Source organism: Schistocerca piceifrons, chromosome 2 (genome assembly GCF_021461385.2).
Source record: "Schistocerca piceifrons isolate TAMUIC-IGC-003096 chromosome 2, iqSchPice1.1, whole genome shotgun sequence".
Classification (NCBI taxonomy): Eukaryota; Metazoa; Arthropoda; class Insecta; order Orthoptera; family Acrididae; genus Schistocerca; species Schistocerca piceifrons.
In genome coordinates, this window is record NC_060139.1 from 478984511 (window position 1) to 479252368 (window position 267858).

Here is a 267858-nt window from a genome sequence, read left to right on the forward strand (position 1 = left end):
TCAGAAACCAAAGTGTGATTCGCTTAAAAGATTGTATTTAATCAGGTAATTCATTAATCTGTCTTTCATAATTGTTTCTATTATTTTTGGGAATGGTGACAGCAGGGAAATGGCCAGTATTTTGTATGTCTTCTGCATTACTTAGGTACAACTCTTGCCTGTTTTAACTGCTCTGGAAATATGGCTGTGACACACTCATCTTTGTCAAGAGCATCATGTACAATGTTTGTGAGTTCTAATATGGCTTACTCCATATTTTTGCCACTTCAGAAACCAAACTGTGATTCGCTTAAAAGATTGTATTTAATCAGGTAATTCATTAATCTGTCTTTCATAATTGTTTCTATTATTTTTGGGAATGGTGACAGCAGGGAAATGGCCAGTATTTTGTATGTCTTCTGCATTACTTAGGTACAACTCTTGCCTGTTTTAACTGCTCTGGAAATGTTCCTGATGTGAAGGATTTATTTATTGTATTTGTTAAGGGGCCTTGTATAATTTCTGCGCATTGTTCCAGAACACACATTGGTATTTCATCTAAGCCTACTGACTTTTTATTTTTTAATTTTTGAACACTTTTATTGACTTCATTCTCTGTGGTTGGAAGTAACATCATTGTATTTAATGCGACATTATTTATGGGTGTCATATTTGCTTTGGGGAATATTTGCTCAGCAATACTTGAAAAAATGCTCATTTACATAGTTTGCTAAGTGTTGTGGATCATTTATTACCTTATTCCCCTCCCTTAGCAGTACGTTATTTTGGTTTTCTTTGCCTCTCCCCATTTCCTTTTTTATAACATTCCAGCCTGCTTTGCTTTTACTCTCTGCATCACATATTATTTTGTCATTAAATGACTTTTTTTACGGCAATCAACATCTTCCTATAGATCTTTTTTTATCTATGATAAAAATTTAAGAATTCTGGAGCATTGCTACTCTTTTTCATGGAACTAAGGTATTTAAATGTTTGGGACCCTCTGGGTCTAGTGAAGCAGGGGATTCAACCCGTCAGCTTTGACCAATGATGTCATACATTACTCATAGATAATAACATCTTCACTTTCGGCCATAGATAATAAAACAGTTCTGTGTTCCGGATAAGCGCTATCATTGTACATTAAAGTAATTGAATGTGATTTTAAAAGAGATCGCTGCATATTGCTCAAAATATTCTTCATGTGCATTTATATAAATAATTGCTTGTTTGCAATTCATTCAGTACTTAATTTAGTTCTTAGTGATATTGAGGTAATTTGGACTGTTAGTTTCTTCTTTTACGACAATTTTTAGTATCTCATTTTCGTTTGTAGGTATGGATTTATCTGTTCAGATGAACTTGGATGATTTGAGAGAGGCTATGGGCGTAGACATGTTGGCCACGATTTGTTTTTTACAAATGTGTGGCCTCGTTGCCGAGTATGTTCAATATCGTGAGTGCAGCGAACATACGCACCTCGCAAGTAAGCTTCATCACCGTAGTCAGACTTATTCATATGGCGCTGCAGCAAAGATCGTTTGTGGCGGGATGTGGTTCGAAAAATCTAAGCTCGCGTTGAGAGTCATTATGAAAATCACATACTGTTGGTGTTTGAGTTATCTTTTGTGGCTGCGTGTTGATGAATGTCATGTGGATTGGTACTCTTTTTGTAGGGAAGTTTGTGGGGAATACATGAAATATTGGGGGCCATTGGGGGAGGGGCGGTTGTCATGGTCGACATTGATGAGTCGCATTTTGGCAAAAGGAAGTACCACAGGTGGGGGGGGTCTAGTGAAGAAGGTGATACAACCTGTCGGCTTTGACCAATGACGTCAGAATTGGCCAGAGAGCATTTATTACAGAGATGAAAGAGCTGACAAGACTGTTCAGAAACAAAGGAATATGAGAGACGAAAAATTTACTTGACATATATCAAGGCAAGCAGTATTTCACATGAAGGATATCGCGTGTTTGTATTGCTGTGGAAAATGAAGGAGAAAAATGTATGGAAATATTGGTAGCATAGAATACCTCATGTCACATATATATGGGTTGCATCTCGAACCTCATTCGAACTGTATTGGTTAACTGCAGCACGGGATACAAGTTTAGCATACTGTGGATTTGGTGCATTTTTGAAATAGTGTGTGTTTTTCATCAACATCTCCCCTTAATACCTGCTGTTGTCCATCTGTTTTTGTGAGGTGTTGATATAGACATGCATACTTTTGGAAATGCCATTTCAAATTTCAATTTAAATAGTGTGGAGAAATCAGAGAATTTCGTATTCACATTGGTTTCCTTATACACTTCATCCCAACTTTGTTTTGCTTGAAAATCTTTTATTTTGATTTCTGACAGATGTCGTTTGTAGGCTTGTAGTTTGGGAATGATTCGATGCCTGATTTTACTGTTGATATTTGACATAGATGGTCTGATAGTCCGAGATCTTTTACAGCTACATCACAGTTTTCCCTGTCCATATTTGTGGCCACATGGTCAATTACTGATGCAGTCACTGTAGTAACCCTTGTTGCACTATTCACCAATAGGAACACGCCAAAACGTTGAAGGATGTTTATGAGGGTGCTGCTGGATTCATTTATGATGTTAATGTTGATGTTAATATCCCCACTCAGAATTCTGTTGGCCTCTGTACTTGAGACTTAATCTAGAACTTCTGTTAATTTATTGGAAAAAGTGTGTACACTACCACTGGGAGATCTATACATAAATAAAATGATTAATTTCTTGCTGATATCAAGCCTTGTTAATTCTTTAGCTGATATTTCAAAGTGTTTTTCTTCACTTGCTATACTGAGGTCATGTCTTGATTTTAACTGTGTTCCTGTTCTGATATAAATACCTGATCCTCGACCCCTTGAAGCAGTTCTGCAGTAAGAGTTTGCCCTTTCATACGATGATAATACTACACATTGGATTTCTCTGTCTCTTCTCCAGTGCTCAGTAACACAAAGTACTATGCAGTTCAAAGATTGGAGCTCAACTTCTAATAGTTGCATTTCATTTTTTATTGATTGCATGTTTTGATGGAGGATTGTTAAGTCTGTGAAAATTCCCATGTTACTCTTTCCAATTGTTTGTTTTTCTTTGTGACGTATGGTGTGTGTGATATTTGGAGTGTTAAAATCTGTGTTGTGAGTGATTGTTTCAGTATTTTTTAGAGTGCTGGAAATATTCTTTAGGGAGGTGAACCAGTTGTCTAGTGATCTATGGAGCACTGTACGAATTAGTATGACACTGATCATAGAAGAAGGGAATCTGTAATTATTACGTCATACAGCGCAGGTAGTGAACGCCGAATGTTTGCATGTGCATGGTTTTTTGAATGTGTCTAATTCAAAACAAAAGTTGGGTTACATTCTTAAGCAGTGCTCTGTCATCACACAATATGGCAACGTAACACGCATATCTATCATTAGAATTACGTAGAAATTAAATAAAAAGGAGTACCAGAAGCGAGTTCGATTCACAAATATCATGCTTATAAACTAAGCGCCTACTCGCTTGGTCAGGGAATCCTTGATTACTAGCCACCATACGAAGTATGTAAGCACGTGTAAAATGTTCAAACTCCGTTTTCTCGAAAATATTTGAGAGTTGCACCTTGCTATTTGCATATTTTGAAGTCCTAGTCGTGCCCTACACACACTGTTAATGGGATCCAAATTAGTGAAGGGAAGTTCATACAGTAACGTTGTAATATGCACCACATCCGAGTCCTGGCGTGAGACACTCCATCATCAAGCGTATAATTATTGTATGCAGATACATTTGTTTTTACGTATGAAACATCGTTTCTAGAAACAGAATCTGGTAACATTTTCCATAGACATTTTTCTTTGTCTTTTATCACACACTTTAACTGGAAACAACGTATTTCCAAATCGAGATCTGGTCTGCAGAGTCGATTAATATGCATTCGATAACGGACAATATCGACTGTCAATATTTCGGTGACACCTGTTTTGATTTTCGAGGCGCGAAGTGGCGTTGTGGTTTTGTCGTAGTGTTTGAGAGAGGTAGGTCGTGTACCGAAGTTATTAAGTATTTCATTAACAATTGAGTGTTGTTTTTCAGTTAGTTTGTCTTGTGACGTTATACTTTCAGACACTTCGCAACATAGCGTACCAAAAATAAGGGGTTTGGGAGCTATCTTTAAAGCGCTGCATTAGTTGAATTCCATCTCATGGATACTAAATCAGTTTAAATGTGTTTTGGAGTGTTGTAGAAGAATTTGTGTAGCGTAAAATAATGCTTTACAGTCTGTATATACCGGTAAGTGGAACTCGTATGGTTCTTAAACTCCCTTCTTTAGCATCACATGTAGAGAGTTCTTTGTCGGTGATGACAAAATGATTGATTGCCAGACAACCTTTTTTTATAAATCTGTCTGTTGTGTTCAGCAGCTCAAGTTGATATATGCCATTATCTATTCTGAGATACGCTAGTTAGCCGGGAAATACCTAAAGGTAACAGTAAAGTACTAATGCAGTGAAGTTTATGCTCAGTGTTGAAAATTAGGGAAAAAATCTTAAAGTTCACATGAATACCACTTGGATCATGTCAGTTTCCTCTTGATTAATATTTTCTTTTTGGTAATTGGGGAAGAGAGCTGAGAATGTGCTACTGGTGGCATGTGAAAAGCATGGTTTTCAGGTAACTGGAGATACAAAACTTTATATTGAACTTGAGTGAAATGAGTTTTACTTTGATTAATAATTCTCATACCATAAAAAGGGAATCTTACAAAATAATTAGTACACTCGTGGAAAGCAGATTGTCATTTTCTTCCATTTGTGTAGATGTGAGTTTCTTAGTTTCATGACAGTGTGTGCCTCTGATCTAGCGCAGAGTCATATACATCTTTGTGGTATGGATGTAGGTAAGGCTGAACATTTTACTTTCATGGAAACCTCCACAGCATTTCTCCAGACTAAAATCATGCCATATTAATTTTGCCTTTTACATTAATGTGCCAGATGATTGCCACTATCCTTTCAATGCAAACTGTTCTCTCATTCACAGTCCCAGACTTTGAGAGACATTTTTATTTTATTATATCTTTTTCTTTCTGCACATATAGTCACCATATTTGCGACTTAAGCATAATGATTTATAGCTTGTAAATATGGATTGGCAATGGCTTCAGTAATTAGTACTACAGATAACTGCCAGCAGATACATTATCAGAAACATGTGCCACAGAGGCTTGACATTTGGTGCTGCCTCAATAAAAGGCATGCCCTAGTCAATCAGCATGTAGTTACTGTCGTATCCTCTTAAAGTGCGATATTAACGATCTGGTCAGCTGAAGAATAGAAAATGTAAACAATTCATTTGGTTACTGTATGCACAACATAACTAGGCCCTTTTCTAGGAACAACTCAGGACAACTCAGGGCTAGTATGAAATGTTTCCGCCTATTGCCTGCGTTAGCTTCTAAACAGTACAACAAGCAGTTATTTCCCCTAAATGTCTCCTACCTCCGCAGCAGCCTAAAAACTGTTCATTGGTGGAATGTTTGCATTACATTCATCCCCTTCAAAAGGATTAAGTTGTATTGTGTGTATAATACATTAAGCACTGTCTTCATTGTTGTTAGATGAGTGTAGCTGCAGATATAGATACAAGATTTTTCCTTTGTTTCTGTGTTCGGAATAATACTTGTGATCTCTCCAAATCAATCACCTGAGCAGCTGTCTATAGCCACCAATTAATGAATGTTCTGTTGCTGGGTTAGACAATGCAAATCAATGGCAAATATGCCTTATGTGGAGAGTATTGTAATATTTCTAGAGATATTGTCAGTCCATTCTCAAGGGCACACTGAATATCTTAATAGATAATGCATGAGGTACTGTTTTAATTCACATTCTGGATGCAAATATAGTTTCTTTAATAGTGTCTGTTGGTGGGTACAGAAATGAACTGAGCTTTGCAAGAGTTCTTCTATTTGTGAATTAATCTAGTCACAAAAAGTCTATATAAGTCAGTAACAGATTACCTAAGAGTAAATGATAAGGCACAAGGACAAATAAGAAATACAGGGATATATACTGGAGAACCAGAAATCCATTGACAAACTTTCGGTGTTGATAGTATAGATCAAAACAACAAAAAATGTGCTGTAAACATAGGCTCAGAAATGAATACCTTAAGAGCTATGGACCTTGTTCAATAGAGGAGATGTATTTCACCATAACGAAGATGAACAAATGTTCATTGCTCTTAAGGTATGCATTTTAGAGCCTATTTTTACTGGACATGTTTTCCTTGGTTTGGTCCCACCTATGAAAGTTTGTCAGTGGATTTCACTTCTCCCTTTCGAAGATATGGCAGGTTCGGGAATACAGAAGCTTCCGATTCCACCCGTCTGCTTTGACCCATGAGGTCACCAATATAGCAGAAACGACCTTTCTCAATGTCTCCAATATGGTGCCTATTACGTCATTACATAAATGACAACAAACATGAAAATACTTATAAAACCAACACACAAATCTCTCTCCAAAAATATAATCAAACTAACGGGACCAGCGCGGGAAATTGGGGGTTTTTGGGTGGGGACAAAACAAATTTAAACACATACAGACACACACCACAATCCCAAACCACACAGGATGACGACATAAAAACACCACAAATTTCCCAATTCCGCTACACTTACAATATCAAGAGGAATCGGTCACTTCCCCTCACCCAGATAGCTCAGCCACAATTGTCGATACCACAAAATAAAAAACAACTAATCCAGAAATTGTAATCATGCCGCAACTATCGATACCACAAAACCAACACCTAAAACAACAAAAATTGGAATTGGACACTTCGCTTGACCCATATAGGTCAACAGCAGCTCACAATACCAAAACACACATAGCTATGATGACACATTGAAATTGGACCCTTCTCTTGACCTATATAGGTCAACAACTCGTGATACCAAAACACACAGAGTTTCGACACTTTGGAATCAGTCACTTCCCATGACCTATGCAGCTCAAATACAACTGACAATACAAAAAAAAATTGAAATAGAGTACTTCCCCCTCGGATACATAAATCAACCGCAAGTGCCGATATCAAAACATCAACCGCCAACACATGCAGTAAATAACACCGACTCAACAACACACAAAAACCTCACTGAGGATCGTAACACACGAACAATAGACCCAAAAAAAACGACTACTTACCACAAAAAAGTTCTTAAACTTAGTCAAATCCATGCCTAACAAAAGAAGCCACAAATTGAACTAAACGACTTAGCCCGCGACAAACAGCAAACCAATAATATCAAGTGACATTGCAATAACACAACAGAAACTTAATTCTTAACTCACTGAAACTAATTTCCGTTCTTCTATAACAGTCACGACCGATAAATGCCCACTTCAAGCACCGACACCCAAATGAACCCAATACACCACCAGAGGACACCACCAACCGCTACAAGACGACATCTACAAACACAACACACTCATAAACTAAGCTACGCACTGTAATTACGTCACACAACACCCTTACATCACAGGTCAAAGCCGACGAGTGGGATCGGACGCCTATGTTGACCCGGCAGGTTCTTACCATTACTTTGTAATATCTCAAATAGTTGCATTTGCTGAAACAAAGAGGATAAGCGGCAATAACGTTTATTTTCTAGAAGAGGAAAGTATGTTGTGTCTTTACCAAAGCAATTCAGCGAAAGAGCTGGAACACCTAAATAATTATGACTACATTGAAGAGGAATGGTCAGACAGTGAGAGAACAATGAAAAACAAAGCATGTGAATCAAAATAAATGCCAGAAGAAAATAGTACTCAAGGTTTTGACACCAGAAATTAAATTAGCTATTTCAGAGAAACAGGCATTCTACTAAAATACCTCTCAAACCATACAGATAATAATCTAAATGTATATAAATACAAGTTTAGTTACAAGAACCCACAAAGATGCTTTGGAATGATATTTTAATAATCCTGGAAATGGTATTCTTGGACACTGAATGATAGCTTATAAAGCTCTTAAAGCAGACAGACAAGTCAAGAAAGAGAACTGTCCCTTAGTCATTGGGAGATCATTTATTTAGCTTAGAAAAAAAAGAATGGGTCCAGTACCAGTCCAAGATCGTGGTAACTCATGTCGGCTTTTACCTGCAACATCATCGAAACTTGCCAATCAACAAAACCATAACAACAAAACATCTGGGAGATAAAAAAAGAGATACTGGCAATTTTAGTTGGCTTGCATAGCTCAAAGTCAGTCCCCAATACCACGAACGCACATGACTCCAAAACATCGTATTGGGGATTTTCATAGTTTACCAACCGTGCACAGGCAGGCTGACGACTCCAGCGAGTGACCAAATGGTGTAAATTGCCCTGAAGATGACCCCATTGGGGGTTGAAACTGGTTGGCGGTAAAATAAATAATGCAATTGTGACTGTAATTTTGAATAATTGATTACCTGTATAGCTCATACGAAACCCATGATGCAAATAAACCGCAAGTAACAGAATTAAACATTGTCGAAACCTAACCAGACCAAAATGACAATACGCTTGACGATACCCATCACCATAGACTAACAAACATAAACTTCAGCTAGCAACCCATACCACAAAATCATAAAAAACTACATCATGAATTCCGATACCAGCAGCTGAAAGAAAATTACGTACATAAGTAAACACACCACATTTTGTACTATTGGACCACAATGTTATTGCACGTGGTTTCCCACGTCTGTTCTTGGAAACACATGACATTATGGTAAACAAGTACAGTGGTGACTAAGGAAAATGTATCGCACTGCGAATGATCTCAGAACGGTCGTGCATATACTAGTAAGTGTGCCCTCGTGAAATACAGTGAGACTCAGGTGCTGTAGTATTGTGGTCGAATAATACAGAAAAAAAAGGGTCAGCTAACAACTAAATTTAAGCCCCACCTCCCTCCCCCATCTCCCCCTCTCTCTCCCCCATCTCCCCCTCTCTCTCCCCCATCTCCCCCTCTCTCTCCCCCATCTCCCCCTCTCTCCCCCCATCTCACCCTCTTTCCCCCCCCATCTCACCCCTCTCTCTGCCTCTCTGCCCCTCTCCCCCCTCTAATCCACCTCTCCCCTCTCTCCCCCCTCTAACCCCCCTCTCTCCTCTCTCTCCCCCCTCTAACCCCCCCTCTCTCCTCTCTCTCCCCCCTCTCTCCTCTCTCTCCCCCCTCTCTCCTCTCTAACCCCCCTCTCTCCGCCCCACTCTACGACCTATCTGCCCCCCCTCGCCCGCATCTCGTGGTCGTGCGGTAGCGTTCTCGCTTCCCACGCCCGGGTTCGATTCCCGGGGGGGGGGGGGGGTCAGGGATTTTCTCTGCCTCGTGATGGCTGGGTGTTGTGTGATGTCTTTAGGTTAGTTAGGTTTAAGTAGTTCTAAGTTCTAGGGGACTGATGACCATAGCTGTTAAGTCCCATAGTGCTCAGAGCCATTTGAACCATTTTTTTTGTCCCCCCTCCCCCTCTCTCCCCCCTCTCTCCCCCCTCTCTCCCCCCTCTCTCCCCCTCTCTCTCCCCCCTCTCTCTCCCCCTCTCTCTCCCCCCCTCTCCCCCTCTCTCTCCCCCCTCTCTCTCCCCCTCTCTCTCCCCCCCTCTCCCCCTCTCTCTCCACCCCTCTCTCCCCCCTCTCTCTCCCCCCTCTCTCTCCCCCCCTCTCTCTCCCCCCCTCTCTCTCCCCCCTCTCTCTCCCCCCCCTCTCTCCCCCCCCCCTCTCTCCCCCCCCCTCTCTCCCCCCCTCTCTCTCCCCCCCTCTCTCTCCCCCCCTCTCTCTCCCCCCCCTCTCTCTCCCCCCTCTCTCTCTCCCCCCTCTCTCTCTCCCCCCTCTCTCTCTCCCCCCCTCTCTCTCCCCCCCTCTCTCTCTCCCCCCCTCTCTCTCTCCCCCACTCTCTCTCCCCCTCTCTCCCCCCTCTCTCCCCCCCCTCTCTCCCCTCTCTCTCCCCCCTCTCTCTCCCCCCCTCTCTCTCCCCCCTCTCCCCCCTCTCTCCCCCCTCTCTCCACCCCTCACCCCCCCTCTCTCCCCCCTCTCTCCCCCCCTCTCTCCCCCGCCCCCAAGCGAGTGGCGCAGTGGTTAGTACACTGGACTCTCATTCAGGAGAACGACGGTTCAATCCCGCGTCCGGCCATACTGTTTTAGGGTTTCCGTGATTTCCCCAAATCACTTCAGGCAAATGCCGGGATGGTTCTTTTGAAAGGGCACGGCCTACTTCTTCCCCGTCCTTCCCTAATTCGACTTTTGTCAATTTCATAAATTCTCTGCACCACTGACACCTCACACATTCAGCAATTGGAGAAATTTAATTGTTGCAGCCATGCAGTTGCTCATAGCAGCAAATAAAATAAAAAATTATTTATTTAATCATCTAAGGATCATCTTGCAATGAAATGATTTGTCAAGGTAATACAATGTCTATCATTGGACAAAATAGAACACACAATGCTTTAAGAGGATAGGACAGGTAGACTATGGGGATAAGACTGGTGATTGGCCATGCCATTGATTGAGATACCATCCTGGCAAACTGTTTAGTGATCCATGAAACCCCAAACCAGAATGGCTGGACAGAGCAGCTCCATTCTCCTGAATATGAGGTCAGTGTCCCAACAGCTGCATTGCTTCATTTGGTAATTCTTTAATGAATAATGTTTCTTCATTTGCACATAAATTGTTTCATGTAACTTGCAATATAAAATATTGTTTCCTTCTTCACTGCTCACACATTTACACTCACCAATAATTTCAGGTCTGAGAAATGCTGTTGTGCCCCTTGACTCAGTTCCAGACTCCCTATTAAACTATGTGCTACAGTCCACCTGAAAAACTAGACCAGTGGACATTACTATCACATATTATACAGCTTTACACAAGATCCTTGTAAAAGTAGTAAACTATATTCAAGTACTGAAATTTGAGAAGGTAGTTTACCCCTTTCATTACTATCCACTACTCCTGAACCCTCAAAATAATCTTTAATTGTGTAATACCCCTTGATTTGATTTTTGACAGGGAAGCTAAAACAGCTTAGGTCCAACCCGCCACTGCTCGCACTGAAACAAAATTTATTGTGTGGTATCTCTCCCTGTATATCTAATAAAGCCAACCAATGCCCTTAAACAGTGCAAGAAGCACCTTTACCAGTTTTTTGTTAGACACAATTTCTTCAGGTCTAGTTGTCCCAAAGATTCTGCATCTTTTGCACTCCAGTGCCATGAATTTGAAGATTAGGTGTGATACAGTTTCTTCACCCTCATCATAGGTTCTGCATTTAGGGTCTTCATCCATTATACCCATTGTATGTAGATGTTTTTTTTTAATTACCATGGCCGGTCATCAGTCCAGTCATGAGTTTGACTTCTTTCCTGTTCAATCCCAGGATTACAGAGCTCCTTTTAAAACATAGCTTGGTCACCATTACCTTACCACGTTTTTGTTTATGGACCTTGGTCCAAGTATTCTACACACTGTATCCAGAGCCATTTCTGTAGTTCTTGTTTGATCATAGCCTTGGTGATTGTCAGGACAGGTTCCAGTCCAATAAATGGAACCGTTGCCACCATCCTGGTCAATCTGTCGGCTTGTTCATTGCCACAAATCCCTGGGTGGCCAGGGACCCACACTAGGTTTACCCTTGTGCTTCCTCATAGCTCCACCAGAGCCCTGTGGCATTCTGCAACAATCTTAGATCTCGTTGCAGGAGCTGCCAGTGATTTCAGGGCTGTCTGGATAGATGTAGATGCTACGGTCATTGTAGCACCTACGCATATTCTCCTCCACACATGCCCTGATTGCAGTAATTTCAGCTTGGAATACAGAGGCCAGTTTTCTTAGAGAGATGATGCCCTCCGGTCTTGGCTGAATCCCGTATGCCCCTGCCCCAATACCCCTGTACGGCGTCGAACTGTTTTTTCGCATTGCTCCCTGCTTCTAATTATTATATTGTAAAGCTTGTTGAAGCTGTTGGAAGTTATTATATAGTCGGCAAGTATTTCCCCAGCCATTCCTATGTTTACCTCACTCACTATGTTAGTGTGTTTTTCTGGATATCCCGATGAGATCCATTTTTTGCCACTTTTAAGTCTGTATGCCCCAGCTGCTGCCTCTATCTTGACCCAAAGTTGTAATGTCCAGCATGGTTCCCATCCTAGCAGTTGGTGTGCTGCTAATTCCACCTGTTATGGCTAAGCAGGCCAGTCTCTGCACCTTAGCAAGGTCCTTAGCTGCAATTTGCTGTTCTTCTTTCTTCCACCACACTCGGCCCCTTAAGAAATCCTAGGTCTAACCACTGTGGTGTATGTCCAGTGCATACCTTTGGGGCTTAGGCCCCAGTTTTTACTTTTTGCCTTGGAACGGATACTCTTAATGTGAGGGTCCACGTTAGTTTCTCCTCTAAGGTTACCCCTAGATATTTCACTATCCCCTTCACAGGCAGAGTTTCAGCAAAGAGCTTTGGATTCCAACTGGAGTGTTGGATATGCCTCTTCGTAAATGGCATCACAACAGTCTTCTTAGGATTAACCCTCAGATCCTGTTTAATGCACCAATTTTGCACAATGTCCAATCCTCCTTGTGCCGTATTTCTAACTGGGTCAGTAAATTTGCCAAGTATTACTATGACAAGGTCATCTTTTTCATTCATCATGGTAGCCTCTACCTTCCTTCCACTAAGCATGACCCTGGTCCACCTACTTACAGTGGTGCCTAGGTCATGCACCTCTGCGTGGAATCAAAGGTCATGTTATTGAAGGCCCTCTCGATATCCAGGAAGATGCAGAAGGCTATTTCTTGGAAATGAGGTGCTTTCTCCACCCTCCCAATGAGTTGGTGGAAACTGGTTGATATGCATGTTGGTTTGAATGTAGAGGGACCCTAATTAGCCTCCTCTCCCCAACTTATACATTTACCAGTTTTTCCAATGGTTTGAGAATGGAGGACAGACTGATTGGTCTCATATCCTTGGCCTTGGTATGATCAATACTCCCTGGCTTTGGAATGAAGACAACCTTCACTGCCCTCCAAGCATTGGGAATAATTCCTACTGCTAGACTAAACCTGAATAACCTGCATAGCACTCTTATTAGAGTTTCTCCTGCCTTTTGCAGGAGAGCTGGAAAAATTCCATCCAGGCCAGGTGACTTGAACGGTTGGAATGTTCCCACCACCCATTGGATTTTATTTAAGTCCACACACTCCTTGGCCGATTCCCAGTCCTCTCTTAGAGTGCCTGAGAACCATTGTCTCTGCGGGATCACATTCTGGTCTGTGTTGTCAGGCAGAGCATATAGAGGAAAGTGTGTTTTGAGGAACATTTCCAGCGTCTAATGTGCTGTCTTTGTATATTCCCCATCCTCCTTCCTCAACGTACCTCCTGGATTGATGGGTACTGTAGTGAGGATTCTGTGAAGTCTGGCTTGAGCAGCCATGTTCTCCACTTCCTCGCAGAATGCCTTCCAAGGATGTCTTCTTTGCTTGTCTTATTGCAAGGTTGTAGTTGACAAGGGCCTCACGATATTTAGGCCATTGTCCTTTACGTCTCGCAATGTTAAACAGTCTTTGTACCCGTTTTCTTTGAATTTCCAAGTTATTATTCCACCAAGGCACACTCCTATTTGTGGACTTCCTGGTGATTGTGCAGTTGTCCTGATATGAGGTCACTATGGCAGAGGTAACAGCCTGTGCTACTTCCTCAAACTCCACTGGATTCCTTATCGAGGTTTTACTTTCTGATAAGCCTAAGTCAAGGTCCCTCCTATACGTCTCCCAGTCTGTTTTCCTGGGATTCCTATAGGTCATGGTCTGTCTAATTGCCATTTCAACCTTGAATTTAATGTACATGTGTTCTGGTGAGGATGGCTCTAACACCACATGCCATTGTTTGACATAGCTGCCCATCATCATGGAACCAAAAGTTATGTGAATTACTTCTTCCTTTCTGCTATTCCTGAATGTAGGTTTATTGCCCCTATTCAGGACCTCCAAGTTGTTAGCTAAAAGAAATTCAGGAAGGTACTCACCTCTGCTGTTGGTGTCCTTTTTGCCCCACACTATGTTGTGGGCGTTGGCGTTGCATCCCACCAGCAGTTGGTCACCTTGCCGATGGCAAGCCTCTACCAGTCTTCTCACCACCAAAGGAGGAGGAGAGCTGTCTTTGTAAAGAATGAATGCTGAGGCCAAAATAATTTCCCTTGTGATACTGTCCTGACATTGCTGCATTTTAATGGTAACTAGGTCCCGTGGAGCAGAAATCTATTATTAACATGAGAGAAATTCCATTTCTTACATAGATGCGTGTTCTGGAGTTTCTTAGGTTTCTAGAGTAAATCAGCTTACCTCCAGTGCCACCGAGGCCCAATATGCCCCCTTTATATAAGTAGGGTTCGTGTATCAGGGCCACGTCCACTTGCTGCCTCCCCAGGTAGCGGCTCAGAGCAGCAGAGGCCCCTTTACTGTGCTGCAGATTACTCTGCAGCACCTCCAGTCTCCGTCTTGCTGCCGTCGTTGCCTTTGAGGTCTTTGTGAACCCTGACGGTGACCTGCGAGAACCCTAAAAACAATTTCAGGTCCTACACTCGCATTGCCTTCAGGGATTTCACTCTGAGCTCCACCACCATGGTGCCTCCTCCTGGTACATCCTTCTGGTTGACCACTCTCCAGTCTTCTGTCGAGACTTTTGGGTTCTGAGTGCCTATTTTCTTGAACAGAGTCTTCGGGAAGACATCCTTAAGGATTTTTGGTACCCATATTGATACGTTTGCGATCTTAAGAAGTTCCGCTACCGTCTTCAGCAGCAGCTTTGCATCTTCTCACAGGGATATCATGGGCACCTTGCCCTTAAGCCATTCCATCATGTGCACCCGCTCACAAACAAAAATGAGGGCACAATGATCTAGATAGACCCTCCTGAAGTTGGGTCCTGGATCAGTCTCCCCCATTTTCAAAGAGAGCCATCTGTACATATTCCTCCTGCTGCGAGGTGATGGCCACCAGTGGATTGCCTTCCTGGATAACTGTCATCTTAGAAACCGAGACTGCAGTACTATAGGTCTGTTTCCCTATTTCTTGCCTTGGTTTTTTCTGGGCTCGATTATCCAGGGAGGAGGGAGTCTTAGATTCTTCCATTATCCTCTTGCTGCCTGTCTTCGACGTTGTGGGCGTCTGCGTATCCCCTTCAGTCTGAGAGAGTTTTTTTCTTGGGAGTCTTAGGTTCAAGTCCCTTTAATTCCCTCCACTTGTCTTTAGGAAGCCATTCTTACCCCTTCCTTTTTCCTCTGTTCCCGGCTGGATTGGGGATTTTCTTTGCCCGGGGACTGGGTATTTGTGTTGTCCTCATCATTTCATTCTCTTCATTCGTGACAGTCCTAGATTGGACTGTGTAAAAATATTGGACTGTATAAACATTGGGACTTTGTATGGGCACTGATGACGACAAAGTTGAGTGCCTCACAAACCAATCATCATCATCATCATCATCATCTTAGCCTAGCCATCTGCGGACAACATAACTGCAGTTATGAGAACTCCCCTCCTTAGTGTACTGAAGGCCTCACAGAGGTCTTCTCATATGGGCAATACCCTCCAAACCTAGACCACAAACAGATTTCCCATGCTGTATCCTCACACACCTCCAATCCACCACCACCACCACGGCTCAGCTACAAAGGAGTGCCCCCCCCCCCCCCCCACCCCCACCCCAGTCATCAAATATCATCATCCTGAACTGGAACAACTGAACCAGGTCCTTTGCCACGGCTTTGACTCTCTCATCGTGCCCTAAAATGACACACCCTACCCACGATTCTTCCCACCCTTCCTAAAATTTTGTTCCATTGCCCACCAACCTACACAACAGCCTAGTCCATCCTCATGCCACTCCCTCTCCCTGTGGCAGACCAAGGTGCAAGACCTATCCATTCCACCCACCCAGCACCTCCTGTTCCAGTCCTGTCACGGGCTTATCCTTCACCATCAGAAGCTGAGCGCGTGTGGGAGCAGCCATGTCATCTATCAACTCAGCTGCAAACACTGCTCAACCTTTTATGTCGGTATAACCAACCAGCTGTCAAGGAAGATGAATGGCTGCTTCCAAACTGTTGTCAAGAATAAAGTTGGCCACCCAGTGGCACAACATGCAGGAACACGCTCAGTTTCAGTGGCTGCTTCACAAACAGCCATATGGATCTTTCCCTTTACCAATAGCTTCTCAGAACTACACAGTTAGGAGTTGGCCTTACAACACATCCTTCTTTCACGGAATCATCCGGGCCTCTATCTCAGGTAACCCACTGTCCCCACACCCTCAACCCAACAGTTTCCCCTTCCTCCATTCTGTCACCCCTTTCCTATTCACGTCGCCTTCAGCATGTGCCGCATTCCTGGTGGGATGTGCCAGCCCAAAGACCTGCCATCCCTTCCTCCCACTTTTCTGGTCAGTAAATTGGCCACCTCATTCTGAGCCACAAGCCACCAACTCCCTGTCCCTCTGCCTGCCTCCTCCCTCTCTTTCTATACACCCGGCTGACACAACTCCCAGCAAAACCATGCCACTAGCCAAAAAATAGTATTGGCATTTAGGTGTAGCCTGCACCATATAGAGGCATAGGTAGGTGTGTGTGTGTGGGGGGGGGGGGGGGGGGGGGAGGGGGGGGTTATGTTAATTACTTTAGGTCGCCAGAGGATAACAAGTGCATACTACTGTTAGTTTTATTTATGTTTGTTGTTAATTTATTACATACTGCCCAATTGTAAACACCCTTGAGGGTTTCATTCGCTTTCCCTAATAGGAGATCGGATGTTTTGTCAGTGGTTATGATGTTCTGTCGTTGGCAAAGAGAACTTTCTCTCCATGTTTAACACTGTCTTGGAAAGTTATTGATGTGTATTAAGAACAGGATTGGACCCAATACACTACCCTGACAAACACCAATGTTCATATATTTTTTGTCTGACAATTTACAAAAAAATTATCAGCAGCAGCATGTGTGGACAATCTACATCTTTTGCACTCTGTTTTCTAAGACAGAAACCACTCATTCACAGTTCCTCTTACACTTGACACTTCTAGCTTGTCTATAGTATTTTATCGTCAAGTATGAAAAGCCTTACACAATTCTAACAAAATGCCTGTAACATAATGATCACTATTGAGAACTTCAAGTATCATTTTTGTGACCTCTACAGTTACTGATATTTTACTTCTTCCACACTGGAAATCAAACTGCTTCGTTAAAGAAGTTGTATTTAGTCATGTAACTCAGGAGTTTCTCTTTTATGATTTCTTCAGTTGTTTTTGAGAGCGAGCACAGCAGTGAATCTGGCCTTTAAATTTTTTCCTACATTACCTTTCTTTAGTAAGGGTACCACTTATGCATGTTTCAGGTACTCTGCCACGTGGAGTGGCTGCGCGGTTTGAGGCGTCATGTCACGGACTGCGCGGCCCCTCCCGCCGGAGGTTTGAGTCCTCCCTCGGGCATGGGTGTGTGTGTTGTTCTTAGTATAAGTTAGTTTAAGTAGTGTGTAAGTCTAGGGACCAATGACCTAAGCAGTTTGGTCCCTTAGAATTCTCACACATTTGAACATTTTCAGGTACTCTGGGGAGACACATGAACTTAATTGATCAACTTATTATCTCTGTTAAAGGGGCCTGTGGGCTATGTATGCACACCTCCAAAACATACAGGAACCTCAACTATGTCTGCTGATTTCTCATTTCTTAATTGTTATTCTCTCTTCTAAAGTTCCAGCTCTGATGTGAAAAATAACATCGTTGTGCTTTTTGTATAAGTCACTGCTAGTGCTACGTGTGTTTCAGGAAGATTTTGCTGCAGCTTCTCTGCAATACCAGAGAAATAATCATTTGCAGAATTTGCTAATGCCTGACAACTTTCTATTACCCGATTCCCATCTTTGATTTGTATGTTGTTATACTTGCATTTAAATTAAAAACCTTAATGTGCAGCATGCAAAAGATGTTTTTCTTTTGAACTAGCCTACTGTAGTTTCTTATACTTGTCTACCTTTTTCAGTTTCTTGTTGTATAATATCTCACACCACTTTGCTATTGTTTCCTGCATTATATATTAATTTGTCATTGAATATTTTTTTTTTCTTTGCTGCAAGCAGTATCCTCCTATATATATTTTTATAACTGTGAATACCTCAAGGAACTGGATTTGTGTAGTGCTTTTGGCACTGGATTAGTGCAGTGCTTTCCCAAAGAACTGAGGAATTTCTAATACCCACAGTTATGTACCTGTTTTCCTTAGCTGCTACAGTAGAAATAGCTACTTTTGGAAATGGAGCCTCAAAAGTTAATTTAAACAATGTGCAGAATTTAGTGAACTGGCACCTAAACCTCCAGATGTCAGACACTCAGATCGGTACCAAATGTTGTATGTGGGTAGAGTATCAAGCAAAACACCGATTTACTGAGTGCTATGTGCTGCCAGCTAGAACATGCCCAAACGGTAATCAAAAGTAACACCACAACTACGGAGCACATGAGAGGCATATCTGTGAGTGACAGTTTTGTAGATCTCTCGTGGGTGAGATCATAGAGTGTAAGGTTGTTGTACCAAGAGTCCCCTATTCAAACCACATTGATGACAATTTGTTTTAACTGTTTACAAGTGAAACTGTTACAGGGAAGAACATTGTCCTGTCATGTAAAAGGACCTTTCAGAGTTTGTAACAATGTTGTTTTGGCAGTCTGCTTTTCCTTTGTTTGTTGAAGGTAGCAAACGTATAGAGTAAATTGGTATATATATATATGTGTGGTATTCTATCGGACATGTACGACAGAACAGACACAACAGGTGATGAAGTTGATAGTGCATTTGTAGTTTTCACAGAATAAACATAAACAATCGGAAGAGTAGAATAAAGAAACGTATGGCAGTATTGATAGTCCCATACAACACTTTCAGAAGGAAAAAAAAGTCTTAATTGGGGTATGAAATCAGTACCTTTGGTACAGCAATCTAACGCTGTACTAACTTCCCCATGGAAGCTATGCATATTAGTAACTCACAATCATGCTTTTCCTGTACTCCATAGTTGTGGTGTTACATTTAATTAAGACTTATTCCTGTTATGCTGGACAACAGCACATAGTACAGACTAAATCGGAGTTTTGTTTGATACTCACTGTAGTTTCCTGCGGTTGGCAGGAAAGACTAACAATCAAGTTTGAACGCACTTTATTATAATAAAAAACTTTCTTGGCATGCACTAATTTCCAAATGCAAGAACAAGAAACACAGCAGTTCACGTGGTGGCAAAACCAGATAAGAGCACAAGACAATAAAGAAAATAATGACCAAAATACTAGTCTACCAATTACAAAGATACAACGTGTTACTGAATGCTATGGCGAGTGTCTAGTATGCTAGAGCCGGCATAAGTATTGGGTGGAGCTGTCCTAACTCTAGGTGCACACTGCTGGTCTGACTCTGCTGGCATGCTTATAATGCCAATTTGGCAGAGTGCAACACGTAGGCACATGAGTTCAAATTGGTGGATCACTGTCATATGTCTTTTTGTGAAGCACTTCTATGTTTATGCAGAAAGCCTGTTATTGTGTACATCCACTGGCGATGTTTCGTTCTCAGCTCTTGCAGGGAGGTCAGCAGCCCACCTCACTTATCTGTTGTGCAGGCCCTCTGACTGATAAGGGGCTGCTATGACATTTCTCCCCCAGGAAAAAGAATGCACAGCACCACAAACGTCCGTTGGAGTACGGGCGTCGTAGTTGACATCCATGGGTTCGTGGCCGGCAGGGTTGGGAGGTGGTGACGCAGCAGGGGCAGCTAGCAGCAGACACAGTGGCTGGGGTTGAAGTGGAGGTTCCATCACAGGGCGGCTGGCGATATACACTGGCAGCTCCCCTGGGGTGTCGTGGTCCAACAGATGGGGGCGGAGCTGGTTGAGGTGCTGGCAAAACTGTCAGGCCACTGGAGAAACGCCATTGCCTGGACGCAGAGCTTGGTGATGATTTCAGGCACCCAGCTTGCCTGTGGATGAGACAAGATACACCCAGACCTCCTGCCTGATGCAGAAGGAGTGTGCCAGAATGCGAGCGGGAGGATGAGAAACCTCGGGAACAAGGACTGATAAGGGAGAGCAGAATGGTCAACCGTGAAGTATCTCCACTAGACTTTTACTGGCATAGTGGGTGGTGCGGTATGTAGCCAAAAAAAGAACCATGGCGTCCTCCAAAGGGTGATGGCTCAGCAGCCTACCGAGCTGGGTCTAGAACATCCGCACAAAACTTTCTGCCCGGTCATTTGATGCAGGGTGAAATGGGGCAGTATGGACGAGGGAAATTCCATTGGTAGTACAGAATTGCTTAAACTCGGTCAAAGTAAACTGTGGACCATTATCTGTAATGATCGTTTTGGGGAATCCCTTGATAGCAAAGAGATGCTGGGGAATTTTGATAGTCTCAGCAGAAGTGGTGGTCATCATGCGGGAGACGTAAGGGTATCCCGACCTAGAGTCTATCAGTATGAGCCACTTGGAACTGAGAAATCCAAATGAAGACGCTCCCACAGAGCAGCTGCATCCAGCCATGAAAAATACTGGCACTGGGGTGCTGCCTGACGTGTTTGGCACGTGGTGCAGGCTGACACAAGGGAGGCAATGTCTTAATCCAAACCGCACACAGTAAAGGTGTCTGTGGGCCAGCTGTTTGATGAGGATGATGCCCCAATGGCCAGTGTGGAGGAGGTCGAGGTGCAATGCATGTGGTGGTAGAGATCTCGCAGCATCTGATCCTGAGCGGTGGCCCGCCGGACTGCATTAGCATCCAACGGAAGCCTGTCCAGAGCTGTGACCACGTCTGATTCCACATGGAAACAAACCAAGGGGGAGGCATCAAACTCACGGTCCACCCCGGCAGGCATTCGGGACAGAAAATCGGTGTTTGCTTGCCGTCCAGATGTACAATAGACAACATTGGTTGAACATCAACAGGAAGAGCGCCCAACGCCGAAGGCAGTGCACTGTCCAGGTAGGCACTGCTGTGCCCGGGAGAAACAAAGAAACCAAAGGTTTGTGGTCAGTCTGCAGAATTAAATGATGACCATAAACAAAATTGTAGAATTTCGTTAGGCCAAAAACCAGTGCCAAAACTTCCTTTTCAATTTGACTATAATTGATTTGAGCATAGGTCAGTTTTTTGGATGCGAAAGCTACTGGCATCTCAATGCTGTCGACTGCTTGTGAGAGCACCGCATCCAGGCTATAGTCTGATGCATTGGCGGCGATGATTAAGGGCAGGGGATGATTGTAAGTGGCCAGACAAGGAGGGCAGAAGAGAGCTGACTTGAGATGTGTGAAAGCCTGTTCACACGCCGTGTTCCAAACCCAATGTGCACCCTTGCACAATAACCCGGTCATGGGTGCTGAAATCTCGGCGGTGTGCGGTATAAAACGCCAATAGTAGTTGATTTGGCAGAGAATGGATTGCAGTTGGTTCACGTTGGCGGGAGGAGGCAGGTTTCGAATCACTTCGACATACTCCATGTAGGCTACAGGCATCAATCGTGAACCTGAGATAACTGACCTCTTGTGCAAAAAAGTCACACCTTTCTTTCCGGCAATGCAGGTTAGCATAAAAAAAAACCTGAAATAGCCTATCCAGCTTGTCCGTGAGGTCCACTGTGGACATGCCACCGATAGTGACATAATGCAGATAATTTGCCACCCTGAGCACCTGGCTTGTGAGGCATTCCAAATAACATTGGAAAATGGCAGGGCTGCTGGCAATGCCAAATGGGAGGTGGTTGTACCAGAAAAGGAAACACAGGGTATTGATGGCTAGGATCTGCTGCGATTCATCGTCCAGCGGCAGCTGCAAATAAGCATCGGGCAAATCAATTTTGGTGAAAACGGTTGAGCCCACAAGACGTGTGAGTATATTGTCCACCGATGGGATAGGATATGCATTGATGATGGACTGAAATTGACTGTGACCTTAAAATCGCCACAGATGGGTAAAGCACCGTTTGACTTCTCGACTGTCACGATAGGTGTTGCCAAGCGACTGTGCGCGATGGGAGAAAGGGTGCCTTCGTCTTGTAAGCGGTGAAGTCTCGGTGAGACTGGGCGGGCCTTAAAAAAATGAGGGACAGCAGAGGGAAGAAGCTGATCATGTGCTGTGAAACCATTCATCCCTGGTGTGGAGGATGAGAACAATGTTTCATATTTGCTGAGGAATGGGACAAGGAGGGGATCTAAACCACCTGTACCTTGTCCTGCACTGACAAACCCAGAGGACCAAAAATGTCAACACCCAAAAGGTTAGTAGTACTGGGAGAGCTGACCATCAATTGTAAGAGATCTGTGAGTGGAAAAATGCCGCCGACTGATATTGGGTGATTACTGAAACTATGCAAGGCATGAGTGTATAGGGATAAAACCAGTGAACCCAAGTGCTGGTGTGTGGCACCATCCACAATAGAAATGGATGATGATGTGTCGATTTGGAAGACCACCGGAACATGTGCTACCTCCAAGGTAAGGAGAAAACAGGCCTCTGATTGAGGAATGATGGAGAATACTTGTCTGTCAATGGAAGATTCGTGACAAGCTTGTGTGTCCGCAGGAAGCGTGGCATCTACATGATGTTTCTGTGAGGCCTGACACACCATGGTGATATGGCCCGCTCAGCTGCAAGCCGTGCACCTTGCTTGCCAGTGGGGGCACTCCGACCATTGGTGAGTCTAGAAACAGCCCAGACAGGATGGAAAACAAGTGAAAGATTCTCTGTCACTGGATGGACCAACAGATTGACAAGACTCTTGTTTGGCGCTAGGCAAATGGCAAGCCATGAAAACAGCCAGATCAAGACGCAGCGGTTGTACTGGTGAGACTGTTCAAATGCACGAATGATCAGCAGGCAGGTGTTGAGGGAAGGGTCCTGCAACTTCAAAATATCAGCCCGAAGACCCTCATCTGGTGTGTGAACCACCACCATATCGCGTATCAACAAAGAGGCATAAGACTGCTTGCAGGCAACGTTGGCGCACCGGAATTTACAATCATGGGAGAGACACTGGAGCGTCATAATCCATTCCCGATATGTCTGACGTGGGGACTTTCTACAAGAAAAGAAAGTCTGACACGGATGGAGCTGACATGTGTTTTTGTGTCAAAGTACTCAAAAAGGCAGACCTTAATATGGGTAAAGGAGAGATCATGAGGGGATTGCTCAGTATTCAGTTGTTGAATTAAACAATACACTTGTGGACCAACTGTTCTGTTGCTGTTGGGGGGGGGGGGGGGGGGGGGGACCCGACTTTGATTTTCATCGTGGATCCCAGGTGCCAGTAAATGTTGTTCGAGCAGTTTGAGATAATTTGACCACGCTTCGACAGACCTATCAAAAGCAGGAAACCTTGGTGGAGCCTCATGCAAAGTGTTCAATTTACTCACGATGGAATCAACTCTATGAGCTACCTCTTGCAACTCTGGGGAGTTAGGGCGAAGTTCTTACCGTGTGAGAGCTGCCTGAATCTGCTATTGTGTTTCCATCAAGGACTGAAGTAGTTCCTCTGAGTAGGCCATTTCATTCGAAAATGGAAGTTTTACCTTTGTTGCCAATTTACTGTAGTGTCCTGTGGTTGGCAGGAAAGAACTATCAATCGAGTTTGAACACACTTTATTATAATTAAAAAAATGCCTTCTTGGCATGCACTAATTTCCAAAAGCAAGAACTACAAGAAACACAATTCTTGTGGTGTCAAAACCATATAAGAGTACAAGACAATGAAATAAAATAATGACCAAAATACTACTCTACCAATTACAAAGATACAACATGCTACTGAAGACTACGGCGAATGTGTACTATGCTAGAGACGACTTAGGTATTGGCCAGAGCTGTCCTAAGTGTAGGTATATACTGCTAGTCTGACTCTCCTAGCGTGCTTATAATGCTGATTCAGCGGAGTGCTTCGTGTCGTCACGAGTTCCAATTGGTGGATCACTGTCATATGTATTTTCATGAAGGAGGTCTGTGTTTATGCGGAAAGCCTGTTATTGCTCACATCCTCAAGCAATGTTTTGGTTTGGGCTCTTGAAGGGAGGTCGGCAGCCCACCTTGCTTGTCTGTTGTGCGGGCCCTCTAACTGATAAGGGTTGGTTTTATGCAGTGTTTGCTGTAGTTCTGGTATTCATGCAGTTGTGTGATGAATTTTTGTGCGATTTAGTGTTTTCGAGATGAATTCAACAAAGAAATGATATCATCAGTCTTTCAGGGACGCCTAGTCTGTTGAATTTCCGTGTATTATACAATTGTGGAAAGGTAAAATATTCGCATTCTGTTCCATGTGATCATGTGATACAAACATTGCTTACGGAGGAAGAACTGAATTAATAAATCGTATTAAATCCGTTAAACACATCTCCAACATGAAAATGAAGGGTAGCAGTAAGAAAATAGATTCAATTTTTACCACCCCTGGAGCTGACCTTGATGTAATAAGAGCAGAATGTTTGTTCACTTAATGTTTAATTGAACAAAATAATCCATTAGCTGCTGCTGATCATGCTGGTGCCCTTTTTAGGAAAATGTTCTTTGGTTTGGAAATGGCAAAAAGATACGGTTTTGGTCATACATAGACTTCACATACTTTGAAAGAAATGGCGACAGATTCAAGAAATGAACTCATTACCTGCATGCAATGTGAACCGTTTACTTTGGCTACAGATGGGAACAATGACGCTAAGCTTTATCCCTTAGTCGTCACCTGTTTTAGGAAAAGATAGTTACTTCGGTGCTGTCTGTCCCCAGCCTTGATGGGTGATTCAACGGGGCATGATATTGGAAATCTGTTAATTTCACAGTTGGAGTATTACAAAATACCAGTTGAAAATTGTGTAGTGTTCTGTTCAGACAATGCTCCAGTCATGATTGAAAGAATAATGGAGTTGCTGCTGTTTTAAAGGAAGCAGAGCCATATGTCTTTGTGCTTGGGTGCTCTGTCATTTGATTAACTTGGCTGCTGAGAAATGTGCAAGCAGTTTGCCTGTTAAGATTGATGAACTTTTAGTTGGCATTTTCTATTATTTAGAAAAGAGCTGCAAGAAGTTCCAAGAGCTTCACACAAGGAAACTAAGAAGATATTAAAACATTGTTGCACAAGATGGCTATCTTTAGGAAAGTATATGCAAGGACTGTTGGAGCAGTGGAATCCTTTAGTTGGGTTGAAGATGAGGCGCGTGTTGGTGCTCAGTGTGCACCAAGTAGCTGAACATCATTTACAATCCCAAAAGCTGAGCTTCATGGTTCTAAAGACCATAGAAAGAGGGAGGCTGTCAAGTCAACAGAATTGGTTGCCCCCCCCCCCCCCCCCCCCCCCCAGAGATTTGCATCTGACACTCCTGTGCTGAAGAAGGACGACATTATTCAAAGCCATGAAGAAAAAAACTGTTTCTCTCTTAAGGCTTAAACCAGGCATACTGTGCTGTCATTTCTGTATTTGAGAATCTCAGTTCTGCAGAGTGCTTCCCATCAAATTCATAAACTGTTACAACTAATGATGAACCTATTACAGCAGCTTCTTTCCAGTTTTTAAACCTAAAGTTATAAAGAGTTCCCTGTTACAGAATGTTCAGTACCATCTTAATGAGAATCAGAGAGACAATGATGATCTAGTTATTGGAGTTCAGAAAATGAATTTGGTGAAGAAACTTAATGATAAAGATAAATAAAGATTCTTTTTGTCTGTCAGAGTTTACTTCTGCTGTGCATGTGATTATACAGGGTGTCTATAAATGAATATCGGGATTTTAACACTTTATAATATTTATTACATTAAACTTTCAGTTTTTTATGTCAAATGAAAGAGAAACTGAAACAGTTTTACCAAGAACCTTATAAATGTTCTATGTGAGCACCATTTGTCACACGGCACACACAAAGTCTATAGCCGAGCGCTGGATAGGCCGCAAGGGGCCCAATGACAGGGCCTCCACGTTCACTCGACCTAACACCGTGCGATTTTTTCCTTTGGGGCTTCATCAAGGATCGTGTGTACGTGCCTCTGCTACCAGCAGACCTCCCTGAATTAAGAAACCGGAGTGAAGCAGCTGTTGCTACAACCACTGAAGACACACTTATCTACGTTTGGGAAAAACTCTGCTATAGACTTCGGGCGTACTGTGTGACAAATGGTGCTCACATTGAACATTTATAAGGTTCTTGGTAAAACTGAGTTGCTCTTTCATTTGACATATCATTTCTAACTCTAAGTTTAATATAATAAATATTATAAAGCGTTAAAACCCTGATATTCATTTATAAACACCCTGTTTCACAAACAAGTTTCTCCTCAGTGATGAAGTACTGAAGCATGCAGAGGTTGCAGAAGTTTCCAAAATTGATGACACCAAGTTTTCTTCTGTAGAATTTCTTGTAGAAAGGTTTTCAGCATCCCTGCCGAGGAAGGGAAGTGAGTCAGCTGATGACCAATGAATGTGCTTCAGAACCAGTTTGTGGCCCTGCAGGTTGATGACTCTGCTACTGTTGAGAGCAAGAACTTGACAGATGAGCATTCATGGAGCTGATGGTGTTCCTAAGTACGATGGGTTATCCAGGCTAATGCTTTCTATTTTGACCCTACCGCACAGTAATGCTGAGTGTGAGTGTATGTTCAGTTTGGTGAAGAAGAATCACAATCAGTGTAGGTCCTCCGTGTCGAATGAAACACTGGGATCCATTTCTGTTTTGATAACAAGAAGCAGTGGTCCATGTTACATAGATAGTTTTCCTTCAGAATTTCTGAAGAAAGCTACTCATCTTCGTCTCTCCTCTGCAACCCTGTGTTGGAATATAGCCAGTGTTCTGTGAACTTGAGAAAATTTTGTAAATAAGTGTAACATTATATGTGTTAACATTTTTTGTAATCTCTTTCTGTGTAGTCTTTTCTCTCTATGTTTGAATACCTTGTGACACCTGCGCGCGTTAAATTTTTGAGATTTGGGATTTTCTGGATTTCTGTTTCTGAAAGTTGGCAGGTGTGGATCTGATAAAATAATTTTCTAGCCCTACAGTTTTTCAGGTTTCACTGAGCCTGCCTAGCTTTATTATCTGACAGTAAAGATCTAAAATTTTACAATTTCCCCTGTAACCTCTGTAATTATATGGTCTAAAATTGGAGCTGAACTTTTTGAAACCTTTGCAGCAGTTTTTACCATATGTGCCACACCAAAAGTGCTGAAAACGTTATTACTATTTCACCCTCAACACCTGTGTTAATATATATGTCTCCACATGTTATTACATGTTTATCCTAAAAAAAGCATAGTTCTCTCACCCATGACAACAGATATTTGAATACATCATTACTGGTACATAAAGTCATGTAGAACACGGTTGGTACGTTCTGATGTAGGACAAGTCACTGTGTTACAATTTATCGTCACATGATTTAAAATTACATTAATTACGGTATTTTTACTTTAAATGTGCATTAAGTAATAATGTTCAAAGTATATATATTGTGCAAGTGGAAGAGAATATGTTGTAAAAGCAAAAAAGAGCATATACTGTACAGATCGATATACGAGGGTGGTTTGAAAAGTTCTTGGAATTACCACGAGAGGTCAGCACTATAGCAACGAGTTGTTTACGTGATATTCATTGGAGTGATGACTGTGAACACATGCCACAGTTGTCAGGGTGTATACGACCCTGGAGATCCGGGAAAAACCCGGTAATTTTTTCATCCGGAAGAAAACCGAGAAAAACCTGGGATTTTTAGAATTCCGGAATTTTTCATTGTTTTAGTTTTCAGTTAAATTTTTTTAATTTTGACTGGTAAGAACTAATACTCTAACAAAGGATATTACTGTACCCCGCTACTGCAGAATAATACTTCAACAATAAAACATAAAACGATAGAAAAAAACGAATAACTTAAATTGCAAAAGGAATGCGCCATATACACCGACACAGTGCTCATGCAAACGTCTGCCAACTGCAAAGTGTGTCAAAGGCTTTAGGAAGACTATGCAATGCTTCATAACAACAAATTACCTCTGATGAGCGTGAAGTCACAACTGTTTACATTAGATTCGTTTTAGCAGTTACGAGCGGGCTATTGCGCATGCGCAGTTGAGTCGCGTTTGAGTAGTAGATTCACCCTCGTCTGTGGCTGTGTAAGCAGTTGCAGCAAGCAGGTAGATGCTACCGGGAAACGGGGGCGCCAAATTCATATTCTTGAGAAAAAAAACTTGTTTCACAAAGCGCCTAGCATCCAGCGCACGTTTGTCTCTCGATTATTCATATGATTTTGAAACGATTCCCTCTTGGATTTTGATCATTTTTAAGACGTTTAAAGTTGATTTCTGACAGAATCATAAGTTGATTGTGTATAGTGTACGTGATGTTTGTCAGGAGAATCCTCGTCGCATCTAGAAATAAACTTTCCCCAGACAAAAGGGGACGGGCTATACGTGCTGAGTGGTGTAAAGCGGAACGGAAAAATGGCAATCACATTTTGATTATGTGGTTGATTGGGTTTATAAATGATCAACCTTGTTATAATTACTAGCGAAATCCATAGACTCAGACTACCAGAATGGAACTAAACGACTGACACGAATAACAGGCGGGAAAGATTATGTATTATCTTCTCGGTGTATCCAAGAAGATCAAATGTTGACGGAAAATTTTTGACCAGATTGCTACACTAGTAAGGGCCAGTTGTACAGTCCCCGGCTTAAGTTCTATTCTGGAAGTAACGCGGAAAACGTGTTGTACGAACACGTAATAACGCCTAACCTGAAAATAATAGCGGGATAACTAAACCTGTGATTCTGGCAGGGTTAGTGAAGTTAATCGGCGAACAAATTTTGACAATGGTAGGAATAGCTACAGAACTAGTGGATGAGAAGATTGTTTGTTAGAATGAGGAAGGAGAAGAAACAGGGACATCACACAAATTATGGAAGAATAAGAAGATTCCAAATTTGTATAAAAATTTCGTAATACTACTTTTCGATCTCATGCTTGAGAAACTGGTGCGTATGAATGAAACTTGAAATTATTTCCTAACATGAAGCTTTTTGCTTGTACTAGGCATTTTATATTGGTACTTCGTGAATAATATTCTGTTGTGTTATAAAAATGGCCATTTGTGCCAAAACAGTCTCGTTTATTTGGTGTGTGTTACAAAATTTTGTTTTATCTAGAAGACATTGACAAAATAGACGTAATCAGATCGAGAAACCGCATCAGTCTTGGGTATTGTTTGTGTTAGCAGCTTTTTCAGTATTAGATAACGACATTTCGAGTTTTCATGTAGCAAAACGTTTGACGAACTTTGAGGTAATAGATTCTCAAATAATGTGTAATTTCTTGCTTATCTCTTGTCTTTATTGGTTTTGTGACCTATATTTAATTTTATGTCACACAAAACAGCAAGTTATCAGCTAATAGGCAATAAAGAATTCAAATTTTCTGAAGAGTTTTTGTTCTCCTGATTACAAATTATCCCATCCGCTATTAATTGCGAGATTTTTTTAAAAAAGAGGGGCAGGCTGTCAAACCGGCCGACTGGGAGCAGGAGAGGCACCACAGGACATTTCAATTTCCACTGTCCTGAATATAGTTTGATGGCATCCATTGTAAAATAAACACGTTTCAATTCCACAGAAAGAAATACAGTGACGTACGATAAAAGAATGCTGTATGAAGAGATGTGGCACTGCACTTTGGCACACTTAAGACCAAATAACATGTCCTACATTTCCTCGAACACATATGTTTTATGTTTCAGACTTTTGAGAAAGATGAGCACTACAAGATGAACATATTTTTGAAAATTCGATTTTTTTTTAGTATTGGACCGGTTCGTAAATATCGTAGATCCAGGGCTGATGCCCACAGCATTCCGAGCTATTGTGGGTAGTCTCCACGTGACCCGTATTTCCATTTAGTGATTTTGCTGTTCCCCTTCGTTTACTCTCACGTCAAATGAAAACAAAACAGATATCTGTGGTCGGGAGCTATCAAGTGAATTAAAATACATTCACATAATTACGGAAGGCTAAAATATGTCATTAGTTTCAGATTTTATTTTATTTCTACCTTTCTGACAGCCAAGCATTAATCGCCTTGCTGAACAATGATGTTATTTTTGCCTGTTTGCTAAAGAAATTTGACTTTTATTAACCTTTTCCGCAGAGGCAGTCAATGTATTTGAAACGAAATGTTTAATTCCACAGTACTGGGTAATTTCAACTGTTCGCTGCATTTCAAGTGCACGTTTTCATTTTCTAGCACGTATGGCATTATGCCATAATAAAGAACCAAACATGATATAATACAGTACTGGTGCTCTAAGAAAATTTACATCCCAAAAAAGCACACTGAAAAGTTTAATATCAGGTCGAGGTGTATTTCGTTGGGAGCACGGACATATGAATGTACACTTTAAGTATGTACTTTAAATGTGCACATTTTAATATGGTTCACGAAATTCCGATACTCTTGAAGTATCCTCTGATGTCTTGTTTCTTTACCTAATGTATGATCTTTCAATGTTTTACACGTACGTACATACGGGCTTCGGGCTTCCTACATCATGATAGCTGCGCAGGCGCGGTGTAGCCTGTTATCTGCGCTCTCTGGCAACTGCTAAAATGAACCTATTTCTAACTGGTCACCGGAAAATATTACGAATAGTGGTTTGAAAAGCATCACTTTCAAAGTAAATATCCTTGAACTATGTGCAAGAATGTACCATGAATTTATAAATCACAAAGCATTTGACTCTCATTTAAAAATCAACTCTTTGATGACGAGCCATTTAGAATAATTTAGAACCCTGAAAATTAGACATTTATGTCATTAATAACAATTTTACTGGCACATTTGTGTGATATATCCTAAAAGTGTAACACGCGCGAAAAAGATCAACATTGTATGAGAAAGCTTAGCTTGTCTTGCAGCTTGTTAACCTTAGAGACTAATATTATATGTGATAGTTTTGCTTTTTTTGTAGCAACACTATGTATATTAATTTAAACTATTAACTTTCCGTGTTTGTGCTACTTAACAGTGATGCTGTTGGCCCCCTACATCATGTGTCCTATGCTCTGAATATCCGCTGTCATCTGCTGGCGAGATCACGTGACATGAGCTTTGACTGGCATACAAAAGCCCATCGCAATCTCGATTTCAATGATTCGGAAAGTAACATGCGGTGTTTGGTGGAATTCCAATTTATATTTTCATAATACGAAAATACATGTTGCTGCACATCAAAGGTATTTCCAAAACATGTATTTTTCCCTGAATTTAGTTTTCTAAAGTGCTGGGAAATTCTACGTCCATGTATAAAACCACAACCATTCAAAGGATTGATAAGGGAAAATATACTGTCACTTAAAACGGAAGAAGCGTGTTTTCACCCAAAAGTCTATTTTTAACCGGGAAATCCGGGAAAAATCCGAGAATTTTTTTTTCCTTGTCCGCTTATACACCCTGGTTAGTGCTCTTGGAAGAGAGCTGTCGCGGTGACGTGGCTCTGTTGCTGTACCCACATACTGATTACCGAAGATGGAAAAAATAGAGATTCGAGCAGTGATACAGTACTTCGTAAAGAAAGGTATGAAATCAAAGGACATTCATGCTAAAAAGGGTGTATCACATTTTAACTGAAGAATTAGAAATGAAAAAATTATCTGCAAGATGGGTACCATGACTCTCGATGCTGGATCAAAAGAGCTTGAGAATCGACATAGGGGAACAATGTTTGGCCCGTTTTAGGGGAAACGAACAAATTTTTTTCGCTGGTTTGTGACCACGGATGAAACTTGAGTGTACTACTATACCCCAGTGACAAAACAGTCAAACCAGTGGAAACATGCTGATTCTCCATTTTTGAGATGGTATCAAGGCACTGGAACATCGTTCGACCAAGTGCATTAGTCTACAGGGAGACTACATTGAAAAATAAAAATAAGTTTCAGTGATGTAAGTACTTTTTTATATTCCGCTGATAACTTTTGAAACCACCCTCGCATGTCCAGGGTGGGGCAAATAAAGTGGTCTGCAGAACAGAGTCCAGGGTACTAAGAAACACTGCAGGGAAAATGAAAGACATGACTAACCTGACTATAGCAGGTGTTGAAAGTGACCATCATTCATCTCTTCGCAATTTTGTGCCCTGGTCAGCAAGTTGTTAAAGGTGAGTCGAAGCTGGACTGGTGGAATTGCTGCAATCTCATCCAAAATATTTTTCCACAATTCTTGAAGACTATGATTGTCGTTGCGATACTCCTTAGACTTTAAGATCTCCACACATAAAGTAATCGCACACTGACAGATCCGGTTACTAGGCTGGCCAGCAAGGGCCAGAGCCACACTGCAGTTCCAGGTGGAGTACTCGTCCCCATAATCGACATGGTATGCCGATCTCTTGTGACAGGCATTGGGTTGATTTGGTTGGTTGATTTGGTATCTGAACATTACAGGTCTGTTTTTCCTACTCATTTGCATTAACATTTTTCTACATTTAGAGCTAGCTGCCATTTGTGAGACCAACTACAAATTTTGTCTAAGTCACCTGGTATCCTCCTACAGTCACTGAACTTTGATACCTTCCCATACACCACAGCACCATCAGCAAACAACTGTAGCTTGCTGCCCACTTTGTCCGCACCAAATTGTTTATTTGTATGGAGAATAATAATGGTCCTATCACACTTCCGCGGGGCACTCCCGGCAGTACTCGTCACTGATGAACACTTGACGTCTAAGACAACATATTTGGTTCTGTAACTTGCGAAGTCTTTGAGGCACTCACATATCTACATACTTATTCCATATGCTCGTATCGTCTTTGACAGCCAGCAATGGTGCACTGTGTCAATAGCTTTCTGGAAATCTATAAATACGGAATCTGCCTGTTACCCTTTATCCATTGTTTGCAGTATATCATGTGAGAAAAGGGAAAGCTCGAGTTTCACATGAGTGTTTCTTTCTGAAACCTTGCTGATTGGCATATGTAAGATTCTAGGTCTCAAGAAAATTTGTTACATTCGAACTAAGAATGTGTTCAAGGATTCTGCAGCAAACTGATGTTAGAAATATTGGTCTGTAAGTTTGCGGGTCCATTCTTTCGCCCTTCTTATCTGCAGGAGTCACCAGTGCTTCTTTATTCGAGCTTGGGACTGTGCACTGGTGAGAGATTTGCGATAAATGCACGCTAGGTAAGGGGCCAATGCTGTAGAGTATTCTCTGAAAAACCGAATTGGGATTCTACCCAGTTCTGGTGAATTTGTTTTCAACTCTTTCAGTTGTTTCTATACACCAGGGATGCCTGTTACTATGTTGCCTATACAGGAGTCAGTTCAGTGGTCAAATGATGGCATGTTTGTACGATTCTCCTGTGTGAACGATTCTTAAATGTGAAATTTAAAACTTCAGCTTTTGTTTTACTCTCTGCACCTGCCACACTGGACTGGTCAATGAGTTTCTGGATGGAAGCATTATACCCACTTATCAATTTTATGTAGGACCAGAGTTTTCTCTGGTTCTCTGCCAGATCTTTTGCTAATGTACGACAGTGGTAGTTGTAAGCTTCGTGCATAGATCTTTCCACAGACTTAGGAATCTCTACTAATCTTTGCTTGTCGTCATTTGTGCATTCTCTTTTGAACCGAGAGTGCAACAGCCTCTGGTTCTCACCATTTTCCAAATCTTGTTATTAAACTATGGTCGGTCTTTTTGGCCCTGAACCTTTTATATTGATTCAGTCAAAATTTGAGAGAAAGATAAATTTAACAGCGTGCAGTCTGATAACATTTATGAACAAGTTGTACCACCCATTTTATAACAGTATTTTTTTCACTAAGTGACAGGAACTATGTAGCAATATTCATAAACTGAGTGAACTAATATGCTATTAATGTATAGGTGTTTTAGAGTGTTTTTATAGCTTAATTTGAAATAGGGTGCAAATAATTAAGAGAACCCAGTACTTGGGCACTGGCACAACGAATATTACCTTTTAATGCATCAGTTATTTGCTTAATTTTTGATAATTCCTGAATACCCATTTAGGACAGTGTGTGTTCATCAAACATGAATTTGTCATATTGCAAGCTCCTAAATTCATTCTGTTGATTCAACAGCCTTTCTCTAAGTTGAAATCTGTACTCAGCAAGTTGCCTTAGGTGTGTGGTGGAAGGTACTTCTGATACGTTGTCTTTTTGCTCCAAACCTTGTTCACCCATGAAATGTGTGTGGAAGGTAATAGTCGGTAAACTTCTGTATGAGCTCTAATTTCTCTGATTTCCTCATTGTAGTTATTTGATAAGACCTATGGGAGAAAAAAATGTTGCCAGACTCTTTGGAAGGTACACTCTTGGAATATCAACAGTAAACCTCTCTGTGATGCAAAAATTCCTCACTTGTAGCATCCCCTCGAGACTCTTATCTCAACTAAATGATCTTGCGATGAAACACACTGCTCTTCATTGCATCATTTTGATCTCTTCTATTAGTCACACTTGGTAAGGGTGTCTGACAGATAAACAAGACTCAAAAATCACCCAAACAAGTGTTTCATAAGCAATTTCTTTCATTGATCAATTATATTGCGTTAAGATGGTTCCAGTAAATCTCCGCGTGGCACCTGCTTTTCTTACAGTTAGTTTTATATGGTAATTTCTATTTAGGTCACTTGTAGATGGCTTCTCAAAGATATTTACGGTAGTTACTGTTTAGATTGGTCTGTAGCCAATAGCGCAATTGAACAGCAGAGGATTTCATCGCCTACTTATGTGTAGTATTTTATATTCATTTGCATTCAAAGTAAACTGCCAGTGCCTGCACCAATCATCAATCTTCTACAAATATTCCTGCGTTTCACTAGTTATCTGGCAGTGTTGCCTTTTTATAGACAACTGCATTGTCTGCAAACAATCTTATGGAGATTCTGATATTATCCACCATATCATTTATATATACTGTTAACAGATACTCCTTAAATTAGCTTTATGTCTGTTGCTTTTGTTCTGTTAGGAGTGACACACACAGTTCTGTCTACAGTAAAGTCATGAATCGAAACAGAAATCCGGTCCGATACTCGGTGAGATCTTAATTTATTCATCAAATGACAGTGCAAAGCTGAACCAGTATGAAAGACTTTCCTGAAGTCAACGAACATGGCATCACCCTGTGTACCATTGTCTATATAAGTGCCATTTTGGTGTTCATGTGATGATTGAAAACACGAATTGTCTTAAGATTTTCTGTGGTGAAACAGTTTGAGAAGACTGAAACTTCAGTATTTCAGCCTAGCTCTCTCATCTTACATTTCTGTGCCAGTATTCTGAAATGTCCTGGGTGTTTTTAGTCCCTTTAGTTGTCAAAATTTTGCTATGAAATTCATTTAACAATTCTCACTTTGCTCTCTTTGTGCTCATATTTACTTTGTTTAGCTTTTGTTTGTCAGAAAGGCTTTGACTTTGGTGAAATCTGTGATAAAGCTCTCTACTCTTGTAGCAACTTTCTGACATGGCTATTAAACTATGTGGGTCTCTGAGCCCATAAAACCTTGCTCACTACATACTGGTCTGTGACATATTGAACCACACTTTTGAATTTTATCCATTTTTCCCACATCTTCATCTTCAGACCTGAATATTTGATGTTGATTACTCAGATACTGTGCAATTTGTATCCTATTGCTCATGCTAAGCAAAAACATTTTCCAACCTTTCTTAGCATGCCTTATGATGATTGTAGGTACTGATGCTATCACAACATTATCATCATAAATGCCATCCTCTTTGTTAACTGGTTCAAAATGTTTGTGTCTTTTTGTTGCTAGGAGGTCGAAAACATTACCGTCACAAATCTGTTCACATAATTATCTGCTGAAAGTAATTTTCAGACAAGACATTCATAATATCTCACATAAAGCACTGTCACTAACACCAGTTTAGATTGCATGAGTCTTTTTCTATAGCTGTCAAATTGAAGTCTCCCTCTATTGTCACAAGAAGACCAGGAAATTTATTCACCACATTCTGCAAGTTCTGTGCTCAGTCACTACACCTCCTGAGGCAAATGGCCTATAATAGCATGTGATATCATGTTTGACCCAGATTATTTCACATTCAGGACCACTAATAACCTCAATAGATATCATTAAATTTTTTAAAACAATAAATATGCGTCCATCACTGGCATCTGACGTTTTCTTAGTATAGTAGCAAACCATAAAAAATTTGGAATGAAGTAACAGTATGAAATTTGATAGAATGCTGCTTACCACAGGGGATGTTTTGAGTCCCACACAGGCATGTTAAAAATCGTATGTTAGATATTATAAGTTATCCTCCTTCAGATGTAGAAAAATAAACTCACATGTGCATACATGCACAGCTCGCACACATGGCCTCCACAGACTTCTTTTAGTGTGTTAACTGAGTGGTGTAGTGCAGTAGTTGGCACACTGGACTTGCATTCAGGTCGGTGATAGTTCAAACCTGCATCCTGCCGTACTAATTTAGGTTTTCCATGATTTCCCTAAATCGCTTAAGGGAAATGCCCAGATGTTTGCTTTGAAAGGGCATGGCTGGTTTCCTTCTGCTTCCTTCCCTAAACTGAGCTTGTAGTCAGTCTGTAATGACCTCATTGTCTCGGGACATTACGCACTAATCTCCTCCTCCTCCTTACAATATACCTGCCTTCCACTCACTGCCTCCCCTATGTGGTAAGTAGCAATCTATCCTATTTTATATTGTTGCTATCCTTGCTTCATGTGGAGATGCAAGACGCTGATGTAAAAATGAATCCTGAAGTAATAAATGTGCTGAGGAGATCAGTAATAGTGGAATAATAATAATAATAATAATAATAATAATAATAATAATAATAATAATAATAATAATAATAATAATAATATGATGATGATGATGATGATGATGATGATGATGATGATGATGATGATGATCACTTGCGAGTGAATGAGGATGATGATGATGATGAAAGACACACAACACCCAGTCATCTCGAGGCAGAGAAAATCCCCGACCCCGCCGGGAATTGAACCCGGGATCCCATGTGCTGGAAGCGAGAACGCTACCGCAAGATCACGAGCCGCGGACAATAGTGGAATAAATAACTCTCATTAAATTTCAGTCCCTGGGACAGTCATACATTCAAATCTCTTCAGCTTCTTCAGGCATATGTGGAGCTCTGCCTGAGTGGAAAGTGCTTCATTATCTAAACTGGGTAAGGATGAATACTTAATATCAGTTTTAACAAAATCGCAGTGATGTAGTTGGGCAACTTGCTAGTATTAATACCTACTCTGTGAAGATTGTAAGAGGACAGTCCATCTGGTGCTTTGATACAGCATGACTAATAGTAACTGAGCACATGAAGCGAATCAGCGTCTTCTTGCCATTAGAAAGTAGTTTTAATGAGATATCATCATTTTGTACTTAGAAAATATTGCTAAATGGATTTATATAATCTAATGAGTGACTGGGAGTGGGACACTCTTAATTATATCTGATGCTTCCCATGGGTGCCACCAGATCCATGAAGTTGGATTTATTTTTTTTTATTTTTAGTATACCTGCTTGAGAAAGTCATTGACAGTTGAGCATGGACAAGGGTGGTGGTGATAATTCTCCATAAGCAGCATGCGCAGTATGACTTTGATAATAACAGTTGTCTTCTACCAGCTGCTTATGTATAGTATTTAATTAATTAATCAAACTGATATATGGTGTAAATTGTAAAAATTTAGGTTTTTTGACTTCATATTCATGGAGAATATTAACTGATTGGTACATTCATACCTAATTATAGCAGTACTCAAGACACTCAACAGATAAGTTCTTCAGTTGTTGCAAATGAGAGAGACTTAAATTTCCCATTCTTAGAAGCCCTAAAACAGTCCATGGGGGGAAGTCATTTATTTGGTAAGTTAGCAGTGAGGAAATTGTAAATGTTAAAGGAGCTTGCATTCAGGAATTGTGCCAAAGTTTGCAACAGCTCATTTTTACTGTGATGTAGGTTTCTCACAGTGTGAGGAGCAAGAAGAGATCTGTTGCATTGGCCTGACGATCTTCAGATTTCAGTAGTGTTACTCATCATTTATTCTTGAACTTTTAAAAAACAGGCGAGTATGGGCAATGAGACATTAATATTTTTTTCCCTCCCTGGCAAATAATCAGTCCTTCGACATGTTGCGCGACACGTAGCATTGTCGTGATATAGAACACTTGTACATTTTCAGCAGTGTCGCCTGACGTTATTGATGACTTGTTTATATCTTTCAGCATTAACAAGTTCTTTGGTACTCTAAAGGAACAGTCACGACATTTTCAGTGTGACCAAAGTCATTCTCTTGGAAGTGCTTTCAGAACAAACTGCATTTATTGTTTGCAGTTAATTTTGGAGCAACCAAACAGTTTAATGTGAATTCTGAACTCAGCATTTTTCACTTTCCCGGAGGTGAAAGTAGTGAAAAGAGACAGATAAAAATCTCCCCCAATCAGGGAACAACCTGAGGCCTGTGGATCTGTAGTTGGCACTGTACCATTCAGCCATAAAGCAAGATGATTACCACACAGAAAATTATTTGTTCTAGAATGTAGGATGACAGTTTCCATTTACAGTACTTTCAGAAATTTTTTATGATTGAGCTGACTTTGTGATTACCCAACAAGACCCTTGCTCATCCCTTCAACTGCTTTTTTGTAGAATATCAGTAAATATGTCGGAAACATGTATTTCTTGACCCAGATTCCCTTTTAAAGCACAAGAGAACACACTGACTGCATTATAGGCAATGATACCTTGCTATGTGATGCTTGCCATTGACATTTGGTCTTTTGTTTTAATTTAGCCTAAAATTATTTCTTTTTATTGTCCTGTTCTTAGTAATACATAAGATAATTTGAAAAATTATTCATTTTTATCTACAGAATATATATTGTGTAAATGTATCTAAATAGGAAGATTCTTTATGCTGGAACAGGAGTTTCTATGTGGGAAGTGTACATACAGTAGAACCCCTCTAATACGTCACCTTCGGGACCGAGACCATGGTCGGAAAGAGAAAAAGGTCGGATTATCCGAAAAATCTAATATTTATTGCAAAAAATATAAAAGACATTTAGTACAAAAAATTAAACGATATAAGAACTAAAAGATGTCTACAGTAATATAAAAAGATGTTTTTTACACAGTGTTAAAACAGTATATTAACTAAAAAATGTCTACACACACTATAATATGTATTGGTTTTAAAAGGAAAAACGACAAACAAATTACAATACTGTACTGTACATAATAATGTATGAACGGTATATACTGTAAACTAAAAAGTCTTTGTAGCACTGTATATAAAAATAAACTAATGTATGTATAAACTAAGAAATGATTATACTGTATGCATTGTTTTTACAGTAAAAACGAAAAAAAGTTACTTGGAAAAAAAGTCGGGGATACATTTTTGACGAGTTTTCCAAGGATCAATCCAGCCTTCACTGGCAGCAAATTTTCTTTCGGCTTCCAGTTTTTTGTGCAAAACTATCGCTTTTTCTTTGAGAATTGGCCCGGATATGGGAGTACCTTTCCTTCTTTCTTGACAAAACCACATCCACAATGCGTTGTCAAGCAGCTCAAGTTTAGGCTTTTTTAATGTTTTGCGATTCTTCAGTGTGTTTTCACCATCAATTGTAACTGTATAGGAGTCAGTGCCTTTCCGATCCTTCCTCCAATCCTTAATTGTCGTAACACCTATATTCAGTTTCTTTGCAATTCTTTGGAGCGAATTTCCTTCGTCCAGTCTTTGTAGCAATGCTAATTTTTCATTTAGTGAAAGAGTTACGTGTTTACGTTCGAATCCAGACATGTTGAAAAACAGACAACCATAAACACAGTGAATCTACAGTAATAAGTACGGTAGAGAACACGGAATAAAGCAAACACGAAGTTTTTTAATCCCAACAAAGGATAAAACTGCACAATAATGTACAGTATAACAATATGCACAGCGATAGACACGGCAACAATGGCCTGACAGGTGATCAGTCAGTGACAAGTTGGCACAGGCTCGCGAGCCTCAGCATGGTCGGACTAACTGGAGTGACGGACCATCCAAGGTCGGATTAGAGGGGTTCTACTATATAATTATTTTGCTCCAAATTTTTTGTAGTTAGTCTCTATGTTTTTAATACTCCAATATGCTAGTGGCAGTTACTACAATATATTTGCTAACACTTAATTGCTGACTACTCTACCTATATTTGCCTTGTAGGTTTACAGTGTTTCTTTCATTTAAGGTGCAGCACCAATGTCTGCTCTATTATTATCTGAACTCTCTTATTTGGAGGAAAGAATAGACAGATGTTTGGGAATGGTGGAAATTTTAGGTGGTGTAAATGATAACGTGGTAAAACGTTGTGGTGTTTTGAGCTCTGAACTAAATTTATGTCAGAAATATGTGGAAGAATTACATACACTTCTGTTTAAGTACTCGTCAGAAATTGAGAAAACTGAGGTATGTATGAACAAAATACATGTACAGAAAATAGAGTAAGATATTAGACTACTACAAGGGATAGTAATAATGTTTTAATTATTACCTTGAGCAAATAAAGCTTTGTAATATTTTGTTTCTTTGCAGGTACACATCTGCAGTTCTGCTACAAAATGAAATCGCTGCACCACAGTACTACAGCATGCCATGAGAGGAGGCAAAACAAAATGGGGCAACTGATTGATAAAATGAAATATTGTGCTGTGATTAGTTTACGGCAGCAGCAGCAGCAGTGTTACAGGTCACCCAAATGGGCGCAGAAAGCATCTGAATTAGCCTGACAAAGCTGCAACGTTTCTGCTGCTGCTGAAAATGAATTGCTCCACAATACTCCAGCTAATCAATGGGTTGCACCATTGTTTTTCTTTTTTTAATACTCCATTGGTTTACTGTAGTACTATAAACTGCAAACGTGTGCCTACAAACATAAAAAAAAATTAATTATATTACTTGGTTTCTAAGGTGATAATAAAAACTTTTGCTACACATTCCAATATACAGTCAAACCTCCATATAACAATTACCAATACAATGATGAACCTGGGTACAGCAATAATTTTATATAGCCCCAACTGATTTCCTATATGTGCTATGTTAATTACTTCTCATTACAATGATGAAGTAAATTTAACAACACCCTGTTATAACCAAGACATAATTTCGAGAAATTTACTATTCCCCACTTCTGAGAAGCTCACTGTACCGGTAGGAATTGTTTATTTAGCGCCTAGATTTTCGGCGCTTTATTTCCGGAAGCTTCGCTATATATTGCAGTAGTTTCGTTGGGCTCATACACAGGTTATGTCCATCATTTTTGGAGTCTGTGAATGTTTTTAATTGATGTAAATGCTTTGGACTAAGCTAAGATTTGGACAATGGCTAGAACTCTAATACAAATGTGGTTGGAGACAAAAATTGAGGTTTTCAAAGGCATTGATAAAGGAATGAAACAAGTAGACATGGTGAGGAAGTATGGACTTGAACAATCAGTGTTGGCTACATTCCTTAAAAAACTAAAAGAAATTAAAGAAGTTTTGTAGGTGGGAAATTTAGAGTGATCTAGAGATTAACTCAGCTGTTACTGGTAAAACCATAGATGCTTCAGTATGTGATGTTCACCTGCTTTATTTCATTGTTGATTATCCGTGGTGTCGACTTTCTGCGTTGTGATAATGGCTGAAAAATGGAGGGGGTGGAAGTTCAACACTGACTACTTTAAATTATGTAGCCGACAGGTGCACATTTGCGTTTCACAGTTATTTACTTTCACTGTTCACAACCCCCCAGTAACACACAGCTATATGGCCAGTACGCTATTGTTTAACTTTAGGTAAGCCTCATTAATAGCTTGCAGGTAAACATTAACATACTATTACAATAGTTTACTATTGAACATCTAGGAGCAGTAAAAACCTAACCACACACTTCACAAGTCTTGTAGAATACTACGGTTCATATTGAACAGACACTGTCATTGTTTTAGCACATTGCCTAATTGTGTTAAACTTTTTTCGCAGTTGAGTTGATGCATTGTTGTTGTTGTTATAACTAACACAGGTTTCTTGTCTGAAACTCGGCTGTGGACTGACTCGAGCCCAAAAATCAGGCCCTTCTATATCTTCACAATAATAGGCACTGAAACTATACATTGTGTGATGTTTAATTTACAAAAATTACAATTGCAACTTAACTCATTCAGTTAATTGCATATATAGAAAAATTCTGTCTTTTTAACAGTTTCTTCTACTGTGTGTTAGGCCTAATTATTTGTTTGTCATGAATTTAACAGATATAATTATGCAAACAATACTTTTTACAAAATGGGTAATTACTTCGGAATTAAGAGCTGGCTTTGCTCAAATGTTTTCGAATAGAACCAAATAGATGTTTTAAGAATACTATTAGTTGTTCCTCCAAATGTTTATAATTAGTACACAATTTATATTTGTTTATAAGTGGGCAATAGAATTTAACTTAAGAGACAATTACTGATTTCACCCTATAATGAAAGTATTAACTAGGAATAGTTGAAATAAATTAGAAAATCAATTACATACATAAAACTAAGCACAAAATTAGATCTGATGATACATGTTTTAAAACTGAGGGCCAACCTTTTTCTTTTATGAAAATGCACATATATGTTAATGGTAATTAGTTATAAATGGGGAAAAAATAATTTAAGGAGGCAGATGGCAAAACAAGAGGGGAAGTAAAAAGATCCCAGCTTGCTTTGTCACATCACCCCCTCATTGGATTGACAAGATAGATATTGCAAATAGCTACCTGGGCAGTTCAATGACCACAAGTGACTTCAGAACAGTGGGTTTAACTATCTACACACAAAAAAGTATTACATATCAAAATATTATCAAAACTGCAGTACACATTCTTTTTCAAATTTCTACTTATTTGAACTGGCCATACGAAAATCCTCATACAAAATATTTACATAAAGTGTATTGTACAATGGCACAAAATATCTACACTTTCAATAAAATTTAGGGATCTCCATCATAAGTGATTTCCTTCTTGGGTAAACAAGGATTACATTGTAAGGTACATATCATTTTAGGCAAGTCCTTTCTTTTTTTTAAAAAAAATAAATCCTCTTGGCTTGCAAAAAGTTAAATTACACTGCACATTGTAGTTCACTTTTTAGACAGAAAATTTCACTTGTTCGATGTTCAGTATTTTTCACAAGCACTTCCACACTTTTAATGAGCTTTTACACATTGTCTCACCAAGTTGTCCACATCTTCAACAGGTCCATGTGGCAGTTAGTAAGGAAATGCACTGCTATCAGTTCCCTTGGAGGTGGTTCTCCTCCGCCACGGTACATGAAAAAATAAGACATAATACCCTACTTTAGTACACTCACTTTTACTTCTAAATATAAGGAAAAAATTGTTCCGCACTAAAAATGATAGTAATTACTTTTCAAAAAAATACATTACATAGTTCTCATAACATTAATTAGCACTAAAATTGAAAGACTTTCTTTCTCATTTGCAAAATATCACCTTAATGTCTAAAATATGTACATTACCTCTAGTAAAATCTCAAGATGTGCAGTAGCATAGATTTACTAATCATTACATTATGAAAAAAGGAAGAATGTCACTATTATATAACTTAATTACTACTCGAATCAAAATTAAGGGGATGGAAGTTGTACCAAATCATTGCCCCACTTCTCTACTCAACTCTGAGCACTACTCTTTCAACCAGAAAATTAAATCCTCACAAAATGTTACCAAATAGTTGACCTGTCAGAATATTCACATCACTCTAGCACCACAGTTATCAGTTAATCAGCAAAATTACTTTTCTTCATTCCAGTATTACCAGTTTAAGCTGTTAATTCCTCAGAACACAAATAGTTTTCAGATCACCTATAGAGCCAATAATGCAGCATTATATGACTTTTACATCACTAAAATATTGCTCTTTCTGTTAAGCTCTCATTCCCAGCTGCAGTGTCATGAATTGCACAATATATACAGTATGCATTGTTGCCTAGTTCAGAAATAGATCATCAATACAGTTACACTACATTTGTTTGTATACATATATCTTTTTCATTAATCATGTCTGTCAGCTCCATTATTTTACTTACCTTTCTTACCTCATTATTAGCTAGTGGAGTGGATTCTCAAAAAAATATCCCTACTACAGAGACAGGCTCACTAACCATTGAGACCCTAACATTATTCATTATTTTATTATTTCATTATTACTTCATTAACTAATACACACCTGCTCTGCTTCTCCAATGCAAAATTGATTCTACTGGAAAACACTCCACACTAACATCATTATCACTTAGAAAAACTATTATTTCACTGTAGTTATCAAATTGCTTGAGATTGTAGCCTGAAATACAAATCTCGCTTATACATTCAACACATTACTTCAGGCAAAGGCTGTACCATGACATACTTCTATGGGTAGATAGTTATCTCCATATATTGACTGCACTGAATACAAACACGTTTATTATACCACAATTAATATTAATACCTAGTATTCAAGATGGTTTATACTGCATGTTGCCGCTGCTGTTGCACCCATGAGCTGATTACTTCAGATGTTAATTATCCTCCACATATGCTGATGCCTTTAATTTTCAGTTTACGATACCTCTTTGTTTGAGAGAAATTCTTTAACCATGGTGTCAGTTTACTTTCTTCCATCCTCTTATGATTCTATTACACACAACACTGCAGAAACTTTTTCTAACATTTCCGTATACTAAAGTATCCTACTGTACACAATCGCATGAAAGTAGAAGATAGAATAATTCTGATTAACTTATAAACTACAGCTAGGATAAGAGAAGACTTTGACTACCTCAGGAAACATGAAAAATGAGACAGACACCTGGGGTAAGCATTATTGCCACATAATGAATCCAACACAGCATGTTGAAGCCCCTACTTCCTTGTAGGTCTTACTTCTGGTTCAACACACACTCCATTTTCGTAACAAATTCAATATTACCCAAGCTTAGAAATGTTTTAACTTGTCGTGGATCAACATTCAAACATCTAATTGGTGATACATAGGGTTTCAGGTCAATAATATTCTTTAATCCAAATACCCTGTTAGTCTTTGTGTAAGCCAGTTCATAAGAGTTGTCATGGGCAATGTGTACCACTCTGAAAGGACCATGAGACACGCAAAAACTCCTTAATATCATCATTTACTTTGCTAGATTTTTCTTTGGTTTTAACGAGGACAAAATCACCTATTCTGAAACTGGTCGGATTCACTCCTTTGTCATGCCTTCTCTTTCTTCCTGCTGCTTTCTTTTTCATCATCTCTTTTGTCAATCTGATCTTTTTATCCTGTGCTATTTCAGTTACCTGAGAGAAATCCACTTTTTCTCCGTAGATGTTGCTGTGTCTCTTGTTGAACATAAGCGCCTGTTAATTTGTTCCATAAGTTGTTGATAATGTTTTCAAAATGTCTAATGTGACACGCCCAAGCAGTGTGTTTTCTACTGCAATAAGTCCTGGAGAGTCTATTAAACTCCTTCATAACCCTTTCACTCATGTTACCTTGTGGAAAATAGATAGAAATCTTTGTGTGTTTTATCTTGTGTATTGCCGCACAGTGTTCAAACCTCTCTGAAACAAATCGTGGACCATTGTCATAAAAAGTGATTTTGGTACTCAATTATAGTACTAGTATTTGCCTTTTTAATTGGATACAGTTTTACATATTTTGAGAATGTGTCCAAAACAACGAAAATATATTTACAACCTCCTGTAGATACAGGCAATGCTCCTATATTGTCAACTGTTATAAGCTGTTTAGGTTCGCTAGGAAGGACAGAATGCATTAAGACTTTTGATGACACACCAGTTGTCTTTAATCTCTGACATTTATCACACCTTTCTAGTCTCTGCTTAACCCTTCTCCACAAGTTGTTAAATATTACTGTCTCCTATATCTTAGCTACTGTTTTCCTGGTCCCGTAATTTCCATAACTCTCATACAAGTAGTCAATAAATTTATGAATATGTTGGTCAGGAAAGCATAACTTCCAGTCCTGATCATTCAAATTTTTTCTCCTAAACACCACCACACCCCTTTATGCATAGTATAGTACTGCTTCACCTTTGGTATGTTGTCTGAATTGTAATACTGCTTAACCAACCTTAAATTTGGCTTCTCATTCTGCTTCCTTCTCATTTGCATGCAAATTTTCCTAATAAGCTTCTCATCCTTCACTCTCAGCAAAGAAAGCAACCATACTACTTCTTCATAGTTCTCACTACTGCCAGTATCCTTCTTCCCTGCTGGTATCCTAGATAATGCATCAGCCACAATATTGTCTTTTTCTTTTAAATGCCTTACCTCCAAATCAAATTCTTGCACATACAGCACCCACCTAGTTAACCTGGTGTGTTTAAGCCTGCACTTCCGACGGTAACTCAAAGCCTTATGATCTTTATATGCTACAGTCTTATGTCCAAGCAAGTAGCACTCAAATTTTTGAAATCCAAAAATAATTGCCAATGCCTCTAATTCTGAAATGTAATAGTTCTTTTCATGTGGCTGTTATGTTCTACTAGGAAAAGCAATAGTTTTGTGTTCAACCCCGATCTCAGTAGGTACTAATTGGAAAATTTCTACACCCAAACCACAAAAACTTGCATCAGTACTCACACTGAAAGACAGTGAAAAATTTGGATGTCCTAACATCTTACTATTTACTAATTCTGTTTTCAAACTCTGAAATGCCTATTCACACACCTCTGTCGAAGTCCGCACCACGTTCGTTTTCAACACATTACCAAGGCAAGAACAGTTAAGTGACTAATCTGATACGAACTTTCGGTAGAAGCCAAACAAGCCAGACTTAGCTTTAAGGTCCTTCTTGTTCTTTGGGGGTGGGAAATCCGCAGTAGCAGTGAGCTTTTCTGTATCAAGCTGTATATCTTCCTCGTTAATCCTGTGACCCAGAAATGAAATTTTCTTCTTTACAAATTCAGATTTATTTAATTTGTTTCGTGCCTCCCCTATACACAGCTATCAATACTTCATTCAGAATCTTAGTGTTTGAACCATTCTGCATTCACTACTAGGACATTATCTACGTAGACCGTTATTTTGTTGTTTAATATCTCACCTAGCACCTTGTCAATAGCTCTGATAAAAAAAAACCACACACACACACACACACACACACACACACACACACACACACACACACACATTCAGACCAAATGGCACAACACAGCATTGGTAACACTTATCTTCACGTAAAAATGCTGTACATGGCCTAGATGATATTCCAATAGCCACGAGTCACATTAAAAGAAGTCAGAAATTTACATCCATGGAACTTCTGCAAAATTTCATCTACGTTAGCTGGTATGTCACTCTCCCCTATTACAGTTTCATTCAACTTCTTGGCATCCAGAACCAACCTGACACCACCGTTCTTCTTTACAACCACAAGTGGGTTATTATAACTGCTGGTTGACCTTACAATAATCCCCCATGAGACAATCTTTTGGATTTCTTTTCTCACTGCTTCCTTTTTTAAAAATGGAGTAATATAAGGTTTCTTGAAAAATGGTTCATGATCCTTAAACTTTAATTTGCAATCAAAATCTTTTACCAAACCTTGCCTGTCTGAAAATACCTCAGGAGAATACGTTTTAATTCTTCCCTCGGACTATTTGTAATACCCTCAATATCCTCAACTTGCTTTATTATTTCCGACCTTACCCTCTCCTCCTCTTTTTCCTCAGTAACCTGCTCAGTGGTCAAAACTCTTAATGGCAAATCTAATTGTTTGCACACACTTGTCCATATCTTCCAAAAATAATACTTCATACCTACTTCCGTTCTACTTAAAAACTAAACTTACCACTAGCAAAATCAATATTTACACACCATTTTCACAATAAATTAGTTCCAAATATTACGTCAATGCTGAGATTTTGTATCACCAAGAAATTGCACTGCAACAGCTGTCCTGCCAATTCCACAGTTAATAGTACCTCTTGTTTCACCCTCTTTGAGAGGGTACTAGTAACACCAATAATTTTTATTCCAAGAACATGAATCACTACTATCCCCTCTGTGTTCTTAATAGATTCAAAAAATGCGTATGAAATGCCATTCAGATCATTCCCACTGTCCAGTAAACACTTAACATTTATCCCTTGTACCCTTGCTGTTATTACAGGGTGTCACACTTCCTTTTTACTTACCTTGTGATATTCTTCATACAACAAATCCTCATTAATCCTTTCCTTGGAAAATCTATCATCTTGATTACCAAAATGATTATCAGACAGTCAGATGCCAGATAGCATGGTCCTCTTCCTCATTACCTCTCTCAAACTCAAACTCTTCATTGGGCATAATATTATCCTCCTTTATTCTTTCTTAACACATTGCCATCATTATCAACTATAAATTCAAATACCTTGTCCTCATCACTACTCGATTTGTCACTGTTGTTATTATTACTACTACTGTCAGAATCAGACCCACTGTCACTTTCATTGCCCTCAAATACTTGGCTAATTAGTTGATCCTTGTTTCCAGTATTAGACCACAAAGCAAAACACCTGCCTTCTTTATGTTCTCTTAAAAAATTTACATCCATTTTGACACTTTGGCTATCCTGAGTGACATCTACACACTATGTTTCATTACTATAAATTTATTATAGCAAGTTCATCCTTTCCTTTTATGGGATAAACATTGCTACCCACACCATCATCCGACATTTCACTAGAATTAGCAATTACACACGACTTACTCTATCATTTACATTACTCTTACCTGTCATTACAGCACATTTATATGCAAGTGGCTCTTCATCACGACCTGCTCGAGTGTGAGCCAAAACTGGAGCATTTTCTAGTTTAAATTGTTTTATCCAAAATTAAAACAATCTGCTCCATTTCTTTTACTTGAATTTCTCCTACCATGAATTTGCCCATTCTGGCTATCCTACACCCAACTATTCCCTGAATTTCTTCTGTAATTAGTCCTGTTCATACTATTTACCTGAAATTCTATTCCTGATTGATTATTGGCATCAAAATTCCTCCTGCAATCCTCTACTGAGGGCTTCACCCTCTCCACTTTATCAACATAATTCAAGAAATCACTAATATTACCCCTAGGGGCAGGTACAAGCAATTCTCTAGCTTTCTGAGACAACTTAATTTCTAAACCCACAGTTATTGATTCACTACCTAGGTCTTTGTCCAAATATTTCAGTTTGTTTGTCCAAAGCTGACAGAAACCTTTCACAGTGCCCTTCCTAGAGTCAAATCTCTCTTCTCTCCAAAATTCACTCAAAATTCTGTGCTGCTTCTCTTTGGACCAATATTTATCTAAAAATGCTTTCTTAAAGCTTTGCCATGAAGTACAGCTATCAGCTACCTGAGCTGCCCATCCATAAGCATCTCCTTTCAAAAAACTTCTCACAAATGACATTGTTTCTTTGTCATTCCATGTTTCAGGCAAATAATTAAACTCCCTAATGAAATCCAGTGGATGCACTTCTCCATACGGTTCAAAATTATTAAATTTCTTACAACTAACAAATGAGGGACTGTTTGGGACACTACATACTCTATCTACACTTTAGATTTGTACCACTTCCATCTTTTTCCCCTTTTCAGCCAATTTTGAATCTACATTTTTATTTACTTTTACCAGTTTTTCCTCTATCATTTCTACATACTTGGTTTCTACCTTCATTTCAGAATCATTTTTAATCTGATCGATTTGGTTCTCAAGTTTAACCTGTTTTCAGCACAAAATTTACTGGCAGCTTTGACTTCGTCTTTACACTCTTTTTCAGAAGCCTCCACCTTCCAGCTATAGTGATCACAAAGTTTCTTTCTCTCTTCTACACATTTACTACTCATTAATGTTAATTTCTCATTAGTGTTATGTACTACTTTCTTTATCTTTCCATCACTATCTTTAGCTACTTCCTCAACCTTGTTATTTAATTCTGAAAGATTACAGCTGATTACCTGAATCCCCTTTTTAATTTCTTTCTTCAGTTCGTCCTTTAAGCTAGTCATGTTAGTTCTAATACTATCAGTTTTCTTTTCCATCCTATTGTTGTCTTCTTTCATACTGTTTTTCACCATATTAATGTCTTCCTTCTTACACATACTACTCATAATTTACCTTAACATCGCTTCCAGTCCTTCCAGTTTTTTGTGTGCTGTATACTTTTGCCCTTGCTGACTTTCGCTACAAGGTTCTTCCTTGATTTCATCCACTTCAGTATTGTTTTCATCCATTTCGCTCAGCTCACTGTACACTGTAGATGACACTTTTAGTATTTCATCTACGATAGGACTTTCATTTCCTTCATTCAAAGTTACATTCATGACTGATTTATAACCACTATCGTCTACAGAATCAGTCTCCTGTTCTCCCTTAACACTGTCTTGTTCATTAAGGCTACTCATTATGTATCACTTAATATAAAACTGCTTTTGCTATGAAATTACCTTATTCTTATTCACTTGTCTGCTGCTAGTGCTGCTGCTGCTGCAGTTTTCATCTCAATCCATCGTCTGCACAGTTGCTACAAGTTGTAATTCTCTTCGCGAGGTGTCTTGTTTGGATGTGTCTACCTGCATGCTGATTGGTTGCTCCTGTACTCAATGGCTGCTTCCATAGAACCTGCTCGCTGATTGGCTGCTGTCATACTGTGGCCATGAAACCCCGGCACTGATGGCTGTAGCATCTACTCCATTTAAATCACTGTAAACTGCCCGAGATCACAGTTACAGTTCGCAAGTCCTAGTTTATTGTGCCCACATAAAATAGTCCACACCCGGGGCACTATATGTGACATTTGCCTGCTTTATTTCATTGTTGATTGTCCTCACAAGGGAACCTCCCCATCGCACCCCCCTCAGATTTAGTTGTAAGTTGGCACAGTGGATAGGCCTTGAAAAACTGAACACAGATCAATCGAGAAAACAGGAAGAAGTTGTGTGGAACTATGAAAAAAATAAGCAAAATATACTAACAGAGTAGTCCATGTGCAACGTAGGCAACTGATGTTGCTGTATAAGGACTGTATAAGCTCAGGAGCGCTGTGGTCCCGTGGTTAGCATGAGCAGCCGCGGTACGAGAGCTCCATGGTTCAAGTCTTCCCTCAAGCGAAATGTTTGCTTTCTTTATTTTCGCAACGTTATGGTCTGTCCGTTCGTTCATTGACATCTCTGTTCACTCTAATAAGTTTAGTGTCTGTTTTTTGCGACCGCACCACAAAATCGTGCGATTAGTAGACGAAAGGACGTGCCTCTCCAATGGGAACCGAAAACATTTGGTCGCAAGGTCATAGGTCAACTGATTCCTCCGCAGGAAAACACGTCTGATATATTCTATACGACACTCGTGACGGCATGTGCGTCACACGACAGGAATATTTTATCGACACACCTATCTTGTACACTTGGCGAATGGGTAAAAAGATTCTTCCGCCTTGCCCGATTTAGGTTTTCTTGTGGATATGATAATCACTCCCAAAAAAGTGATGAAAACATAAGAGTTTGTCACATAAACTGCAAAAAATGAATGCAACAGTTTCACAGTCGCACAGTTTTCCCTGTGCTCTGTCAAAACATATGTTTTTAACGTTTTCAAATTTTTCCGTGTGTAGACCGTCAAATCCTGCATATGTCCAAGCAAATCCGAACATGTCCTGGAATTTTGGAGAGCAAAGTTGATTATGTGTGAGTGCCTGAACTTTGATAATTGTCTGAAAATAAAAAAATTAAACTTTTCACTCGAGGGAAGCCTTGAACCAAGGACATCTCATTCCGCAGCTGCTCACGCTAACCGCAGGACCACGGTGCTCCTGACCTCACATTATCCTTGATGTTGCCTATCTTGCCCATAGACTACTCAGTTTGCATATTTTGCTTATTTTTTTCATAGCTCCACACAACTTCTTCCTGTTTTCTCGATTGATCTGTGTTCAGTTTTTCAAGGCCTATCCACTGTGCCAACTTATAACTAAATCTGAGGGGGGTGCAATGGGGAGGCTCCCTTGTCAGTGTCAACGTACTGCATTGTGATATTGGCTGAAAAATGGAGGGGGTGGAGTTTCAACACTGACTATTTTAAATTATGTAGCCGACAGGTGCACATTTGCGTTTCACAGTTATTTACTTTCACTGTTATTTACTTTCACTGTTCACAACCACTCAGTAACACACAGTTATATGGCCAGTGCGCTATTGTTTAACTTTAGGTAAGCCTCATTAATAGTTTTCAGGCAAACATCAACATACTGCTACAATAATTTACTTTTGAACACCTACAAGCAGTAAAAACCTAACCACACATTTCACAGTTCTTGTAGAATACTACTGTATGTATTGAACAGTTGTTTTAACATACGGCCTAATTGTATTACACTTATTTCACAGTTGAGTTGATGCATTGTTGTTGTTGTAACCAACTTAAGTTTCTTGTCTGAAACTCGGCCATAGACTGACTCTAGCCCAAAAATCAGGCCCTTATATATCTTCACAATAATAGGCACTGAAACTATACATTGTGTGATGTTTAATTTACAAAAATTACAATTGCAACTTAACTCATTCAGTTAACTGCATATATAGAAAATTTCTGTCTCTTTAACAGTTTCTTCTACTGTAAGTATTAGGCTTAATTATTTGTTTAAGTCATGAAATTAACAGGTATAATTATGTAAACAATACTTTTTACAAAACTGGTAATTACTCTGGAATTAATTAACTAACTAACTAACTAACTAACTAACTTTGCTCACATGTTTTCGAATGGAACCAAATAGATGTTTTAAGAATACTATTAGTTGTTCCTCCAAATGTTTATAATTAGTACGCAATTTATATTTGTTTATAAGTGTGCAATAGAATTTAAGTTATGAGACAATTACTGATTTCACCCTATAATGAAAGTATTAACCAGGAATAGTTGAAATAAATTAGAAAATGAATTACTTACATAAAACTAAGCACAAAATTAGATCTGGTGTTACATTTTTTAAAACTGAGGGCCAACCTTTTTCTTCTATGAAAATGCAGATTATACTCGCATATGTTAATTAGTCAGAAATGAAAAAAAAATGAATTTAAGAAGACAGATGGCAAAACAAGAGGGGAAGTAAAAAAGATCTCAGCTTGCTTAGTCACAAGTAATTGAATAATTGTCAGTGGATGATGAGGCATTGTATACAGCTTTTTGACTAGTATAAGTATTTCAAAAATGAGCAAACAGTGACTTAAAACACTACTGGCTACTATTAAATTAGTAATATACTGATACTGTTATGTCTGTAAAGGATTTCAGTTTTGTAATTGTGATGGTGTGCAATGGAAAGGTATCACTGTTTTCTGACTCAGGAGAGATTGCTATTGAAAGGAAACAGCAGCAAAACAAACAGGAATTGAACCAAGGTTCTATTATGAACAAGCTAACTGTAGTTACGTACAAGAAAATGGGTGCCAGCCTAATTAGACAGTTGTGCCCAGTACTAACTTGATTCATAAAGTAAGTTAACTGTTGGGATTGACTTTACTTGATACTGAACTTCTGTTTTGCAGATAAGATAAAAGCCAGTAGCACAATTTGGTAACTAATGTACCAGTGATTTGACTTGAACTACACAGGAGTAGTATTAATGCATTTAAGCAACAACTGGCTGTCAATAACTCTTACTATCTGTGCACTACAGTAGGAAGATAATACTTATTGTTAAATGATTACAAATGATGGAGCACTACTGACTTTTACAAGAGGTTTTTGTTGGTTTAATTATATATAGGAAATTACTGCTTTTGAAATAGATATGAAGTAATTGTGTCTTTTTACTGATTGTTATTTGCAGTCTTGTGGAATATTCACTTCCCTATATTATTTTGCTAAAGTGGAACATGTGATTGCTGGATCAAGTATAGTGGGAATATTTGTAGCAAGTTGTTTATACGTGATTGCTGTAATGACATATAAATCTGGCTGAGCTATTAACATGGGGCTCAGAAATCAATCTATCCACAGACTGAAATTGAGGCTGAACAATTTAGTCACTACACAATATGGGAAACACTTGAACTACAGTGAAAACCCACTTTTAAACTTTTCAAGGGACTTCAAAAAAATGGTGTAAAACACGGGAAAATGTAAATTGTGGGAAATAACATTTTAAGTTGTAAAATTTATGTCTAGGATACCCTCTTGCACTTTATGTATGATATGTGTACATAACAGTCATCAAAAGACTTGTTAGGAACTTGATTATTATCTAATGAAGGTTTATTATGTAATAAAAACCGCTGATTTAACTGAAACTAATAACTGTCTGAGAAGTAGGAACGTTTGACTCAATTTCATGTGTCATAATTGATGTTTTTTAAAGCCTGCAGCTGTCATTCATTGTTTAAATTATGAAATACGGCACTAGTTATGTATTTTTTCATGCTTAGCACAACACGTTTTGAGAATTTTTTCTAGTTTTCAAGTGCAAAGATGTAAATAAGTACTTTTTATGGTGTTTGAATATGTGTTGTTCTGCCTTTCTTGCATTGTAGTCATGTTTTTGAGGTTGTCAGGTACTGTGCCACATCAGGTATGTGGAAAACCACACACACGCCAACTATCACTCACATTGTTTGCTTGTGTAACATCACAAAAAATTTGTACATAAATACTGCACTTGACAACGAGAATAAATTCTCGAAACACCTTTTGCTCAGCATGAATAGAACATGTAACCAGCGCTGTGTTTAAACTAAAAACATTTGAGCAACACAAAGTGAATGATGGTGTCACCTAGCGCTCCACGTGGCATGACACCAGAACATGCTAAATACAGTTCGACAAAGGTGTCACGATGATCACAACGATCCAAAACTGTGTTTGCGCAGTAGAGACAGTTGTAAATGGTTGTGATTGGTCATGGTATCTTCATTCGAACAAACCTAGTTACTCACATCAGCCAACATGCCAAGTAGAGCTTGGCAATGGTGGGAGATACGGCACGAATTGTTCCAACTTCTATGTGTTTACCAGTTCAGATCAGCTGAGTAGAGTGCCCTAGTGTCAAGAAACTTAAAAATCTTCTCTTAGTAATTGTACTATGATGAAACTTTAATTGTCCGTTTACGAAAACTGCATGTAGTATTTCAAAACTTATACTCACTAAATAATTATGTAGTTTACAACTCTAAGAAGTTTAAATTAGGGTGCTTGGATTTATTGTAACACTTGGGATAGGGCCTTGTCTAGGTAAATACCTAAGGAAAAAATACGGTGGCTCAACACACAGTTTACAGAACACAAAATTATTATTGAAAATGAAACCACATAACTGGTCCATGCAATGATACAATACTGAAGGTGGTGGCAGCATCAATCTCCTGTGCTACATGAGGCTGCGTTCACACTGCCGGCTGGGCCGAGCCGAGCCTGGCCGGGCCGCCGCCCGCTTTGATATCAAACACATAGTTTTGAATTGTGGTGTTCACACTGGCAGCTGGGCCGCGCCGACACGGTGTGAGTCTCCCAGAGCCGAGCCGGCGACATCCCGAGTGTTTAATATTGCCGGCACGAGCCGACCGCAGGCGCGAGCCTGCAGAGCAACACTACAGCTTCTGCAGTACATGCATCACACGTCTCCCTTCTGCTTTCATCACAAGTGTGACTGCACATGTCTTTTATTTTAAGATGTTACCTCACATTTCACAATCAGTGAGGAAAAATTACGTTTATTATAATGATACATGCGAAATTACTTTTATTTCATTTATTTAATCTACTGTATTTACATGCATTTACAACAATAGCTTGCCAGCGATCGCGGCATTGCCGCCACTGAATAGTTCGCATTTACTTGTGAACGGAGACAGATATGAGTGTCACTGAGGGATGGAAATGTGTCCCTACCAGATGACAATGCATTGTAAAGTCATGCTGTGGCATGTTACTATAAGCTGTTGTCTGTGACATCTTTTTGCGATGTTCTTACTTTAATGAATGCTGAATAACATATACATGACATTAACTTGTGTCCATCAATTTGGTATCAGAAATTTGGCTAGTATGACAGTAATGATGCAGTTTCCAGATTATGGAACGAAGTAACCAAGGAGTGTGTTTCAGATAGTACACACAAATATAAATTATTTTCCTTTATAATTTTATTTGTTTTATTTACAATGAAATGAGATACACAAAAATACAGTAAATAGCTAAGTACTTTCAATTCCAAAATTTATTTTTGAAAGGTTTTTTAATTAAGTTGCATTTTTAACAAAATATTCAACAGAAGTGTTCCTGACAGTTTTCGAACATAATGTAGAATTTCTGTTGAATGTGGCACCAGCTGTCTGCATATCGGCATTGTTACAAAACTTTTCAGCTTCAACATTGCATCCTTCTCTGTCAATGACAATATTATGAAGTAGACAAATGCACTTGACTATGTGATCAGCTACGTCAATGGATGTTTCAATTTCCTTCCTCAGTAGTCTCCATTTATTGGTCATTATACCAAATGTACATTCAACAACTTTTCTTGCTCTGGAATGCATATCATTGTATAGAATCTTCTCGTTGCCCAGATTTCTGTGAGGAAAAGGTCTCATCAAATTCGCTAATAAGGGGTAATCATCTCCCAAAATCATGTACGGTAGTTCCTGACACATTCCTTCAAGCCTTGTTGGTGGCGGTAATAACAGCTCCCCATTTCTTATATAACATACTTTCTTTAAACACGCCTGCATCAGACTGTTTACCGTGGGCACCAACATCTACAGCTATAAATTTGTAATTTGCAACAGCAACTGCTTGGAGTACAATCAAATAATACTGTTTGTAATTGTAAAACATGCTGCCAGAAAATTTAGGACATTGGACATGTATGTGCTTCCCGTCTATACCTCCAACACAGTTTGCAAATCCCCACCTCATATGCATTTCACTGGCAATTTCTTTAAGTCGAGAAACAGTTCATGTTGGATAATGAATGGGAGCAAGTGACTCCCATATGGCCATACAAACGTCTTTCACCTCCACTGATATGGTGGACACTCCTAATCGGAATGACGACGCTAGTGCATGAAAGGAGATGCCAGTGGACAGATACCTGAGTTTGAGGCTATGCTGAATCTGCACATTTTCTTTCAGTTACAGTAGAAAAATCGAAACGGCAGCACCTTACAGAAAACGATGACTTAATCATTTCGTCGTCAAATGATCCAGCAAAGCGTTGATTGAAACACTGTCCCACTCAGCCTTGGTTTCATTGCATTCATTTCCTAAAATAGACCAATTGTAAGAGCTATCCACAGATCTTTCTAAGTGGAGATAAGGTCGATCTAAAGAATGTAATTATTTACAGATTGCGGTACTACACTTACGTGAACTGCGAAAGTGATAATACAAAAAAATGAACTTTTTGCGCCTTAGTCAAACTTAGACATAGAAATATCTGTAAATGTATTTTATCATATGCAACTAGAAAGAAATCATGTAGAATGTTGCAAGCTTTTATTACAATGCATCAGGAGCAAGATCTCATCTTAGATTAATATACTCTTATCTTTTAGTTCGAAATATGAAATGTACATTAGGCTAATTGTAGGAAGTTGATGACAAATAATTGTTTGTCTTTTGTGATGCAACATTTGGCCAATTATAAAAGCATAGCAGATGATTGTCCAGTAGCCGAGGGAAAAATTCTTATACATTTGGATTTATCTAGACAATGAGACCATTAAAATAATACGAGGGACCGACACTAGGTCTGCGCTGATCACTAGTAATTAGTTTTCTTCTGTCCTGCAACATATGACTACACTAAACCAAGCTGTAATGGCGCGAACTCCGTGGCTTGCAGACGCGGCACTGACGCCACTGAATAGCTCGCATTACTTGTGACCATAGACAGATATCAGTATCATTATTATTTCAAAAACTTTTTGGTACTTTTAGCTACATTTCATTCCCAACAATGTATGGTCTAAAACGGATCTAACAGTAAGCTACCTGCTACATAACTTTTTCACTACAAGATTTGTAAATCAAGTGCACAACGTTGACAAATAGCATCATTTCACAATGACTGTTAAAAAATATGGAAAGATAAATGATTCAATACGAAGCTAAGATGTTACACTACCACGTTTACAAAAATCAGATTTTTTAGCCTCATACTTTCTTCAAAATCATTTGGGAAGCGCTATGAAACCAACAAATCATGCGAAACGAAAAGAAGACTTTTTCTTTTTTCACGATGTAAGTAATGCTTTTAAGGAAAAAATAAGTTCATAAAGCGATGTGGTGAAGTCTTATATACCGCTAAGAATTTTTAAAACATGAAAATCGGAGAAGTCGATTTTCCCCCATTTCGCCGTCCCGGCTCGGCGCGGCGTGCAATGCGAATGCACTACACGTCGGCCTGAGCGGGCTAGGCACGAGCCGAGCCAGTACATGTCATCCCGGCCCGGCCCAGCCAGCAGTGTGAACGCAGCCTGAGAGAGAGAGAGAGAGAGAGAGAGAGAGAGAGAGAGAGAATTATCGTCTTAGTGCCAGTTTTTCATAATACAGAGCTAACCAAGGTATGCAATGAATAATAAGCCGGATTACTTCCGCATCCAAGGCTGTATTATGTAATCTTGCAGTTTTTCTTGCCTCTTTCAGTTCACAAGGTGTGCACTCTTTGCCTGCTAGCCACCGACTGACTCTTGTCTCATAGGAGCTTTGCAGTTTGACCGCCAGATCCACCTTTTCTATTCCCGCCAAGCCAGCTCCATTGCGGAGGGACTTCCCTCAAAGTTTTACATGATTACAAACCTTTCCCTATGCGTGAACCAGTATTACAATTAAAGTTTTAACTTTCACATTCTCTTGCAGCACATTATTTTTGAAATTACATCCATAGATTAATTACAGTTATATAAATTGTCATAAACAAAGAATAAAACATTTACATGGATGTTACATCAGGGAGCTTGGTTATACAAAAGCCACATAAAGTACAACTTTGCTTCCGCCGTTTTTTCCCCAACATTTGAGGCTTTAATGAAACAAATTGGTTACACATGTATCATTCAAAGTATTTTCCATCGCTGACCACTACTTTCTCCCATCTTTCGGGCAGTGGACAAATCCCGCATCGCAAAAATTATTCATCTTTTGAAGCGATCCACGAATCGATCCAATTCTTGACTTCTTCATGAGATCGGAAGTGTGGGTTAGCCAGGCCATGCGCCATTGATCTAAACAGGTGATAGTCAGAGGGAGTAATGTCTGGAGAATACGGTGGGTGGGGTAGGACTTCCCATTTTAACGTTTCCAAGTACATTCTCACATATTTTGCAACGTGGTGTCAAGTGGTGTTGTACTGCAAAATCACTTTATCATGCCTCTCGCTGTATTGCGGCCATCTGTCTTTAAATGCTCTGCTCAAACGCATTAATTGCATTCGATAATGAGTGCCTGTGATTGTTTCATTTGGTTTTAACACATAGTACATGACGCTGAGCTGGTCCCACCAAATGCAGACATGATCTTGGAGCTGTGAATATTCGGTTTGGCCATCGACATGGAAGCAAGGCCGGGATATCCCTATGATTTTTTGCGTTACACACACACACACACACACACACACACACACACACACACACACACATGCCGTTCAACGTCTCTTGGTTCCAGCTCACACAGAACTAAAGTCCATTCTTTCTGCATTATGCCCAAAGCCTTGAGACAATTTGAAATGGCTTCCTGTGTCACTCCCACTAATTGTGCCAATTCTTCTTGAGTTTGGTGCGAGTCTTCACTCAGCAATGTCTCCAATTCTGCATCTTCAAAAACCTTCTCTCTTCCACCACTATGCTGGTCTACAACGTTAAAATCACCATTCTTGAAGTGTTTAAACCATTCAAGAAACATTCTTGCTCTAATAGCATACTTACCATAAATACTAGAGAGCATTTGGTGAGACTCGGCCGCTGTTTCCTTCATATTGAAATAAAACAGTAACACCTCCCGCAAATGACGAGAATTTGGTCCGTAAACTGACATTTTCAATCAAGAACAACTTTATGATGCATACAAATTGACTAACGTTTGAGTGAGGTTATGTTGACTGAGATCCAAGCTAGCTGCCTGATGTCTGCAATCTGTTTCTTTCAACCACTACCTACAGTTGTCAGCACCTATTGGCAAACGGCGGAAGTAAAGTTGTACACCTTATAAAAACAGACAAGGAAGTTAGATAAGGCCATCATAGGTAGTATCAACAATAGTGTTACAGACTGATGATACCAACTGTTCTGGTCGGGCTTTGACTGGCATCACAAAGAGAAAACATTCAGAAACAGAAATATCTAACTCTGAAAGATCATAGATGGGCAATCTAAGAACAGGTCATAGTACATTTGAATGTATTTTGTTAGAAGAATTGAACACCAGAAGTACTGCACTGAAGTATGTGCCACAACTGCTTCAAGATGATTAGAAGTAGCATCACTTGAAAGTCTTCACGGAACTTAAAGGCTGCTTTTGAATTTTCTTTGAAGTTTTAACATTGGTGACAAAAGTTGGGCTGAAGCTAAGCAGCAATTGTCTCAGTGGAAGATTTCTTATTCATTTTGGCCAGAAAAAGCTTGACAAGTCAACACTAACATTAAATCATTGTTGCTCTGTTTTATTTTTTTATTTCTTCTTCTTGACTGGAGGAGGTGGATGATAAATATCCATAGAAAAATCGTATGAATGGCTGAAGTATCTTTTAATTTAGCCTGCCTGCACCTTAACATGTAGGTAGTGATCTATCTTTTCCTTGGTTAAAAATAAGATGATAATTATTCCACACCTGCCATACTTACAGGACTTACCTCTGTGTGACTTCTTCCTCTACCCACGGTGAAAATCAAGTAGAAGGAGCTAAGATATACAGTAGGAGACATTCAAGCTGAAATGCACTGGGTACTTAACACCTTAACAAAGTAACAATTCCAGGACCCTTTTTGAAAATGGTAGAAACATTGGAATCAGTGTATTCACTCATTAAGGAACTACTTTGGGGGTATGCAGAATAAGATCTGGGTAAAACATAATTTTAAGTAATATATTTTGACATCTTCTGGATACCGCCTTGTATTTGGTTCACAAGAATTGTTTGTGATAAATCCCTTGAGGGCTCTTACCTGATTACTGATTAGGAGTTACTACTCAGTGGGGGAATGAGAGACTAGAGATTGAAAATAACAAATTCAGACAGATGAAGCCTACAGTTGCGCAATGTCGAACATCATTTCTGTCACAGATAGAAAGAACTGGGTTTAAAATGAATGGATGAGAATAGGGTACTTTCCTCTGGGCGCACGGGCTGGGGTGCACGGCGTGCACGTACACACACACACACACACACACACACACACACACACACACACACCTCTAGGAGGAAACACCAGTATGTGCTGCTTGTGGCATTGCAATGTCAGTGTGTCACATCTTGCTAGGATGTATTTTGTATTCTAACAAAAGGGTAGCAGTGTTTGTTAATAACTGTTTGTCCTCTGTTTTAAATAACAATGAGACAAGTGTAGAAAAGGTTTCAAGATTGTGTGCGTTATCAGGATTCCTGCCCAAATTAATGGGTAGATTATTTTAATGTATCTCAGAGTGGGTGATTCATCTGTTTCTAATCAGTGATCAACTCTGACAAGATTGTCTGAATCAGTTTCAATGTTTTGACTGCATGTCCATTTCTATTTCAATAGGACATGTTCTGAGACATCGAGGGATCACCAATTTAGTATTGGAGGGCAGCGTGGAGGGTAAAAATTGTAGGAGGAGACCAAGAGATGAATACACTAAGCAGATTCAGAAGGATGTAGGCTGCAGTAGGTACTGGGAGATGAAGAAGCTTGCACAGGATAGAGTAGCATGGAGGGAGCTGCATCAAACCAGTCTCAGAACTGAAGACCACAACAACAACAACAACAACAACAACAACAACATATTGTGAACTGTGACTGGTTTTTATTGAAGTACTTTTAAGATTTATGTATTTCTGTTACCCAAATTTTACTTATTCTCACAGTAGCTCACACTGTCCTTTTTTTTTTTTAAATTGGTCAGCCAGCCACATGTACTAGGGAATAAGTTTTAGCGGTTTCTTCAGATGATTCTCATTTTATTTGATATCGTACATCCTAACTATATTATAGACGTATTTAAGTGTGAGGAAAAGCTGTGAACATGCACGTGAACATACCCACTCCAATGTATGATGTTGTTATCGACTTTGATATGTTGATAAGCAAATGTGGTCTGTGTTGTCATTGTCAGTCAGTCTTTAAAGTGTCTGATATTTGACTGTGTGGCGTTTTTACAAGAAAACTGCTAATGAGGAAAATCCTTGGTTCTGCAAAAGTGCTGCTAGTTGCCTTTGAGTGGCCTGAAATGAATATCATCCTGTTTGTGATGAAAATATTCGATTGGGTCACATTTGCAACACAGAAGCTGATTTTTTCATCTATAGAGACAATTATTTCCTTATATATTTTTTTTATAGTTCATGAAGTAAGACACTGCAGCGAATTTAATATAAGGTTACCTGTGGGTAATGAAAATGTGTGTGCAGTTTTCAGCAGCAGATTCACATACTCTGCTAATACAGTAGAAGGTAAAGATATTCTTCCTAATACCAACAAAGTGACAGAAATTATGTAATTGATTGTAATTAAAAGCACATAATGGTAAATTGTTTACATATACCACTATGTAATGTTAAATGTAGAAAATCAGTACTAAGTTGAAGTTCATGCAAGGAAAGTCGTTATAGTAGAGAGACAGCTAAGGGACCTTATAACTCCTCTTTTCAAGATCAAGATAGAGATTTAGAGCTACCCAGTGCTTTGTAACTGTATTTATATTTACCACAAACATAGGAATACACAGTGTCTCACAGCATTGAGTAATATTACAGCACACTTCTTTCTTAAAAATCAGCATTTGTTTTGCATGCCTCTATGCGCAGTGGTAACTGAATGAATTACTCTTAAGTTCAACTTCACATTTTTCTTCAGTTTATTGGAGGGTAATGCTCACCATGTCTGTAGCAGTTGATAAGCCACATGTGCAGTGATAACTTCAGGGAGCTCAGTCTTCATTGTCTTGGAATATATTTGGCGAACTGGTGTTTCTGGGCTTGATACTGGTAGACACCACCAGTTCTCTGTAACTGCATGCTTCAATAACCACCATATGGCAAGGTGGTGGAATGTTGTATGTCATAGGGCTCAAATTCTCACATCCTGAGGATTATACAGACCTCAGTCTTCAGGTGTACTACATATCAATGGGTTGGGTGGCTGTCGTAGTGAAACAGCTGTTAGTGGGCGATCTCAGGGTAATGAGCCGTATTTCACTTGTATTGGATTTAACCAGTCAAGTGGGACTCTGCTAGGTGTACCCTTATTTCTTCTGCAGTTTATAGTTTGTATATGGATACTACAAAAACTACAAACACTCTGCAGTTGGGGTGGTATGTTGAGTAGTAATCACACCCTTATAACTAAGAGGCCTAGTTCACCTAAGTCTGTCATAATTAACTGATAATATAGTTTAAACAATGTATTCATTGTAATTAAACATGTAGAAGATAGATTAAGACTGGCACCCTTCTACATATAGAAAGTGTTGGAGGTACTTGTAGGTCATTGAAATCAGCCAAGAAACACTGGAATGTTGCACTCATGATACATACAGCAAGAACTGCATAAGTAGGCAAGCTGCTAAATGCCAAGTCAGTAAAAATGGTATAGTTACAGCCTTGTTAACCTGTAACATTCACACACAACTTTCCCTAACTCAGTGTTCCTCCTTCAGCAATTGCTCCTGTTTTCAAACCTGCCTCATGCATCCACTGACAACCATCTTCTCCAGCCCTACCAGTGGGAACATATAAAACATTATTTAAAGGTAGGGCAAATGTGAAACTAATCAATTATTTATTATCTGGTGTGTGACTGTAAGGATGACTGCCATGAAATAAACAGAATGTATAAATGCACACAAACTGTTCACTACGGGCAAGTTCATTACCCAGATGCTGAGCATGATCTGCATTGTGACTCAAGATCTGAGTGCCTCCAACACCACAACAGCCATTTACATCTTATGATTTGTCACTAGTTTATGTGAACTCTGGACATGGAACTAATTCTCCAGTGTATCTCCTCATCCTGTTACCTTCAGTGACAATCTCAATTATCCCATCAGCTCGGTCATGGGCACACACACGTAGTGTAAGCTACCCACCAGGCAGTCCTGTTATTACACATTTTCTTTTGTATGTTTGTAATTTATCCACCCGTGTCCCTTTCGCAACTTGGATGCCTTTTAGCCAACCTGTCCCTCATTCCTCCTGTAAGAAAGGACATGTCGCTCAGAATGTTGGGAGTGCCATCACCCCTCCCTCCACCCTCCTCCCATTATTCCATAGTGTGAGTTGCAATTTGTTAATGCATGAACATTTCATCACAAAGAAATACATCAGAAACTCCTATTTTGTTCTTGTCATCATCAAACACTAAGTACATTATGTGTGTAACTTTTGGCCACTATGCACAAATTCTCGCCCCCCCCCCCCCCCCCCCCATATTTTTGAATACGTATTTTTTATTTAAAAAATGTTTTTTCTTTTACAGAAACTTCAGATTGATTTTTGCACTCTTGATGAAATTGTAGACAATGTCAGTAATAACATACCTCCAATTTTTAAGGTAAAATATTTCATTCTTTCCCTCTAATATAATAAATAATAAGTGAACTGGGTAATGATATGTTCTTTAAGTCAATCTTGTAAGAAATTAATATAAGGAATTAAATTTTCCTTAAGGCATACGAGTCTCAACTTCATCTTTGATAATGGTAGAAGCTGAAGAAATGAATTAAAATTTGTGCCACAGCTGGGACTTGAAACCCTGTTTCCTGCTTATGACTAGCATATCTGCCTAGCAAGTAGGAAACCCTTGTTAAAGTCCTATTCGTGGCACAAATTTTAATTCATTTCTTCAGTGTAATCATTATCATTCATGTATGTACTATGAAATCTTATTCAGTTTTTTTATTTTTGTTACTGTTGTCTACATGCAATAAAAAGTAAACTACTCTGATAATGACAGAAATATCTCATTTTAAAGTAATTTGCCTCATAAAAGGTATATCAGTAATGTCAATTCAGTAATTTTCTGCATCACATATTGATTTTTCTTGAGCTGGGCAGGTTGTGATCACTTGATATATACAGTCTGCCTGGCAGAAAAAAAAAAAATTAAGAACACAGTCACCAGCAAGATGCAGAACATTTTAATTACACTAATTAATGGTAAAATAATTGAAAATAACAGGTTTAAAGAGCTAGTACATCTAATGGCAAGAACTCCTTATAAGAAAAATAAAACAGAGAATGTATGATGATAAATGAAGTCACAAAACACAAAAATAAAGAACAACTTTATATTTTTAACTTCACACATCAAAGATAGAACTTATAAATAGGAAATAAACTGATCCAGTAATGAAACTCTTCCATTACAGAAGGCAGTGTGTAACAGGATCTACAGTATCTCATTTAAGGTAGAACCATTGCTGTCACATTCAGTTGTGGAAGAATTGATGACAGAGGCCTCTGTTTACTACTTATTATTTATTACAGTAACTCTTAGACAAGGGACAATGCAACATATCACTCACCAGTCCAATTACCAATAATGCATAAGATTATAATGTGGACAGTAATGCTGTGCAGAACTGTCATTATTTTCACATTATTCTGTTGAGAACCTTTCTATACTATAAATCGAAAGGCAGTGATATACGACAGACATAGCAATACCATCACTGGACAAATTTTACATGGTACGAAACTACTGGATTAATAGGTCATAGTATATTGTATTGTAGGAGGTCTTGTGCTAGGGTAACAGACTCCTAACATAATAGTGTGAAATATTCACAATATTCATAACTTTGAAAGTGTCATATTTAATTGGTAATCATATCATGGGATTCTGTCTTTAATACCTGCTAATTGGCGAAAACAATTATTATGGTTCTAAGAAAATGTTTTCTGTGCAGGTGAGAATGAAAGACTGTCTGTGTGTGTTGACCCGATAACTCTGATTACAAACATGACATTAGTGCCGCGGCACAAGTTGTCTAGTAGTCCTTTTTGTCAACACATACTAATAGTACCAGGGTGAATGAGATATCATTAGAAAGGTTTTTAACTGACTTCTGACATTGCACACTGATTATTGCCCTAAAACTTACTATTTGTGGAAAATTTTAATGTAAGAGATTTATTAACTATTGCATACAAAAGGGCATCATAACTATTTTTTACATAGCTAACTTATTAATCATGAAAAGAGACTTACTTTTCTCATTCTTTTATTCTAAATATCATTTTATTCGTTTCAAAGTATCCAGTGTTGTCGTAGGTAATAACTGTGACCACTGGGGTGGTCCATTTTCTGTGCCCATCGTACAAGTTGATTTTTCCGTATGAATACACTTTCCAATGACAGACAGATTTGTCATTGTCACCTTGAATTGTGATTTACCTATTGCTAGACTGTGACCTAACATAATTACATAAAGTACGAAGTGCCACTAGAATCTCAAAATACAGTTAGAGCTTATTGTAGCCTTGGTGACATACCAGGTAAGAACCGAGCACTAAGTATTAATCGATACATTTCACATTTATGTACTTCTTTGTATTTTATGTTCATATTTGCCATTAAACTTCTCTTCAACAACAGGTAAATGTAATTATTACGCTTAGATATTAGAAATTACAAGCAATAATGCAAGGAAATCTATATACAAGGGTGTATAATAAATTCATGATGATTATTTCATGTCGTTCGGGTCATTTTTAAAGATGTTTCTTCTTGATACAGCCACCCTGTCCCAGATTCCCACAGCTACCATGTCCCAACAACTACACTTGTCCCAAATTATTTCATTATTTAAAACTGTAAAAGTGGCAAAGTTTCGCATGGATCCCCTGGTTTCATTGTATACTTGATTTATTGCATTCCTTCCTTCATTAACAATTTCCTGTGCTGCAATAAGCATAATAACTGTTACGTTAAATCCATAATAACTGTTACATTAAACCCATAAATCATATTAGCATAGTCCATATCAGTTCAGGCAGGCTAGGAAAAATCGTAGCTTCATAGTCTCGGATGTTATTGAATTTAGCATATGTTAAAATGGACTAAGTAAAGAACACCTACATCATTTGTCTTCTCCAAAAAAATTTGTGCTCAGAGATACAGTGTGTGGTCAGTTTTGCTGTATTGTATTCATCCATAGCTTTAGTAATTTCTCTGCACTTTCTTGACGCATAGAGCTTATGAATCGACGTCACTGACCACGGTTTCTTAACAGGACTATCGCCTAACTCTGTAGTTGACTGATTCAGGGTGTTTAATTTTTCCTCTGTTGATGCAAAATATGCATCATTTGCACCATGGGAGGCTTCATCTTGTTCAGATACATTATTATGTCAAAACATTTAGAATACAAAAAGTTGCTATTGGTAACATCTTCACTTTGAAACAGTCTTCAAATGACAACATTTATATCCAAACTGAACAAAGTCTGGTTTTTTGTCTTATATATTACTCTTATATTTGAGTCGTTTTCACAAAATACACTGCAACTGCAACTGTGTCAACTGGCAAATAACTGCAACAAAGACAATAGAAATAAACATTATAACAAATAAATTAGTAAGGAACAATTTCATTGAACACATACATAGCTGGCCGGAGTGGCCGAGCGGTTCTAGGCACTACAGTCTGGAACCGCGTGACCACTACGGTCGCAGGTTCGAATTCTGCCTCGGGCATGGATGTGTGTGATGCCCTTAGGTTAGTTAGGTTTAAGTAGTTCTAAGTTCTAGGGGACTGATGACCTCCGAAGTCAAGTCCCATAGTGCTCAGAGCCATTTGAAGACATACATTATGAAAAGAAAAAAAGTGATTTCTGTGGCTGGCAGCTATGAAGTGAATTAAAATACATTCACATAATTATGGAAGGCTACGATATGTTGTTAGTTCCAGATTTTATTTTATTTCCACCTTTTTGACAGTCAAGCATTAATCGCCATGCAGAACAATGAAGTTTTTTTGTCGCTTTGCTAAAGAAATTCACCTTTTATTTATCTTTTCTGCTGAGGCAGCCAGTTTGTTTCAAATGAAGTGTTTACTTCCACACTATTGGCTAGTTTCAACTGTTCACTGCATTCCAAGTGCACGTTTTCATCTTCTAGCATGTATGGTATTATGCCATAACAAAGAACCAAACATGAGATAATACAGTACTGGTACTCCAAGAAAATTTACTTCCCGAAAACCATTCTGAAGAGTTTAATATCAGGTCGAGACCTACTTCGTTGCGAATCTGGACGTACGACTGTGCACTTTAACGCGAATTATTCATTTCAGTATGGTTCAAGAAATTCTGACTCTCTTGGAGTATCCTCTGATGTCTTGTTTCTTTTATGACATAATGTAAGATCTTTTAATGTTTTACACATACAAACATACGGGCTTCCTACGTCATCGTAGTTCTGCATGCGCAGGGATGCCTCTTATGTGGCACTCTGTGGTAACTGCTGGAACAAATTTCTTTGTAACAGATCTCGGGGAAATTGTGGTTTGAAAAGCATTATTTTCAAAGTAAATTTCCTTTTGCGCAAGATGAACTATGTGCGAGAATTTATGATGAATTTCTTAAATCACAGAGCGTTTGACTCTCATTTAAAAATCAACTCTTTGATGACAAGCCATTTAGAAGAATTTCGAGCCCAGATGATCAGAGATTTATGTTGGTACTAAACATTTTACTGGCACATTTGTGTGATGTGTCTTAAAGTGTAAAACATGCAAAAAAGATCAACATTATATGTGAAAGCTTAGTTTCTCTTGTAGCTTATTAATCTTCGCTACAAATATTATATATGAAAAGTTTACTTTTCTTGTAGCAACACTATGTATATTAATTTAAACCATTAACTTTTCCTGTTTGTGTGTTTGCGCTACTTAATAGTGATGTTGCTATTGGCTGACTAAATCGTGTGTCTTAAGCTATGAATATCCGCTGTCATCAGCTGGCGAGATCACGTGACAAGAGCTATGACTGGCTTACAAAAGCGCATCGCAATGTCGATTTCAAAGCTTCAGAAAGTAACGTGGGGTTTTCGGTGCAATTCTAATTTATACTTTCGTAATACAAAAATATGCAGCGTGTATGTTTCTGCACATCAAAGAACTTTCCAAAACGTGGTTTTCCCCCCTGAGTTTCGTTTTCTGAAGTGGCGGGAAATTCTCAGCTGCTGTATAAAACCATAACCATTCAAATGATTGACAAATTTTACAGTTCAGAGGGAACGAATACTGTCACTTAACACGAAAAAAGTGTATTCTCACCCGGGAGAAAGTGTTTCCCACTCGGGAGAAAGTGTATTTTTAACCAGAAGATCCGGGAAAATTCCAGGAATTTTTTTTCTTTGTCCACGTATACACCCTGTAATCAAGAAGTCGATGTGTGCAAAAAATCCTGCAATGGCAACACTTTCGCAGTTATGGACGGTTATAGAGGCAGCATGGCTCTGACTCCTTGTCGCGTTGAGTTGCAGCACAACTCCAGGCAAAAGGAGGTCCGACATGATATTAGGAGGTACCCCATGGTTTTTGTCACTATAGTGTATTGCTGCTCCAAACACTTCTTAAGCCCCGCCCCCCACCTCCCCCCCCCCCCCCCCCCCCCCCCCCCCCGGCTCCAGGGGTTAGAATAGGCCCGAGGCATTCCTGCGTATCGTAAGACGACTAAAAGGAGTCTCGCGCGTTTCGGCCTTTATGTGATGTTCCCCTGTAGGGTTTGAACATTTTTTCAAAATTTCCCCGAAGAGCAAGCCAATTGGGGAAGGGCGCCTTACACAGTGCATCGTGTCCAATGTGCGCTGAGACCTATCGCATCCTTTGCCAATGTGGATCTGAACTTCTGCTCATTCTCAAACTGTTGGATGAGGTCACCCTCTTGGGTGCATACTTTTCCATCAACTGTGCAGTATCGTTTTCTACGCCGACGATGATAATGGACTTGTTTGCTTGGTTGCACGGTAGCCAGTCCGTTGTGGTGGGGCCTCCATATACACTGTTGGTTGTAGGCCCCTGACCATACAGGGATCACTCTGCTGATGCCTGCGCCATTAACTCCTCATGTATGCCGAGGAGTAGATGCCCGTCACCCTGGGGCATCGGGACTCTCGGCAATGCCAGGTGGCCTTTGTTGCGGCTGGGTGGCGCCTGTGGGGAGTGCCCCTATTTGGATTGGATGGCATCAGGGCGGGTGACACGCGATGAAGCATAGTACATCATCGCTTGCTGGTGGTCAAACACCAGCAGTCTCTAAGTGGTCAAGTTCTAACTTCATTGCTAAGAAATACGACTCCAAATCATTCCCCTGCTGGCCACACCATGGGAGGAAAGTCAGGCTAAGGACGGCAGCAGCTCTTATTCACCCCGGTACCTTGTCAGGTATGTTCGAAAGCTGATAGGGAATCTTTCATGATGATGAAGCCCCATTTTTATGTTGAGCATTTAGAGGACAAGTTTGGGGAGGTAGAGGGCTTGCCCAAGATGAGATCTGGGTCAGTCTTGATCGAAACAGCATCCTCTGCCCAGTCAAGGGCGTTACTCGCTTGTGACAAGCTGGGGGATGTTTCTGTAATCATCGCACTCCATAAGATCTGAAATATGGTCCAGGGTATCTCATTTCACAGGGATCTTCTTTTGCTGTCTGACAATGAGCTGCGCACCAATTTCGAGCAGCAAGGTGCACATTTCATTCGGCGGGTCCACCGGGGTCCAAGGGATGATCAGTTTGCCACCAGTGCCTTCATCTTGGAGGCTGATACATGACCCGAGAAGGTAAAGGTGATGGTCTACTGCTGTGATGTAAAGCCCTATATCCCTTGCCCAATGCGGTGCTTTAAACAGTTGATGGAAAAGTACACACCCAAGAGTGTGACCTCATCCAACAGTCTGAGAATGAGCAGAAGTACAGATCCACATCGACGAAGGATGCGATAGGTCTCAGCACATGTTGGACACGATGCACCATGTAAGGTGCCCTTTCCCAATTGGCTCGCTCTGGAACTGGAAGTTCAGCCATATGTCTTCCAGCTGTACTTCCAGTGTCACATGTTGAGATTATGGATGCTCACCACATCCCAATACTCCATGTGTCCCGCATGCCATCTGTGTCAACTGCAGAGAGCACCATTTGCTATACTCGCCTGACTGCAGGATTCTCCAGAAATAAGGAAAATCATGGAGTAAAAGATCCTGGACTGACTGACCTACACTGAGGCTAAGAGGTAATTTGAACACTTACTGTACACATGCCGTCGCTACAACAGTTCTAGCTTCATCAGCTCCACCAACCCCAGTCACCTCTCAGAGTTGGAGGACTACACCTGGCCCCTTGATGGTGGGGGGCACTTCCATCCCTGTTGCTCCCGCACCACCTGTTTCGGGAGCAACCCCCCCCCCCCCTCCCTCCCCAATCATTCGGGATTTCAGTCTCCACTTCTGAGCCAGAGAAGCGTAAGGCTTCTTTGGCTCCTCTCGCTAGGAAGGGGTCCCTTGGGTCACTTCCTTCCCAGGCTTCTGTCAATGGGAAAGATGACACCTGCCAGTGGCTGAAGAGCCCAAAAGCAGCTGGTCGTAAGGCTTCACACTCATCCTTAATCCTGGAGACTGGATCAGAGAAGTCCTCCCATCCAGGGAAACCCAAAAAGAAGAGCCACAAGACCAAGGGAATTGCAATGGCACCCACACCACTGCTACCTACAAGCTCTGTGTCTGCAGATGAGGTGGAGGTTCTGGTGTCCTCTGGAGACCTAGATATCGTCAGACCCTCAGACACAGTGGATATAGACTGCACAGGCAAAATGTCAATGGCAGCAGGTGACTCTGAGGTGTAAACTGCCTCATTGAATGACCCATGCCTTCTCAGTCTCACGATGATGTCATCCACCATTGGAATTGCGTTGGTTTTTTTCCACCGCCTGGCTGAGCTATGGTAACTGTTAAGCTTTGCACCTGCTTTCTGCATTGCCCTCCAGGAAACCTGGTTCCCGGCAATGTGGACCCCTGCCCTCTGTGGCTATAAGGGATACTACAGGAACTGTAGTGACTATAATTGAGTGTCAGGTGGAGTTTTCATTTATGTCCTAAACTCAGTCTGTAGTGAAATTGCCCCTTCAACTCCCTCTTGAGGCCGTGGCTGTCAGAATATGGACGATGCAGGAAATAACTGTCTGCAATGTATATCTTCCTCTAGATGATGCAGTACCCCTGAATGTATTAGCTGCCCTGATTGATAAACTTCCTAAACCTTTCCTACTTTTGGGAAATTTTAATGCTCATAAGCCTTTGTGGGATGGCACCATGCTTACTAGCCGAGGTCGAGATGTCTAAACTTTACTGTCTCAGTTCGACCTCTGCCTCTTAAGTACTGGGGCCGCTGCACATTTCAGTGTGGCTCGAGGTAGTTACTCAGCCATTGATTTATCAATTTGTAGCCCAGGACTTCTCCCACCTATCCACTGGAGAGCACATGATGACCTGTGTGGTAGTGACCACTTCCCCATCTTCCTGTCACTGCCTCGGCATCAGGCACAGGGACGCCTGCCCAAATGGGCTTTAAACAAGGCAGACTGGGAAGCCTTCACCTCTGCTGACACCATTGAATCTCCTCCACACAGCGCAGTGGTTAGCACACTGGACTCGCATTCGGGAGGTCGACGGTTCAATCCCGTCTCCGGCTATCCTGATTTAGGTTTTCTGTGATTTCCCTAAATCGTTTCAGGCAAATGCCGGGATGGTTCCTTTGAAAGGGCACGGCCGATTTCCTTCCCAATCCTTCCCTAACCCGAGCTTGCGCTCCGTCTCTAATGACCTCGTTGTCAACGAGACGTTAAACACTAACCACCACCACCATCCTCCACACAGGAACATCGATGTGATGGTTGAGCAGGTGACTACAACAATCCTTACCACAGCAGAAAACATGATCCCTCGCTCTTTAGGGTGCCCCCCGGTGAAAGGCAGAAGTCGCTGAAGCAATTAAGGAGCATTGGTGAGCTCTATAGCGGCACCGTTCTCTGGAGCACCTCATGGCCTTTAAACGGCTCTGTCCCTGCGTTCGCCAACTTATCAAATGACAGAAGCAGGAGTGTTAGGAGAGATAAGTTTTGACCATTGGGTGCTATACATAACCTCCACAAGTCTGGGCAAAGATCAAAGGTGTTTTCGAGTACTAGACCCCAACAGGTGTTCCCGGTGCTGACATGAATGGCGTGTTGTCTACCAACGCAAACGTGATTGCCGAGCTCTATGCTCAAGCTTCTACGTCAGAGAATTAACCCCCAGCCTATCACACTCTCAAACGGCGGCTGGAAGGGAAAGTCCTGTCGTTCACTACATGCCACAGTGAATCCTATAACACCCCTTTTACAGAGTGGGAGCTCCTCAGTGCCCTTGCACATTGTCCCAACACAACTCCTGGGCCAGATTGGGTCCACAGTCAGATGATGAAACTATAAGCAACATCTCCTCGTGATCTTCAACCAGATCTGGTGCGATGGCGCCTTTCCATTACATTTGCGGGAGAGCACCATCATTCCAGTGCTCAAACCTATTAAAAATCCGCTTGATGTGGATCGCTATTGGCCCATCAGCCACACCAACGTTCTTTGTAAGCTGCTGTAACGTATGGTGTGTTGGCGGTTGGGTTGGGTTGGGTCCTGGAGTTACATGGCCTACTGGCTCCATGTCAGGGCAGCTTCCACCACTGTTGCTCTGCTACTGATAATGTGTCCCTCGAGTGTGCCATCTGAACAGCCTTTTCCAGACGTCAACAACTTCTTTTTTGATTTACGAAAAGTGTATGACACCACCCTGCGACATCATATCCTTGCCACATTATACAAGTGGGGTCTCAGAAGTCTGCTCCTGATTTCTATCCAGAATTTTCTGTCGCTCTGTATTTTCTGTGTCAAAGTTGGTGCCTCCCATAGTCCCCCCCCCCCCCCCCCCCCCACCACCACCATATCCAGGAGAGTGGATCCACAGGGCTCTGTATTCAGTGTATCTCTGTTTTTGCGGCCATTAACAGTCAAGCAGCAGTTGTAGGGCCGTCCATCTCACTGTCTCTGTATGCAGATTACTCCTGCATTTCATACTGCTCCACTAGTACTGGTGTTGCTGAGCGGCGCCTACCAGGTGCCATCCACAAGGCGCAGTCATGGGCTCTAGCCCACAGCTTATAGTTTTCAGCTTTAAAGTCATGTGTTATGCACTTTGGTCGGCATCGTACTGTTCATCCAGAACCAGAATTTTACCTTAATGATGATCCACTAACTGTATTGGAGACATATCTATCCTTAGGACTGGTTTTCGGCACTGATTGACTTGGCTTCCTCACCTTTGTCAGCTTATGTGGAAGTGCTGGCAGCATCTCAATGCCCTCCGCTGCCCTAGCAACACCAACTGGGGTGCAGGTCGCTCTTTGTGGCTGCAGCTCTACAGAGCCCTTGTTCAATCCCGCCTTGACTATGGGAGTCTGATTTACGGTTCGGCGGCGCCCTCAACGTTACGTTTACTCGATTCAGTGCACCACTGTGGTGATCAGCTAGCGACAGGAGCTTTTAGGACGAGTCTGGTGACCAGCATTCTGGTGGAGGCCGGAGTCCCTCCATTGCAGGTTAGGCCTGCACAACTGCTGGCCAATTACGTTGCACATGTTTGTAGTTCTCCTGTGCATCCCAGTTAGTCTCCTTTTCCCACCCATGGCGGTTCATCTCCCGCATTGGCGGCCCAAGTCAGGACTTCCAATTGCAGTTCGTGTTCCATCCCTTCCTTTCAAACTGGAGTCCTTGCCTTTACCACCTGTATTTGAGGTCCATTCACGTACACCTCCATGGTGTACACCCAGGCCCAGGCTTCGTCTGGACCTTTCACATGGCCCTAAAGACTCAGTTAACCCCGCGGCTCTCCGCTGCCACTTCCTCTCGATTCTTGACATGTACCAAGGCCATGAAGTGATTTACACCGATGGTTCGATGACTGATGATCATGTCGGCTTCGCGTATGTCCATGGAAGACATATTGAACAGTATTCCTTGCCCGATGGCTGCAGTGTTTTCACTGCAGAGCTGGTGGCTATATCTCGTGCTCTTGAGCACATCCGTTTACGCCCTGGGGAGTCGTTTCTTCTGTGTACTGACTCCTTGAGCAGCCTACAAGCTGTCGACCAGTGCTACCCTCGTCGTCCTTTGGTAGCGACCATCCGGGAATCCATCTGCTCCCTGGAACGGTCCAGTCATTCAGTGGTGTTTGTCTGGTCCCCAGGTCACGTCAGAATCTCAGGGAATGAACTTGTCGACAGACTAGCCAAGCAGGCTACACGAAAACGACTTATGGAGATCGGCTTCTCTGAAACTGACCTGCGTTCGGTACTACGCAGCAAAGTTTTGCGGCTTTGTGAGACAGAATGGCATAACCTCAGTACGAACAATAAACTGCATGCCATGAAAGAGACTACGAATGTGTGGAAGACCCCCACGTGGGTCTCTCACAGGGACTCTGTGGTTCTCTGTCGGCTCCGCATTGGCCACACTTGGGTGACACACAGCTACCTCCTGCGCCGTGATGACCCAGCCTTGTGTCAGTGCTGCACCCGCTGACAGTAGCCCATATCTTGGTGAACTGTACTTCTTTGGCTGCCCTGTAACGGATTCCTCAGTTACCAGACTCGTTGCCATTAATTTTAGCTGACAGCGCCTCATCGGCTAATTTAGTTTTACGTTTTATATGTGATGGTGGGTTTTATCATTCTTTATAAGTTTTTGTGCAAGTCCTTTGTCCCTTTGTGTTCTCCACTCTAATGCCTTTAGGCTGGATGTCTTAATGTGTCACAGAGTAGCTGGCTTTTCCTTTTTATTCTCATGCTCGACCAGCCACAAGTATCTGCTCTCTTGTGTTTATCCCTTCTACCTGTTTCTTGCTTTTCTCTGTGGTTTTCTTTTCCTGTTTTTTCCATAGTAGTGTTGGTTGTCCTTCTGTCGTTCTTCTGGTTCTTCCATTCTCCTGTTGTTGTGCTGTATGTCTCCTTTCTTTTCCTCTTTCCTTTGTGTAATTATTTTACCGGGAACAAGGGACTGATGACCTGGCAGGTTTATTCTGAAAGATGTCATTTGTCATACAGCTGAGTGGAACTACCAAAGACTACTGGTGGGCATCATTATTTCATATCACAGTCACCAGAGACATTTTCGTGTGAATAGCAGCAATAAGCATTACAAAGTCTGTTCAAAAACTACCAGAACATTCATAATTTCATGCCAATGTTGCAATGGAGCAAACTTCCATTGGGATCTCTGCACAAGTCTGTATTTAATGTGTGACTGACTGCCGGAAGTTTCATTGTTGTAGATCTATTAGTTATTGTTCAGTGCTGTATTGAGTAGAACATTGTGTCGCATAGTTTGCAAATTTAGAGATGGCAGAGTTAGAGAAGCAATTGCAACGGAATTAAATTTTCCATGAAACTCAAGAAAATGTTTACAGAGACACACCAAATGATGCAGGAAACCTACGATGATGAGTGCTTAAGCCGTACTCAGTGTACGAATAATTCACACCAATTAAAAATGGCTGGAACGAAGTTAAAGAATACCCTCCTTCAGTACGCCCTTCAATGTTTACAAACAACACTCATGTCAAGAAGTCAATGAAATTGTACATGCAAATTGAAGACTGACTCTCAGAGAGATTACAGAAGAATGTAACGTTTCAGTTGGATTGTGTCATCAAATCATGATACAGGATTGTAGACTGCATTGTTTGCTACCAAGTTCATCCCACAGCTCATTAGTCAGTACCAGCATCATTTGGTGTGTCTCTGTAAAGGAAAGATCTTCGCTTCGCAATCTGTGAAGAGCTTATGGATCATGCAAATGAGAACTAGATGTTCCTTCAGAGAATCATAACTAGCGATGAGACATGGGTCTGCAGTTACGGTGTAGAGACCAAGGTTGAGTCTACACAGTGGGTCAGGAGAGGTTATCAGAGACCAAAAAAAGTTCGTCAGGTCATGTCAGGTCAAATGTCAAAGCCATGCTGATAGTTTTCTCTGACTTTGAAGCATTAGTTCACCACAAATTCGTGTCCCAGGATGAACTGTTATTCAACACTACTATTGGGATGTGCTGCAATGTATGCGAGAAATTGTGAGAAGAAATGGCCTGAAATGTAGTGAGACAATTCGTGGCTCTCGTACCACGATAATGTGCCCACACATTCATCCCTGTTGATGCTTGACTATTGCACAAAAAATGAAATTAGTATGCTGCCTCATCCTCCATACTCACCAGACCTGGCCCTGCGGACTTTTTTTTATTTTCAAAGTTGAAAACCCCGTTGAAAGGACAAAGATTTGCAACGATAGACAAGATAAGAGAAAATTTGCAGACGGCACTTCGTGCAATCCAGCAATAGGTTACCAAGACTACTTGCAGAAGTGGAAATGGCATAAGGAGCGATGTATTAATTGTGGAGGAGAGTATTTCGAAGGAAACAATGCACAATAAGTAAAAGTTAAGCGTAGCAAAAATTTTGTGGATAAAGTTTCCGAATGTTTTGAACAGATCTCACAGATGTTTTACCATCACCTACATCTACTTTGTACTCTAAAAGCCACCTAACAGTATGTGATGGAGGATACTTCTAGTAGCACTAACTGATCTCCCTTCTCTGTTCCACTGACAAATGGCATGTGAGAAGAATTATTGTCACTAAGCCTCTGTATTAACTCTAATTTCTAAAATTTTCTCATCATGGTCATTTCATGAGATGCATATTGTAGGAATTAATATGTGTCTGACTCTTCCCAGAAATTACTCTCTCAATATGTTAGTAGTAAACCTCTCCATGATGGACGTTGCCTGTCTTGTAGCATCTGGTACTGGAGTTTGTTGAACATCTCTGTAAAGCTCTTGCACTAGCTAAATGATCCTGTGACAAAATGCACCACTCTTCATTGGATATTCTGTGTCATTTCTATCAGTCCTACCTGGTAAGGGTCCCAGATCAATGAATAGTACTCAAAAATCAGTCAAACAAGTGCCTTGTAAGCCACTTCTTTCTTGGATGACATATATTTCCTTAAGATTCTTTCCATGAATGTGTCTAGCATCTGCGTTTCTTACTATTTGTTTATGTGGTCATTCCAGTGAAGATTGACTGGCTACTTATTCCTGGATATCTTACAGTAGATACTGTTTCCAGCCATGTGTCATCAATAGTACATTGTACAGCAGTGGATTTCTTTTTGTATGTATGTGCAGTATGACACTTTTGGTATGTATGTGCAGTATGACACATTTATTTAAATTCAGGGTCAAATGCCAGAGCTTGCACCATTCAGCAGCCCTCTGCAGATCATTCTATAAATCGACACTGTCTACTGGCATTCCTGCTTTCTTATAGACAACTGCATCATCTGCAGGTAATCTTAAAGAGCTTTCTATGCTTACTAGTTCATTATTCTATATGCTGTAAACAGTAATGCTTCCATCAGATTTCCTTGGGGTTATCCGAAAATTACCTTTACATCTGTCGATTTTGTTCTGTTAAGAGTGACATGTTGAGTTCTATCGGCAAGGAAGTCTTGAATCCTGTTGCAAATATGGTCCGATACTTAGTAAACTTGTATTTCTTCTTTTACTAAACGGCAACACAGGACAGTTGTCGGATGCCTTCCTGAAGTCAGGGAAAATAGCATCAACCTGAGTGCCCTTGTCTACAGTGCTATGAATCTCATGGAGGAACAGAGTGAGCTTCTCGCAAGATCCCTGCGGAATCCATATTGATTTTTACAGTGGAGATTTTTGCTCTTCAAAAACATAATAATTCTTCAATGTGAAACATGTTCCATAAATCTAAAACAGATTGATGTCAGTGATACAGGCCTGCAATTACGTAAATCTGCTCTATGATCCTTTTTGAAAATGAGAATGGTCTGCACTTTTTTAAAGTTGCTGGGTTTCCTTCATTGCTCAAGTGATTAGTATAAACTCTGCTGCTAGAAGAGGAGCAAGGTCTTTCACATAATCGTTACAGTATCTTACAGGTGTTTCATCTGGTCGTGATGCCTTTCCACAACTAAGCAATTGTGGTTGCTTTTCTGCTCTGAGGTCACTTCCTCAGTATCTGCCACTTTGATGTTTGTTTGATGATTGCAAGGAAGGATTCAATATTTCAGCCTTCTCTGTGTTGTAACTTATCCTTATCCAAGTTCAGGTTGCGATAGTTCTATCAGAGCTGCTGATTGGTCTACATCACCAGAATAAGAAGGTTGGGTGTATACACTTTAACCTTAAATCTTTTAACCACTTTGATCACCGCCCGCACAAGCCGATGAACATCTTGCACGAGTGCCAAAGGAGACGTGGGCTGCTGCACTTCACACTTCGGCTGCTCGTCTTTCTTTGTTGTGGAAGTGCAGCAGCTGTGCTGGCCAAGCAGGCATTGGTTTGTCACATCATTCTGTGGTTTAATACAAGATGCATGGAGGTTGAGGCAGAAGGTCCAGTTCATTTCACAAAGGATAAGGGTGTCATACAGCCGCACAGGATTGACTACACCATTAGTATGAACAGCAGCTCCTTCTTGCAGTTCATCTAGTTAAGAAGTATCATTGAGATGCTGGCCCATTATAATCTGATTGTCCTTCGAAAACAAAAATATAGCTATATATTCTGTAGATGTTCTGTGTTCCAAGACTGGAAACACATACGGGTTGGGGCAAATAAGTGGCCCACATGAGTGGATATGATTAGACATGAATGTATGCATATAAACACACCCCGTGACATGCACACTACCTCTACACCTGCCTCATGATCAGTACCAGTTCAGAACGTAGTGCAGGCTGTGTCAATGTGAGTGGAGCAGTGCAAAGGGGATGACAGTACTTACAGTGGAGCAGCAGGCATTCATTGTGGAAAGTTGGTGACGACAAAGTCATGAAAAAGGTGTGGTCAGTTGTTTGCTGAGAAGGTTAATGGCATCAGAGAGCCAGTGAAGAGTGCCGCTCAATGCTTGCTCCAAAAATTACACGAGATAGGATCTATTTTGAACAAGTCGAAAAACATTTTGAAATGTGCCCACGCACCAGAAAATGTGGCTACAAGTTCACCAAAAAATTCTTCAGAGTCCTACCAGATCAACCCAATGCCTGTCGCATGAGACTGGCATATCTTGATCATGTGGACGAAAATTCCACCTCGAACTGCACATGCAGTGTCGAGCTTCTATTATTTATGCATTAAAACCAGCGGATGCTCCTCAGTGTCTCCAGTTTTGTGAGCTGATGGTCACTGAGATAACAATGAATGGCTGGGACATGGATCAGTTATTTATGTCTGATGAAACCTGGTATCATTTGAGTTATGTCAACTCACGGAATCACAGGTTCTGGGTGTTTGAGAATCTGTATAACTTCCACAAAACACCATTGCATGATCAGAAGTTTGAGGTTTGGTGTGCAGTGTCTGCAAGCCACATTATTGGTCCCATCTTCTTTCATCAGATGCTGACTTTAGCGCGTTACATTGCCAACATTTTGAAACCATTTGTGGCAGCATTAATGGAGGAGGAAAAGACCTACAGTTACTTCCCACAGGATGGAACAACTGCGCGTACAGCCGGTTGAACCTTGGAGCATATTCACCCAATTTTCACGCCAACAGAGTTGTTAGCAGAGGTCAGTCTGGTCATGACCACAACTAGCCACCGAGGTCACCTGATCTGTAAGTCTGCTGGTGTATGCAACAACCCTCATAGTCTTCAAGAACTGCAGCAGAACAGTTTGATGAGATTGCAGGAATTCCAGCAGTCCTTCAGAAACTTGCTGACCGGGGTCCAAAAGTGCCAAGAGATGAATGGTGGTCACTTTATACATCTGCTATAGTCATGTTAGTACTGCATATCCTTTCCTCAGCTCTGTTCCTTTGCCCCCAGAACTCTGTTCTCTGGACCACTTTTATGTGCTCCACCCTGTATTTGCAAACTAGCACTTTTGCGATTTTTCGCTGTGGGCAATCAGTATGTGCTCATGAAGGGTAGAGTAACTGTGGCTAGATCATTGTCTTTGTTATTGATCAGGTGTGTGTGTGTGTGTGTGTGTGTGTGTGTGTGTGTGTGTGTGTTTTCTGATTTTAATCTGTCCACACATAATTGGAGAAGATACTCTTCTTGTCATCTATAAGGAGGTTTTTTGTGTCCTTACTCCGGATGATAATTACACGAAATATTTGTCAGGAGTCGTAAGCACTGGGTCCTTGAGGTACAGGATACGTGAACACCATGAAGTAAGTTTAAACAGTTCATTAACAAAAGACTGATTATAAAAGACTTGCACTATGCACACCAATCATCACTGTGTCTGAAATCCTAACACTGGCTAATTACAGTCATATCGAAAGGCTCCATGGTGAGCTAAGAAAAAGAGACATATTCGTGCCAAGGCCATGCTAGCTATACGGCGTGCTGCGGATGGCAGCCAGTGGCTTACTCCCCTGTGGCGCGCTGCATCTTGACACATGTCTACTGACCAAGAAAATTGTCAGCATTTCAAGTTAGGACGGCTGGAAAGTGCCTGTTACGTACTGTACAGCTGTGTGCATGATCATAGTACATGACTGCATCTAGCCTTCGTTCAGTTGGTAATAGGATCTGTAAACATTTTTCTGGATGTAGTAGTAAACTGCTCAAACGATTATTTGAACTACTTTCTAAGGCTGTTCTTAAGTTAAGGGCATCAATTCTAGCATTTGATAAACTATCAGTAATCCTTAACAAAAGTGTGTTTAAATCTAAGTGTGCACTCACAGCATTTAATCCTTGGAATAGTTCTTGGATATTTGTGTTTATTTCATTACGAATTATGTGGAAACGCAAGATAAATTGCTTCACAATCTGTTCAATGAAAACTGTGTGGTTAGTAATGGTTCTTTGCATATTCTTTAATATAATAATTTCATTAGAGAGGTTAGTTGAATCTGTACTGGACTGTTGTTCAAGAGCTAATATTTTGTCTTTAATTTCCAGTAGATCTTGACTAGTTAAAGTACCAAATACAGTACTAAGGATACTCCCTCCAAAATCAAACCAGGCACGTTTATGCCTAATTAAAGTTTTATGTGACAGAAGCTTTATAAAACAGTAAATCTCTTGTTCATAATTAGCAAATGTAGACTCAACCTGAATTTTGGCTGTGATCCAGTTATTATACCAAGATGTACAAATTTCCGAAATTGTATTGTTGCCATTAACAGAACAAATTAGATCAATTTGCTTCTTTACAGAATCAAACTGTTGCTGGATTTCACTCAGATTGTACTTGAGGACAAGTTTTGTATTACTTGTTGAAACTACCATGTCTGATCGTGGTTCAAACAAAACACCTGTACTCTGTGGTACTATCACGACAGCATTAGTAGAATACACTATCATTGCAAGCATTAGAATAAAAATGAACATGGTCAATTAGTTCTAAATACTAGAGTTAACAATGAACATAAAATAAATGAGTTTCTTGTGGTAACCTGTGGAATAAAAGGTTTAGTTTCACTTGCACACTCGTGTAATAGCTTCAATACTAAATTTTCGCAACACATTCACATAAGCACATGGCTGAAATAAACACTCTCATTGCAATCTCACACATCACACATGTTTATGCAGATTGTAGGGGTGTCTGGAACAGGATCGCTCGGAACGTGGCGATGCCTCGACCTCGAAGTCTGGACTGCAACCTCACGATTCTTGCTTCCTCATGATTCTCGCTTCCTGGGTTTGAGAACAGCAGGTCTGCCTCTTGGTCGGTCCTCATCGTCTTGCGATGCTATAGGATATCTACCCAGAAATGGCTTTACACGATTGACATGAACGACAATTGAACGAAAGGGCAGTTGGAGCTTAAGAGTGACTGGCAACAACTTCTCCAAGATTGGATATGGTCCTTTCCAAAACTTCTTAAACTTTTTGACTTGACTCTTTTTTAACACCACACTGCTCAGATACACAAGATCTCCAACTTGATACTGTGACACTGCTGCTGGCAGTTGTTGTCTTGCTTGCTGAAGGAAGGATTGATGATTACGGTGTTTCACTACCCTTCATGCTTCCTTTAGTTTGCATGCTAGATCCCTTAAGTGTTCATTGCTGATTCCGGCAGTCGATTGTGCGAAGTCCAAGGATGAACGCATTTTTCTTCTGTAGACGGTCTCATATGGACTTAGGCCAGTTGAGCTGTGCATTTTGACATTGTAACAACTTATCAACTGTGGTAATCAGACATCCCAATTGTTGTGTTTGCTGCTCACATAATGAATGGCTAACCATTTTAATAACTGTTCTGTGGACTCGCTCGACTCTTCCATTTCCTTCAGGGTGTGCTGGTGTAGTCCTTAACTGAGTTACTTGCTTGAGCTTACAAGTCTGTTTAAATAATTCACTCATGAAATTCGTTTCTTGATCACTAATTATACTTAATAGTGATCCAAACTTAAGAATCCATTCTTTTACAGAAACTTTGGCTATAGTCTCAGCACGCTGATCAGGTATTGGTATCATGAGAAGGTATCTAGAGAAATGATCTAACATTGTCATTATGTATTTGTTTCCATCTTTAGTCTTAGGCAACGGTCCTACAACATCTAGCCCTACTCTTTCAAATGGTTCACTTGCTTCTGGCAGTTCTTGCAATGGTGCTCTACTTTTTCCTACATTATTCCATCTGTTACAGAAATCACATTGTGAAACAAACTCGAAGTTGACCGCTTTGCAGTTCGGCCACCAAAACATTTGAGCTATTTGAATGTTTGTTGCTTTTTTTACCACAATGTCCTGATGATAAAGAATTGTGTTGTTCTCTCATGATTTGCTCTTTCATGCTTTCTGGAATAACTTGGCGGTTTCCTTTACTAGTAATTTTGTGCAATAATCCATCTATTTCAACAAAATGTTGATCATTTTTCCATAATTATCATTATGGATCTTCTTCTTGAGCTGCCTTTAACTCCTCTTCTTCTTGACTTATTGAAACACAAACATTGACTTTTCGACTCATTGCATCAGCATTCACATGTTCTTTACCAGGTTGGTGAATAGCCTTAAATTGGTACTCACTCAGTCTTAATGCCCATCTTGTTAACATGGAACTTCGATCCTTTAAGCTCAATAACCATTTAAGTGCGGCATGATCTGTAATAACTGTAAATTCTCTTCCTGTTAAGAAACATCTGTTATGTATTATACCAAAAACGAAAGCACAAAACTCCTTCTCATTAGTAGTATAATTGCATTCTGTTTTGTTTAATTGTCTTGAAGTAAATGAGACTGAATGTTTATGACTGTCAACTTCTTGAGTCAAGATTGCACCTATGGCAAAATTGGATGCATCTGTTGAAAGAATAAAAGGTTTACTGAAATCCGGATAGGCTAACACTGGGGCTGTGGTTAGAGCAGCTTTAAGTTCTTTCATTGCCCTTTTGCATTTTGTTGACCAATTAAATGTGGCTCCTTTCTTCAGTAGCTGTGTCATTGGACCTGTTATATTCACATAACCGGCTATAAATCATCTGTAGAAATTTGATAATCCCAAAAATGATTGTAGTTCTTTCAAATTCTGTGGTTCAGGAAAATTCTTTACATCTTCAATTAATTTTGGATCAGGTCGAACACCTTCACTGGTTATAACATCACCGAAATAGTCCGCTACAGAAATTGATTGGTAGTGGTGATTGTTGCAGACTTACATGGGGGGGGGCCTCAATCAAAATGATATTTCATTCAATTTTGATTTACAATATATTAATTTTCTCGGCTAGTCAGTTCACTTTAAAGCAAAAAATCTTTAGTTATTAATTGCAATTGCAGCCCATGCACGCACGAGTGTTTTTTCTTACCTCCATTAACCATTGCATTGTAGTCGGAGTCCTGGCTCTGGCTCTCGGCTGTTGTACTGAAAATAAGAATCTTAAAGCTATGTATTTTCTGCAACATCAGGCGGCTGTGGGGAAAAATGTATATTATGTTAATAGCGGGCGAGTTTTTTGCTTCTGCTAATTTTTATAAGTTAACATCTCCACGTAATGGCATCCCTCTGCGATTGTTACACTGTAAGTTACTCGAATGCAGATTAATTCAAGGAAGGCGGACATGAAATCAGGATCACCTCTTACAAATTAAAAGTGAACAATAATATTAAATCAATATATTATCTGCTTAATTAGTACAAATATGCTTACATTTGCCAGCACTCCCAAGATGTCCGTTTACATGTAACCATGACAAGAGGTGAAGATGACTAAAAAAATTAACAAAAGAGCCTATCTTGTCGTCTCTTTAGATCATTTTGTTATATTTCTTTGTCCTCGAAACTTACACAGAGAAATTATTATAATACGAATACATGAGAAAAATGTATGTTCGCCTGAGCAGCTAGTGTCCACTTATTATTCAATTTTTAAATGTCTCTTCTTTATTAATACTGTTTTTAAGTCTTTTCTTAGTATTTCACTGGCGACAGTATAACGGTTAACTTTACTTTGTGCAAAATGACATTTATCTATTGATAAAGACAGGTTTGTGCTTCTTATATGCTCAAAAACAGCTTGTAGTCTCTCAGTATGCTGCTTCATGTTTTCACCAAAATTTATTACATCATCAAGGTAAACAAGTGTTTGTGTTGGGGTGAGCCCTTGTAAAACTGAATCCATCACACGTTGAAACGTAGCTGGAGCATTACGAAGTCCAAACGGAGTACGAAGATACTTGTATACTCCTGTTGCTGTTACAAATGAAGTTTTTGCTTGATCATCTGGATGCATTGTTAACTGGTGATAACCACGTGTTAAATCACATACTGAAAAAATTCGACACCTGCCCAAGTAATCCAAGGTTTCCACTAAATTTGGTAAGGGGTGAACGTCGGGTGTGGTCACAGCATTCAGAGGTTGGTAATCAACACCAAAACGGAACTGTGGTTCTTCAGAAATTGATTTCTTCTTTATACCACGGTGGGTCTGAAGGATCTCTTGGTTTTATAATTCTGGCTTCTAATTGTTCTTTAACCATGTCTTCTACCAACTCTCTTTGACTGAATGGTATTCAGTAAGGTTTCTGTGTGACTGGGGCTGCATTTCCTGTATGAATACGATGCTGAACTAAATGAGTGACAGGTAAATTTGCACGTTCTCTGAATAAATCTGCATACCCCAACATAATAGGCGCTAAAATCTTCTGTTCATCAGCTGTCAAATGTTCTATCTTCTTCCAAATTATGCACATCAGTTCATTATTAACTTCGTCTCCTAATTGCAATTTTGCATTACTGTTACCAAAATCAGTGTTTATAACTGCAGCATTTGTTACCTCATCTGGACTCTGTACTACGTCACTTTTACGTACGCTCGACACTGTAGCAACTTTCGTTCCTCGTGGCAAAACAACATCCTCATTGCTCATATTCGTTATTGTAACCGGGACTTTTGCGACATTCTGTATCACCAACACTTCTAGCAACATAACAATGCATTGGATCCAGTAACTCACTTTTCTTGGTTCACTCAATTAATAACAAAGTTCCCTCCTTGCATCCGGGTGACTTAACTTCAACATAGATTGTCTTTCCTACTCCCTTGGGTATTTGCTGAGGCTGATCAATTTGAACATCGACTCGGACGGTTTGAACTGATGCATCGTTTGGGCGGTTCATTCCCACTACGTCAGTATTGCTGGTCCTTTGAGTACAATCTGAAGAACGATTCCCTAGGTTGTAGTTGCTACGGCCTAGTCTGATCTTTCTTCCTGCGACAAATATCTCTGCCTCGTTAGTGGACAAGAAATCAAATCCAAGTACACCGTCGTAACGCGCTTTGTTATTTGAAACTACTTTCACACTTGCTGTGTATTTATCTTTATTTTCACCTTCATCTTGGCCTTGGCCAAGAATTAATTCTACGGCAACTTCTCCATAGTTACGAAGTTTTCCTCCGTTTAACCCTCGCACTTTTAATAGCGGCGGTTTCAATTTATCCCATTTATCTGTACAACGCCACATTGAGGCCTGTGCTCCTGTGTCAATAAGTAGCTTGATGTTTCTCCCACGATATACAGCAACTATCATGAAGTGATTTTCACTAACAGGAATCACTGTCTCTGGCAAAGGACGGACAGAGTGTTGTCCTGTATGTCCCCATACTCATTTAAAGATGTGGCAGATTGTCTGTTGTTTGCATTATCTTTCTTCTTGTTGCGACTATCTCTCGAAACATGACCCTGCATCCCGCAGTGACAGCAGATTCGATTCTCTTTACAGTCCTTACACTTCTGACCCAGCTTATTGCATCTGTAGCTTTGTACTGCTGTGTTGAAAAATCCGCGTTCTTGTTTCTGCATCTCATTCAGTCGTCTTAGTGCTTCAACGAAACCAACAGCTGATTCTACTGCTCCCTGAAACGTTTTACATCCTTTCAATCTAACAGCTTTGCTTAGTTCCTCTCTGTACAACCCATGAATAAATGTGTCCGAGGGTCTCTGGTTGGCTTCAAACAACTGAATGCGATTTTAATTTTCATCTTCTACTAACTCGTACGTTTGAGCATTGATGTTTTGAATTCTGTCGGTAAACTGGTCCTTTGATTCGTCCTGCACCTTCGCAAACCGTAAAGCTGCTCCTATAAAATCTGATTGCGTTTTTACATTTAAATCTCTGGACGGCAAACATTCTAAACTCATTGTAATCTTCTGTTTTCACGCAAATAGGCTACGCTTTAATGAAATCTTATGCTGCTCCCTGAATTCTTAATTTGGCAACCACTAGCTTATTGGAATCTGTCCATGATCCTAACAGGGCGGTACATTCAAGCTTACGAAAAAACACTTTCACATCATCTTCGGGTTTCCCGCTAAATGCTGGTACTGATGGCAATAATGAAAAATTCTTTATTGTCGTCGTACTTGCACTGCATGATCTATCATTTGATAAGTCTTTCGGAATGTTACGCTCGCTTCTTTCTGCTTTTAACTGGCAAATCTCTTCTTGCAGTTCATTACTAACAGTTTGTAGATTGACAACGCTACTCTGACTGGATTGCAGCGTTTCGTCTAATTTAACGCCAATGAGTTACTCAAGTGTAAAATAAAAATCCACCACTGCCTTTCGTATTCTAGCCAATCTGGTGTGTGTGTGTGTGTGTGTGTGTGTGTGTGTGTGTGTGTGTGTGTGTGTGTGTGGTTTGAGGTTTTCGGGCGCTAAACAGCGTGGTCATCAGGGCCCAAGCCAAACTGGAGTAGACCAACCTGAATCCCAGCATTGGATGTCCCCGCGTAGTTGGAAGATGTTCGTGCTGCTGTTGCTCGAAGTTCATGTTGTGCTGCACCTCTTCAGGGCTGTAGGTTTTCCATAATTATCCCCATGCTGACACCACTTCTATAAGGAGGTTGTTTGTGTTGTTACCCCCGGATGATAATTACATGAAATATTTGTCAGGATTCGTAAGCAGTGGGTCCTTGAGGTACAGAATATGCAAACAATGAGAACAGTTTATTAACAAAAGACTGATTATAAAACATGCGCACTACACGTACCCATCATGACTGTGTGTGACTTCTTAACACCGGCTAATTACGATAGTATCAAAAGGCTCTATGGCGAGCTAAGAAAAGAGACATATTCGCACCTGAGGCCATGCTAGCCACACGGTGCACTGCGGCTGATCACACGTCTATTGACCTAGCAAATTGTCAGCATTCCAAGATAGGTCGTCTGGTGAGCGCGTGTTATGTACTGTACGGCTATGTGCAAACCCGTAGACCCTTACACATCATATTCTAGTCCCTTTCGAATACGAGCCTGGAATTTTTAATTTCTTGTATGAAGGTGAGTCAGCCTCTTTATTGTTCATTTAAATTATTAGCCAAGTGGTGCTGCAGAATAAATTTCCTGCAGTTTTGAAGACTGTTCAAACACTATTCTTGTTGATTGTAAAATGTGTTATTTCAAATAAACTGATGTACTTGTAATCCTCATATGTACAACCAATGAAGTTAACATACCGTAATTAGACCAAGAATCAAGGGGCTTTTCCTTTTTGATTTTAGAAAGAGTAGTTGCTTTTCTTCACAAAATAGCCACTATTCCTGTTGCAATAAATCATTTTCTGCCCTACCTCTAGCGCGAGCCAGTACCTAGTCAGTCAACAACTGCAGTACCTAATCAGTCAAATGCAGTATCTTCAAAGGGGCCAAAAAAACAGCAGCAGCAGCTTGTTCCCAGAATCAACCTTGTACAATTTGACGAGTTTAAAGAGACACCAACGTAAGTAAACCCATAGCAGGTATTGTGTATGTAACTTCATATATGTACACATTATTGGTAGGTATTTAAATGACTACAGTTGCAGTTTTCTGTGGTAAGTAGAATGGACATCAGAGTGCATTAGTGTTGATTATGTTCAGTGTTGTTACCTGTCCTGGTAGGGTATATAAGGGGTGCGGACAGTGTCAGATGTTAAGTGATCACTGTGAAGAGCATTTGGAGACGCCACATACTTGTGTGAGACAGCTTTATCAGCATCTGAAAGATTGAAAGGAGCTCATTGTGGACCTCTATTTGTCTGGCTGGTCGAACTGTGCAGTATTCAGACTTGGGTGGCTTTCAGATGTGATAGTGGACCTGTGTTGGACTGCATGGGAACAAACTTACTTATCAAGGTTCCAGTCGTCCATGTCTCACTGCCACAAGGGACATCATAACCCCTTACAAGTAATGGGTTCCCTGTAACATTGTGTCATACCATTGGCCTGAGACTAACAGCACCCGGACTAGGGAATTACAGTCCCATGCTTAAGCTATCATTGACACCACAATACAAAAGATTGCGTTTGGAGTGGAGCTATGACCGGGAAGCATGAACTTCTGATGAATGGCATCGCATTGTGTTCAGTGATTATTTGTGGTTCTGCACTATCCAGGATGGCAAGTATAATGGCCCCTGGGGAGAGGTCTTATTCTTCCAATGTTTTGGAGAGGTATAGCAATGTTGCTCCTCCTGTCATGATGTGAGGAGCCATCAAGTACAACTGGTACAGCTGTTTGTTATTGGGGATACTCTGACAGCACAATGGTATGCCGTGAACATCCTGTATGCTCACATTTTACGTCTGCTGTGACAATATTGTGCTACCAGTTTTCAACAGGGCACTGCATCTACACACTTGGCACGTGCGTCTATGGTCTCTGCGTGATGTTGAGGTACTCCCAATGGCCAGCAACATCCCCCAGATCTGTCCCCAGTAGAACATATATGGGGTTAGCTTGGACATTAACTCTGTCCCATTCCCAGTATGTAGGATATCAAGGTCCATTTACAACGGTTTTGGGTCACCTATCCTCAGGCAGGAATACAATGGCTTTGACATCCTTCCTGACTGAATCAGTGCATGCATCCAAGCCAGAGGGGGTACAATGTTGTACTCTTAAGTGAGTTTATATTTCTAAGATCTTTGTAAATTTGACCCAGTGTTGTAGTCACTAAAGTAACATCACATACTCTCTCGACCAGAGAAGTCTCATTTTGTTTCCTTTTTTCATTTTGGGTGCTTCACTTTTTTGCCAGGCTGCGTATTTCTTGAGAAAATATTGTAAAACTATGCGAATGAAGCATTTGTTAACAGAAAATGTTTAAAATAATAAATGTAAGCTTTTCACAATAGATACTATGGCTTTTCAGGTACCTGAGAGGGCGCATGAAGTATGACGATCTCAATGATATTGTTCAGGAGATTAACCAGATTATTGCAAAAAAATATAGCATAGTCACGCAACAGCTGAAGACACTAAAGAGATCTGAGCAAGAGCTCTGGAGGAAGTATAAATTAGAAGAAGTGAATGAAGTTAAAGGTGAGAAAATGTGCTCAAGGGTAGTCTGCCATCTTAGTATACTTAAAAACTCACAGTTTGGATTTCAGAATGATTGCTTATTCAATAATGATGTCTATACATTGGGTTGTATGTGCTTTGTGCTTGAAATTTCGGAGAATATTCTAAGGTTTGCATGAATAAAATGACTCGGAGAATATACTACACCCGAGAATGCTCTTATGTTGAGTAAAAGAGTGAGGGAAGTTGCTCACAAGTGGAGAACATTCTCAATTTTTGAAGCGAGCTCTGTAGCGTACTGCAAGCGAGTTAGTTCTGTTGATGTAAAGTTTTATGAAGTTATTTTTAGTAAAAAGGTAGAATTTATGCAGCTTGCAAGTAAAACAAAAAATTATACTTAGCCCGAAGAAATAGTTACGAGAGAAACTGTAGAAGTTTATACAGGTTTTAGAATAAAAACATTGACTGGCAAACACGATGTGAAAATGAAAACATTTTTGTGCTATTTAGTAAACCCATGTTTTCAGACTGCTGTAGAAGACATAGGTATGTACCAGACAACTGTATCGCTGATATTTGTTCTTAGTAATTAGATAAACAAATTTGTATACCAGCTTTTTAATATCAGACTTAGAAAACACAAAGCAATTTTTCAAACTTAGCAATTTCTATTTCACAAAAAATTAAATAAATTCGATCGTAATGAGCTTCGAAAATGTTTGTACCACAGTAAGTTGTGTTGTAGTATTTACAAAGTCTAGAGCACATTTCACCTTTTTATGTGCAGTGGGTGAGCAGGAAATATTTCTTACACACTGAAAAATGAAAGCTGCAGGAAACGCAATAAAAAGATTTTGTTAGCATTTATGCCAGAAACAAATACAGGATGTTAATGTTTGCCATAACCATACATCTGGTGTTTTTCTTATAGTTTGATCCTTCTGGCATGCCCTCTTGGCAATATTCAGTGACATCTCAGAACCAGGACTACACACATCATCATCAATATTCTTCTATAGGTTTTCAGTGAAACAAACTGTGTCAAATCCTAGTCTCATAAGTGTCCTTGTTCTTCCAGTTTTACCATTATTGAACACCAGACGAGCATCACTTGAGGAAATTGTAACAGTAGTGGAAGAGAGGATATTAAAAGCTTTTGTTTGGGTTTTGTGTTCTACCATGTGTACATTTTTTTTTTCAATAAATTGTAATTAATCACATCGTAAGTAGACTTGCAGTCTTCTACACTCCAGAGATATCTTCTCTGATGGCAGGAAATAATAAAATATCACAAACAAGGACAGAGTCATCTACGAAAAGGGACATGGCACTGCACATTGCTTGAAACAAGATGGCTTGTAAATTCATTTGTAGCAAAAATTAAACTCTGAAAATTGGAGATAATATTTCTAACATGCTACACAACTATGTCGTGGTGGTGGTGGTTATTGAACTTTTCTTACATCACCCCTCCCCTCTTAAGAACATGTTCTCACAGTATAAGTTTATTTTTTTTATTGTGTTAGAAATAAATATGCGGATCAGAAAAATTAATAACTGGTTAATTTTTTGCCACACACACAACACAAATCGAAACATAATGCACCTCTCCCAGATCACATTGACACTAGTTCCATTCGCATACATTGAATAATTTGCCTCTTGAGGGTGAGCTGAGTGAAATGTAACATTACACGTGTGTCCTGTCTTGGATGTGGCACACAGCATACACAGAGAACTTCTCAAGGAGGGGCAGTAGTGAGAAAGAAGTCCCTCGTCAGAGAGTATGCTTCTGATGTTTTATTCATATGTAATTGAAAACTTTCTCAGAGAACATTCTTTTGCTCTGAGAATGTTCTCTGGAGAATATTCTCTTTTTTATTCATTTGACACACTGACTCACCAGGATTGTCCAAGGATTACGCAACAAAACAGCAGCAGTTAGTATTTTCTATGACCAAGTCATTAGACTGTGTGAATCACATTATGTTAAGAAAGCTAATTTGTTACAGAATTGATAGTGTATTTAAGAGTACTCAAGACATGCATAATAAAAGTAATGCAGAAACTTAAATTATGAAATACATCACTAGATCTTGCTGCTTCTGTTGTATTTTTGACCACAATTTCGGCCTTGGAGACTCACTGTCTATCCATCTGTTGTAAGATTGCTGCTGTATTATGGCCTGACTTAATTCCAAATTACTTCATAAGCTTTATTCTGCCTGCACTTAAATCATTGAAGGTGATCACAGCATCATTGACCCCCAATCTTCAGCATTTTCACGCCAACAAATACATTGAGTTTTTCCTTTGAGGCATTTCTTCCGAAGATCTGGATATGCTAGATGTCTATATACTGGCTTTATTACTGCTCCAACAGCCTCAGGGATGGTGTTTCTATGGTGTTCTCAACATCCGATGTTTTGTGGAAAAATGTTGCCCACTCTGCTTTCCTCATTCCTTCCAGGTTGTTGGTATTCTTTCTAATGCAGTTTTATGTCATTATAGGGTCTGCTACTAATTACTGATCTGAATGAACTGGAATCACCATCACCAATGAATTTAGCAAGCTACGTTCTGTTAGAGTGAGTGCTGAGAGATCTTCACAGCTGAGGCACTTTCCACCAAGGTTTTGACACCTATTCGGTGTCTCTTCATCAGAATGAACAGTTGCTAAATCCTATAAAATAATACACAGAAATCACATATGGCAAAAAACACATTAACCAATATGACAATTTTCATTACTTTCTTCTTATGTCTTTGCATTTTTATACAGCCTCAATCTAGTATACGGTTGCTGAATAACAGCCGTGTTCAAAACTGTAATGTCATATGCAGTAACTCATCTTAAAGAAAGTCCTCATTGCACAAAAGTGTATGCTGAGAATATGAGATATGCTGGCCCTGAATCATCTTGCAGGCAACTGTTCAAGAAGATAGGTATTTTAAGAATACATAATTTCTCTCAGGATGTAAATAATATATTAGAGTTTAGAAATGATTACAGTACTAGGAAAAAAATGACTGTCATTACTCTTCATTTAAAACGACGTAACCTCAGAAATCAGCGAATATTACACAACGAAACCTTTTGAGTACTTTCCGAATGGTATTAAAATGCTTGACGGACAGCAAAGCTAAATTTGAGTTAGCTTAAAAAAATTCTTTCTCAGAAACTCCTATTGCATAGAAATGTTTTTATTTAATAGCTTCATTAATGCATACTTACTTCAGTGATTAAACTAAATTTTGTTGTGTGTTATGTGAAATCGTGTACACATGGTAAGCATGTAGCAACATTTAAATAGAAATTATGTTAATATTCTGTAAATTGACCCATGTAACTAAGGTCTTTGAAGTTTGTATATTGTGATTGCTTACATTATGATATAAAACTTGTGTAACAACTTTTCTTTCAGGGTCATATTTTATTACTGATGATGACTTGAAAAGGAACATTGCTCAAAACAAACTGATTTACGTGACAAAGTATGCAATACCTCTCCTTAGACATGTTAAGAAGGTATCTGAGGTTCGTTTGAAGGGAGTAACTTACTATACATTTTAATTTGTCTGGAAGTTGTGTGTTTATACATGATCAAAAATAACATTTGGACTTAATTTTATTTATCACCATTTGTCAAAGGATCTTAAAAAAAAAAAAAAAAAAAAAAAAAAAAACTAAATTGTCAAGCAATAAATGCCTGTCTTTTAAGTTGACAATAATTACAATGGAGAGTATTTTCAGTGCAGTCATGAATTGTGTTTTGATAAGGTTAAGCACGAAACAAAAAGATGACTTGTTTATAATTTGGCATTATGAAGAGTTTTCAGTGTCAGACTTTTAACATCTTGTTTTACTATATCACTCACTGGGTTCAAAAATTTAGGCAAATACCAATTTACTAACATAAACTTGTGTTTTCATAGAGTAGAAAGAGTAAAAAGATGACTATTTCCTTCATTTGTTTCTACATTTTGAAGCAATGGTCACTATGCTCATGAAATTTAACCTTCCTTATTTTTCCTTAAGGCAATTTGCTTGGAAACTACGTAAGGTAACACACGAAAAATATAATTATTTAACTGGCTTAAACATTAGGTGATAGCCTTTACCCTGGAATGACACAGCTAGTAATTTCTTTGGTATCATTACATTGACCATAAAACTTATGTCCTCTGTTTAAAAGTAAATTAACATTTAGATAGCTTCTTCTTCAAGTAATTCATGATCACAACTATGATGTGGTGTACAAACAAAGAATTCCAAAAGGTTCAGCAAAGGGCCACGAGAAAATGGATTACGATAGCGGCCCCTCTTGTCTCGTAGGTAAGAGTACCGTTTGTAGTTGAACATTTCATTTGTTGTTAGGTTCATGCAGGCGTGAAGTACCTGAAAACAACACATACTGTCATACACAAGCAGTGAAGAGTGTCAGGATACATCGCTCATATATTCAGTATTCCACAAAGTATTAACACCAGCACTACTTAACTTCAGCATACTCACAGAAGTACAGGTCAGAATCCATCCTAGGCCACAAAATCCAAGGGCTTCAATCAATCCCAAGGCATATAAAATACCAAAACCTTCAACAGCAATGCAATAGCAAGCAAAGTATATTGTAAATGAGCAGTTGATTGCAATGCTCATAACAAACAAGAAGAACCACATTCTGAAAAAACAAAAAAAGAGGACAATTAATATTAGCTTTTTCTGAAATGACATTTCAAGACATGTTATTTTACAATTAACTTTAATTTGGTTTCTTAAAAATGAAGGTAAGTTGTACTTTACCTTCTGTGAATCACATAACTTTCACAGGTGGGGATAGTGAGAAAATTCAGCTTCAAACCAAGAGTGCTCCCTCATTTAAAAGGTTAATAAGATAGCTGGCACCTAAATGTTGCAGTATTATAACATGACTGATGCCCATAATATGATTATTAGCTCTCACAAGAATTAAACATCTATATTTTAAATAATTTAGAAGCAAGGATAAGAACTCACAGAACCAAGACCTTCGCTAGCTTTCAGGCCACGCCTGTACAGCTAAATATGTGACGACACTGCAATTCTTTGGCTTGACTGGGTTGGGTGGCATGAAAAAGAACTTGGCAGTACGAGTCCACTTAACAATAAGACACTGCACCCCTTCGGGCCTAGATGCAAGCCCTGCTTTGATTGGGAAAAATTATCATAAAGCTGTTGTAGCCTCTCCTAAGGCAAGCTGCCCCAACTGTTTTAACTGGTCATTGATAAACTAGTTACTGGCACTGGGAAGAAGTTTGTTTGAGCTTGTCCTACTCGTGTTCTGTTAGGCCAAATCTGCAGATTTTGCTGGCCACAGGAGTACCTAAACATCATACACAGTCAGTTCATCCCAGTATGTTGTCCTCCATGACTAGTGTTCATCAGAATTGCCCAGGTAAGTGTGATGGAACAGCTTTTATTTTTTTATATGCGTAAATTATCTGGTGGATGCACAGGGTAAGTAGCAATTTGCAGCTGTCTGCTGATGGGCTGGAGTCTCATCAGGTGATTTTAAATTTTTAAGTCATCAAAATGATTTTGATCATTATTTTTGTTCAATTAATTGGTTTAGATGTGACTTTTTTATTTATTTCTAATCCTTTCTCAGGTGATTTTAATCAATGTTTTAACTTTGTTTTCCTCTCACTTTTCTTCCTTTCAGTCTTTCCATTTGGAATTTATCTACCTGTCATAATATTTAAATATTTGAAAATGCTGATACATCTGTTCAAGATGAAATAATCTATTTATATTGACTGTGCAGTGGTGTCAAAAATGAATTTTTCAGTTGTTGACTGTTAAACTAACATTTAAAACATAAATTCTTGTTGCAATATCGACAAAACGATGCAGATGTAGATTTACAAGAAAGAAGTAAAATGAAATTCAAGTCAACGAAAGCTAAATTATAAAATGATGAAGTGGAGGAAATTAAATCGAAGTTAATATGGATTAACAATTAAAATCATATTAACAAAATCCTAAACGAAAGGAAGAAAAAATTGAGAGCAAATCAAAAAGTTAAAATGACATGAATATGGATTAGAAATAATAAAAATTACATTTAAACCAATTAATTGAATAAAAATACTAATCAAAATCATTTCGATAAAGATAAAGCATCTGAGGGGATTTGAATCCACAACCTTCTGCATGTGGGGAATGCTACGGGGACCCACCAGAATGAATGGCTGCAGGGTGTGATACCAACATAATCACGATGATGACTTCAAAAAAATCAATAACACCACTGGGGACCTCTTCTTGGTGGGCGATGAATGGCAGATAGCTCTAAATGAAGAAAAATTTAATTTAACGCAGACGAATAGGAAAAACAAACTCACAGTGTTCGAACACAGCATTAGATTAAATATCTACATGTAACAATGTAAAGTAATATTGAAATGAAACGAGCATGTGAGGATTGCAATATGGAAGGCGAACTGTCGACTTCACTTTACTGGGAGGCTTTTAGGTTAAGTGTGATTCATCTGTAAAGAAAATCACATATAGGACAGAGGTGCGACCCGTTCTCGAGTATCGCTTCAGTATTTAGGATCCGCACCAGGTTGGATTAAAGGAACACATCGAATCCATTCAGAGGCAGGCTGCTACATTTGTTACCGGTAGGTTCAGACAACATGTAAGTATTACATAGATGCTTCGAGAACTCGTGTGGGAATCCCTGGAAGAACACTGTTAAGTAAACTTACAGAACAGGCATTTGAAGCTGACTGCAGAATGTTTCTACTGTCACCAGTGTGTGTTTAGTGTAAGGACCATGAAGATAAGAGAAAATAGGGCTCCTATGGAAACATCCACACAGTTGTTTTTTCTTCACTCTACCTTTCTTGTTCCACTTGAACATAAAGACTAGTAGGTGGTACAGGGTACCCTCCATCATGCACTGTACAATGGCTTGCAGAGTATGGCTGTACATGTGAACATACCAATGTCATCTGTGGACAAGCACTGTCCTGTCAGAAAATAACATGATACTGTCGCATGAGGAGCAACACTTCAGGATGCAGGATGTCCTTTTGTGCCTTCAGAGTTCACTCCACCATTACCAGTCCACCCCTGAGGTCAAAACAGACTGCTTCCCATACCATTGTGCTAGAAGTACTACTGCTGTGCCTCTCCAAAACATCAGAAGAATGGGAACTCTCCCTGTGTTGAAGCTGTACCACCAACAATATTCATCCAGGATAGTGCACAAGTGTGATTCTTTGCTGAACATAATGTGATGCCATTCATAGGAGTCCATACTTCCTGGTCATGGCACCACCCCAAATGCAGCTATTTCTGTTGTATTAACAGTAGCCTAAGCAAGAGACTGTAATTCACTAGTCAAGTGGTCACTAGTCTCCAAACCATGGTGCAGGATGACAAAGAATGTTACAGGGATTCCATTACGTTTTATCCATTGGCAGATGCAGATGTGAAGGGGTTGATGTTTGGCGCACAATATGGTGGTCAGACATGGTTGAGCAGAACCTCGACAACAAGTACACCTGCCTTCACATTCCCATGCAGCCTGTCATCGGGCTACTGTCATATCTGAATGCCTCACAAATTTAGATATTGTACAATTTGATCAGATGGTGACCCACAATGAGGCTCATTCAAACCCTGTAGGTACTGAGAATACTATCTCTCATGAGTTTGTGGAGCTCCATGTTGTTCACAGTGATCACTGTTGATACTGGTCACACCTTTTATCTACTGTAACAGGTATGGCAATAATGCACTGTGGTAATCATTCCACCTGCGACACAAATTGCAAATCTAAAGATTTACAAACTTGCCGATGGTGTGTATGAGAATGAAGTTACGTGGGCAATCGACCATTTCTTCTGGGTGCTTCAGCTTTTTTTGTCAGGTTGTGTACAATATAAATTTTATAACTGAACACTTAGGTTGTTGTTGTTGTTTGTTGTTGTGGTGCTGGTGGTGGTCTTCAGTCCAGAGACTGGTTTGATGCAGCTCTCCATGCTACTCCATCCTGTGCAGGCTTCATCATCTCCCAGTACCTACTGCAACCTACATCCTTCTGAATTTGTTTAGTGTATTCATCTCCCTCTACAATTTTTACCCTCCATGCTGCCCTCCAATACTAAAGTGGTGATCCCTTGATGCCTCAGATTATGCCCTACCATCCGATCCCTCCTTCTAGTCAAATTGTGCCACAAATATCCTCTTCTCTCCACTTCTATTCAATACCTCCTCATTAGTTATGTGATCTACCCAGCTTCTATTCTCTTCTTGTCTAAACTATTTGTCGTCCATGTTTCACTTCCATACATGGCTACACTCCATACAAATACTTTCACAGATGACTTCCTGACACTTAAATCTATACTCGATGTTAACAAATTTCTCTTCTTCAGAAACGCCGTCCTTGCCATTGCCAGTATACATTTTATATCCTCTCTACTTCGACCATCATCAGTTATTTTGCTCCCTAAATAGCAAAACTCCTTTACAGCTTTAAGCCTCTCATTTCCTAATCTAATTTCCTCAGCATCACCTGATTTCTTTAGACTACATTTCATTATCCTCGTTTTGCTTTTGTTGATGTTCATCTTATATCCTTCTTTCAAGACACTGTATATTCCGATCAGCTGCTCTTCCAGGTCCTTTGCTGTCTCTGACAGAATTACAATGTCACCGGCGAACCTCAAAGTTTTTATTTATTCTCTGTTGTTGTTGTGGTCTTCAGTCCTGAGACTGGTTTGATGCAGCTCTCCATGCTACTCTATCCTGTGCAAGCTTTTTCATCTCCCAGTACCTACTGCAACCTACATCCTTCTGAATCTGCTTAGTGTATTCATCTCTTGGTCTCCCTCTACGATTTTTACCCTCCACGCTGCCCTCCAATACTAAATTGGTGATCCCTTGATGCCTCAGAACATGTCCTACCAACCGATCCCTTCTTCTGGTCAAGTTGTGCCACAAACTTCTCTTCTCCCCAATCCTATTCAATACTATTTATTCTCTATGGATTTTAATTCCTACTCCGAAATTTTCTTTTGCTTTCTTTACTGGTTGCTCAATATACAGATTGAATAACATTGGGGATAGGCTACAACCCTGTCTCACTCCCTCCCTGACCACTGCTTCTCTTTCATGCCCCTCAACTCTTATAACTGCCATCTGGTGTCTGTACAAATTGTAAATAGCCTTTTGCTCCTTGTATTTTACCCCTGCCACCTTCAGAATTTGAAAGAGAGTATTCCAGTCAATACTGTCAAAAGCTTTCTCTAAGTCTACAAATACTGGAAACATAGGTTTGCCTTTCCTTAATTTATTTTCTAAGATAAGTCGTAGCGTCAGTATTGCCTCACGTGTTCCAACATTTCTATGGAATCCAAACTGATCTTCCTCGAGGTCGGCTTCTACCAGTTTTTCCATTTGTCTGTAAAGAATTCGCGTTAGTATTTTGCAGCCATGGCTTATTAAACTGATAGTTCGGTAATTTTCACATCTGCCAACACCTGCTTTCTTTGGGATTGGAATTATTATATTCTTCTTGAAGTCTGAGGGTATTTCACCTGTCTCATACATCTTGCTCACCAGATGGTACAGTTTTGTTAGGCCTGGCTCTCAGTAGTTCTAATGGAATGTTGTCTACTCCTTGGGCCTTCTTTCGACTCAGGTCTTTCAGTGCTCTGTCAAACTCTTCACACAGTATCGTATCTCCCATTTCATCTTCATCTACATTCTCTTCCATTTCCATAATATTGTCCTCAAGAACATCACCCTTGTATAGACCCTCTATATACTCCTACCACCTTTCTGCTTTCCCTTCTTTGCTTAGAACTGGGCTTCCATCTGAGCTCTTGGTATTCATGCAAGTGGTTCTCTTTTCTCCGAAGGTCTCTTTAATTTTCCTTTAGGCAGTATCTATCTTACCCCTAGTGATACGCACGTCTACACCCTTAAATTTGTCCTCTAGCCATCCCTGCTTAGCCATTTTGCATTTCCTGTCGATCTCAATTTTTGAGACGTTTGTATTCCTTTTTGCCTGCTTCATTTACCGCATTTTTGTATTTTCTCTTTTCATCAATTAAATTCAATGTCGCTTCTGTTACCCAAGGATTTCTATTAGCCCTCGTCTTTTTACTTACTTGATCCTCTGCTGCCTTCACCATTCCATCTCTCAAAGCTACCCATTCTTCTTCTACTGTATTTCTTTCCCTGATTATTGTCAATCTTTCCCTAATGTTCTCCCTGAAACACTTTACACAGCAGAAAAAAAAAGGGAAATGGACGGTCTAATGATACAGGAGACATAAATCAGTGATATCTAGACTGTTTTACCTCAATCTCATGATACGAATGTGATTTATTTTTACTGTAGTTTCTGAACTCTTGAAAAATTGGATAATGACTGTAGACAGTAGTGCTGCCTCTTGGTGTTTCCTGAGAGTGAAGGCACATAAAAATTCATCTTTAGAGAGATATGCCTTCTGTAAGATACCTAGATAGTTTATCCGAGTCACATCACAACATCATAATACACTGTGACATTTCAAGTGGCTGATAATGGTTTTTTCTGTAACTTCTAAGTTCAAAAACTGAGACAAACCTAATCACTATTCTCCATTAAATAGTGCCACTTCCATGATATGTTTATGCATATCCATAATTTTTTGATAAACTGGAGAGCTCAAAACAACAAAACTGGATGTTCGTGGCAAATTCAATTTAGTGGCAAAAGTTATCCAAGTTGACTAAGCTCCTTCAGTGCAATAGTGCATTCAAGAAACTGTTACTACATTCAAGACACCATGTCTCTTTTGCAGCGATACCTCATTATTTACATTTCACTGTGCATTATTTATGGTTCTAAAAAAAGGTAAACGTTAGTTTTCTCTCAAAAGGGAAACAGCACACAAAACTGTATTGGAAAATAACAACCAGAGTCAAAGTACGGTACAGAACTGAAATGGATAGGTGTAGCCTGTAATTTTTCCAGATTACGTTGCAGACATAAGGAAGAACAACAGTTACTTCAAATATTATGCAGAAATGGTCCTGTCTGTATTCTAGTCCTATTCCAAGCTTTTCGAAATTAAGATACATTATTATTAGCTAGATGCGCGCGCGCCCACACACACACACACACACACACACACACACAACCTGTAGGATTTCTGTGTAAAAGGGCAGAGGTTTGATTCCAAATTAATGTGCATAAGGTTTTGTTCATTTTCTTTCTTGCCCTAGGAGACATGTCTACATGGAAACAGTAGAATAGAGGGTTTGTTGTTAATTTTCCACAGATATGGCTTTAAGTCAATGAGGGTCATTTATGGTGGCAACATTTGCTGTTAACGCCACATATGATGTGGCGGACTTCGACAAAAAATTGAAATAATAGTATAGTTAATTATAAATTCCATGATGTTACAGTACAAGGGCAAAGGTGATTAATGCTCCTTATTCTGTCTAAACAGCAGCAGCAGCAGCAGCAACAGTAGGTATACTTAAAATTATATTCCTGAATTAAAAACAGGCTCCACAACTCAAATGTACCTTTTATAAAAGAGGCCAGGAGACTAGGCTATAGTTTGAGGGGGGAGGGGGATTGTAATGTGTATCATTCAGTATTACAATTCAAGCATTCACTTTCTAAACTTTTTTTCGAAAAAAGTCCTGTGATTTTATGGTTATAGTAATAACCTTCAGACAAATTACACTGAAGTATTAACATAAAAAAGACCTAAATACCAATGATATACGGTGAAGGTTTGATGATGCAAGCTGTGTTGATGTGCCACCAAACAAAGGCAGTGTTACAGATGTAACGAGATCTTCACTTTTCATGGAATTATCTGGATACAGATACAGAGGGTGAACTGCTTAATTTCGTTCACACATGTGAACTTCATTCTGCAATAATTTATCAAATTAGACATTTTCACCATATGTGGTACCAGTCTTCTTCTGCACTGAACATTCTAATGCAGCAAATTGTCTGTCATCACAAATTCTATAACCGGTAATGGAGCTCATGATTCAAAATCAGATACTTGAACCATTTTGCTTTGAGTCCATACACTTTATTCACAAGTCATGTCTCATCATTAACTGTCTGTTTGTGGTCACATTACTACTGTTATGGAGCAAATATGTCTTTTGAGACTTGGGACCAGCATAGCATGCCTGAGCGCATTGCACAATGATACATAAAACACAATGATTGTCCGCTCCACTGATTAGCGTTTAGTGAGCAAAATACATATTGTCACTACCAGAATGTAATATTTTTTGACAAACTGGTATTTCCCACAGTGAATTATGGTCCAGGATGAGTATATGAGCCACATGGTGTCTGTTTTGAACCCCACCTGTAATCCATGAGTCACCTCACAACGACCGTGTGCCAGCAACAATTTGGGGCTGGATGTGTTCCAATAGACTGGAGCTGCCACATAAGATCAGATGGCTGACTTCTTGTCCAGTATACTTATTATGGGCAGTGATGATCCCATCAGTGCAACAACTGTATCAGTCTCCACTATATAGATGTTGGACAAAAGTATGGAAACACTGTGAGAAATGCATTCCAGACCATAAATCCAGACACTAGCCAAGCCCACACATGGTGCTGTTGTATTTGACCATGAATGGCATCTATTGAGGGCACACAACATGTTGCAAGGGTCAGTTGTGGTCAGAACAGTTTTCTTTGTAGATGTAGGTACATTACATGGAAGCTAAGTGAATTTGAATGTGGGAAAATTGTTGGTGTTTGTGTGATGAGTGCTTCCGTAACCCAAGGTAGCCAAAGTGTTTGGTGTTTAAAGAGGCACCGTGTCGTACATATATACTGCACATATGGAAAGAGGAAACATATCATCTGCAAAGTCACAATTTGGATGAAAGTGTGTGTGGAGTGATTATGACAGTCACTGAAGAGAATTGTGACAAAAAAATAAGAGGACAAAAGCTGCAAAAGTCACTGCAGAACTGAGTGTCTTACGAAACACTGTCAACACTGATACATGAAGGGAGGTCCATTGGGGAGGGGGGAGCACAGTTACCTTTTAAGGCTGCATTACTTCCAAGGATTTTGTAACCACTTTGGCTGATCAGGTCCAGCCCCCACTGGTGGTGCTGTATTCCAAGATGACAGGGCCCCTGTTCACACAGCCCAAATTGTCCAGGATGAATTGTCGAAATCTCCCCTGGCCACCACAGTCACTAGAACTCAATATCATTAAGGTTTTGTGGTCTACTTTTGAGAGAATGGTGCATGACTGCTACACACCTCCACCATTGTTACCCGAACTTGCCACTATTTTTTAAGAATAATGGTATAAGAATCCTTGAAATCTATGCAGGAGCTGCCATTGTCCATTCCAAAATGAATGGAAGTTGTTTTCAATGCAAACATGTTTCCCTACACCATATGGTATGTTACACCTCATGTATTAGGCATGGTAATGTGTTGTTTTTTTGATTTTCCCATATTTCTGTCCACCCCTCTCAATGTCAGGTATAGTGCAGGAACAGTTTGCAGAACACAACCATATTTCTCTTTGTAACTGGCTGCCTCCTGCAACTGACCTCATCTCCATTTAAAACATATGGACAGAGACGAAACAGACCATATTAGAATATTGACCTAAGCTCATTCCAGAAACCTGCAGAGATCTTTGTAACATCACTCTAACTGCATTGATAGATGTAGCAGAAAATGACAGATTTATTATTCACCTTGTAGACTACTTTTCTTGCACGATGCAGATGATCACTGGAGTGGATAGAGTAAACAAATTAATGCATTAACACAAAAATTAATTGCTGATGGTGGGATTCAATTTAAATCAGGCTGTTGTGTCCTTGATGACTGGTCTGTCGACTACACCATTGAACTATGATTTACTATACTAAGTGTTGCACTATTCACAATATTGTGAAAAGATTGCTACTCCACATACATGTTAACTTGCAGACAAGCGCACAAAAAAAGACTGATAAGCAAGTAAGCCTTTGGAAAGGTCTCCTCCTGAATTAAGACAAAAAACCACACACACATACACACAAATCCAAAAAAGAGGCCTTTTAGCTGAAAGCTTACTTGTTTAGCAGTCTTTTTGTTATCCCTGTCTGCAACTCAACATCTCCACTATATGGTAAGTAGCAATCTAGCCTTTTCACAGTATTTTTGTTGTTCTATCCTGGATTTTCCATTATTCGATGTTGTAATATTCGGGACTTCTTACTGTTATGCCACCTTGTTTCCCCAGCTTATGACTTCAAATTCCAATTCAATGTCTGAAATCTTAGGACTGACTTGTTACTCTATCAATGACATTCTGTGATAGAATTTACCATTTATATTAGCTCGGCTACATAAGTGGAATGTGGCACAGTGCAAGGATCAGTAGTTCATACTTGCTCCAATATAGTATGTTGAAGATTTACTGCATCATACCTGTTGCGTAACCCAACACAGTTGTAGATGAACGGGCAATGGTGGTCGAAATATTCAACACAACGACCACAAACCCTGCAATGTTTTGCACGTAATGGTCGCAGACAACGGCATGTGTGGCAAAGACGCTGCAGTACCTGTAAATGCAAACACAAACATTAATTTCTATACATCATGAAACAACATAGTTCACATAGTTTGTTCAGAGCAGCACGAGGTTGGTATTGAATTGAGTTAAGAGGAGCATATTTGTAGAGTTTAGTCTTTACCCACATTAAGTAGTGTGATATACTGTTTTCTGTTTACAAGTGAATAATCATGCTTGAAGTCAATAGATTCTGAGGGAAAACTAAATATGACCAATGACAGTCGAAATGTGATTCTTGCTATTCATCACTCTTCACTTGGTATTTTCTAATTCTTTCTATTTTAACATTACTTTATAGTAAGGAAATCTCTTAATCTGAAAGCTATTATATGTACCTGTTATTTCAACTTAACAGTGTCCACTAAAATGCCAGTTAGCAGCAAAGTATTTGGTGAAACACATTAGGCTCATTAAGTGATGAACGAGAAAACAATGAAAAAGAGTACATCTGTTGCTTATACAAGTGTTCACGTGGGATTACACTTGTTAGCTGGTGAGAGACAAATAAAAAGTGATGATGTGTTCATCACTCGGAAGGAGGCTAGATGATCTCTGACATGAGGTTGCTCTCATCCTCAATTTTAGAACACAACCAAAGCTGGAATTGTTCAATACTGAATCGACTGTTACAAAGTGTTTAAGATATTTAACTGCAAAATGCACTTTTAATAAGACAATAAGTTCACCTGAAAAAGGTGTGCTATAAATTATTTGTATGAAAGATCCAAAAGGTATTTTTTAAATTATTATTATTATTATTATTATTTTTTAATTTTCCAATGCAACAACAATTGTTACACATTACCCGTTTCAACTACTTTAATAATTTTCCAGCACCCCTGACACTGATGCCCACATCATTCATCTTTTCAATGGTACAAGGATTAAATTGTGGCAATGTTTTGGGTTTTCCTTTGTGAAGAAACTGTAGGGATCAAGCTCTGATCCCTACAATGGTGGCAAATCGGCAGATACTGGTCTGGCTTGAACATGCAACCCATCGGGGAGGTGGTTGGCAGCAGAAGAAAGTCACACAGCAGGTGACCCAGTGGGGCTAATGCACCAAGTTAATTGCATGGATACTAGGTCAGTTCAAAAAATTATGGAATATTCATAATTTTGCACCAGTGGTGTGCTGGAACGAAATGCGGTTTGCATTCCTGCACACACCTGTGTTTAATGTGTAACAGGCAGCGGTTTCATTGTTGTATGTCTGTTTGTTCTTATTTCAGTGCTGTATTGAGTAGAACATTGTGTCACACAGTTTGATTTCAAGATGGCAGAGTTAAGGGAGCAACGTGTCGGCGTTAAATTTTGCACGAAACTCAAGAAAACCTTCTGCAGGAAGCCTATAAACTGTGTTACAAATGGTTCACATGATTTAAATAAGGCCAGACGGAAGTTAAAGGTGACCCTCATTCAGGACAATTTTCGATATTTACCGATGTCTGGAAAGTCAATGAAATTGTGCATGCCAATCGAAGACAGACTGTTAGAGAGATTGCAGAAAAATGTAACATTTCAGATGGATCATGTCATGAAATCCTGACACAACACCTTGGAATGCATCGTGTTACCACAAAGTTCGTCCCAGTGCTCGTGAGTCAAGATGAGATAGACCGTCGCTTTGCAATCTGTGAATAGCTTTTGGATTGTGCAAATGTGAAAGAGATGTTCCTTAAGATGATGATAACATGAGACACGAGTCTATTGTTATGATGTTGAGACCAAGGTTGTTCAACCTATACAATGGGCCTGGAAATGATCTTCAAGACTAACCAGGTCAGATCAAATGTCAAACTCATGCTGATGGTTTTCTTTCACTTTGAAGGATTAGTTCATCATGAATTCGTACCATAGGGACAAACTTATTCCATGGTACTACTAAAATGTAAGCATAAAAAAATCGTGGACAAAGTGCTGGAATGTTTTGAACGGACCTCGTACTTTAGCTCAGGCCAATGCCTGCAGCTACTGCAGTCGAAGTCTGTAGAAAGTAGCTGGCAGTTTCATTGTAAACTGCAAGTGGTCTTTGTTTCGAAGTTACTGGTTTTGGTGTATACTACATTTTCTGCATCATATACTTACCTGGATATTGTCTAAGAACAACGGAGAGAGGGTCTGACTGGAGTGGTATTTATATGAGCCAGGCTGGCTAGTGTTAGCCATATGGCATTGCTTCAGCCCAGAAACCAAAACATGCTGGAATGCTCAGCTGTCTCTGTGAGACAATGGTGACTTCATTTATCCTGGTTTCCTTGTCCAGTCAGCTTTTCTGGACGCTCTTACACTGCTGCAAGAAGTCCTAACTTTGCCTTTCAGAAACAGTGATGGACATACTTTGCAGTGTCGGTGTACTGAATGGGTGTTCTTACTCTCTGAATGTGCCTTCTTACACCAAAGTGCTCGGTCATTAGGATGACAGCATCCCTCCTATGACATCATTTTGCTGCATTTATGCTGGAGCAGTTCACTAATGCAGACTACATGGTGATGCAACATTCCTCCTCCTTTGAAGAAAATCCATCTCCAGATTTGTGCTTATTCACATTTGTGGACAGAACATAACTTAACACCTTTTATTGGTTGGCATAAATAAAAATAAAATGCAAGATTCTTCTCTTACCCTTACTCTAATGTAGCGTAACCCATGTGGTTCATTGGCTGTCCATTACTCTTTTACTTCTTAAGGTTAACCCTTGGGGAGCTGATGCACTGGAAGCTCAGTGGGTTGACATGTTTTGTGTTTGAAGTAGATACAGGTTACACAAAGCAGTCAGAACCACAATGGTACCAACAACCGAGACAATTATGGTCAGAATTTTATTGCATTGCGTGTTTTAGTACTGCTGTACGAAATACTGTTTTCAATAATTCCCCCTGCATCTGGCCAACTCCTTTTTCAGAACTGCAATGTATGTGGTACTCTCCTCACATCTCTTCCAATCTCCCTTCCTTTCAGTTTTGAGTTGCAGTCTGGTGAATGGTACTTAATTTCTCACTTCTCCCCCATTCTCTTATGGTGGCTGGTGAGTGAGACATAATACTGATTGAAGAACAGTATCCCTACTTTGATTCACTGATCTGTAGTGCACCCGCCACTTCTCCACTGAAGAGATGTAATACCACTAGAACTGACGCACACACTGTGGCACCCTCTGTGGTAATGTCAGTTGTGCAAAGGTATCAACATCACTCCCCCCCCCCCCCCCCTTTCTCTCAAAAAGACTAGATGCATGTGGTACATCATCACTATACTACCTGCCAACTCCACTACCAAAATATATCGACAAACTATAACACAAATCTCCCATGTAATAACCTCAAGAAACATAATGAGCATACATAACTTACAAAAAAAAAGGAAACTCCTGTTTACGTTCCTGAAAACCTGTCTTTCACTGGCATTACATAAGTGCATAAGGCAGCACGTGTGTAGCAACTTGTGTGCAAGATTCTGCTTTCCTTCTCCCTTCACCTCCTTCAGAGTTAGTGGCTCTGGCATCTATGGTAAAGCATCTGGAACATCATTAAAAGGCAGTGGTGGCCTACATCGGCAACTATAATTGGACATTTACAGGCGAATCTTGCCTCTCTGGCTTGGTACAGCCCTTGACAATGCGTAAGGAATTTGTTTATTTTGCCCTTCAGTATATTGGGCCTCGCCTAGTATGACCCTTTGACCAACTCTATATACTGTCAACTTGATGGTACATTGTCCCTTCTTTTCTTCCCATTCATGTGCTATTGTATTTGCCCTCTACACTTGATTCCAAAGGTCTGAATTTTTTCACAAAATTTCTCATCGTCTCTCCATTCTTCCTAAATATGGCTTAATAACTTTGAAAGGTGATGATGTTTCCCTGCTGTATACCACATTGTGCAGCAAAAGCCCAATGCTATCATGTACTTCTGAATTATGTGCAGCCACGAGATAGGTTCAGCAAACATCCCAGTAGTGGTGGTGACTATTTACATAACAACTCAACATTGTACCAACGGTACTGTGAATGTGCTCTGTCCTCTGCATCCACTTGTGGATGCAGGGAACTATTAATATATTTGTGGATTTGCAATAGATGACATAGTTGCTTGATTAGTTCAGATGCGAAATTGGTGCCCCGATATGTTATTATCACATTAGGGAGGCCAAACTAGTTATCCACCATATCTTGTGCCACTTTACTCGATTGCTGATTCGGAATGGCAGTTATCGTAACATAATATGAACTTAGCAAGTAGTGGTTACCTACTGGAGTTTGGTAAAATGGATCTAAAATATCCATCCACACCATTTCAAATGGCTTGGATTCTTCCAACAATCTTTGCAGAGGTGTTTCTTTCTATGGTTCAAATCAACACGTTCTACACATGGCATCCATTCTTTACATACCGATCACTGTTCTGTCTGATTACTGCACCAATATTGGTCAGCTTCACTTTCTGCGATAAAGTGTGGACAGCCAACATCTTGTCACCTACTTGCAGTTGCACTGTCCCTCAACTACTTGTCTCATAGGTACTCATGATGGCACATTAACAACTGACGAGCTTCACAATTTTTGAGATGCCTCTACTCAGGCACTGCACCATTACAATCTGTCCATTCTTAAAGTGCTCATTTCAGCAGATTTCCTCGTTTGTGGTGAGTATCGTTTCTAAAATAATTTCTGGTCACCTCTGCTCTGCTTATATACTTTCCTTACCACATCACGTGTCACAATACCACCAAGTGGCATTCAATCTCACGGTGAGGAATGTTTTGGTTCATTAGTATACATTAACACCTTTTTTTACAAAAAAATGTAAACACTTGTAGCAGAACTATTGGCATGTAATTGTCTACATCATCTCATTACTACTCACAGTCCCTTGCCTTCCTTCAACCACTAAACTTAATTACCATATCAGTTACAGAGAGTGTTTTGTTTAATACAGACTCAGACCTGGGGCGCAACTTCATATTTTTCACACTAATATATCATTGCTAAAAATGAAGGAAGCAATCCGTGACAGAAACAACAGGCAGGACTGATGGTATTTATAGTCTTTACTACTACCCACTGAGTTGCAGTTCATTTACGAGGGTGGTTTGATAAGTCTCTTAAATTTCCATTAGAGAATAGAACATTTTTGTGGTGCCTTAATGGCTGGTAAGCTTGGTTATTCTAAGCATTGTATAAAGAATTTTGATAATGCACAGTGTACAGTTCATTGTTGATATCAGTCTGAATTGGTCAGTGTGTCAACTGCGATCGAAATTGGAGGAAGAGTTTTGTGGTGTTACCAAACATTTTCATTTGAAGGATTGGAGTGATGCACACATCAAAACAAAATTGGATGAAGTTCATGTGAGCTTTGCACCGTTACTGATGACCGTTTACTTTTGTATTAATGAATTTAAACACAGCCGGACAACTACTGAAGACAAAGCACACACTGACCATCCAATTGAGGTCACCACAAAGGAATCCACTGACAAAATCCACGACATGGTAATGCAAGACAGCCAAATAAAAATTTATGAGAGTGCTGACACGGTACGCTGCTCAACTGAGTGAGTGCATAATATCCTACACTGAGAACTGGCTACAAAGAAGCTGGGTGTCAGCAATTGCTCACAGTCAATGAAAAGTGCACCCAGCAGAACATTTCAACATTGTTTGGTGATTAATCACAACGCAAAACACTTTTTGTGCTGATGTGTCTCTGTTGATGAAACCTGGATCCATCATTAGAACCAGAGTCAAAACTGGTGAAAGTGCACCACAACTATGTGGTAGAATTCAAAACATAGATGCCCTGGAAAGTGAAAATACAAACTTAAACGTACACACTTGAGGCAGTAACAGTAACAATAGGGTTGAGGTTGTAGGGAGAGAGGACATACTGATGCAGTTTTTACAAAAAATGAATGCTGGTTTGGACAAAAAACTCTGCACAAAAATTCAGACAACAAAGTAAAAAAATTGGACAAAATGTTAGATCTAAAGACAGTGAATTTTTGTAATGAATTTGTCAGTTTAATAATTTTGCCCAGGAATGTAGAAAATCACTTCATGAGAAACAATTGAAGTTTATGTACATGGCTACAGCATAGTGTCAAAAGATCAAAGCAGACTAATTGAGTTACAGAAACAAGTCAACTCTCAAACGGAAGTAGTAAAACAAGCTTTACTGAACAGCACTGTTACAAATAATGAGATAGTTCCAGCTCGAACTGCATGTGAGGAAAATAAAAAAATCAGTTACTAAAGTAGTATCAGGTGTGCAGCAACAATGTTCCAATCTAGAATCAAAAATACAGACAATGGAAGACACAATGAAGAATGTAAGAATACCCCATACCCCAGTAGATACAAACATTACCCAACAAGAAATAGAAATATTAATGCAAGATTGCTTTAAAAACCTCATTAACAGTGTGCTTGGTCAAGGACAGTTTAAAGAATTTGACCCACATAAAGAGTTACATCGCATGGATCAAAAAACAATTTAAAGTTGTATTTGCATGGATTCAAAATGAATCAGAAAAAATAGATTATTGTGTTACACATGAATGCAGGTGCTAGGACATGGGGAAACTGTGTATCCGACCAGTGCATTCCATTTGCAGAATCTGAAAGTGCATTTCTCCGCAAATACTGGTCATGCGAGAAACAACAAAGTATAAAAGAGAAATTATTTGTCATGCATAACTACAATGGGCACGAGGTACTGATATGTGACGTTCTGCAAAAACACGGTAAGCACAATAATTATCAGGACAGTCCTACTAGTGGTAATTTTGATAAATCATTTACCATAGAAAGTAAGGAAACAGCGTCGCAAACATTTGATGATTCTGATGAGTTATTACGAGTTGTTGATCATTTAGAAGAAACAGATTGTGAAAGAATGCTGAGGGGATCAGAGCGAAATATGACTCACTGTAATCAACGTTTTCAATGAAATGACGCTCTGCAGAAAAAGAATTATGGATCTCAGTCATGGGACCAACAACATGACAATTCAACTGCGACACAAGATACGTGAGAAGACAAACATTTGAGAAATTACTGGCATAATGATGACCAAATCGGAAACAAGGAGAGGAGAGAAAATGACTTTGATAGGTGTAACCAGCAAGCAGACAGTAGATGATGGAAGAATTCTGGATTGTTCACCACTCAGAGACGTGGATGACAGACCTCAAGAACACGCGCGATCTCCAGCAAACTAGAAGTTGTTTTGGATGAGACCCTCTCTGGAATGTCTGAAAAGATATTAGGGCTGAACTACTGACAGAAGATATTCACGATGTAGTTGAAGTGTTGGATCCAGTGATTGAACTTAGTGTAAGTGGTCGTAAAATTACAGAAATTTTACATTCTGGTAGTTATACTACAGCGATCTCTAAAAGTTACTATGAACAGCTTTGCGAAACAGAAGAGGTACCTGTTTTCCCTGTCAATAGCATGCATATCATTCCAGCAACTGGGTGCAGGAGTTGTGCTGTTACTGGACAGGTCTCTTAGAAACAAGATTTTAGACAGACATTTCAACATGTCGGTATTGATTCTTCAACAGTGGGCTGGATATTTGGTGGTGATTGGCTGGCAGAAAGATGATGTATGGTTGATTATGGAAGAGGACATTTAACTATTTGTAATTGGGACGATGAATTGGAGGTTAATTTTATTGGTTTAGTGAAAGAAAAGAAGAATGCATCTGCACGATTAGGAATTACAGTGATTCAGAAGAAAGCGGGTGGCAGAATTGAAGCGCCAGTATACAAGGGTCACTGCAAAAGAAATGCACACTATTTTTTTTTAAATCCATCTTTTATTCTACATGTTTGAAAGTTTTACAGTCTGTAGATACATCCTTTTGGAACAATATTTTCATTTCTCCACATAATTTCCATCCCTCTAACAACTGCCTTGAGTCATCTTGGAACCAGCACCCGTATACACGCACGGTAAAATTCTGGACCAACCTGTTGGAGCCGCTGTTTGGCAGCGCACACAAAGGACTCATCATCTTCAAACCTTGTTCCACGAAGAGTCTTTCAGTTTCCCAAACAGATGATAGTCAGCCAAGTCAGAACTGTAAGGCGGGTGTTTCAGTGTTGTCCACGCAAGTTTTGTGATTGCTTCCATGGTTTTTTAACTGACATGTGGCCATGCATTGTCGTGCAGCAGCAAAACATCCTGCTTTTGCCAATGTGGTCAAACATGACTCAGTCGAGCTTGAAGTTTCTTCAGTATCGTTACATATGCATCAGAATTTATGGTGGTTCCACTTGGCATGATGGCCACAAGCAAGAGTCCTCCGGAATCGAAGAACACCGTAGCCATAACTTTTCCAGAAGAAGTGGTTTTGAATTTTTTTTTTTTTTTTTCCCTTGGGTGAATCTGCATGACGCCACTCCATTGATTGCCTCTTCGTCTCTGTTGAAAAATGATGGAGCCATATTTCACCATCTGTCACAATTCTTCCAAGAAATTCATCTCCACCAGTCTCGTACTGTTCCAAAATTTTGCTGCATACTGTTTTTCTTGTTTCTTTGTGAGCCACTGTCCACGTCCTGGGAACCCAGCTGGCACAAACCTTTTTTAATGCCAAAACTTTCAGTATTCTGCAAACATTTCCTTCCCCTATCCCAACGTAGCATGACAATTTGACACTGTGATGCGTCTATCAGCAGTCACCAATTTGTTAACTCTCTGCACATTGTGTGGAGTGTGTGCAGTACGAGGCCTGCTGTTGCAAGAACAATCCTCAATATTGCCATGCCCGCTTTCATCACGTAACCTGCTTACCCACCGACTAACTGTACTGCGATCGACAGCAGCATCTCCATACACTTTTTCAATCTCTTGTAGATGTTTCCCACTGTCTCGCTTTCACAGCACAGGAATTATACCACAGCACGTTGCTTCTGACGAACGTCAAATGTAGCAGCCATCTTGAAGACATGCTGTGACGGCGCCACTCACGGGAACAAGTTGAACTAAGTTTGAAAACAAGCAGGAAGGATGTATCTACACAAGAGGGAGACTACTGATGTTATCAGGAGAAAGAAAACTGGTGTTCTATGGATCGGAGTGTGGAATGTCAGATCCCTTAATCAGGCAGGTAGGTTGGAAAATTTAAAAAGGGAAATGGATAACTAAAGCTAGATATAGTGGGAATTAGTGAAGTTCGCTGGCTGGAGGAACAAGGCTTCTGGTCAGGTGACTACAGGTTTATAAATACAAAATCAAATAGGGATAATGCAGGAGTATGTGTGATAATTAAAAAAAAAATAGGAGTGCGGGTAAGCTGCTACAAACTGCATAGTGAACGCATTATTGTAGTAAAGATAGACATGAACCCCACGCTTACCACAGTAGTAAAAGTTTATATATGCCAACTGGCTCCACAGATGACGAAGAAACTGAAGAAATGTATGATCAGATAAAAAAAATTTCTCAGATAGTGATGGGAAAGGAAAATTTAATAGTCATGGGTGGTTGGAATACGATAGTAGGAAAAGGAAGAGAAGGAAAAGTAGTAGGCGAATATTGAATGGAGGTGAGGAATGAAAGAGGAAGCTGCCTGTTAGAATTTTGCACATAGCATAACTTAATCATAACTAACACTTGATTTGAGAATCATCAAAGAAGGTTGTATACATGGAAGAGGCCTGGAGACACTGGAAGGTTTCACACAGATTATATAATGATAAGACAGAGTTGGGAACCAGGTTTTAAATTGTAAGACACATCCAGGGGCAGATGTGGACTCTGACCACAAACTATTGGTTATGAACTGTAGATTAAAACTAAAGAAACTGCAAAAAGGTGGGAATTTAAGGAGATGGGACCTGTATAAACTGAAAGAGCCACCTTGGGGAAGATCATTTTGGATTCTGTAGAAATGTTGGAACACATGAGGCAATACTGACTGTAAGACTTATCTTAGAAGATAGATTAAGGAAAGGCAAACCTACATTCCTAGCATTTCAAGACTTGGAGAAAGCTTTTGACAAAGTTGACTGGAATACTCTTTCAGATTCTGCAGCTGGCAGACGTAAACTACAGGAAGCGCATTTACAATTTGTACAGAAACCAGGTGGCAATTACAAGAGTTGAGGGGCACAAAAGGGGAGCAGTGGTTGAGAAGGGAGTGAGACAGGATTGTATTCTATCCCCAATCCTTAAGCAGTAAAGGAATCAAAAGAAAAATTTGGAGTAAGAATTAAAAACTTTGAGGTTTGCCGATGACATTGTAATTCTGTCAGACAGAGCAAAGGACTTGGAAGATCAGTTGAACGGAATGGACAGTGTCTTGAAAGGAAGATACAAGATGAACATCAACAAAAGCAAAATGAGGAGAATGGAATATAGTCGAATTAAATCAGGTAATGCTGAGGGAATTAGATTAGGAAATGAGACACTTAAAGTAGCAGATGAGTTTTGCTATTTGGGGGACAAAATAACTGATGATGGTCAAAGTTAGAGGATATAAAATGTAGACTAGCAATGGTAAGGAAAGAATTTTTGAAGAAGAGAAATTTGTTAACATTGAGTACAGATTGTCAGAAAGTCTTTACTGAAATTATTTGTATGGAGTGTAGCCATGTATGGAAGTGAAACATGGACGATAAATAGTTTAGACAAGAAGAAAATAGAAGCTTTCGAAAAGTGGTCCTGCAGAAGAATGCTGAAGATTAGATGGGTAGATTACATAACTAATGAGGTGGTACTGAATAGAACTGGGGAGCAGAGGAATTTGTATGGCCCAACTTGATTAGAAGAAGGGATCGGTTGGTGGGACATGTTCTGAGGCATCAAGGGATCACCAATTTAGTACTGGAGGGTAGAAATTGTAGAGGGAGACCAAGAGATGAATACATTAAGCAGATTCAGAAGGATGTAGGTTGCAGTAGTTATATGGAGGTGAAGAGGCTTGCACAGGATAGAGTAGCATGGAGAGCTGATCAAACCAGTCCCTGGGCTAAAGACCACAACAACAACAACAACAACAACTAGAGTGAAAGAAGGATACAGTACTAAACCCTCTGGGAATCCACACTTTATTTTGAATTGTACACAGGCAAAGTGACTACAAGCTGGATTACACAGGGATGGGGTAAAAAATCTGTTATCTCTTAGCATTTCAGGGAAACCTAAACCGAGATAACTAGTCCCCACGAGTGAGAGTTCACTGATCGTTATGCTGTCTCAAAGATTATTACACATTATACTTTACTGCTGTGATGTCATCTGTCAATGTATCCTTTGGCTTACTGTTATGTATAAGTCGGACCAATTAAAATGAATGCAGTTAGTTGCATAACATTTTAGTTTATCAAGTAGAGTTTTGTGGTCCACATATTCAAAGGGCATGGCGCGGTTTCATTAACAAAAGCTACACTGAGAGCACTCAACAAATATTGGCCAGCAGAAAAAAATAGCCAGTATTCTAATATAGACCACTTTCTGAAATGAAGGACCATAAGAGTGAAACGGGTCTATAATAACAGGTGATTCTGCTTATCTCTGTAGATTACCTACAAAAACGTAATTATGTCTAACTGTTTTTAATTTACTTGTGTAATAATGCTCTTCATTTTTACATCTACTTTGCATTTTTGAAAACTGAGGGTTAAGGCATCCTGCGAAGAATGAATTTGTGTCACCTTCTGAGTACATAAACAGAGTGCATAACTTAAAAAAGAAACTTGCCAATGTGGATATGCTGCATAGGCACGTTGCCTCCACACCACAATAAAAATATTCAGAAAAGTGGACTATGAGAAAACAAGAATATATACAAATAATTAATGAACAAAAAATTTGCACTGGCATAATTGCAGAAGATAGTTGGTACTCTAAAATATGTATTGTTTTATTTGGTTTTATCATTTCACTCTTCATGAAACTGACACTGTCCTTGAGAGTTTCACTAGTTATTTCTGGCAATCATTGATCAGCAGAAATTATTTTAACTACACTGGTATCTAAATTTAATTCAGTTATTTCATTAATAATGTCCATCTTTTCCTTCTAATTTTAAAATTTTAGTTCCAGTGGAAAACAAGTAACCATCTGACCCTTAAAAAATATTTAAAAAAACCCTTCTATTACTGTCTTATTGACACAGATTAACAGCTGGCAGAAAAACAGTTCCATTAAATACATGATGCAAAATAAGACACACATCAAATAATCTTATGCACTAACCGATGCCACAGCTCGTTTACGCCATTTATCCAAGTAAGCTATCTGTTGTATTGCACGGTGATAGGCATCCGTGTTGCATGGAACATATCCTGGGTCTCGTCGATTGGCTATTACCCAGCTCATCCACATCACTATGTTCCAGTAAATAAAAAGATAGTGGGAGCCTCGAAGTTTATTCCATGTGATGGGAACACACTGAAACCAGAAAAAAATTATTATTGCAGAGAAAATTAATATAGTGAAACTGTTAATGTAGACTTGACAGATTTTGTTAGTGACAAAAGTAATCAAAACACATACATGCAACCTGTTTTGTTGTGAAAGCTCTATTTCATGCTGTATGCATGCATCATAAATTCAACAACTATTGACCATTCCAGAAAAAGTCAGAAAACGGTAGTGCATAATGAAAATTTAAAGGTGAAGGGATATTAACTTCTATTGAGAAATACCAGAAAATGTGAAGGCAATCTATGGAATATTACACTGTTCAAACTTATGAAGAATAAAAAGAACAATTTCAAAGATCGAAAAATACTTCATTGGGTGCAACCTACTCATTTCAAGTTAAGCTGAGTAAGCGGTATTCACTACAAATCATGTTTTCCATCCTTTATCTCATATCACCATCATTGTCTCTTTACAGTAACTGAACATACGTATTTAACTTCCAAGTATCTAGAGACTAGACATGCTGACAAAAATAGCAACTAATTGTTAAATATAGTTACTACACCTCTGTTCTGCATATAAAAAAGCCACGACAATGTGATAAATATGCCAATGGCCAGAACAAATTCACCAGATCTCATTTGTTAAACATTTTACTTCTCACGGTATTTTCTTCATTCCACAGAATATGTTATGGTGATTCAGCATAATTCTGTCACACTGTTTTTCATTCTTCTGAGGATAAAATTTTTAATCAAGTTGCATGCCTGCAATATTAATGTAAGGTGTCAGAAAACTGTTTTTTCCCTTGCAGAATGTATGTCAAAGTTTTGTTTAGAAATTCAAATACCTCCATGTCGTCATGATTTAGTACTAGTAGTAGTAGTTGTTGTTTTGATGATTATTCTCACAGTCATTAGGTGTTCCTATGGTTATGCACAGATGTGGATTCATGGAATACATGCAATGGCCACAAAACTCAGTCATATTATAAGCTAAGGAAGATGTCCACCATTCTGGTCTCACATGAGCTAACTGGACATATGTGAAATTATCACACTGCTCTTCTGGACATTGTCAGCTTTTCAGACCTTGGAGTTGCTACTTCTCTATCAAGTAGAGCCTCAGTGGGCATCATGAAGTTGAGTGGACCATTGTTCCAGTCCTACCACTAAGCAAAAATCCTGGCAGTCAGCCACAGTGACCACTCAGTTGCAGAGATGGACTTACATTACTGCTGAACACAGATAATGTTTGATGAATGAGGTTCTCCCAATTTCATAAATTCTATTGAATGTAATACCAAGTGCCTAAGTGATTGATCACATCACTTGCTCCATACCACTGGCAGTACTGCCTTTGGTAGTTTTTACACTTAGACTATTAGACTTTTACATTTTTGTTATGAACTATCTATATTTAAAGTATGACTGCCATATTTGTGTCAAAAATGCAAGCGTGCATGTATGTGTTTTGCATACAAAAGCAGTTCTCTAATATTCATTATGTATACTCTGTCCTTTGACATCTGAAGAGAATTACAAAGTGTAAAAATAAATCAATCCCTAATACAATGACATGTTCTCTGTATGAAACAGTCCAACCATCCAAACATAAAACAACAGAAACAATTTGGGAGGCATTTACTGCTACTGACTGTAGCATCTGTAAGGGTCTTAACTGATTTCAGTGTCTTTCATTGGACACTCAGATTCAGGACTTTAGGTTAGTTGAACAGTGATATAATTGTCACTGTCTCTTCTTTAGTTTTGATATTTTATCATGAAGGCATCTCATGTTAACAAAGTATTTCACTTTGAATAGTCATAGTAGGCAATATGGTTTGAGTTTTCCTGGTGTTGTTCCGCTCAGTCCAACACTGGTCAAAAATTTGGAATCCCTCTTGAAGAACCCTGTCGTGCAACCTTCTGGCAAAACTGTAATCTAGAACAATAGCACATGCACACAGAGCACTGTGAATTTTATTTGATACCTGTTCTCACACCAAGATTAGTGACACAGGGTAAGCAGCATTAGAAGAAATAAGTATATACACATGTCCACACTTTTAGAAAGGCAGAAGTACATGCATAGATAACTATTGCTTAAATGTTTTGTACAAGTGAAACTGAAATGTTATTATAAGCTACCACAAACATTATTTGCTAACAATGGTTGGCACTGACCTGGGTTTTTTTTTGAGCATATGGATTAGAACACTTGGACTACTATTCACACCCACTTGTACAGGGATGAGGTTCTTCAATCATATGAAGCTTTTTCACAAATGCAGTTGACAAACTACTCTAATGGATGAATTTCTTACAAACAAAGGCATCAGCCACACATACCAGCCAGTGAAGTCTCCAAACCTCAATCCTATGCTACATATCTGGGATGTATTTGCGATATACAGTATAACCCCACTTTTACGTTCCTGGAACTAACGTTTTCCCGTGGTTTACAACATTTTTTATCATTCCCGTCAAACTTCCTATGTCCACAATATTAATTTGCACCCAATTTTGTGTCAGCATATTTATAATTTTCCTGCGATTTAATCATTATGAAAAAAGATTTGTAGAGTAAAAAATGACGCTGGCCGTCCAGTAGTGTTTTCAAATATTACGTGGTTCAGTTTCTTGACACCAGGGCACTCTACTCAGCGGATTTGAACCGGTTAACATGTAAAAGTTGGAACACTTTGTGCCGTATCTTCCACTGCTGCCATGCACTACTTGGCGTGATGGCTGTAACTAGGTTAGTTCGACCCATATTTAGCGTGTTTCGGCATTTGGCCTCTTGCAGCATTAGTTGGCACCGTCATTCACTTTGTGTTCCTCAAATGTTTTTAGTTTAAACACCCCCCCCCCCCCCCCCTCCTCTGTCTTCGCTATTTCATCTTGCAGAGGTACTCAATGTCTTATAATGTGTTCCTTTCTCCTGTTTCAGACAGTAGAATGTTTGCTTTGAAATCCCCAACAACTTCTGATTGTTTCAATTTATGCAGGTCTTATTAGCCTACCTCTCTATAATTGCATCATTTTTATTCTGCGGTTTATTACCAATAAATAACAGTCAGAATCCACATCTGGTACTGGAAATCTTTTGCAATTTAAAATTTGTTTTCAAAACCTATGTTTTACCATTATTTAGTCTAACCAAAACCTTATGGTGTTTCCATATCTCTTTCACATATAATTCTTTTCTCAGGGTTCTTACAGAAAATGTCAGAAACGATTAAATTGCGCTCCGTGCAAAATTGTACTAGGTGACTTCCTCATTCACTCATTTTCCCCAGTCCATGTTCTCCTACTATTCTTCCTTTCCTTCTTTCACCTATTGAAGAATTCTACCGCAATTTAAGTTTCATTTCCTTGCCAAATCAAATGTAGTCTTTTGACTGAGCTTCTCAATCTTAATTATGTGCAGAGGTAGTAGGCAAATATACTTTTACTACTATGGTGTGTTTTGGCTTTGCTCCTCTTTCTACTATGATAATGAATTCACAGGAATTTTGAAGAAATACTATGAACAACCCTATTTTTTATTTATTTTTATTTTTTTATTTACATGTTGAGGTCCGCAGGACCAAATTGAGGAGCTAATCTCAAAGGTCATGGAATGTGTCAGTACATGAAATTACAACATAAAAGTAATAACAGACAAAAATAAAATGTTCATGAACCTGAAAAAAGTCAAGCCATACGTTTAAGTAAACTCAATCAACAATACAACAAGAATCAGCTTAATTTTTCAAGGAACTCCTCAACAGAATATGAGTGACCCATGAGGAAACTCTTCAGTTTCAATTTGAAAGCACATGGATTACTGCTAAGACTTTTAATTTGAATGGTAGCTTATTGAAAATGGATGCAGCAGTATACTGCGCAACTTTCTGCACAAGAGTTAAGGAAGTCCAATCCAGATGCAGGATTGATTTCTGCCAAGTATTAACTGAGTGAAAGCTGCTTATTCTTGGGGATAAGCTAATGTTGTTAACAAGAAATGACAGTAAGGGATATGCATATTGAGAGACCAATGTCAAAATACCCAGACTCGTGAACAGGAGTCGACAAGAGGTTCATGAATTTACACCACTTATTGCCTGAACCGCCCATTTCTGAACCAAAAATATCCTTTTAGAATGGGAAGAGTTACTCCAAAATATAATGCCATACGACATAAGCGAATGAAAATCAGTAAAGTACGAGGCGTGTTTTTTAAGTAAGTACCGTTTTGAAATTTAAAAAAAGACGTGCTAAGATATCTCAAAAATTTTATTTTTACATGAAAGCCTGTACCTTAATCTACTCACTGACGCCATTACAGTCTCATTCTTCCTTGTTTACGTTGTGTACTGAGTGTTTAAAATGCCTCCGATAATCATGAGTCCCGCCGACTGTGAAGTACAGACTGTTATAAGATATCTTAGTGCTAAAGGCCTAAAAGCGATCAATATCCATCGTGAGATCTGTGTGGTTTATGGAGAAAACATTAAGAGTGATGGAATGGTAAGAAAGTGGGTGAGAGCATTTAAAGATGGCCGCACAAATGTGCGTGATGAACAACGGAGTGGGCGTCCTTCGGTCGTTAATGAAAGTTTGGTGCAGGAAGTGGACAATAAGGTGAGAGAAAACAAACGCTTTACGATTTCCTCCTTGCGGGATGACTTTCCTAATGTTTCTTGTAGTGTTTCGTATGCCATTGTGACCGAGCTTTTGAATTACTGAAAATTGTGTGCACACTGGGTACCAAAAATGTTGACGGATGTGTACAAAACCAAACGTTTAGACAGTGCATTGACTTTCCTTGAGCGGTACCACGATGACGGTGATGATTTCTTAAGCCAAATTGTTACGGACGATGAAACATGGGTGGCCTATGTCACACCAGAATCAAAGCAACAGTCCATGGAAGTTGAGCAAGGGCATCGTTTTGCTGCAAGACGATGCCCGTCCACATGTGGCGAATCAGACCGAAAGTCTCATCACATCTTTTCTATGGGAAACTCTAGATCATCCCCCAGTCACTACCATCTGTTCCTGCACTTGAAGAAACACCTGGGTAGTCAGCATGTTCAAGACTATGACGAAGTCAAAACATTGGTGATGCAGTGGTTAACAAGTCAGGCGGCAGACTTCTATGAGGAGGGTATTCAAAAACTGGTACAACATCATGACAAGTGCCTCAATATTGACAGAAATTATGTAGAAAAGTAGATTAAGGTACAGGCTTTCATGTAAAAATAACATTATTGAGATATCTTAGCATGTCTTGTTTTACTTTCAAAACGGTACTTACTTAAAAAACATGCCTTGTAGACTAGTTTTCGTGTCGAACGATCACCCAATTCAGATACTGTTTGAATAGTAAAAATGGCAGCATTAAATCTTTGAACAAGATCCTGAATGCGCACTTTCCATGACAGTTTACTATCTATCTGAACACCTAGAAATTTGAACTGTTTAGTTTCACTAATCATATGCCCATCCTGTGAAATTAAAATGTCAGGTTTTGTTGAATTGTGTTAGAAACTGTAAAAACTGAGTCTCACTGTGATTTAGTGTTAGTTTATTTTCTACAAGCCATGAACTTAGGTCATGAACTGCACTATTTGAAACAGAGCCAATGTTGCATGCAACATTCTTTACTACCAAACTAGTGTCATCAGCAAATAGAAATATTTTAGAGTTACTCGTAATACTAGAGGGCACATCATTTATATAATAAGGAACAGGAGTGGCCCCAACACTGATCCCTGGGGCACCCTCCACTTGACTGTACCCCACATCACAGTCACTCTCAACACTGTGAATAATGACCTTTTGCTGTCTGTTGCTAGAGTAAGAGGTGAACCAATCGTGAGCAACTCCCCATATTCCGTAATGGTCCAACTTCTGGAGCAATATTTTGTGATCAACACAATCAGATGCCTTAGTTAAATCAAAAATATGCCTAGTGCCGAAACCTTTTGTTTAACCCATCCAGTACCTCACAGAGAAAGGAGAATACAGCCTTCTCAGTTGTTAAACGACTTCTACAGCCGAACTTCATTTGATAGCAAACTTTAATCGTTCAGGAAACTGACCATTCCTAAGGAAAAATTACAAATATGGCTAATTACAGGGCTAACATGTGCAGCACAGTACTCTAATATTCTTCATCCACTTTCTCCAATGTCACCCTTATTTGACTATGTCAGTAAACCTTTACACACCTGACTAGAAATTCTGTTCATCCTGTCACCGCACTTCACTAGTTCCCACTATAACTTCAATCTATCTGTATCTCTCTTCAAATTCTCTCGCCTACCTACCCAACTAAGAGATCTACCATTTCATGCTCAGACCAGTACAGATATTTGTTGATGCTTATGATAACGTCCTCCTGAAAGCTGCAGCCTTAGTATCTGAATGGGGAATGTTCTCCCTCTAGAATATTTTACCCAGGAGAATTCCACCATCATTACACTGAAGCTGCAGCAGAGCTGCATTTTCTCTGGAAAATAAAGGCTGCACCTACTTTCAGCCATTCACAGTACCAGCATTGCAAAACCATGTTGCCTAATGTCGCAAGGTCAGAAGAGTCCATCATCCAGACTGTTGCCCCTGCATTTACTTGAAAGGCTGCTGCCCCTCCCTCAGAATCATATATTAATGTGGTTCTCTCTGCCGATACCTTCCTGACGTGGTTGGACATATGGTGTTGACTACCTGTACTGTTGAGACACACAAATATAAGAAGGTGCCTGATTCATGGAGGGGCAAAAAATTACCACAGCAACAGCCCCATCTAAGAGCAATAAACATGAAAAAATAAAAGCAAACTAAGTTGTGCCTGCTGAATAATATTGTACAACAAATTAATCAGGCCAAGATGGGGAGTATGGAAACATCAACCTACATTATTTAAAAGAGCAGAGACAGCATGCCACTTAACTAAGACAAGCATCATCATCAATTATTACTGCGATACACAAATTAGCATTGTGATTGCACTACATACTTTCATAATGTTATCAACTTCGTGCAAAATCTTATGTGCATTCATCATGATGGGATACTGACTCAATTTTTCAGACATATAAACTGGTATATACATTCAGAGTCTAATGCTTAGTTTGCTTTTTTAATAAGTACTGCCCAGAGATGATGAAATTGCTACAGGAGAGGAAACTCAAATGTTTATTATGACCACTGCAATATTAATGCAGTTGGGTCTTTCCACACCAAATCATCCAGAAATTTTGGGTAGTGGAAGTTTACCTAGATATATTCACATTTCCAAAATGTAAATGTTGCATGTCAATTACTTTTTCACTTATGATAAAAAGAAGTTGTATAGCTTCAGGAATTCAAGCTTTCATAGACAAGCTCCTTTATAATTTAAAAATGCAATATTAATTAAAGAGCAAAGTTTATATTTTTATAGTCGTGCTTCTTGTAGTGAATATCCATCATCTACATTGCAGAAAAAATTGTAAATAATTTCTTTTAAACAAAATCCATACATGAACATTATAATTTTTTTAAAGGTATTGCCCCCTCATAGATACCTTAGAAATATTTACAATATTGTTATAAATATTTCATTATGTTACACAAAAGTAATCAGTTTGTAGAAATAATAGGAAGTGTGAAAAAAAAACATTATTGTAGAAGAAATATTGAAGTTGCTAATTCATGGCTACCACGTCACCGCTAAATTGCTGAAGTTGGCTATACTGGATTTCACCTAGGAACAAATCATATCTGAGAACACTGTTTTATTGCCATTACATGTATTGAATCATCCAGTTCCTTTGTTTCGAGTCGTGTGCACTGAGCATGCAGTTCTGAGTTGTACTGTCAATTATTGGTTAAAAATTCAACTGTCACGGTTTTTAACTATTCATTACAAAACAAAAGTAACTCTCCTAATGTTACAATAATAATGTGAAATGCTTCTGTAATGAGACAATGGAATAGATTGATTTTTTATTATTTAATTACTTTTGAATTATTTATGACAAATATTGGTTTTATGACTGAAGCAGTATGCAAAGTACAAATAGGCAATGTGCAGTGTTTTCTTGGACAGTATGTGCAAGATATATGTGATAATGCCCCGACTTCTGTGAATGAACTGACCAGTGAAGAACAAGAACTTTTATTATGGCGAAGCAACAGTCATTCCTTCCATGATTTACATGTTTCATGTGTGTGTGTGTGTGTGTGTGTGTGTGTGTGTGTGTGTGTGTTAAACACAAATACAGGTACCTGCACAGATTCTCTCTACATAAGAAAATTTGCTGTGATCCCTTCAAGTGCCGTAAAGGATCTGTTTCATCTGGATTACGTGAAATTAGTTTAGAAAAGGCAAAAACCTTCAAAATGAGAGGCTTTAGTGTTATTCCTGGGGATAAAATGTGACCAACCTGTATCAAACTTATTAATGAAAAACAAGCAAGTGATGATCACCACCAGACTATATAAATGACAGTAACGTGAAGGTGCAGATTCCTGAAAAATCCGTGCTCAATACTAGTTTAACTACCTTAGGAGGATCTCCTGCAAATCTACATTCAGTTTCTCGGCATAGTCGGTATGCAGCAGCTGGGGCTCTGAAAACTAAGATTTCACATACATGTCAAGTTGAGCTGGCTGCTGATGCAAGCACTATCCCTGACAATGATTTAACAGAACTGGAAGAAAAGGCAGAACATAATGACCTCATGGACAAAATCAAACAGAAAATTAAATATGCAAATAATCATGAAAAAATTCTGTTACTTGCTCTTGTGCTGCTAACTTGGTCTCGACAGAAAGTCAGTTCCAATAATCAGGTTTCTGAATATTTGGTATGACAAGCAAGAGCTCTTTTAATGGAAAAGGGTGTTTTATTGATGGCTGAGCAGAAAAGGGAAAGACATTGCCACATGATACAGTGCAAAAAGTAAAGAGTTTTTATTTGGATGATGAAAACACAAGAATAACACCTGGGAAAGAAACAAAGTGAGCACCAGCAAAAATACCTATGAACGAAAGCATCTTAAGTAATTCAACCGAACTGTATTCTCTCTATAAAGAAAGTATCCTGAAGAGAAAGTAGGATTCTCAAAATTTGCTTCTCTTCGACCACGTGTGTGTGTGTGTGTGTGTGTGTGTGTGTGTGTGTGTGTGTGTGTGTGTGTGTGTGTGTGTGTGTGTAGATCTAATTAAAATAACAACATGTGATATAAATAACTGAGCCTGTATGCTTCATCTTTGTGAAAAATTCCCCACCAGTTCGTTGCTTCAAACCCACTTAGAAAATGAAATACAAGACTATGAACCTGATGAGATGGTTCAGTACAGTCAATGGGAATCAACTGATAGAACGACTCTAAGTGTTCAAATCACTTCTCTATCAGAATTCTGTGACACTTATTAAGAAAATTGAAAAACTCACTCCACACACTTTCTCAGTCACAATCTGATTATCTGAAAATGAAGGAGGAAATGCTTGATGAAGGATCAGTTTTAATTTTAATGGATTTAAGTGAAAAATCTCAATTTTGTTGTTCAAGATGAAGTACAGGGGTACCATTGGAACAATGGCAGCTGCACTTTTCACACTGTCGATATATATTACAAAAAGCATAAACAGTGGCATGCAAAAATTATTTGTATTGTTTGTGATGATGTAGAACATACGGTTGCCTTGGTGTACCAGGCTCGGAAGACTGTACTGAATTTTTTAAAGTGTGAATTTCCAGACATTCATCTTGCGTATGTTGAATATTTCACTGATAGTTGTGCTGCACAATATAAAACTTTTAAGAATTTCAGAAATATCTGCTACAATGAACATGACTTCAACAAAGTGCAGCTGGTCCTTTTTTGCTACCAGCCGTGGCAAATCTCCCTGTGATGGTACTGGTGGCACTGTTAAGACTTGTCACAAAAACAAGTTTACGAAGAGTTTATAGAGATCAAATACTTACAGCTTCACAGGTATTTGAATTTTGTCGTGAGAACCTGCAAGGCATTTCAGTTCTCTTTCTTTCAAAAGATGAAATGGTACAAGTCAGACATTATCTTTCTCAGCACTTCAAGTGCAAAAACAATTCCTGGAACATGATCTATGCATCACATTGTACAAATATCACCAACCATGATTGAAGCAAAAAGGCTGAGCTGTGACACGGATTTTAGTATCGTACAGGATTTCTCAGATGCACTTCCACCACTAATGCCAGAACATAGTGTGCAGCCCAACTGCTATTTTGCATGTGCATATGACTGTTCTTGGTATTTGAGAATTGTTGAGAAGGTGAATTAAGAAGAAGGAGATGTTACAGTAAGGTTCATGCATTCTCAAGGACTATCCCCGTTCTATTGGCCTAATAATCATGTTTGTGATGTTTCTTTCTCTCATATCCTGTGTGAAGTTCATATCTCGTCACGTGTTGTTCCGAATCAACTTTAATGCAGATTGTGGCACCAGCATTTTGTGCAGTGTTGATAATATTAGGTTTTAACAAAATGCTTAAATATTATAAACAAAATGCTATGTATTTTTACATTGAGTTAATTTGGTTATGGCAGAGGTAAGAAAGTGTTCATATCTCATGTAATGTACAAGTTGCCCTCTAGTGCCATTCGTTTCTCAAAACAGCTTTTGTGTGTGATGAAACCTGATTATTTGTAGATCACTTTCTAACTTTTTCAGTTTTTTCCAGGGGGGGGGGGGGGCAATTGTCCAAAATATTTTTTCTAATTTAACAATAAAATTATAAAACATTAATTTACAAAAATTTAATTGGACAATTGTAACATGTTTTCAGAAATGACATGCCTGAAAGGATATTCAGGGGAAAAAACTGTCAGCATACCATTTTTTGTTTAAAAGCTGCAGCCAATTTTCAAATTCTTAGTTTTGCATCACACTTCCAGCAATTGCTACCAACAGAACGTAAATAAATCAATAAAAATTGCCAAAAGTTCATGATAGATAAAAAAAAAAGCAGCACACAAAATCTCAGTTCACAACTAGATAATGAGTGTCATGGCCTAGGTGTCTTGACATGGAATGACCCAGTTAGAACACGTCTTGGAAACCTGATGACAAGTAGTCATTAATCTAAACCAGTCATGCCAATAATGCACTGAAATAAGACAGGTGAAAACACACACAAGATCTGGAAATGCATTATCTTTTGGAGCCAGTGGCTCATCCTCCTGGCACGAGGGTTAAGGGAAGGAAAGAGGAAAGAAAAAGGCCTGGCGAGTTTTACGAAATGGAAGAATCATGGAAAAGATGCTCAGAATGGCTGCCTAGCAGCAGATACTACAATTCTGTAAGAAAATTTACATAACTACGAATTATATTTACCACACTGTGTACTGTAAAAGAAACGAAATCTTTGCCTTTCCCTCATTTTGTGTGTTGCTCCATCCACGAATTTCCATTATTGTTAAACATGTGTTACCAGAAGATGATGTCACACCAACCAATTTGAATTTCTACATATGTTGGATTCAATCCCGCTTTAGCCTCAATTGTTTAATGTAACTACAAAAAAATCCATATCAGATTCAAAATATAACAGCATGGAGAAGTTAACATGGCAGACCTTCTCAAGATGCATGGCAGCATTGGAATGTACTGGCATTACTGTGCAATTAGGAGCTAGTCATATATTCCATCCACAGATATGTAAAGTTAAACATGTGATTAGAAATGTTTGCCGATAACACAAGCTGCCTTACTACCTGGACTGTGCATGCCATCCACAAAGTTTCCCGCACTAGGTTAAGCATTTATGCTGTGTGCCAATGTATAGTTTGTATTGTCAAGTTTTATGCGTGAATTAAATTTTGGTAATACAGGCTGCTACCGTACAAGTATACAAATACAGAATTGTTCCACATACTTGAAGATATTATGTAGTGTTTCTTGCATTCTTTTTTAAAAACATCTCTACATCTTGTACATTCTGGATCATATAACACAATCTAGAACTAGTATGTTACTTTATGAGTATTTCTATTAGGCTGCCCAGTAACCTTTTCATAAATAATAGTACTGAGAATGCAACATGCATATAGCGTGTGTTTGGCAAATTTCTTCTCTTCCTGCTTCATATAGTATAGTAGCTCTTACTGTGAAAACTAAGTTCATGCAGTGCAGAAGCATAAAGTAGCAGGAGGAAGTATTTACCCGCAGTAGATACATAGGATAACCCCACAGAAGAACAGATCCCATGAAAAGTAGCAAAGGGCCTTTAGAATTCCCTGCTCCTCCAAAAAGAAGAGCCCTGCAATAAATGGGAACAAACGTGACTTCCAAATAGGAGGAGGATATGTATTAGTAAATTTTAGATCATGCACCATATTGATACAAGATAAAGCCAGTCTGTTTATACCCTATCCACTGCAGAGCTCCTGTGCAAATAAATGCTGTTTTATATACCTGCTTACAACTGCATCTTTTCAATTTCATGATATTTTATAAGTTGATTCAAAGTCTACTTTACAAATTACATCCAAAACCAGTTTTCTCCATGTTACTTGTAATTCATAACACGATTTAACAGATTTTGAAAGAATGGTTGAATTTTTCAACAGGGAATTTTACTTGTATGACAAAAATTGTCCAGTCTAGAAAGTGCACCCCCTTTGTGTTAGAGAAAGGCATGAAAATCATATTCATCAAACTTTACACCAAATTTTGTGAAGCACACCCCGCTATATAATCGACTTTGCCCTTATTCCCACTTCATCATGTGGATGAATTTGGATTCTTCCTCCGAACAAGACTACTTTAATAATTCAGTGTTACAGTGATCCTTAGTTCTCATCAGCCATGGGGTGTCCTGCTCAGGTCCCTGACCTGGCAGGAGTAGGTCGTGGTGGTGGTGGTGGTGGTTTGGAGGATTTTTTCTGTGATTAGGCTGCAAGGTTTCTTCTGTAATAGCATGAAGGTTTTGGCAAAGACATGTGAGTAATGTAATGAATCATGCTGGTAATATGATCCACCCATTCCTAGGGGCTTTCTTCATATTTCAATACATTCATCAGACTTTATGATGCCCACTTCTCCTCGCTGGACACCTATACGGAGCGTTTCCTTTGAGGAACTGTTCTGCCTCACTTTAAAGTTCAGAAGATACTGATGTATTGATAGTATCATGTCTCAATTCAAACCCTCAGTCATCTAGTACTGACACCCACATTATTTACAATGATACCTATGTTAGTGAGAAATGGTTGGAAAAAGTGTGTGACAAGGTATCTGAGAGCTTTACTTTTAGAGCTGTATGTGGTTTCAGGTAATGGAAACACACCATTACTCAATATTACTTTAATAAATACAGTACCCAGCCACTTAATTTATTTTGATATAGGTCAATACAAATGTCGTGCTTTTGCCTGTCGTCACCTGGAGTAATACATATTTAATCTCCAGTTGGTACTTTAAAAAACATCGACTGCAATTTGAATTCTGATGCTGGCCTTCTCCTATTCCACTTGTTGCTCCAATTTTTCACACATATAATCCTCACAGGAGAATGTTTCATACTACGTGCAAAGAAAAAGTGTTTGTGGCCCTAATACAAATGTGAAATCTTGAGCGACAACAAACAGAATAGAAAGTCAGCTGCTGCATCCAAACTGCAGTCAATGTTTTTAACAATGTACTAACTGGAGATTAAACATCTATAACGCCAATTAAAGATTGGTGAAAGCTCAAAACACTTACTACCATCAATAAAAATATATAAAAAAGTGGATGGATGACATATTCCTAAATGATATAATCCATACCCATGGAGCTCAACAATGAATGAAATCGATAAATTAGTATTACCCCATAAATGCACTGTACCAGCAACTTTATTTTATTTGTGTAGTTTGACTGGAAATGTCTAATACTGTTATGGATAATAAAGATACCAACACTGTTGTCTGCTCTCTTCCCACTGAGGCTTGCTTTCCTATACACTGAGGTGACAAAACTTGTGGGATAGCTCCTAAAATTGTGTTGGGCCTCCTTTTGTCAGATGAAATGCAGCAACTCGATGTGGCACGGACTCAACAACTCATTGGAAGCCCCCTGCTGAAATGTTGACCTTTGCTGCATCTATAGCCATCCACAATTGCGAAAGTGTTACCAATACAGGATTTTGTATGTGAACTGATCTCTTGATTATGTCCCATAAATTTTCGACAGATTCATGCTGCGCGATCTGGGTGGCCTAATCATTCATCTGAATTGTCCAGAATGTTCTTCAAATCAATCCTGAACCAGTGTGATTTGGTGACATTATGCATTGTCATCCATAAAAATTCTATCCATGAATGGCTGCAAATGACCTCCAGATTGCCAAATGTAACCATTTCCAATCAACTACCAGTTCAGTTGGATCAAAGGATCCATCCCGCACCATGATGGAGCCACCACCAGCGTGCACAGTAACTTGTTGACACAACCTGGGTCCATGCCTTCATGGGGTCAGCGTCACACTCAAACCCTACCATCAGCTCTTACTCGCTGAAATCTGGAATCATCAGATAAGGCCATGGCTTTCCAGTCATCTAGGACCATTATGGTCGTGAGCCAAGGAGAGGCACTGTAGGCAATGTCATGCTGTTATAGCAAAGGCACTCATGTTGGTTGTCTGCTGCCACAAACCATTAACACCAAATTCGCCAAACTGCCCTAATGAATACATTCATCTTAAGTCACACATTGATTTCTGCAGCTATTTCATGCAGTGTTGCACATCTGTTGGCACTGACAACTCTACGCAAATGCCGCTTCTCTCTGTCGTTAAGTGAAGGGTGTCGGCAACTGAATTATCTGTGGTGAGAGGTAATGTCATATCCTCAGCACACTTTTGACACTGGGGATCTTGGAATATTGAACTCCCTAATGATTTCTGAAATGGAATGTCCCATGCGTATACCTCCAACTACCATTCTGCTTCAAAGTCTGTTAACTCCTGCCATGCAGCCATAATCGCGTCAGAAACCTTTAAACACGAATCTGTACATGATGGCAGCCACTCAAGGAATATTTTAGGAAATTGGTTTAAAAAATTTTATTTCAAAGTCCCCAGTCGGAGCTCTACAAACTTTCTCCCAGAGCAACTTCAGCTGTGCCTATGTGACACAAGGCAGTTCTGTCCAGTTAAAGTAAAGCTGCTGACAAGATATGACTTAAGCCCTCTGCTGAAACTGCTAACAAATTCACACCATGGATTTTAGCCAATAGTGTGTGTTTGATACAGGTCACTCTTCAGTGCAGAACACAGTTTCTTCTCTCTCTTGTGATCCAGAAGTCGAGCAAAACAAACGTCTTTCGTGGGAGGCAGAGCCTCCAGCTCCACATTGCATGATTGGCCACCAACAGCAATTAACATGAACTGCCTCCCTTCCGTTGCCCTATCTCAATTAGTTGTGGGTGTGGGATACAGGTCATCCTTCAGTGCAGAACACAGTTGCTTCTCTCTCTTGTAATCCAGAAGTCGAGCGGACCAAACGTATTTCGTGGGAGGCAAAGCCTCCGGCTATGCATTGCATGATTGGCCAGCAACATCAATTAATATGAACCACCCTCCCTTCTGTTGCCCTATTTCAGTTACTTGTTGGACCTCCTAGACTGGCCTAAACCTGGTAACTTGAGACCCTAGGTGCACCCCTTGTATACCGTACACTGAAATATATTCTCTTTATTTTACCTGATTTTCTGTTGTCTCATTTAACAGGGCCATGGATGCCCACTTACAAGTCCTGACTGCTCAGCTTCTGGTACACTGTTGTCATAAGCCATATGTAACAACCTTTCCTCCTTCCCTGCCCATGTACATTGGTGTCAGAAGTGGGATTTGTTTCTACCGTTTGGTCCATCAGCTGACCCTTTAGTTTCATTTCATGTTCAATGTTGTGTGGTTGGTCAGAACTTGCTGCTGTTATTTCACTATGAGCTGAGCCTGAGTGTTGCCAGAATGTCAGCTACTATGCTGCGCCAGACGCCACGTCCGCACATAACAGCGCTCAGGGCAAAGTCTACTGCCTGCCTGTCGCAGCGCACCACACCAACATGTGCATGCTGAGTACAGTGAGCCATGCCTCACAGCGCATGTGCTTACTTGCATGCACTCCAGTCCCATTTAACGGTCGCATCTAGCCCAGCTTTTTGGTCGCTGCCCACTACCTCTAAGTCGGGTGCCGAGGCATGTAAGGAACATGCGTGATACGTCTGTGCCGCTGCCGTGGCTCACCGAGCACACAGGCAAGCTATTTGCGGTCGGAGTGGCTTCCCTGCCACTGCTGCCGCCCACTTGCCTCAGCCGCCGCCCTACCGTCAGCACCACATTCTGCAGGTTGCAACACGGTGGTCAGTAAATTATAGTCCACAGTTAAATTTTGCACCTTATGCAGTTACTGCCTGTTTTTTTGGAGGTGTCTGTACCTAGGACGATTTCAACTTTAAATTTTTTTAAGTTGAATTACTATGACGTATGTTAAATGTGTATTTGTTGCTAGATAAGCACTTCACATGTTTGTTGGTTGGATAGTTAAGGTTCTTTAACGTATATTTTTGACAGTTTTCGATTGATTTCCAGTGATGTGCAGTGTGAAGCATCATTTCTGCACCCTATGAAGAAAGTAGGTTCCTACTCCTTGCTTCACAGACTTGAGTGCTTTAAGAGCTCTGTAGCCCCCTGTCTCTCCATACCGTGTCTGCAAGGTTTCTAAAATTGTTGGTGCACTAAATCTTTTAGCTTGAACTTGATGAAAGTTTTTTTTTATTTTTTTATTGCAAAACCTGGCAGAGACGTGAAGTCAGCATCTAGATCTTGTAATAAAAGCAACAAGTGATGCATCCTGACGATCCTGGTATTGTCCATAGTTTAATATTGGTAATAGGTGACTTGAAGCCTCAAGTGCATACACAGTTGTAATAACATGATTAGCACTTGTGTTGCTGAAACTGATAGTACGCTGTTTGACAAGTCTGATTACAGAACGAAAGAAATGAACTTTTTCTGCCTTCTTGTTTTCTTCTTACTCATTTCTCTACATTCTCTTTCCCAACCTTTTATTCTTTTTCTGTCCATGCTTTCTGTTTTTTGTGGGAATTGCTTAACTGGTTAACTGAATGCAAGGATCTATGATGTATTAAGTGATATATCATAATAAGTTGTAATGATGAAAGAGAATCTGCTGTACCCTGTAAGTTGTTAAGTGAGGATATGATGACTTTTGGCTGTTATCCCCCAGAGGGCAGCAAAGTTACGTTGATATCAAGATAGGTTGATTTATTGAGGTTGTTCGCGCAATTGAAGATAATTTTGTTCAGGAAACAGTTCTTGTGTCAGTTGTTTTAAATGATATTATTTCTGCTGCACAGATAATGTTTTGTTGTGGAAGCTGAAGAGGATACAATGAATGCTAATTATGTTGCTAAATGTATGAGAGAAGATGATTCAGTGGTGGCGAATGGTCTTTTTTATGGTGTCACCCCAAGGTCAGAGCAAAACCCTTAACTGTGATTCGTTTTACCAGGTAGTGAGTTCCCAGTTGAGACAATGTTTTTGTAATCATTTAAATTGCAGGCTATGCTAGCTGTGAATGCTTACCGTAAGCAGAGACCACATGGTGCAAACACGTGGACTGGCACAGCTGTCGCCTTGCGATAAGCCAGTTAGCCCTCTTCTTCTTCCTGTCTGCCATAATTAAGCCTAACTTTCATTCGATTTTTAAGTCATTTATTGCATAGGTTTTGTGTGACAGCTTACTGAAAGTATTATAGAGAGTATAAATATTAAGTGCCTATTGGTATTATGTGGAAAGTTTAGATATTTAATATTCTGCTGTGTCATTTAATGGCAGCCCTAGATGCTCACTTACAAATCCTGACCGCTTGACCTGTACACTGTCGTCATAAGCCATATGCAACAACCTCCTTCCCCCTTCCGTACCCATGTACAAATCACCTGAGTACAAATGAGAGCTCCGCCAATGCACAACCCTTTTATATCTTGTGTACACAGTACTACCACCATCTGTAAATGTGTATATCACTATCCCATTACTTTTGTCCCTTCTGTGTAAAGGCTACAATTGACTATAACTAGGACATCACGAGAATCAAATGTGCGTGATTATGATACAAACAAGCGTTTTCCTTGAGTTAAGTCAGTTCCTCAGCATGCATCTAAATTCGGTTATTTCCCAGCAACTGTCAGTGATATCTCACAAAAATAATTATACCCTTCTTTTCCCTTGCTTTTCTACCAAGGTGATAAGTATGTCAATCCAAGAATTAACCAAAGGGCTGTTCTCCTTTGATAGCCTATACAGTCTCACAGTGGAAGCCTATCATATGTGACTCTCCAGCACTGTCAAAACTTCACAGAGTGAAAATAAAAGGGACACTTATTTTGGCTTAGGTGCCAAGCAGATTTCAAGAAAATGACTGTCAAAGTTTCGATGTCACTTCATCAGTCCATTTGTGCGTTGTAAGACCGAGTGAGACAGTAGCACAATATCTAAGAGCACAGCGTCCAGTTATGTGATTAAAATGCATGCCTTGAGCCACTTGCATTAAAATACATTTCTTGATCCAATTTCAGGCTCCAGCTTTTGAGGAAATGCTTCGATATGTGAGGTTTTCTGTGAAATTGCCAGATCATGAGGGATTCAGCAACATTAATGATGTTGCTTTTCTTTATGATAATCACACTAAAAACTCTGATTGTGGCATATATGCCTTGCATTTTGCTCATGGTCAACAGTTATGCTTTGAACATTTTACAACAAGATATCACCCTGTGGAATGCACTGGTTCTCTGGAAGTATAAAAGTAAAACTCACTGAAAAGTTCAAATACTGGAATTGATATGTCTTATTTCCCATTACTGTTAATACATAAGGTTAAGTAAAATTTGTAAGGATAAAATAATCCATAAGATTTGAAATGCTTATTTATTTTGTCACTAATTCTATTACATATCTGTCTCAAAAAAATATTGAGGTCACATACATCCGTGACAACAAAAGAAAAAAAAAAGACGCAAGATTGTATTTGAAAATGGGGGAAAAATTCAAAACTGTGCTCTTAGCCACTGTCCTACTGACTTGCCCGGTTTGACCGCAGCATGATGAAGTGGCATTGAAACTTTGACCATTTTCTTCGAAACTACTGTCAACTCCTATGCCAGAATAGGTGCCTACCGTATTTACTCGAATCTAACCCGCACTTTTTTTCTGGTTTTTGTAATCCAAAAAACCGCCTGCGGCTTAGAATCGAGTGTAAAGCAAGCGGAAGTTCTGAAAAATGTTGGTAGGTGCCGCCACAACTAACTATATGTAGCGCTACACAGGCATGCTTTGTAGGCACAAAGACAAATACTGGAGCCAAAACCTCTGCGTCAGTAAATAAATTTTTAAAAAAAGGTGGAAGACGAGCTGTTTTTTCTCCACCCCGAGTTTCGACCACTGCATTTTCATACATTATCTAAAGAAGTAAATACAAATTCCGTATTGTTCATCTTCGAATGTAGCAGAATTTCAATGTGCTACGAAAATCCGACTGGCAAGACTGTTTGGGATGTTTGTCAATATGGCCAACTCTGTTCTGAATTTTTTCCTACCTGTGAGAAGAGTTGGTTGCTAATAGTAACCTGATGAAATGTGAAATACCTGCAGTATTCTCTTCACCATAAGAATAATACGAATATAAACATTTTGCCATGTATTCTTTCGTGTTTGCTGCTATCTCATTTAAATCCTGTCTGCCTAATAAACTACGAAACTAGAGTGGGACAACAGCAAAAGCGGAAGAATATACGTATCGTGTCATGTTTATATTTGTATTATTATTATGCCTAATAGTGATACAGTCAGAAATGAAGCACGGCAACTGACTAGATTTTTAAATCTAAGATGACTAATTTCTGTGCAGAATTTGATGTACTAAAGAAGCGGCCGCAAAGATTTCCAAACGGAGAAAAATTTTCGCCTAACTTTCGTTCAGAACATGTTCTATCAAACGCAGTCTATTATTTGGTTCTTGTTGATCATTATCAAAGAAAGCAGCAGTGCAAGTAAAAACAAATAGCAGTCTCTTGCCATTTTTTCGCTAATGAGACGAATCCTCTCTTTTTTTTAAATTGTAAGCGGCGGTAGCGCGTACAAAAGCAAGCCATGCCGCGAGCGGCGACAGGCCGTAAACACGCATTATCAGAATGCGACAAACAATGCATGACACAGTACTACAGTAATGCATTTTCAGCTTAGAGTGACGTAAACACCTATAACAAAGAAAACGGCACTTATCAGATCAAAGCAAAATAAGCAATCGATTCAAACCAGACGAAGCACGTGAAAAATGAAGGGTACCCGTATAAATACGGGCGGAGCGTCTGATACATAGCAGTGGCTACCTGGTAAAGCTTAACTGCTAAGCTTACGACTCGAACCAAACTACTGTAGCCATATCGTCATTCATTCGACCTAAATTTTGTCTCATATTACAATGGACCAACTTTGTTTCGATTTGGAGGTTCGGCCCAAAACTTTTCTCTCCCCTTGAATTTCGAGTCTCCAATTTCAGGTGCGGCTTAGATTCGCGAATTTTTTTTTCCCTTTATTTCGAGTCTCATTTTTCAGGTGCGGCTTAGATTCGAGTAAATACGGTATATTTTAACCTTCCTTTCATCCTGCGAAGTTTCAACTGTGAAGGAAAGCAACCTAAGGAGGGCTCCCCTTGTCAGTACGGTGGTCATCATCTGACAAGTCAGAAAGTATTTCTATTCAGATGGAAACAACATTGAAACTTAATCATGATACACACCGGTTTACCTTTTATTTGCCTGCCTGCTGGGAATGTGTACTCATCTCAATAAGCCCATAGTCATTGCCCGTAAATTTATATTTACTCAGTAGTACTGTTTTGCAGTTGGAGGTACAACTAATGGTTTTTTGCAATCATTTCTTATCTTCAAAATAGGCTGCCACATCGCTGAGGTGAATGTAAGAGTATATTGTGAGTTGTTACCTTCAGTCCTAAACTATTTACATTTTGTCAGAACTATCTATTTTGTAAAATAAAGTTGGGAACTCAAATAACAAATATAAGGTTAAAAATATTTACAACAAAAAAGAATGGAAGCCTTATTAAAGACAATCAATTGAAAAATTATGTAACTACTGGTGCAGGTAACGTAGACAGACACATTAGAAGCAAGATAGATGACACCCACCTGGAGATACGGTCTGTGAATGGCAAACGGGTAGCTGGCAGTCACAAGCACACTAAAGTCAGAATGAGACAGGTGTGAAATAGCAAGAAAAAGTAATTTTCACTTTGAAAAGGCTTTCTCTCACAATCAGTTTTACACTGTGAATGTTTCTGATTTAAGAGTTACCATCAATAAGAACACCAATTGTTCCCATTGCGAGCACCTCTCTTAGCCTCTCCAGTTGAGTTACTGCATAATGGATTCAAGAGTGTATAGTTTTGTATAGATGTTTGTTTGATTTAACAATAAAAGTAATAATTTTTGATAATATCATGTAATTGGATAAACAAAAAAATCTACTCACCAAGCGACAGCATGAGAACACACAAAGAAAACATTTTATTTATGCAAGCTTTCGGAGCCAGTGGCTCTTTCTTCTAGCAGAAGGGTTGAAGGGGAAGGAAGAGGGGTGGAGGAAAAAAATGGACAAGTTTAGGAAAAGCGGTAGTGTTTGTAAAAGTCGCCAAGAAACCCAGGTCAGGGGATACTTACCGGACATGAGGAGAAGGAAACACTCATCCCCTCCAATAAGTCTCACCTGAGCTGGGTGACTTTTCCGAACTCTACCCCTTTTTTAACCTCTCCGATTCCTTTCCCTTCAAGCCCTCTTCCTTCCCTTTCAACCCTTCTGCTGGATGAAGGAGCCACTGGCTCCAAAGGCTTGCATTAGTAAAAAACCATTTTTTATGGTGTCTCTCCTCCTGCCGCCACTTGGCTATTGTTTATATAGTCTTTTCTCAAAGTATTCATATGCAGTGTAGGCATGTATGGTTGTGAAACATGGAAGATAAATAGTTTAGACAAGAAGAGAATAGAAGCTTTCAAAATGTGGTGCTACAGAAGAGTTGAAAATTAGATGGGTATATCATGTAACTAATGAGGAGGTACTGAATAGAATTGAGGAGAAGAAGAGTTTGTGGCACAACTTGTCTAGAAGAAGGGGACATGTTCTGAGACATAAAGGAATCACCAATTTAGTACTGGAGGGCAGTGTGGAGGGTAAAAATCGTAGAGGGAGATCAAGAGATGAATACACTAAGCAGATTCAGAAGGATGTAGGGTGTAGTAGTTACCTGGAAATGAAGAAGCTTGCACAGGATAGAGTAGCATGGACAGTTGCATCAAACCAGTTACTGGATTGAAGATAACAACAACATAAATGGACAGATAAAAAAATCTACTCACTCAATGAATAATTGATTGTTTTTAGATGATATTGTTTGTTTGATTTGTTATTTAGTTTCCTAGTATTTTACTTTTGCCCCTTTTCTTTTTGAAACCAGTGATGACTGACTTGGGCAATTTGTCTAGTCTTTGTAACATTCTCCACTTTCTGATCAAACCACACGTAAATGAAGATGAACACATGAGTATTTGATTCATGTACATCTCCCTCAGATACCTTTAAACAAAAGTGCAGTAAGAGTAAGAGTTAACCAAATCACACTTAATTAGCCTTTATCCCATCAGTACAAACACTTCTTACATCTGCAGCGGTGTTGATGTATGTGCCTGTTACTAAATAGGGCAGTGCAGTACCTCATAGCTGCAACAATTGAAGTATCTTGCAGCTATCATCTATCAATCACCAATTATTTAAATAATTAGTAGGCATCTGGTTAATTAGCTTTACTGGAACAGAACTTTGTATTTGTTGGCATACATAAAGTGTAAAGTGACCTCACTAGGCCATGTCCATAGGAGAGCAGTAATCGGGTGCTATAATTTGGTTAAAATAAGTCTAAATTGGAATGATATTTATTAATATAACCGTTTTGACTTTAAGTTAAAGTCATCTTCAAATGTGAGCACCTTATGGCTGGTGCTAACAGCTCCTCTGCTATTCTGGGGTAGCAAGATCATAACTTTTTTTTTTATTGTAACATTTGTACTTTTACAAGACTTTGAAATAACTGTCAGCTCATGACCTTTATTAGGCAGATACTGAAGACAGTTATTTTAAGTAATCTTATCAATTTTCTCATGATGGTTCTATCCTCAGTTACACAACTCTATGATATTCAAAAGGAATAAAAATAACATTCCTGCAGCTGATAACTCATTTATTGTGATTGGCTTTAGTGCATAGCTTCACAATTACATTGTTCCCAGAAGCATTTTTACATTTAGGGAGTAGCTTCCTCGTAAAGTTTTTGCTGGCTAAAGCAGAAGTGTATTTTCTACTGCTTTTTTTCCTTGATTTAAGAGGTCATCCAAGTTACTCTACCTGCAACATGAATGTATAATGCTGGCTCTTTTACAAGACCCCTTTAATAATAACAAATAAAATATTTACCACTGAACATTATTTTTTGTTGTTGTTGTTATTTTAAAACTAATTTTGGACTGTTTAGTCAGCTAAAGTTGGATGTGAATAATATCTAAGAACAAACACAAACTGGTAGGGTTACTTTTATTCAAATGTTTTGAGTTCCAAGGAAATCCAACAAAAGGTCAGGTATACAGAAACTTAATGACACAGTACTATCAGTCTGAGACAAGCCAAATACTACTGATATGCAGCATATTTGTGAGAGTACAATATCTGACCATACAAGACACTTTGATGGGTGGATCGGCTGTACTTTTCTTGCTTGGATAATGCTTAACTTCTTAATAGGGCATTACGGTTGGTGGTTGTCTACAGTTGTGTATCAGGTATGCAGGTACGAGCAAACACACAGGTGGCAGCTTTTGTGAAATACTGAGTTTAGAGATGGTATAAAATACTTTACTGCAGGGGATAAATTTCTTTTTGCAGGGTACAGTTTCCCACCCTGCGTGAGGGAGTTTTGTCTCTCAGGAAAAAGAAACAGCCTCTCTTGGATACGAGTGAGACATGTGAATCCACAGTATTGTGTATGCCAGTACTATTTTATGTAACATGGACGTAAGAGACTTCAAGAATATTAATATGAGAGAAAATTTAAAACAAAGAACCATCAACAAGAACTTAATGAGTTTGGCTAGAAGTCTCATCCACTGAACCTAGCACACAAAAAAAAAGGAAAATACCATTACGTCACAAATTTTGGTGTGTCAAATAACAACTAAGGCAGCAAAAAGAAGTGGATATTGGGGGATTATCCTTACTCTGACATTTAAGGTATCAGCATGTGTTGTGTTCTACTTTCCTGCATCATAAGCACCATCAAGAATAACTTTTGTCAATGAATGAAACCAAAATCTACTTTTCTCCTTCTTATGCGAACTTACAATAATGAATTTGGACCTATGTATGACAATACCACTTACTAACCTCTTTGACTGAAAATGTGTGATTGTGCAACATACCAACACCTCTGGAGATATAACACTGCTGTTATTATTCAGAAGGAAATTAATTGCTCCAGCTAAGACATCCACTGTGAAATGCAGAATTGTGCTCATATCTCTGGGACGCATCAAGGATGGAAAGTCATAAAAAAAATTCTCTCTAGCTGCAGTAAATTTTATTGCTTGTCTTTGAGCAACATATGATACAAATGGAGGATTCAAATAGAAGTCAACTACTTTATTACTGTGCAGAAATAATAATCAGGATGTTGCCTATTAATTGTCAGTTGGCAACAGCAAAATCTCCAACTCAGTATCTAGCTTAATGGGTGTAGGGAAAGGATTTAAAGTGTGTGCCTAAATGTTACAACATCTTAAGCACAAAATGTATACTGCTTACCATATCTCTGAAATTGGTGGCATCCAATTGGCCCTTCTTTTCTGTTCAGCTAACAGAATCTGAACAATATCATTATGTCTGTGGCTCTTTGCCAACTGGAGTGGTGTTTTTCCATTCTTGTCTTTTGGGTCTAGTTCAATTTTGCTCTGAAACAAATGAATATTGACCTGTTAGCTGGTTGCCAGCTGTCTGTTACATGAATTACAGGAATGCCTTATGTGAACAAGTAATCAGAATACATTAATTATTTAATTAATGAATCTTGCTGTGGCCATAGGAGTGTACATTTGGGTGCCTGTGTGGTTGTCCGTACTTCTGCTGGACAAAGAGCTAGTGCTCGAAAGCTAGTGTGAATGCTGCTTTCTCTTACATGTTTTTGTTGTCTGTACATCATTCCTTTCCCTTATTTTACGAATATATTAATTTGATATTAAAACTAAAAACAAGGTATATACAACTGCAAATTTCCTTCTGTGGAATATATTTGTTTCTTCTCAGATTGATGCCACAAATGAACCACAAAGCTTCACAAAATGACCAACATGCACTTCATTTGAATTACCCAATATGGGTAACAACAGATTTTATTACTTAGTTTTACAAACTGGAGAGGACGGTCTTGTATCTAATACGTCACTTTGTACTGTGACCTATCTTGCACACATCATTCAAGATATTTTGCTGCATATACTGAGTTTGCTATTACCTCACTAACTAATGGCAAAATCTAAACTACAGAATGCTTAGTAATAGGAATTAAACTTTTTGTTAATGAGTACACGTAAAGTATTACTTTTATGTCTGTATACAAACTGTATATAAGCTATAAATTCTACAATATTTGTGTGATTAAGCAAAGCAAAGCAACAGGAATAATTGCATGCAAAACATTCTTGCAATGACATAGTTCTATTTCATTCTCCCTTCTGGTGCCATTTTGTGCTTGAGGCACTAGCTTTACAAAAATGACAAGGGACAAGGCTTGCTGTAACAGCTGTGAGTAAGTTTGGGTCTAGGTTCAGATTATTTGATGCACAGATATTGAAGTGTTTAAAATACAGTCTGTAATGTTATCCCCCCCACAAGGAATAATAGAGTGAACCATATGCCAATGTACTGAATTTTCACCAATGTAGTGAATTTGCCACAGAATGTTTAACACTTTGGAGACCAAGACCGAGTATAGCTAGGGCCCCAAATTTGTGCTAAACAACTCACCTTGTACTTTTTATTGGGAGGAGAATTATACCTGTCATCTTTATTTTAAAATTAGGAAGCTATCAAAGAACTAAAGTAAATATGAAAAATACATCGTGAAGCTTGGCCCTTTTTTAGTATGTATTACTCCTGAGGATACACCAATTACATATGTACCTGTACTACTTTTAAAAAATGGCATTAACAGCTTATTTCCTAGGCTCAATATTCTTCTAAGTGGCCAGTCTCCAAAATGTTAAGGAAACACTCTCTGCCAGTGGGGCCTATTAAGAGAGAGTTTAAACTAGGTGTGGCACGCATCTCAACAGAATTGGGATAGAACCCTTTTAGGATGAATGATGACACCGGGCTCCTGTCTCTTAAAAGGTCTCAACCTGTTATAGGGATTTCTTCCACATGTATACGGAAGATTGAAAGTACAATATTCATCCACAGTATAAAAAGATTTCTCTGTCAGGTAATCTTTGAGAACTTGTTTAAATTTTGGCAGTTCTGTGTGAACACATTTGATATGTAGTGGGAGAGCATTGAACAGCTTAATGCTGGAGTAGTAAACTCCTTTTTTTTTACCAGAGTGAGACGTTTCATTTCGACATGGACATTGTTTCTGTTTCTGGTGTTATAGCCATGGAATTTACGGTTGTCTCAGTAGGTACAATAATTTTTGCACACAAAGGTCAGCAAGTAAAAAATATACTGTGAGGCAGTTGTTAGTATACCTATCTTTCGAAACAAGTGCCTGCAAGAGTGTCTCTGATTGACCCCACACATTATTCTGATTGCTTTTTTTTTGGATGGTGAAAACTTTTTTTGCAAGTGGTTGGTTCCCCAGAATATTATAGCATATGACCTCAATGAGTGGAAGTAGCCAAAGTAGGCAACCTTGATGGCGTCAGCTTCAGCCACTGAAGAAATTACCCGTAATGCAAATGTTGCTGAGCTAAGTTTTTTACATAGATGAAGAATGTGAACTGACCAATTACATTTGCTGTCTATATAAGCACCCAGGAATTTTTTATCTTCAACATTCAGTATTGGTTGATCTCTACATTTTATGTTAATTGCATCGAGATTACTTTGTGATGTATGGAACCTCATATAATGAGTTAATTGCAATGAGAGAGACACTATTTGAGGAAAACCAATTTAAAATGTCATTAAAAACAGTATTTGTAGTTTGTTCAAGATTGTGATCTATCAAATCATTAATTAGAATTGTGCTATAATCAGCGAACAGGGTAAATTTGCGGTTTGTCTCAGAACAAAGTGGAAAATCATTAATGAAGATGAGGAATAGCAGTGGGCCCAAAACGGAGCCTTGAGGCACACCGCACGTTATCATGCCCCACTCAGACGAGGCAGGTTCTCCAGAAGAGCCATTTAGCATTACAGTCTGCTTTCGATCCTTTAGATATGATTGTAGCCACAAGCCAACAGTACCACCTAAACTACAGTACTCCGCCTTTTTCAGAAGAATTTGGAGGTTTACACAGTCAAAGGCTTTCGTAAGATCACAAAAAATATCCACTGGAGACATTTTTTTGTTAGTGGTTTCCAAAACTTGGTTGCTGAAAGAGAATATTGCCTGTTCAGTACAAAGACCAGCACGAAAACCAAACTGATTTTTGCTTAAGATACTGTGGAAGTTGAGATGCTCTTCAATCCTAATGCATGAGTCTTTCAAGAATTTTCAAGAAGTAAGTTAATAGGGATATTGGGCGATAGTTTGTAATGTTGTTTTTATCACCTTTTTTAAAGAGAGGAATCACTACAGCCAATTCTAGTCTGTCAGGGACAATCCCTTCTTGTAGGGATGTATTGTACATGCTGCATAAGATGGGACTAAAATTTATAACAGTGTTTCAGCATTTTACTGGAAATATTGTCCACACCAGCAGAATTTTTATTTTTTAATGATTTAATTACTCTTATGACTTCGCTTACAGTAACTGGAGGTAAAGATAACTGTGGGATTCCGTTGTTAATAGCTTTCTGTAGGAGGGAAAATGATTCTTCCATAGAACCATTACAGTCTGTCTTCTCTGCTGCTCTCAAAAAGTGGTTATTAAATATTTCTGCAACCAACTCAGGTTTCTTTATAATACTGTACCCTGTTTTAATCTCTACCTGAGACATGTTCCCTGTTTTCCTGCCAGTTTCCCTCTTTATTACATTCCATGAGGAGCACTTTCCTATCAGTCTGTTCAGAATTCCTTAGATGGCTGAAATATTAGCAGCAGATAAAATTTGGTTACGGCTGATTTCTCATAATTTCATGGACCCAGTAACATGCAGAGAAAATATTAAGAGTCACACAACAAAAATCTACTCAGAATCATCTATTATTTATTAAGTATGCAGTTTATTAAAAATAAAGTACACCAACTTAAAGTTTAATTACAGTGTGTACATTTCAGAGCACTGGTGTGGACACTGAAATACGGGATATAGTGCAATCATTATATTAATGTTCAAGTTGCTATTGCAGACCTACCCTAAATGGTAAGGGACCATGTAATTATGCAGAAGTGGCACAGATTTTAAAGCTTAAGAAAATCTTATGACAATGAGTATAGATAAACATTTTTAAATGACAGCCATTGAACTGACAAAGTTATGCATTAAAAAGACGTTAATCATTCTGTGCATGTATTGTTCACCTACTGGTAACTTGAACACTTTTTTTTCAACAAATTAAATCGAGTCTTGGTTCCCAAAACTAATGTAACAGTATGTGGAGACATGAATAAAGACACAGGCATTGAAGATAAAATTAATAACTTCCTACACATTTTTGGTATGGCACATATGGTAAACACTGCTACTAGGCTATCAGAAAGTTTAACAGCAGTCTTAGGCCAAGTATTTCCACAAATTTTCAGTGGAAAATGTAAAGTATTTACAAGATATACTGACTTTTCTGATCATTAATATCAGAAAATAAAGCTGAAGACAAACTAAAAAAAATTCCACAAAACTGCTGGCCTACAAAATGATCCTCTTGGAATGTAAAATACATATTACCACTTGGAAATTGGTAAATCAAACATGAGATGATGAGTATAAGGAAGGCAATGTAGATACTAAGTTCTAGTAAATTCTGGACACTGTTTGAATCAATATTTGAAGAGAAATTTATAAAGTAGACACTTCAACAACAGCAGTGTGTGTGTGTGTGTGTGTGTGTGTGTGTGTGTGTGTGTGTGTGTGTATTTGTATTTATTTGGAAGAAGAACTAAACCCCATTTCTTATTAACACAAGTGCAGTATCAATGTAGCAACCCCTCACCTCAAGGGGGTTCCAGATACTACTGGAATATTAGTTCAGTTCTGACTATGTTGATGGAAAGTACTAGTTGTAGCCACACAGAGGGAACAGTCCTGGTACTCAAATGGAATGATTTAAGGAAACTGCAGTACAGTTAAATCTGAATACCCCCTTGGGTTTTAATCTATTCCCCTACAACTTGCAATTCTTGTCTGTCCACCACTTATCCTCTACAATTCTCACATTTCAACAATAGTAATAGAAGGTTTACTGCAAGGGATGTTTTAGCCAGCAGGTGAGAAAAGCTTGTAGTATATAAATTGATAATACACACATTTGAATTACACCAAAATAGTTTACTTACATAAAATCTCTTGCTATTTTAGGAGAAGACAAAGATCTTAACAACCCAGTGACAGCCACTCCTCCAAGCCAAAGATGCAGGTAATAAGTTCTGGTGACATTTGTCACAGGAGACAGAAAACAGTAAATCTATCCCACATGAATTGAAATTTCAAGACATCCTTTTCTAATACGTTATAACTTTTTATACTTTCTGAATTATTAGACACAGTTTGTTACCATCACCCTTGGAAGCTTGATCAGGTTGACTACCTGTCTGAGTTTGGGTGTAATTATCCCCTGGTAGAACACCCATCCCACTGAGTTTTTTTATTTGCAAACTGAGAATTGTTTTGTTAAATTTGAAGGCTAGTGACCTATGCAGCTCAGACAGACACTATCCCTTTGCACGGGTAAGTTTGCTAGACCTTAGGTACAGCAGTTGCCCCGTGCGTTTCTTGCGAATTACTGTTTAGCTACGACAGAAACGCACTGGATTAGTATGCAATACACATCTAGATGCAGATTTTTTAAATTAAGGATTGTACAAGCCCTGTCATCGAGATGTTTGAACTCAGCTCTACATTATATGTGGAAACCATGTTCCACTGTAGTACCATACAGTTAATGGTGAAGTGGACCCAGAATTTACAAAATTTAGAGGACTGGTGATACAAATCAATCATGATCCCTGCCATAACACACAGACAGCCAATACTGCCAGGGCAAATCATTTAGTAGGACCCAATGAGCATGTATAGCTTCTCAAATGTAAAAGGAATAGTAAAAACTATGCTCTGCCCCTTGAAGTACACAAATGGCAACTGCCCCTCCATCAAATCCTATCATCTTTCCATTATCCAGGATTTAAAATTTACTTCCTGTCCTACCTTGGCCCTTTCCATTCCCTTGCGCTTCCATATTTCCTGACCTCTGGATATTGATTTTTTTATTTTAGTTTGATCAGCGATTCACATTTTTTGTCTTTAATGTGATTAGTGATGTGCCCCACCATTACTATGAAATAAAATGAGTGATTTGCCAAACAACATTTAATGTCTATCCATTAAACACCTGAACACATCCTGTAACCTTTGCAATGAAAAGATCTAACATACCTTTTCACAGAGAAGTTTAACACATGTTACACTTCCTGACAAACAAGCTAAATGAAGAGGAGTTGAACCAAAATTGTCAGGTTTTTGTAGATCAACACCCGAGTGCATCAACAGACGTATGAGATCAGCATGACCTGAAAACCAGTGGAACTTGTCTTAGCATTTAATTAATTCCAAAACACAGCTGTCTGTGAGAATATTATCATTATAAATGAATACCTTTATAAGCTGCCCAATGCAAAGCAGTGTCACCGTTAATGTCTGTCAGGTGATTCAGTGCACCCATCCCAAGTAAATAAGTTGCTGTTGCTGAGCGACCAAACATACACGCCGTCATCAGAGGAGTGAGACCTTTGAAGTCTGCTGCATTAACAGCAACGCCTGCCTGAAACAGGAAAAATTTTGGACCACAATTCACTTAACAAAAAACATTCAGTTACCAATGTCAGAAACCTGAAAAATTACACCAATAGCAAAAACTAAAAGCCTTTAAAATGGTTAATCATCTACATGTATTATTTCTCTCTAAGTATGTAGCAAAGCAAAGTACCTCATAGAATGAAACTAACAGAAGTTGAACTCTTGGTCAAGGGGGAAAAAGGAAGGGCCTGTTAGTGAATCACCCTGCTCCTGCTTGGCAGTTTCTTGCGCACCATAAACATTTCATTGACTAGAAAAATTTTGTGTATGTGTTTTTTCCCCCTCTCATTCTGAAAAGTTGGGTTCCAGTACTTCATGAGTATGTTTGTTACACAATAAACAAATTACAAGCACTGAAGACTAATCTTATCTACCATTTCCAATTTCATGAAGTCTAAGTTGCTCTGATGATACAAATTCTTCCAAACTAAAACAGTCTCTATAATACTGAGAGATGAAATCTACCAGGAGGAAAGATGAGTTTGAACAGACATACCATATACCCAAGCAACCACTTTAACAAGCTGGTTTAAGCAAAGTGAACAAGAGCATGAGAAGTGAAAAAATTAAACAGCAACAGAACTGACATAACATAGCAACACCAAAACAAGAGGAAACTGTGTGAGGTCTTCCAGAGACACAGTGCTTCTGAATGGCTGCAATGTGGGCCTCTCACGGAGTTAATTATATGTTTCACAGATCATAGGCCTGTCTAAAAAGTCAGTTTTACTGATAAACATAGCTTTCAGTCCTACTCAGGGAACTACACTTACAAGCTAAATGTTTTTAACAGGCAGACAGTTCTTAAAGTCTGGATATGGAATGGAAAGAGTTGTCCCAAAGAGATGATTTTACGTTATATTTAAAACTCACTTTGCTACCTATCAGACATTTTATGTCACTGAGCAAATGATCAAAAATTTTTGTTGTTACATATGGAATTCTTTTCTGCAACACTGACAGCTTTAATAATGGGTAACGAAGATCATTATTTCTACATGATGAGCTATCAAACTGCCTATTGGCTTCTGTCTCGGGTTCTTCGGCCGACGTTCATCTAATGATTTTTCTGACGTTTCGCCAGCACGAGTGGCTGGCATTGTCAAAGCTTCACCCTCCATTGCCGGTGGTGAACTGGAGCCAAGCTCGCGGGCGCAGACTATATGTACCTGGCGCGCCAACGTCTGAGGGCTTCTCCGCGGTCATTTCCGGTGTGGTTCTCCTCTTGCTACCTGCGACGGTCGTTCGCTGCAGTACGGGAAGCCAGGATCCGTTGACCTTAAGGCTTTCCTCTTTCTTGTTCAAACTGTTCGCGTGTTTTTGTATTTCTACAGCTTCTCTGAACAAGCGCGTGTGATAATGCTTCTGTACAGCCAGAACTTCCGTGTCGGCGAATTTTATTATGTGGTCGGTCTCATTGAGTGCGTGCTCTGCCACGGCCGATTTCTCCACCTGCCCCAACCTACAATGTCACTTATGCTCGTTGATCCTGGTGTTGATGGATCGTCCAGTCATTCCGACATGACTGAATGACTGGACGTGAAGTGTTGGCAGAAGAGCCAACACCGTGTTGCTAGAGGAGGCCGAAATGCACGCTTTTAAGCTCACGCAGATTGGCGTGAGGTCTGGAACATTACAAGGAAATGAGAACTTAGAAAAACGGACGCAGTTGCTGTAATACTTAACTTTAATCCATAACTGTAGAACATCTCTTGACTGTACATGCCTCAAGATAAATATCAATTGAATACGGCGCCTTGCTAGGTCATAGCAAATGACGTAGCTGAAAGCTATGCTAACTATCGTCTCGGCAAATGAGAGCGTAATTGTCAGTGTAGCATTGCTAGCAAAGTCTCCTGTACAACTGGGGCGAGTGCTATGACGTCTCTCTAGACCTGCCGTGTGGTGGCGCTCTGTCTGCAATCACTGACAGTGGCGACACGCGGGTCCGACGTATACTAACGGACCGCGGCCGATTTAAAGGCTACCACCTAGCAAGTGTGGTGTCTGGCGGTGACACCACAGGACGATCCATCAACACCAGGATCAACGAGCATAAGTGACATTGTAGGTTGGGGCAGGTGGAGAAATCGGCCGTGGCAGAGCACGCACTCAATGAGACCGACCACGTAATAAAATTCGCCGACACGGAAGTTCTGGCTGTACAGAAGCACTATCACACGCGCTTGTTCAGAGAAGCTGTAGAAATACAAAAACACGCGAACAGTTTGAACAAGAAAGAGGAAAGCCTTAAGGTCAACAGATCCTGGCTTCACGTACTGCAGCGAACGACCGTCGCAGGTAGCAAGAGGAGAACCATACCGGAAATGACCGCAGAGAAGCCCTCAGACGTTGGCGCGCCAGGTACATATAGTCTGCACCCGCGAGCTTGGCTCCAGTTCACCACCGGCAATGGAGGGTGAAGCTTTGACAATGCCAGCCACTCGTGCTGGCGAAACGTCAGAAAAATCATTAGATGAACGTCGGCCGAAGAACCCGAGACAGAAGCCAATAGGCAGTTTGTCAACAAGTGGCCACGAAAGCCTTAACAATTTTGTATGATGAGCTATCCCAGAAAATTAGTTCCATACGACACCACTGGGTGGAAATATGCAAAATATATTACAAGGCTGATTTGTTTCCAAGGCTATCAATTCTACAAGGAACAAAAGTAGTTGAACCTATTTGTTTGAACTGCTCAATTTAGATAAGATGATTAGATTACATTAGATGTACTTTTCGTTCCATTTGATCCATAGTGAGGACATCCTCCAGGATGTGGAACATTACAGAAGAACAAGAATACACAATAAACATTTACAATGAAAAACAAATATGCTAGTGCACCTTCCACAGATCCCAAATAGAATGAAGCCACTGGCAAGCTACTGAAAATGTATGTTCCTGAATAATGGACACCTTTCTGAACAAAAGTAAGTGACTTTAAATCGCTGTGAAGATCAGAGACAAGGTATGGTGGAATTAAAGCTGTGAGGATGGAGCATGAGTCGTGCTTGGGTAGCTCAGTCAGTAGAGCACTTGCCCGCGAAAGACAAAGGTCCCGAGTTCGAGTCTCGGTCCGGCACACAGTTTTAATATGCCAGGAAATTTCATTTTTCTTATTTCTAATCTTGATTCCATGAGCTGCTGGTTTGAAAAAGAGCTACATTTTAGTATTGATTCCACCATCTGTTGATTTGAAAAAGAGATATATATTCTAATGACAAATTTCATTATGGAATAAAGATATTGGGAAGCAGTAGTCAGTATCCTTAGTTCCCTAAACAGGCCTCTGTGAGATGTTCGAGTTCACACCACAAATAATTCTTATTACACGCATTTGTACCTGGGATACTTGTTGAGTTACGCTACGAAATAATCCCATATGAATTATGGAATGAAGGTAAGTAAAGTATGTCAGCTTTCTCATTTTTATTTCCCCTATATCTGACAACATTTGAATTGCAAATAACGATCTGTTTAGGTGCTTAAGCAGTTCTGTGGTGTCCTGCTCTGGTTGAATATATTATCAAGCTCTAGGCCTAATCTCAAGAATTTAACAACGTCCACTTCTTTTACCTGTTGGTCATCATACTTTAGGTGTATACTGGCAGAACACCACTTACAAGTTCTGAATTACATTTAATGTGTTTTTTCATAGTTTAGTTACACGAAACTGGCAAAGAACCATTTATTAATGACCCTGAAAATTTCATTAACCGATCTTTCTAAGACTACACTTCTTAACTATTTACTGCAATGTTTGTATCATCTGTAGATCAGTAATATACAGTACCTCGTCAATATTTATACTCAAACACTGGGAGCATTCTATCCCATTTACTGATTCCTGTTCATGTGCTACGTCAGTTGTTGGTACGACTATTTGTTGCACAGAACTGAATATAATACGTTTTCTCGATACATAAGGAGTGTCCATTTTTATAGAACTACTTAATAATTACCTCAAAAACACCATTAACAATCTCTTCCATTACCTTCTCTCTAACATCATGTAGCTGCAATTCCAGGGAACCTGGGTGACGTTTGAAGAGAAGGAAAAACAGTAAGATATGGACTGGGAGAAAGAAATGAAAGAATAAACCACCCGGCAGACTTCTGCAGAGATGGGGATTAATTCCTCACTAACACTTGCTTTAAGAATCATAAAAAGAAGGATGTATATACATGGAAGAGACATGGAGATGACAAGGTTTCAGACTAATTATATAATGGCAAGGAAGAGATATCCGAATAAGATTTTAACCTGGAAGACATTTCCAAGAGCAAATATGGACTCTGATCACAGTTTACTGGTAATGAACTGTAGATAAAAACTGAAGAAACTGCAAAAAGTTAGAAATTAAGATGGGGTCTGTATGAGTTGAAACAACCAGAGGCTGTCTAGAGTTTTGGAGGTAGCATTAGGCAGCAACTGAATACAGTAGAAGACAAATGTACTAGGCCTGTCTAAATAGTATCCGACCTCGGCCAGAAAAAATATTTCTAATACATGACAGGGTTGGGATCCTAATCCTCTTCTAAGTAGGCCCATTGTGCTGGCACCCACTTAGCCCACCAATCCTTCCACTCCTGAAAAAACCTCTGGAAGTCTCCTTGTATAATGATTTTCAGCTCCGTCATCGTGTTCCACATTATCTTTTCTCTATTCTCAAAACAGGATCCTTTCAGTGGCGCCTTCAATTCTGAAAACAACCAGAATTCACAAGGAGCCATGTCTGGAGAGTAGGGACGTTGTGAAAGGCTGTAATTCCATGTTTGGCCAAGCAATTTTGGATCAAGTGGGATGAATGTGCGGGGGGCATTGTCGTGATTCAGTTGCCAGTTTTTTGCCGTTGTGATGCACAATTCCATGGGCATCAAAGATGACAGTCAGCATCACCTTGATTTTGCTTCACACCTGCCACATTTCCTTTGGCCTTGGAGACTCGGGATGCTTCTGTTGCGATTACATGTTTTTTGTTTCTGGGCCATACCTGTACACCCATGACTCATCTCCAGTTATCACGGTGTTCAGAAACCCAGGATCAGTGTTGGTGGTGTCCAGAAGTCCTGTGCAACGTCATAACGGATGTCTTTTTGTTCCAGTGACAACAAGCTGGGCACGAATTTCGCAGCCACTTGATGCATGTTCAAATCATCATGCAAAATTGCATGTACAGAATCTTTATGTACTCCAACCTCTTGGGCAATCTCCCACACGGTCAAATGACAATCTGCAATCACCAAATTTTGCACTCTCTCGACAATAACTGCACTCCAGGCAGTTTTGGGCCTGCCAGAACGCTGGCCACTCTCCATTGATGTGCGGCCATTTTTGAATCTGTGAACCACCCCTTAATTTGTGTTACATCCATCGTTCTCCAAATACCTGCTGACTCTTACGAATTGTTTCACCTTCAAAATCACCAAGCTTTTGACAAAATTTGATGCAGTGTCTTTGCTCAACACGTTCAGTCATCTTGAGAGAATCGGTAACCAACGAACACACTGTGTAGCACTTCACTCAGCGACCGACAGGCAGTGACTGATGCATTGGAAGGTGGGGACAAAATTCACGCATGCGCATAAAAGTCTTCCTTTACTGCGTACAGTGGCGCCACGCTATCGTCACTTTTTTTCATGGGAAAATGAAAGGTCGAATACTTTTTAGACAGACCTCGTATAGCTCTGAGAGATGACAAAGTGAACGCACCAGATGATCAAATGGGCACAAAGACAAGCCCTAGTAGAAGTCCATGAATACTATAGGTGGTATTGAATTTATTGATAGAAAAAAATATAAAAATGCAGCAAATGAAGAAGATGAAAGGGAATACAAATGTCTAAAAAATGAGAGTGACAGGAAGTGTAAAATGTCTAAGCACAAACAGCTATAGAACAAATGTAAGTATTAAGAAGCACATTTCACTAGAAGAAAGATGGATACCACCTACAGGAAAATTAAAGAGGCCTTTGGGGAAAAGAGAAGCAACTGTATGAATATTAAGGGCTCAGATGGAAAACCAGTATTAAGCAAAGGAGGGAAAGCCGGAAGGGGGAAGAAGTATGTAGAGGGTCTATACAAGGGAAACAAACTTGAAGGTAGTATTTTAGAAAGCTAGGAGGATGTAGGTAAGTTGAGGTGGGAGATATAATACTGCAAGAAGAATTGACAAAGCACTAAAAGATCTAAGTCGAGACAAGAACCTGGAGGACAAGACATTTCATCAGAAATACTGATATTCTTGGGAGAGCTAGATATGACAAAACTATTCCACATATATAACATTCGCAGGCTAAGATAAAGCTTTTGACAGTGTTATCTGGAACATATTCTTTGAAATTCTGAAGGTAGCTGGGGGAAAATACACAGAGCAAATGGCTATTTCCAACTTGTACAGGAACCACATGACAGAATGGCCACACAGGTGTTACGACATTGCTCCTCTTATTTAAGAGTTTTCATCATTGTACCACCTCATTTGGTATTACGTATCGCCACTGAGAAGGATATCAACAGAAATTACAACTGGATTTTACAGTGGTGGGCACATATTACTCACTTGCAGGAGTACTTGCACGACAGCGGCATGACCCTTTCTGCATGCCCAATGAATTGGTCTGGGGCCTTGTGTCCCAAGGCATGACAGATCTACAGGAGCTGATCGCTCAACAAGATAACGCATGACTTCAACATTGCCATCCAGAGCAGCCCAGTGAGCAGGTGTGTATCCCCATTCATCTCGTGTACTCAGTGCCTCTGGACCCAGCTTCTCAACTAAGGACTCTATATCACTGACATCACTGAAAAAAAGAAATAAATAAATAATTTCATATTTAATTTATTTCTTTCAAATATAAATGCATTCATAATTATAAGGAAATGCAATCAAAACAGGAAATAAATGCAGTGCTTTGAGACCAAATGTCAAAGATTATTGAACACTGTCACAATATAATATACAATAAATCAAACCTAATTTCTTGCCTAACTACTTTTATCTTCTTTCCATCCTAGTTTTTGTAATGTGTCTCTTGCCTCATTGATTTTATAATGCACTTAAATGTGAAAGCAAGATATTATACAATTTAACACTTTACAAGTACTTTTTACAGATTGTGGACTTCTTTTACAATAAAACAAACTCTGTACGCAACATTGCAAAATGATCAGAACTCTCTAAGCCACTTCCTTTTTCAATATAAGCAATGTCCGAAGGAAGATTGTATAACTGTTTAAAGTCCTGCCGACAGCCCGGTCATTGGAGAAGTTTGCTCGGAATACGAAAGTACGGGGAAGGAAATCGACTGTACCCTTTCCAAAGGAACCATTCTGGCATTTGTCTGGAACGATTTGGGGATATCACCTGAATACTGAAGGCAGGACGGAGATTTGAGTCGTCTTTCTCCCGAATCCGTGTAAAGAGTGCTAATTGGTTTTATTAATGATCTACGGGCGGTTAAAAAAACTACCACTTTATTATTTTTTGTAAAATTATAGTTTGACTTGTTCCGCAAGATTCTTCTTCATGGCGGTATATACTGAACATTACTACCGAATGTGCAATGAAACATGGTGCAGAGATAACTCTGTCAACTTTCGGATGCACGAAACATCATTACACTTGCTTATATACTCACCCAGATCTTACAACGTCAAATATTGATTTCGATGTATGTCCTGTATGGAATTCTGCATTGTCTGAACAACACATTATGTTACTGTCTTTCTCTCCTGCTACTGTTGTCGTATTATGTTCCGCTACCATGTTGCACGAATGAGCAGTAGGTACGCCCCAGACACATCTAGCTGTGCCCGGCGTAGGATAAACTTTGCAAAGCGTTCTGCTGTCTTACTTAGCAACAGTAATAAGGATTTGTGACAAGTTCGTATAGGTGATCAACGAGCAGCAACACCAAACTTCTTATCAGTTGTCACTATGTGATCGTGACAGCCAACGAGTTAAAATTTCATAGAGTGGCTGAGATACTAGTTACAGCGCTCCTAGCGGCAACCAACGCTACCTCGGCCGCCATGTTCTCCTTAGTCAAAACATTAGGAAAGCGTTACTGTTGTTTGTGTTGGAAGTGTGTCAGCTGTTGTGATATTACTGCAATATTTAACTTTTCTAGTTGACTTTTTTGTTACAAAATATAAAGTCAACATGCCTGCAGTGTGTTCAGCGTTCAACTGCACAAATCGCAGCGATAAAACAACAAATATTTCATATTATAAGTAAGTATATTAGTACCGAAATACGACACACGTTTTTTAATGTTTATTAAAGAGTCATTTGCATTGGAACTGTAATTATGCTTAAGACAAATGCAGGAAGTAATTTATTTATCGTTGATTACAGATTTCCTTTAAAAGATAAGGAAATTACAAAAAGATGGGTTATAAATATGAAGCGAGAAAACTGGTTTCCTACTACAGCCAGTTACCTCTGTTCAGCTCATTTTGAAGAGAAATATATGTACCACACAAATGTCCAGAGGTGCCTTTTGTCAAAACCAGTACCTGCTATCTTTAACTTTCCACCACATTTACAAAAGCAAGATAAAGAATTACGACCACAACCCAGAAAGCGATCTTTCGACAATTTGCAAGATAGTGCTATTACAGTGACATCATTAGCACAAAGTAAGTCAATAATTTAATTTTACTCCGTGTTCTTATTACTTTGAATTACATACTTTCTATTACAATCTTATGGTGTAGCTCAGTTATAAACTTACGATGTAACTACGTTCTTTCAGTGCCTGTCAGACCCACATCTGTTTCTGCTGACCACAATTACTGTCTACCAAGCCCTAAGAAGTTGAAAACACAATATAACAGAGTACAAGCAGAGAATGTGCGACTAAAGAAGCGGATAAAGCAAATGAAGCAACTTAGTGCACGACACAAAAGAAGAATAGTGCAGTTACAGACTTTAGTTGCTGGTTTGAGAAGAAGGCTATGTAGTTCAGTTTCTGATATGTTAAACAGTGAACATGTAGTTAGTTTGTTGAAGGAGCTATTGGAACTTCAGTGCAGTGCTAAACTATGCCATTATTCTCAGCAAATAAGGAAATTTGCCCTGACCCTACACTTTTATTCTGCCAAGGCATACAGCTACTTACGAAAATTTGTGAAATTACCCCACCCAAGAACGCTTCGACTTTGTTATTGAATTACTATGCTTGTGTTAACTACTTGTAACACATATTTCAAATAAATTCTCGTTCACAGTGTACTGGTTTTTGAGGCTTTGACTGTTTACTTTGAAATAGCGACAAAAATATCGCATTTCTGCGCCCGTTACTGTTTCTAATAGTTAACCACAGCATGTTTAGAAGTTTCACTGTAGTATTCTGGTGATACCCGCTCTAATTGCGTTAATTTATGGGCAACAAGTAACGTTATAGTGGATGGACAGACTTATTTGAGTTGTCTTGTAGTGTTATCTACATCGAAAAGTTTAGCCATATTTCGACAAAAACATCCCTTTTTGCTGTCAGTGTACACTGAAATCACTGCTGTCTATTGCTTGTTTTAGAAAAAATAAAGCTAGTATGAGCTATTTCAAGTAAGTCAAACGCAGTTACAAGGGGGCGGGACACAGCAGACGAATGCCTTGACTAAAGAAAACATGGCGGCCAGAATTTCAATTTGCTTCAAACATGGCGGACCTATAGCCACTCTATGAAATTTTAACTCGTTGGTGACAGCTGTCAAACAGTTTGCAAAGTTTAACGAGCAACACACTATGTAATATCTCAGACCAAATGCAAATTCTAGTTAGGCCTTCTGCACATGCAGCGACTGAAAAGCAATGGGTCGGCGATGTCTGGTTGTAGACTGGTTAGCAACGCAGCTCCGCACACAGCGCAACTCTGCAATGAGAAACTGCTGTTGCCATTTGTGAGCGCGGAGGAGGAGTATTGTTTGTTGTATCTGAACATCTTTTGATTACACAGTACATGTCAAGTACAGATTCGGGCACACAAGATGTAGTCCTCTATTATTATTACTGACGAATGAAAAAGAAGGAAATTCTGGGTTCATCCATACATTCACAGAAACATAAACTGCAGGCTGTTTGTAGCAGCAAAGGAGCTACAACAAACAGATTCGACATTCATTGGTTTTTATAGAATGAGTAAACATTGCTACAGTGATTTGGCACAACTGATTTCTCCCGCCATAACACAGCGAAATATGCAAATGAGGGAACGTATCAGTGCAGAAGAACGGATATTAACCACTTTGAGGTAAGAGAGTTCTGATTTATTTTATACACAAATAATAACATTTCATTGAAAGTACATACAGTCTACCGTGTTTTATAAGTCATTTTCTTAACTAACTTTCAAACTGTGTTGTCAGTAGAATCTTCCAGTCATTGTTGACCAGCCGCTTGGGAAACTAATTCGTAAAACTAACTGGCAACGCTATTGTCTTGGTTATTGTTCTCTGTATCTCCGCTTGATTCAATAGTGACATTTATTGATTGGGATCCAATGACTGAGTAACAGCTATAGGGACAAATAGTCATGGAGTAGGTGCCTGGTTCATGATTTAGTCGATTAGCTGTAATACTCTAAGATTGAATATTTTTTGTTGCTGATTCTTTTCATCCAACTCAGACAATAAGCTAAGAAGAAAGTTTCGTATCTTCTCTCCTCTGGTTGTGGGGCTTGGACTGCTGTGAGTCAGTTTAGCTTTCTTGGCTTTAATAAACTCGATGAAACAACTGTTAATTTCATCATATTTGCGGACGAGAATCAGATGCCACATAGAAATTCCTGTCACCTTGACAACTTTGAGAGTGTTCTCTTTGAGGCTGTCCTCATTCAGCTCATTAGTCGCAGTGTTTGCTAAGGATGGTAGCGGTGTTTCTGGCGGAGCTGTTGGCGTGGACGAGGAGGATGGTGGTGAACATGTGAGATGCTGAGAAGAGGTTTCCTCACTGTTTACAGCATAAAGTACATTTTCTTCGACATGGGGGTATATGGTAAATTTCCAGTGGCAGCAGAGGTTAAGGGTTTCACAAACGGTAATGCAAACTGCACTGCTTGCATCAAATAATAAAGCTTCTTTGTATTTGACCCCACTTGGAGGAGGTTTGAGGTTCCAAACAAAGACTGTTCCTAAATTACTCCATTTCTCTTTGCATTCAGGCTCTGAAACAAAAAGAAGGCGTTTCTCTTAAGGTCAAATAGGTAATAAAATGTAGAGAATCGCGAAATGAATTAATAAACTAAACTTATACATGGTTTTTCATTTACAGGTATGAGAATTATAACCCATTTCCCCATTATTTTATAGCAGATGATGTGTTCCGCTTATCACGCTACTTAATGAGACCATTCTCTAAAAAGTGTCTCGGTAATGTGAAAAGAACTTCCAACTACCGCTTAAGCAGAGGAAGGAAAACGATTTATTGGAATTTGCGCAGCTGAATAAGTATTAAGGAGAAAAATGGACATTTTACTAATAACTATATTTGCACATTCAAGAACAAATAAAGATTTACAGCGAGCACAACAGAAAAAATTAGCGCACACAAAGAGTGTTAGACAATGCCAAAGAGGTCTATTTTAAACAGTGCACTTTGCGCCATCACACACGAAATATATTGTTCACACAATTCCAACACCCCTCCTTGAACTTATATTTTGTGTGTTGCTTCCACAAGATAAACCAAATAGTCCCACAATCTTCTCAAACTTCTCCCTTTCCAAGGGTTTGGTCAGAAGGTCAGCTAACATGTCTTCTGTGCGCAGATAGTCCACGGCAATGTTCTGTAGCTCTACGTGGTCCCGAATGAAATGGTGCCATATATCAATATGCTTTGTCCTAGCACTAGTAACATCATTTTTAGCTAGGTTTATGGTCACAGAAGATGGTTGTAGGTTCCTCAATTAAATTGGGTTCTATTTCACTTATTAATGTTCGTAGCCATAATACTTCCTGTGTGGTGTAAGATAGTGCCATATACTCGGCCTCTACGGTGCTCAATGCAACAGTTTTTTGCTTTTGACAGGACCATGATGTGAGGCCCCCATTAATTTAAAACAGCAGCCAGTGGTGGAGTATCTGTCTCTCAATTCACTCCCCCAGTCCGCATCGCTATATCCCTCTAGTTTTGCGTTACCATCTCTATGGTATTTTAACTCATAGCTTGAGGTTCCTCTTAGGTATCGGAATATCCTCTTTACAGCTTTCCAGTGCTTTTCCTTTGGGTCTCTGCAATATCTGCTCATTGCATTGGTGGCAAAAGCAATGTCAGGTCGTGACGTTTGAGACAAATATAACAGACTCCCTACTGCTTCTAAATAAGGAACATTCTTGTCACATTCCACATCAGTCTCATTTACACTTAACTCCTACTTCCATTGGAGTACTTATGGGTTTGCAATCACTCATGCCAAATTTCTTTAATATTTTTTCCGTGTATGATGATCGACTTATGCTCAATTCTTGTCTTTCTTCATCCTTAGTAATCTGCATACCTAAATAACGTTTGACTTCGCCCAAATCATGCACCTCAAACTTGGTTTGCAGCTGTTTCTTGAAAATTCTCGTTTGGCCTTCACTTTCTCTCAGGATAAAGAAATCGTCCACCCATATCGCCATTATAATTATTTCTTCTTTTCTCCCTTTATAGTAAATGCTGGGATCTGCCTTGGATTGCTTCATATTCATATTTATTAGAGTTTCATTTAGACATCGATTCCAGCAACGTCCACTTTGTTTAAGTCCATAAATACTTTTTCTCAAACGCCAAATCTTTTTACTTTCTGATCTGGTTTTTATGGTGGAATGACATATATCTCCTCCTCCAATTTCCCATTTAAATATGCCGTTTTAACATCCATATGATGAATTATCAAATTTCGTTTTACTGCCAAGGCTAAACGATATCTCAATTATGCATACTTGACTACAGGTGGAAAAGTTTCTTCGTAATCTACCCCTTGTTTTTGTGAATATCCTTTTACCACAAGTCTTGCTTTGTATTTTGGTGATGAGCTTTCAGGGTTCTTCAAATTCAATACCCATCTTGCCTGCAGTGGTTTCTTATCTCCTGGCATATCTACCCATTCAAAGGTTTCGGTCTGATATCAAGATTCTAATTCTCTCTTCATCGCTTCTTTCCATTCTTGAGAGTTTGGGCCACTCATTGCTTCTTCTGCTGTTTTTGGCTCATCATTAAAAGATTGTGCTGTATACATCCCAAAATCCGGATATTCCTTCGGTTTTGGTACACGAGAAGAACGCCTTACATTGTTTTCTTCATTTTTTTCATCCTCTAACTCATTGTCATCATAAATTGTATCCATTTGTCCTTGGCTGTCGTCTTCCTCTTCTTCACTTTCTACTTCCTCACACAAGGTTTCACCTTCTGAACTAGGTGCAGTTGACTTAGTGGTTTTGCTCTCTTTTGAGTCCTTTCTATTTTCAAAGAATATTACACCTCTACTTGTGACAATCTTTTTAGTCAATGGATCCATTAATCGGTAGCCCTTTGAATTTTCACAATAGCCTACAAAAATATACTTTTTAGAATTCGGATCCCATTTTCCTCTAAGCTGTTTTGGAATATGTGCCATTGCATCACACCCAAAAACCCTTATATTGCTTAGATCAGGTTTCTTTCCCATCCATATCTCATAAGGGATTCTATTCTTTAAGGCTTTTGTAGGTGATTTATTGTTCAAATATACAGCTGTTGACGCTGCCTCTGCCCAAAAATCTTTGGATAATTCAGCGTCAGTCATCATGCTCCTTGCTTTCTCAACAATGGTCCTATTAACCCTCTCAGCAACCCCATTTTGAGATGGGCTGTACCTTATGGTAGTTTGATGCCTGATTCCCTTTTCTGCCAGAAGTTTCTTCAATTTCTGGTTAATATATTCTCTCCCATTGTCAGACCTGATGATCTTGATCTTCTTTCCCGTCCACCTTTCAACCATATTGCAATATTCCTCAAAGATATCTCTCACTTGGTCTTGAGAACTAAGAGAATAAACATGAGTATATCGTGAGTAATCAATAAACGTAAGAAAATAATTACTCCCACCTATGGATTCACACTCCATCGGGCCACGTACATCTGTGTGGATTAACTGTAAGACTTCTGTGGATTTACTCTTACTAGTCTTGAAGGATAACCTTGCTTGTTTTCCCTTTATACATGTCTCACAAGGATCCTTGGACACACTAAAATTCTGTATTCCCTTTGCCATATCCTTTATCATAGACATACTCTATCTATTTAGATGTCCAAGCCTCTGGTGCCATAAAAAACCTTCTGCTGAATAAACTGAATCACTTACATTTTTATGTTTACTGTCAATGGTATCCAGCTTAAAAATACCGCTTTCGTTACTTGCTGTAGCTATTACTTCACCACTTTCACTGATTACTCTTGCACCTTGCATGTCAAAAGTGACTGTATTTCCTTTCTTGACAATTTCCCCTACAGACAGCAGGTTAGTTGCCACATTTTTCACATAATGAACATTGTGTGCTGTAACCATATCTGATTCACCATTTACACTTACATGTAGATCTAGTTTCCCAGCCAGGTGACACTGGAGCTTGTTGCCATCAACAGTAGATATTCCCATATGAGTCTTATCTTTGATGTCATAAAGAAGTGATTTATCTTTAACAATATACACAGATGCACCTGAGTCTAAAATCCATTCCATATCACGATTACTCATCCCACCAAAAGAATAAAAACATGAGAGTGCCTTACCTTTGTTATTGGTCCTTCTCTCTGGGCTATCAGTAACATACCTCTTTTGCTGAGTGTCTGATCTTGGGCTTACTTTTTCTTTGCACTTAGACGCAATATGTCCCATCTTCTGACATTTATAGCACCTCACCGATTTCTTCTTTTTGTTTTTTGAGTAGAGAGCAGACGCACCTTCCTTCTCCAGTGTACAACAGCTTGGAGCACTCTTTACGTCCTGCAGGATTTTCACCTTAACACTGTCGCCTATGATTGGTATACCCGAGCTTTCAAGTCCCATAATCATAGGTGCATACCTTTCAGGCAACAGCAATGTTCCTATCCATTCGTCAGCGATCTCGAATCTGATGTTTCTCAGTCGGTTCGACGTGGTTATTATTTTGTTAACGTATTCGTCTACACTCTTACATTTGTCCAGACGAGTGGTAATTAACTCACGTAATAATCCTACTTTTCTTGTAAGACCACCATCCTCGAATGCACTTCGCTAATTGTCCCAGACTTCCTTCGCTATAGCAGCTTTTTCAACGTGAATATAATTCGCCGAATCAATCAGTAATATCAATTTTGATTTTGCTTCCCTATCCTTATTTGAATAATTCTGATCTGTGGATTTCATTGTCCCAACTACCACGTCCCATAGGTCGTCTAAACGTAAATACGCTTCTACTGCAAACTTCCAGGTTGCCTAGTTTTCGCGACCTATAAGTCTTTCAATCTGTGGAATTTGTGCCGCACACATTCTTAACGGTAACTTGCTTTTTATTGCCGTAAAGAACACCGAAAAATAATGCGGAAAAAAATTGTGATCGTCTTGTAAGGATAACTCGCACTTCACGTAAATTGGAACTTTTCCAATACTTTCTCCCTACTATTTTATTGATATACTTATTCCAAATGCAGCCTGGGCCCATAACCTATTGGAATTTGCGCAGCTGAATAAGTATTAAGGAGAAAAAAGGACATTTTACTAACAACTATATTTGCACATTCAAGAACAAATAAAGATATACAGCGAACACAAATGGCTTCAGAAAAATTTCACTTTTTAAATAGCCCAATACGTTGCAAGAATCCTGTCAGAGTGAATGATGTTATCAAAGCTGTTTGCATTCTCCACAATTAAATACGAAAATGTGAAAGTGTAGAATATGCATCTACACATTTGCAAGAAAATCATGAATCCACTAATGATGCTGCAATATTTCAAGCAAACCATAACATTTCAAATTGTGCTAATTCATCAACAATTGCATTAAGAAATTATGTAACAAATTACTTTTTAACCCCATGTGCCTATCTTCCATGGCAATGGAATTGCTGTATTTGAATGTTCATTCCATGTTGACTGTAGTTAAGTTCTGTGAATGAATAAAACCTACATTCTTCATTTTAAAGTGTTGTCGATTACTTTCATTTTGAAAACCTGGATGTGATTACATGCATACACACGGAAACATGGTGACAGTGCTTTATGCTCTTTAAACCATTTGTATTTGAGCCCCACTGTACTTAACACACATCCTAGATTTATAGCATCTCTGTCTTTTCCCGCCGTTTTCAGGTTTGTTGACGTGCAACAGGGTAATTTTACAGAATAGCATTGTCACACAAAGAATACTCCAGGTATGATTTATATAGTTTTTGTACATGTGTTCCCACTGATATATTGGTAATTTAATTTTAAACAATAGATATACAGAACATTACATACCTGTCATATGAACTCCTTTTCCAACTTCATTCCACGCCTTGTGTGTCAAGTCTCTCCTGCAGTAACCTTGGGAGCTTGTAATTATATACAATGGGATGTTTTTGTACTTCCTGGACTAAAGTAATGTTTCAAACCTGCGCTGCGGGGTCCGAGGCGTCTTGTCAGGGTCCGCGCGGCTCCCCCATTGGAGGTTCGAGTCCTCTCTCGGACATGGGTGTGTATGTTGTCCTTAGCTTAAGTTAGACAGGGTAGAGTATAAGCTTAGGGACTGATGACCTCAGCAGTTTGGTATCATAAGACCTTACCACAAATTTCATTTTATTTAAAACTTGCTCGTTCATCTTTAAAATCACCTAAAACAAAGCTAATGTCGAGGACACGACGCATCTTGGATCGCTTGCAAGGCAGGCGCCGAGTTGCATACAATTGGTTGACAATGCGCTGCGAGAGATGTACTGGTGAGTCGAGTCGTGCCGTCAGCGGAGCACCGTTTAACGATATAGAAAATAGCTCGGCTGCCAACTGGCGTCGGCAACGGGTTGCATTTGAGTCGCTGCATGTGTGGAGGGCCTTAGTATCATCACAGTCAAACAAAACAGTCGCTACACTTCGTCTCGATTTTGTTGCCTACTGCGCAATCAGCGCGCCAAGCGGCCAATAAGTAAATCTACGGAATTCGGCGCGATCGTGAAAGCGACAGCGAATAGTAGTTGATTATTTTGGTTTGTACAATGGTTTTTTACACACAGGAGCGTCTGTAGCACAAAAAATTGCAGCAACAACAAGAAGAAGAGAGCAAGTCTGTCATTTTTTTTAGGTTTTCTGAGGACCATGAGAGCTCTATACCATCATGTTACTAAAATGTATCGTCAGGATTCGCTTGCAAACTACAAGTGCATTATTGATTAATTTTCGTTTTAGGAACAGAAAATGACTAGTGAATAGCATTCGAAAAGATCTTATAAAAAAGACCTTGTTAAGTTTAGTTCGCTACACTTCTAACAAAACCAGTTCATGAATGCAGACAGTAATAAACTCATGTGGAATGCAGTACCCACACTGTTTGACATCCCTAATAAGCCACCTCAACTGACGATGAAGAGGAAACAGCCACAAGGGTTCGGCACTTCATCTAAAGCTGTAAAACACTCATGTGGCACAGAAGCAACCACTACAATTCTTCATGTATCAGTGCCAGGTTTATCTGAATCGCTAACAGAGACATGCTTTTATGATGAAGTGCAGTTATTCATATCTTGGAAAAGCAGGTGAAATGTCAGAATGTGCAGATCGCTAGACTTCGTGCAAAACTATTATGAGACACGAAAAGTACATATCATTTTAAGTACAGACAGCAACAGAAACTGTATAAGAAGGATCAAGTGAAGAATGACAAACAAATTTCGAATAGTATAGGATAATGATGTTTAAAAACAAAAGATGCTCTTGACCTGTTGTTAAGCCAGATTAGCATGCTATTGAAGGAGAAATGTGCTGCAAAATGGAAAGACGAAAATCAGATATCTGCTCCTAATTCGTTATATTACAGCACTCAGGCATACAGATTTTGTCAATGTACTCACTGATGTTTCCTTCAGTGAGTACACTACAGAGGTGTTGGCTTTGAGGAGTTTGGGTTTACACACACAGCATATTTCTCCCACTATCTGGCACTTGCTCGTCCCACTTAAAATTATTTATTTATTTATTTATTTCATGTTCCATAGATCCAGTTAGTGAGTCAATCACAAGGATATGGAACGTATCAAATTGTACAGGTTTCAATTTAAAGTTACAATAAATACAAGGGCAATTCAATGCCAAATTGTACATAGTTTAAGTAAGACATACTATAAATACAGTAATAGATACAATGTCAGCTAGATAACATAACAACTATTTAACAGAAATAGGAGTTTCAAATAAAGGTTATAAATAAGAGCACAAAGATGAAACAGATATTAGGCCTACAAGAGTAAATACAGGTACAGCCAATCTGTTGTTACAAAAAGTGTGATAATGCTCAAATGCTTAATACAATCAATTGAACTAGTTCTAGACACAATAAGTTTAGTGATGGTATACATTTTCTTGCAAATATTCATCCACAGTATAAAAAGGTTGTTTAAATTTTGGCAGTTCTGCTTGAACACATTTGATATGTAGTGGGAGAGCATTGAACAGCTTAATGCTGGAGTAGTAAACTCCTTTTCTTCTTACGATTGTTTTCACTTTCTATGAGACTCTTACTAGAACAAAGTACATCAAAATTGTTTACATTCTCGAACATCGAAACATTTTCTGTAGACGACGTTTTGGCGCCGAATGTTTGACGCTTGTTGTGTACTACGTTCCATTTTGATGATTTATCAGCGTCGTTTTGAGGCAATGTACCCATGTTCTGGCGAAAGTTTTTGTTCTTCTGTCTGTCTTGAAGCAATGGATCCATGTTTTGCTTCGACTTCAGCTCCATATTTTCGGACTTCAGGCTGTCGATTTCTACTCTTAGACTGCTGATTACACATTGTAAACTAGTAATACGTTCACTATACTTTAAGAATTCACTTTTGCACTTTACACACGAATTTTTAACGGCTTACTTTAACTTATTTTTGGAGTAAAATCGCGGATATCTACACACGCCACCATCATATAAAGATGAAGATCGTACTTGTGGCAACACACAGTAGACATAAGGAATGACAAATGAGGCATCGATCCCTTTTGCACATAAAGATGTATGTGCTTCTTACGTGTGAATCTGTGTGTTTGGATTCCTTTGATATCAGCATGGTAAGCTGCAGTTCTATCGAGCCTCACAAGTGTTTCTTCACGAATGAACACAAGTTGTCCCAAGCACTTACAAATATTATTCTACTGATTTCTACCCATCCTTTAATTTTCAAATTTATGTCTGAATAATCCTTCACATTTCTGTTGGAAAGTGCTGGTCTTTTTTCCGATTCTTCTATAAGAATGTAATTATCTATATTGTCTTCATGCACAGCCACATTGGTTGAAGAAGTCGATGCCATTATTGCATGTCGCAAAATAAATGAGCGGAGAATGCATGCAGAGTGACAATTATGTCACCTGTGTGCGTGCAGCAGTGAGAACTTACTGACGCCATAACTCTTTTGTCACTGTCACAGGCTTGTTCGTGGGTCGGCGGCCAAAAGTGTCACCCCACTGTCATGTCATAACATGTGCAAATCTACATATACATCCACAGAGCGGACAGAGTGATAAAACAATCATGCTACAAGGTTCACGCGTTGACAAGAGTTACTCATGTGCACTAGCCCTAACGTTAACGGTCATGACACTCACAAGCGAGTGCTTAGACTTGGCATGCCGAAACATGTATTGATTTTTTCCTTGTCTTAGTTAGCAGTGAAAAAGGAACTGGAAGTCGCCTGAACAAAATCATGAAAATTGCTGTTTTTCTTGTTTGGCGATTGCAGTGAAGGCTGGTCATCCATGGAAATGCGAGCTGTTGGTATGGTAAGCATAGCGCACATAGTAGGGAAGTGCGGCTGTTTTATTGCAGCGTTCACTAAAGAGAAATATTGCTGCAAAGTTTTGGTGAAAAAGGGAAACTAATATTCGTTTCTTTGGGGTGCACAGCCTTTTAATTTCTGGTACTTATTTCGAAACATAATGTCCTGACGCTAGTTCGAGTTGTGAAAGATATTCTATGCATTTACATCTACAGGGTGTTACAAAAAGGTACGGCCAGACTTTCAGGAAACATTCCTCACACACAAAGAAAGAAAATATGTTATGTGGACATGTGTCCGGAAACGCTTACTTTCCATGTTAGAGCTCATTTTATTACTTCTCTTCAAATCACATTAATCATGGAATGGAAACAAACAGCAACAGAACGTACCAGCGTGACTTCAAACATTTCGTTACAGGAAATGTTCAAAATGTCCTCCGTTAGCGAGGATACATGCATCCACCCTCCGTCGCATGGAAACCCTGATGCGCTGATGCAGCCCTGGAGAATGGCGTATTGTATCACAGCCGTCCACAATACAATCACGAAGAGTCTTTACATTTGGTACCGGGGTTGCGTAGACAAGAGCTTTCAAATGCCCCCATAAATGAAAGTCAAGTGGGTTGAGGTCAGGAGAGCGTGGAGGCCATGGAATTGGTCCACGTCTACCAATCCATCAGTCATCGAATCTGTTGTTGAGAAGCGTACGAACACTTTGACTGAAATGTACAGGAGCTCCATCGCGCATGAACTACATGTTGTGTCGTACTTGTAAAGGCACATGTTCTAGCAGCACAGGTAGAGTATCTCGTATGAAATCATGATAACGTGCTCCATTGAGCGTAGGTGGACGAAACTGAAATGAGCTCTAACATGGAAATTAAGCATTTCCGGACACATGTCCACATAACATCTTTTCTTTATTTGTGTGTGAGGAATGTTTTCTGAAAGTTTGGCCGTACCTTTTTGTGATACCCTGTATACTCCACAAGCCATGTTATGCTGAACATTCAATCTGCCCTTATAGATGATGGCGAATCCTGAAAATATATTGCTTCTTGCTACAGAGATAGACAACAGACGCTAAATAAAATGAAGACTATGTGATGTACGCAGGGGTGCCGACTTACAAAAATATTGGGGGGCCAATACTGAGGGTCTTACACAGGGAAATTTTCTAAACTTTAGATGAAAAATAGTGAGTTTTAAAGTTTTTTTTAAGCATTTTAGAGTCATATGATCAACGTTAGAACCCTGAAAACTGGACTCTCGATAACTCAACAGTCTCAAAAAATCGACAAACCTGACACATTTTTTGGCTTTTAAAATTGAAACAGAATATAAACACGCATGGTATTTTCGTAAAAAGCTAATTTAATTTACAGTAACAATCATGCTTATGGACTATTACAGAGCAGTGAATACATAGCAATGAAAAGACTGAAATTATATTTAAATAAATCCTAAACTATCATTACAAGAATAAAACATAAAATATTGCTGTCACACAGTAATAACATTTTGATTAATAAGTGAAACAGCTAATTTAAGCTTCCTTTGAATAAGGCTCAGGGTTCATTAAATAAAAACAAAATCTCAATGTTAATGTTTTAATACAATTAATAAAGTTAATACAGAATGCCTAATACTTTCAGTAAAAAGTATGCAAACAGCAGGTTTTAATTGGGTCTAACAGCCTTTTGTTGTTGTGGTCTTCAGTCCTGAGAGTGGTTTGATGCAGCTCTCCATGCTACTCTATCCTGTGCAAGCTTATTCATCTCCCAGTACCTACTGCAACCTACATCCTTCTGAATCTGTTTAGTGTATTCATCTCTTGGCCTCCCTCTACGATTTTTACCCTCCACGCTGCCCTCCAATACTAAATTGGTGATCCCTTGATGCCTCAGAATATGCCCCACCAACCGATCCCTTCTCCTAGTTAAGTTGTGCCACAAATTTCTCTTCTGTCCAATTATATTCAATACCTCCTCATTAGTTATGTGATCTACCCATCTAATCTTCAGCATTCTTCTGTAGCACCACATTTCGAAAGCTTCTATTCTCTTCTTGTCCAAACTATTTATCGTCCATGTTTCACTTCCATGCATGCCTACACTCCATACAAATACTTTTAGAAACGACTTGCTGACACTTAAATCTATACTCGATGTTAACAAATTTCTCTTCTTCAGAAACGCTTTCCTGGCCATTGACAGTCTACATTTTATATCCTCTCTTCTTCATCCATCTTTAGTTATTTTGCTCCCCAAATATCAAAACTCATTTACTACTTTAAGCCTCTCATTTCCTAATCTAATTCCCGCAGCGTCACCCGATTTAATTCGACTACATTCCATTGTACTCGTTTTGCTTCTGTTGATGTTCATCTTACATCCTCCTTTCAAGAGACTGTCCATTCCGTTCAGCTGCTCTTCCAAGTCCTTTGCAGTCTCTGACAGAATTACAATGTCATCGGCGAACCTGTTTTTATTTACCCTCCATGGATTTTAATTCCTACTTCGATTTTTTCTTTTGTTCCTTTTAGTGCTTGCTCAATATACAGATTGAATAACATTGGGGATAGGCTACAACCCTGTTTCACTCCCTTCCCGACCACTGCTTCCCTTTCATGTCCCTCCACTCTTATAACTGCCCACTGGTTTCTGTACAAATTGTAAATAGCCTTTTGCTCCCTGTATTTTAACCCTGCCACCTTTAGAATTTGAAAGACAGTATTCCAGGCAACATTGTCAAAAGCTTTCTCTAAGTCTACAAATGCTAGCTAGGAACGTAGGTTTATCCTTCCTTAATCTTTCTTCTAAGATAAGTCGTAAGGTCAGTATTGCCTCATGTGTTCCAATATTTCCATGTAATCCAAACTGATCTTCCCTGATGTCGGCTTCTAGCAGTTTTTCCATTCAGTTGTAAAGAATTCATGTTAGTATTTTGCAGCCATGGCTTATTAAACTGACAGTTCGGTAATTTTCACATCTGCCAACACCTGCTTTCTTTGGGATTGTAATTCTTCTTGAAGTCTGAGGGTATTTCACCTGTCTCATACATCTTGCCTACTAGATGGTATAGTTTTGTTAGGCCTGTCTCTCCCAAGGCTGTCAGTAGCTCTAATGGAATGTTGTCTACTCCTGGGGCCTTGCTTTGACTTAGGCCTTTCAGTGCTCTGTCGCACTCTTCACGCAGTATCATATCTCCTATTCCATCTTCATCTGCATTCTCTTCCATTTCTATAATATTGTCCTCAAGAGCATCGCCCTTGTATAGACTCTTTATACACTCCTTCCACCTTTCTGCTTTCCCTTCTATGCTTAGAACTGGGTTTCCATCTAAGCTCTTGATATTCATGCAAGTGGTTCTCTTTGCTCCAAAAGTCCCTTTAATTTTCCTGTAGGCAGTATCTACCTTACCCCTAGTGAGATAAGCCTCTACATCCTTATATTTGTCCTCTAGCCATCCCTGCTTCCTGTCGATCTCATTTTTGAGACGTTTGTATTCCTTTTTGCCTGCTTCATTTACTGCATTTTTATATTTTCTCCTTTCATCCATTAAATTCAATATTTCTTCTGTTACCCGAGGATTTCTACTAGCCCTTGTCTTTTTATCTACTTGATCCTCTGCTGACTTCACTACTTCATCCCTCAGAGCTACCCATTCTTCTTCTGCTGAATTTCTTTTCCCCATTCCTGTCAATTGTTCCCTTATCCTCTCCCTGAAACTCTGTACAACCTCTGGTTCTTTCGGTTTATCTAGGTCCCATCTCCTTAAATTCCCACCTTTTTACAGTTTCTTCAGTTTTAATCTACACTTCATAAACAATAGATTGTGGTCAGAGCCCACATCTGCTCCTGTAAATGTCTTACAGTTTAAAACCTGGTTCCTGAATCTCTGTGTCACCATTATGTAATCTATCTGAGATCTTCCAGTATCTCCAGGCTTCTTCCATGTATACAACCTTCCATTTATGATTCTTGAATCAAGTGTTAGTTATGATTAAGTTATGGTCTGTGCAAAATTCTACCGGGTGGCTTCCTCTTTCATTCCTTAATCCCACTCCATATTCACCTACTACGTTTCCTTCTCTTCCTTTTCCTACTATGGAGTCACCCATGACTATTAAATTTTCGTCTCCCTTCACTATCTGAATAATTTCTTTTATCTCATCATATATTTCATCAATTTCTTCGTCATCTGCGGAGCTAGTTGGCATATAAACTTGTACTACTGTGGTAGGCGTGGACTTCGTATCTATCTTGGCCACAATGATGCGTTCACTATGCTGTTTGTAGTAGCTTACCCGCAGTCCTGTTTTCCTATTCATTATTAAACCTACTCCTGCATTACCCCTATTTGATTTTGTATTTATTACCCTGTAGTCACCTGACCAGAAGTCTTGCCCACCGAACTTCACTAATTCCCACTATATCTAACTTTAACCTATCCATTTCCATTTTTAAATTTTCTAACCTACCTGCCCGTTTAAGGGATCTGACATTCCACTCTCCGATCCGTAGAACGTCAGTTTTCTTTCTCCTGATAACAATGTCCTCCTGAGTAGTTCCCGCCCAGAGATCCGAATGGGGGACTATTTTACCTTTGGAATATTTTACCCAAGAGGATGCCATCATCATTAAACCATACAGTTAAGCTGCATGCCCTCGGGAAAAATTATGGCTGTAGCTTCCCCTCGCTTTCAGCCGTTCACAGTATCAGCACAGCCTAAGAACATAAATATTTGAAAATAACCGATACAGTACTGTAGTAATACAGTACTAAACTAGTACTACTATTTCGAAACTGAAAATTTAACATTATGTATGTATTTAATTCTCTATTTTATAAAGATTTTTAATATTGCTTTCTCTGCCTCGTGATGACTGGGTTTTGTGTGATGTCATTAGGTTAGTTAGGTTTAAGTAGTTCTAAGTTCTAGGAGACTTATGACCATAGATGTTGAGGCCCATAGTGCTCAGAGCCATTTGAACCATTTAATATTGATCTAAATGTCATTATTAGGGCTAGAGTGTCTTCAGAAAGGTGCAGATGTAGACTGTCTGACTGGATTACTGAATATGAAGTCGTTGATGACTGGTCGGATATCCAGTTAATCCAAAACATCTCGGTGGGCATGAAGAACAGCCAAGTTGTTCAATCGCTTCTGTCCCATTGTTGATCGGAGATACGACTTCAGACATCTAAGGGCGTTAAATGACCATTCTGCTGTCGCTGTTGTGATTGTAACTGCTTGGGGAAGCTTAATGCACTTCACTACTTCACATAACATTTCTCCAACTGCAGGCTCTTGTGTAATGTACTTTCTTATATCTCACATGTTTTTTAAGACCGGTTTTTTATTACTGTTATTGGCTAACATATCCAAGTGAAAGCGCAATCTCTCAATGTCTAGGTCATTTTTGAAAAACTCTGTTGATTTTTCCAAATTTGTTTCACCTCTGTTTACTACAAGCAAGCACTCTTGCTCAACTGCAATTACCTGTGTGAGTCCAGTTGAAGCAAACTGCTCAGTAGTGCAAGACTGCGCCGTTTCACAAACTTCAATGTGAACAGCTTTGTAGTATTCCTTTGAGGTTTTGAAAGTATGCAGTGAACTGACTTCGTTGTTTTCATACTACTTTGGTATACTTCGATTCCAAGGAAGCGAAGGATTATCAACTTGTGAAGGTTTTTCTTTTAAACACATTTCCCAAAAGTGCTCAAAACTATCACGCCTTCCATTCAATATACAAATCAAGCCCTCATATATTTTTTCCAGATCAGCAACACTTAGATGAGGGCTTTGAATTTTTTCATTGACATCCTGTACTGGGTTCATTGCATGGCAATAAAGACAAAAAGAAATAAGTCTTGAATTGTAACATTGACTCAAGGTAGCCTGCATATTTGAAACCTGCCTCTGTTTTGTCCTCTGCAGAAAATGTTTCAAAAAACTCTACAAGTTCTTCAAAGTTTGTCAATATTCTCAAGAAACTAAAAGCTTGCTTAGTCCATCGAGTCGGGGAAAGGGGTCATAGACTGGCTTGGTCGTTCGTCCTCTCACAGAGTATGCTTCTGAAAAGTTCCATTCTTTTGTTGGATTCCCTTATGGTGTTTATTAAGTCCTTGGCTAAAGCCATAATATCCCTCATAGGCGTGAGATGGTGGAGACTGTCTACAACTACCAAGTCTAAACTGTGAGCAGTGCAGTGCAGATAATGTGCTTTTGGTTGTATATCCAAAGCTAACTTTTTGAGTCCTATTAGCTTACCTCTCATATTCGAGGCACTGTCATAGCACTGTCCTCTTAAGTTATCCATTGAAATATCAAGACGAGCAAAAAGTCTTTTAAAATACTGAACAGAGCTTGTGATTCAGTGTTGGGGGTCTTGTATAAGCCAATAAAGTCTTCACTGATGATTAAAGAATCATCGACAGTACGAATACAAAATTACACTTGTTTGTGAATCGAAGAATCACTTGTTTCGTCAACCATTATAGAAAAATGTTCAGTCTTCTTGATTGACGCCAATAGCTTTCTCAACAACAGACTTTCCTAGTAGATCAATGATCTCATTTTAAGTATCGTGGGACGTCCACTTATACCCCGAACACCCTAGTATTTAAACTCAAATATGTAATTCTTTTGGAGTTCCAAGAATTTAAAAAAAATGAGCTTACATCTTCGTGCCCTCTAATTGTTAGTCCTTGTCAGCATAGAAATTGCTCAGTAGTAAAAGTTGTCTCAAGAGCTAAACGGCCTTTCTTCATATGACTCTCTAACTGTTCAGTCAATTTGAAGGCCACATTTCTGTTAGTGGTAGAATTTAGTTTCAGAACATCTTCTTTATGCGTAAATGTATTTTCATGAAGACAAAATTTTTCCTAAGCCTTTTTCCAGTTAGAAAACCATACGGAAGTAAATGCATCTTCTTTTTTTGAAGAAAATTGTAATAGATTTTTAGCATGTGCCTCTTTGCAGTTTTTGCAAAAAAACTTTTTCAGTAGATGCTTCATATTGTACCTACGTATATTTGATCAACCAAGACTTCTGAAATGATCTTCCCTTACTCGATTGTCCAGGTTTTGGCTATGAATGGTTCTCGCCTGAAGACAACGAAGCAATTGACGACACAGTAATTGTTGGAGGTTGACTTGCTGTATCATCAACTTCCAAGTGCGCGTTTTTGGTAACAAATTTATCCATTGCAAACTTAATTCACAAGACACTAAGAGACTAAAGTAAACGAATAAAATATAGTCATATAAAATAGTCCACTAGACACTAAAATCGGAACACTAAACACGTCTGCAGCATGCACAGAACGAAACTATCCACACTGAATGCCTGCGACAGCAGGGTGGGCTTTATGTAGCCGCGGCGTCGTTATGCCTCGAAGCGTCAAGGCGATGCGAGGCAGAGGGTTCCAGGCGCTTCTGCTCCAGTCCTTTTGATGTCGCTGCGGCCGCAGCGCTGGCCCGCCAGCACCAGACTTTACGTGAAGGTTGGCGCACCGGGACTAATTCTGTGTGTCCCCCACAGCACCGTAACATTATCATGATTCGCACCACTCGTTTACAGTTAACCTGCTTACTAATGTAATAATTATTTGTTTTAACTCATTACTGAATGTGTTTTAAAAGCTAACTATTGTCAAACAAGGAAAATAAAAAATTCCAACATAATTTTGTGATGATACAAAGCATAATATTGTCACATAGAAGAAGGTGTAATTAGATGAATAACGAACACTAACTTCAGTTAACGAAGGTTTATTCAGCACTTGCACATACAAGAGCGTGAAGCGAACTGCCTCTGGCCAGAACACATACGGTACATATACAGTTACAGAACATTCCAGTATAATGATTCTTTATATTTGTGGATATTTCTGGAATATAGAAATTAAAATTTCACACTTCAGGCGAGTTCTGAACTCACAAACCTCCAGGCAACAGTCTAGTATCATAGCCGCTACACCACAGTGATGATGCTAGTAAATTTCTTCTGCGACATTGCTCCCTCCTTAAGAGAACAGCGTCTCGGTGTTATGTCCTCCTTGTCCGGGAACGAGTAATCGGTCCTGCATACTCCAACTCCCGATGGCTGATGTTCGCCCTGGTGGTGATCTTCTTAGAACTTCCTTTGCCGCTACGCTCTTCGTCACCTTTCCGCTTGTTGCCTGTCGCTGGAGCTTCGAATTTACCCTGGGTTGCAGGATCCTTATAGGGCTTCATTCGAAGGATGTGGACCGTATCTCTGATCTTGTGTCGGGGTCGAAATCTTCAATTTCAAAAGTAACATCAGACAACTGTCTTACAACCTTATAAGGTCCAAAGTAGCGCCTGAGGAGCATCTCAGAGAAACCAGACTTCCGAACAAGAGTGAAGATCTAGACGAGGTCACGAGGCTAGTAGACAGCAGGGCGGTGGCTCGCGTCATACTTTCGGTGATCGTTTTCTCGAGCCTGCAGAGTGCGGAGTCAGCTCGGGTTAACACCTGGCCGATATAGTCGTCGTCCACGTCATCAGGATGTAACGAAAACACGCTGTCCATCGTCGTAGTCGCTTCACGCCCATGCACCAGGAAAAAATGGCGTAAATCCTGTGGAGTCTTGTTTGGCGGTGTTGTAGGCAAACGTCACGAAAGGTAGCACCTCATCCCAGTTGCTCTGCTCAATATTGATAGCATGTCGGCCAAGGTCTTATTAAGGCGTTCAGTAAGCCTGTTAGTTTGCGGATCGTTGGCAGTCGTCATGTGATGAGTAATGTTGCACTGACAGGTTATCTCTTTCACAAGATTCGATTGAGAAACTTTCCCTCGATCCGTAATTAACGACCTTGAGGCACCCTGTTTTAATGCAATGTCTTCCACGATGAATTTGGCTACCTCGGATGCTTCGGATGTTTCCACGGCTTTTGTAATGGCATAGCGTGTCAGATAATCAGTGCAAACAATAATCCACCTATTGCCACTAGCAGACGTTGGAAATCGTCCGAGGAGGTCAATTCCAACACAATGGAATGGCGTTTCGGCTGGTGTAATTGCTATGAGTCGGCCAGGTGGTTTCTGAGGAACTGCCTTTCTCCTCTGGCACTCTCGACAGTGCGACACATAGTGACGGACGCTCCTAAATAAACTTGGCCAGAAAAATCTTTTGCGGATTCTATCGTATGTCTTAATAAATCCTAAATGTTCGGCCTCGGGTGTGTGATGGAATTTCTGTAGGATATCTTAAGCGCAAGTGTTTAGGAATCACTGGTAGCCACCTCTTTCCAAACGGATCGAAGTTTTTCTTGCAAAGTAATCCATTAACTACCTTAAATTGTCCTTTCACAGATTCTGACCGATTTAAGGCAAGCATAATTTGAGATGTCTTGGCGTCCTTATTCGGCTCAGCAGAGAGATCCTGGAGTGCAGCGAGACAGTCACTATCTTCATCAAAGTATTGATGGTCTTGCACAGGGTTTCTTGAGAGATAGTCGGCATCTTGGTGTTTTCTTACACTTTTGTACACTATGGTAACGTCACACTCTTGAAGACGTAGTGCCCACCTGGCAAGTCGCCCTGTTGGATCTTTAAGACCTGTCAACCAACAATGTTAATGATGGTCTGTAACAATTGTGAATGGCCTTCCATAGAGATATTGTCGAAATTTACAAGTGGTTCAAATGGCTCTAAGCAGTATGGGACTTAACATCTGAGGTCATCTGTCCCCTAGACTTAGAACTACTTAAACCTAACTAACCTAAGGACATCACACGCATAAATGTCCGAGGAAGGATTTGAACGTGCAACCATAGCAGCAGTGCGGTTCCGGACTGAAGCGCCTAGAACCGCTCGACCATAGCGGGCGGCATTGCACATGGCCTAGATCACAGCAAGACATTCTCTTTCTGTAGTTGAGTAATTTCTCGCGGCTTTTATAAGTGTCTCAGAACCATAGGCTTTTCCATTCGAAATTTGCACCAGAACAGCACCGATCCCATACCCACTGGCATCTGTGTGTAGTTACGTAGGTGCTCTCTCATCATACAGACCAAGTACAGGGTTAATCGTTAGAGCTTTTCGCAGCACATCGAAAGAATCTTGTTGAGCACCACCACAGATAAATTTAGCATCGGCTTTTAACAACTCTTGGAGTAGCCTGGCTTTGATAAAACGAACATACTCCGAGGAAGCTTCTCACATCTCTAATACTTTTAGAAATAGGAAATTCCGTTATAGATCTAACCTTTTCTGGGTCTGGCCGCACACCTTCGTGTGACACAAGGGGTCCAAGTATTTTGATTTCTTTTGCCCCAAAGAGACACTTTCTTGGATTAAGTTTCAGTCCGCCTTGGTGGAGACACTTAAGAACGGCCTTCAGTCTTCTTATATGTTCATCATATGTCTCTGCGAACACTATAATGTCATCTAAATAACAAAGACACATCGTCCACGTCAGGTGCCTCAGAAGATTATCCATCATCTGTTCAAAAGTTGCTGGTGCATTACACAAACCAAACTCCATTACCTTACTCACACAGGGGCGATGAATGCAGTTTTCTCACAATCAGCCTCATCTACTTCGATTTGCCAGTATCCTAAGTACATGTCCATGGTTGAGAAAAGCTTAGCCCCCTTCATACCATCTAGTGTATCGCTAATTCGTGGAAGAGGGTAAACGTCCTTTTTAGTTATTAAGATTCCTGTAATCAACACAAAATGCCATCCTTCTTCTGACGAGAGTCACTGGTGACGACCATAGGCTCTGTGAAGGCTGAATGATGTCATTCTTCATCATTTTCTCTACCTCGTCGCGAATTATTCGACGTTCCATTGCTGACACATGGTATGCTCTCTGGCTTATTTGTTGATGGTCTCCAGTGCTAATCCGGTGCTTCACCATCGATTTGTCTAATGTGCTCTACACCTGTGGATTGAAGCATCCAGAGAACTCTTGAAGAATGGCAAGTAGCTTATTCTGTTGTTCCTTAGTGAGATCAAGTGATAGTCGAGCTAGAAGATCTTGTCTCGCAGTGGTAGCGCTCATTTCGCCCACAGACTTGGCATGGGAGGTTTCTATGATGCTAAGCTGTTCTCCAATTAACAGCACAGCATTTACAACGCACATCGGTCTTGGAAGGAACTGCGGTTCTCGGCGACAGTTAACTATCCACAGTTCTACATCTACATCTACATTGATACTCCGCAAGCCACCCAACGGTGTGTGGCGGAGGGCACTTTACGTGCCACTGTCATTACCTCCCTTTCCTGTTCCAGTCGCGTATGGTTCGCGGGAAGAACGACTGTCTGAAAGCCTCCGTGCGCGCTCTAATCTCTCTAATTTTACATTCGTGATCTCCTCGGGAGGTATAAGTAGGGGGAAGCAATATATTCGATACCTCATCCAGAAACGCACCCTCACGAAACCTGGCGAGCAAGCTACACCGCGATGCAGAGCGCCTCTCTTGCAGAGTCTGCCACTTGAGTTTATTAAACATCTCCGTAACGCTATCACGGTTACCAAATAACCCGGTGACGAAACGCGCCGCTCTTCTTTGGATCTTCTCTATCTCCTCCGTCAGACCGATCTGGTACGGATCCCACACTGATGAGCAATACTCAAGTATAGGTCGAACGAGTGTTTTGTAAGCCACCTCCTTTGTTGATGGACTACGTTTTCTAAGGACTCTCCCAATGAATCTCAACCTGGTACCCGCCTTACCAACAATTAATTTTATATGATTATTCCACTTCAAATCGTTCCGCACGCATACTCCCAGATATTTTACAGACGTAACTGCTACCAGTGTTTGTTCCGCTATCATATAATCATACAATAAAGGATCCTTCTTTCTATGTATTCGCAATACATTACATTTGTCTATGTTAAGGGTCAGTTGCCACTCCCTGCACCAAGTGCCTGTCCGCTGCAGATCTTCCTGCATTTCGCTACAATTTTCTAATGCTGCAACTTCTCTGTATACTACAGCATCATCCGCGAAAAGCCGCATGGAACTTCCGACACTATCTACTAAGTCATTTATATATATTGTGAAAAGCAATGGTCCCATAACACTCCCCTGTGGCACGCCAGAGGTTACTTTAACGTCTCTCCATTGATAACAACATGCTATGTTCTGTTTGCTATAAACTCTTCAATCCAGCCACACAGCTGGTCTGATATTCCGTAGGCTCTTACTTTATTTATTAGGCGACAGTATGGTATTGTATTGAACGCCTTCCGGAAGTCAAGGAAAATAGCATCGACCTGGGAGCCTGTATCTAATATTTTCTGGGTCTCATGAACAAATAAAGCGAGTTGTCTCTCACACGATCGCTGTTTCCGGAATCCATGTTGATTCCTACAGAGTAGATTCTGGATTTCCAAAAACGACATGATACGTCGTTCTAAAATTCTACAACAGATCGACGTCAGAGATATAGGTCTATAGTTTTGCGCATCTGCTCGACGACCCTTCCTGAAGACTGGGACTACCTGTACTCTTTTCCAATCATTTGGAACCTTCCGTTCCTCTAGAGACTTGCGGTACATGGCTGTTAGAAGGGGGGTAAGTTCTTTCGCGTACTCTGTGTAGAATCGAATTGGTATCCGTCAGGTCCAGTGGACTTTCCTCTGTTGAGTGATTCCAGTTGCTTTTCTATTCCTTGGACACTTATTTCGATGTCAGCCATTTCTTAGTTTGTGCGAGGATTTAGAGAAGGAACTGCAGTGCGGTCTTCCTCTGTGAAGCAGCTTTGGAAAAAGGTGTTTAGTATTTCAGCTTTACGCGTGTCATCCTCTGTTTCAATGCCATCATCAGCCTGGAGTGTCTGGATATGCTGTTTCGATCCACTTACTGATTTAACGTAAGACCAGAACTTCCTAGGATTTTCTGTCAAGTCGGTACATAGAATTTTACTTTCGAATTCACTGAACGCTTCACGCATAGCCCTCCTTACGCTAACTTTGACATCGTTTAGCTTCTGTTTGTCTGAGAGGTTTTGGCTGCGTTTACACTTAGAGTGAAGTTCTCTTCGCTTTTGCAGTAGTTTCCTAACTTTGTTGTTGAACTACGGTGGGTCTTTCCTGTCCCTCACAGTTTTACTCGGCATGTACCTGTCTAAAACGCATTTTACGATTGTCTTGAACTTTTTCCATAAACACTCAACATTGTCAGTGTCGGAACAGAAATTTTCGTGTTGATCTGTTACGTAGTCTGAAATCTGCCTTCTATTACTCTTGCTAAACAGATAAACCTTCCTCCCTTTTTTATATTCCTATTAACTTCCATATTCATTCAGGGATGCTGCAACGGCCTTATGATCAAAGATTCCCTGTTCTGCACTTACAGAGTCGAAAAGTTCGGGTCTGTTTGTTATCAGTAGGTCCAAGATGTTATCTCCACGAGTCTGTTCTCTGTTTAATTGTTCGAGGTAATTTTCGGATAGTGCACTCAGTATAATGTCACTCGGTGCTCTGTCCCTACCACCCATCCTAAACATCTGAGTGTCCCAGTCTATATCCGGTAAATTGAAATCTCCACCTAAGACTATAACATGCTGAGAAAATTTATGTGAAATGTATTCCAAATTTTCTCTCAGTTGTTCTACCACTAATGCTGCTGAGTCGGGAGGTCGGTAAAAGGAGCCAACTATTAACCCAGCTCGGTTGTTGAGTGTAACCTCCACCTATAATAATTCACAGGAACTATCCACTTCTACTTCACTACAGGATAAACTACTACTAACACCGACAAATACGCCACCACCAGTTGCATGCAATCTATCCTTTCTAAACACCATCTGTGCCTTTGTAAAAATTTCGGCAGAATTTATCTCTGGCTTCAGCCAACTTTCTGTACCTATAACGATTTCAGCTTCGGTGCTTTTCTCAGCGCTTGGAGTTCCGGTACTTTACCAATGCAGCTTCGACAGTTTACAATTACAATACCGATTGCTGCTTGGCCCCCGCATGTCCTGACTTTGCCCCGAACCCTTTGAGGCTGTTGCCCTTTCTGTACTTGCCCAAGGCCATCTAACCTAAAAAACCGCCCAGTCCACGCCACACAACCCCTGCTACCCATGTAGCCGCTTGCTGCGTGTAGTGGACTCCTGACCTATCCAGCGGAGCCCGAAACCCCACCACCCTATGGCGCAAGTCGAGGAATCTGCAGCCCACACGGTTGCAGAACCGTCTCAGCCTCTGATTCAGACCCTCCACTCGGCTCTGTACCAAAGGTCCGCAGTCAGTCCTGTCGACGATGTTGCAGATGGTGAGCTCTGCTTTCATCCCTCTAGCGAGACTGGCAGTCTTCAGCAAATCAGATAGCCGCCGGAAGCCAGAGAGGATTTCCTCCGATCCATAGCGACACACATCATTGGTGCCAACATGAGCGACCACCTGCAGATGGGTGCACCCTGTACCCTTCATCGCATCCGGAAGGACCCTTTCCACATCTGGAATGACTTCCCCCAGTATGCACACGGAGTGCACATTGGTTTTCTTCCCCTCTATTGCTGCCATAACCCTAAGGGGCCCTATTACGCGACTGACGTTGGAGCTCCCAACTACCAGTAAGTCCACCCTCTGCGACCGCCCAGTTCTTGCAGACTGAGGGGCAACCTCTGGAACAGGACAAGCAGCCATGTCCGGCCGAAGATCAGTATCAGCCTGAGACAGAGCCTGAAACCGGTTCATCAGACAAACTGGAGAGGCCTTCCGTTCAGCCCTCCGGAATGTCTTTCGCCCCCTGACACACCTCGAGACGACCTCCCACTCTACCACAGGTGAGGGATCAGCCTCAATGTGGGCAGTATCCCGGGCTGCCACAGTCGTAGTCCGACCGGGGGATGCGTGGGACGAGCTGGCCGTCCCTGACAAACCCCCATCCGGACCCCCACAGTGATGCCCATTGGCAACAGCCTCAAGTTGTGTGACCGAAGCCAACATTGCCTGAAGCTGGGAGAGAAGGGATGCCAACTCAGCTTGCATCCGAACACAGCACTTGCAGTCCCTATCCATGCTAAAAACTGTTGTGGAAAGAACGTCTGAATTAATCTACAGAGAGCACAAACAATTCGACACAAAATTTAAACGGTTATTAAAATACAAGATTTCCTAGTAAATGCAGTAATGCTGCTACTTGCGCACTGCTGACACACTGCTCGGCGGCGGAAGGAGTCTACGCGATTTTACACTATTCAGGTACTAAATCGCGATGCTACAACTCTCAACTACTACAATACGCCCGAAATTTATGAATTAAACAATGCAAATACCAAACACACGCAAAGAAATTAAGAATTAAACTATGTAACAAATAAGTGAGCTAAGAGTGAGTATACGACTTGCTGCTGCAGCTGCTTATCCAATGACGGCAGGGAGTACACTGGAGTTTTGAGATAAGATTTCTTTACAGTTTTAGCACATTCACATGTGACTTTAATTTTCTGATATCTCAATAGAAATTCCTTACAAATCCAACAAAATCAAACTTTTCTATATTTATATTAATAAAATTTATTATTATTCTATTTCTTTAGACAGTGGCCACACTGCTTTAACTGTTTGGTATTGTCCATTTCAAGATTATAAAGTATAAAAGGAAAAAGTAAAATTAATTATAAAAAAACTGCAAGACAACAACTACATTGTCCATTTTTGGACTCCTCCAACCATATGTACAAAGCACTACACAGAGACAAAGTTCTGAATTAACACAACCACTTCATTTATTTGGGCTGTCATTAAGTACATAGGCAAGGGTGTTGATTGTTTTGTCAGATGACTTGCTCTCCTCCAACCACTGATATTTTGATGACATCTTGAGACAATGGTCAAAATCCTTCAGTTTATGTACTCAGATGAGAAGTTTGAAAGAGTAAAGCACCTCTAAGATCGTATATATAGTTGTTACTCCAGTGACAAAGTATATTCTAAAAGCACTACTTTCGTCAGTTTATGTGAATAAATTATTTTTTTGTATTTTCGTATTTTATTTAAAATGATGAAATGTAAATAACATGTAAAAATTAGTATGAATACTGAAAACAACTTTGAAAAATAATTTATTTGTGTTTAAAATGAAACATGTTAACCTATTATTTTCAAGGATCATTCATCAGCGCCATCTTCAAATGACATTACAAATGGCTTAGTTTGGTGCGAGAGAATGCATACCATGAACAGAGTGAGAAAATGTTTACATAACTTTACTCAGCTCATGACCTTGCTTGCACTGATGGAAGTGTTACACTAGGTCATCATTATCTATACCTAGAGGTCACATTGTACCAGATAAAATTACGAGTTGTAAACTCTCATTGATCTCACGCAAATATTAACCCATTTAGAAAATTAAAAATGCTAACATAATATACATAAAAAGAGTTATTCAGAAAAACGAGAAATGGATAAGATTTTCTAATTTACATGCTAAATTTTTCAATTTTTATTTTCTCTATCCTTCTGAAAATACTTCAATATAAAATGCAAACATGATATTAAGATTTCTTTAACGTTTTCTAATTTTTTATTCATTTACAGTTAAAAAGTTTCAGTACATATTCCGTACTGTGCATTGTAATTTAAATTTTTCATACCATACCTTGTTACATTCGCTTAAAGTATCTGTAGGAATTTTTTCTTTAAAAGTTGCACAAAGTTTCATAGTCGTTTTCTGTGAAGTTACAGTATTCTTCCTATGAGTCATGTTAATCACATAGATATGATGGATCATTATGAAATTATATGGAGTTAAGTCAGTGTCTGATCTGAGTAGTGCTTCAAGAAAATTATTTAGTGGATTAATATTCCACATTTCCTGTGAGAAAGTTTCGTTTCTTCCATTTTTCAAGTATATATTCTGTAGATTACCGTGGCAGAACAATAAAGAGTCAAGTAAACCGATTATATTTACGATTCGTCTGAAATGTAACAATTACATGTAACAATGTGATAGAGCACTTGCCCGCGAAAGGCAAAGGTCCCGAGTTCGAGTCTCGATCCGGCACACAATTTTAACCTGCCAGGAAGTTTCATTGTGGAAATTATGCATAACCTAGAGGTCGATGCCACCGCGACGCTGGAAAACTTCTAGGCCCCCCTTCTGTGACCTTGGAGGGGAGTGGAGCATGAGCTTGATCGAGACATGATTTATCAGATAAGATCATGGTAATGATGAGAGAGATGATCTATATCAAGGTAATAAGGGTACACAGAAAAATTTGGCAGAGGACAAGGTACAAGCTACTATTAAAGCCAAAGTATTTGACCTTGATGTACCCATTGTGCTTGACACAGGTGTTACGATTAATTTGATATCAAAGGGATTCTTTCAAGAATTGAAGAAACGTGGACGTATACCCACACTACCAGTGCAAAATTGCAAGGTACAAACTGTCACTGGTCAGATATTGAAAGTATTCGAGATAAAAGCCTTAATTCCCATACAATTAGGACAGTTTTCTGTAGGATGCAATTTTTTGATAGTAAATACTGTTTAATCGGTATGGATTGTTTAATCAATATGAATACATTTAGAACATACCAAGTACAAATTGATTTAGGAAAAGGTCAATGTCATTTCACTGTAAATAACCAATTATTTGTAATAGACCTGATCAGGGGAAGTACCAATAGAATAAATCTGAAGTTAGTCGCGACCTTGAAGTTCAATTGGTAAATCCCTTGGTTATGTTTGTCAACCCATACAGTAGCGAACAATCATCAGCAGAAGAAATAAACGTCGATATAATAAGCACTAAGGCAAGTGAATCAAAGTGCTTGTCTAAAGAACAGCAAGCGAAACTTAGGGAACTGATACTTGCTTATATACATGTATTTGAAACAAGACCAGGTGTTTTTAAGGATTTCGTGCACAAAGTGGAAGTGTTATTAACATATCAAATAAGAGGGTATGCAGCCATTTGTACAGCGCTAAGTTGTACATATGTATAGTAATATTAAATTTAGGATGCTGGAAAATCACATTCCAGAGTTTATGTTGTTAGTTGATAAGGAAAATCTTTGATTAGGTCTTTTCCTATATATCAAATGTATAAATGATAAGGTAAGTGGATGTAACAAGGAAGAATTTTACTTTTGTGTGTCTAGAGACGACGATACTTTAAAGATAACCCTTCGCCTTGCGCGCAGACCTGTTGTAAATGAATAAAGAAACCTGTGAAACACTCGGTAGCGCACACTGCAATAAACAACTCACCACGACGTTCGTAGTAACAGAGCGACGCAAAGCTAGTCAACAAACCGCAAGCGCAGGCGCGCCAGACAGACACAGGTGAAAGTCTTGGAGCACCCAAAACAAATAAACCCTATGAGCTAGCATTCCTAGCGCCTACTGCATAAGCTGGGACACAGAAAATTAAGTGGGAGTCTGCACCACAACTACGACTCTCTACACAATACAGACAAACAGAGATAAGCTAAGGGATTAGATACACGGAAAGGGATCCTGAACTACGAGATATTTACTGAAGTTACGCTAATATGTACATTATATCTATATATTTACAGATTTAAGTATTGAAAGTACATGCACTAATTATAACGAAGGAGCCAGAAAACCCTTGCTGCAGGTAAACAAGCAAGTACAATATTAGTGGTGAACTGAATAAGAGGTAGCACCATGCTGATAACACACTTTATTTTTTAGATTTACAAGGTAAGCAGAGGCGCAAACATGACATTAAATGAGTTTGTAATAGCACGACTGCACAGTGAAGTAAATGAAATCCATGGTCGAATATCTACATCTATACTCCACGAGCCACCTTACGGTGTGTGGCGGAGGGTACTTATTGTACCACTATCTGATCCCCCCTTCCCTGTTCCATTCACGAATTGTGCGTGGGAAGAACGACTGCTTGTAAGTCTCCGTATTTGCTCTAATTTCTCGGATCTTTTCGTTGTGATCATTACGCGAGATATATGTGGGCGGTAGTAATATGTTGCCCATCTCTTCCCGGAATGTGCTCTCTCGTAATTTCGATAATAAACCTCTCCGTATTGCGTAACGCCTTTCTTGAAGTGTCCGCCACTGGAGCTTGTTCAGCATCTCCGTAACGCTCTCGCGCTGACTAAATGTCCCCATGACGAATCGCGCTGCTTTTCGCTGGATCATGTCTATCTCTTCTATTAATCCAACCTGGTAAGGGTCCCATACTGATGAGCAATACTCAAGAATCGGACGAACAAGCGTTTTGTAAGCTACTTCTTTCGTCGATGAGTCACATTTTCTTAGAATTCTTCCTATGAATCTCAACCTGGCGCCTGCTTTTCCCACTATTTGTTTTATGTGATCATTCCACTTCAGATCGCTCCGGATAGTAACTCCTAAGTATTTTACGGTCGTTACCGCTTCCAATGATTTACCACCTATGGCATAATCGTACTGGAATGGATTTCTGCCCCTATGTATGCGCATTATATTACATTTATCTACGTTTAGGGAAAGCTGCCAGCTGTCGCACCATGCATTAATCCTCTGCAGGTCCTCCTGGAGTACGTACGAGTCTTCTGATGTTGCTACTTTCTTGTAGACAACCGTGTCATCTACAAATAGCCTCACGGAGCTACCGATGTTGTCAACTAAGTCATTTATGTATATTGTAAACAATAAAGGTCCTATCACGCTTCCCTGCGGTACTCCCGAAATTACCTCTACATCTGCAGATTTTGAACCGTTAAGAATGACATGTTGTGTTCTTTCTTCTAGGAAATCCTGAATCCAATCACAAACCTGGTCCGATATTCCGTAAGCTCGTATTTTTTTCACTAAACGTAAGTGCGGAACCGTATCAAATGCCTTCCTGAAGTCCAGGAATACGGCATCAATCTGCTCGCCAGTGTCTACGGCACTGTGAATTTCTTGGGCAAATAGGGCGAGCTGAGTTTCACATGATCTCTGTTTGCGGAATCCATGTTGGTTATGATGAAGGAGATTTGTATTATCTAAGAACGTCATAATACGAGAACACAAAACATGTTCCATTATTCTACAACAGATTGACGTAAGCGAAATAGGTCTATAATTATTCGCATCTGATTTATGACCCTTCTTGAAAATGGGAACGACCTGCGCTTTCTTCCAGTCGCTAGGTACTTTACGTTCTTCCAGCGATCTACGATAAATTGCTGATAGAAAGGGGGCAAGTTCTTTAGCATAATCACTGTAGAATCTTAAGGGTATCTCGTCTGGTCCGGATGCTTTTCCGCTACTAAGTGATAGCAGTTGTTTTTCAATTCCGATATCGTTTATTTCAATATTTTCCATTTTGGCGTCCGTGCGACGGCTGAAGTCAGGGACCGTGTTACGATTTTCCGCAGTGAAACAGTTTCGGAACACTGAATTCAGTATTTCTGCCTTTCTTCGGTCGTCCTCTGTTTCGGTGCCATCGTGGTCAACGAGTGACTGAATAGGGGATTTAGATCCGCTTACCGATTTTACATATGACCAAAACTTTTTTGGGTTCTTGTTTAGATTGTTTGCCAATGTTTTATGTTCGAATTCGTTGAATGCTTCTCTCATTGCTCTCTTTACGCTCTTTTTCGCTTCGTTCAGCTTTTCCTTATCAGCTATGATTCGACTACTCTTAAACCTATGATGAAGCTTTCTTTGTTTCCGTAGTACCTTTCGTACATGATTGTTATACCACGGTGGATCTTTCCCCTCGCTTTGGACCTTAGTCGGTACGAACTTATCTAAGGCGTACTGGACGATGTTTCTGAATTTTTTCCATTTTTGTTCCACATCCTCTTCCTCAGAAATGAACGTTTGATGGTGGTTACTCAGATATTCTGCGATTTGTGCCCTATCACTCTTGTTAAGCAAATATATTTTCCTTCCTTTCTTGGCATTTCTTATTACACTTGTAGTCATTGATGCAACCACTGACTTATGATCACTGATACCCTCTTCTACATTCACGGAGTCGAAAAGTTCCGGTCTATTTGTTGCTATGAGGTCTAAAACGTTAGCTTCACGAGTTGGTTCTCTAACTATCTGCTCGAAGCAATTCTCGGACAAAGCAGTCAGGATAATGTCACAAGAGTCTCTGTCCCTGGCTCCAGTTCTGATTGTGTGACTATCCCATTCTATACCTGGTAGATTGAAGTCTCCCCCTATTACAATAGTATGATCACGAAACTTCTTCACGACGTTCTGCAGGTTCTCTCTGAGGCGCTCAACTACTACGGTTGCTGATGCAGGTGGTCTATAGAAGCATCCGACTATCATATCTGACCCACCTTTGATACTTAACTTAACCCAGATTATTTCACATTCGCATTCGCTAATAACTTCACTGGATATTATTGAATTCTTTACTGCTATAAATACTCCTCCACCATTGGCGTTTATCCTATCCTTGCGGTATATATTCCATTCTGTGTCTAGGATTTCGTTACTGTTCACTTCCGGTTTTAACCAACTTTCCGTTCCTAATACTATATGCGCACTATTTCCTTCAATAAGAGATACTAATTCAGGAACCTTGCCCTGGATACTCCTGCAGTTTACCAATATTACGTTAAATATATGAAAGAATTATTAGTTACCATCGAGCCACTGTACACTTATCTATGAAGATTTAGTTTTAAGTTGGTATTAAGTTGTTTCTTCCAGGGAATGATGCATCAACACGTCCTAAAGTGAAGAAAGATAAATGTTTGTCGAAAGTTAGGTACCATACTAACATAAGAAAGGTCCGCACCACAAGTAACTATAATTGTAAGTTTATGATATGTATGAATGCGATAGTGTAAAAGTATGTGTAGAAAAATACATTTGCAGTACGTTGCATATCACGATGCTGAACTAAGGTGGAAAAATAATCAAAGTGTCAAACCTACCCACTGTGAGCATCGACTACTCATGAAAGCGTCAAACACCTGATTCACATTGAACTTTTTTTGCACGTTTGCTACTTATATAAAAACTATTTTACGCTCATTGTACATGACATATAATACTGGCGATACAACTCTGTATACCTCAGCTTATGATATGGTTATCCTTTATACGATGAACATAATCAGGAAATATCGAGGTGCACTTTAAAAACTAAATAAGTATTCGATACGATTGGTGTCGTCAGATTTGCGTTGTGTTTATAAACAACAAACTATTTTGTTCTTGGGGGCACAGATGAGATCAGCAGCGAAACGTAACTGAGCACCAAATGCCTTTCTGTGAACTTTGCTCAACCCTGTAGTGTGTAGATCCTTCCTGGAGAATGCTAGAGAGGTGTGGCCATGCATAGTTATTTAAGCAGCACATAGAATCTGTTGTAGCGACTATTGTTTACTTTTTTAATTCTTTGAACTTGATAAATATGCCCTGACAAGAAGCCACAGTAAATTGAAATGAAAAGTATGTCAATTTATACCATAAAAGAAATAAAGAATCTATTATTGTATGAATGTTATGTAAAGAATGTAAAACCAATCGAGATTAAAAATTGAACTCATATAATTAGAACTGAACAATGCAACGAAATCATAATTTAACAAAATATACTAAACAAAATGACAATCAGACTGTAATGTATATAAGCAACGATAATGGCATGTAAGCAAATGAATAGGATAAGTTTATTCTTGTAACTTTTTTTGTCATGTGTATAGTAGGTAGAGAGAACACTACAGAAATTCCGTGTAATGCAACGTCATAAAAGACGCTCAAACACAAGGCGCAAAAGCATGTGAAACCTGCCTGCAAAGTGTTGTGTGCGTGTGAGATATGTTGGTATGCGCATGATGAACTAAAAAATAAAAATACTTCGTGTAACATGAATTTTCTGTGCTCGACAACGTCGTAAAAACAGGAATATTCCGTGTTCGACAACGTCTTAGATGCGGCAAGAAACTTACCTTGTTGGCGAATGTCAGATGTACGACAGGTGTCCCCACTGAATAAGTGCGAGCGATGGGGTGAAATACTTTCCTCGGGCCGCTGATATGGAAAGCAGTTGTAACCGCATTGAGGGTTTCACAACTGATCATGCCGCTAAACACGAGCGTCACGAGTTTGTCCACTGAAGACTATGTGGACGCGCGACACGGGCACTCTGACTTTGTGTTAAACATGTGAAAGCTGGCAGGGTCGGTAACTGACGTCGAGCTGCGCGCGCACACTTTGCAAGCCAAACACGCAGATACTGACTGACAATAATGGGACAAAGCGCTTACAGCAAGCACTTTATTAGGAATGAGATCTTATGTATGTATGTATTAACGGGGCAGACATGCCTATATAAATTGGTAATCGTAGAGGATACCTCCAATGGCCGAAAAATAGAAGCTATGCCCATACCGGCCAGAGTTGTCAAGCCATAAATAGGGAAATAAGCCCAGACACTGTGCACCTCCGTATGACGACAGTGCATAGTGGGGGGCAATGGTGAAGAACCAAATTATTATTGTTATTATTATATCTTTTCTTCCTGTAGTTCTGTTCTTTTTATACATATAAGATATATACACACATCACAGACAGAGTCCCTTTGACTGTTCGCAGATGTTACTAAACCCGCCCAAAGATGTAAACAACCATGCTTGAGAAGCGCCTATAAGACAGGGCGTCTTACAGCCGATCACTTTCAGTCATTTCACCAGGAAGGAGGTACACGGCTTGTGTTGCCTCTAATTCAACCATGCCTGGATGGTCAATACCGCAGTTCGATCACGTTCGCATTGTTACTTAGTGCCAGGAAGGGCTCTCAAGTGTCCGGGCGTCTCGGAATGAACCAAAGCAATATTGTTTGGACATGGAGGAGATGCAGACACACACAACTGTCGATGACATGTCTCGCTCAGGCCGCCCAACAGCTACTACTACAGTGGATGACCACTACCTACGGATTATGGCTCGGATGAGCCCTGAAAGCAACGCCACCATGTTGAATAATGCTTCTCGTGCAGCCACAGAACGTCATGTTACGACTCAAACTGTGAGCAATAGGCTGCATGATTCGCAACTTCACTCCCGACGTCCATGGTGAGGTCCATCTTTGCAACCACGACACCACACAGAGCGGTAGAGATGTGCCCAACAACATGCCGGTTGGACCACTCAGGATTGACATCACATTCTCTTCACCGATGGGTGTCACATATGCCTTCAACCAGACAACCATCAGAGATGTGTTTGGAGACAACCCGGTCAGGCTGAACGCCTTAGACACACTGTCCAGCGAGTGCAGCAAAGTGGAGGTTCCCTGCTGTTTTGGGGTGGCATTATGTGGGGCCGAAGTACGCCGCTGGTGGTCATGGAAGGCGCCTTAATGGCTGTACGATAGTGAATGCCATCCTCCGACTGACAGTGCAACCATATCGGCAGCATATTGGCGCGGCATTCGTCTCCATGGACGACAATTCACGCACTCAGAGTGCACATCTAATGAATGACTTCCTTCAGGCTAACGACATGGCTCGACTAGAGCGGCTAGCGTGTTCTCCAGACATGAAACCTATCTAACATGCTTGGGATAGATTGGAAAGGGCTGTTTATGGACGACGTGACCCACCAATCACTATGAGGGATCTACACCCAATCGCCGTTGATGAATGGGACAATCTGGACAACAGTGCCTTGATGAACTTGTGGATAGTATGCCACGATGAATACAGGCATGCATCAATACAAGAGGACGTGCTACTGGGTATTAGAGGTACCAGTGTGTACAGTAATATGGGCCACCACCTCTGGAGGTGGTACAACATGTAATGTGTGGTTTTCACGAGAAATAAAAAAGGGCGGAAATGATGTTTATGTCGATCTCTATTTCAATTTTCTGTAAAGGTTCCGGAACTCTCGGACCCAAGGTGATGCAAAACATTTTTTGATGTGTGTGTATATCAAATAATAAGTTATCTTGTACCGGCGATACTATGGGGTCACAAACAAAACAAGGAGAGAGATGCTCTTCAATTTTTTAATTCCTTTAGATTCATCTCTGTATGTGATAGTGGGCGGACGTATTACGAATACTGCCGCGTTAATATAGTTAAAAAATCTGTTTGTCTCTATATGCGATAGCAGACGGACATACAGGGTGTTCCACTCAGACCTACCTGATTTCAAGGACCTAGTAGAGAAAAACCACAGTAGATACGACAACGAAAAAAGAACCACATTGTAGAGCATCTCAAAGAAGTTACATTCCCGCGGAAGAAATGCCAAGTATCGTCGCCAGAGTGCAGCATGGTCGCATGAAGTGAAAATGGCGACTCTACAGCAGCATGTGCAAGCAGTAGTGTGGTTTGCAGAAACAAAATCGCCGATTACTGTGCAAAGAAATTGTCGTAGTGTGTATGTACATGATCCACCTGACTTGAAAATAATTAAGGAATGGTACTGGAAGTGTCTGGCAACAAGAAGTGTTCTGGAACATTCTGGCGGTGCACATTACGTAGTTTTAGTAGAGACAGTGGAGGACATCAGACAAACGTTTCTCAGAAGCCCACGTAAGTCGGTATGTCAAGCATCTAGGCAACTTCATGTACCTCGATAAACATTGCATCGTGTATTTGAACAGCGTCTTCGTATGTGTGCTCACAAATGGCGAATTCTGCAACATCTGAGGCTGAATGACAACCACGCCGACAAAAATTTGTTGTGGATATGCTGCAGCGCTTTCATATGAATGCCAGCTTCCTGGAAAGATGTTTTTTCTCATATGAGGCAACCTTTCATCTATCAGGAAAGGTTAACAGACATAATGTTAGGATTTTGGGTTCGCAAAAATCCTCACATTGTCACTGAACATGCTTGTGATAGCCCTAAACTAAACGTCTGGTACTGGCTAATGCATGACAGGATTGTTCGACTGTTCTTCTTTACGGAACAATCGTTGAATGGGTCAGTGTATCTGGACATGTTGGAGCAGTTTGTGCATCCTCAGATACAAGACTTGCAATCCAACATCATTTTTCAACAAGATGGAGCTCCGCCGTATTGGTCAACGACTGTTCGCAACTTCCTGAATAGGAAATTTCCCAATCGTTAGATTGGATGCAGAGGACCCATTGCCTGGCCACCATGTTCACCTGACATTGCGCCGCTTGATTTCTTCATGTGGGGATTCATGAAGGACCGCTTGTATAGGACCAAAGCAGACGATATTCCTACATTGCGACATCATGCCACTAATGCAACTGCAACAATAACAGAGGAAATGTTACAAATAACTTGACAAGAAACTGAATATAGACTCAATATTCTTCAAGTTACAAAAGGTTCACATGGAGAGGTGTATTTATGATAAATAAATAAATTCTTTGAAGTGTTCTACAATGTGGTGCATTTTTCATTGTCATATCTACTGTGGTATTTTTTCCTGGGTCTTTTAAATCAGGGAGGTTCGAGTGAGACATCCTGTATTATGAGTTCCACCGAGTCAATATTGTTAAAAAAATGTGTATTCCATTTTTACATGCAAAGTTGTTATCAAGATAGCAAAATTTATTTGTACAGTCATTTTCTGTTCATTATCCTCGATGGACCAAGAATCTTTCATCAAGAGGTTCAAAGCTAACAAGAAGAATCCACGTGGGCAGAGGAGGGGGATCCAGAACCAGTATTGTCATACCAATCTCCATGCACAATATCGGTAAAAAAAAGTTGTAGATAAATTTACGAATGTTAAAAGCTGAATATATATATTGAATACTGAAGGTCTGTTTATATTTTTGCCAGTTAAATTCACCAGAATATGAGTAATTTCCAATTTTTTTCAATTATTCTTTCAAAATTTTCTTTTTAATATTCAAGCAGCAATTTTTTTTTCGGATTTCCAATATATATATACCACATTTCCAGTCCCCTTGCAACTATTCGGTATTCAGCATAGCCAGCATATACATTTGACTGGCAATCTCATACGTATCCAGTGGGCTCAAATCATCTTCTAGGTGAAATATCACTGTGTACAATACCTGTTGAAGTTACATGAGAACCAAAATCAAGATGGAATGTAAAGAAGACTACTTGCCAAAGACTTTTAGAGATAGAATGTGGCACATCTGACATGTTGGACTGATGTTGTATTAATTACAGTAAATTTGTAAAACCACAATGGCTTCCATCCCTCACAAGAAAGCTACAAGTAATCCAAAATGTGAAACCAAGCCATGGCATAAGATTGAGTGTTCACATGCAGTGACTCAATTTAAAGTATAATTTACATTGTATAAGCGTAACAACATATGTGAAAATCTTTATAACTATAAGAAAAATGATTTCTTGTAGTCTAACTGAAATCTTCCTGGAAAAACACTATCCCTGCGGTGTAAGAAATACACATCGCTCAGAAGTATGCTCAGTGATAAGAACGGTGAACAATAAGCCTCTACCGCAAAATCTATAAACAATTAGAATTAAGACATCACTGACATTATTGGACATCATAAATGTTCCATAGCTTGTGGCCACAGTCATAGGATTTTGTTTAAATGAAAGTTCAGCCATTTCACTTTATATACTTTATTCTGTTGTATAGTCGTGATTTTGTCCTTCATCATTTTTCGAGTCCTATACTGAATATATATATGCCCACAGAACACATGTAAAGTGTAAATGGGTCAAAAATTAGGCAACATTATGCTAATATAGTGTAAGATCGAAAAGTTTTTTAAATTTAAAAGTTATTGAAATTATGTTATTTTCATGTCAGGTATGATCAGACTTTTGTAAACGAGGTCAGGTTCAAAACGTATTACACTTGTTTATAATATGCAAGTGTCACAGTATATACACCCTAAGACAAAAAAAGAAACACCATGAAGGAATTGTCTGAATGGGACCGAAATTGGTAAATGTGATGTGCATTAACAGATGAACAAATGATTAAATTTTCAGAAAAATTGGATACATTTTTGTAGGGGAAAGAGCATCACACATTGAGCAAGTCAGTAACGCATTGGTCCATATCTGTTCCTTGTGAAAATAGTTATTTGGCTTGATATCGACTGATAAGAAATGTTGACTGTACTCCAGAGTGATATTGTACCAATTTCCATTCATTTCGCACGTTAGATCATCAAACTCCTGAGATGGCTGGAGGGTGTTGCCCATAATGCTCCAACCATTCTTAATTGTGGAGAGATCTGGCAATCTTACTGGCCAAGGTAAAGTTTGGTAAGCATGAAGACAAGTGGTAGAAATTCTAGTCTGAAGCGGACGAGCATTATCTTGCTGAGATCTAAGCCCAGGACTGCTTGCTATAAAATGTTACAAAACTGGACGTAAAACGTCGTCGACGTACAGCTGTCTTATAAGGGTGCCACACATAACAACCTAAGACGCCCGGCTATGAATAGAAATGGTACCTGAGGCGATTACATCTGGTTGTTGGGCATTTAGGCAGACGACAATCAGGTTGGTATCACACCACTGCCCATGCCATCTCCGGATACGTCTTCGCCCTAGAATCTCATTGACTCAAGTAGAATTGTCTCCAGTGATGGGGCCGCTTCGAATTGAGCCTCCATGATCAGCTAAGACGTGTTTGGAGATGCTCTGGACAGTAGTGGAATGCCAACTTAAACCAGAAGTGATGGTCTTCCTTAAGTTGCAATACCCAGTTGGTTGTCATCCATGGCACCTTTACAACACAGTGGTACGTCGACGATATTCTAAGTACCATTTTGTTGCCCTTTACTGCAAGCCATCCAGGACTTACACTTCAGCAAGATAATTCCCTCGGACATGTGTGCTTGCCAAACCATACCTTGGCCAACAAGGTCGCTAGGTCTGTCCCCAGTTGGGAACTTTTGGAGCATTATGGGCAGCATAATCAAGCCATACCAGAAGTTTGACGATCTAATGCGCCGATTGAACAGAATCTGACACAATATCCCTCAGGGGGACATCCCACAACTCTTATCAATCAATACGAAGCTGAATAACTGCTTGTGTAAGGGCCAGAGGTGGACCGATGCGTCATTGACATGCTCAATTTGTGAAGCTCTTCCTCTTGAATACATAAATTAATGAAATGCGCTCGCATCAACGTATTTAACAATGCTAGGATATACCATATTAAAGATAACATATAATCATACACAAGTGCAAGGCAGATCAGTTGTAAGAGCAACATATTGTAACCATTTGTCGAAGTGTATCGTTGATCTGTGTATCGTATGCCATCGTATTATGAAAGACCCTAAGAATGTTTGCCATAAATACTTTGTGTGATATATTGTAACAGTATATTGTAAAGGAATAGTGTATGTACCTAAGAAAGTAAAGATACTAGATGTGGAAGCAAAGGGGAAAGGAGGGCCAGCAGTGGAAGGAAATAAGGGAGGTAGATAATATGGAAAAGGTGGTGGAAGGGAGAGTGATAAGATACAGGCGCAAATATAAGGAAGGTGAAGGATGGGGGTAAGAAAAGAGAATAATAAGAGGGCGGTAAGTATATGTAGAACAATAAAGATATACATGAATATACAAATAGAAGGGTGTGTAATGTTACAAGTATGTAGGTAAGTTATTCTTCCATCTAGGGCTGGTGTCGAATTTGCTTGCTTGGTTGGGTATGTGTTGATGGGACAAGGTCGTCGCACGACCGCCCCATGTGAGTGCAGGTGCAGGGACAAGGAGCATGTGGTTATAAATGGGGAAAATCCCTAAGCTGGGAATTTGGATGGCTGTCACTCGTATGGCTTTCGTGCAGGAGATGCTCCAAGAAACAGCAGCGTACCAGACAGTCTTAAAGATGGCTAAGTTACAGCACTTTGAGATCGACAATAGCTCACATCAAATCCTTTTATTAATGCAAATTTGAATACATTACAGAACTCAGATAAATGAGATGTATCCAACGACACAAAATATTTTAATATCTTTAAAACTAAAGAAATTAAGCAAATAACCATTTTCATAATGAACCTCTAATTAACACCTTTTAAGGGCTTCATATGATTTCAACAAAAAATATCTCAGATGGTCGCAGTGCACTAAAGCTGTCATACCTGAAAACTACGTATCTGTATCTATTTTATTCGTAGAGTCAAGACATCTTTTACATCTTTTTTATTTGCAGAATGTGTGTCAGAACATTGTATTTGCCATATTTATACAGCAAACGAACACAGCATCAGTACTTCGTATTTTGTCATACTTGTGTGCTTATTCTACGAACAGTTTACTATTTTGCCAGTAACTTCATTCAAATGTTGATTGCTAAGGCTATTAAAAACTTTGGTAATTTAAAGTGGTCAATTACATTTATAAGTGGTCACCAAAATTCAAAAAAGAACCAAAAGACGTTTCTGTTAATAAGGCAAAATAATTGTTTGAATAATCTTTAACTACAATTCGTTGTTATTTAACGTGGGTGCACTTTCGGAAGAACACTGGCCTATTTATTTATGGACAAACCTTTATTTATAATTATTATAAATTATCTGAGTATGACAGAATATTTTTAACATTTCTTTATTTAAATATTGTTGTAATATTTTAGTTTAGTCCAGGAAGTCATCTCATTATTATAGTGTGTAAGAACGATGTAGTTTCGGTGCGGATGACCTACAGCCAGTGTAAAAGCAGACAGTAGCAGAACACTAAGGGAGTCATGTGGAGACTGGAACTTTTAGAGTGAAGAAGTCAAGGGAGAAATTCTGGACACTTTATGCCAATTTCTTGAAGAAGGCAGATCTGCCTGAGGTGATGTGTGTGATTTGGTCTCATAGGTGCTTGGTTCCGGCGGTGAACAGTTGGATTCCGGGCGGTGAACAGCTGCTATCACAGCTTAACTTCTAGGCGGACTTTATAATTCGAGAGGTCTGAATGTGTTCCAAAGTAGGACCCTTAACTTTTTCCGCTTGATTTATGGACTGAGAATAGATAGAGAATCAGTTACTATACTCTGTATCGCATGCATTAGTTTGTGACCCATAATATTGAAGCCTGAACTGTTTTTAGCTGGTGAATATTACGTGTATTGCTGTGTTTACGAAGTGGACTTAATTTTCGTGTATCTTCGATGATGATTTAATCTCAAGAAATTGTTACCATTCTCGTAACGCTCTCAATGTAACATCACTGCATTTGATAAGGGTAACATCTGTCTGTATTTTAACTGAATATCATAGGACCATTTTCTGTTTATTTGAGATGTTGTAAGATGTCCATGACTAAGGAATTTATTGCTAGCTCACTCGAGCAGATGTAATTTCGATCGATGGCTCATGCGCTGCCTGCGATATGTAAGCTATAAGAGAATCGCAGACCAGAGAGCAGTGCTGGCAGCAGTAGTGGTTGTAGCTCCGGCAGTAGGAGTGAGTAGTAGCTAGTAGTCGGGTGTATAGCGCACTCGAGCAAATGTAATTTCGATGGATTGCTCACACACTGCCTGTGATATGTAAGCTATAAGAAAATCGCAGACCAGAGAGCAGTGCCGGCAACAGTAGTAGTTGTAGCTTCAGCAGTAGGAGTAAGAAGTAGCTAGCAGGAGGGTGTATGGAGTTGGCGGGGCCGGTCGTGGGGAGCGATGGCGGTGCCTGAGCGATGTAGTAGAAGGTAAAAGCGGCCGCGCACACATGTAGTTTGTTACAACTAAATTTGTACTATTGTTATATCAAGTCCCATGTAAATGTTTAAAAGAATCTTTTAATAACAATCTTTTTTATAAAATTAACTTTTTGACAATCATTCATCTGAATTTAAAGACTTGACTAATTTCTGCAATTCATGGTCATCCCGATTAACGTAAGGAAAATCAGTTGTTTCTTTTTATACATGACAAATCTAGCGGCCAGCATTGCACTGGGCTGTGTCAGAAAATTTCTTATAGGAGCAGATATATACGCGTGATCCAGGGACTTCATTGAGGTAAGAATTTTCAATTTATTCAGAATGATCTTTCAGGGCCATGACGCAGCACTGCTGACGTCCAAATTTACCAGTTTAGAATCACAGTCAGTTAATTATTGAAATGTTTTTTATTGAGAGGTTAGTCACGTTGTTATTGCGAGGTTACGGAATAATAAACTGTTAGGAGGTTACCCTGAATGTGAATTATATAATTGGTTTTTTCCGTTGGGAGGTTACAATGTCTTTTCTTGAATAAACGTTATTCAACATACCTCTCTGTCATCTACATTAATTACAGAGAATCCTTGTTAATGAATTATTCATATAACTTTTATTTTGTATTTCTGTGTATTAACTCGCAATTCTAATCAATGCAGGATCACAGTTACAGGTTAATATTTGCAGCGAATTAGCTGCAGGGCATGAAAGCACATGTCTGTGGCTCGACCCCATGACTACACCAAGCTATTCTTTTAAACAGAGCCGAGCATAGCCCAAGCAATTATGTACGAGCAAATAAGGCAAAGTAGCAACTGGTTTGCTCGTACGAGATGCGTTAGGCAGAGGAACTACTCAGCAGTAACCGTTAGGTAGTGTCGCAATTGGGGTTTTCTCTTCCGGGTATGAGCCTAAACCCTTTAAAATTGCGAATGTATTTCTATCACGTAACAGTATTCTGTGATCCCGATCCCAAACCTATTGCATCGTGGACAGTTTGCATGGGATTCGGAGCATAAGACTTCACAGCAGTTGCGTGCATGAGAATCGTTAGTGAAAGCTTGGTGCGGGGGGGGAGGGGGGGGGGGGGTTCCGCCACGGAACTTGAAGAAAAAAGAATCAAAGGTACGCAGGAGCGTGCTGAGTTCAACTCTGCAGCGGCGGAGGCGGCCACGACAACGCGTTCAGCAGTTCAGCAGCAGCGGCACTTTGGACAGCAGCAGTATGACAGAAACAGCCAGCATGGCCGACAGCGTTACAATGTGTGAACCTGCAGCATCATCGTCAATGATGGACCTTCCGACAATTAAGCAGTCATCCAGAATGAGTGCTTCAGAAAAAAATTTGTGGGTCAGTAGTTCAAAATACGAACGTGATGATGTTGATAGGGACGATATTAGTGAGGCAGAAAGTCTGAAAAACTTGAACTCTAAAATGGAGACATTAGGTAGAGAGATAGGATCAATAAAAACCGACAAGTTTATCAAAAACTGTAAAAGCTGGGGTGAAGAAAGTTAAATATGATATAAAAGAAATGAGTGATTCAAAATTAGAAGCTATCAGGGCAGATGTAGGCAAAATTTCTGAAGAGGATGGCCTGATTAACACCAGAGTCGACAAGTGGAAAAAGATTTCGGGATCAAGTTGGAAACGATGCGGTACAAATTTGGCCGCGAAGTGAAAATTTGTGTGCAGAGGCAAAATGCCGTTAGGAACGTGAGAAATAACTCTATTGACAATTTAGAGTGTGAAAAAGAGGTGGCGAAAAATAGACAACAGTTGGAAGCGGAAATTAATAACGAAGTTTTGCAGTGGGGAAAGCAGACTTAAAGATTTACAGGCAGAATTAAACTCTTCCACAGCGAATCAGGTACTCCTGTGATAGGTGTTCCAGAAGATAATTCAGAAACAACAAAGTGTTTAGCAGATGATGTGATAGATCACCCAACTGATTTTGTTACTGCATGTAGAGATGATTTCGTGAGAAGAATGTCCAAAGAAGCAAAAATTAAATTACTTAAAAGATATCTTGAGGGCAGTGAACAGTCATGAACAAATTTAATGACTGCTTCGTTTTCTACCTATGAAGTTTCAGAGATTTGTTTCCTGAACAAATTCTGGAGCGAAGCGCAACAAACGCGACTTCAGAATGAGTTCCTAAACGGACCATGTTTCAGATACGAAAGTGTGTCGATGCGGAAATTTCGTATGTGTGAACTAGCTAAATTGACACATGTAAATCGTCTGCTTTGAGTGTTAATAGACAGTACGACGCTCAAGAGACAATTACCGGAATTTTTACAAAGGGATCTTGTTCACAGTCCGACAAATTACATTGACGGGTTTTTAGATTTTATTGAGATACTTGAACAGGACTCGAAATTCAAGTCACATAACTGGAACAGCGGACAGGGAAATGGGTAACAGAATGGGAATTATGATAATCACCAAAATAGTTATCACCGTAATAGTAATTTTCACAGGGGAAATGGAAACATGGAAAAGGGAACTTTCATAACGAAAATCGAAACCGGTAACGAAGATTTGAAGGGCAGGAGCTACACGAAATGCAACGCCAGAATACGAGATCAGGAAATCAGAGATCGCTGCACCTCAGATCCAGAGGTGCCAAAGTAAACCGTCGTCGAAAAGGACAGGTTATTTTTGAAATTCTGTGGGTGTCAAAAATTCGGCAAAGAAGCCTCAAATGTTGGAGACAGGGGTTACTAGAAATAAAAATAAAGTGGTGAATAATTTTAAGTACCGCAACCGTAAAGAGGGGACAAGAAACATTGTAAAATGTGTTGAGAGATTCTATAACGATGATTTGGGGCTGGAGAATTTATTTGGTGAAAAGAAAGCGAATGATGGATTGAATGCATGTTTGTTGAGGGATTCTGTGATCAAAAGAGAGACAGAGATGAATCTGAATTTGGTGGGGGTAGAATGTTTGACGAACTCTAATGAGGTGCTAGTCAGTAGCAGCAATTATAGTACGATAAGTGAAAGCCATTTAGATGATTTTGTATTGGAGGAAGCAGATGAAGCTATCTGTGGCGGCAATGAAGCTGCAATCTCGTCAGTTGGATACGAATTTTGTGGTGTATCGACGGAAGTATTTGAAAATATTTGTGAGGGCGTAGCAGTAGCGTAGCAGTATTTTCATTAGATGGTGATGAATTTTATTATGTATCGGCGAATATGGGCGATTTATTTTTAAAGGAGAATGAAAGTGATCTTTTAGGTGCTCATGTTGCAGAGGTTGGAGCTATTAATTTAGAGAACTCGGAAGAAGGGGTCTGTGCATTTATTTCTGTAGGTGGAAGTGAACCAATAGCTCTTGATGAAAACGTTAATTCTGAGTGGATGTTGAAGGATGAACGTGAAAATGTGTTAAATGGTATGTTAAAGAACAAAATGACAGAGGCGTCCGATAGGAGAGAATATGTGAAGAAGAAAGCGTTAGATCCGAGTTTGGCGAAATTCAGCTGTACTGTGAGTTTTACTGTGGAGCGACGCAATATTGGCAATTAATTTGGTCTATCGGTGAAAGTTGATGGAGTTATTGGTGATTTCTATAATGTATCGATGGATGTAATAGATGTTTTAAGTAATGAAACTTACGAGATTTTGGCAGATGTTAATGGAGTTAACTGTAATAAAGTTTTTAGTGGTTCGGCGGAAATAAGTGAGGACTTGTTTAAGTTTCATTATATAGTTAATTGGGAGAATATTGCACCTAATAATATAGGCCTAGTTACTTCGGAGGATGCTTACGAGGATGATGAAATGAGAGGTTTCGAGGTGATTTAAATCCTACGAATGAGTTGCAGTTACAGCAGGAGAATCTAAGAATGGATAATGTGATTGAGTGTTGTTCTGAAATTATAATCTGTACCACAAATATACGGGGCAAGGAATGGACGTTGAAATTGATAATCTGAGCATGTGATGTTCATTAAGAGAGGGGTGAAATTAAAATCGTGCAGCCTGTAAGTGAAATAAACGATGTTGATGAAGGAAGTAAGTGTGTATTTCTCGAAACTAAGAATGGTGTACCAGCAGTAGTAAAACAATTTGGTGATTGAGGAAAGACCGCTCGAATTTGAGCTGGTGGAAAAGCGGAAAAAATGAGATTCGAAAGGTACCCACAGTGGCGAGAAATGAAATGAAATGGTCGTATGCCATTGTTGGCAGGGAGGCGCCAACGGGGAAGTTCGGTCGCTGGGTGCAGGTCTTATTTCAGGCGACGCCACATTGGGCGACTTGCGTGACGGTGATACTGAAAGAATGATGAGTCACCTAGTCTATGGGCGGAGAAAATCCCCAACGCTACTATTAATCGAACCCGGGCCTGCTGCGTGCTAGGCAAACACATTACCACTCTGCAGGCAGACAGTGACGAGAGAAATGCTATAACAGGCAACGGTGGAGAGTTGCAACTTGTGAATGCAGAATGGGATGAATAAATATAAGTACATATATAATTTCATGTGTAGTATGTAAGAAATTTGGGAGGCTATTTCTGTTTTGCGCAAGACGTGACTTGGTGAATTTAAAATCTATGTAAGATGTGCGGAAGCACAAGTCAGGACAATGGGAGTGTCAACGTTTGGCAGCACGACTCTTGGTGCGCGGAGGTCGGCCGAACATAATTATTTTGTTGTTTGCGGGAGAGAGGAATAAATTATACTGTACGTAAGATTTGGGGGGAATTTCAAGAGATTATTTAAATGTGTTACTTGCAATATTTTGGATGCATTTATCGTATAACATGTATATACTCCTGGAAATTGAAATAAGAACACCGTGAATTCATTGTCCCAGGAAGGGGAAACTTTATTGACACATTCCTGGGGTCAGATACATCACATGATCACACTGACGGAACCACAGGCACATAGACACAGGCAACAGAGCATGCACAATGTCGGCACTAGTACAGTGTATATCCACCTTTCGCAGCAATGCAGGCTGCTATTCTCCCATGGAGACGATCGTAGAGATGCTGGATGTAGTCCTGTGGAACGGCTTGCCATGCCATTTCCACCTGGCGCCTCAGTTGGACCAGCGTTCGTGCTGGACGTGCAGACCGCGTGAGACGACGCTTCATCCAGTCCCAAACATGCTCAATGGGGGACAGATCCGGAGATCTTGCTGGCCAGGGTAGTTGACTTACACCTTCTAGAGCACGTTGGGTGGCACGGGATACATGCGGACGTGCATTGTCCTGTTGAAACAGCAAGTTCCCTTGCCGGTCTAGGAATGGTAGAACGATGGGTTCGATGACGGTTTGGATGTACTGTGCACTATTCAGTGTCCCCTCGACGATCACCAGTGGTGTACGGCCAGTGTAGGAGATCGCTCCCCATACCATGACGCCGGGTGTTGGCCCTGTGTGCCTCGGTCGTATGCAGTCCTGATTGTGGCGCTCACCTGCACGGCGCCAAACACGCATACGACCATCATTGGCACCAAGGCAGAAGCGACTCTCATCGCTGAAGACGACACGCCTCCATTCGTCCCTCCATTCACGCCTGTCGCGACACCACTGGAGGCGGGCTGCACGATGTTGGGGCGTGAGCGGAAGACGGCCTAATGGTGTGCGGGACCGTAGCCCAGCTTCATGGAGTCGGTTGCGAATGGTCCTCGCCGATACCCCAGGAGCAACAATGTCCCTAATTTGCTGGGAAGTGGCGGTGCGGTCCCCTACGGCACTGCGTAGGATCCTACGGTCTTGGCGTGCATCCGTGCGTCGCTGCGGTCCGGTCCCAGGTCGACGGGCACGTGCACCTTCCGCCGACCACTGGCGACAACATCGATGTACTGTGGAGACCTCACGCCCCACGTGTTGAGCAATTCGGCGGTACGTCCACCCGGCCTCCCGCATGCCCACTATACGCCCTCGCTCAAAGTCCGTCAACTGCACATACGGTTCACGTCCACGCTGTCGCGGCATGCTACCAGTGTTAAAGACTGCGATGGAGCTCCGTATGCCACGGCAAACTGGCTGACACTGACGGCCGCGGTGCACAAATGCTGCGCAGCTAGCGCCATTCGACGGCCAACACCGCGGTTCCTGGTGTGTCCGCTGTGCCGTGCGTGTGATCATTGCTTGTACAGCCCTCTCGCAGTGTCCGGAGCAAGTATGGTGGGTCTGACACACCGGTGTCAATGTGTTCTTTTTTCCATTTCCAGGAGTGTAGTTTATCTGTAATTACTGGTCGCGCAAAATTTGGTGTGTGATCATCAGATCTCATTAAAATTTTGCTTGTGGGGGTAAAAATGTAGTTATGTGCAAAGTATGAGCTAAGTTTTTGAGAGTATATTTCGTTGAGTAACACTATAACATAAATTACTTTGGAATAACTTTTGAATAAATTTATGTATCTAAAATTCTGGGGATAAATATTGTATTAGTGCAAATATGAGTGAACATTTGCTGAATACATGATGCAGTTATCTGCTGAGTTGAAAGGAAAGTGAAGTGGACAATTTCTGCACAGGGTAATTTCACTTTTAATTTTTCTCACTAGATGCGATAAAATCGAGGAGACATGATAGCATGTTAGTTGATTTATGGCGTCGAACAAATTTTATAACACGGAAGGCACGATTTCTAGTGGTAACATGGACAGAACGTTTGAAATGTCAAACTGAATCAAATTTTTGCCTATGCTATAAATCGGTTTCTTCTTGCTATCTTGTTTGTGAATGTATCGGTTACACTGGGGAGAGCCTTCACTGCCTGATCCATGGAGATATATGACGTTAAATGTTTTTTGGTAACTAAACCACAGTCGTTTTTCGACAGCTGTAGTCCTTCAGCACTGCAGATTGACGCATGTGTCGGCACAATATGTGGCCAAGGGCGTCGTGAATATCGGCAGAGGAGGCTGGACTGCGAACCACCTAAGCTTCAACGCCATATCACCGATCGTGTGCTTTGTCTGTGAAAGTGAAGAGTTACGATATAGTGATCAAAGCAAAGGCGACATCAACTGAGCGCAAATGCACTAAGAACTTTAGAAAAGAAAGACCTTACTCAAGAGTTATTTAAATTTATATCTGTATTTTCGCATTTGGGCACACTCAGCCCTTGTGAGGACCACTGCGGAGATACTTGATTGAGAATTAGCGGCTCCGGTCTCGTAAACTGACATACGACCGGGAGAGCGATGTGCTGATCACATGCCCCTCCATATCTGCATCCAGTGACGCCTCTGGCCTGTTGATGGCACGGCGGCCGGTCGGTACCGTTGGGTTTTCATTAGTTATTTTCGCATTTAATTAATATGCCATTGTATTTTGTGTCACATTTAGGAAATTCTCTAGGAGGTACATGCTGTTTCATACACCACCACAATGATACTTACTCTATCGTTGTGACATACAAGTAGGATATTCTATTATTATGTTGTGTATGTATTAATTATGATATGTATGTCAAATTTGTTGCTACTTAATGTGCCAAACTGGCAAGGTGATGTGCCACATTAAGTGGAAGTGTGCAATATTACGAGTATGCAGGTGAACAATTCGTACACCTAGACCTGGTATCGTGGAGAGCTGAATTTGCTTGCTTGCTTGGGTACAGGTGATGGGACGAGGACGTCGCATGACTGCTCCAGAGGAGCACAGGTACAGAGACGAGAGCGCATAGCCTGAAATGGGGAAAATCCCTAAGCTGGGAATTTGGAAGGCTGTTACGTGCATGGCTTTTGTGCAGGAGATGCTCCAAGAAATGGTGGAATGTCAGACAGTCTTAAAGATGGCTAAGTCACAACTCTTTTGATCGACAGTAACTCACATCAATTATTAAAGCAAATCTGAATACATCAGTGATCTCAGGTAAATGAGGTGCATCCAATGACATATAAGGCATTTATGAGGTTTGTATCCTCGGCCGAGGGTCTCCCTTGGTATCTGTCTGGATTATTGCGGGCATTGGGTCCATGAGGTGCAGAAATATGCGAACTACGAATTGTTACCCATCACCACTTTATTTTCATGAAGGATTTATAATAACGTGCTCGCTACGCCGACCCGTCACAACTGCGTCTGACGGCCTACCACGAACAATTACGGATTTGTCAATACTCCAATTCGAGTCGAAAAAGACATAATTCCGCGTCAGAACCACGCGCGTTGGAAACTGTTCTGCCTGTGCGGGTGGCCAGCGACGCGACGCTGCTACCGTGTGTGTGTGTGTGTGTGTGTGTGTGTGAGAGAGAGAGAGATAGAGAGAGAGAGAGAGAGAGAGAGAGAGAGAGAGGCGTTCTGCAGCCGGCCTATGCTGCCACCGCTGTTCGTCAGTATTCCACGATAACGCCAAGCCTGTGACCCCTACAGACACAGCAATATTTCGATATTTTTAATATTCCACAGCAAATAATCATTTTTACAACGAATCTCTGAATTAACAACGTTTAAACTATTCATGTGATTTCAACAAAGGATATCTCAGATGACAGCAGTGCACTAAAGCTATCATCCCTGAAAGATATGTATCTGTATCTCTTTTATTTATAGATTCACGAAGTCTTTTATATCTTTTTTATTACACGAGTATGTGTCAGAATATTGTATTCTCCACATAGCAAATGAACAAACCTTCAATACCTCATATTTTGTCATACTTGCGTATTTATTCAATGAACAGTTTGCTATTTTGTCAGTAGCTTTGTTAAAATGTTGATCCCAAGAGCTATTCAAACACTTCGCTGATTTAAGGCCAGTTCACACTGGCTGTCACGGCACCATCATGTCAAGGTGTGTTCACATTGTCCGTTGGGTAATGGCACGTCAAGTCAGTTCGAGTCACATGATCTTAACTCGAATGGCTGTCCCCAACTGTTTGTTTTTTTGTTTTTTTCACGGGAATTGGGATCTTCGGAAGATTATTTTCAACTGTCTCTATGCGCAAAGTACACATACACAGTGTGGTAGCTTATATAAGTGGATATCTGAGGCCACATGTATACGAAAATGACATGTATTGGACTCAAATGGTTTGTAACTTGCAGGGATGGCTTCTATATTAGAGAAGGAAGATAGAAATGCAAAACAACAACAACAACAACAACAAAAAAGAGTGTGCTTACGAAAAATTTCACTATATGGTTCAGAATGGGAATTTCACATCCAATACAAGGATCTCAAGGAAGGGGGAACTTCGTTTTATATTTCAGAAAGCAGAAACATCAGTTCTTTTTATTTGTTACGTCGCATTACACACAGAATTACTGAAAGAAACTCATTGTTACGAACTGCCATCACAGCCCATAAAAAATTGGTTTGCCTGAGGTTAAGTTTCGTTGTTAGTCGAGAGCAAATTTTTGCACAATAGTCATATCTTCCTCAATACCTTTCCATTAAAGATTTGTAGGATTTCTTTACGTCTCGTATTTGACTTTTAATAGTTCAAGTCCCTTATTTGCACAGGGGTTAACTAGTGAAACCACATAAATATTGACTACTGATGTCTGCAAAACTGTTTCACACAGTTACTTAACAATAAATAAGCCAGCCACAAAGACATGTTTAAACAAACAACTTGCAGTGTCTGAAAGTTTCAGTCATTTCTTTAAATTTCATAAGTGAATAAATATGTATTGTGAAGGTATTGTGAATATCCCGAGTTCCTTAAATAAATGTCTGCAACGTGATCTTGGGTGGGCTCCATCTATTATTCTGATTACACGCTTTTGTGCAATGAATACTTTCTCTATTAATGACGAATTACCCCCAAATATGATGCCATATGAAAGCAGTGAATGAAAATAGGCATAGTAGGCTAATTTACTGATATGTTTATGACCAAAATTTGCAATAACCCTAATAGCATAAGTAGCTGAACCTAACCATTTCAGCAGATCATCGATGTGTTTCTTCCAATTAAAATTCTCATCAATGCACACACCCAGAAATTTTGAGTATTCTACCTTAGCAACAGACTTCCGTTCATAGTCTAGATTTATCAATGGTGTTATGCCATTTACTGTACAGAATTGTATAAACTGTGTTTTCTCAAAATTTAATGAGAGTACATTTGCAGAGAACCACTTAATAATTTTCTGAAAGACATTATTTGCATTTTCCTCAGCTGATACTTGCTTCTTGGGTGTGATTACTGTACGTGTATCATCAGCAAAAAAAATTAACTGTGCATCTTCATGAATACAGAGTGGCAAGGCATTAATATGTATTAAGAACAATAAGGGACCCAAGACTGAACATTGTGAGACACCATTCTCTATACCTCCCCAGTAAGAGCACTCTGATGGTTTTTGTAGACTATCTGTACTGTTAATTTCAAACTTCTGCATTCTTCCAGTTAAGTATGAATCCTACCATTTTTGCACTGTCCCACTCATACCACAATACTTAAGCTTATCTAGAAGAATTTCATGATTCACACAAGCAAGAGTCTTTGAGAGATCACAAAATATCCTAAAGGGTGATGTTCAGTTATTCATTGCATTTAATATTTGATCAGTGAAAGCATATACAGGTTGTTACAAAAAGGTATGGCCAAACTTTCAGGAAACATTCCTCACACACAAATAAAGAAAAGATGTTATGTGGACATGTGTCCGGAAAAGCTTAATTTCCATGTTAGAGCCCATGTTAGTTTCATCAGTATGTACTGTACTTCCTCGATTCACCGCCAGTTGGCCCAATTGAAGGAGGGTAGTGTTGACTTTGGTGCTTGTGTTGACATGTGACTCATTGCTCTACAGTACTAGCATCAGGCACATCAGTACATAGCATCAACAGGTTAGTGTTCATCACGAACGTGGTTTTGCAGTCAGTGCAATGTTTACAAATGCGGAGTTGGCAGATGCCCATTTGATGTATGGATTAGCACGGGGCAATAGCCGTGGCGTGGTACGTTTGTATCAAGACAGATTTCCAGAACGATGGTGTCCCGACAGGAAGACGTTCGAAGCAATTGATCGGCGTCTTAGTGAGCACGGAACATTCCAGACTATGACTCGCGACTGGGGAAGACCTAGAACGACGAGGACACCTGCAATGGACGAGGCAATTCTTCGTACAGTTGACGATAACCCTGATGTCAGCGCCAGAGAAGTTGCTGCTGTACAAGGTAACGTTGACCACGTCACTGTATGCAGAGTGCTACGGGAGAACCAGTTGTTTCCGTACCATGTACAGCGTGTGCAGGCACTATCAGCAGCTGATTGGCCTCCACGGGTACACTTCTGCGAATGGTTAATCCAACAATGAGTCAATCCTCATTTCAGTGCAAATGTTCTCTTTATGGATGAGGCTTCATTCCAATGTGATCAAATTGTAAATTTTCACAATCAACATGTGTGGGCTGACAAGAATCCGCACGCAATTGTGCAATCACGTCATCAACACAGATTTTCTGTGAACGTTTGGGCAGGCATTGTTGGTGATGTCTTGATTGGGCCTCATGTTCTTCCACCAACGCTCAATGGAGCACGTTATCATGATTTCATACGGGATACTCTACCTGTGCTGCTAGAACATGTGCCTTTACAAGTACAACACAACATGTGGTTCATGCACGATGGAGCTCCTGCATATTTCAGTCAAAGTGTTCGTATGCTTCTCAACAACAGATTCGGTGGTCGATAGATTGGTAGAGGCGGACCAATTCCATGGCCTCCACGCTCTACTGACCTCAACCCTCTTGACTTTCATTTATGGGGGCATTTGAAAGCTCTTGTCTACGCAACCCCGGTACCAAATGTAGAGACTCTTCGTGATTGTATTGTGGACGGCTGTGATACAATACGCTATTCTCCAGGGCTGCATCAGCGCATCAGCGATTCCATGCGACGGAGGGTGGATGCATGTATCGTCGCTAACGGAGGACATTTTGAACATTTTCTGTAACAAAGTGTTTGAAGTCACGCTGGTACGTTCTGTTGCTGTGTGTTTCCATTCCATAATTAATGTGATTTGAAGAGACGTAATAAAATGAGCTCTGACATGGAAAGTAAGCGTTTCCGGACACATGTCCACATAACATATTTTCTTTCTTTGTGTGTGAGGAATGTTTCCTGAAAGTCTGGCCGTACCTTTTTGTAACACCCTGTATAGCATTTTCTGTTGAAAAGCCTTTCTGAAAACCATATTGCCTTTTTGTTAGTACTTCATTTTTACAAATATGTGATGCTACTCTTGAATACATTACTTTTTCAAGAATTTTGGATGAAGCTGTCGGAAGTGAGATTGGGTGGTAGTTGTTAGCATCAGATCTATCCCCTTTTTTATGCAATGGTTTAGCAATAGCATATTTCATTCGATCTGGAGAAATGCACCAAATGTCTGACAATGTACAAATAAATTCCACCTACTAATTAAAGTGATTCTATCCAGAGTAATATTTTTCACTTCAAGTTGAAACCATATTGCATGCATTTGATTGTAAAATATTAAACACTGTACTGGAACCCACTTTATAAATGCAGTAGAGCGCAAGTAATTAAGCACACCCATGTCATAAAATTCAGATCTGCTTCACTGCTCCTTTTTATCTTTCGTCATTTATTATAAGTTTTAACATAAGAAATAACGAATCAAAACAATTATATACCAAGTAACGAACAAAAAACAACTGATATTCACCACTAAAACCACAAGTAAACGAAGCTTGGAGATCGGCACTTGGGCATATATTGGGAGGAAATGAGCTTGGGGCTAACATGATCAACAGCAGATGGATGATGTCAGCTGTCAGAACTTTCTTGCTGACAAACTTTGTCCGTGCCATGATGTGACATGACGTGATGGGACTGCGAGTGTGGATGACTTCATTCGAAATGCATTGCAGAATGTTTTGACAGCATGGGACATGATGTGACGTGACATGATGGCCAGTGTGAATTGGCCTTCAGACTGGTCACTCTAATGTGTTGGCAGACACAAAAGTTCACAAGAGAACCAAAAGACGCTTCTGTCAAGAAGGCATTAACGACAATTCATTGTCATTTAACGTGAGTGCACTTGCGCAAAAATTCTGGCATATTTATTTCTGAATAAACCTTTATTTATAATTAGTGCAAATTAACTGAGTGTGACAAAGTGTTTATAACGTTTATTTATTTAAATATTGTTGTAATTTTTCAGTTTAGTCTGGAAAGTGGTCAAAATAAGTCAAGTCATTTTTGTAATGCACAAGAATGATATATTTTTAGTGGTGATGACCTTCAGACAGAACAAAAGCAGGCAGTAGCGGAACACTATGGGAGGCATATGGAGACTGGAACTTTTGCCGTAAAGAACTCAAGGTAGCGATCCTGGACACTTTATGTCAACTTCTTGAAGAAGACAGACCTGCCTGAGGTATCATGTGTATTTGCTCATGTAGGTCTTTCATTGTGGGCAGTGAACGGCTTAACGGCCTCTACCATATCTTAGCTTCCAAAGGAATTTTGTATTTCGAGAAGTCTGAATGTGCTCCAAAGTAGGATGCTTAACTTTTCCCGCTTGATTTGTGAACTGAGAATAGACAGAGAATGAGTTACTGTACTTTGTATCGCATGTATTGATTTGTGAACCATTATGTTGAAGGCTGAATGTTTTGAGCTGGTGAATATTACGTATGTTGTGATTATGAAATGGACTTAGTTTTCACATATCTTTGATGATGATTTAGTCTGGTAAAAATTGCTACCATTCTGGTAATGCTCTCAGCATACCTTCACTGCAGAAAGGTAATATCTGTCTACATTTTAACTGAATATTGTAGGACCACTTCCCAATTATTTGAGATGTCCTTTCTTGAATATACATTATTCAACATACCCCTCTGTAGTCTACACCAATTACACACATTAGAATAGAATCCGTGTTAATAAATGATTAATTTAACTTTTATTTTGTATTTCTGTGTATTTTATTAACTCACAATTCCAATCAATGCAGAGCCTATTTGACTGCAGGATAACAAAATGGTTCAAATGGCTCTGAGCACTATGGGACTTAACAGCTGTGGTCATCAGTCTCCTAGAACTTAGAACTACTCAAACCTAACTAACCTAAGGACATCACACACATCCATGCCCAAGGCAGGATTCGAACCTGCGACCGTAGCAGTCGCGCGGTTCCGGACTTCGCGCCTAGAACCGCGAGACCACAGCGGCCGGCTGCAGGATAACAGCTACAGGTTAATATATGCAGCTAATTAACTGTGGGGCATGAAAGCAGATGTCCATTGTTTGACCCTTTGACTACATCTAGCTATTCTTTTTAAAAAGAGCCGTGCATAGCCCAAATACCTAAGGCAGAAACAATATCAGACAAAGTAGCAACTGGTTTGCTCTTATGGGATGCTACTAGGCAGAGCAACCATTTAGCAGTAACTATTAGGTACTTAAGCAGGTGGGGTGTGGGGTATTGGGATGAAGGAGAAAGGGAGGAGGAAAAGAGAAATGAGATGTGGCAGAGTAAAATAATGTAAATGAATATCCAGATATGAGGATAGTAGGGTGAGTGGAGATTGTAAAGGAAGGTATTGGAAGTTGAGGGAAGAGGGGGAAGGGTGAAGGATGGAGAGGGAAAGGCAAGGGAACAAGAAATAGAGAAATAATCGGCAGTATAAGAACATTGAATAGGAATACACAATGTGTAACTGAGATGTAAAAGGTAGGAGAGCCCTTTAAGGGGGGGGGGGGGGGGGGGAAGCAGACAAAATAACAAATAGGAGGAAAAGGAAGGAACATAGGGCAATAACTAGTATGCTTATATGAATGCTAGTGTATTACAATGTTCAAGCAATATACACTCCTGGAAATGGAAAAAAGAACACATTGACACCGGTGTGTCATACCCACCATACTTGCTCCGCACACTGCGAGAGGGCTGTACAAGCAATGATCACGCGCACGGCACAGCGGACACACCAGGAACCGCGGTGTTGGCCGTCGAATGGCGCTAGCTGCGCAGCATTTGTGCACCGCCACCGTCAGTGTCAGCCAGTTTGCCGTGGCATACGGAGCTCCATCGCAGTCTTTAACACTGGTAGCATGCCGCGACAGCGTGGACGTGAACCGTATGTGCAGTTGACGGACTTTGAGCGAGGGCGTATAGTGGGCATGCGGGAGGCCGGGTGGACGTACCGCCGAATTGCTCAACACGTGGGGCGTGAGGTCTCCACAGTACATCGATGTTGTCGCCAGTGGTCGGCGGAAGGTGCACGTGCCCGTCGACCTGGGACCGGACCGCAGCGACGCACGGATGCACGCCAAGACCGTAGGATGCTACGCAGTGCCGTAGGGGACCGCACCGCCACTTCCCAGCAAATTAGGGACACTGTTGCTCCTGGGGTATCGGCGAGGACCATTCGCAACCGTCTCCATGAAGCTGGGCTACGGTGCCGCACACCGTTAGGCCGTCTTCCGCTCACGCCCCAACATCGTGCAGCCCGCCTCCAGTGGTGTCGCGACAGGCGTGAATGGAGGGACGAATGGAGACGTGTCGTCTTCAGCGATGAGAGTCGCTTCTGCCTTGGTGCCAATGATGGTCGTATGCGTGTTTGGCGCCGTGCAGGTGAGCGCCGCAATCAGGACTGCATACGACCGAGGCACACAGGGCCAACACCCGGCATCATGGTGTGGGGAGCGATCTCCTACACTGGCCGTACACCACTGGTGATCGTCGAGGAGACACTGAATCGTGCACGGTACATCCAAACCGTCATCGAACCCATCGTTCTACCATTCCTAGACCGGCAAGGGAACTTGCTGTTCCAACAGGACAATGCACGTCCGCATGTATCCCGTGCCACCCAACGTGCTCTAGAAGGTGTAAGTGAACTACCCTGGCCAGCAAGATCTCCGGATCTGTCCCCCATTGAGCATGTTTGGGACTGGATGAAGCGTCGTCTCACGCGGTCTGCACGTCCAGCACGAACGCTGGTCCAACTGAGGCGCCAGGTGGAAATGGCATGGCAAGCCGTTCCACAGGACTACATCCAGCATCTCTACGATCGTCTCCATGGGAGAATAGCAGCCTGCATTGCTGCGAAAGGTGGATATACACTGTACTAGTGCCGACATTGTGCATGCTCTGTTGCCTGTGTCTATGTGCCTGTGGTTCTGTCAGTGTGATCATGTGATGTATCTGACCCCAGGAATGTGTCAATAAAGTTTCCCCTTCCTGGGACAATGAATTCACGGTGTTCTTATTTCAATTTCCAGGAATGTATAAGCATACTAATTATAGTCTCATACTCCTTCCTTTCTTTCGTTTTCCTTATTGAAATTGCCTACAACACACCTCTGGATTTAGCCATGGAATACACCACATAAGCTGACTGCCTATCATATTCGTATCTGGCATCCATAAAATTAGTAAATTCGACAGTGTGGCTTTTTATATCATAGTTATGCAGTGTAAGTCAGACATGTTCTACTTTTGCCACACACTTTGAGCATGTGCTCTCATTTATGTATTGTGACACAAGCATTAGGTAACCAAATTAAATTTATGTCCATGGAGACTGCATTTACGGATGTCTGATCATGCTCAGCATTTATATAACACAGTTACAATACTTTTTTAATTTCTAGAAAAATTTAAAAATCTTTTTGATCCTATATTATATTGGCATAATGTTACTTAATTTCTGGTGCATATATATAATATATATATATATATATATATATATATATATATATATATATATGTGTGTGTGTGTGTGTGTGTGTGTGTGTTATACTCAGTGTTGTACTTGAATAGACTAAAGGCTAAAGCCATGACTGGACAATGGAATAAACATTATTGCAACTGTATCAGCAGAAAAAAAACATTACAGTTTGAAAATAGCATTCATGATGAGACACACGGATTTATTAAGTTATACTGGTGTGCAAAACTTAAGGGCAAAAGCAATTTACACAAATTTTCACATGATGTCTTACTCCCAAGTAACGTAGCTCAATGAAACTTCGACCATTCATAGAAAAACAGCTAAAGTATAGCACAGAAGGAAACTGAAAGGAGTACACAATGAGATAAACAGAAATGAGACTTTTATTCGAACACAATAATTACGATGAAGTCATTTCAATTCCTGGTGGTCGCTTGGGCTTGGACGTTGAAAAAGGTGGGGCACTGTTCTTAATAGGGTGTATGATCACCACAGAAGGAAATGCCTGTTCTGCAACGTACTCCCATGCTGGTCACAAGATCGGCAAACAGTTCTTTGTGATAGGGCATTCCACTACTCCATCAGTGCAGCTGGCAACTACTAGACAGTGCATCTGGTCGTTGGTGGAGGACCTCTTGTAATAGAACGACATTCAGCGAATCTGATTTTCAAATTGAGTAACAATAAAGTCAACTGCATCAATTCTACTGTTATAGATTTCCTTCAATATTGACAGCGTGATAGGTCCTGGATCAAACCCTAACCTCTCTAGAGTCCGTAGTGTGCCAAGGTTAGCACAATTAACCCTTAACATCTCTTAACGTCTCACAGATCGTTAGCGTTTATTTTTGCTCCATTGCTAATGCATAGGGGCGGAGTAGGAGTTTACAGCCTTGTCTAATTGTTTTTCCTCGAACCTTCGGTAGTTTCCTTTGTAAGTAGACACGTGAATGTGATGTGGACCTACACTATCGTTGTTTCTTTCGAGCTAGTGGTCTCTGAGACCACATCTGGGACTTTGCATTATGGATTCAGTAGCCAGGACTTTGTCTCTTGACTTCGAGGGTACTGTTTTAAAAAGGTTTGAGAACAGTCTAAGAAGTGATGTTTGATTAGATAGTGACAACGAAATTGAAACTGAACATAATTCAGAATAGAAAGAGTGCGGAAGTGAAGACGAAATTATTTTATCACCCATGAATTCCTAGAAAGAAACAGGTGATCAAAGTGATGAGGACAGAAGTGTAGAGACTGAATCTTTAGCTAAAGGTTCTGTTACACATATTTAGTTGAAACAAATATCGCTGGTCGTCGCAAAGTCCTCCAATAATTGTTAAAGGCATTATTTTTCTGCATGTTGGATTTAAGTGGGGTGAATGCGTTTATCCTTCACAATTCCTACAAAGACGATACTCAGGAAAACCACTTTAATTTTTTGAAGAAATTTGCGAACTTATTACTGACACCACAGATAAAAAGCGAGTCCGTAGCTATCATATACCCTGTGAACTTCGCGCAAGTATTCACTGTGATTTGGGTGTGAAAGAACCAAGAGTAAAAGTCGTTGTCGAAAGACTGGAAAAATAGAAGACATGCTCCACCTGTGACCCTTAAAAGAAGAGAAAGACGCCTTGTACTTTTCATTGTTGCAAGAAGCCAATCTCAGATGATTTCTCTACAAAAATTTCCAGCGAGTGCCAAGAAAACCTCTGAGAAGAAAGCTGAAAACCTGCAAAGTACTAGCCTAATTTTCATTTTTTGAATGTTTTATATGTGGCGTTTTTTACATTTTTATCGTTACATGTTCAATGAATTATAAAAATATATCAAAAAAGTGAAATTTAAAGTGCAGGGTATGTGATTTTCATAGCATTAATATGAGAATCTAACTTCTAGAAGCATCTATTCCACAGTACATATCACAGTTGAAATCTTTGGCACAACACTGCAAATTTCAAGATAATTTACAAGAAGTGCTATCAGAAAGATTAGTGTGTGGTTTAAGAAGTGAAATTGTTCAAGAAGTGAAATTGTTCGAAGAAAACTGTTTGGAGAACGCAAACTGACATTCAAGAAATTTCAGTGACTATGGAGGCTGCTACAACTGAGACTGCAATGGTTGGTCATGGATACAATCAGGCATTTTCATGCAGAGTGCACCAAGTGAACTTGTAGTATGAAAACGTACAATGTTACTGTTGTGGCAAACAATGACTCTTGAAGCCACAGTGCTCTTTAAAACGTTTCGGTTGTAAAATTGGCGATATCCAAGGGTGTGTTCCAAAAATGTGTTGCGGAAAAGGCAAGCACTCAGCATTCAATAAGTCAGGGACCAAAGGAAACCAGTGCAGGAGGAAGAAAGAGGACAAGGCAGGGAACAAGAAGAAAGCCAGGAAGGTTCACAAGCTGGTGTTTGGGGATTCTGACACTGATTCAGAGGAATCAAATTAAAACGGTGGTCAGAAGAGGAGCAAGTAGTGTTAAAAAATATCATGTTCAGAAAACTGTGCATCGAAACAAATATATACCGATAAAGTGATCTAAATGAAGAATATGTCAGTATGTGCAAGGAGTGTTACAGTGTCGACATGTGTTCCACTGTGGAAGAACATGTGCCAGTGTACAAAATTAGCGTTATTAAACAAGTGGATAATTTCCAGAATGAGATTTTCACTCTGCAGCAGAGTGTGCGCTGATATGAAACTTCATGGCAGATTTAAACTGTGTGCCAGACCAAGACTCTAACTCGGGACCTTTGCCTTTCACGGGCAAGTGCTCTACCAACTGAGCTACCCAAGCACGACTCACGCCCCGTCCTCACAGCTTTACTTCTGCCAGTACCTCATCTCATACCTTCCAAACTTTACAGAAGCTATCCTGCGAAGGTCGGCCATGTTATTACGGATTTGGCAGTGGTAGTGACAAATGGTGGCCGGATGCCTTCCTGCAGTCACTGCAAACCCACTGGGATGTAAGTAGTGTAACCCATCTGTCTGCATCTAGTGTAAGCCATGAATTAGTGCAAATCTCTGCAAATGTCTGAGTCAGAACGTGGGGACCAGCACGGTATTCACCTAGTGAGATGCGGAAAACTACCTAAAAACCACATCCAGGCTGGCTGGCATACTGGCTCTCGTCATTAATCAGCCGGGCAGATTTGATCTGGCGCCGGCGCCCCTACCCGAGTTCAGGAAGCAGCGTATTAGCGCGCTCAGTTAACCTTGTGGGTTATTAGAATGCTTGACTAACTGTGAATATTATGAAAAGGAAGATTTTTAAAAGTGAGGTGGAATATTATGGTCATATTATTGATAAAAATGGATTGAATAATAGTGATAGAAAAGTAGAACCTGTGCAGAGAACCACAAAGCCAACGACCCAAACTCAGATCTTGTCACTTTGTGGTGTGATGAACTATCACGGATAATTTTTGCCAAACTTGTCTAGAATTCTAGGTCCTCTGTATTCATGCACCAACACAACAAATTTTGAAAGGAATGCAAAATGTGACAAAGCATTCAAAGAAGCTAAGCGTATGTTGCTGTCACACGAAATTTTTTGTCATTATGAACCATCATTGCCACTAGTTTTAGCTTGTGACGCTGCTGAGTCAGGCATGGGTGCATACCCATAAAATTATTGTATCTTGAATAAAGAAACTAGAGCCATTGTAGGGAGTGTAGAAAGATGTGATCTGTACCTAAGAGAGTGTCACTTTACTGTGATAACAAATCATAAACCACTCATCTATAAGTTCAGTCCCAAAGTTTCACTGACTTCCATTTGTGATAGGAGATAGCAAAGACAGGCCGAATTTTTATCTCAGCATGATTATGTCATTAAATATCGCAAAACTGATGGAAATTGTAACTCTGACTGTTTATGAAGATTCCATTTACCGGGGTAGATTGAACCAGATGATTGTGTGTATGTAAATTTCCTCATGCTTGGCAGGTCCCTGTTACAGAAGGAAATTCCCAAAGAGACAATAAAAGATAAAATCCTATCTGTTGTGTTGAGCTGTGTCAAAAATAACAAATGGCCAAAAAGTTGTCATACATTCTTAAAGAGTATTCAGTGCATTGCAGTGAGTAATATATTGATCAAAACTGTTTTGTTAAGGGGAGACAGCTGTAATCCCAAGCAGTCTAAGATTTCGGATTTTAAAAGAAATACGCTCAGGTCATTTGGGAATCATAAAAATGAAGTCTGTAACTCAAAGCTTCATGTGGTGGCCTGGACTGAATAAATAAATAGAACAAATCACAGTTGTTTTCAGTGGATATTCTAGAGTCAGTAGGGCTCCAGCCATAGCCCCACACCACCTATGGGAATGGCATACAGAGCCGTGGGAGAGGCTTAATATCGATTTTGCAAAGTTTTGTAAGAACATGTATCTAATTGTAGTGGATGCCCACAATAAGTGGCCAGAAGTAATCGAGTAGAGGGCTCTACCAACACATTGCACTAGTGGATGCATTAATCCCTTTGTTTGATCAGTTTAGCCTGCCTAAAATGATTGTGTTAGACAATGGGCCCCAATCAGTTGGTGTCCACTTTGCTTCATTTTGTGTAAAAAGTGGAATTAGGCGTTTAACCATTGCACCTTACCATCCCAGTTCAAATGGCCAATCTCAGCGAGATGGCCAAAGTTTTAAGCATGCATTGAAAGCCAGTATGTTTGATGAAACATCAAATCCTGATAAATTTTATAGACGGTTATTTGCATAGCAGAACGCAGAACATGCATGTGTAGGGCAAAGCCCAGCCATGCTTATGTTTGGGAGGTATCTAAGGACTCGATTAAGCCTAACCAAATCATTTGACATCCAGCTAAAGATCAAACCCAAGGTAATACTTGAAAAGAGCTGTACAATCAGTTTCGGAGATTTTGTAAGCATGAGAAACGGTGTTCACTCTGATGCATGGGAAAAGGACGTAGTTTTGAAATGAGAAGGAAATGTTATGTACACAATAAAAGATCTAACTGGTAATATTCATAGGAAACATATGGACCAAGTCTTGTCATCTGTTTCCAGTGACGAGTGCCAGTTCTGAAACGAATGTAATGCCAATAATTGATGATGATGTATCTCATTTTAAAGTCTGATTCTGAAATCAGCAACATTCCTAAGAGTGAACTATTACCAACCTCTGTTGTAGTTGAGCCATCTGTAGCCAAGTAGAATAATGAACCTGCTGTGACACCAGTTGCTCAGTAAGATGTCCAGGATGTTCCAATGTTGCACTACAGCTCCTGGATGATTAAAAAACCAGAGTGACTTAATCTTAAGTTGTTCCTGTCTGAGATGGGGAACTTGCTATATCTGCTATTTAAGTTGGCAATTGTACCTCAGAGTAAGTTGCCTTTCTATGTTCTTTGCTGGGGTATTGTCATCTGATGATCTGTGTCATAGTCCTTCGCGTGTTTTCAAGAACGTAATTAGTGAAATAAAGTGTGTTTCTATATATGTATATTATTGAACAATCCAGTACAAATCCTAACAGTAATGAGTAGGCCAAAGCTCTCAGACTTTCTAACAACAGACATATAAAGATTCTGGCCGTGACCTCAACTGTGCTCCAACACCAGCAATGGAAGACGCAGCTTGGACAGTGGCGGCCACTCTTGCTGGCGAAACGTCAGAAAAATCGACAAACAAATGTTGGCCAAAGAACCTGAGACTAAAGCCAACAATATATATGCCAATAAGCGGTTACGAAACACTTAATAATTTTGCTGTTTTGCAATGTAGCACACGCATCAACAGAGACTTTTGAACGCCTTCTCAAGCTATTTTTCAATGGATGCGACATAATAAAATTTTGCCAGTGTCACCGCGCAGCTTTAAGAAAGGGAGAAGTACCATTTACTATTTAACTATCATGTTGATGGACAGCGAAACCATCTTTAATGAGTAAGATTATTTTACAGCTCTGTTCTTGGAAATGTGGGGAGCATCAACAATAATATAATAAACTGCCTGAGAAACGAATGCCCAGATTTTCTGCATATGTATACTGACAAATCCAAAACACGTGAGAGAGTTGGTTGTGAATATTGTTGTCCTGAGTTTAAAAGAAAAATTACTGTCATAGTTTAGTAGCCGCAATTGCAGACATAATTGTGCATGGAGTGCTTTGCAGTAATTATATGATCAGAATTGGATATCTGATAACAGCTATATGTATGACAAACAGGAATTGATGATGAAAGGTAACAGAGAAAATTCACTGTCCAGTCTCATTAACGTGACCACCTACTAAAAGCCTGAATAACCAGCTTTTGCAGCACAGACTGCAGCAAGACTTGCAGAAAGAGATTCAGTGAGGTTCTGGAAGGTACCGACAGGCATGTAGAGCCACGCAGATTGCACTGCAGTGGCGAGCAGCGCTACGTTTCTCAGTTGAGGATCAATGGCGTGAACAGCTTGGTTGAGATGGTCCCACGGATTCTCGATTGGGTTGAAATCCAGGGAGTTTGATGGCCAGAGGATCACACTAAACTCTAGGTGCACTGCGAACCAGCCACATACACTGCAAGCTGTATGACACGCATTTTACTGCTAGTAGGTTCACTTATGCCAAGGAAAAACCAAGTGAGGTGGCGCAGTGGCTAGCACACTGGACTCGCATTCGGGAGGATGATGGTTCAATCCCGCATCCAGCCATCTTGATTTAGGTTTTCCATGATTTCCCTAAATCGCTCCAGGCAAATGCTGGGATGGTTCCTCTGAAAGGGCACGGCTGACTTCCTTCCCCGTCCTTCGTTAATCCGATGACCTCGTTGTCTGATCTCCTCTCCCAAACAACCCAACCCAACCCCATCCTGAGGAAAAATAACTGCATGTAGGGTGAACATTGTCTCCAGCAACAGATGCTAGCTTGTGTTGATCCACTGTGCCTTCCAGAATGATGAGCTCACCCAGGCAGTGCCATGAGAACATTCCCCAGCTCATAATGCTCTTTCCTCCAGACTGGATCCCTCTGACGATGGTTGCAAGGTGTTTGCTTTCAAACGTTTCATGCTGTACAGGCAAACTGCCATGTGTCCAATGGAGCATGAAATGTATCCAGTTGCAGTACTGCTGTGGCAATTTCAAGTTTCATCGCTGATGAACAGAGGAGACCTGCTGTAGAGGACCATATGCAGCAATGATCACTGAATTGGGTTTAAATTCAAGGAGTTGGTGGCCAGGAGATTACAGTAAACTCATCTTGGTCCTCTTCGAAACAGTTACATACACAGTGAGCTACACGAAACGGTTGGACTTTCCTGCTGGTTGATGCCATTGTGTCGAGGGAAAACAACTACATGTAGGGATGTACAAAGTCCCCAAGAATTTGGTAGACTCTTGGTTCATCTGGATAATCAGTTGCTCAACTGTTGCATGTCTATTCGACTGTACACATCTCTGCAGCAGTCGTTCACCCCTGTCATCTATGGTCTATGGTGCCCCACAGTTGCCTCAGCGCCAGTTTGGGATAGCGTTGTTTTACCATGCATGGTATATGAGCCAGATCGCTGGTCGATCATCAGCGATCGGCTTGTTATCTATGGCGCGTCCCTGGGCATGAGCATCTTTGCGTTTTCGGCTGGGGCGCGCGGGACTGCGAGAGGCAGTCGGGTTGGCGTGGCCAATGAGACTGGCGGAGTTGCGGCTTGGGCGTAAGCACATGTGTGATGTCTGTTACGCTGGGGCTGTTTGCTAATCGTGAAACTCCTGCGGTGGTTACTGGTTGCCTGGAAGGCATTTCATATAAACTGTGCCAAGCCTTGCAGTGAGAGGGGAGTCCGGAGTTGGTATTGGCCTACATGTTTGTACAAATTGAGGTGCCTGTGTGAGAAACACGGCGTGGGCCTGTTGGTTGCTTCGTCCTGCTGGCAGCCACCGCAAACGGATGTTTGGCTGAAATGTCTACAGTTTGTGGTGAGCATAGTGTGAACAAGTTCTCGTAGGATGTGTTCCCAGCCTGACTCTTAGCCTGTGTTATTTGTGGGTGCCGACCCCTTGTCTGTAACTGCTTCCGGGTGTCCTGTACGATTTCACAGCAAAATTGTGTTTTTGTGGCATTCTGTGTTTCTGGCTCAGCCTCCGCCTAGAAAGGGGAAAGATTTGTGCCTCAACTGAAAGAGGGGGTTCGACTGGACAGCTTTTGGAATTCCTTAATGCTGTAATTTAAACATATAAAAACAAATTGTTCTTTCAGAATAAGCGCCTGTTTCTTTGGGACACTGCAGTTCAAACAGGAGTGGCGTAATGTTAATGACTAGGCCTATTTGTTATTCGTCATATGAAGTCTATTCATTGTCTTGCAGTTTTCTGGGGCACGCAGCTGTGTTATTGAACTCATTTTGAAGTGTTCTGTCAGGTGAATGACTGCTCCCGTCTTCAGCGTATACTTTTGAGTAGTATTGTAAGGTTTTTTTGGATATTTGTCAGTGGGGTGTATTGATTCAATTTTGTTTTTCTCTTCCTTTTGAATTACGGAGAATTGTTTAGTTTATCTGGTTATTGGCTTAACTCACACTTCACGCACTAAATCAGCTGATATTGAAATTGTTTTTTTTTTATTCCTGTTTAGTGTCAGACAGATTCAAATGTAACTTCATTTATGTTATTTGAAATAATTGTGTTGGATTGACCTTACTGAGTTATCTGCAATCGAAGTAAGGAAGGACCCAGTCCTTCAATAGTGCTTAACAGTGGCGTGTGGTTCGGGTTGTGAGCCCCGTGCTCAGACCAGTTCTGGTATCAGAGCGTGGTTGCTCTTCGGTACTGCTATAGCACATGGTTCATGTTTTAATTGTAAATTTGTTGTTCTGCTGTTTGTTGTTTGTGTGCGTATTTTACAGAATTGTCACATCAGCATGTGCAGTCATGGGGATTCGGTGCCCAAAGAAGGACCAATTGCAATACGAGTTACAGATTCGAGGGCGGCCTGACGACGGTGGCGTGAGTGAGCTGTCTGCGCGGCTGCGAGACGCGGTGGCGCTCCCAGTCCAGGTATCCAAGGAGCGTGTCGGTAAGGTTGGTGACGATTTGTTGCCTTGTGCCGCCTGCCTGGATCAGATTCACTCAAACTTAGATTTATTAACAGGTAGTTCTCCCTCTCGCTTGCAAGTATATTGTCTGCAGGTACAAATCACTCAGTTCATTAACCGACTTAGTGATCTTGCTCAGGTGGCTGTCGGCCCGGGTTTCAAGGATAAGGCAAACGAGTTACGGGAGCGGGTTTTGAAATTGCAAGTTCAGTTGAGTGCTTTGGAATGGGAAAGCGCTGCGGTGGAGGATGGACAGGGAGGTGAGGCTTCGTTGAATTTGCCAATGAAGTCCTCTGGCACCGGATCCCGAGATCAGACTGGTGGGGCTAATTATTTTGCTAAACTTCCAAACCCCGTGGTGTCCATATTTCAGGGAGTGAGTCCTTGTCGATTGAATCCATGGAGCATTTAGTTCAGTTTTTGTGGTTTTTAGTTAAGTTGGAGAGGATTGCTAATGTGTTAAATGCGCTGGCAAGGTTGGTGTGTCAGTTGCTCTATCCTTTGTCCAGTGGTTCCTTGACTCAACTAGTAGCATCTGTTCTTGAGAGTGATGGTAGCTTGAGTGGGTTGCGAATAAAGATCGTGCAGGAAATGTTAACCACTTGGGACAAAAGCCACCTAGTGAATAAATATGTATTCAGATTACAGAGGAAGCAGGAATCCCTGAGTGACTACATAACCGATGTATGAACAGCGGTGCCTCCCGGCGCATGAAGTCGTTTTAAGTATAGTGTGGGGGTTGAAACCGGATGATCGGAGTCGTGTATTGTTTGGTGAGAGGTCGACTTCTTACGCAGACTTGGAACAGCTAGTTCATGAAATTGAAGGGGTTTCGCGAGCAGATGACATGCGAGAGTGCGGAGGAATTTCCGGTAGCAGTGTGTATAAGGAAAAGGGAAGGAATTACCAGCCTCAAGTAGCGTTCCCACTAACGTCGGTTGCTACCATTGTAGCCAACTGGGACATTTCGCGCGTGAGTGCAAAGTCAAGGGGGGAGTAATGTCGAACAACTGACGCCAGCTGGCATGCAGGCGAGGTCGCCGCAGTCCCATGCCTGGGGCCTGCAATAGAGTCCGGACGGTGTCGATCGCTAGATTACCTTTCACTTGCGTTAAGTGTGAACAATGAGCCGGTGTGTGCTCTGATTGATTCTGGCAGTAATATATCTCTTCTCGACTATCGGTGGTATCAAAGATATAAGTCCATTTGTAAGTTCCTGGTGCTGCGGAGTGTTTCGGTAATCTGTCGGGGTGTGAATGGCCACCGTTTTGATGTGGTTGGCGAAATGAAGGTGGGGTGCAGAGTTGGCGATTTTTATTGGCCTGTTAAGGTATGTGTAGTGAGGAATTTGTGAATGGATATCCTTTTGGGGTGCAACTTTATAGCCGGCCAGGGTTGCCGAGCGGTTCTAGACGCTACAGTCTGGAACCGTGTGACCGCTGCAGTCGCAGGTTCGAATCCTGCCTCGGGCATGGGTGTCTGTGATGTCCTTAGGTTAGTTAGGTTTAAGTAGTTGTAAGTTCTAGGGGGCTGATGACCTCAGAAGTTAAGTCCCATAGTGCTCAGAGCAATTTGAACCATTTTTTTGTAACTTTATAGAGCTTACTGGGCTGGTATTGGATTATGTGGGAGGCGATTTTCTCCAGTTACCAAGTTTCAGTTTTGTACCAATTATTCGAGAGATTTTCGGGTGTGTAGTGCTAGTAGTAATGCCTCTGGTTGTAACTTGAGTCTTCTTACCAAGCAGCAAGCCTCGCAGTTGTTGCAAGTCTTGGAGAAGTTTTCTCGTGCGTTAACAGACGAGTTGGGGTCACCAATAACATTCAGTACTGTCTCCGTGTCACCAATAATCAACCGGTCAAGCAAGCACCGTATAGATTGTCGCCTCCTAAGATGAAGGTGTTGAGGCAGATAGTTGACGACATGCTTGAAAAGGGGGTTATTCGTCCGTCTACTTCGCCTTATGCTTCCCCAATATTCTTGGTTCCTAAAAGTAATGGAGGTGGCTACAGGCCCGTGGTTGACTATCGGGCCATAAATAAAAACGTGGTCTTGGAATCGGTCCCACTTCCTGATTTGCACAACTGCTTTACATGGTTTCGTGAGTGCGTTACTTCACTGTATTGGATCTCAATCAAGCCTACCACCAGATTCCGCTGGCCAAGGAGTCTAAGCCCCTTACTGCATTCACGACTGATTGGAATCTATACGAATTTAACCGCATGCCCTTTGGTTTAGCGACCATAGCTGCGGTTCTCTCTAGGCTTCTCGACTCTGTTTTGGCTGACATAAAGTTTCAGTTGGTTTTTAATTACTTGGATGACTTGGTCATCTATGGTAAGACCTTCTAAGAGCATTTAGGACATATTGATGAAATGCTGGCTCTTTTGGAACAGGCAGGGTTAACTGTTAAACCTTCTAAGGTCGAGTTCGCCCGTCAGGAAATCTGCTTTCTGGGTCATGTGGTGTCCTGCAGTGGCATCAAGGTTGATCACTCGAGGACCCATGCCATCCGTGATTTTCGACCACCTTAGAGTAAAAAGGGGGTGGCTAGGTTCGTGGGTATGGTAAATTTGTTTAGGAAATTCATTCACTGTTTTGCGGAACTGGCTTCGTTGAACTATTTGAGAAAGAAAGGGGTGCCCTTTAATTGGACTGAAAGCCAGCAAAGCGCCTTCGATGCTCTTAAAACTGCATTGGGTAATGCCCTGATTCTGGCCGTTCCGAATTTTGATTTGCCCTTCATTTTTCAAACGGTTGCTTTGGGCTCCGTTATTATGGCCGTGTTGCTTCAGGAACAGGACAGAGAGCGCCGACCGATCGGTTACGCCTCACGTGGCCTTACTGCCTCTGAGAAGAAGTATTCCACCTATTAGTTGGAGGCGTTAGCAGTGCTCTTCGCCACCGAGCGATTCAAGTTCTATCTTGAGTATCGCGAGTTTCTTTTAGAGTCCAATACTCAGTCTCTCATTTGGGTTTTGGCGCGACCGCGGAAAACGGGTCCGATTGCCCTTTGGGCTGTGCGTTTGTCGGCCTTTAAGTTCGTAGTTCGGCATGTCAAGAGGACCGAAAATGTGCTAGCCGACACCCTGAGCCGCATGTTTGAGGAATCTGATGAAGAGGCTAGCGAGGATCAACTACGTTTCCAACTGGGCACGCGAGAAGAAGCTCTGGTAGCTGCTGTATTAGGAGAAGTGTTGGAGTTGTTTAAGAACCTGGAAGAGCAGCAGCATCAGGACACGGAGTTGGCCAGGATCAGGGAGCGGCTGGAAGCCGGAGGTATTATCTCGGGTTACGAGCTTAGGAGAGGAATTTTGTGTTTTGTACTCGCTATGATCAGAGGTGATAGATTTGCTTGCCCAAATCCTTGATCCCGGCCGTCTATAGGCATTATCACTGTTTGGTACTTGTAGGACATCTGGGGTCTTTAAAACTATTAGTAATATTAGAGAATCCTTGATGTGGTCAACCCTATATAAGGATGTTAGGAAAATGGTGAGAGCCTGAAAGGAATGCAGTATAGCTAAACCCAGTTCTAACGCGCGTTGGGGGTTGCTTCAGTCTTCACATGCTGAGCGTCCTATGGAGCGCCTCTTTATTGATTATGTGGGCCAACTGCCCTGTACCCAGGCTGGGTACATATATATTTTGGTGGCAGTTGATGCTTTCACTTGATATTTGTCTTGATGTTTCCGAGCACCGGAGTCACAGGCAAGAGTACTATTGCTCATCTCGAGAGGATTTTCTCCTTGTTTGGTCCACCCAAGGTTTTGGTTAGCGATAATGCGCCTGACTTTCTTTCAAAAGAGTTTCGAAGATTTTGTTTTCATCATGCCGTGGCTCATGTCACGACGACACCCTATTATCCGCAGCCTTCATTCGCAGAGCGTTTTAACCGAATCTTAAATCAGCCTTGATAATTTATCACGAGAAGAGCTGGGTCAAATGGGATAGATCCCTCCTGTAGCTCAATTTGACTTTCAATACCGCGCGCCATGAGTCGCATCAAACCACCCTGACCGCGTAACTGTAGGCCTATTCTGTAATTTCTCCACCTGCTAACTTGTGGTTGGACCTGTTGCCAGAGGAGATATTAGCAGAAATTATCCACGAGAATTGGCAGAGAGCAAGGGCCAATATAGATCTCGCCCACAAGAGGGAGGCGGCACGATACAACAAGGGGCATCATCCTGCTAACACCAGAGGGGGCATCCTGGTTTTTGTTAGGCGTGTGCCGGGATGGGGGAAAGGACATAAAGCGTCATCTAAATTTGAGCCTCGCTTTGAGGGCCCCTATCAGGTTCTTCAGGTCCTCACCCCAGTGACCTACCGTGTACGGCATCAACAATCTGGCCAGGAAAAAAGAGTGCACATATCGCAAATCAAGGTTAGCAATGTTGGGTAGTTGCCTAAGTTCCTGCATGTGTAACCTCATCCCGGGGGTTTTACGTAAAGGGGGGCAGGCTGAGCCAGATCGCTGGTCGATCATCAGTGATCGGCTTGTTATCTTTGGCGCGTCCCCGGGCATGAGCATCTTTGCGTTTTCGGCGCTCGGGACGGCGAGAGGCAGTCGGTTTGGGGCGGCCAGTGAGACTGGTGGAGTTGCGGCTTGGGTGTAAGCACATGTGTGATGTCTGTTACATTGGGGCTGTTTGCTAATCGTGAAACTCCTGCGGCGGTTACTGGTTGCCTGGAAGGCATTTCATATAAACTGTGCCAAGCCTTGCAGTGAGAGGGGAGTCCAGAGTTGGTGTTGGCCGACATGTTTGTACAAATTGAGGTGCCTGTGTGAGAAACACGGTGTGGGCCTGTTGGTTGCTTTGTCCTCCTGGCAGCCATCGCAAGCGGATGTTCGGCCGAAATGTCACTGTTTGTGGTGAGCATAGTGTGAACAAGTTCTCGTAGGATGTGCTCCCAGCCTGACTCAGCCTGTGTTAATTATGGGTGCCGAACCATTGTCTAACTGCTTCCGTAAGACATCACAGCAAAACTGTGTTTTTGTGGCTTTCTGTGTTTCTGGCTCAGCCTCCGCATTCGGGAGGACGACGGTTCAATCCCGTGTCCGGCCATCTTGATTTAGGTTTTCCGTGATTTCCCTAAATCACTCCAGGTAAATGCCGGGATGGTTCCTCTGAAAGGGCACGGCCGACTTCCTTCCCCATCCTTCCCTAATCCGATGAGACCGGTGACCTCGCTGTCTGGTCTGCTTCCCCAAAACAACCAACCAACCAATCAGCCTCCGCTTCGATAGGGGAAAAATTTTTGCCTCAACTGAAATGCAGGGGTTCAATTAGACATCTTTTGGAATTCCTTAATGCTGTAATTTAAACATATAAAAACAAATTGTTCTTTCAGAATAAGCGCCTGTTTCTTTGGGACACTGCAGTTCAAACAGGAGTGGCGTAATGTTAATTAGTATTTGTTATTCATCAAATAAAGTGTACTTAATCTCTTGCAGTTTTCTGGGGCACACAGCTGTGTTATTGAACTCATTGTGAAGAGTTCTGTCAGGAGAATGACTGCTCTCCGCTTCAGTGTATTCTTTTGAGTAGTTTTGTAAGGTTTTTTGGATGTTTGTCAGTGGGGTCTATTGATCCAATTTTGTTTTTCTCTTTCTTTTGAATCACGGAGAATTGTTTAGTTTATCTGGTTATTTGCTTAACTCGCACTTCACGCACTAAATCAGCTGATATTGAAATTGTTTTTTTTTATTCCTGTTTAATGTCAGACAGATTCAAATGTAACTTCATTTATGTTATTTGAAATAAGTGTGTTGGATTGACCTTAATGAATTATGTGCAATCGAAGTAAGGGACCCAGTCCTTCAATAGTGCTTAACAGTGGCGTGTGGTTCGGGTTGTGAGCCCTGTGCTTGGACCAGTATACTTTAAACATGTCAGCCCTGTGAACAATTTACAAACTTCGCCATTTTGGAAATTCTTCCAACACTTGCCCTGAAAGCTGATGATCAGACCCTTTTGGACATCAGATAAATTGCTCCACTTGTGCATTATGACAATGATTATACCATTTTCTGCATCTCCCTTGACACACTGTACTGCTAGTGCTGCCATCTACCGGTGGTATGTGTTTATTGCATGTTGATGTCGAACATAATTGGAGATCATATTAATGTGATTGGACTGTACAAAACAGTTCATCTAATGTGTTTCAAAGGGTACTCAGATATTTGGCACAATGAAGTAGTAGTCGACCTCACGAAAGATAATATCAAAGAAGGGGATGCACCATTTAATCACCTTCCTTAATGCCACTTTCTTCATATTTCCAGAAAAGAGGTATAAGAGCAATAGAAACTGTGGTGGCAAATCTCTCACGAGAAAAGATACTTTCTTTCACTTCAGTCCAGCATATTATTCCAGCAAAATCATGGTATAAAAATGAAATACGAAACTCCACACTCAGACTCTGAAGACCATGCATTAGTCGTCTGGCTGCCATATTATCCTCAGCTGTTCATCATCGGATACTGTATGGAGGGGCATGGGGTCACCACACTACACTCCAGGCCACTGTCGACCTTCAGACACTGGATCTGCCACGATGCCACCTGTTAGTCAAATGGATCCTCAACTGACATCACGGGCTGAGTGCATCGTGGCTCATTGCTCCCACTGAGCAAAAATCCCTGGCAGTAGCGAGAATTAAGCCTGTATCTCCAGCATGAGGATCTGTCACGTTAACCACTCACCTACTAAGGTGGATAAAATTATAGTGCAGCAACAGAAATATTCTGAGGAGACATGTGGCAACAGTTATATGAATGAAGCTGGGACACCCATGTTTCCCTGCCCACCTCTATAGGATTGGAGTGTTAGGGATCTTAACCATAACATTTTGGGACATTCTAAATATGTTCCACACCAAAAGAAACTGAGAGAAAACCCAGTAAAAACGTAGATTCCCATGCTAACAGATACGAAAACGCTAATGAATTATAATAATATCAATGTTTAATAGCACATTATCTGCAAGAAACAGAGATGAGGCTCTGACATATCAAATACTGACATTTGTAATTTTGTGTATCTACAAGCGAACTAGGAATTTCTTTGCAGTTGCTAAATATCTACTAGAATGGGGTAGATGTCCTTAACTCCTTCTCCACTCTCTCCTGTCCACTTCTCCTCACCCCACTCTTTGTTCATTTTCTCCTCCTTCCATCTCTCTCTGTCCTTCACCTCCTGCCTCTCTCTTTTCATTTCCTCCTGCACCCCTCTCTCTCGATTTACTCCTCCTTCTTCTCTCTGACAATCTTCTTCCCTTTCCCCTTTCTATGTGCATTTCCTCCCTTTTCCTATTCACTTCCTCTTCCTCACACTGTCTTGCCCTTAGCCTTGTCTATTGTTATTGCAAACAGAACACTGACTGTGAATTGATGTAGCTTAAAATGAGTGAGTAAATCGATTGGGATCACTGGTATAAGGGTTATGAGAGAGACCTCTCCAACTACAGTAACTGTGAGGGCAATAACTTCAACAACAGTATTTTACATAGTTTCAATCTGTGAACAGGTGGGATTTCAAATTTTGAGATGATTAAAATTCCATAGTAGGTTTATAATCATAAGCTAATAAGCCATTAACACAAAATTCTTGTTTTTTGTTATGAACAACTATGAGTGAGGAAAAACTACACAATGTTGAATACACAATTTTTGTTTGGAATGTATACGGAAAAGGCAACTTGTCTAAAGGCTTAAAAGCAAAGCCCTGCTATCATAGTTACAACTGACTGTGAGAAATAAGACGAGAATAAACACATGGCCACAGCATAGCATAACATTTTCTTTTTTGCAGCTGGTTTCAACAGAAGACATCTACAACATTGTTTAAAGGATATATAGCTTATGTCTGTCGGAGTCTTCATTAGAATATTGTGTAAATATTTGAAGTATATCACTCAGGTAATTTATGAGACTTTTGCAAACAACATTTCCCCTTTATATGTTTACATACAATATATATTAAAAATATGTAACATACATCCATCTCAATGTTTGTTACAGTATCATGCAAAACCTTGAAGTAAATTGGACAACAACTTTTAGAGATTCTTACAAACAACATTTATATTTATATACATCTGTGTGTGTGTGTGTGTATGTGTGTGTGTCTGTGTGTGTGTGTGTGTGTGTGTTGACAGTGTATATGAGCTGTGTCCATCTCAATGTCTATTGAGCATTATGCAAAAATTTGAAGTAAATTGGTCCAGAAATTATCGAGATTTTTGCCAATAACACTTCTGATTTATGTAGTACAAATATATTCATGTACGGGAAATGTGAGTTACCCATGTCAGCCTGAATATTTATTAGGGCATTCTGTAAAAATGTACTTTAAATTTTTACATTACACTCTAATGAAACTTTTGACTGACATAGGCTATATATTTTAGTATATATACCATACATATGTTGGTAATAAACAAAGATGAAATATTATTAGCACAAATCTCGAAAAGTCTTGAATGATTTTACTTCAGATAAGCTAACGAGCATTGGAATGAACATTTATTTTGCAATGAATTTTTAACAGCACTCTAATGAACATTTTGACAAACATAGATTATATATATATATATATATATATATATATATATATATATATATATATATATATATATATATAGGGAAGTATTGTCAGCAAGAATCTCAAAAAGTTCTTGACCGAATTGCTTCAGAGTTTTACATAATGCTCTAATGAATATAGAGACAGACATTTGGATACACTTCATTATATGTATATTTTTAATATAAATTTTTTAACATATATATAATATACTGATACATACACAATGTATAAAAGGGATACTTTGTAACAGGAAATCTCAAAAAGTTCTTGAGAAATTTACATCGAATTTTTACCTGATATTTTAATGAACGTTGTTACAATATCGACGAATTTAATTCGAATATTTACACAATGCTATACTGAACATTCGCATGAGCATAGGCTTCATATTTTTAATGTATCATATATAAGAATATATATTTAATATAGTAAAGGAAAAGGTTGTTACCAAAAATCTCTAAACATTCTTCACTGCTTTACTTCATTTTTTTACATAATATTGCAATGAAGATTGAAACGAACATCTGGTGTATATTTTAATATATAAATTCATATGTAATGTATAGAAGGGGAATTTTGAAATAAAAAATTTTGAAAACTTCTTGATCAATTTTCTTTTATCTTTTACATATCAGTTTAATAAGTGTTTAGAGAGATACAGACTATATTTTTAATACATAAAACGTATAAATATGTGTATGATATATAATAGGGAATATTGTTAGCAAAAATTATGGAAAATTTCTAGACCGATTGACATCAGATTTTTTACATGCAACACTGCTAATTATTCACAGAGACCTAGGTTATAATATATAAGTCATCTCTGATCACCATGCAGCATAGCTTCAGCTGCAGCCAAATGAGATGCTGTTTGTCGCTAAAAAGAAACCATAATTAAACAAAAGAATATAATGATGGTGTCAACAGAATAAACTGCATGTGAGTACACATACCATGGTTTGAGAATGATAACTTTTCCTGCAATAGCTTTGCTGGTGACTTCTACAACTGTTTTGATGCCACATGCCCAATTGCAGCCACAAAAGTTAAACAAACATAAAATATAAACAAAAGTATGTGGATAAATAATGATATCATTGAAGCAAGGGATAAATTAAAATTATTTCACAGTGCAATGATGAATAATTGACAAAATATCAAGCTAAAGGAAGCTTTCAAAACATTTCAAGAATGCTATAAAGTTTTATTAATACAGACCAGGACCAACTATGTTGCAAGCAAGCTTCAAGTTACAGACAACGTTATTACTGTTGTAGGGGGAGTGATACACTGTTTTAGAACAGGCAGAGACATACCCTGTATGGAGTTTATTATTAACCACAGTGGGATGGTTGTAATGGAACAAAATGAAATTACTAATATTTTGGATGAATATTTTTTTTCGGTAGTGGAAGCTATCAATGGCACACAAAATAATCTGCAGTGTAATTTTAAAGGCAATCCATCTGAGCATAGCATATATCTAGCCCACCAAGTTACAAAGAAATAATTAACACATTAGCTCTCTAAAGTTTTACAGTACTACTGGGCGTGATGGCCTCAGTATTAATGTATTAAAAATGAGTAGACAAAATGTCTCTGTACCTCTGTCTGTAGCAATAAATAATATAATATAATCAGGCACATTCCCAAACAGACTAAAAATAGCCCAGGTAAAACCAGTCTTTAAAATAGGTGGTAAACATAAAATTAAAAACTACAGACCATTCTCAGTACTTACTGTCTTTACCAAAATACTGGAAAAGTCTTATGTAACAGAACTATAAACTTCCTCCAGACACACACACAGCCTAAGGTTTCAAAATCAAAATGGATCCTTAAAATCCAAATGAACTAATACAGCAACAGCTCAGTTAATTGAAGAGATAATAAATGCCATCAAGAACCAGCAACATGTGGCACATGTATACCTCTACCTTGAGAAAGGTATCGAATGTGTGAGCGCTACTATCCTGTTAGATAAGTTATGGAATGTTAGTATCAGAGGCACTGCTCATGACCTAATAAAGTCTTACATGAGTAACCGAAAACAGTTTGCACTGCTTAAAACTGAAAGTGGTGTTCACAAATCTAAAATCACTAATCTAAAATATGGAGTGCCCCAGGGTTCAGTATCGAGTCCTCTTCTGTTTTTGATTTATGTAAATGACATAAAATATTGCACTAGAAGTTATAAAGTAGTTCTGTATGCAGATGATGTATTCATCATGTGTAAAAAGGTATCATCTAACGAACTAGGGACCCACTGTAATAATGTGACAAATGACATTGTTCAATGCTTCAATGAAAGCCACTTAAATGTAAACACTAATAAACATGTCTCATGGAGTTTGACAACAGTAGTTTTAATGATGAAATGAACTATGCATAAGCAATGAATTAGTAAAAAAGAGCTTAGCATAAAATTCCTTACAATTCCTTACAATTTAAAGTAATCTAAAATGGGACACACATATTGACACTGTAGCATGTAAGTTGTCAAAGAATATATTTGCAGTTAATATGATTAGCAAGTTCTCAAAGACGCTGTTGTCCTAAAGACTGGATACCACGTTCTATTTTCCTCTCACCTGAATTAAAGATTAAAAAATGAGGAGCAACAACCAAAGTAAATATAAATAAGCTACTTCTACTTAAAAAACTGTAAGAATCATCGGTGGAGTAAAATAGAAGGACTCAATCCCGTGGCTTGTTTCCATAAACTAGTGTAATAACCATAGTAAACATGAGCATTCTGAAAGCTATATTACTTGTTAAAAGACTGCAGTCCAACATTTGTTCTGATTTGTATCAGTACAATACCAGAGATAAAGCAAAATTTTACATCACTTTCACAGAACTGCACTCTTTGAAAGAGTCAACAATATGCAACTTTAAAGTTAGCCAATGCACTGCCCAGTAAAATTATAACTCTGCCCACAATGAAGTTTAAATTTCGGCAAAAGAAATTCCTGTAACAAAATCTCTCTTACACCTTAGAAGACCACCATACCCACAAGCAAGATAAGAAGTGCTCAGAAAAAATATGTAAATAGTGTTAAGCAAACCATTTTATTCGTAATTTAATCAGTTTTTTAATCAGTGACATATTCAGAAGAATGTATTATTGTGTCACGTATCAAGAATTGTAACCTGTTTTTATACATATGCAATGAATCATCTGATGTTGAATAGAGTATTATTATTATTATTATTATTATTATTTTCTCTAATGGCGTTCAAATAAGAATTATGACAAATATTTTCTTTATGCAAGCCAATACCATGATGATGTTGCAAACTTTCAGGGATGATGAAAACAGTAGATGTATCAATTTGGGGCAAGGGAACCTGGTCCAGAAACGACTCAGTCGAAAGATATTAGCGAAAACTGTTCTGGTACCTCTGACAGTGGAACACATGTGCCAGTACTGTTGTTGCTAAGGTTGTAGAGCTGGCAATCCCAATGAGCACTTAGGTGTAGACACTGGGATAATAACTCATCTTAGTTAACTTCTAGCCTCACTTCTACTCTGACACAGTCCCTTATGACTGTAGGGTACTTGTTTTAGATATATCAGTTTTCACCCTAGATAACTGTTTTTCTAATTAATTAACTGACATTCTATAACACTGAAAAATATTTTTGGGATATTCCTTCAGTTCCTAATGTAGCAGAGCGAGGTTTCCCTTTTATGATCTGTCTCTTAGTGTAGGATGGGTCCACCATTTTCTCTGTTAACTTTGACTTCGACAACGAACGAGTAATACAGACTGTGAGAAAATACTACCCATTGTTGATTTCGGTGAAATAGTAGCTTCTCCAGCGCTTGTACCTCGCCGTCTTCCAGCGTTTAGCAAGCTCTCCTGCTCTGTGTGACCGTCACACTTGCTGAAATTCCTGCTCCCCTTTCTCTCGCTTCAATCACGCTTGAAAAAAAGCATGTGTGGCCGTATCCGGGACAACACTCTCAGACTTGACGAAGGTCGCTGTTATCCTCGCTTTTTGAGGCGTGTGTGTGTGTGTGTGTGTGTGTGTGTGTGTGTGTGTGTCATTTGAGAGCGTTCGACATTTGCAACATTGGCAACACTGCTGCATCGTCTAATTTTTATGTTCGCAACATGGAGGTATTATTCTACCTCCATGGTTCGCAATCATTTTCTCATCCACAAGACACGCCAGTGAATTAAACTGTTTAGTTGAGAATATTTCGTCACTTAACGAATGAAAGTTTTAAAATAATTTCCGTGTACACATACTCTTGTTTCTTGGTTTTGTTTTATCTCGACGAATAAATTTAAATGGTCCGCGACCTTTTGTTTTATTATTTATTCATTCATTCATCTGTAGAAAATTTATTGTATGGGTGACAGTCAGCGTATACAACCATTCACTATTTACAGCTGAAAACAATTTTTCTTGTACGTGCAGATTAGTAGACTTGATTGTATTTTAAATTATATTAATTAATCGAGATACTGATTTGATTAGTATCCCAAGAGATGCTTAGCGAAGCTATTTATATTTGCAAACGTTTCAAATCAATTTAATTAAGTTGTCGTTTTTTTAATTTTATCGCCAGTAGTCTTACAGTCTACAAAATCTAATATGTCAATAGTCGTTTCACATTTCTTTTCGTGTATTTTCTAGCGTGCTTTAAAATATCTGCGTCACAATATTTATTTAGACGAATATATTTTGATTCATTATTGTGAAATGGGCAAGGAAACTGCACTTTATTGTTTCCCTAGCAACTGTTCAATACCCAGTAGCACCATTTCAAGTTGTATGACACGAGCGCAAACCATTTGCTGCATTCCCGAACGGCTGCAACAGATGAACAGGGGCAAAGTGGAACTGCAGGAAAAGATTAGAAATGGAAACAGAAATTAACGATTTAATTGTTGAGTCAATAAATGGTTTTGACGGTAGGTAAATTACAAGACACTGAAAGGTATTTCAAATTATGCATCGTTATTGTCAAAACAGATCGTATTACCGCTTGTGCTATGGCAAGCCTCGGATTTGTTAACCGTATATGGATTTTTTTCCCTTAGCGTTTAACAGTATTGGGCAGTTTTGATTTTGGAAATTAATGTCGTTCTCTTCACATCCAAATTCGAACTGTCGTTTCATAAAAGGTTCTTTATTTACATCTATACATAAATTCTGCAAGCCACATTACTGTGTATGGCAGAGGATATATGTGCTATCAGTATAATTTTTCTCCCATCCTACGCTACTGAAGCATTGTGGTAGAGAAGTAAGACTGTAGACAACTGTTTCAGCATGATTTATTTAATTTTACTGTTTGGTTGTTATACCAGGGAGTATCAGTATTGTGGAACAAGCCACTGGGGCGTCGACAACAATTTGCAATACTAGCCGTCGGCTTTGAAGAGTAGTAGCTGATGTGACATCGCTTCTCGGTGGGCATTTTAAATTGTATTTATATTCCTTGTAATAGTTTTGTGGGTTTCGGGCGAATGTGTATTTTTCATCTCTGTTGCGTATGAGGAGCGAGATTCTCTCTTCTTTTTGGACAAAGAAATTACACTATTTGCAATGTTTATCGGTCTTCTATCTCTATGATAAATATTTTTGTTATTAATAATTCGTAATGTATTGAACGCGAAAGGTTTTTTTTACGATACTTGATTCGTTCTTTTTCTCATAAATAGTTGAAGTAGTTCTTGTGATAACTGTTTCAGCATACCCCTGATAACATACATTCTTTCGTAACTATATCATATAGGCTAGCTAAATAGTACTGTGCGATACTATCTTCGATTTCTTTCTGATGAGTGTATTGACGGTAAGGCTACGTCTGACTGACAGCCATCATGAGATTTGGCAACTAACTATTGTCTTTCTCTTGCACAACCAATCAATATAAAGTGTCTTATCTGGAGAATGTAGTAGTGTATGCAATGCGGCGAAGCGTTTGTGTCTGTTGTTTCATCGGGTCACCACACTCTCACCAATAGTTACAGCATGTAATCCCTATATGCGGTACGAACTAGCTTCATTCTCCACAGATCATACCGGCGTAAAGTGTATCGTACTGACGGAAATTGCTTGTTTTTTAATCTCGCTGTCGCTGTGCATCCACGGTGAATGACCAAGATTTCATTACACGCATTTTAGAAGAGCACTTGGTTCGAGAAGCAAACCAACCTCTAGCCATAAGACATTAGATAGACGAGAACTATAAAAACTGTCTCAGTGAATTGCGGGAACGTTGAAGAACTCTATTAAACATCCTTAACCTGTATCTAAAAGTACTTATTTGGGGTAGTAGAATCTCTTACAAATATTTCCTTACAGAATCCTACAGTTGAGTACTAGTACTTAAATTCCTAAGCTACGTTCCACTGTGACTTTTGACTCAGATAATTTATGGGATGATAATATTTTAGCTAAATTCTCTTGTGACTGTTTACAGCCGTGATAAGATAGGACTAGGAAGTACCAAAGGAAAATGGTTGGTTCTCAAAAACTACAAATTATGCAACAATTCCAGATTTTAGCAGTTCTGCTGGTTTACCAATGACAAGTACTTTGAAAAATGTAGTATTACTAAGTATCCCACAATCGCTGTATTTTCCACGTGCACCTTGGCAAGACCGTACCAATGGGATGGAGAGTGGCGAAATGGGAACCGCAAACGGTGCATGCATAGTATCGATGCAGAACTTTTGAATTTTTCTGATTTGTAGAAGATTTTGTTATTTGTGCCCAGCGGGTTAGTTTATTTGGACTGCAAAATAACTGACAGTGGTATAAGTAAAGAGTAATACTGGTATGTAAAATGCGTGAGCAATGCGAAGGAAAGCTTATCAGAAATATAAATGTGTTCAAAGTATTTTCTGAAAGTATTTATTTGTAGTTTAGTCTTACATCAAAGTGAAATATGGACAAAAACCATTATAGACAAGAGGAGATACAAGCTTCCTAAATGCAGTGTTAACAGACGTATTCTGAAGGTTGGATGGAAGAGTCAGGTAACTCATGAAGAAGTATTGCATTAAAAAAAAAAAAATAATAAAAAAAACCTTATAGGACAACATTACAAGAAGAAAGCCTGTATTATAAGGCTCATTTTGATGTGCTGCACCAAAGAAGAGCTGATTTGATAATAGTGGGGAATAAAAATTGTAGAGGAGTATCAACGCATGTCTATAGCAAACAGGTTCAATTGGATGTATGTTACAATAGTTATGTGGATGTGAAGAGGCTTGTATGATATAAATTGAACCGGAAATATCAATAAACCAAATAAGGCAACAAAGAACAATAAGCATACATTGTCAAACCTACAGTATCTTGGTAATTAGGCGGTGATTCTTTTTTTTTTTTTTTTCTCATATGGCTCACAATGAAGTCACTGTGGTATGTACATACACTCTATGTACAGTGGATTTGCCAGAAGGAACAAACTGTGGCATTATGATATTGACATTCATATTAGCCTAATTAATTCATGGAAACCATAGGGAATCTTAATCAGAAAGTATGCCTCAAATTTAAATTATTACTACCACATATGTCATTGATCATTACCATTACTGACACACTCCACTGTTGTGTGTGTCATGTCATAAGAAGCCCTTGTGGAGAGAGAGAGAGAGAGAGAGAGAGAGAAAGAGTGGTGAGCAAGTGAGCAGTAGGAAAGAGTGGATAAGGCTGGGTTTGCTAACTGTGGCAATAGATAGGAAACAGACATCTTACATGTGATCAAGCATTACAAAGTGTGGCTGCGCACAACAATGACTCAAACTACTTGCCACTGAAGTATGAGCATAACACAGCCTGCATCTCACTGGCAGATAGCAGTTGGTGAAGATGGATGCTCAAAACTGAGCCACCTAGCAGTGTTATGGGCATCTTAGTTTAGTTTTTGTTACCACTATCATCCACAGCTCCGCATAATCTTCGAAGTAGTAAACCTTGAGTAACTGCTAAATGATTATGCAGTGTATTAAAAACTCACACCCTTCCTAGTCAGGCCTTGCAACCATAAAAGCAGCCTTTTTATTTGACAAGAATTCTGTAAAATTTTATGGAAATCAACAAGTTTGCAAAGCCAATATATATGGTGCATATATGACTGCTGCACACATGGAGTACTGCTGAAAACCATTAGCATGCAGAAGAAATAAAAGTTGAAGCACTGCCCATAAAAATGATGTGTTTGGATACACCACAAAGTATAGTGTGTGATGAAGGAAACAGCTTGAAACAATTATGATGTACAGGGAGTAAAAGTTGAAGCATTGCTCATAAAAATGTTACAAGGGGTTACACTGTGATATACAGGGTGAGTCACTAACTGTTGCCACCAAGAATAACTCCGAAAGTATGATAGTAGCTGAAAAGTTTGTGGAACAAATGTTGCATGGGGCAACGGGGGCCAGTTATATGATGTTGGTTTTTTGTTGCTAGGTGGGGTCACCTTAGAGATATAAAGGTCAACTTTGTATTTTTAAATGGGATCTATAGTTCAGTACTTATTTTCTGATAGTGGCTATTGAGATGAATACAATGATGTGTAACAGTAAGATCTTTGAAGATCAACAAAGGTCAAAAAGGTGGCATGAACGTCCATTTACAGAAGATGTTTGAAGAGATGACCTTTGGTATCATTGCAGTGCTGCAATCTCCTTGTCGTGAACTGAGTGGTTTTCCTTATCATAGTACTAACTTGCTTAACATGCTAAGATCGCATAATCTCTTCTGTGCAAATTATAGTCCCACAAGTCAACTTTCTTGTCTCGACAATTTTATCACAAATATACATAAAGATGATTTTGAATTGGGACTCCTTAATGTCAACCATCTGACAGATCACAAAGGTATATGGTAAAACTAACAATTAATGAAACAATGAGGGATTGTGAACCAACCCGGTATGTCAGGTTATTAAATGATAAAAGCATAAATAGCTTCAGGGATAAGCTGAAGGTATTAAACTGGAATAATATAATATATGCTTCCAACAATGTTGAGGAGGCTTGTAGCAAGTATGTTAGTACTCTATCTGAAATTTTCAATACCTCTTGTCCAATGGTTACCAAACGAAACAAAACTATGGCAAGAAAGCATGGTAGAACTACCCCACATAGGTGGTTCAAACCATATTTACAGAAGCTAAGATTAATGGTTTTCATATACTATGAGAAGGTAAAAAATGGTAGTGTTGACAATGCAACGTATGTTAGGCTCAAGAGACACTATAGATCACAAATCAGATTAGCAAAATGTAGAGCAAATGATATCTTCATTAAAAACTCCAATAATAAGTGTAAGGCTGCATGGAGGGTCATTAAGGCAGAATTAGGTACAGGTAGTCATAGTGTAAAAGTTACAACTGATGTTAATGTCACCCCAGATGAATTTAACCTCTTTTTTTTATCAATGCAGCAAACCCTAATCCCTCATCTCCTCATAAGAAGAGTTCAAAATCAAATTCACAATCTACTTATATAAACCAGTTTTTACAAAACTTTGCTGATACTGTGCCAAGCTGTAATTGGGGACATGTGGAAATAAGTGATGTAATTAAATCAGTGGCAAAGTTAAGTGACTCCAGATCAGAAGATATTTATGGCCTCTCAAATTTTGTGATTAAAAAAATAATCGACTAGATATCATTCCGTCTCTGCACACTCATAAACTGGATGTTTGACAGTGGTATTCTTCACAAGGTCTAAAGAAGACAGTAGTAATTCCATTACACAAAAAGGGTGATAAAAACTGCACTAATAATTATCATCCAATTTCTCTAATACCTATTTTTTCAAAAATAGTCGAATATTGTATACAAAAGCAAATTAACATGCATTTGTCAAAAAACAATGTACTGACTAAGTCTCAATATGGTTTTAGGGCCCAGTTATCAACAATTAATGCTGTTGAAAATGTTGTTTCTATTGTGCAATCTTCTTTTGAATTCAAATTATCTGCTGAAGCCACACTAGTGGACTTAAGCAATGCATTTGATTCTGTAAACCACACAATACTGCTGAAAAAACTATGGCCTTATGGCATTAGGGATCTGGAACTCTCCCTCATTAAATCATATCTCAGTAACAGGAAGCAAACTGTAAGCTACAACAGTCAAAAGTCACAGTTACTGAATGTCACTAGAGGTGTACCCCAAGGATCAGTGCTTGGGCCATTACTGTTTATAGTATTTATAAATGACCTGCCCAGCAATATGCCATGCAAATCTGTGCTTTATGCAGATGATACAACTTTCATCAATTCAGAGAAGGACATAAATAAACTGAAGGAGCAAAGTAAAGATTTTCTCAGATTATTCAATATGTGGTTCGAAGCCAATGAGTTAGCTATTAACTGTGAAAAGTCTGTAAATATATCCTTAAGCTTATCCAATGCTAATACTGAGTACACTTCTACCAAACTTCTTGGTATATACTTAGATACGAAATTAACCTGGCAGAGTCACATAGACAACATATCTCGAAAGCTTTCGCGAGTTATCTATCTACTGAAAAAATTACGCACATGTGTTTCTGAAAGCCTGCTGATTAATTCCTATTATGGATTCTTTCATTGCCATATTAGCTATGGTATTCTTCTATGGGGTAATTCTCCATGGTCCAGGAAAATTTTTATTTGGCAGAAGAAAGCCATCAGGAGCATCTCCGGGATTACCAAAAATAACATATCATGTAGGTCATACTTCAAAGAATTACAGGTAATGACAGTCCCTTCTCTTTTTATATACAGCTGCCTTTCGTACATAAAAGAAAACTTGAACAGTTACAAGCTTAGGCAGTCCATTCATGATCATAACACTCGTCAAACATTTAAGATAGACATACCAAGAACTTGACTCAAGAAAACACAAGACAGTTATGAATACATGGGAATAAGGCTTTTCAACACATTACCTGTGCAGGCACATTGTGTCTCTCTTAATATGTTTAAAAGTAAGACTAAAAACTGGCTGAAAGACAAAGCTTTTTACAGTGTTAAAGAATTTGAAAACTCTTCAAAAATAGACATGACTTATGAAACAACTTGCAACTCTGTTTGTACCTCTTCTTAAGCTTTTTTTGTCTCTGTAGTTCCACATTTAACTTTTAAACATGTGGAGAAATCCTTATGTATGAAATGTATTCTTTTATTATGCACATTCTTTAAAATTCACACTTTAGCTGTGTGGGATATCTTTATGTATCAAATGTATTCCTTTATTATGTATGTTCTTTTAAAATGTATACTTTAGCTTTGTGTGATACCTCACAATAGTTATATTTCTTAATATCTAAATTGTACATTACTCATGAGGACATCAATTGCATGTAAATGCTTAAAGATGGATAAATAAATAAATAAATAATAAAATAAAAGCACTTATTGAAGTACATGCACTGACAACTCTCCCACATTTATCATGCAAATAATAAATATTCGCCAAATATGGCGTATCCATCTAATGTGCCATTGACATGTAAACATTATTCGACTGTTTCGCAGTACAACACTTATAGGAATGGTAAGACTAGTATCGTGGAATCAAGCAAATGTGAATGATGTATTCCCATTTAGAAAAACAAAGTTGACCTTCATATCACTGAAGCAACCCCACCTAGCAACAAAAAACGAATGTCGTATTATGGCCCTGTTGTCCCATGCAACTTGTCGCACAAACTTTTCACCTGCTATCATACTTTCAGAGTTATTCTTGGTGGCAATAGTTAGTGACTCACCCTGTATAGTGCTTGATGAAGGGCACCCATTTTCTGTTATGGAATACAGCTGTCAATAAGCAGAAAAGCAAAAACGGAGTTGGTATTATCTATCAACACAGTATACCAGAAATATATATATATATATATATATATATATTGTTTGGTAAATCTCATCATCTTTGTTTTTAGATATATTTTTCCCACGTGGAATGTTTCCCTGTATATATATATATATATATATATATATATATATATATATATATATATATATATATATATATATATATATATATATGTGGAATGTTTCCCTGTATATATATATATATATATATATATATTCCACGTGGGAAAAATATATCTAAAAACACAGATGATGAGACTTACCAAACAAAAGCGCTGGCAGGTCGATAGACACACAAACATACACACAAAATTCAAGCTTTCGCAACCAACGGTTGCTTCGTCAGGAAAGAGGGAAGGAGAGGGAAAGACGAAAGGATGTGGGTTTTAAGGGAGAGGGTAAGGAGTCATTCCAGTCCCGGGAGCGGAAAGACTCTCTTTAGGGGGAAAAAAGGACGGGTATACACTCGCACACACACACATATCCATCCACACATATACAGAGACAAGCAGACATATAACACTGAAAAATTGTTACTGTAGAGTAATGAAATTTTGGGAATACATTTGTCTAGGTAACATATGTTTAAGTGATTAACATTGCAAGATCACAGGTTAATGTATGTGCGAGGTAAGTCAGAAATGATGGGATATTAATAACTGATGTAACCACCAGAGTGTTGATTGCAAACATGTAGGCATTATGTTGTGTAAGTGCTGGATGTCAGTTTGTGGGATGGAGTTCCAAGCCTGATGCACTTGGTTGGTCAGTTTAGGGTTGATTAATGCTGTTTGTGGATGTCACTAGAGTTGTCGTTCAATGATGTTTCATATGAGCTCAACTGGAGACAGATCTGGTGATTGAGCAGGACAAGTCAACGAGCGTTATCCTGTTGGAAAACATCCCCTGGAATGCTGTTCATGAATGGCAGCACAGCATGTTGAATCATGAGATGGGTGTACAGATTTGCAAGCAGTGTGCATGGGATAACAACAAGAGAGTCCTGCTGTCATATGAAATCGCCTTCAGGACCATAACTCCAGGTGCAGGTCCAATGTGTCTAAGTGTGCAGACAGTTTGGTTGCAGGCCTTTAACTGGCCTTCTAACCAACACAAGGCTATCACTGTTACTGATGCAGAACTAGCTTTCATCAGAAAATACAACGACCTCCACCCTGCCCTCCAATGAGCTCTCGCTTAACATCAATGAAGTAGAAAATGATGGTGGTTTGGGTTCAGTGGAATGCACACTACAAGGCATTTGGCTTATAGTCGTCCTTGAAGTAACTGATTTGTAAGAGTTGGTCACTGTGGTGCCAACTGCTGCTCAAATTGCTGCTGCAAGTGCAGTACAATGTGGCAGAGCCATATGCCAGACACGATGGCCTTCCCTCTCGGTAATGCCACATGGCTATCCAGAGCCTGGTCTTCTTGTGACCTTACATTCTTATGACCTCTGCTGTCAGGTATCGTGTACAGTGGCTACATTCCTGCCAAGTCTTTACACAGTGTCACAGAAGGAACATCCAACTTCTTGTGCCCTATTACATGACCCCGTTCAAACTCGGTGAGGTGTTGATAATGGTGTCTTTGTCACCATAAAGGCATTCTTGATTAACATCAACTCACCACTTACAATATCAAAGGTAACAAATGCTCACAACTCTTTAACGGAAACATGAAATGCATCCTTATAGTGGCACTACTAGTGCCATTCATGCGAGTGGTGTGAAATTTGAATGCACATCTTCCTTCATGTATAAACAAGCCTACCAACTTTCATTTGTGCCACAAAACTACTTGTAAGTGTTGCAATTATTTTTCCATCAATGTATATTACGTCACACAAAGTGTGATTTAAACTAATCGCATCCAAAGGACTTGTTTACAAAGAAACACAAGATGCAGTTTGGTGACATGGTGCAAAATCACACAGAATTCTTAACAGTTTGGACTTTATCGAAGGTAATGCTAATTGTCAGTAATGCTGATGTACTGTCTTTCAGATGGTTACAGTAATTTTAGGTGCACAACTGAATCTCGTGACAACATAACAGATGTGAAGGTGCAGAAAATAAAAATCTTGAAAAGAGGATAACAAGAATTCGAAAAGATAAGAAAGATGTGGGTGCTGTAGTGTTATTTAAATCTGGTAAATTCTGTATGACCGTGTCAAAATGTGCTTCTGGTGACCTTTTTATCTAATCTCAAGATTTAATATGTCAACATGGAGCTAGATACAGATGGAGACTATGAGAAAAGTGAAGGCACTGCAGAAGTATATATATCTGATCAGAAGGATGGATATGGTTTTGGAATTATATTGGCACAACAAAAATGGCACTCCATTCAAATTCTGGTGCTTGCATCAGCTGAAGAGTACAAAGCACATGCAACAGAATTTCACAGGGTCTGCAAACCATGCCACAGGACCGTATGACACGTGCACTACCGGTTCCATTTGTCTCACAGTTATGGACCCTTAACATCTGACTATCACTGTAACCTGTATACTTCAAGTGTTGTACATGTCCACAATGCTGGATGACATGGCATTTGACATATGATTGTAATTGTGCTTTGTGTCGGCTACAAGTATTTTACTCTTTAATTGACATTACTGAGAGTTGAACGTTCCTTTGGATTTGGATTTTGGACTTTGCTAGGAGTTACATTTTTGTGGACTCTTCTGTGTTGCTGGTTTTTAAGCATCCTTCTCTTCAAAATATTTATGTACAGTACCAACAATGACTGCTGTGCTTTCATTTGGACCTGGACTCTATGGTCATGATCTGTGCTTGCTTGAAAGTTCTCCAGTAAATATACTTGCCTTGGCTAAAAAAAGTGACAGTGACAAACCTGAACTTCTTCAGGGTTCTGAGAGTCCATCAATATAGAAACATGAAAACTAAAAAATTTATTTACTGGTGCTGAAGGAATGGAAATGGCACTCCTACCTCTGGAGTGAGTGAGAGATAAGGCTGAAAATGATTAGGAAGTGACAATAGATTCACACCCTCTCACTAATGTTACTAGTATTATCATTTTCTAAATTTTCATTTGGAATAAAAATGGAATATTCCTTTATTTGACTGAAGCCATCACCAAGTATATATATACAAAGGTATTGTATATTGCACTGGCTGTACAGCTGTTACTGTATACCTTGACATCAGATAAGAGATGTTAATTGTTGCTGACAAGATGGCTGTGCCACTTCGTTTGTTGGACTGTGGCCAATTTTCAAGCAATGTCTGAATGTATCCAGAGGGAGGGGTCGCTCATCATTGCGAGCTCCAGTGTTATACAGCTGATGATGGAGCTCCTCAGCGAAATAGCAGTTATATCAGGGAAGAAAATCAGTATGGCCTCAGTATGTCTACTAATAGGGTTTCACCTGCATCCATGATGGAGAGGAGGCATTGACGACAGTTGCTGAATGCATTTAGCCAGCTATAAGTTTTGATTTATGTTATAAAAATGAACCCTGACAGTTGGGGTGTGAGGTCATCGTCAGTTCCTTTCAGCAGTTAAATCAAAGGCTGAAATTAGCTACCCACCCTCACCAAATGGAAGCACAACTGATTATTTGCAGCAGGACAGACTGTAGGTCTCTGCTTTGGAGCTGAGTGGAAAGACGATATCAAAGCAGATTTTTCTAGCCATGTTATTGAGTGGTTAACTAAAAGGACCTAACCAAATAATTCAGGTGTGCACTACACTCAGGAAGGAGCTGCTTATGTAGCAGAGTATGTATGATTTGTAGACAAGGGATTTGGTTGAAGTTAGGTGTGGGTCTGATAAGCAATTAACTGTGGTGCATAAAAGAGCAAAGTGATGTATAGTCAGAAAAAGAAACTGTAAGAATAATATCAGTCAAATGCAAAAGTATTCAGGTTAATGATGTCAGTTTACTTCCATTTATTAACGGTAGTAACGTACACACAATACCTGAAACAGAAATTAGGAGGAATTGAGACTACTGACAAAATCATAAATTCTGAACACAATATATGCTAGAAAGTTTGGCAGCGCATTGATAGTGATGGATTATTTATTGTCATGAAGCAGTTGTGGTGGATTGAGTTAATAACCAACTAGAAAGGATGAAGAGCAAAATAATATAACTTTGTAATGGTAATATTTAGGTTCCTCACTGCTTTTTTCATGTGATGTTCTATGGTTTTGTGCTCTGAAGAATTATATTAAAATAGTAAATAAAGTGCAGCATTATCAGCTAATTTCATTTTATTGTGGATATGCTAAATACTCCAAAGTGGCAACCCTGATTCTGAACAGCGTGTAATTTTTCAGCACCTTCAGAAACACAGTGAAATCCCCCTCAAACACTAGTGTGAAGACTGAAGATATGATGGTGTCTACCTTCAGAAACACAGTGGAATCCCCCTCAAACACTAGTGTGAAGACTGAAGATATGATGGTGTCTACAGCATGCAGCATTGTTTCCCTGCCAGCTACTGTTCGTGTCACCTTCAGCTTCAACAACTCCCACAGAATTCTAACATAACACTGCCCCCTTTTTGGCCTACAAGGGCAGTGCTGAGGCTATATTTAGGTTACATGGCCTCTTATCAGACTGACAGCAATTTATTTTAATCATTTTTGTATCAGACTTAAATGTGATTGAACAGTTTGATGACTTTTGCATCAGCAATCTTTTATTGTGATTAGAGAAGCTATTCTTCAATGGTTTGTGGTAACCCTGGCATTGCACCTCCAGAAAATCATTGACAGTGAGTCTTTCTCATATGAATCCCTTTCTCAAAATCTTTGATCGCTATGTGTGCTGGCAGGTACTGAACTTCTGGCAGAGAAGCCTTAGAAGATATTTTGGCTATGAAGACTACCATAATATAAGGGCGATTCTGTTGGTTTTTACTGATTTTTAAATTGATGAAATGACTAGGCAAGCTGTACTGTCAGTTTATCTACAGTATAGCACAAAATTTTCTGTATTACACGTTTGTATGTCATACCATGTCATTGTCATATCAATGTCAATGTACAATAGATTTCATCTGCCCCCAGTTTGTTTTGGGAGTGGCAGATGCCAATTGCATTTTGCTACTCTGTCAAGGCCGAATTAAACTATTTGACAGATTAGATTAGATGAGATTAGATTAATACTTGTTCCATAGATCATGAATACGACACTTCGTAATGATGTGGAATGTGTCAGGTTAATAAAAGATGGCTGTACAAGATATTACATTACACAAAATACTGCATGACACTAATGTTTAAGTTGGTTTTTTTCCCCTCCCTTAATTTATATCTAAAAATTCAGCCAATGAGTAGAAGGAGTTGTCATCTAGAAATTCTTTTAATTTATTTTTAAATGTTGGTTGGCTATCTGTCAGGCTTTTGATGCTGTTTGATAGGTGACCCAAGACTTTCGTGGCAGCATAATTTACCCCTTTCTGTGCCAAAGTCAGATTTAACCCTGCGTAGTGAAGATCATCCTTTCTCCTGGTGTTATAGCTATGCACACTGCTATTACTTTTGAACTGGGTTGGATTATTAACAACACATTTCATAAGTGAGTATACCTACTGTGAGGTTACTGTGAGGAACCCTAGAGCCTTAAATAGATGTCTGTAGGATGACCGTGGGTGGCCACCAGCAATTATTCTGATTACACATTTTTGAGCAATGAATACTTTTCTACTCAATGATGAATTACCCCAGAATATGATGCCATACGAAAGCAGTGAATGAAAGTAGGCATAGTAAGCTAATTTACTGACATTCTTATCACTAAAATTTGCAATAACCCTAATAGCATATGTAGCTAATCTATTGCTCAGAGTCATTCAGCCTATTTCTTCCAGTGTATGGACTACACCACAGGTCATTGTTAAGACGCCAATGAGTAAACTTCACCTCTGTGAGAACTACAGTGTCAAAATTAATGCACAGTCTGCAATAGATACATACTTTTTGCTCAGCCCTGGTGAGTTGGCTGCAAAATTATCAGGTGGCCACTATTTTTACAAGAATGATTTGTTGGAAGCATACCTCCAGCTCCCCTTGGATGAGGCACCTTCTCATTGTCAGTACACCTTTTGGCCTGTACCGCTATCAAAGCTTGCCTTTTAGTATTGCTAGTCCACCCACAATTTTTCAGCATTCTTAGAACAGCTGACATCTGCTGTGACTAGCTGCATCAGTTATCTTGATGATATCATTGTTTTGGGTTTTTCCATCAAAGACCATCTTGGAAATCTCTGATCATTGTTTTCTATTTTGCAATCTATGAGTCTCAATCGCAATCTTGCCAAATGTCACTTCTTTCAGCTGTCAGTTGGGTACCTAGGTTTTGAGGTTTCTCACACAGGGGTCAAGCTGTTGTGTCACAAAGATGATACATTTGTAGCTTTGCCATGGCTGATGTCCGTTAAGTAACTACAGGCATTTCTGGGTAAAGTTGTGTACTGCCATAAGTTTTTACGGGACACATCCACTGTTGCTCAGACATTGCACATGCTTTTGCATAAAAATGTGCCCTTTTCTTTTGTCTCCAGCTTGTGACCGAGAGTTTGCTTTGCTTCAATCTAAGCTTTAATCTGCACCATGTGTAGCCACTTTTGAGCCGGGTCAGCATCTTGTGTTGGCTACAGATGCCTCGTTGCACAATCTTGGCGTGGTGTTGGTACACAAATATGTGCATGGTTGTGAACGACTCATTATTTACACTTCTCAGACTTTAACTCCCGCTCAACTGCGGTATTCTCAAATTGAAAGGAGGCGTTAGTGATTGTATTTGCCCTCAAGAAATTTCACATCTTGTTGTGTGGTTCTAAATTCCATTTAATCATGGATCACAAGCTCTTGGTTGCTCTTTTTAATGCTTTGGCTTTCGTGCCAGACAAGGTAGCACATCATTTGCAGTGGTGGGCTCTCTTCCTCTCCTGTTGTCGGTATCACATTCATTACCAGCTGACAGCATAACACACCAATGCCAATGCCTTATCTCACCATCTGGTCAAGCTGGACCTGGCATTCAATCAGGACGAGTTTCTATTTAGATCAGAACCAGTTTGTGGTCCATCACTAGTGTCTTGATATCATTGGCCATCACTGCAGATCCTGTACTTAGTTGGATCCTCTCTTTTGTGCAACATGGTTGGCTAGAAAAATCCCTGGACCATGCCTTGGATCTCTTGCATAATTACTTCTTCCTCCAGCACTGCCTTCCTGTGTTTAATGGGGTTCTTTTGTTAGCTACAGAGGATGCTGCTCCCCAGATTGTGATTCCCTCTTCCTTACACTGTAATGTACTGTGGCTTCAGCATGTTGGCCATTGGGGGACCTCTCACAACAATGCCTTGACCCGCTGGCATGTGTACTGGCTGGGCTAGATGGGGTCATTATGTGGCTTATTGCCGCTTACACTCACTGTGTACAGAAACGGGCAGGCTTGCGGGCATCTTTTTGCCCTGGCCGACACTGCAGCACCCATGGGAGCGTCTATATGTTGACTTCTTCTGAAATCAGAATTGGATCATTGTACTGGACGCCTATTTCAAGTTTCCCTATGTGGCACGTTGTCTGTCCACATCTGTGGCAACCGCTATTTCAGCCCTGTAAAAGACTCTTGCAATAGAGGGACTTACATATATCATGGTTACCGATAATGACTCCCAGTTTGTTTCTTGAGAAGTTACATCTTTTTGTCAAGCTGGTGGTGTTCACCATCTCACAGCTTCCCTCTTTCGTCCTCAATGTAATGGCGAGGCCGAACGCATAGTTCAGTTGTTTAAAACTCAGATGGAGAAGTATGTACCTGGCAGGTCCCCTGGCACTACTATAGACCATTTTTTGAGTTTGTGCTGTGGAGGACAAGAAACTGGCGGATCTGCTATATGGACACCAGTCACAGACTCTCTTTCACCTGCTGCATAACATCATGTCCTCTGGCTCCGTGATGGTTCAAGCCAGGTGTGCCTATCTGGGCTTGTAGTTTCAGCTGCCAGCTGAAGAGTGTTCCTGCCATCATCAAACATTGTGTGGGCTGGTGTACTCCTGTCAGATGGACATCCTGTCACTCCCCCTGTCCCCACTGCCTCTGATGCCTGTTCCTGTGTTGCAGATGTTCCAGTTCATGCTGCAGTGGGGGTTTCTGCTGAGCAGATCACTGTCTGGGGCTCCTGCCTCCATCCCCACTCCTCAACTGTCATTGTCGGTGCAGCTCCCACTACACCTGACGTCGTAGCCTCTGTCTTCTCCGTTGCTGGATCCTGTGGTGCTGTTGTCTGAGACATCCCTGCTGAAACCTCCAGCACCATCCGTTTGCGGCACGGCGGGTTTGGTTCTGTCATTTGTCCTTTCATCTTTGTACTCTCTCTCAGTAACTTTCTTCGATCAGTTCACCTACCTCTATATTTCTTCTTTCTGATGTCCCTTCACTCTGCAGTAGTAGATACACGATAGGCAGTGTAAAGCAGCATTGATAAAACCACTACCTAATACCTAGCATACAGAAGCCACATAACTCAAGTTGCAAATCAGTTCCTGTAAGTTCATATTCAAAAATTTCGGGCATTCAGAGGATGCAGTTTAATTTCAGTAACCATTTGATAATTCTATTGAAATGGCTTTTTATTCTTAATAAAGTGCATGAAATGGCTATCAAGGCCGTTTTTAATAAGGCAAAGGCTCAATCATTCCAAGTTCACAGTCTATACAACATATTTTCACACGAAAAAGCAGCCAGAATTTCTGCAAGTCCGACCCGATTAAATTTACGATCTAACAGTCACTGACCCACCACTATTAGCTAGTTGAACATTTGGTCGTTTCAATGCTCTTCTATGTCAGAAGTGCTCGCCAAAGTATTCCATCAAGAACACAGAATATGTCCCGCAGAATTGTCTCTACGACCAAAAGTTCGCACACTTATAAAACTTCAACTAATTAATTCCAGAATATCAAACTTTCCTCAAAATGTTCTTTACTTAAGCCATCTTAGCCACAACACGTTTTAAACACAATGAACTCATTAGTTCTTCATTTTACATATTATTTTCATGGAGACATCTAACATGGTGTTACTCAGAAGCAGGTTAGCGAGCGACTCTCTCCATGCTCCTCTCCTCTCTGCCTATCTAACTATCTGCACACAGGAACAGCTTAATTCTGACAACCACTAATCAGATAGTCATTTACTTCATTACAATTTCAATTTCTAATATGTTGTTTAATAAAATAGAACGAAATGCAAAATATTCTTTAAATTAATTTAGAAACTTATTCCACTTCAGATTTTTATTCTGGCTGCTCTCTTACAAAAGCAAGCACACATTGACATACGTCATCAGCATCGTGGTTGCAACATGATTTTCCCACGGTTCAATTTTATAAGGTTTTACATAAAATGACATAAGTTTTCATGTATGTCCCGCATACACTCTCTCATTCATTCCCATGTATTCACACATAAAATAATAAGCAAATAATAATTTTGAATGATTTTTTTATACTACATAATGTAGAGTAACTAAAGTTTTGAAAAGAAAATTCCAATTAAGTGAGTTTACATACTGTGAGCTTTGTCATGACTTCAGATGATAATAAAAGACATTTGGTTATTGTTCCTAACTGAGTTTTGGAACATAAGTGTCAGTTTTAGGACATTTAAGTAATTTTCTCAATCTCTGCAACTATAATAGATAAAAATCTGCAATTTTGACAGAATCCCTTCCTAATAAAAAAAGATTGTGTACCAAGTTTGAACAAAATCGGACGATAATTACTATGGTTTTTTAGATTTGTAGGGGTATGAATTTGCGTACCGACTGAATGTTACTTGAGACCGTTCTCACGGCTGGTAACGTCAACTGCGCTGTGAGTCAGAGTGAAGAAAAAACATAGCCATCATGCTACACGTCTGCATGCCTTACTGCATCAGAATAACTTGCTATGTTACATATTGACCATGACAAGGATATTGCTACGGAGATGCCATCCCCGGTCCTGCCCTATGGCTTCTCATGGGAGGAAGGATGGTGTGCCAATCTGCCCCTCTGATCAATTCCAACCCTACTTGCTGGTGACTGCCTGCCAAATGCTGCAGCAGCTGCCATCATCAGGCAATGAAATGGATATCAGCACCATCATTGGTGTTTTCTGTAACTTGCAATCTTGGTGCATTGTGAGATCAGTCCATTTTTCATGGTACCAATGCTGTGTCAGTACTAGTGCTTTTTTGGTACCAGTGCTTTTCTTCCGTACCATACATTTTTTTCTGTAACATTTATTTGTCTGTAACTAATGCTTTTATGTATGTGTGTGGTTTTCCCACCCCTAGAAGGGAGGAGTGATGTGTCTTCACTTATGATGGGCGCAGTTTCAGAGATCGCACATCCATACAGTTCACAGACCCACTAATGGAGGCCAACTGGGTCAGCCTCCTGGTGCACCCTGGTAAGCCACCAAAGAAACAGCATTATTTAAGTGATCACAAATGAGTGCACAGCCTATTCTATAACATTTATTACTGTTGTCCAGTCAGTGTGTTCAGGGCTACACACAACCTGTACTTCATTGTATCTTAAGTGTTGCTTTAAAAATACTGTGTCCAATAAATCATGTTTGTTCTTGCTGCAACACCAGTGAATTCTGTCTCCTCTGCAGGAAGTACTCAATCAGTTATCATCTCAGTGCTGGATCTAGGTGTCCTATAGAGAATAGACAGGAACCATGAAGGACTCAGGTTGCTACATTGATCCCCCTAAAAAACAAGTTCAGTGTACTGTCTTTAACTGAAACTGAAACTGAGCCAGTGGGAATCACTTCAGCTGCTTTGGGGAAACCTGCTTTGTCCTGTATCAAGAGGAGGCAAACACAGAGGGATAGGGGTCTATTAACTATTGGCAATTCAAACTTATGGTGAATAGGGATACCACTTAGTGAAATGGCAGCTAGTGAAATGGCAGCAAGGGACAGCCGCCAGGTGCACTCTGTGTGTATGCCAGAGGGTGTCTTTCAGCATGTCAAGAGGCGATTCTGGCAGCCATTGAGGGAACAAGGGCAACCAACTGCAAATTTTGGTACATGTTGGAACAAGTGGTGCCTGTCATTTGGGAACGAAGGTCATATTTAGATCATTCCAGTGACTGGCAGCGAAGGTTGAGAAGACCTGCCTTTTGTATGGAGTTTCAATGAAGCTCACAATTTGCAACATTGTCCCCAGAAATGATCATGGCTCCCTGGCTTTTGAGTTGAGTGGAAGGAATGAACCGCAGACTCTGAAGGTTCTGTGACAAGCTAGGCTGTGCCTTCTTAGATTTACCACATAAGGTTGAGAGTTGTGGGGTCCCTGATGCAAATGTAATTCTGTCATAATTTATTATGACGCTGTGAACATTAACCTCATCTGTGATACTGCTCAGCTGTTGGGTGATTCTTCTTCCTTATTGAATTACAGAGGAGGTGCACTTTCTTTAACCTGTATATACTTTGGATTTTTAAACTGGAACTGGTTACCACCCATACTACAGTGCAAATGTACTGGGACAAAGTACCTTTGAAATTTGTATAATTAATGGTTGTATCTAATGAACCATGAGTGAACTAATTGACATCCAATCTGCAAGTGTTAGTGATCTGCAAACTATGTTTATTGGACAGCTTTACATATTCTGGTAACAATAGTGTAAGTCACTTTTCATGTCCACTGATACAAACTTAATTCTGGCATAATTAAATTATGCCACTGTGAACATTAACCTCATCTGTGATACTGCTCAGCTGTTGCGTGATTCTTCTTCCTTATTGAATTACAGAGAAGGAGGTGCACTTTTGTTAACATGTATATACTTTGGATTTTGAAACCAGAACCGGTTACCATCTATACTACAGTGCAAATGTACTGGGACAAACCAACTTTGAAATTCATATTGTGTCCAGTTTACATAATTTCAATCACTCCTCCCAAGATATGGGACTTCGAGATCCTTCAAAACTGAGTGTAACAAAACAATAGGCAAGCAGGTCATGCAAGTGACCAATGAGGCATTCTTTTACTGTAATTTTAAGTATTTCAGGGTTTTCAATTCCCTGCCTGATATCCCATGGCAACCTTATAGACATTTGCACCAGTATGTAAAACTCCATTCTGAACACTAGAGAGGAATGCATAGTCTGTATGGAAAGTATTTATACTTCTATTATTGTGGTCATTAATTGCTGAGTTCATACCAAATTCACTCTTTTATTAGCCACGGGTACCATTAAGGACTATATGCAATGGCATGCAAGTGAAAGAATTCCTAGGGTCTTGAAGAGACTCCAGTAAGATATTCAATTATGAATGTTACACAATATTCTTTAGTGTGCTTCTATAAAATAAAAACTTTTCTCACCTTAGCTGCTGTGCTCCAGAAGATTACGCCATAGGCCAGAATTGAGTGAAAGTATGGAAAGTGTGCAATTATGCTAGCAATTTTGTTTGTAGGTCAACACAGATTTCTTAGTGCAAAACAGGTAGAAATGAGCTTCCTTGTTAGTTTATCCACAGGTAGAAGTGAGCTTCCTTGTTAGTTTATCCACATTCTGGTGTCACCTCGGTTTATTATTCTTCTGGATGCACAAGAGTTCCACAAAAATAAAGCCACACTCAGCATATGTCCTTTGCTCTCTACTTCTTGTACCTGTAAGTTGTTTTATTTGTTTGGAATTGCATAACATGAGTTTTTACAAGACTAAAGTTCAAGGGGTGTGTGAATCAGTTGTAAGCCTGTTCTGTTATTCCCCTGACTATGAGCTTATATGTCGTTGCCTTGTTCTTGGAATTTTGAATTTTTATGCACATTACATGATTTTTTATTGTTTTGACGACATGGTGAAGAATTATAAGATTTTGCTTGTAGTGCACTTGCAAGTTTTGATTAGAAATAGTCCTCTGAGTTAAATTAAGCTCTCTCTTTCTGGCATATGATATTTTGATCATAGGTGATAGCCACCCTTTTTCTTGGCTTACACTGCAAATGTCTGTTATGTACTGCAAACGAAAACTTGATTCATAACATTGAAAGAATATTTTTAAGGGAAGTTTTAAATTTCTCACCTACTTCTTTTGAATTATATAATTGAGTTGTGTGAATGAATGAAAGGATGGTCCTTAGATGACCTTGTTTGTTCCAGCTACCTCATGTTTACTACTGATGTGGTAAATCCACTCTCTTATGGTACAAGAAAGAGTCTTTACATAATACAAGTTCATTATGAGTCCATTGTGTGTAGAGGGCAGATACCAAACTGAATTTTTCTGGTAGAAACATATAGAAATGGATTCATTCCTAAAGGAGGTCACACAGAAGCATCACTCGAGAAGATCATGCATATATTTTTTCTATCTGGGATTAAGATAAGAAATAGAGAAGATACAAAGAACAGTTATGCACTTCATTTCTATTTTCTTTAGTCAGCAGGCAAGTATCTCTGAAATACTCTACTAAGTCTAGTGGAACATGATAAGAAACATGTCATGCCTGACACAGAATTTTTCTATCAACATTTCTAGAACTCACATTCCATACACTGTCCATAAATGGAAAGGGAAAGGAGAAAAATGATTCTGGTACATGTACCATCTTATACATACATATCCTACAGCTGTTTATGTATCTACATCTACATACATACTCTGCAAGCCACCGTATGGTACATGGCGGAAGGTACCGTGTACCACAACTAGTCGTTTCCCTCCCTGTTCTACTTGCAGACAGAGCGAGGGTGAAATGACTCCCTATATGCTTCCATATGAGCCTATGCAAAATGTATGTTGGCAGCAGTAGGATTGCTCTGCAGTCAGCTTCGAACACTAGTTCTCTAAACTTTCTCAATAGTGTTCTTGAAAATGAATGTCTTCTTGCCTCCAGTGATTCCCACTTGAGCTCCTGAAGCATGGTCGTAACACTTGCATGCTGATCAACTTGCAGCTCACCTCCAATTTGCTTCAATGTCTTCTTTCAATCCTACCTACTGTGGTTCCCAAGCATTTGAGCAGTCTTCAAGAACTGGTTCCAGTAGTGTCCTACAAGTGGTCTCCTTTACAGATGAACCACACTGTCCTAAAATTCTCCCAATAAACTGAAGTTGACCATTCACCTTCCCTACCACAATCCTCACATGCTCGCTGAGGTGGGGTGGCTTGTGTGCCTCAGTGATGCAGATAACATTATCATGGGTACAACCACAATGCAGGGGCATTTGTGCAGAGGCCAGACAAACATGTGGTTCCTGAAGAGGGGCAGTTGTTATAGAGATAACTGTCCGTATGAGTGGCTGATCTGGCCTCATAATATCAGCTAACATGACCTTGTTGTGTTGGTACTGCAAATGGCTAAAAGCAAGGGGAGACTACAACTGTTATTTTTCCCAAGGGCATGCAGCTCTACCATACATCTACATCTACATCCATACTCCGCAAGCCACCTGATGGTGTGTGGCAGAGGGTACTTTGAGTACCTCTATCAGTTCTCCCTTCTAGGTATTCCAGACTCGTATTGTTCATGGAAAGAAAGATTGTCGGTATGCCTATGTGTGAGCTCTAATCTCTCTGATTTGATCCTCATGGTCTCTTTGTGAGATATACGTAGGAGGGAGCAATATACTGCTTGACTCCTTGGTGAAGGTATGTTCTCAAAACTTCAACAAAAGTCCGTACCGAGCTACTGAGCGTCTCTCTTGCAGAGTCTTCCACTGGAGTTTATCTATCATCTCCGTAATGCTTTCGTGATTACTAAATGATCCTGTGATGAAGCACACTGCTCTCCATTGGATCTTCTCTATCACTTCTATCAACCCTATCTGGTACGGATCCCAGACTGGTGAGCAGTATTCAAGCAGTGGGTGAACAAGTGTACTGTAACCTACTTCCTTTGTTTTCGGATTGCATTTCCTTAGGATTCTTCCAATGAATCTCAGTCTGGCATCTGCTTTACTGATGATTAATTTTATATGGTCATTCCATTTTAAATCACTCCTAATGAGTACTCCCAGATAATTTATGGAATTAACTGCTTGCAATTGCTGACCTGCTATATTGTAGCTAAATTATAAAGGATCCTTCTTTCTATGTATTCGCAGCACATTACACTTGTCTACACTGAGATTCAGTTGCCATTCCCTGCACCATGCATCAATTCATTGCAGATCCTCCAGCATTTCAGTACAATTTTCCATTGTTACATCCTCTCGATATACTACAGCATCATCTGCAAAGAGCCTCAGTGAACTTCCAACGTTATTCACAAGGTCATTTATATATATTGTGAATAGCAATGGTTCTATGACACTCCCCTGCGGCACACCTGAAATCACTCTTACTTTGGAAGACTTCTCTCGATTGAGAATGACATGCTGCGTTCTGTTATCTAGGAACTCTTCAATCCAATCACACAATTGGTCTGATAGTCCATATGCTCTTACTTTGTTCGTTAAACGACTGTGGGGAACTGTATCAAATGCCTTGCGGAAGTCGAGAAACATGGCATCTACCTGGGAACCCGTGTCTACGGCCCTCTGAGTCTCGTGGACGAATAGCGCGAGCTGGGTTGCACATGATCGTCTTTTTCGAAACCCATGCTGATGACTACAGAGTAGATTTCTAGTCTCCAGAAAAGTATTATACTCGAACATAATATGTGTTCCAAAATTCTACAACTGATTGACGTTGGAGATTTTGTCATCTGTGTGACAATCTAGAGAAGGAACTACTGTGCAGTCTTCCGCTGTGAAACATCTTTGGAAAAAGACATTTGGTACTTCGGTCTTTAGTCTGTCATCCTCTGTTTCAGTACCATTTTGGTCACAGAGTGTCTGGACATTTTGTTTTGATCCACCTACCACTTTGACGTAAGACCAAAATTTCTTGGGATTTTCTGTCAAGTCAGTACATAGAACTTTACTTTCGAATTCATTGAATGCCTCTCACACAGCCTTCCTCGCACTACATTTCACTTCATGTAATTTTTGTTTGTCTGCAAGGCTTTGGCTATGTTTATGTTTGCTGTGAAGTTCCCTTTGTTTCCGTAGCAGTTTTCTAACTTGGTTGTTGTACTACGGTGGCTCTTTTCCATCTCTTACGATCTTGCTTGGCACATACTCATCTAATGCATATTGTACGATGGATTTGAACTTTTTCCACTGATCCTCAACACTATCTGTACTTGGGGCAAAATTTTTGTGTTGAGCCATCAAGTACTCTGAAATCTGCTTTTTGTCACTTTTGCTAAACAGAAAAATCTTCCTACCTTTTTTAATATTTCTATTTACAGCTGAAATCATGGCTGCAGTAACCACTTTATGATCAGTGATTCCCTGTTTTGCGTAAACTGTTTCAAATAGTTCAGGTCTGTTTGTCACCAGAAGGTCTAATATGTTATTGCCACAAGTTGGTTCTGTGTTTAACTGCTCAAGGTAGTTTTCAGATAATGCACTTAAAAAAATTTCACTGGATTCTTTGTCCCTGCCACCCGTTATAAATGTTTGAGTCTCCCAGTCTATATTTGGTAAATTAAAATCTCCACCCAGAACTATAACATGGTTGGGAAATCTACTCGAAATATTTTCCAAATTTTCCTTCATGTGCTCTGCCACAACAGCTGCTGAGCCAGGGGCCTATAGGGACATCCAATTACCATGTTTAAGCCTGCTTTAACCGTGACCTTCACCCAAAGTGTTTCACATTTCGGATCTCTGTCAATTTCCTTAGATACTATTGCACTTTTTATTGCTATAAACACGCCTCCCCCTTCACTGTCCAGCCTGTCTCTGCGGTATACATTCCAATATGAGTTTAGAATTTCATTACTGTTACATCTGGTTTCAGCCAACTTTCCATTCCTAGTACTATGTGGACATTGTGCCCAGTTCTGGGACCTTTCTATAGACGCTCCTGCAGTTTACTATTACCACATTAATATTGTTATTCCCTGTTGTGTTTTGCCTACTACTACCTTGTTGCGTCTCAGGAGGCATCTTGTCGGGCCTAGGGAGGGAATTCTCTAACCTAAAAAACCCACATGTGCACTCCACACGTATTCTGCTACCCTTGTAGTGCATGCCTGACCTATTCAGGGGGACCCTACATTTCTCCACCCAATTGTGGATGTTGAGATATTTGCACCCCAGACCTCCGCGGAATCATCTGAGCCTCTGGTTTAAGCCTTCCACTCGGCACCAAAGCAGAGGACCGCGATCGGTTCTGGAAACAATACTACAAATAGTTAGCTCAGATTGCACCCTGCAAGCGAGGCTTTTCGCCTTCACCAACTCCGCCAGCCGCCTGTATGAACTGAGGATGACCTCTGAACCCAGACAGCAGGAGTCATTGGTGCCAACATGAGCAACAATTTGCAGTCGGGTGCACCCAGTGCTCTCTATTGCCGCTGCCAGGGCCTCCTCCACATCTCGGATGAGACCCTCCGGCAAGCAAACAGAGTGAACACTGGCCTTCTTCCCCAACCTTTCCACTATTTCCCTAAGGGACTCCATCACCCGCCTAACATTGGAGTTCCCAATCACTAATAAACCCCTCCCCCCGTGTGTCTGCTTGGACCTTGCTGAAGTAGCGGCCACATGTCCACTCACAGGCAGAGCGGGCGATGCCACATGACCAGCCTCCACATTGACCCTCCGCCTCGTGCGACGCGAATGCCACTGAACCTGCCACTCCCCTTGGGAAGAGGGTGGCCCAACCGCGCCCGGCACCCGCGAAGATGTCTCAACAGCAGGGACCATTGGTGAAGCATCTAACACCTGGAGTGTACCATGTGACACACCGGACTCCCCACTGCCGCTACACTCTGAGGCAGCGGCCTGAAGACAGCTGACTGTGGCCATCAGCACGTTCAGCTGTTCACGAACAGTGGCCAGCTCCTCCTGCGTCTGTACACAGGAGTCACACATCCCATCCATCCTAAGAAATCAACAATTTACTGTAGAGAGTTAATCAACTTTTAACTGGACCTCTAATTCACTAAAGACGGCCGATAGATGACTAAACTGTGTTTACTAGACACTTCTTGTTGGAAACAGTGAAAATAAGCAGTACGTGTCTCTGGACTGTATTCAAAACAAACATGAAATCTATGGAACACTATTACTAGTACTCGAAAATTAAAGCTTCCGAAAAGCAAAAACACATGGAAAAAGAAGTGACAAGTAAGAAAAACACAGTTAATACTTAAATTTAAGTAGCTTTCTGCACAGCAGATGTGAAGCAGATGGCAGTTATGATGACACTAGCTCTACTGGCACTACAGCTGACTAAAGGGACTCTCTCTGACTGTATTCAAAACTGACACGAAATCTATGAAACACTATTACTAGTACTCGAAAATTGATGATGTTCTCTTGGGTAAAATAATCCAGAGGTAAAATTGTTTCCCATTCAGATCTCCAAGCAAGGACTACACAGTAGGATGCTGTCATCAAAGGGGGAGGGGGGGGAAACGCTAACATTCTAAAGGTTGGAGTGTGGAATTTTAGTCTTTAATTGGGTACATAAGTTAGAAAATGTTATTTTCAAAGTAGTCATATATTTGTTTGTGTATGCAGCTATCTGTTTTATTTTTCATGCAAGTAGAATTGAGATTGGCCTATAGTTACTAGAGAAGCCTTTCTTCTTTCTTAAACACCTGGAGAGTAAAATAGATTTTAAGAGCTTCAGGGAAAATATCATCTGCCACAATTGTATTGGATAGATAAGGCAATGGCATTTTAATTTTATTTGCGTTGCTCGTCATGATACAGTTCTTCATACCATAATAGTCTTCTGTTTTAGAATTTCCAAGCTTGTTAATTGTCATGCTAATATTGTGGGGAGTTATTTTAGACCACGAGAATGTTGCTACAAGGGGTGTTCGATAACTAATGAAACACATTTTTTTTTCTTGGCCAATTTCAGTTTAAAAAAGGAGTGCCATTGTGGAATATTCCTGCATTAGCATCTTAAAGTTTCATGAAGCTCCAATTAGTGGAAGTGCTGTATGCAGTCTTCAAAATGGCATCTGTAATAGAGATGAGTTCCAAGCAGAGTGCTGTCACTGAGTTTCTTTTGACAGAAAACCAGAGCATTGCAGATATTCATAGGCAGTTACAGAATGTCTGTGGAGACGTGGCAGTAAACAAAAGCATGGTGAGTCATTGGCAAGCCATTTGTCAGCATCACAACCTGCCTGATCTCCCACGTGCTGGCTGGCCACACTCCAGCTGTGACTTCTGCTATGTTGGACCGTGCGAACACTCTCATTGGGGGGTGATCGATGCATCACAATTAAACACCCAGCTGTTCAACTGGACGTCTCTGTTGGTAGTGGTGACGCACTCATCCACCAGTTGGGATACTCAAAGGTACGAGCCTCACTGACTAACAGAAGACCACAGAGAGCAACGAAGGACCACCTGTGCAGAATTTCTTGTGCATTAGAGGCTGATTGCGACAATTTTTTTGTCAACATCATGACAAGCAATAAAACATGGACTCATCATTTTGAACTGGGAATGGAATAGTAATTCATGGAATGGTGTCACACCACCTCTCCTACAAAGAAAATGTTCAAAACCACACCCTCAGCCAGTCAAGTCATTAGAATACTCTTCTGGGACTCTGAATGGGTTATTCTGTTTGATGTTCCCCCTCATGGTGCTACAGTCATCTCTGATGTGTATTTTGCTACCATGAGAAGAAGCAACTTCAGCATGTTCATCACCACAAAAAAGCAAATGAACCTCTCATTCTCCATGAAAATGCAAGGCTCAAACAATTCTACGCACCCAAGAGGAGATCGCACAACTTCATTGGACTGTTCTTCTTAGTCCTCCTAGCAGCCACAACACGGGAAGTAATACACAGATGATGCAAAGGTTATTGATGCAGAAAGATGTCTCTGACATCGACCAGTAGAGTGGAGTACAGACCCTTTCAGTAAGGTGGTACAAGACCATTGCATTGAAAAGAGATTGTATTGGAAAATATGGTTTTGTAGCCAAAAAAGTGCAGAATAATATGTTGCAATGGAATCCTGAATAATGTCAACCTACTTTCAGAAAAAAAGTATTGTATTACTTATTGAATGCCCCTTGTATATTTTATTCTTGGGGTGGAAGTGTCTCAGCGACTGAGCTTTTGCAGCTTGAATGATGACAGCCTGTACAGTTTATAAAGTGTACATTTAATACATTAGAGTCTATGAGAATGCCTTTTTTGCAATGGTTTATTTCACTTTTAATGTCACACCACATGCACTTTGGTACTTTAATTTCATTTTTATTTGAATTTTGGGTATATTTTCAAAACTTTGCCTTTTTAATAGCTCTGTCTTCAGCTATAACAGACAGTATTCTTATTTTATTTAGTTTTGAAGCATATCATACACTCCTGGAAATTGAAATAAGAACACCGTGAATTCATTGTCCCAGGAAGGGGAAACTTTATTGACACATTCCTGGGGTCAGATACATCACATGATCACACTGACAGAACCACAGGCACATAGACACAGGCAACAGAGCATGCACAATGTCGGCACTAGTACAGTGTATATCCACCTTTCGCAGCAATGCAGGTTGCTAT

At 39.8% G+C, this 267858-nt stretch overlaps 4 protein-coding genes across 6 annotated transcripts; 3 read left to right on the forward strand and 1 right to left on the reverse strand.

Moving 5' to 3' along the window:
- Positions 1–3972: 3972 nt before the first annotated feature.
- On the forward strand, positions 3973–94907 carry LOC124776442 (spindle and kinetochore-associated protein 1-like). Of its 3 annotated transcripts, XM_047251442.1 has the most exons (7): positions 3973–4025; positions 4114–4281; positions 40371–40588; positions 64855–64929; positions 89544–89686; positions 91101–91270; positions 94675–94907. In XM_047251442.1, the coding sequence occupies exons 3-7, from the start codon at positions 40382–40384 to the stop codon at positions 94821–94823; spliced, it is 744 nt and encodes a 247-aa protein (XP_047107398.1). In that variant the 5' UTR covers positions 3973–4025; positions 4114–4281; positions 40371–40381; the 3' UTR covers positions 94824–94907. The 3 variants fall into 3 exon arrangements, with proteins under 3 accessions (XP_047107398.1, XP_047107399.1, XP_047107396.1); XM_047251443.1 differs by lacking the exon at positions 40371–40588; XM_047251440.1 differs by lacking the exons at positions 3973–4025; positions 4114–4281 and adding an exon at positions 17481–17517.
- Positions 94908–95129: 222 nt separating this feature from the next.
- LOC124776441 (probable protein S-acyltransferase 23) lies at positions 95130–157549 on the reverse strand. Its single transcript, XM_047251439.1, has 10 exons — positions 157236–157549; positions 156158–156398; positions 149391–149556; positions 149172–149305; positions 143226–143371; positions 130456–130552; positions 118099–118293; positions 105739–105875; positions 95766–95931; positions 95130–95648 (listed from the first exon to the last, which is right to left on the reverse strand). Exons 1-10 carry the CDS (start codon positions 157361–157363, stop codon positions 95457–95459), a joined length of 1602 nt encoding a protein of 533 aa, XP_047107395.1. The 5' UTR covers positions 157364–157549; the 3' UTR covers positions 95130–95456.
- On the forward strand, positions 157373–158770 carry LOC124775502 (THAP domain-containing protein 1-like). The gene is made up of 4 exons (XM_047250335.1): positions 157373–157460; positions 157728–157830; positions 157955–158238; positions 158355–158770. The coding sequence occupies exons 1-4, from the start codon at positions 157373–157375 to the stop codon at positions 158768–158770; spliced, it is 891 nt and encodes a 296-aa protein (XP_047106291.1).
- A 61539-nt stretch (positions 158771–220309) lies between these two features.
- Positions 220310–221399, forward strand: LOC124775503. Its single transcript, XM_047250336.1, has 3 exons — positions 220310–220410; positions 221033–221169; positions 221221–221399. The coding sequence occupies exons 1-3, from the start codon at positions 220310–220312 to the stop codon at positions 221397–221399; spliced, it is 417 nt and encodes a 138-aa protein (XP_047106292.1).
- Positions 221400–267858: the final 46459 nt, after the last annotated feature.

Bases quoted from the DNA above. Each gene is read 5' to 3' on its own strand.
- LOC124776442 (XM_047251440.1), top strand. The intron at 64,930-89,543 runs GTAAAATATTTC...CCCTACCTCTAG, and splicing joins ACATACCTCCAATTTTTAAG to CGCGAGCCAGTACCTAGTCA. The intron at 91,271-94,674 runs GTGAGAAAATGT...CTTTTCTTTCAG, and splicing joins AGAAGTGAATGAAGTTAAAG to GGTCATATTTTATTACTGAT.
- LOC124776441 (XM_047251439.1), bottom strand. From the start codon at position 157,363: ATGGTAGCGGAACATAATACGACAACAGTAGCAGGAGAGAAAGACAGT. The intron at 156,399-157,235 runs GTGAGTATATAA...TCTTTTTTTCAG, and splicing joins TTTGACGTTGTAAGATCTGG to TGATGTCAGTGATATAGAGT. The intron at 149,557-156,157 runs GTGAGTAATATG...TTCCTGTTTCAG, and splicing joins TCGTGCAAGTACTCCTGCAA to GCAGGCGTTGCTGTTAATGC.
- LOC124775502 (XM_047250335.1), top strand. From the start codon at position 157,373: ATGAGCAGTAGGTACGCCCCAGACACATCTAGCTGTGCCCGGCGTAGG. The intron at 157,831-157,954 runs GTAAGTATATTA...CGTTGATTACAG, and splicing joins ACAAATATTTCATATTATAA to ATTTCCTTTAAAAGATAAGG. The intron at 158,239-158,354 runs GTAAGTCAATAA...ACGTTCTTTCAG, and splicing joins AGTGACATCATTAGCACAAA to TGCCTGTCAGACCCACATCT.
- LOC124775503 (XM_047250336.1), top strand. From the start codon at position 220,310: ATGAAGAATATGTCAGTATGTGCAAGGAGTGTTACAGTGTCGACATGT. The intron at 220,411-221,032 runs GTGGATAATTTC...TATTATGAAAAG, and splicing joins AAATTAGCGTTATTAAACAA to GAAGATTTTTAAAAGTGAGG. The intron at 221,170-221,220 runs GTGTGATGAACT...CTAGAATTCTAG, and splicing joins TCAGATCTTGTCACTTTGTG to GTCCTCTGTATTCATGCACC.